Source organism: Pseudorca crassidens, chromosome 13 (genome assembly GCF_039906515.1).
Source record: "Pseudorca crassidens isolate mPseCra1 chromosome 13, mPseCra1.hap1, whole genome shotgun sequence".
Classification (NCBI taxonomy): Eukaryota; Metazoa; Chordata; class Mammalia; order Artiodactyla; family Delphinidae; genus Pseudorca; species Pseudorca crassidens.
In genome coordinates, this window is record NC_090308.1 from 39,857,494 (window position 1) to 40,145,851 (window position 288,358).

Genomic DNA, 288,358 nt, shown 5'->3' on the forward strand with positions numbered 1-288,358 from the left:
TGGGAAATTAGGGCTGGGGGTGAAGAAAGGTCATAGTACCTAGATGTTGGAACCCTGGGTGCTTGTCATTGATTTATATTTTATTTATTATAAAATCACTTGAACTTTCCAGATTTCTTTCTATTGAAGGAATCATAATTTTGCCTCTTCTACTCCAGGGACCTGTGAGTGCTAAGTAGGTAATACACTCTAATGAGCTTTATATTTTGCAAATTTATGAGCATGTCATTTTAATTCATATATCTACTTTGATCCTTCTGTCATTACAAACTCCAAGTGATATCTGTAATAATAGAGGACTGCAGCTACACTCATGTGATATGTTCCATACTGCACTTGCAGTAATAGTTTCATCGAATATCACATGACCTTGACATCATGATCTATCCGTTAGTGGGAAATTGAAATGAATGTTATTTGTTCAGTACAAGTCAGCCTGACTCCTTTACATTTCCATGTGGCCTCAGAATTTGCGAGATATACTTGTTCACTTAGCCATTTTTGTTTTGGATATTTTCTTTTAGGTATCCTTTCTTGGAGAGATTTCTTTATTTGTGATTTTCAAGTGCTATTTGTGAAGTTCTCAATCATAAGTACTAGACAGCATAAGGTAAATAGAAAATGACTAGACGTCTAAAGTTTAAATATAAATAACTATTAATAATTTGGTCTATTGAATAGACAGCCACATCCTCTTGACACATAAATGCTGCCTGTCTGACTGCTCTTCCTGAGGAGTCCAGAAGAAAGAATGAGGAGAGGCAAGAAGAAAGAGAGGCTGCTAGTGTGCCTAAGCTATTTAATTTGTGACTCATAAGAAGGTTCATGTTATATTAGAATGTACTTAATATTTTATAAGTAAATAATAAAATGTTACCATAAATCTTACCACCTACCCAGACCTCCTCTTAAAATATAATCACAACATCCATTTTTCTCCATTCGTAATTTACCTTGTAAGTATTCTAAAAACATTTGGATTTGCGATTCAATTCTTTCTGACTCACAATATAGAATAAAGGCCAGTCAACCTAATCATACACACTAAATTAAACTGTTTTAATTTTGGATTAGTTGGTAAGTCAAGATAGAGACAGTTAATCTGAAGGTGAGGTGCCATTTGAGTAGATCAATCATGAGGCAGAATATAAATTTGAAAATCAAATACTGTGTAAATTTGGCAAGGTACAGATAATAAAAAAGACAAGAAATATTAAAATGAAAAAGTATTTTTTAATCTTCTAATCCAAAAGTTTTGAGAAAATTACTGTGAAAGTGAAAGGTAGCTTTAGGAGAGAAAAGGAAATATTTTATAAATGACAATGTGTTAATCCCAGGACAAATGCTTGAACTTGCTTCATTTGAAAGGTACTCATTACCTATATGTATTGAAAGAGTAAATTTTTTACTATTAGAACTCTCCTCAACACCAATACTGTAGGAAAAAAAAAAACATAAAAAATACGTGAGAGAAAAGAGTTTTTTTTTGAGATAGAAATAGTTCTAGAAGTAGAGGTCAAGAAGCCTGTGAAAGAAAATCATTAGGGACTCTGAATGAGCACCACAAACTTGTTTCAAACACTTTCCTTTTATGTGTATAAAGCTCATCTTCTTAATGTTTATAGTCCATACAAAAAGAAAGTAAATTATCTCCTTTCCTCCAGGAATGTTTAGTAAGCGAGAGTAAAAAACAGAAAATGCTATCTTGAAGTCCATGAACACACGCTTCTAAATATTACACAGCTTGATTGACACTGTAAATGATTTGACCAAATATCCTCAAATTTCCTGTGTATTTCTGCACTTCAGTAATTCTTCTATAATTATGGAAAATTGATATGACTTATACCATAACTTACTGAAGTATGGTTTACCCAAGTAATAAAAATAGCAAAGGAAACATACTACATATATTCATGTTCTATGATGTAGCATGTTTCCTTCACTATTTTTATTAGTTGGATAAACCTTACTTTAATAAGTTCTTATGTTACTGTATCATTTTTTTCAAGGGAAAAGTATTAATCTACCACCACTCTACTTACAGATTAACCATTTCAGTAAGCAAGACATCTCCCGACTGTTTACAAAAAAGGTTCAACAGTCATTGTCATGGAATTCAAAGTCCCACACAGTCTAACCTTAAACTTCTTTCCCAAATGATGTTCCAAACCTACATATTCCATCTATTATCCTTTGTTCCCTTCTTTCCATATACATTTCTATTCATCTAGTACACACTGTAGTTTTCTCACTTTATCTTTCACTGAAATGCACTTATCCCCATAGTCCTCCTATTAAAATCTACTTACCCTTCAAGACCTCACTCAAGTTTAACTGCCATTGTGCTATTGCCTCAGTGCAACCTTTTCTTCCATATTTTTGTCCCATAGCCGTTTGCACTTGTACCAGAGTGCTTTAATGTGCTCTTTCTATGTCGTGGTTACTTATGCTTATGTTTGTTTCCATTAGTAGAATGGGTGCTGTTTGAGGGTGGAGAATGTCATCTATGTGAATCTCTCTCTGGTATTTAGGACAGTACCTTGACTGTAGGAGATAGTCAGTAAATGAATTTATTGTTACATATAATTATTCAGATGTTGAATATTTAGTCTTTAGGAAATCCTTTTTCTTAGTATGACATTCCTGTTTTTGCATCTTTCTCTATTTGGAAACACCTTCGTTTGACGATGTTTTGAAAGAAATGAGAAGAATCCCATTGTTGAGGAAGAGAACATCGAAGACTGCAAATAAGAAAGAGTTTATTTGGGGTCTTAGGAATTGCAATTCAGGAGACAGATTCAGGTAAAACCGAAAGAGTATTTCAGGGGAGAGAAAGAGTCAGGGGCTTACAAAGGCAAAAATCACAAGGCTGCTAAAGTTGTCTGACGAGAATTATGATTGACTCTGAAGCAAGAAAAGAAATATTTGTCTTTAAGGGATAGGTAGTCAAATTATTTGGGGTAAGGGTCCAATAAGTATCTTGAGTTTCTGAAACATTGGGCAGGTAGATGTTCTGGATGCCTGCATTAAGACAACAAGTGGTCAAACGTCAGATTCCATTCAGGCTGAGATGTGCATGGGTCACTTCCTCAACGGCCTCCTGGCTCCATCTTAGAGGGCTCTCTTAGCAATACCAACCTCATTTTGATTTTCCTTTCACACCATGAAAATAATTTTACCTACTCAGATTCATGAATAAAATGTTTAATTAGAGATTAGATTTGACAGGTTATAGAATGAAAAATGCTTTGGATTATCTATAAATTACATACAGTTCTCAGTAATAATTAATTTAGTCTTGCCTAAAGAGAGGTCTTTCCTTTGTTTTCAGTTTCTGGGAGGTAAAGTGTTTTCAACTCCTGGGAAGTATCCCAAGTGTCTTTGTATCCCAAGTGTCTTTGTTATTCCTGTTGCTCATCATGGGACCACACCTAGTAAAGAGATGACTCAGGGTGGGGCCATACACAACCAATATTCGTAGGGGGCTGGCTATTCCAGAAACACCAATCACATGATTAGAGGTTTGGGGATTTGGGCCATGTGAGGTTAGCCTGGGTCTCCTGGAGGAGCTGGAGTGTGGTTCTAGAGATGAGTCCAACCCCATGAATCAGTCAATCAGTATAGGCTCTGGACAACCAAGCACTGACAACCAGAGCTTCTTGAGTTGCTAATATTTCATACATATTATCACGTATCAATGTGAGAGGGTAATGTTTCTTTTTTTTTTTTTTTTTTTGCCGTACGCGGGCCTCTCACTGTTGTGGCCTCTCCCGTTGCGGAGCACAGGCTCCAGACTCGCAGGCTCAGCGGCCATGGCTCACGGGCCCAGCCGCTCCGCGGCATGTGGGATCTTCCCAGACCGGGGCACGAACCCATGTCCCCTGCATCGGCAGGCAGACTCTCAACCACTGCGCCACCAGGGAAGCCCGAGGGTAATGTTTCTCGAGGACGACAGAAGCTTTGTGTTGGAATCCTCCTAGATTTTGGCCTATGCATATCTTCTTTTGCCTGATTCTAATTTATATCTTTTCCCTGCAATAAATGTATTCTATGAGTATAATAGGTTTCACTGAGTTCTGTGAGCCTTTCTAGGGAATTATCAAACCTATGGGTGTTTTGGGGAAACCATCAAACTTGCATTTGATGTCAGAAGTGAGAGTTGTCTTTGGTAGACTCTTTTCTCTAACTTCGTATTGGACCTTCACTCTTTGCAGTTGGAGTCAGAAGTCTTGGTCAGATTTAACAATGGGGAGAACTGTACTCTTCACTCTTAATTTGGCCAAATACAGCTAAGTTCTGTAAGAGCAGAGCGTCTCTGAATTATAAAGATATCTTATAAGATTTTACCTTTTGTTCCCCCTATTCTGCTTGTAACTCAGATTCATTTCTTATGACATTGTTCTATGATTTATCTGTTGATACACATGTCCATCTCACTAAGTTGTGAGTTATTTAAAGCAAAAGATAGTTTCATATTAATTTCCATATTGAATGCCTAACTCAAAGTAGGGTCAATAAATGTTTACTAAAATGAATGAATTATTGAATATCTGGAATGGTACAATTTTTTTTTTTTTTTTTTTTTTTTTTTGCGGTACGCGGGCCTCTCACTGTTGTGGCCTCTCCCGTTGCGGAGCACAGGCGCCGGACGCACAGGCTCAGCGGCCATGTCTTACGGGCCCAACCGCTCCGCGGCATGTGGGATCTTCCCGGACCGGGGCACGAACCCGTGTCCCCTGCATCGGCAGGCGGACTCTCAACCACTGCGCCACCAGGGAAGCCCTGGAATGCTACAATTTTAATGCAACTTACTCAAGATTGCCACAGTTAAGCTCTATCATTAGTGTAGTATGCTGAGATCTTGTGGATTTCACTCCCAAAATGCCCTCTCTTAAATAAATAAAATTATTTTACATAATAATTTTAGAACACTGCTATAGAGCTAAGTATCATCTTTTAATTAAGAGGGCATTGATTTGGGATTCAGGATAATAGGGAACATATTGATCTCTGTTATTTACCTGTGTAGCTCTGAGGAAATCACTTTACCCATTTAAATTCTTGTTTCCTTATCTGTAGAAAGAGAGGAAGGAATTAAGCTTGAGTTTCTTATTGTTATGTAGTTTTTTAAATGTCTGAGAGATATTAATATTCCATTTCATTTCTCTAATTACTAACAGAGTAATTAGAATATATGCATTATTGAATATGCACCTTGAATGTATATATATATATGTATAAAGATTTAATGCATATACAGTTATTCAAAAATTATTTTTTTCTCAGTGTTTAGACACTGCAATGAGGGTAGATAATTGGCAAAATATTTATTAGATATGATCGAGGGTGATTGAACACATCAGTGTTTTCTGATGACCTCTTCAAACCGTGTATGAAATTTGAGGGGCCATTTCCCCATCCAAAAAATATGTGTGACCAAGGCCTTTTTTTAAATATGGTTTAAATTATATTCAGCTGTAGGTAAATAAGTTCCTAGTAATGTAAGCTATTGGATATATTAGAGACCACAGACATACTTTCTATATCCATGGATTATAATGTCTCTTCATTTATTCATTTACTCATTCGTACATTTACTTATTCATTCATTCAACAAAACTATATCAAGCATCCATTGTGCCGCATGTGTTGTGCTAGGTAGTGAGGTTACAGAGATAAGTTAGATGGTCTTTAGCTTCAGGAAGTAACCAAGTTGCAGCTCATTTTGTTGACTTTCATTATGTTTAGATACATAAATGATAGCTTGTACAAATGCAAATAAACCCGCTTTAGAATTTTCAGCCTTTGTGGGCAGTTTTTGGGAGGAAAGACTGAGAGGAAATTTACAGAACAACAAAGCTAAGCTCCCACTGCCAGACCCAGAATTAGATTTTCTTTAAGTTTGCTGAAATCTTTAGTCGTCAGTAAATATTAAATATGTGGACAGTATCTGTAGGAGACCAAGTTAAAACGAAAGTATACTGCTTATATATGTATAATTCATGGGAGTATTTCTCCAAATGACCTTTAGTAAAATCTAATGAATTAAGCTAATTTACTAGCTGACTTCTTAGACCCTGAATGTGTGCTGTAGGACATGTAAGTTCCCACACAAGGGAGCAAATAAAGGCGCCAGACAGAGACTAGCTGTAGATTTGAGGCAATGGAGAAGACTGAGAGGGCATGTGGGAGGGCAACGACATCAAAAAACAGCCACTTCTCTAGTTGCCTAAAGCCTGCCGTTGCAACTGGTATCCATGCATGTAGTTAGGAAAGTGAATGACACATAGCAGAAACACAGTGTTGGATTTTAACAGCATTAGATTTTTTTCACCTTCTCTCTTCGAGATACTTGGAATCCAGTTTCTAAGCCAAATAAAATTGTCTGATATGTTCACCTCCACGTAGATACGTATGACGCATTGTTTGAAACAAACATTATTTGGTCAATAGTGGTGCTCATGTTATGATGGTGCAAAAGTATACTATTTCACAAGTCAAAAGTCTTTGTATGATTAAATATTTTCGATAATTTTATATTTATTATAGCATTCCAAACCAAAACACATATAGTTAAAGAGTTTGAAAAATATTTGTAAGTTATATGAAAAGATTTGGTTAAGTGGTATTTGAATGGCCATGAAGTCAAATATTAGCAAATTATAAAACATACATGAAAAAAATTTTTAAAAGAAGGAATGAAAAGGATAAGGTATAAAGGGTAAACAGATACATTAGACTTTTAAAAAGCTTCATGAAAGTTTTTAAATTGTTATCAAAACTTCCACAACTATGTTAATGAGGATATATTAACAACACTTACTAAGCTATAAATATGTTTTCATAAAAAGGTGACACAAGAAGATAAATCCTCTTTTATCTCATTTAATATGTAGTATGAGAGCATAAACACGATGACTTGCTTTGGATTAGGAAATGCTGAAGGGAGAAAAGTCAGTTTTTTCCTAAAAAGAAAGGATTTTCACTTGTCTCAACAAGAATCAGCCATCTGTAACTGCTTGGGGGTTAAAGATAGGTTTATCCAAAACCAGAAATATTTACTACTTGATGAGAGAGAATAATCATGTTTTGGTTGCTTTTACTGAACCACATATTTATTTACCACACATAAATAGATACAGTATACACGATAATATGCAAGTCATTAGTCCCTTTTTCTTTATAAAACAATAAAAGTTAAAGTTTGTTGTTTTTTAAAACCAGGGATTTTAGTAATTTGACAAAATGGAAAGTATTATGATAATTATTTTCATCATCTAGATTCAAGATACACTTAATGTATTTTATTAATTTTATTTCTTTAGTTGGGCTAATTAAATAAATAAAACACTTTATACAGTCATTGAATTGGATTCTGTTAGGCTATAAAATAAAAACTTGCAAAATATTGAGAAAACTTGACCTCTGAGACATTTTTTGTTGACACATGTCACATGGTAAATTTTATTCTAAAGCCATGTCTTCTGTTTTTGATTTTAATACTGATGGTATTATTATTTGAAATCTAGATTTAGAGAAAACTGGATGGTGGAGATTTTATTACCTGCTATTACTAAGTAATCTAGGACAAGTCATTTAAACTCTTTGAATTTGACTTTCTTCATCTATGAAAATGTCTACCTGACAGGTTTATTATGAGCAACAAAAGAAATAAATAAATGGAAAATAAATATGAAGCTTATAGTTTTAACAAATTATTTATTATTCAAAACAATTTAAAATAAGTTAAATATTTATAGCCCATATGCCTTTAAATGTGATTTGATATGTTTCATCAGTAAAGCCATTTAGATAATATAGAACAATTTAAAATTGATAAATATGCTAATCACATAAAAATAAAAATAAATGCACTTACCACCAAAACTAATATAATTTTAAATGTTTAAGTTTAAATATTTTTCTGTGCTTCCTAGAAGTTAAAAGAATATGGAAATTCTCATCCATTTCTTCATGCAAGAATATGTTCCTTGATCCTTCAAATTTTTACAGAAAATACGGACTTTTTAATTCATCTGACTGCTTCCTATTTGGAGCTTAGCATTAAAAAATATAGCAAAAAGAAACAGACTTACAGATACAGAGAACAAACTAGTGGTTGCCAGAGAGGAAGGAGGTGGGGGTGGGGATGGACAAAATGGTTAAAGGAGATTAAGAGGTACAAACTACCAGTTATATAAGAAGTCACAGGATGTAATGTACAGTGCAAGGAATATAGTCAGTAATGTTATAATAACTTTGGTGCATAATCTATAAAAATTTTGAATCACTATGTTGTACTCCTGAAACTAATATAATATTGTATTACACTGAAACTTCAATTAAAAACAAACTAACAAACAAAAACACCCACTTGAAGAGTTCCTGTAGAAATTAAGCTGATAAGCTCTAAGCAGGCCATGTTCTTATTCTAATTTGATGGAAGAATGTCACATAGATACGTGTTTACTCCCATTAAGCAAACGTTAACTATTTCTTCTGTCAGTCAGGATTTTGACAAGAATTCTCTCTTAGAAAATTCAAGTTTAATTTCTCTGCTGAGCTCCCAGTTCGCTGCATGTCCCCATAATTTACAGTGCTTTTAATGTTGCTTCCTGCCTGCATTTTTACTGAAAATGAAATAAGTAGAAATACAATAAATGTCTAAAAGGATGTGATAAGGAAAAAAGGATAAAATAGTACCATACTATCAGCCAAGGTACAAAGTCTGAGTCAGCAGCATCTTCTAAGTTGAAGTAACTATACGTTGCTCTGAGATTTCCTATGCAATGGAGGGAGAGGCTGTGGTTGAAGTGCCCAGTCAGAGACCACAGGCATTGAGGCTGCCAGCTCTTACCCTTCCACACACAAATAGCCTGAGACTTTCTGATATGTGTTTAATTTCCACAGGGGAGTGGAGTCTAAGCAGCTTAGGCATGTCCCTTTGAGACTTCCTCAGCATCTCCAACAATTCAAAGGCATTTCCAGAAGACTAGTACCTTTTGCACGGAACAGGACACTGCCAAGGGTACAGTGGGAAAAAAAAAAATATATATATATATATAATATATATATATAATTTGTTTCTTTTTTTGGTGGGGAAAATTTTACAGTAGGCTAGGAAAAGTTATTAGAATAAAAAATAGAAAACTATTCATTAATTTGGGGGGAAAAAAGACTATGCGAAATCAGAATGTAGGAAAAGTACAACAGTTGGACAGAGACAAACTGCAGCATCTGCCTGAATCTGCCTGCAGAATGCAGAATATGCTCATCCTTGTACACAGTGAAAGTACAGAGGAGTCTGTGACCACTGCATCAGACTCCTAAATATTTGAATGTTGTACATCAATTCATATAAATGCCCCTGTTCTTGTTCCTACCCAGGAGTCCCAGCCTACTCCCGAGTGATGGTTCTTCTAAACAGGAGCCCAAAGTTGCTCTTTTCTGCCCTGTCTGAATGAATTGGATCTGCTGGGACAGGACAAAGCAAAGCTGGGCTGCGACTCAGATCTCAACCCACCTGAATTTTGGCTGCAAGACAGAGCAGACTTCTCAAGAAGCCAAGGTCAGTGTATTTACCATCCACTCACTTCTCTTTTCTAGCTCAGGATTTCCAGGTTGTCCTCCCCAAACTAGACCATCAAAGGAGAAAACTGGGGGGCCACAATTGTCTGGTTGTTGGCAGAACCAAGTCTGAGACCCATAATTTGATGATTTTGTGGACTAACTTGATATAAATTCTCCAGTTTTCCAGGGCAGAACTTGTTATTTTCTCCCCACACACACTACCCCTGCATTCAGGCGCTCGCCCTTGCAGTGTCTGGCCTGGGGGCTCACTTCAGCTCTAGTAACCCTCTCAATCTATTAGCCAGTTAGTTAACCAAACAAACCAACCCTGGAAAAGCAAACAATACAAAACAAAAATCCATTTATGAGATGAATAAAAATGTCTTTTGGTGTCTCGTCTTTGCCATATGGGGGTATTCTGAAGTGCGAGGCACAGGAGGAGCGCTACTTGTCCAGATCTAAGGTCAGTGCTGTCGCAGCAAAGCATTCATCTTAGTTTTATTTTGCTTTTTTGCCTTGTCTTATAATGCTGATTTATTTCCAAGAAACCTTGTCATGAAAATGAAGAATGTATTTGGTCCCTTGAAAAAAGTTGCTTTATTCAACACATTCACTTATAGGGCAAGCCTGCAGATTCAATACTCTTGCTTTTTGTTATTTGAGGTCAACAAGAAATAACTATAAGAAAGTGGGACTAAGCAATGTCAGACTGTTATTAAATCCCAATTCCATGTTTGAGTTGGAGATCTTAGATAACCAATGGTAATAGAAAGGAAATTATCCTGTCCATTTATAATAGTGAGTATTCTAAGTATAGAATTTTAATATCATTGCTTGTTTTTTCCCTTGTATCTGCCAGTACTGAAGAAAGACTTATAAGGAAGAAAATATTGGTGGAAAACTACCTTGATTTTAGAAATTAGTTACAATTAGAGCTTTTACTATTAATTATTTCTTAACAGAATTTCTTTCTATAAAATTTATAGTGTTTAACAAAAATATAAGAGAAAAAGTAAGTAGAATACCCTTTTTTGAGCTTTGTTCCTAAACTCTATTACTTCATGGTGAACTTTGCTGTATTTTAATCCTCACAATTTCACTTTTTATTTTTTTATTGCGAGAAGAACACTTAACATGAGATCTACCCTCTTAACAAAATTTTAAATGCACAATACACAATTGTTAACTATAGGCACAATGTGGTACAGCAGATATCTAGAATTTCTTCATGTTGCATAACTGAAACTTTATACCTGTTGAACAACAACTCCCCATTTCCTCTTCCCCAGCCCCCTGGAGAAGACCATTCTACTCTCTGTTTCTATGAGTTTAACTGTTTTAGATGCCTCATCTAAGTAGAATCATGATGTATCTGTCCTTCTGTGACTGGCTCATTTCATTTAGCATAATGTCTTCCAGGTTCATCCATGTTGTTGCAAATGGCAGGATCTCCTTCTTTTAAGGCTGAATAATGTTCCATTGTGTATATATACCACTTTTCTTAATCCATTCATCCACTGAAGGACATTTAGCTCATTTCCAGATCGTGGCTATTGTGAATAATGCTGAAATGAATATGGGTGTGCAGATATCTACTTGAGATCTTTATTTTGACTCTTTCGTATATATACACAGAAGTAGGATTTCAGGATGATATGATAGTTCTATTTTTAATTTTTGAGGCCCGTCTATACTGTTTTCTATAGCAGCTTCATCATTTTCTATTTCCACCAACAATGTACAAGGGTTTCCTTTTCTCCACATCTTTGCCAACACTTGCTATGTTTAGTTTTTTGATAAGAGCCATCCTGTCAAGTACGAGGTGATATCTCATTGTGGTTTTTTTTGTTCGTTTGCTTTGGTTTTTTGGTACTTGGGCCTCTCACTGTTGTGGCCTCTTCTGCTGTGGAGCACAGGCTCCAGACGCGCAGGCTTAGCAGCCATAGCTCACGGGCCCAGCCGCTCCGCGGCATGTGGGATCTTCCCGGACCGGGACACGAACCCATGTCCCCTGCATCGGCAGGCGGACTCTCAACCACTGCGCCACCAGGGAAGCCCACTCATTGTGGTTTTGATTTTCATTTCCCTGATGATGAATGATGTTGAGCATCTTTCGTATACCTTTTGGCTATTTGTACGTCTTCTTCGCAGAAATATTTCAAGTCTTCTGCACATTTTTCAGTCAGGGTTTTTTGGAGTTTTTTGCTATTGAGTTTCTGGAGTTCCTTATATGTTTTGCATATGAATCCCTTATTAGATATATGGTCCACAAATATTTTCTCCCATTCTTTTAACTCTGTTGATTATTTCCTTTGCTGTGCAGAAGCTTTTTGGTTTGATGTAGTCCCACCTGTCCATATTTGCTTTTGTTGCCAGTGCTTTTGTTGTCATAGCCAAAACATTGTTGCCAAGATCAATGTCATGAAGTTTTCCTCCCATGTTTTCTTCTATAAGTTTCACAGTTTCAGGTCTTGTGTTTAATCTTTAATCCATTTTGAATTGATTTTTATGTATGGTGTACAATATGGGTTGAATTTCATTCTTTTCATGTGGATGCCCAGTTTTTCCAGCATCTTTTGTTGAAGAGACTGTCCTTTCCTCATTGTGCGTTTTTGGCACCCTTGTGGAAGATCAGTTGATAATGTATTCGTGGGTATACTTCAGGGTTCTCTATTCTGTCCCATTGGTCTACATGTCTATTTTTGTGCAAATACCATACTGTTTTAATTACTGTAGCTTTGTAATATATTTTGAAATCAGGAAGAACAAAGTTGGAGGCTTCATACTTCCTGATTTCAAAATAAGCTTTATAACTTATGTAGGCAAATATACGAACTCTCTGGGATTTCCCAACACTGAAAAGGTCTGCAGAGTTTTGAACTAAATATTGGAGTAAGAATGGAGTAGAATAGCACTTATTTTAAAAGAAGCTATTCTAAGGTCAACCTATTTATTATTTTTTAAATACCAGTTTCTCAAGTTTTCCCAAAGGTGTGATAAAGTAACTGGTGGTCTTTATAAATTTAGTCTTTAAAGTGTATGCTCTTTTCATAGTAAGCTATGTTCATTTTAAGACTGAGGTGTTCCTTTGGGGAGATGCATAAATGAGAAGGCTCTATACCATATATTGGGTTATGTTAATGGTTTATAGCCACATGAATCTTTGAGTTCTGAATTTAGTCATTTGGAAGTAAATGTTCTCTAGAGAGATCATCATCAAGAAGTAACTAAGCAATTGTTAGAACTGAAGGCTGTTTTCTGAATCAGTGAAGCAACTGTCATTATGAGCAATCTAAAAATTGTAGGCTATTTCCTATTTACCTGTTGATGCATTTTAATGAGTGCAATCTGAGAAACAGGAGGTTTTTCAACTTACACACTTACCTGAAATCTTGGCCACAATATGCAACATCAAAATGAATGTAGTTAGTGTTTTAAATAAATTTTTCTACAACTTAAGCCTGTCATTTTATCAGGTTTATATTTGATGTTATATAAGTTGCTCCTATCTTGTCAGAATGAGTCAGTTCATTCTGCCTGCTGCTAATTGTGAGTATTAGAACTTTAGCATTAGGTTTTTTATTTTGTTTTTGTTTTTTTTTAAAGGCACTACTTTATGTCATTGTAAAACTAAGTATACATATAAACTCTAGTAATGGGAATTCATTTCTCTAAATATGTGCTGTATCTAGGAGATCCTTCCATTGGCCCCAAAACATTTACTTGTCTGCATTGATTACCTTTCTTCCTTTATAGATCTACCCTACTACCTTTTACTTTTAAAATTCAGATTATATCCATTTCATTTTTTATAGAGACATAAAAATATCTTTAGTTTTCTGTTACAATTCTTCCTTTTTGTCTTATTTTTCTGGCGATGATGAATTTATTCTTTTAAATGTTTATCTGTAGTTCTTTTACTTTCTTCTGATAAGAAGATACATGTCTTAAAACCCAGTTACAGGAAAAACACAAACTTTCTCCCCTAGTTTAAAATTTAATTGTGAAACAGTTTAATTAAACATATTTTTAAAATTTATTAAGTCATATTGATATAAAGATTCCATTTTAAATGTTACTGACATTGTTTTGTTCTCACCTTTGGCCACATCCTTCTACTAAAATTATTTTATGTGTCTTTCCTTGTTTCTAAGTTTGGTCCAAGCTTTTCACTGAGATCCTCAGATTTCTTCATCAAAACTACATATTAATGCTCTGATTTTTTTTTCATAATTTCTCTGAAAAATTTACACTCATTGTAGGGAATCAAAAGTGACCATTGACCATCATGTCCCTGTGTGGCTCTTTATGTGAGCCACAACGTTGTCTCATGAGGATGCTCTAGGTTCCAAAATAACAAATAAATTTAAAGACACACTAGCCATGGCTAATTCCTTCTTTTACTCTCATCTTTATTCCACCGACATATGGTTCATCTATGCAGAACCATCCATAGATTTTTAGTTTCTACCTACATGTGATGTGTAGAATTTGTCATAGTCATTTTGCCCAACTCTATTTTAATTCCATTTTGTGTTTGTAAACTGATCAGCAATGCATACTTTAGTATTCTCTGTTGTTTTTGATTAAACAGATAAACACATCTAGTGTGACAGAAATTAAATTACAAGAAACTTCAATTTTTTTCTTTTCTGCTTTCATCATAAGAAATGTAGTAGTTCATAAAGTAGAAAAAGAAAGGAAAGTTCAGAGCTTTGGGCTTAATGGAGTGATTGAAATGGAAAGCCATGTAAAACCTCCAAGGATGTGTTCTTCTAAGAAAGGCAGAGAATTGTGGAGACACTTTACATGATGGGATATATAAGTAGGGCCCTGGAGGTCCAGATGTGAAAGACTGCTGGAGTTAAGCACTTAGCTGAAAATTGCTTTCTATCATCTGAGCTAGAAGTAATCAGAAGCCAGCCATGAAGGACTAAAGCAAAATACTTTAGGTATATACTTGGCTTCTGAAAGTTGGAATTTTATTTTTCTTCTTTTAATGCCCAGGCTAACACCTGACCCTCTTCACAATATGCAGAATTAAAGTGTTCCCAAGATAACTTATTTTTTAAAATCAGGAAAACAGAATGTATTAACAATAAAAGCAACTCTCCAGAACTCGTTGGGCTGTTGTAGAATATAGTGTAATGCTGGCAAGTTTTTATTTGAAGAATCATACCCCTAAAAGAGATTTCCAGGAGTATTTGGTCCCAGTCATGTGATAGATAAGAAACATGAGATCTGGGAAAGGGAATTAACATGCCTGATATCAAAGTCTCTTGTCATTAATCCTGTGTCCACTGCCTTTAATCCTATGGCCATAACTAGTCAGATAATGTTATTAGGGGAGAAAAACAAAACCACTAGGTCAGATGCTACCTTACAGGGAACAATAGAAGATACCCTGATAAAGGCCAAGTCTATGGTAGACAAATAGTTTTTTAGTCAATTCCAGTGTCAAATATTTGTCCCTGTTATCATTACGGTTGTGATTTATAGCTTGAAAACAAGTCATTGTACTCTTAAATAACCATGACCAGATAATATCAATTTAAATAGTTTGACCTTCTCTATTATATGTTCTTACTTTCTCCCAAAGCTTTCAATTTTTAAGATCCTGTTTTCCCTTGGAAATATACAATATACAATATAATCTACAATATAATTGGACAGTTGAAATTATCTAATTAATGCTTCATTGTGTATATTAGACTTTCCAAAGACATCTTCACTAAGTTATAGTAATAATGGGTACCATATAGTGGCCATTTAGGGAAAGCACTTTGCTAACATTTTCTAATTTGTTTCAACAATCATATGAGGTAGGCATGATATTTTCCAATTTCCTGATGAGGAGACTGAGGCTTGGAGAGATGATGTAACTTATTCATGGTCAAACAGTATCAGTAGGCCTCTCTAACTTTTGGAAACCCTGTACTCGTTTCTTTTAAGAACTCTCCTCTCCTAATTCATGTGATTTGGATGAAATTGTCATTGAACTGATCCAGGTTTCCCACTGTGGAGCTGTACACATGACCCTACCTGGACCATTGGAGCCTTCTGGGGAGAACTTACATGCATACGTACTAGGAAAGGAAGGTCTCTCCCCTTCTGAAATTGTTAGCACTGAGACGCATGTGATCTCTGGGGTTGCTGGGGTCTGTCTCTCATATGTGTGACTTGAAGAGAGAAATTGCCAACTGAGAAGACAAAGCCAACAACAAGAGAAAAAGAAAATCCTGATAATAGCCTTTTAATCCTTGGTGTAAAGCCGGGATTTCAATCCTGGGACATCAGAGTCATATGAGAATAAAAGCCAAAGTCTTAACAATATCTTATTATATGTCAGCCATAGTATCATTTTATAGTCACATGAGTGTGGCAATGGTTTACTAAACTCAGCTCTTACCCGCCTCACTTACCCTATCATACTGATTCTACTGTGCCTCAAACATACCAGGCCTACTCCTGACACAGGAACTCTGCACTGCTTATTTACTCTGCATGAGACAGTCTTCTGCAGGAAATCTCATGTCTCATTCTCTTACCATCATCATGTTCAGATACCATTTTCTCTGTTGGCTTTCCCCAGCAACCCTCCCTAATTCTCTCTAGCCACTACTGTCATTCTCTCACCCCCTTTCCTGCTTCATTTTTCCTCACAACACTTATCATCATATCTTATCATGCCTTCTGATCCCTTCGTCACCACCATCCAGTGTGATGCAAGCTTTAAGAGGGCAGGGATTTTGTTCTCTGCTAAAGCCCCAGCACCTGGTGAGTGCTGACACATAGTGAGTGCTCAATAATTTGTGGAATGAATAAATGGAAGTCAATAAGTTCTATTTCGGTTGAGAGTAGGGTAGTTTGGTTAAGATTGCTTGAAAAGGGTTCCTGTCATTTTCAGCTTAAAGATTTCTGACTATAAACAGGCATTAATGGTAGATCCAGGATTCAAACAGATGTTTGATTGTAAGATTATATTTTTCTATACCACTGCTAATAATTTTTAAAGATGTATTTTTTAAAATGAACTGAACAAATTGGGGCACTGGGAAGCCTTAAAAAGATAGCTAGAGAGCATTTAAATATAATTACATATTTATTATTGCTGATAACATAACGAGTGCTGTATACCATAGAGATTGCAAATAATCAGGAATGATCTTACTTATTATTGACTAAAACGCTGCTGAAAAAAATGAAATAATTGCTTAAAAATACACTAATCTCTCCCCAAAGCAAGTTCTCCTTGAGAGTTCTAAGCCTATGATAAAAAGATTTACATACAATATTTGTAAGCATGAGAATATTGGTTCAAATAAGAGCAAACTGTGGCTTGTTCCTCTTGAAATTAGAGAAGTTGTGTATTGAGAACAGAAAAGAAAAATATTATGAATGTTAAGTAATAATGTTTTCTTCTTTTTTCCATTGGGGTTTTGAGGAAGAACTGATGAAGGAAGTAAACCTAGGGGATAGAAGTATCTCTAGTGGGGTCTGGAGGAGATATTTGGGAACGAAGAGGGGCTCACAGCAGGCATTCTAGGATGAACTTACTCACCAGCGATCATCTGAAGGCCCCACACTTTGAGTGCTGGCAAGGAAGACTGTCTTGGTCTGCTTGGGCTGCTATAAAATAATAGACTTTTATATCTCAAAAAAATCTGGAGCCTGGAAGTCTAAGATCATGGCTCCAGCATGGTCAGGTGAGGGCTCTCTTTCAGGGTGCAGACTTCTCATTGTATCTTCACATGGTAGAAGGAGAAGGGATCTCTCTGGAACCTCTTTTATAAGGTGCTAACTACATTCGTGAGGGTTCCACCTCCCAAAGGCCCCCCTTACTAAATCCATCCCCTTTGTGGGTTAGTATTTTAATATAGGAATCTTAGGGGGACATAAACATTCAGAGCATAGCAAAGATGGAAATATATTTTGTGAAACCCCGTGATCCTAACATCTAAGCTACTTTGATATCTGAAGATGTGGTAGAACCTGTAATGGAGAGGTTTACCTATAAGAAGGCCCCAGAAAATAGGATAACAGTTAGGCAGGAGTCAATAATTCAAGCAAAAATGAAGTTGATATTAACTTTAGCTTGCTAATTTTCTTTTTAAAATTTTAATGGATATAAAAATATTACAAAAAATGGATATAAAAAATTCACTTCATTTCCCATTCCCATTTGTTCCATAAAGTCTTACATTATTTAAATCTCAGTAGGTTTAAATAAGCAAATCAAGGTGGTTCAAGGGGACAAAGGGAGAGGTATATTATTATAATACTACCTGGTTATGCCTTGGAATCCCACAATCCAAGGGGAGGAATTTTCCCGGGGTCCAGGATGGGATGGTGACAGGATCTGGGAAACAGGAACAATGGGTACTAAAAATGTTTCTACTTATTTTCCATATTTTCTCTCTCAACACACCAGCTTTCTCCTCTGATTTTCATCTTCACAGTACAATATAACTGCCCTCCAGCTCCCCATGCTACATGTTAAATTTCTAGCCACCTGCAAAGAATAACCATCTGTTTTGAATCTTTGTTCCAAGTTTAATGGAATTTATTTAATCACCTGTAGCTGAGAAGGTGGCATTGCAGAGCACATGAGTAGCTGTCAGTAGCCCATCGCTAAGGGCGTAGGAAATTCAGAGCAAAGAAGTCCTGGGTAGACATTATGCCAAAAGGTTTCAGTTCTTCAATAGGACCGCTATTGAAGCCACTTAAATCTTCCTGATTGGTAAGGTCTACTGTAGCAATGTTCCTTCGAGCAGAAGACATTTATTAGTGACATCTATTTCAATTGAAGCAATAGAAATTTTAATTCATAGAGTGAGTTGAGAAAAGAATAATTAAAATTGAAGTTTTAGTTAATTTATCTTGAAACTACAAGATAAAGAAATTTTTAAAAACAATGGCAAAGGTATTAAATATAGATAAGTTACTTTCTCTTGATGTGGTAATATTTTTTATGTGGCATATTAGGCACTCAGTTAAAGTTTGTTAAATTAATAAATTATGAATGTACATGTATTTTAACTTAACAAGTATTTTAAACACTTACTAGTGATATTGGCTATTTATGTGTAGTATATGGAATTGAAAATGAGTATAAGTGCTCAACCCACATTTCAAAATGTGAATTTTGAAAACTATCTCTAGCTACAGTTTACCAGAAGCTAAGGGTCTTTTTAATGTTGCACTAATATACATTACCTATATGTATCATATATCAAGACACAATTCCCTTACTCAAATACTGGTTCTGACCATGCATTACCAGTACAGAGCTTAGTGCTCTGCTCCTCTCTGATTTTGCATAGTTAAAGACCTGTGTGTTTTTTTTAAATTATTTTGTTTTGTGAAGGTAAATCTTAACTTTAGAACTGCTACATAATTAATGAAAATGTGTGTGAGAGGCTTCCTGTTTTCTAAAGAAAAATTATGATTCAATTAAATATTGTATATGCTTCATTAGATATTGAAATGATCTTATTTAAATATTGAACATCTTTTAAAAATATTGAGATGACAATTTTTCCATGTTTAAAAAATGCTCTCTCCATTCTTAAAATTTTAATTTCAATCATCATGCTGTTAGCTCTTCCCTCTTCAGGGACCAGCAGAGTTTATGAACAACTTCTCAGATAAAGCTGTGAATTCATCAGGTCATTGCGTGGAACAGTCCCGCTTTAGTGAGTGTTCATAATTTTCAGTATTTTCTCGCAGAAGAAAATGTTCTGTGAGCAATAGCATGAGTACCCTATTAATTCTATTATTGGCAATGTGCATAAAGAGGGACTCATAAGAGATATGAGTTTATTTGTAAGTCAAATGAATAATTTCATTCTGACCTCAGGGCCATATTGCTTGATAATGCTGATGATGAACAATGTATTCCCAGCCTGAGGGTACTCTGAGATGAGCATGTGATACAAATAAATATTTTTCATTTTTGCATCTCCTTTGCTTAAGCTATTTAGAGGAAGCAATGTTGTTTTAATTTTATTTCTTATTTTTCTAAAAAGACAAAAATGTTACATAAGTTAAATGCTCTCTACTATGTGAGGAACCTTACAAACATCCCTGAGAGATTTCATCTGTTCTGGGTCATAGGTGCATGCCCCCACAGAAAGGAAGGGCCTAGAAGAAGCTCTCAATGTCCCAGATGCCTCTCTGCTTCTTCTGAGCCATTTGATTACTTGTGTCCTTAATATTTAGTAAAGCTTAATGCATAAAATCTCTGATTTGTGTGAGTTCGCACAATACTATTCTATGAGTTTGCTCAATATGTGATATTGCTGTGGTAATAATACATATATATATATGATTTTATTATATGTAATTATAAAAATTTAAAATTTTATGCAGGTAGCATTTAAAATAAGTTGAATTTTGATCTAGAGCTCCAAACTTAAGGTTATTAGTGGAGTTTATTTTACAGTTTATACTACCTTCAATCTGTCTTATCTCTAAAACATTTTGCAGAAATTTCTTGAAATTCCTGTATGTGATAGTTGCCTTCTCTTATTTACTGTTTTGATTCACATTATTTCTACTTTTATAATCTATTGTAATTTTAGTGGGCATTCTTGTGGGTGGGAATCTGCAAAGGGAAGTGTGTCTAGTTAAACATGTAATCTCAGTTCACTATTTTTTTTTTTTTTTTGCGGTACGCGGGCCTCTCACTGTTGTGGCCTCTCCCGTTGCGGAGCACAGGCTCTGGACATGCAGGCTCAGCGGCCATGGCTCACGGGCCCAGCCGCTCTGCGGCTTATGGGATCTTCCCGGACCAGGGCATGAACTTGTGTCCCCTGCATCAGCAGGCGGACTCTCAACCACTGTGCCACCAGGGAAGCCCTCAGTTCACTATTTTGAATTAAATATTTAAATTCCATTTTATTGGCCAGAAAAATAAAGCTCAAAAAAACAGATATAAGTAGTGCAGCCAGGAATCAAACTCCTGTATTGTCTGCTAAATCCATGCTCTTTCCATCATATTACATAATTTATTTCCAGTTTTAAAAAATCTAGGGAATTGATTATTCTTAAAAGAATAATAAAAGTTTGATAAGTTAAAACTCCCTTATGATGTAGTGTTATTATTTTCATCTTATAGGTGAGGAATTATCTATAGAATTTATCTGCACAAGTTCACACAGCTAGTAAAATAACAGAGAAGTGATTAAAATCCAGGAAGTCTGGCTCCAGAATTGATGCTCCTTACTTGTATATTAAATTGACCATTTATTTCAAGATTGAAATAAAGCGACTGACATGTATATGAAATAGTTTTTAAAAACTTGGATTTATTTCCCTTAGTCTTTAGGTATTCTTATATTTATTTGTAAATGGGACGTTCTTGCAGAGTAGAGTGTGAATTGTCAACTGGAGATTATATAGAAACCAAAGTTTGAAAGCATTAATTCCCAAAGTTAGCCATACATCCAAATTCCTCCCTGTGCACCAATCTGCGCATTTGTGTCAGGAGGATGCAACATATTGACAGCATTGTGATGGGCACGGGATGGTGAGATCATCACAATGCAAAGCATACCAGACTGAATGGAGCTCTGAGAGACTATGGCCACTCATGGCACTGCTCCTATGTTGGAGCTGTGGATGATAACAGAGATCATGGGAGATGGTTAGAAATGGCATGGATGTTGGGAATAAAGGATCTATCTGTATCTTTCATCTCTATCTATCTTCTATCTCATCTATATTAGTCCCCTTCTTTCCCAGTTCACTACAGAATTAACAAAAAGGAAACCTGTGTAAAAACGACAAGAAGAGTTTTTGGCATAGCACACCTCACAAAGAGTCTACTCTGGTCTTTTCGGAATTTCCTCCTAACCACCATGTTACTGCTCAAAAACTGGTGAAGGAAAAAAGGGAGAAGGAGAGCCGGTCAGGGAAAGAATTCCTCTTCCAAGTAGCAAAGGTTCAAATATCAGTGTGGTTTTTCAGCACTCTATATGGTGCTTTAATCTGATGCCGATCATAATGTCACTGTGTAATGACACTAGTATTAAATCTACTGAGCTCCCTGATTGAACACTCACCAGCATGTCAATCCTGAAGAAGAGACAGCCTCTGAGAAATAATATCCATAGAAACCATGTATGAGAAAAAAAGTCCTATTTTTGTGCAAGTGAAGAAGAGACACAGCTGGAGAACTTAAGATAAGCTATTTACCTCTGAGTAAATATTTTAAAAGGATCACTGGAAACAGAGAAAGGGAGGATATCAGAGATTAGAATGGTGACTGAAAAACGTGATTTTTTGACTTTGAATTTTCAATAACATAACAACCATTATCTTGGCGTTAGAATATCCGATGTCACAAAGAGCAAGTGAACCACAGTGACATTTAGTTTGTGTTTCAAACTCTGCATTCAAGATTTTGCCATTATAGAACTGTAGGTTTTATGTTTTAAAAATTGATAAATTGAATAATTAGTAAATTACTATACCCCAAAGACATCTTTGACATTTTGTCAGTTACTTTGGGCACTTTTACATGGGAGAAAGCAATTTTATCAGAGAAATATAGCAGAATGCTCAAATTTATTCAGTAGTGTTTGGAGCAATATCTCTCTGGATACTATTCTTAGGCAAGCACCAATTACTCTTGGTCTGTCTTGGATGACCTGAGGGTTTTGCAGTCTCCTCAGGTAGTATGTTCCCAGCTGAATTCCTAGGAGAACAGAATGTAGTTGAGTGTTTTAGAGCTTGTGGCTTGATTGAGGACAGTAACTGGAAAGTTTGCCTCTCTCTTTTCCTCCTTCTTTTCTTCAACTTCCCGTTCCCTTATCTTCTTCCCCTCATAAATCCTTCTATATAAATCTGACCATTTACCTGTTAACAAGTGGCAGAGGATCGTTTTCTCCCACCTCCAGAGTTATTTCCTCTGGGTCTTTTCAAGTGTTGATATAAATGACCTGAATTCAAAGACTTGCACTGTTCGATGCCTTGTAAAACAGATTGTGTCTCCTATCTCTCTCCCCTCACTTCTTAGCATAATGACTTACATGTAGCACAATGACTTACATAATTTTCATGTATATTTTACATTGACTCTAGTAGGATTTTTATGAATCAAATCATTACTTTGTATTTATTTAGTGGTACAACTGTCATTAAGGAAAAACAACCTATGAATTTTGTATAAAACACATAGATGTGCTAAAATTCAGGATTAATTACTTTAAAACAGGAACAGTTTTCTTTTTAATGCAGCTGGAAGGTAGGGAAACCATAGAATAGCATAAGAAGGGAGACGGTAACTCTATTTATTCTTACACTGCGGTTCATTCATCCTAAAATCTGCCGTAGAGTTGGCTCATCATTCTCTAATCATTTCATAGATTTCCTTTGTATTTTTATTTCCTTCACATGAAGTAAGTTATCCCATCTGGTAAACTTCTACTCATCCTCTAAAAACAAGAGCAAACACTATCCAATACTTCCAACCCTGGAAAAATGAGGAGTATCCTTTTCAATTCCCCTGCAGCATTTTCATGCCAATTAAACTCATTGAATAATAACTATTATTATACATGTCATTAACTTATAATTCAGCCTTCCCTGAAGAGTAGTAGATCGCCTATAGATAAAGTAATATATGAATGATAGGAATATGTTATATTATTCACAACGTACAGATTGCCATTGTTTGGTAAATCTCTTATACTTGGAAAAAAATTAAGACATCTTTATTAAAACCTGTGCTTGATCTATATATCCTGATATGTTCTGAATCTAAATATCATAAAAACTAAGAATCCTGGATTTTCTGGAATTTGTCTTTAAAAAGGCTTTAATTGAGATATAATTTACATACTATAAAGTTCACCCATTCAAAATGACAATTCAGTGGTTCCTAGTGGATTCCCAAAGTTGGACAATCTTCACTGCTATGTGATTCCAGAATATTGAATCATCAAAAAAGAAACCCTGTACTCATTAGCAGCTACACTGCATTTCCCTCATTACCCAGAGTCCTCTAGCCATCACTAATTTCTGTCTCTATGGGTTTGCCTGTTCTGTACATTACATATAAATGGAGTCATACCATACATTGCCTTTGTGTCTGGCTTCTTTCACGTAGCTCAATGCTTTCAAGGTTCATTTGTGCTAGAGCTTGTAGCAGTACTTAATTCTTTTTATGACTGAATAATATTCCATTGTATGTATATACCACATTTGGTTTATCCATCAGTTGTTGGAATTTGGGTTGTTTCCATTTATTGGCTATTATGAATAGAACTGCTATAAACATTCATGTGCAGGTTTTAGTGTAGACATATGTTTTTAATTCTCTTGGAGTAGATTCATGGAGTTTCTACCCTTGTAATAGAGAGTGATAACATGATACCTGGTATTTTTTTGTATATGTTTAGGAAAATATGTATTCTTTTTTTTTTTGTGGTACGTGGGCCTCTCACTGCTGTGGCCTCTCCCGTTGTGGAGCACAGGCTCCAGACACGCAGGCTCAGTGGCCATGGCTCACGGGCCCAGCTGCTCCGCGGTATGTGGGATCTTCCCGGACCAGGGCACAAACCCGTGTCCCCCGCATCAGAAGGTGGACTCTCAACCACTGCGCCACCAGGGAAGCCCATAATCTTAATAAAATATAATTATTTGTACTAAAAAGATTCTAAAAACCAGAAGTTGATCTTAATTGAACTACATCAATATGGATATTTGAAAACATAATCAGGTAGAATATCTACATACTAAGCATATCAGTGAAAATATATCTTCTCTACATATATATATTTATATTTATATATACCCCCAAATATCCTGAAGTATATATAAAGGCAAAAAAGAGAAAGTATAACCAATTTTTCAATACGACATGTTTCTATGTTAGAATAAAGTGGTCATATATCCATTCAAACACTAACTGATTTCATATTATATATAAGACATATATAGGTGGAGGTTAATTAAAGAGTAACAAGACATAGTCCTTGATCTCAAGGAGTTTAAAGTCTAAGCAGAGTTAAATTATTAATGCAAGCAGTAGTTGTAGAGTGTGGTTTAGCTATAGAAATTCAGAGGAAGGAGAGAATACTTCAACTTTCAGTGACTGAAGGTAGAGTGAAATCTCAATTGTGTATTCAGTGGAAAGTACCAATTGTAAAGGTAGTTGGGAATGCCGATAGATATGCAGGGTAGAAATTAAACTGGGAGTCACATATAATGGTCATTTTTGCATAAGTAAATGAGTCATAATGGATATTATCTTCAAGAGAACAGAGTAGCAAAGGAGCATAAGACCAAAGATGAAGCTTTTCGGAATACCTACAAAGAGACCATAGAAAGAAAAGGAACAGGAAAGAAAACAGAAGAATTAGTCTAAGGAAGAATAAAACATGGCAAAGGACCATGTTCCAGAAGAGTTGTGACAGAGTTTTGAATTTAAAGGCAAGATAAAGGCAACATAAACCCATACACCCACACACACACGTGTTTTTTGTTTGTTTGTTTTTTTAAATGCGGTGAGCCTCCTCTGAGCCAGCATAGTGCAAGGCATAGGGAAAAAGCACAGGCAGGATAAAATGGTGTTTCCACATTCAAACGGCTGACAGTTTAGTTCGGGAGATCTATAAAACTAATGCCAAGCAATACAAGCTACCATATAATTTAATTACATATAGTTACTACAAGTGCTACGGAAGTATGGAGGAGAAGATTAGTGAAGGTTAGTGTACTCAGGTAACGTCTATTAGTTAAGATTGTTTTCTTCAGTGTCTAGGAGAAAACTGACAAACTGAAGAGCTTAAAGTAATAGAAACATTCATCATAAGGAGAAGTCTGTTTAGACAAGCAAGGGTTTGTTAAACAGCATGGCTTTTTATAAAAATCTTTTAAATTATCAAGTTTCTCTTCTGGTTACAAAATGGCTGGAAAATACATTCATAATGTCCTGTACTATCCTTCCATGAAAAAAGGAAAGACATGAGAGACATATTTCTTGAGTAAAAGACAGAGGAATCTTTCCACAAGATTATCAGAGAAGTTCTTCCACCTCATTGGCCATGCACATGTCATCCTAGGAACAAGGGAGCCTGTGACAGTGAATATCTGGTAAAGAGGATGCCATTCTTGGCTTCCACAAATTATAACCATCCCCTGAGGATGCAGGAGGGCCCTATTTTCCCAGACATTAGGCAAGATCTGCAGGTTTATCTAAACATAAAATGAGGCGTCTATTAGGAAGAAAAGGTGATCTTTGGGAAAGATGTGAATGCTGTTTCTTCATTTTAAAAGTAGACTTTTTTATCATGTCCTATAAAAAAAGTAATTGTATTTTAATAAGAATCTCTTAATAATATTCAATACAAAAGCATCTATAATTTTTATTCAATATTTACAAAACATAATTTATGTTATATGGTAATTATAAACTTTATAAAAGGGAAACTGACCTACTTTAAGGGAAGATGAACATCTGCTTAGAAATAAAAACCCAAAACGTCCAGCAAAATAGAACAATCATTTCAAATTTTATTTTTGTAAATGAAAAAAAGTTGAAAAGTGGATTTTTTTTTTGGAAAAAGACTAAAACTGCCAATGGTACAGTTTTCCCAATAGAAAAAAATTAAGCAGAGACAGGTTGCCAGTCCAAAATGGCATTAATTCAACTGAATAAGAATACTGCACATAATGAAAATCCTCAGTAATTCAAAGTAAAGGAGAATAAAGCTGTTAAATTTCTGGCAATTTTTTAAACTTTTGACTCTTGTGACTTTTATAATAGAAGAGTAAAGCATAATAATTTTGTAGACTTTTTTTTTTTAACTGTTTCCCATTGAGCCATTCTGGTATTTGCTGAAGGACTAGCACTGCATTTATTATTAATTTGTCTCCATGGCTCAAGGGGTAAGCCTGCAGAGCCCGGAACTAAGTCTAGAGAGAGAACAATAAATAATAAATAACAACAATAATAATTGCATTTCTTCAACATCCTCCAGCTGTGGAAGTCAAAGTGGTTCACAAACATTAATTAAGCTTCACAAGATTCCAGCAAGGGAGGCAAGATAATGTTGTCCAGATGGGAAAAATAAAGAACTGAAAAGTTAAGTAACTAGGTGAAGGTCACACATAGGTTAATAACAGATTCGGGAGTATTCCCCATGGTTTCTCACATCCCAAATCCACTTTCCAACTTCCCTAAGTTTTGATTGTATCCCCCCCCTTTTTTTTTTTTTCCAAATATGGAGAGTTACACTTTGAAGGAAAAAAATTCTCTAAACCTATGTGGCTGTTGAAATCACTGAGCTACAAATTTTGGGACCTATTCTCGAAATTGTATTTTGTTTATAATGTGCTGTGTACCTGTTTCCACGGCTACTGAAATGTATAATACCTTTATTCCTTACTCTGTAGGTGGTTAACTCTGAACTTGGAAGGAAACTAACTCTAGGAAAGGATTAATCATGTTTGCTATGTTACTGTTGCCAATAAGTTCAGCAGTTGTAAAGGTGCTGAAACTGACAACTAAGTTAACCTTAAAAAATCCAAGGAGATATTGAATAATCTGAATATTCACTTATCTGCTGACTCTGCCACTGTATCAACCGACAACATAGCTTTTATGCTTTGTACATTTCATATTCAGGCATTAATCTTCTGAATTGGTTGCATGAATCCATTCATTTATTTCAGAATACCACTTATTTGGGGTGGAAGGAGTTCTTTTAATTGTCAGATTTTTTTTTTGTAATTCTTGTATCTTGCATATTGGGATTCATCTTTAAACAAATTAGTATGCTTAAATGTAGTATGCTTAAACAAATTAGTATGCTTAAATGTAAGAAACTATGGCTCAGGAAGTAAGAAATGTGGGTATCTTTCATGACTCAATCTGCCCTTGCTGATACATTCGATGTTAAACAACAACACATTTATAACAAGAAACTCTAAAAACTTCAGATAGTTAATGTCCTTTATGTTTTAGTGTTTTATAGGTAATCTAGCTAGTGAGTTAACTTAGCTAGAACATGATTACTATATGGGCCAATTCTATTATATAACCAAGATCCCCGTAAGCACATCCATTTACGTGAGACATTTATTGCTGAGAGAGGCTAAGTGCATGAGGGGCTTTGATCAGGCATTTCTCACAATTGTGCAAACATAATTTGAGTCAGCCTAGACATCTTCCTATATCTGAAATGTCTCTATATTCTTCAAGGTAGAAAGTCATGATCACAGATAAAGAAAATGTACATTTTTTTAAAGGTTTTTTCCCCCAAGGACAAAGGTTTCGGAATTAAGTGGGGTTTGGAAAAACTGATAATGTTTGTTATTAAGGGCAGAGGTAAGAGTATGCAAAATCAAGGACAGTGAAATGGGTAAGAGAACAGCAGCTAGTTTAAAGAAGCAAAAGTAAAGGAAGTCAGCAAAAAGAAGTTAGTTCAAATCAGCTCCCACAGGCCATTTCTATTGTTTTCATCTCTTTTGCTAATGCTGGAATCTCAAAGTAAATTTCAGAGGAAAAGTACCTTTTGAGATTTAAATCACTTTTTTTCCTTCAAATATATACTAAAGAAAAAAATTAATTTGAATTTAAAAAAGAAAATACATAAGTAAATTATAAATGTCTTTTTTTTTTTTTTTGCTCAAAGATTTTGACTGGGGACAGCATACCTGAAATTATGTGTTGGACTCATTATTGTTAATGGAGGCAAATACATGACAGAATTCTCTAGACACTTTCCCTGATACTAAACAAGGAAACAGAACAATATTCTCATAATGCCTACATTTACACACCCAAATATTCTCACAGTTTTAGCAATTAATGCATATCTAATTAAGAAGACTGAAATATCAAAATAAACACCTGTCAAATGAGATTGTGCAATATTTATAGAAACATTTTGCATTTTCTAAAAGATGTCATAATATTTTCTAAATGGGTTTTAGCACTACTGTGCCTAATATTTCCCAGAAAATAACTATCTAATTTCTGTAGACATCACTGAATGTAAGTTATCAAGGAATTTTCAATTTATGTGGGGGTATTTCCCATGGAGTGACAGCATGTAATGTCAGTGATTTAACTTAGGCTCTAATTTGAAAGTTATTACCATTTTTATTCCAGGGCAAACCCTTGCATACGTGTTTCAACAGTGAAAACCTTTGACTTAGTTAGAATGTATTTGGTCATGCATTGTCACACACGTAACTTAAGCTGGTAAACTAATCAGATGTTGTTGAAATTCAGGAAATTCTGCACAATGAAGTACATTATTCTTAATGTATTTACAACATTTGATGATAGATAATATATAGATAGGCAGATAAATATATATGTATATACCATAAATAACATAAATACAAATTTATATAATAAAGATGTAAATTTTTGAAAAGTGAAAGGGAGATGTAGCCTGAAGAAGTCAGTAGCTCTAAAATTCAGTTTTTAGAATGTATTTCTCTCATTTTAATGTTGAGAAAGGTTAAGTGCAACATTATATTTTATCTAAAATTTTCATGGAACTCATCAAATATCTTTGTACACCTGTTAATTGAACCCATTCAGTGGATTTTACTTTTTTTCCTGTGTTTATGCCTCAAACTCTAAATGTTAGGGCTGTTTTTCTGGCCATCTGAAAGCGAGTCTTCTCCCTTGGTCATAGTGATCTCACATTGATGACCACAGCAGCTCTCCACTGATGTGATCTCCACTTAGCTCTTTTTTCCAGTTCACCATGTCCAGTTAACAGCACAGCAAGCATGAAAATATTCATGCTGGGGTAGTCTCCTTAAAATCCATTCCTTTTTTTTACTATTTAGAATCTGGAATCCAATTGCCTTAAATGTTTTTGCATCATCTTTGACAAAATCACTGACTGCTTTCCTAGGGATATACAAATCAACATGTCATCTTGTTTTTAAATAATAAAAGAATCTATATCCAGGGAAATATTGATTGACTTCTGCAGATAACTTGAGAACAAATTGAATTATCATCAGAATGACAAAAATCTGTTAACATTTAGGTTCTGCTCATTACCTAAGAATGTTTTATCTTAATTCATTGTACAGTTGCCTTTTTGTTGCAGCATATAGAAAAGTTAAAAGAAGACATTTTTATTGTTTGCAATGCCATTTTATTGAGTCATTCAACAAATATGTATTGATTTATCTCTATTTCCACTGAAAAACTCCTTTAGTTCCTGTGTCAGGCATTATTGTGCTTATCTCCAAGCTGATGGATCTCCTTAAGGGAGCCACACTCATTTGCATCTGTGTGTTGACCTCAAAGAGATAGTGGTTGAACCTTGATGAAAGATATGAATCTTCAGATTTAGGAAAACAATTCCTTGCAATAGGATTAAAAATAAATACATTCACTTCTAGTCTAGTCTGTGGTCTTAACAAAAAGTTTACATCTTATAATCAAATATGAAATACAAGTTTCTAACAAATAGACTACAGCTAACCTCAAAATAATAATAATATTAATTATAGGAATATAGTAACAACAGCAATAATAATTGCTAAGAGCAAGTATTTTAGAGTTCGGAAGATACTGGGTTTATATTCCTAAAAGCACTGTGGAAAAATAATTATTGGTCTAAAATTATATATGTCACTAAATTATTATTCAAAAATGAAGATAAAGTTAAGGTATTTAAATAAGTAAAATAGCAGGCAAGTTAATCGCAATCCACTAATGAAGAAATAATATAGAATATACTTTAGAGAAAAGAGAATTTAGGAGGAAAGCTGGGATGTAAAAGGGAATGTTGAGCAAAGAAATTGATAAATATTTCAGTAAATTTAAATAAGAATGTTTTTAATAATACAATCATAATTATGACTACTTTTGGAGATATAAAAGCAAAGTGAAATGAGAATATTGGTAACATAAAAGCTAGAAAGGTGACTGGAATTAAAGCATTCGAAGACTTCTTGCTACTCTAGAGGAGGGTGGATTACTAAGTGCATATAAATTTTTTAGAATGAAGTATGCAAGTTAAAAAAAATGTGACCATAACTGCTAAAAATATTCAGGTAGAATTTTTAACTTCTAAACCAGAAGTAGGCCAAAAAGGAAAGGAAAAAGGTAAAGAAGATGACTTATGAGGGTAAAACACAACATAAGATGGTAGATTATGTAGACAAATTTAACAATTATCATAGCATATCACAGATCATTTACCACTTAAACATCAGATTGAGAGAAAACAATTCACTTGTATGCAATTTATAATAGATATGCCTGAAGCCCAATTAATCCCAAAGGTTGATAAATTATTAGAACAAAATCCTTGCCTCCCTCCACTTCTCTTGACCACACTTCTTAGTGCTTCCTTCCTCCACCCTAAGCTCCAGCCACACAGAACTCCTTTATTTTCCTCAAAGACAACAGACCATACTTTTTTTTAAAATTTTTATTGGAGTAGAGTTGATTTACAATGTTGTGTTAGTTTCAGGTGTACAGCAAAGTTAATCTGTTATACATATATCCACTCTTTCTTTAGATTCTTTTCCCATATAGGCCATTACAGAGTATTAAGTAGAGTTCCCTGTGCTATACAGTAGATTCATATTAGTTATCTATTTGATATATATTAGTGTGTATATGTCAATCCCAATTTCCCAATTTATCCTTACCCCCCTTATCCCCGGTAACCATAAGTTTGTTTTCTACATCCGTGACTCTACTTCTGTTTTGTAAATAAGTTCATTTGTACCATTTTTTTAGGATTCCACATATAAGCGATATCATATATTTGTCTTTCTCTGAGTTACTTCACTCAGTATGACAATCTCTAGGTCCATCAGTGTTGCTGCAAATGGTATGTTTTTGTTCTTTTTATGGCCGAGCAATATTCCATTGTATATATGTACCACATCTTCTTTATCCGTTCCTCTGTTGATTGCCATTTAGGTTGCTTCCATGTCTTGGCTGTTGTAAACAGTGCTGCAATGAACATTGGGGTGCATGTATCTTTTTAAATTATGGTTTTCTTCGGATATATGCTCAGGAGTGGGATTGCTGGGTCATATGGTAGTCTTTTTAAGTTCTTCCATTTGCTTTCCTCTCTGCCTGGAATGTTCTTTCTCCAGAACCTTCTTAACATTGAGTATCAGCTCAAATGTCACTTCCTCAGAGAGACCTTCCCTAATCCATCCTAACTGGAGTGGATTCCCTGGCATGAAGTCTCTTTATTTTCTTTATAGAACTTATTAGAATCTGTAATCTTCTTAAATATTAATGCATTTACTAGTTTATTACTTGTTTTTTCCCCAAGTCATTTCCAGGATGGGACTTTGTCTTGTTCATTGCTGTGCTGAGTACCCAGAACCTGAAAAGCTCCTTTTTAAGGTAATCACTAAATATTAGAATATAATTAATGAATATACTACATTCCATTCCATTAAATAATGACTCCCTCCCTTGAATCTAAGAGAGAAATGCCAAGGGAATCACTCAAAGAGGGCATGCAAGAAGGGGCATTATTACCAGGCAGACATTTGCTTAAATACTGGGATTTTTATCCAAGCTTTATTGAGATATAATTGACATATAACATATATAATTTGAAGGAGTACAATGTAATGATTTGATTCATGTATATATTGCAAAATGATTACCACAATAGTTTTTTTTGTGTGGTGATAACATTTAAGATCAGCTCTCAGCACTGTCAAGTATATAATATAGTATTGTTAATTATAGTCACTGTACTATATATTAGGCCCACAAATTTATTCATCTTATAACGAAGTTTATATACTTTGACCAACATCTCCCCATTTCTCCCACACCTCAGCCTCTGGTAAACACCATTCTACTCTCTATTTCTATGAGTTTGGCTTTTTTAGATTCCACATATAAGTGAGAACATAGAGTATTGGTCTTTTGGTCTGATGACTTATTTCACTTAGCAAAGTGCCCACAGGGTCCTTCCATGTTGTCAAAACGGGCAGGATTTTCTTCCTTTTATGGCTGAATAATCTTCCATTGTTTATATGTGTATAATCTCTTATGAATATAAAAAATTCTGTTCCTCTGCCTTACTCAGTGTCTCCAATTTTTCAGTAGACATGTCTTGGACATAACTATCCCTGTTTTCCCCTCTTTTCATTATCCTCCTCTAGAGAGGAGCATAGTTTGCTTCTGTGGTAAAATCTCATTTCTTATTTTAATCAGTTCAATGATTATGTATAGTTGGCTTAAATGTCCCATTCTTCTCAGGGAAAATAATACTATACCGAAAACTTTCTTTCCTTTTAGAATGTAAGACACACCCAATCTTATTTCCCTGACAATGATTAATAACAACTTTGTAGCATTTCGTTTGAAGCATCCAGCCTGGAGGAAATCATTATGAACTATTTAACTATTCAGTACATAGTTTTCTTTTTCCAGCTTCTGTTCATGAAGTTTCAGTTTCATTTTTTTCCCCCTAAGTCACAGTGTACAACTCCTTTCTGGCTTCTTTATCTGCTTTCGCATTCTTCTCTTAACTACCTTCTGCTTTTACTATTTTTCTCAATTTCTAGCCAATAAAAATCTGTTTTTCTCCATTGTATATTTTTGCCTCCTTTATCAAAAATAAGGAGACCATATGTGTGTGGATTTATCTCTGGGCTTTCTATCCTGTTCCATTGATCTATATTTCTACTTTTGTGCCAGTACCATACTGTCTTGATTTTTGTAGCTTTGTAGTATAGTCTGAAGTCCAGGAGCCTGATTCCTCCAGCTCCATTTTTCTTTCTCAAGATTGCTTTGGCTATTCGGGGTCTTTTGTGTTTCCATACAAATTGTGAAATTTTTTATTCTAGTTCTGTGAAAAATGCCATTGGTAGTTTGACAGAGATTGCATTGAATCAGTAGATTGCTCAGCCTCTTCAATAAGTGGTGCTGGGAAAACTGGACAACTACATGTAAAAGGATGAAATTAGAACACTCCCTAACACCAGACACACAAATAAACTCAAAATGGATTAAAGACCTAAATTTAAGGCCAGAAACTATCAAACTCTTAGAGGAAAACATAGGCAGAACACTCTATGACATAAATCACAGCAAGATCCTTTTTGATCCACTTCCTAGAGAAATGGAAATAAAAACAAAAATAAACAAATGGGACCTGATGAAACTTCAAAGATTTGCACAGCAAAGGAAAACATAAACAAGACGAAAAGACAACTTTCAGAATGGGAGAAAATATTTGCAAATGAAGCAACTGACAATGGATTAACCTCCAAAATTTACAAGCAGCTCATGCAACTCAATATCAAAAAAACAAATAACCCAATCCAGGAATGCACAGAAGACCTAAATAGACATTTCTTCAAAGGAGATATACAGATTGCCAACAAACACATGAAAGAATGCTCAACATCACTAATCACCAGAGAAATGCAAATTAAAACTATAATGAGGTATCACCTCACACTGGTCAGAATGGCCATCATCAAAAAATCTACAAACAATAAATGCTGGAGAGAGTGTGGAGAAAAGGGAACCCTCCTGCACTGTTGGTGGGAATGTAAAGTGATACAGCCACTATAGAGAAAAGTATGGATGTTCCTTAAAAAACTAAAAATAGAACTACCATACGACCCAGCAATCCCACTACTGGGCATATACCCTGAGAAAACCATAATTCAAAAAGAGTCATGTACCACAATGTTCATTGCAGCTCTATTTACAATAGCCAGGACATGGAAGCAACCCAAGTGTCCATCGACAGATGAATGGATAAAGAAGTTGTGGCATATATATACAATGGAATATTACTCAGCCATAAAAAGAAACAACATTGAGTTATTTGTTGTGAGATGGATGGACCTAGAGACTGTCATACAGAGTGAAGTAAGTCAGAAAGAGAAAAACAAATACCGTATGCTAACACATATATATGGAATCTAAAAAAATAAAAAAAACTTTGTTCTGAATCACCTAGGGGCAGGACAGGAATAAAGACGCAGATGTAGAGAGTGTACTTGAGGACACGGGGAGGGGGAAGGGTAAGATGGGATGAAGTGAGAGAGTGGCATGAACTTATATATACTACCAAATGTAAAATAGATAGCTAGTGGGAAGCAGCAGCATAGCACAGGGAGATCAGTTGGTGTTTTGTGACCACCTAGAGGAGTGGGATAGGGAGAGTGAGAGGGAGACGCAAGAGGGAGGAGATATGGGGATATATGTATATGTATAACTGATTCACTTTGTTATAAAGCAGAAACTAACACACCATTGTAAAGCAATTACACTCCAATAAAGATGTTAAAAAAAAAAAGAAAGAAGATACAAGGGTGTGAACACAGCACAGGGGATATAGCCAATATTTTATAATAACTTTAAGTGGAGTATAATCTACTCCACTTAATATTGAATCACTATGTTGTATACCTGAAGATAATATAATATTGTAAATCAACTCTACTTCAATAAAAAAAGAAAGAAAACAAAACAAAACAAAACAAAATCAGCTTGAAGAAGAATACTGTTGCTGAGGAATCAATGAACTAATGTTCTTCTTTAAAAACATTATATTTCAAATTCCAATAAAATCATGTATTTAGAAATACATGTGCCACAATTCTAATTAACGATAGGGCCTCTTAACATTTTGCTGCTTTCAGAGAAACACATTTTCCTCTGCTTCTCATAATGCAGAAGGTGCCTAGTCATTATTTATATTTCTGGAGACAAAAAAGGAACTCAATTGGCTGTGGTTGCCTTCTTTGTTCTGCCTCTAGCTTTTCATCATTTACTTTTCCTCACATTGATCGATAACCCTTGAGAAATAAACAATCAAAAGTGTATCTTCTGCAAATGATTTACTCAGGAAACTTACAGTTTTGATTAAATTGTTTTACATGTAATACTTCATGAAAAAAAACCAGACTATAAGCCATTACTTCACTGATGTATGAATGTGAACAAAAAAAATCTGTTCTTCCTGGTATGTCTTTAGTTTTAATTAACATGCATAAGATAGCTTCTTCCTAGAGACAGGAGAATTTATAATTTATAACAATTGGGAAATTTTCTTTTTTCATAGAGAAAACCAACTAAAAGACCCTGTGTCCAATTGCTATGTGATGGTTTATTTGAGTTAGGAGCAATTCATGACGTTTTAATATATTGTGCTCATGTCTTAAACTCTGATGTCAGAATAAATGCTAATTCAGTAACAGAGGCTGCTGCATCAGGATGCTGATGTCCTTTCACTGATATCTGAACTTTTCCAGACCATGCTTTTGTAAAACCATGTTTAGAGATACTGGGATCACATTATGATAATTATGTCAGCATTGCACTTTTCAATTGAATGTGAAATGTGTGCTTATACTCCCACATAGATATTCTTTACAGCAAAACAATACAGTTTAATGAATTTTAGTCCCAATTCACAGAAACACCAAATTATAATCAACTAAAATAATATAGAAAAATATAGCATTTTGAAAATAGTTTTTAAACAACTGAGGAAAATATTCAGACACAATTACTGAATGAATGCTATGAAAAGAAAGTTGGCATTTATCTCAGTTAGGACACAGATCTTCCAACTATTTTTTAAAAAAATGTCAGTGACTGCCTTCTCTGGATTAGTATCAAACTGTGTATTCAAGCATAATGAGAACACAGTAAAAAGACAAATATTTTCTGAATAAAGTTTGGAAATGAGCAGATGATATAAATAAGACTTAACGAAAGAAAACTTTCCATCAACAATATCACTATCTGAGATTTCTGCTCATTACCTGCTAAATAATATTAAGTTGAATGCCCAATAAGAAAATGAGAAATAATGATCTCATAATGCTTGAATCACATAAACCAAATAGAACTTTGTCTTCTGAGTTACAAGTCTTACTATCTTACTGTCATTGATCATTTCTCACACACCATTATGAGCACTTAGAGTCTGTGCTATTCAGGTGATTTGTTAGGGAGTCCTTCAGTGAGAGAATACTCAAGCTCATAACAAACTGTGCTTTGTACTGTTTTCATACAGATACACAGAAAAGTAAACCATGAAGTGCTATCTGTCTCTCATGATCCTCTTAACTCATCTGTGAATTCATAAGATCCTTTCAAGGGATTCTCCTTTTTATGCTTGCTCTTTAAATGTAAAATGAATATATTATTACTCCCTTTTCTCCTCTTCTATAATAATCTCTCTACCAATTTCACCCACAAAAAAGCCTTCAGTTACTGCCAGTGTATCTATTTTGCTTGAACCCTCTTCTGAGTAATAGACTTCATTTCTGACCACCTCAGCTTTTTCAGCTCTGTGGCCAGTGTGTATCTCAAAATTACGAAGTTAACTTGACCTCACTTTTTTTTTCTTCCCCTACACCACTTAAACCGGTTCCTATTCCTCCCCGTTGTCCTATTTTTAGTGAATGTCACCGACATTCATCCAGTTACTCAATTGTCAACTTGGAAGTTTTTCTGAATCCTTCTTCTCCCTCAGATCCATTTAGTGACAAATTCTGTATCTTTTGTCTCTTAAATATCTCTAAATCATCTCTCCTTTCTCCTATGTTCACCACCATTTTCTTGGTGCAGTTTTTTTTTTTCTGATGCAGTTTTTTATTCTCTATCACCTGCATTACTGCAATTGAAAGGAAACTGAAACTGTGCCAGCTCATTCATTTATATATCAAATATTCATTGAGCACCCATGCTGTTTCAGATTCTGAACAAAGTCTGAGAATGAAATAAGGAAACCAACCCTGTACCTATTGTGAATACTAGAGTTTTCTATGTGAAAACTAACTAGGATTTACTGTCCATGCAATATAAGCCAGGCACATTACCGTTTAGGATCACTACTCATCGCAGTGAGCTTCAAAGATAGGCATGATTATTAATCCCTTTCTAAGGGGAGATTAAGTAATGTTCTCTGTTTCAGAGAAAAAATTCAAAACTTGTCTGTCTCCAATGCTTTTTACTTTTCTACTACACCATTCAATTCCACTACACCATTAAAATTGCAATGCTTTCTTATGCCTTTGTACATTTGAATAAACCATTCAGGCATCCTGGAATACTTTGATCTCATTGGTCACCTGATGAACTATGATTTGCCTCCAAAGCTCAGCCGATGTGTTATGTGCTCCAATTAGCCTTCCATGATTGCACCAGGAAGATGACACACATTCTTCTAAGTGTGCCCTAGCAACTTGAGCTTATACCTAGAAAAAAATATATCACAATGGCTTACAATTATGTTCTTGTTTGTCTCCCTCTCAATACTGTGTACTCTGAGAAGGCAGAGACATTTACTCATTTAACTATCTGCTAGTATGGAATAGATCCAAAATAAGTTATTTCACAGAGTTTGAGCCAAGAAAGCTGTTCTAAATTGTACATGAGCTGCTTTTGGCCACTCCACTGTGTCTTTCTGATCTCATTTCCTACCTTTCTTGCCTCAATTCACTCAATCCAGGCATATCGGCCTTCTTGCTCTTCTCCAAACATGCCAAATTCTCTCCTACCTCATTCATGGCAACTGAACTGGGTTTTCTCACTGCCTAGAATATCCTTTCCCCATTTTGGGGGCATGTTTTCTTTTTTTCAACTGTTTTTAATTGAAATATACTTTATTTACAATGTTTCAGGTATACAGCAAAGTGATTCCGTTCTGCATATACATATATTCATTCTTTTTCAGATTCTTTTCTCATATAAGTTATCACAGAATATTGAGTAGAGTTCCCTGTGCTATACAGTAGGTCCTTGTTGGTTATCTCTCTTATATATAGTAGTGTGTGTATGTTCATCCCAAGCAAAGCAGTGCTTTTTAAATATATGTATATGACCTGGAGCTTTGATAGCCTTTAACTAAAAAATAAAACAAAGCAAACAACAACAACAAAAACCCCACCTTTGTAACTCTAAATGCTATAGCATTTACAATTTGTAATCCCCAACTGATACAGTCATGTACAGCCATTGTACTTTCGTTACATTTTTAGCATGTGTCTTATTTACTTCACTAGATTATAAACCCCAGATAGAGAAAATGTGTGGCTTAAACCTCCTTGACAGATGCCCTAAATGCCAACAAATACAGTGACAGTGTGCCTCACGCACTGCTCCCAGTTGCTTCCTAACTGTACTTCTGGCAAAATGAGTGGGCAGAAGAGTTTATGAAAACAACCTAGGGCTTACAATATGTTTTAGCTCAGGAAAAGTCCATATGTTACTGTTTTTAAAGGAAATATTTATAGCAAAACTATTATCAGTTTAGTTACCATTCTTAACAATTATATATAATTCTCATTTAACCCCATATCCTTCAGTCTTTTCTCAGTTGGTTGTAAACAAATTTTGGTGATCAGCTGTTTGTTTAAAATTATATTTTTAGTTATATAATTATTTAGAGTGGGCATAATTGGGAGTCATTGCATCAGTGTCACAGACGAGGTAGCTTTTTCATTGATCTTTCCGGGAAAGCAAACCCTATTCTGAACGAGCCCCAAACAAACTTCTTGCGGCACAAAATTTCCTCCATTTTGAACAATGTCTCACCTCATCCTAATGCAGTTGTAGACCTCAAATAATTATAAGAAATGATCACCAACACAGTTCTTCACATCTTAGACAATATTCTGCGTTGCTTACTGCAACACAAATTGGTTATTAATAATGATTTTCATAGTGCTCTGCCAACTGGCTTTGTTGGAACGACTAGAAAGTTGAGTTACCACTTGGCAATACCATTTCATTCACCTTCCTATCGTAAGCACTGTGTAGATGAGATCCATTTTTTCAGTTCCAAAATTCTGGGTGAGATAAAGGAAGGCTGATGGAGCTTCCTTGGAATAAAACAAATACAACACATACATCCTCTATAAGGAATACAAAGGATCTAATGGATTGAAAGCAAAGATGAATAGCCCACATCTATCACTCTATTTCAAACGTATCTTACGGTCCAGTGCAGTGCCACGAGGAGAGACTTCAGTTCAGGAGAGAGAAATGGCAGAGAAGGCAGTGAAAGTACTGGCCCTTTGTCCCTGATAACTCCCCGTGGAGTCGAGTGGCACTCATGTGAGGAGACTTTCCCCTGAAACACAGCACCTTCTCTTTGCAGCCAGAGCTGGAGAGCACTGATCATGCTGGGTTGAAAAGCATTCACACTGGCTGCTCTCTTCATTCTCTCTTGAAAGTGCTATTTGCTTTACTCCACAAGGGATGAATTCCATTGACTTGATTTTTAAAGAAAATGTGAATGGCTAAAAATGCGTAAGTACTAAAAAAAGATTGAGTAAAGCTAACTTGTCTTTTCTGATTTCAAAAGATCTTTTTACTTGGCTTAAAAAAATGCCTTGGAAATCTCTTTTGTTTGTCAAGAGTGGATGCAGCTTTTAAATGTTTCAACACAGCTGTTTCCATCTTCTTTGTTTAAAAAAAGAAAAAGAGTCGTGGAGACCTGATGCAACAGAAGCAACACAGGCGGGAGTTATCATCACTCCTTGCCTTCTCCCTGTTGTACATGTACACATGTGTGCGCTGGGAGTGCTGATAGAAACCTGACATAAAGGTCTAAGTTGCACATAACATATGTAGAAAGACTTCTCTAATTTCTTACCACTACTCAGTTCCTGACAACGGATCTGGAAATTTACATTTTATGGAAGCAGTTTTATGGACATTTAGGCAAAAAATCAGGAGATCTGGAAATATGCTCTACATTTTGTAGTCTTGCTGACCATTCTTTGTATGATGTTGGATCATTTTTAGAAGATATTCTGTACCATAATGACTATTTTCTATCCGCAATAAATATCGTATATTAAATATATGGAAAAATAGTATCGCAAAATGAAAACACAATAACAACAAACATTCTATAAACAACAGTGACATGTCAAGAGTGGTGCCATGAGGCTGGTCCACCCCAAGTGTGAGCAGTAAGGGGATGGACTGAATGCAGTGAGCAGTAAGGGGATGGACTGAATGCAGTGAGCAGTAAGGGGATGGACTGAATGCAGAGAATTTTAAAACAATAATAAAACTGACTAAAAGCAGTATTTGAACATTATTAGCATTCATGAACAGTTCGAAGCAATATCATTGATGAAAGTCATGTCTTTCCCGGGTTTTGTGGTTGATAGTGGTCTAAGTTCTAAACAGTTGCCAACACCCAGAACAGCCTGCTCCCATTGCCCAACCCCACTCCTGAGAAAACCCTGCTAAACCACTGAAAAAGGATTAAGTTGTTAAGGTTACTATTACTTTTCAGCTTTCAAACTTGAGTTATCAAGGTCTGTGCTTTTCAAACTTTAATGTGCATATAATTATCTGTTGTTTTAATAGGCAATTTCTGATTTAGTTGGACTGGGTGGGAACAAGATTCTGTATTTCTAACAAGCTTACTGTTGATGTTGCTGCTTCTAGTCCGTGGACTACAGTTTGAGTGGTCAGGGTGTGGAAAACATTCCCTAGGAACATTAGTGGAGCAACCCTTTAAAAAGTTTCAATAAAGCAATGAAAAAAAAAGTACCAATATCCTCACAGTTCCTTACCTTTTTGAATGAAAATGTATGCTATCTTATTACTTGTTCTTTCAAAACCAGCATGCTAATCTAATATTCTGCATTTGATTGCATTGATGCATGAGGTTTTTCTTTTTTTCCAGCTTATATATATATTTATATATATGAGGGAGAGAGACAGAGACAGAGAAACAGCTTTAAGATTTAATATCTTAGCAAATTCCAGGTATACAACACTGTACTGTTAATTATAGTCACCATGTTGTACATTAGATTCCCAGAAGGCATTCTTGTTATTACTGAGGGTGTATACCCTTTGTGTGTTATACGTATTATATACTATACTCTTAAAATAAAGTAAGCTAGAAAAAAGAAAGTGTTATTAAGAAAATCATAAGGAAGAAAAAATACATTTACAGTACTGTACTCTGTTTATCAATACCATAAATTTATGTCATCTCTTTATGAATCATCTGTCAGTACCTATATTGATGTTACCTTATATGACACAAAACACTGTAGATGTTATATATATTACTAACACTAGACATCAAAAATGAAAGATAATGTGAAAAAGAAATTAATATTTATTTACAGATATAACAATTCATGCACTGATAATGAAGAAACAGCAATATAATTGCTTTATGGTATCTTAGTGTAATCAATAGGATTGTTTCATGGTAACCTGTACACTAATGAATGAATCATTATAAAGTTTAATGGGATTCAGTAGTACAGTCATATTCATAATACAGTATTGGAAACATTGTTGTATTTTAAAAAAAAAAATTTAACCTGTGATGATAGGCCGATACAGTTTCTCCAATGATGAGAGAGAAAGAGGAATACTATACAGTCATGTAATTCTTTGAAAGCAAAGCTATAAAACAGTAAGAAAACTAACACATTATTAATTTTATTTTAATGTCACTCATGCCTATGTAAGGATAGGCTGTCCACCTTAATAAATGTCTTGTGCAGAATGTTTTACATGTATATTTTTGTATCTTGAAAAGAAATCCACAAGTAAGTGGACCTGCACAGTTCAAAATTGTGGTGTTCAAAGGTCAACTGTAAATAGTAACATGATCAAATACACATTTGAGCAGGACCACTCTGGCTGCTCTTTAGTATGGATTGTTGAGGAGTAGGGAGGTCCAGGAGGAGGTTATTACAATGCTCCTGACAAAAGAAACCTCTGAAGAAGATTCTGATATTGTTGCTATTCTGAGAATATTTCCTTTTTTACTAATGTTTCCAAAAGCAAAGATATTTGCAAGTTCTACATTTTTTTTTTTTTTTTTGGTCACCCCAAGTAAGAGACGTAATTGAAAGACAAATCTTCACATTTGTGAAGATTTCACCTTCATGTTCTCACCTCTACCAATGAGAAAAGAAAATCAAATTTAGGAATGTTTCTCTAATGAAGGAAACTATATATTGGTGCTATTAAAAGAGTAACATTGTATTAAATATGCAACTTTTATTAATTTTTTTATATGTCTTTATTGGAGTATAATTGCTTTACAATGTTGTGTTAGTTTCTGCTGTATAACAAAGTGAATCATCTATATGTATAGGGATATCCCCATATCCCCTCCGTCTTGAGCCTACCTCCCACCCTCCCTATCCCACCCCTCTAGGTGGTCACAAAGCATCAAGCTGATCTCCCTGTGCTATGCAGCAGCTTCCCACTAGCTCTCTATTTTACATTTGGTAGTGTGTATATGTCAGTGTTACTCTCTCACTTCGTCCCAGCTTCCCCTTCCCCCGCTGGTTCCTCGAGTCTGTTCACTATGCCTGTGTCTTTATTCCTGCCCTGCCACTAGGTTCATCAGTACCATTTGCAACAAGTAACATTTGCAACAAATAATGAATATTTCTATGGGATATTAATTTAAAAAGCATTTTGAGTATTCTTCTGTAGGATTTAAAAAGCTATTTATATAGCAAAAGCCAGGTTTATAATCTCTACCTCTGTTATAGACATGGAAGCCATGTCTGCTCTTTGTACCTTAGTGTGGTCTGCAGCACAGAGGAAAATGACACTTGGGCTATCTATACTTTTGTGCGAAGATGTAGTATTGTCAAAATAAAATAGATGCAAATTTACTTTGGGAAGTTAATAAGCTGAATTTACATGTAGATTATTGATAAAATTAATAATATATATGATTAAATCAATCTAAATTACCATTCATTTTTCCATTTAGTGTATTTTTCAACCATTATTGAGAATCTGCTATATGCTGGCCATTGCACTGGGTATATGGGAATAAAACTAAATCAATAATTTATCCAGAGAACTAGCTGGTAAAGATAGCAAACATATTCATAATACAGCAATTATGGTAGTAGTAATATTAAGCCTGGGGTGCTGACAGATCATGTGGTAGTAATATCTAACCAAAGTACAGCATTAAGGAAGACTCCTCTGACTTGAAAAATATAGGATCTAATCTGAGCAATAAATAAGGATAAGGTATAAGAGAGTGAAAACCAGGGCATTCCAGGTTGAGCAAGCAACATGTATAAGGCATAAAAATATGTGAGGCCATAGTAGCACACTAAAGTATAGGGTGGAGGAGCATTTTGATGAGTATGAAACTGGAGACATAGGCAAAGGTAGATTTAATGGTCTAATGTGTCATCATAAGAGTCTTGGGCTTCCGACTGAAAATAATCAAGAAACATTGGTGATCTGAGTTTGGATTGGGTGGTGTGTGAGAGTACCTGCAGGGATACCGGGAAGCTCTGTAAAAAATTAAAACAAATAATAGCAATAGCTTGAACTGGAGCATCAGTATGAAGATAAAAAGCAATACTGAATTCAAGAGGCAGTAAAATTGACAGGATTTGAGGATTACATGTGGAAAGTAAAGGAGAGGAAACAGAGTATATAGGAATATTTTTGGTTGCAAATAACAGAAAATACAACTAAAAGTTTCAAAAAGAAATAAGAGTTTCTTCTTCTCACATAATACCCCTGGAGGTAAGGATCATAGAAGGTCAACCTTGTCATTAGGGATCCAATTGTCTCTAGCTGTCTGCTTCGTGATCCTTGACATGTTTCCTTTTTGCTCTTGCATGTGGCCTCATGGTCAAGTGCTTACTGTATTCTAGGCCTCAACATCTACCTTCCGGGCAGGATAAAAGGGGTAAAAGGAAAGGTGGCATTTTGGAAATCTTTTTATATCAGATTGGCCAGAACTGTGTCACATGATCAACCAATATTGAAAGGGAGGCTGGGAAATCAAGCATTTTTAAAGCTTGTATAGCTTTTGGAGGAGAGACAGATAAGAGAGAAGAGAACTGGATAGGTGATGGGATTTATCAACCTATGGCATCTGTTCCAGAGACACACAGGAAAGTGATAATCACTAAAATGGAGGCTTCAAACAGGTGAGAAGAGATATGTGAAACACAAGCAGAAAAATTAGTCTTATAATGTGGAACATGTCCTCAATCAATGTAGAAGGTGGTAGATATGTGTGTTGATACAGCCTAAAGCAAAGAAACCTAACAACACATTACAATCTCTAACTACATTGAGTATCTACAACATTTTATTGGATTATTAGTACTATCAATGGCTAGAAAAAGGAATTCATTGCAATTATTACATATCCCTAGTTCCATTCTTGTCTTTAACTCTTTCTTCTATGTGTATAGCAAAAATGTGCTACTCTTAGTATAGTACATTAAGGTAATACAATTTTTCTTCACCTCATTATACATGTATAGATAATTCTAATATATAGCATTTGGTTTACATGAAATCAACTGTATGCAAATTGTTGCATAAAGCACATAAAATGAAGTTAGAGATGTGGGAAAATTTTGCATTATGTAAGGAAAACAGAGTCACAAAAGAATACAAGCTGAATGCAATGTGAATCATTTCCCCTGGTGATGTGTAACATGGTGGCTCTGAGCACAACACACACGAGGCTCCCCAGAGGAAAAAGAGTTTTGTTCTTAATTTCAAGATTTTCTGTGTTTCCTATTGGTTCAGCTCATGTCATTTTGGTATTATTTGTGTCATTCTTTCTTTTACTGCATGATAATTAGAACTAGAAAGAAAAGGTTATAAATCTGTTCAAATACATAAAAGAAGGCACAGTCATGTTAACAATACAATATTTGTGGAGAGCCATGCATTATTCTAAAGATTTAGAGCTCGTGCCAATTGTTGTCATATAAAACTGTAAAGACATTGCTAGTGCTAATGTTTAGGGGAGGTATATTTCTCAAGTTCACATCCCTGAAAATGTCTTTCAGTCACTTTCATATGAAACAAATACTGCTTCCTTTTAGGAAAACGAATTATATTTTGGGTCATAAAAAAACTTTAAAAATTTTAAAAACTCGAAAATGAAAACTACAGTGAATTTTTTAAAATGTATACAAAATCTGACCTTACATAAATAGATATCTTCAAAGAGGAAATAAAAATATACAATTAAGAGCTGAAACCGTAAGGGACAATAATTTGAAAAAAGAAGTATAAGAAAATTAAAGTCGATAGAATCATTATTATTTCATTTTTATTTTATATCATTGTTTTTAATATTCCTGTCTGCCATATACTGTTAGGAGTAAGTAGATATCATCTAACCTATTTGTAAATACTTACATAAATCATAAGCTTTATTTGGTTATAGTTTTGAGGCTAGTATAGGGTTCATGAGCAATCATCATTATCATTTTTCATCATTTATTCATTTAACAATTTTTGGATCTGATTTGGGTTGGGATTCCTGGAAAACACTTTGAGATGGAGATTTTTGTGTGGAAAATTACTGAGGACTCATCTCTGGTACAGTAACTGTTGAGGAATGAAAGCAGTGAAATTGGGTGGAGAAAGAACTTTGACTGGGATGCTCCTGTGAGGAGCTCTGTATTGTGATAGCCTTTCAGCACTGTCCTGCATTGAGGTGAAGTAGTAGGGCCTTATATCCTAACCTCAACTAGTTTTTGGTCTGGGATGCACCAGAGAAGGAAGCATGACCGTGGATAAAGTGGCTCTCTTTGGCTGAAGGTTAGTTTTGGAGAAGAAATCAGCTGTGGTGCTAGCACTCCCAGCAGCTGGGAGATGAGGACTTAGTCTGGGGTTAGGTTCTGGGATCTGGAGGATACACCACAGCATTCAGTGCAAGAATCACTTTTGTGCCAGAAACACTTTTAGGTACTTGGATAGTCAGTGAATAAAACCAACATATATTTCTGCCCTTATGGAGACTGTACTCATACACTTTTCATTAGTATCAATTGCCCTTATTAATGCAATTTGTCTTGGGTGTTATTTTCTTTTTCTTTTGTATATTCACACCACAGCTTGCTTGCTCAATTAATGCTTAGTTATATTTGTAGGGTATAGCTTTTTTGTTTTTCTACTTTTACATTCTGGATTATTTTGTTTGAGGCCAGTTTTCTTGTAAAGTAACATGAGATAAAATTTGATTTCAAAAAGAATATTCCATATAGGGTTACTTCATTTTTTTTTTTTTTTTTGGTTGTGCCTCACAGCTTGGGGGACCTTAATTTTCTGACCAGGGTTTGAACCACGCCCTGGGCAGTAAAAGCGCAGAGTCCTAACCACTGGACTGCCAGGGAATTCCCAAGAGCTACTTCATATTTTAATTTATATTTTTGTGTTATATGAGATCTTATTTATTTAATTTAATTTATTTATTTTTCTTTTTTGGAGTTCTTCCTGGTTTATATAATATTTTATCTGTGTTTATCATCTGTAAGATTTAGGAAATAGAAGTTCTGTTCTTAATGCTATTCGTGACTATCACTGAGTTTATAAAATTCATATTTAAACTTACATTCCTTTCATTATCAAGAAAAATAAAATATACTGTTATTTCAGATACTTCTGTTGCCCTTGTTTTTTCCTCTATCTTTCAATCTTTGATAAATATATGTTGATAAACCTAGATTATTTTTACACATAATTAAGAATAGACATCTGATTTTAAGTAATTTTGCTTGAATTCTATTTTGTAACCATATTTACAATTATTTGAATAGTTTTATATATTTTATACTTTTATGAGTATCTTCTCTGTTCCAGGCATTGTGTCCATACTGGAAAAAACCACTCAACAAAAAAGATGCAATGCTTACTGTCATGGAATTTTCAGTCTAACTGATTTTAGTGCTTACTTCTGTTCTTTTTATATATTTAGTTTTATCTTTCTGAATTTATAATTTCAACTTAACCTTGGAACAGATGAATATCTGTTTTCTTAGGAATTTAAATTTAAAAATTCGTATACTTTTAAGAGTTATCTTATTCTTTTGGATTTGTTTTCTAAAGGAAGATGTTCTATTATATTTGAAATGAGGCTTCAATATTTTGTAAAAAAATCTTGGATCTTCAAGAATAAAGGTATATTTGTAGCCCAAGCTCATCCTTCAATTTGAGGAAGGTTTCTCTAGTTATATATTTAAATTTTATTTTTTTTCTTATTACTCTTGTTTATTTCCTTCACTTTTAGAGATAATCATATCCACTTACTATTTTCATTTTTTGTCATTTTCTTTGACATTTTGGAATAGTTTCTCCCCACATCTCATATTTAATTATATAGAAAGTTAAGCCTGCCTCTCTGCCTCTGGCTATCCAGAATATTGATTTTTATTTTGTTTTTCCATTTTGGGTTTTCTTACTTTTTTTTCTCTTTTTCTTTTTTTTTTTTTTACATTTTTGCATTTCAGCCTATACACTTAATATGACTCCCTAGTCCTGTTTTAGAGAATTTTATCTAAGCTTTTGGTGGACTTAAATAAGTGTGTACTGAAATTTTCATCTGTTCTATGCTGAAAAGTAAATTACATAAATACACTTTCTAATGTAATGTATCAATATATTGTTTTATTTTCTTTATGCTGCACACTTTTTTGGAGGCTTACAATTTTTTTGTTTTTATTTTTGTTTGGTTTATTGGGGGGGGCTAGTTTGTTTAGTTAATTTGAATGGAGAGAGATCTATTAAAATTTTATGGTTTTCAATTTCCAGTGCCTAGCAGTCATTTATATACTATGGTCAGTTATTTTCTGGCTAAACTATAGAGTCGCTAGAGATACAGTTTTATAACTCTCTACGAAGACAAATTAATGCTTTTTCTGTATCTATCCTGGTTTGAACATATTTTCTTAAGCAAGTTGGCATCACAAGATGTAATGCTTGGAGTAGTCATGAATTGAATGGAGGGATGTTTAGGGAGAGGAATGACCAAACAGGGCTCTCATCCTTGCTTACTGAAACAAGAGAATACAGCCATTCCCTTTCTGAGACAGAAAGAAAGGAATGCCTGTTTTCTAGAACTGGATCAAGACACTGGATGAGTTAAAATCAATTCTTTCCTTTTTAAGTATTACTTGCCTTTTTCTGATGCAGGATTTCAAGTGTGTAGTAGATATTCCAAATATGATTCTCATTGCATTGTAATCAACCATGTAATTAATGGAAATTCTACACAGATTTTTGCCATTGGGCCTTTAATTTTTATCTAACAGTTTTTTTTAATGCCTCCACATTTGGCTTTTTATATATCTTCATGAAATTTTCAATGCTCCATTTGGATTCTGTGTGGACAGATCCTCTAATTTTGTTATAAATGTCTGTCTAATGAATGAAATACATTGTTGGCCAAGCAAATTAACTAAATGAAGGAACAGTTCTTATGTTCCCCTTATGTAAACCAAGACATATATTCTAGCCCTCTCTCATAAAATTTTAGAGAGAAAAAAATCCAAGAATGTTATATATTTCTGTTGATATTAATACATAATGTTTTTAGAATTTTTTTCTCTAAAATATTATGGGAGACGGCTAGAATGTGTATCTATTGTTAACACTAAGGGGAGCATGAGAAATTTTCCTTCATTTATTTAACTTGCTTAGCCAACAATATGTTTCTCTCATCGGACAGACATTTGTATCAAAAAAGAACATCTGTTCTAACAGTGGAATTTGGGGGGCAGTCAATGCTTAAGTAATTGTGTTTAATTGATGGCATTTATACTTCATAAATAAATAAATAATAACAATATCACGAAATAAAACACTGAAAACCAAATTATTATGGAAACATTCCAACATGAATTTGCTTATTACTTTGACGTATGAGATTACTTATCATTAATTATATGCTGGAATCATAGAAACATTTGCAAGCAAGATAGTAGATGATAATAAAATCTGACTATAGATTTGTAATTATATTGATGGTTTAGAAGATTTCTTTGTTTAATTTAGAGTATTTGAAAAACAAATGTGGTTGATTACCAATTTTGTATCCAACCCAATCTTGAAGTTCTGTTCCTTTTTCAAAAGAACTTGTATTTTTAAAATCTGCTTCTTATTCTACATTTTCCCTGCAACAACTCTCATTCCGACTCTGATTACCTTATATCCAGACATTTTTCATAATTTCTCAGCCTTCTTCCTGACTCTTGATGACCTCCACTTTATACCCTGCCAACAGATTCACATTTCTGAAAGCATTTTGATAATATCCTATCCTATTCAAAAGGCTACAGTAACTCTCCTTTCTCTTATTGTAAATTTAGTTCTTTGTCCTGATAGCATTTCTTTCTCTCTTTTTTGTTGATCCATCCTGATGGAGTAGTTACTCAATCTCCTCCCAATATAAGTAATCCAGATTTTTCCCAATGTAATTAATGAAATCAGTCCTCTTGTTCTTCCCCTATCCACTTTCTGTCACCCCTAAGTACTTCCTCCACTTTTCCCATTGGATATTAAGCATCACCGTCTGATGTAATTCCTTGCAAAGAATGTCTTCCCATTTTTTTCTCTTTTCAATTTCCCATTTGAGTCAGTTGACATTTCACCTCTTGCATCAAACTTTATTTATTTATATGTGAGCTGTTCCCTGTCTTCAAAAAAATGCTTTATTGCCAGTAGATATACCTTTAGTGTCATTTATCATATACCGATTAATTATATAGCTTTATTTTCTGCTCAAGCAGAGTAAGTTCCTAGCAGACAGGGTCTGTAGAAAATATTGTTTAAACCCTCCAGTGTTGAACAATGGACCTTATATACAGTAGTTCTCTGAATAGATACATACTATATGAAATCATGCATTAATGTGCTTTTCAGTTATATTTCATAAATATATAATTATTAGAAAAAGTAGTAGTTAAAATATTTAAAGAAGAAAAGAGCTTTAATAACACTGCACATTAAAGAATAACATATTCTCGAACAATTTTCCAGCTATTGCTTTTGGATTTGTTAGCATAATGTTAGCTGCTAAAACAGATTCCCAAATTTCAGAGGTCTAACACAATACAGTTTTATTTTTTGTTCACGTTACATTCCAATACAGTGTTGCTCAGAATTGCAATGCAGAAGGGCTTTTATTCATGCAGATTTTTAGTGACCCAGAGTGATAGTGCCATTTTGAACAGTGTTTCTAATGTTTCTTTGGGATTTAACTTGTGGCTAGTGGAAGAGGAAAGATATTGGAAGAACAAAACTTAGAGGAGATTTTCATATATCAAGCCTAGAAGTGATGTGCAGAAATTCTGCTCACATTCCATTGCCCCAGACTCAGTCATATGGTTACACCTAACCGCACTGGGCTCTGGGAAATGTAGTCTCCTTCTGGGGATTCACCTCCAGAAAGAAGTCTGCACCTAAGTAACAGGGAACCTGGATTTTTGACAGATAATTCTTTTTTTCTGCTACAGCATCCGTCTAGAATTTATATTAAAATAATGTATATTTATGGGGACTTCCCTGGTGGTCTGGTTGTTAGGACTCTGTGTTTCCACTTCAGGGGGCCCAGGTTCGATCCCTGGTCAGGGAACTAAGATCCTGCAGGCCACAGGGCACGGCCAAAAAAATGAATAAATAAAAATAAATAAATGTTAAAATAATGTATATTTAAATATCTGGGAATAATTAACTATTCCACTATTAAGAATTTTTTTAAACAATGCCAGAGATGTGACTACATTAACCTTGTATTAAGACAAGGGCATTATTCTGTTCCTATTATTGCAAAAAAAAAAAAAAGAGAGAGAGAGCATTTTTTCAGTAGTTTCTCAAGTTACTACTTTATTATAAACCTTCGAATTATGAGAAATGCTGTAAGATTTTAATATGCCAAGAAGTATGCAATTAAAAGTATCTTTAACCTGTTCCACAAATTTAAAATAGGATGGAACAGTTCTGTGGACTTTGCTAAAATAGATTTATTACCAAGTATATTTGGCCATTAAAGGGTATAAAATGCATAAACCCACACTTGGGTTTAGCCCAGCTCTCTAGGAATCAGACTGAAAGTACTGTAAACAGGCAACTCCTTTCTGTACTCATTGGGTCTCATTCCTTAGCCCCTCAGGAAATTACTTTTTTTAAGCTATACTAAACTTAATAGTACATAGTTTCTTTAGAAAAGGAATTTGAAAGTGCAAATGGAGGTAATAACCGAGACATACTTAATCTGCTTTTATAAAGGTGGTTTGATATACTTGGCAAATGAAGTGAGACAAATTTTACTTTATTAGGCTTTTTGACTAATCAAAGCTCACCAAGCACATAGCCTAATTCAACAATAAAGGAAACCTGCTGTTTAATATGCGACACTGTCATCAACACACAATTAGATGTAAGTGATGAACTATAAAGTCTTGGTTTACACACATGACAATAAACATAAGTGTACCTCACAGGAATCTTTCAAATAACTGAGGTACTCAAATCTTAGGGTGAGTCTTTTTTTGAAAAAGTCTTAATTAAACTGAAGAGGATTAGGTAAGGCAGATTTGACTGGAGTTTGTCTAAAGTTAGAAGAAAAAAGAATTATAGTTAAGATTCCTTGAGATACTGCTATATACAAATTCTTTTTATAAAATTAAATGCTGACCCAGGGCTTCCCTGGTGGCGCAGTGGTTGACAGTCCGCCTGCCGATGCAGGGGACACGGGTTCATGCCCTGGTCCGGGAAGATCCCGCATGCCACAGAGCGGTTGGGCCCGTGAGCCGTGGCCGCTGGGCCTGCGCGTCCGGAGCCTGTGCTCGGCAACGCGAGAGGCCACAACAGTGAGAGGCCTGTGCACCACAAAAAAAAAAAAAAAAAAAAAAAAAAATGTTGACCCATAACATGCTAAAAGTTCTAATAGATTTATTGTTAAGTTAGAAGCTGAATAATGAAAATTTTACTTCTTTTACTTTTCACTTTTACATATAAAAACACAAAAATCTGTTTACATTCACAACACTATAGGGTCAGGTATGTTGTTCAAATCCTGGCTCTACAAATTGCAGGTTTTGTGTTTTTAAGCCACTTACCTAAAGTTTTCTGTGCCTCGGTTTCCTAATCTGGGAAATAAGAATAATATTTGTACTATATCATAAACTTACTATGTGAATGCAATAATTTCAAAAACATAGAATGTTTAGACTTGTTTCATAATACATTCTCTTTTAATGCTAACTGATGTTAGTGCTGCAGGAAATTTTCCATAACGTAGAACACACTTTATTCCAATTTCCTGGACAGGGAACTACCAGCCCTCCTTTTTGGCAGGTTTTATGTCCTCTTTTTTCTTTAATTTACAGGTGCTTACCTCCCAACAGTATGTAAATAATTGGGCACATACTCAATTTTATCACTACTCCCAAGTGCCTTTCCTTGAAATATATAAGCAGAAATAAAAGATTCTAGGCTAAATCTGAAATAGCATTTTAAAAAGGAAGTTAAAAAAATAGTTAATGGAGTAACCTTTTGTCTTGTATACTGATTGAGTACAGAGTCAGGCTTGCTGAGAGAGAAGACTGAAGTAGTTATTCAGGGAGAAGAGACAGGAAGAGCGAGAGAAGACAGTCCCTGAATTTTTAAGAACTTTAATGTCCTGGTTCCTAGTTTATATGTGCAGTTGATTTTCATTTTTTTCCTCATTTTTTCCCATAGAGCATGACTTGAAGAATTGGTTCCTGTAATTTTCAAAATAAGAGCTCTAACTGTGCTATATCATCCAATAAGGGTGGGAAAATGGGTTAAATAAAGGTATAAATGTTCTCTGAGGATTTGATAATCTATTTTATAAATCTCAAAAAAAAGGGGATTAGCCTTGCTGTTTATCCCTAACATAATTGTCCATGGAATTTTATTTTCCCCTTCAACAAACATCTCCAAACAAATAATGGTCCTTGGAATGACCACAGCTAGCATCACTATACAAAGAATATATTTGTGATAGTTCTCTTTGCTATAACTCAGAGAACTAAGTCACGGTACTGGACAGGCCAAATCTTAGAATGTCCGCCATGCCTTCTGGGAAAAACTGACTCTAATCTATCCTCTGATGCCTAGACAATAATGTGTTGTTCCTCAAGACTCTAGCATAAGGGTTTCAAATCATAGATGGACTAGTGATGCACTGTCTGGCCAGCTATCAGAAATAAATGTTTTGAAATGGTATCCACTCTCTGAAATTTGAACTAGAAAGTTACCGACTTAATTGTTGCAGGCTAAGAGGTTCAAAGCTGAGGATGCCTGGGGAAAGAGTTGCAACCCTTGGAGTCATTGCATGTTGATGGATGCAACCACTGGCTTTTCTGCTCAGTCCTTCTCCCCTTTAATTGCCTACCCCTCCTCAGTAGTGAGTTTCTAGCAGCCTTATTTCACTGGGAAGCCCTGCTCTGTGGCCATATTTGCAATTGCATACTTTCTCCCAAGATGGAATTAGAACTAAGAGAAAGGCAAGTCCTTCATAATATTGAACTCTGAACGAGGGCTTAGTAATTCTGGGTGGACATATTTCATCATGCAAACTGGGGAACAGAGAAAACTGGTGTATAGAGAAGGAAAAAGAATAAAGGAAAAAAATGTATTGAGAAGCAGAGATGAATGTTCAAGGCAAAATATTCTGGTTCCCTTCCTGAAAAAGAAGACCCTGCCCTTGGGGTCTTACCTGTGTTTACCTTTATATCCCTCCTCCCCTTAAAATTAAGCTGGCTTTGGTTGGCTCTTTTTATATGCAATCAAGAATCTTAATTTTTTAAAAAATCACAGTTTGTAGGGAAGAGAGAACATAGGTAAGAAAAAACTAGGAGATAAAGAACAGAAAGAAAATTACCAGTATCTAGAAGAGAATGGAGAGTTTGTGCACAGAAGCAGGAATACTATGATAAATCCCATGGAGCCAAGGACAAATATAGAATAACCGGTTCTCAGAGCTGCCTCGTTCCATCTGATCTTCCTGTCACAATTCCAGTCTACAGGTTTTCTTAAAATGCTTGCTACCCTTTTCTTGAGGTAATTTTAGGAGGGAACTGTTTTAACCAATACAAAGTGACTCATTAAAAAGTTACCAACCACAGGGTGTTTAAAGAGGAGGAAAGCTTGCTCAAGAGCGTTCATGCCCTTACATTTGCTTAAATGGATCAATCAAATTTGTTATATAAACCACAACAGCATGCATACCTGATTAGCAATCTCCAAGTAATTGTTATGCTCAGACATTCTCTGGGCAAAGCATGTTACAGAATGTGTAGACGTTCTCATGAAAAGAAACTTTTTCAGATTTAAGATAAAAGAAACATAAAATGTGTTATTTCAAATTTTGTTCACTAGAGATTAATTTTATGTATTTTCTTCCCAGTTTCTGTCTAGTAAATGTGTTAATAATATTGCCAACTTCCTTCTGATGTTAGAAAGAATACAGAATGAAGTTTATCAGAGGAGTCTGAAATCCCTTTCTAAGAGTCTATATTAATAAATAAGTAAACAGTAGGAATTTTGAAATAGGTGTATCTTTTTATCCCAGATAAGTTTAGCATTTTAAAATGTCACCTGAGAAAAGAATAATGTTTCGTGTCTAAAGGCACAGATAATTGCACCCAACTGTGTTAAAACACAGAGCTAATTAATTTTTAATTGTCACAGTATCTGTCTCTCTTCCTCTGTCTATTTTTCCCCCTCCATTATCAGTTTAAAGTTTGCAAGGAGGAAACCACTTATTGGTGGAGCTGCTTGAAGTGACAGGTATCTTGGTTAAGATTTTATACAGAAATTTTAAACTTGTTTTATTGAAGCATAACACACACACATACAATTGTCAATTTTTACAAATTGAGCATACATGTAACCACAACCTAGATCAAAGATAGAACATTACTTCCCAAACCCTCCTACTGTCCCCTTTCAGACACAATAGACTGCACTCCCAAGGGATAAGAACTGTCCTGACTAAACATCATAAGTTAGTTTGGTCCGGTTTTTAGTTACGTAAATGCAACCATACTGCATATACTTCTTGGTGTCTGGGTTCTTTTCCTCAGTATTATGTTTGTTAGAGTCATCCACTTTCCTGTATGTAGTTGTAGCTTGCTTATTCTCATTGCAACTACTCATGATGCAACTGTTGTCCATCATGTGACTATCCCACACTTTATCTATCTACTTATGATGGGCATCTTTTTTACTCAGATTTTAAATCTGTGTGGCTGTGCATGAATTTTCATTATTTTCACATAAGCCAGAATCTCGTGTTTCAGTTCTAGCTAGATCTTTTCGAATTTTCTGAGTAGCTAAACAATTGCACACCACCTTGTAGGACACCAATCATATCTGGTACAGATAGATATATCAATGCACATAGTTCAGGCCCAACTCACCAATCACCTCAATATGGCTGTCTCTTTAAACCATTTCTTTCTTAAAAATTAACAAGTTCTCTCCTGGAATTAGAGGTTTGATCTGAAAATTGTTGGTTTTGCACTTAAAAAATGCTGGTGCACCTTTTTTTTTTTAATTTAGAGATTTGGATTTTCTCATTTATTCATTTATTTATTTGGTTGCGCCGGGTCTTAGTTGCAGCACACGGGCACCTTAGTTGTGGCATGCAAACTCTTAGTTGCAGCATGCATGTGGGATATAGTTCCATCTAGTTCCAGGGATTGAACCTGGGCCCCCTGAATTAGGAGCAAGGAGTCTTACTTAACCACTGAGCCACCAGGGAAGTCTCCTGGGCTTTCTCTTTTAAATAACCGTTCTCGCTTTGTGGGATTAAACATTTGATCCATCTCAAACACAGCAAGTGTACCTCGCTGTGTTTCCTTAGCACCGAAGTCATTTCCTCATCACCTCTAGGCTGCCCTCCTAATCTACTGCTCCCTACTGTCCACTGAGTACTGGACACTCTATAAATTAATTGTTGCCACCCCAGCACTGAAACTTATGAGAAGAAAATCTGGTTAAGGTCTCCTTTCTTTACTACACTATTTATTCAGGCAACTCCACCAACAAATGAAGTTCTTCTATGATAAAAAGTAGGGCAATTTTAGAGAGAACTTACAATGTACAAAGGAAATTTATAATTTGAAGAGGAAAAGTTGGGTACAAAGTAATTAGGAAAGTAGGGTCTAAAATGCTTAAGTTTGAAACCACACTCAACCTTGGGTAAGTAATTTTACCTCTATGTGCCTCAGATTCATTCAGACTGCAATTCCAGTTTACAGAGAAGGCAACTGAAGACTAATCCTACATCTGGAGAGCTTGCTCTCCCCGGTGCCGTTGCTCTTGATGAGATATGTCAGCCCTCAGTTTCCTGTTTTTCTTCTTGTGGACTCCTCCTTTCTTCATCAGTTCTTTTCCTGAGAAATATTTACTCTTTCTAACCCAATGGAAAAACAACACAACTATCAACTAAACACAACCTTGCTCAGAAGGAGGGGCTCGTTTGCTGGATCCATTTGACCTTCCCTGATATTTTTCAATTGTGATTGAAAAATATTTTTCAATTGATTCATTCAATTGTGATTTATTCAGCCTGAAGGAGTTACTTTTAGAAATTACCTGGGGGAGCCAGCGATGAGTAGTAGCAGGGAAGGGAGTATGGCATCCTGATTTCAGTGACTGGCTCTTGGGTCAAGGGCAGCTATGACATCTTGTTTGACTTCATTATTGTTAGTACCATCAGTATGTACTTCAGGCAAATTGATTCTTTAGCTCATTGTTGTTCTGTTAAATTAAGCATGTGCAGATCCCAAACAACTATTACTTTTGGGATACTTGCATTTATAATATAAATCCATTTAGAAAAGGGAATATGTTCTCTTTTAAGAAGGTGATCTACACTTTCCATTGAGCTAAGTAATCTTGATTTATTGGAAAAAAATAGTTTCTGTTTTGCTTAAGGTACAGGTCCCTACCGAAATAATAAAAGCCCCAAATTATGCCTCCTTTTATTTCCCCAGGAAGAGATTTACACTCTTATTTTTAGAGTTCTGCAGTCTTCTTTGTTTACCAATTCTTCTCATTTTATTTTAAACCATATTAATATTATTATTAACATCATATATTTCAAATGTTTATGCCTTAAATATCTATAGAAGTTGGAAGTTATGTATATATTATGTAATTTTTTATCTACTAGTACCATATACAATGTAGGTACCCAATTCCTATTGGCTGATGGACCTTGAAAATGTATATTCAGCTTCCTTTTCTCACCAATTTAGTGAAGCCCTGCATCAAAATACACGAAGTTCTCTTATTTGCATGACTTTTAAAAATTCTAAAGTTTCAATAATTAGGCTACTTTCAAAATTGTTTCCAGAGTGTAGGTTTTGTTTCATCACAGAAAAAATTCAGAGAGGAGACAAAGAGACGAAATAAGCAAAGTGAGGATTTACTGAGAAACAGTACACTCTCAGGAGGGAGAGCAGGCAGGCTCAGTTGAGCAGCTGCCCCATTTCCTTTTGACAGGCTGGTTATATTGGATGTGAAAATAATTGGGCAGAATATTCATTGAGGAGGGAAGAGTTTGGGGGGTAATTTCCTGGGTTTTGTTCAGTTCCACCTTCCCGAGGGGAGGGGGCGTTTTTTGTCCTTATTTGGTCTTGCTAGGATCTGTCATGGTCTCAGTACATGATGTGTACTGCTCTGGCTGCAATGCTAATTCTATTGTAATGAGAGCATAATGAGCAAAAATGTTACATTCAGACACTGGAAGTTTCCACCTTTCTTTGCCTTTAGGACCCTTGTAAGATGTATGGTTTCCTGTCACATGACCCTTGCCTCCCTTCTCTGCTCAAGGCTGGCTAACTGCCTGCTCTAACAAAATGATATAAAATGGTAAATATACAACTTAAATAAATCTTTTTGTTCTAATATTAATCTAACTTGTTGGTTGTTAGATGGAACTGTATATAGGTAAATGATCTCTTTTCATGAACGCCACAGTCTCCTCTCTGGATCTGGAGATAAAAATATTTCCACAGAACATCCTAAACAACTAACACTTCTTTTTTTAAACATCTAATAGGAGCTAGCCATTGTGGTGGTTGCAGAGGTGTAGATAGATTAAACATCTAGCTTCCTGATTTCAACAACATGGGATATAGCTAGGGGACAAATAATCAGTTTAATTAACTAAGTGAATTTGCGTGATGTCAGCCTGGTCAGTAGAACACTTGTATTTGTCAGAAGAGTAGAGATGTCTTAAAATTGTAGGTGGAGCTTTAACTGAGAATTGAGGGAGAACAGAGTGATTTGGCTGGTAAACTGGTGGGAGAGGGTGTTCCAGGCAGAAGAAAGAGAATATAGAAACATGCAGAGACATGAGACAACATGGTGTCCTTAGGAACTACATGAAATTCATTAGCACTAGTTGTTACTATTCAAGATGTGATTCCATCTTGTTATGCAGTTTCTTGGGTTTATAAACTCAGAGAGTAAATTCTTGTGAGAGTGTGAAGCTTCAATTTAGTCTCATTCTTGTTTATACTATTTGCTATAATATTTGGAAAGTACACTATTTGATGTTCTAAGTACATTATTTGCATAATTGTTTAAAAATATTAGAATCTCATTTGGCTAGCCAACTTTACACTTGCTCTTCATCTATTAGAATTGTGGTGGGAAAAGGGATTATTGGTAGTATACAGACATCCTGATATGGGAAAAATAAAACAGTTTGGTTCTAGCACTGAGGGTTAAGGAGTTTGTAAATATAATTGTCAGGGCCCAATTCAATCTGCTGGTGATAACCAAATGACTCTACCCCACAAGGAGCATTCTTCACAGGTTGGCAGTGAGGCCATAATATCATGAATGTGTGGGTACCTAATGCACTTACCCCAGTTATGGTGGGCTATATTTTGTGCAGCAAATTTTATACTAAGCCCCAGCAGATGACTGAACGCTAGTATTGCTGATAGATATATTTGTAGTAAACTGTACTAGTTATTTGCTAACTTCCAAACTATGTCTCGGTCCTTGGATACCTGTGTCTTTTTATGCATCCTTAAAATTTTTTCCTCTATTTGAGGTTGACTATGTGAGTCTTGGTTACTTACAACTCAAAGAATCCAATGCAATAAACACAGTCAACTTTCACTGATAAAGAGTAGATGGCTCTTTCTGAAACTGGGACTTGCCTCAAAGCTGGGAGGCAGAGTAGAGCAAAAACAGCTACTGTACCACACTCATTTGAGAAATAAAACGTCTAAGATTTGATGAAGTTAGGTGAATTATCCCCAAACTTTGGAATATGTAATAGCGAGTGGGGTAAGAGATTAAACCCATATCCTAGGTGTCTCAATCATTATATCATATTGGCTATCATCTTTCAACTTTCTGTTACTGTTATGAATGTTATTGCTACTGTTGTTTGTTGTTGTTATGATTGTTATTATTATTACACTTATGTGTACTTTTTATGCGCCAGGATCAGTGCTTTACTGCTTCATATACTTTATTTCAATTGTTACAACAAAATCTTGAGATAAAATGGTTCTTGGATTTTTAGTGTTTTAAATTCTATACCAGCTGCTTATTGAAATTAAAATATTTACAAATTTAACTTCTTGTTCACAAACAATTCCTTCTCATTCTTTTCCATATTTTTTCCCACTTAATTGTTAAAAGCATGATGTTTTAGAAAAATGTCTCAGGTGTGATAATTTGTTCATGTATGAAATAGAATACTTTGGCAAACATACTTCTACCTCATTAGACATTCCTTCAAGTTACCTTAGGCACCACAAGTACAAAACTCCATCAGTGATATGGCTTTAATATCCCTTTTCCCAAAGGTAATGAAAGTAGTAATCCATCACCTACTCTGATTTGCTGCCCTCAGTAACTTAATTTCCGACTCCAACTTAGAATGGTTTAATTTCTTTCTTCATTGATCCTTTGTTCTTGAAGGGAATGAATTTAACTTCACTGGGAAATAGGTTTTATATATTTCAGTTGTTGTTTAGTAACTATTTACAGTTTTAACCTTTTTTTTCATTCTAAACTCAAAATAAGCTCTTATTCTATCACGTCTTGTGTTGTGTTTTTTATTTCAGATGAAAAAATTTATTTCACAGAGCTCATTATTTTATTTATTTCAATTTTCTTCTTCACTTTCCTAGTTGAGCCAAAATCTGCAGCAAATACACCCAAGCACAATAACACACACGCAGGTTATGCTATAGTTTTGTCCAGCATCTTAACTCTTACTGAAAGAAACCATTTTTCCTTTTAAGTTGAAACATATTTTATTGTTTTCAGTGTGTATGTTCAATTTATCAACACTTGACTTTACTTGTCTTCATGGTTGATCTTTCTAAAGTTATAAGATTTGTTTTGGTTCTAACTAGTTTGCAGTTTTGATTTCTAGATTACTGTATGTCAAATTGAATCATAATGCTGTCAGCTGGTTGGATGGCTTAACTCCATTTTTCTACTTCACTGATTTTTCCTTCATTCTGCCTTAAGTCATCATTCCCTGTAGGGGATTTGACAGACTAATTCTAGAAGTAAGCATTTGCCTAAACCATTACTTCTGTGTCTGTTTCATTATGTGCCTCAAAAAGTTTTAAGTTAATATTTAGATGATTTTTATTATTTTTTCTAATAAATTTAAAATCCTCATCTGATACATTGGTATTAAGGAAAGTGATATGGGGAGTTATTGACAAGAAATTTGTGTACTTTTCTATTAAATTGCCCTTGCTTTTATATAATAAGTACTAAGGGAAACATAATCATGCATTTTTTGTATTCAGTGTATATTTTAAATGGTATTATCCAATGGTATTTACTACTGAATTATGAAGAATATTTTTCCAACAAAGAACAGCAGGTATTGTATTTTCTCTCTCATTAAATCATCATTAAGTTTTGAAACTAGTAAAAAGAAAATTCTAATTTACAAGCTCTTTAGAATAAGTGAGTGTGTGTGTGTGTGTGTGTGTTGAAGCAGGTGTGCAAAACAGCTTTGGTAGCACCACTGTTTCTGTGTTACCTTATTCTGAGCAGGTAAACTACTATACCTTGCTCAGAGGTGATCTGACTTAAAGTGGAGTCATTATTTATAACATGAGGCTTTGAACTTAAGGGAAGTTAGGACTAGCTTCCAACATCTATAAGAAGATATGATTCTGGTCCATCAGCAGACACTGGAAATTCCCATAGAGAGGGCAGATTAGAACTAAATTCTACTTGCTGTAGGCATGGAATCAAGGAAGAAATTCCCAGTTTCTTATGCTTTCCACAGGTCACACAATAAGAATTGGTAGTGGGAAATCCCTAAATTGGGTCGGGCCAGTTCAGCATTGCACGAGGAAAGTAAAATATTACACAGGAAATAGCATTCCTGATACTGATAGCCAAAGGGGGAATAAAAAAAAAGAATATGTGACTGTGTGTACGTGTGTGTGTGTGTTGAATGTAATGAATTATATTCAACCACACTGAAGAAGCTGAAAGGAGGCTAATAATTCTCAGTGCCCTGGCATGTAAAGTACAATCAGATGCTTGGTGTGTTTAGATGCTCAGTCAACTGTATGTTCCTACTCAGAGGAATATAGAGGGTTTTGACTTAGCAGTGGCAACAGAGGTGAGTCCAGCAGTCTAGCAGCCTGTGTCTGGCGGTGAAGGTGCCGGTGGTGGTGGCTTTATAACTACACTGGTCCTGGGCAATGAGCTGATGTATACTAAGACACCCAAGCTCTCTGGACTCCTGGCCATTCTCTTAGCCTTTTGTCGGTGAACTACCAAATGCTTTCCAATAAATCCATTTCCACTTGGATAGCAAGAGTTGGTTTTAGTTGTTTTCCAATCAAACAACTATGACTAGTAATCCCATTACTTTGCTCCCAAGATGTGTAAATAACCTGAATGATCCCCTTCTTCCCTCTCATTGGCTGGCCTGGCAATCTTATTTCTATCCCTGTCTTTCTCCTTTAACTGCCTGTTCGAGATGCTCTAATTACACAGTATATCTGTTTTGTTTTGTTTTATGTTTTGTTTTGTTTAGTTTTTAATTCTCTCTTAGTTGCAGAAACATAATGTTTCAGCCAGGTACACAGATATCCACAATAAAGACCAGATTTCTTAGATTTTATTATGACTAAGAGTAGTTATGTGTCTAAGGTGTGGCCAATAATATATGAGTAGAAGTGATGAGTACATCCCCCTTTCCCACCTGCTGAAATGCATGTACAGTAATGAGTCATCTTGGAAATGTGTGTGAGCTCAACATACTAGGGATAGTGAAGCCATAAATTAAGTGAGCTTGGGCCTTGTTGACTTAGTTCCCATACCTACTCCATTTTTGAAGTGACAGAATAATGTCTTTGAGTTAGAAGGACACATGATAAGTAATACAGAACCTCACCAACATTTGCTTAACCATCATTCACCTCTGGTAAAGACTTTTAACCCTCCTCTACAGGTTAATGCCATCTTCTTGGCATTACAATACACTTTGTCATGTGTTTTTGTTTAGTGCTAACTTTTAGATAATAAGGTTGTAAATGGAAGACGTCTACAATTTGTAAGGTATCAGGCACAAGAGCTTGAGGAGTTATGACAAACATACATATGTGTCTGATATTATTTACTGCCACCAATTCCAATTACATATCTTGACATATCCCACATATTTTTTTAACATCTTTATTGGAGTATAATTGCTTTACAGTGGTGTGTTAGTTTCTGCTTTATAACAAAGTAAATCAGTTATACATGTACATATGTTCCCATATCTCTTCCCTCTTGTGTCTCCACCCTCCCACCCTCCCTATCCCATCCCTCCAGGCGGTCACAAAGCACCGAGCTGATCTCCCTGTGCTATGCGGCTGCTTCCCACTAGCTATCTACCTTACATTTGGTAGTGTATATATGTCCATGCCTCTCTCTCGCTTTGTCACAGCTCACCCTTCCCCCTCCCCATATCCTCAAGTCCATTCTCTAGTAGGTCTGTGTCTTTATTCCTGTCTTACCCCTAGGTTCTTCATGACAATTTTTTCCTTCAAATTCCATATATATGTGTTAGCATACGGTATTTGCCTTTCTCTTTCTGACTTACTTCACTCTGTATGACAGACTCTAGCTCTATCCACCTCATTACAAATAGCTCAATTTCGTTTCTTTTATGGCTGAGTAATATTCCACTGTATATATGTGCCACATCTTCTTTATCCATTCATCTGATGATGGACACTTAGGTTGTTTCCATCTCCAGGCTATTGTAAATAGAGCTGCGATGAACATTTTGGTACATGACTCTTTTTGAATTATGGTTTTCTCAGGGTATATGCCCAGTAGTGGCATTGCTGGGTCATATGGTAGTTCTCTTTGTAGTTTTTGAAGGAACCTCCATACTGTTCTCCACAGGGGCTGTATCAATTTACATTCCCACCAACAGTGCAAGAGGGTTCCCTCTTCTCCACACCTTCTCCAGCATTTATTGTTTCTAGATTTTTTGATGATGGCCATTCTGACTGGTGTGAGATGATATCTCATTGTAGTTTTGATTTGCATTTCTCTAATGATTAATGATGTTGAGCATTCTTTCATGTGTTTGTTGGCAGTCTGTATATCTTCTTTGGAGAAATGTCTATTTAGGTCTTCTGCCCATTTTTGGAGTGGGTTGTTTGTTTTTCTGTTACTGAACTGCATGAGCTGCTTATACATTTTGGAGATTAATCCTTTGTCAGTTGCTTCATTTGCAAATATTTTCTCCCATTCTGAGGGTTGTCTTTTGGTCTTGTTTATGGTTTCCTTTGCTGTGCAAAAGCTTTGAAGTTTCATTAGGTCCCATTCGTTTATTTTTGTTTTTATTTCCATTTCCCTAGGAGGTGGATCAAAAAGGATCTTGCTGTGATTTATGTCGCAGAGTGTTCTACCTATGTTTTCCTCTAAGAGTTTGATATTTTCTGGCCTTAAATTTAGGTCTTTAATCCATTTTGAGCTCATTTCTGTGTATGGTGTGAGGGAGTGATCTAATCTCATACTTTTACATGTACCTGTCCAGTTTTCCCAGCACCACTTATTGAAGAGGCTGTCCTTTCTCCACTGTATATTCCTGCCTCCTTTATCAAAGACAAGGTGACCATATGTGCGTGGGTTTATCTCTGGGCTCTCTGTCCTGTTCCATTGATCTATATTTCTGTTTTTGTTCCAGTACCATACTGTCTTGATTACTGTAGCTTTGTAGTATAGTCTGAAGTCAGGCAGCCTGATTCCTCCAGCTCTGTTTTTCGTTCTCAAGATTGCTTTGGTTATTCGGGGTCTTTTGTGTTTGCATACAAATTGTGAAATTTTTTGTTCTAGTTCTGTGAAAAGTGCCAGTGGTAGTTTGATAGGGATTGCATTGAATCTGTAGATTGCTTTGGGTAGTAGAGTCATTTTCACAGTGTTGATTCTTCCAATCCAAGAACATGGTATATCTCTCCATCTATTTGTATCATCTTTAATTACTTTCATCAGTGTCTTATAATTTTCTGCATACAGGTCTTTTGTCGCCTTAGGTAGGTTTACTCCTAGATATTTTATTCTTTTTGTTGCAGTGGTAAATGGGAGTGTTTTCTTAATTTCACTTTCAGATTTTTCATGATTAGTGTATAGGAATGCCAGAGATTTCTGTGCATTAATTTTGTATCCTGCTACTTTACCAAATTCACTGATTACCTCTAGTAGTTTCCTAGCAGCATTTTTAGGATTCTCTATATATAGTATCATGTCATCTGCAAACAGTGACAGCTTTACGTCTTCTTTTCCGATTTGGATTCCTTTTATTTCCTTTTCTTCTCTGATTGCTGTGGCTAAAACTGGCAAAACTATGTTGAGTAAGAGTGGTGAGAGTGGGCAACCCTGTCTTGTTCCTGATCTTAGTGGAAATGCTTTCAGTATTTCACCATTGAGGACGATGTTGGCTATGGGTTTGTCATATATGTCCTTTATTATGTTGAGGAAAGTTCCCTCTATGCCTACTTTCTGCAAGGCTTTTATCATAAATGGGTGTTGAATTTTGTCAAAAGCTTTCTCTGCATCTATTGAGATGATCGTATGGTTTTTCTCCTTCAATTTGTTAATATGGTGTATCACGTTGATTGATTTGCGTATATTGAAGAATCCTTGCATTCCTGGAATAAACCCCACTTGATCATGATGTATGATCCGTTTAATGTGCTGTTGGATTCTGTTTGCTAGTATTGTGTTGAGGATTTTTGCATCTATGTTCATCAGTGATATTGGCCTATAGTTTTCTTTCTTTGTGACATCCTTGTCTGGTTTTGGTATCAGGGTGACAGTGGTCTCGTAGAATGAGTTTGGGAGTGTTCCTCCGTCTGCTATATTTTGGAAGAGTTTGATAAGGATAGGTGTTAGCTCTTCTCTAAATGTTTGATAGAATTCGCCTGTGAAGCCATCTGGTCCTGGGCTTTTGTTTGTTGGAAGAGTTTTAATCACAGTTTCTATTTCAGTGCTTGTGATTGGTCTGTTCATATTTTCTATTTCTTCTTGATTCAGTCTTGGCAGGTTGTGCATTTCTAAGAATTTGTCCATTTCTTCCAGGTTGTCCATTTTATTGGCATAGAGTTCCTTGTAGTAATCTCTCATGATCTTTTGTATTTCTGCAGTGTCACACAGTTGTTACTTCTCCTTTTTCATTTCTAATTCTATTGATTTGAGTCTTCTCCCTTTTTTTCTTGATGAGTCTGGCTAATGGTTTATCAATTTTGTTTATCTTCTCAAAGAACCAGCTTTTAGTTTTATTGATCTTTGCTATCATTTCCTTCATCTCTTTTTCATTAATACTGATCTGATTTTTATGACTTCTTTCCTTCTACTAACTTTGGGGTTTTTTCGTTCTTCTCTAATTACTTTAGGTGCAAGTTTAGATTGTTTATTCAAGATGTTTCCTGTTTCTTAAGGTAGGATTGTATTGTTATAAACTTCCCTATTAGAACTGCTTTTGCTGCATCCCATAGATTTTGGATTGTCGTGTCTCCATTGTCATTTGTTTCTAGGTATTTTTTGATTTCCTCTTTGATTTCTTCAGTGATCACTTTGTTATTAAGTAGTGTATTGTTTAGCCTCCATGTGTTTCTATTTTTTACAGATCTTTTCTTGTAATTGAGATCTAGTCTCATAGCGTTGTGGTCAGAAAAGATACTTGATATGATTTCAGTTTTCTTAAATTTACCAAGGCTTGATTTGTGACCCAAGATATGATCTTTCCTGGAGAATGTTCCATGAGCACTTGAGATAAATGTGTATTCTGTTGTTTTTGGATGGAATGTCCTATAAATATCAATTAAGTCCATCTTGTTTAATGTATCATTTAAAGCTTGTGTTTCCTTATTTATTTCCATTTTGGATAATCTTTCCATTGGTGAAAGTGGGGTGTTAAAGTCCCCTACTATGAATGTGTTACTGTCGATTTCCCCTTTTATGGCTGTTAGTATTTGCCTTATGTATTGAGGTGCTCCTATGTTGGGTGTATAAATATTTACAATTGTTATATCTTCTTGATGGATCGATCCCCTGATCATTATGTAGTGTCCTTCTTTGTCTCTTCTAATAGTCTTTATTTTAAAGTCTATTTTGTCTGATATGAGAATTGCTACTCCAGCTTTCTTTTGGTTTCCATTTGCATGAAATATCTTTTTCCATCCCCTTACTTTCAGTCTGTATGTGTCTCTAGGTCTGAAGTGGGTCTCTTGTAGACAGCAAATATATGGGTCTTGATTTTGTATCCACTCAGCCAATCTGTGTCTTTTGGTGGGAGCATTTAGTCCATTTACAATTAAGGTAATTATCGATATGTATGTTCCTATTCCCATTTTCTTAATTGTTTTGGGTTCGTTATTGTAGGTCTTTTCCTTCTCTTGTGTTTCTTGCCTAGAGAAGTTCCTTTAGCAGTTGTTGTAAAGCTGGTTTGGTGGTGCTGACCTCTCTCAGCTTTTGCTTGTCTGTAAAGGTTTTAATTTCTCAGTCAAATCTGAATGAGATCCTTGCTGGGTAAAGTAATCTTGGTTGCAGGTTTTTCTCCTTCATCACTTTAAATACGTCCTGCCAGTCCCTTCTGGCTTGCAGAGTTTCTGCTGAAAGATCAGCTGTTAACCTTATGGGGATTCCCTTGTGTGTTACTTGTTGTTTTTCCCTTGCTGCTTTTAATATGCTTTCTTTGTATTTAATTTTTGACAGTTTGATTAATATGTGTCTTGGCGTGTTTCTCCTTGGAGTTATCCTGTATGGGACTCTCTGTGCTTCATGGATTTGATTAACTATTTCCTTTCCCATATTATGGAAGTTTTCAACTATAATCTCTTCAAATATTTTCTCAGTCCCTTTCTTTTTCTCTTCTTCTTCTGGAACCCCTATAATTCAAATGTTAATGAGTTTAATGTTGTCCCAGAGGTCTCTGAGACTGTCCTCAGTTCTTTTCATTCGTTTTTCTTTATTCTGCTCTGCAGTAGTTATTTCCACTGTTTTATCTTCCAGGTCACTTATCCATTCTTCTGCTTCAGTTATTCTGCTATTGATCCCATCTAGAGTATTTTTCATTTCATTTATTGTGTTGTTCATTATTGTTTGTTTCATATTTACTTCTTCTAGGTCCTTGTTAAATGTTTATTGCATTTTGTCTATTCTATTTCCAAGATTTTGGATCATCTTTACTATCATTATTCTAAATTCTTTTTCAGGTAGACTGCCTATTTCCTCTTCATTTGTTAGGTCTGGTGGGTTTTTATCTTGTTCCTTCATCTGTGGTGTGTTTTCTGTCTTCTCATTTTCTTATCTTACTGTGTTTGGGGTCTCCCTTTTGCAGGCTGCAGGTTCATAGTTCCCGTTGTTTTTGGTGTCTGTCCGCAGTGGCTAAGTTTGGTTAAGTGGGTTGTGTAGGCTTCCTGGTGGAGGTGACTAGTGCCTGTGTTCTGGTGGATGAGGCTAGAGCTTGTCTTTCTGGTGGGCAGGTCCACCTCTGGTGGTGTGTTTTGGGGTGTCTGTGGACTTATTATGATTTTAGGCAGCCTCTCTGCTAATGGGTGGGGTTGTGTTCCTGTCTTGCTAGTTGTTTGGCATAGGATATCCAGCACTGTAGCTTGCTGGTCGTTGAGTGAAGCTGGGTGCTGGTGTCGAGATGGAGATCTCTGGGAGATTTTCGCCATTTGATATTATGTGGAGCTGGGAGGTCTCTTGTGGACCAGTGTCTTGAAGTTGGCTCTCCCACCTCAGAGGCACAGCACTGACTCCTGGCTGCAGCACCAAGAGCCTTTCATCCACACGGCTCAGAATAAAAGGGAGAAAAAGTAGAAAGAAAGAATTAGTAGAAGTAGAAAGAAAGAAAGAAAGGAGTGAAGGAGGGAGGGAAGGATGGAAAAAGAAAGAAGATAAAGTAAAATAAAATTAAGATAAAATATAATAAAGTTATTAAAGTAAAAAAAATTATTGAGAAAAAAATTTAAAAAAAAATAACGGACGGATAGAACCCTAGGACCAATGGTGGAAGCAAAGCTATACAGACAAAATCTCACACAGAAGCATACACATACACACTCACAAAAAGAGGAAAAGGGGAAAAAATCATAAATCTTGCTCTCGAAGTCCACCTCCTCAATTTGGTATGATTCCTTGTCTAAAAGGGGGGAAGGAGGGAAAGAAAGAAAGAAAGAAAAAAGATAAAATAAAATAATTAAAATAAAATTATTAAGAAAAAAAATTAAAAAAAAAAAAACCCCGACAGATAGAACCCTAAGACAAATGGTGGAAGCAAAGCTATACAGACAAAATCTCACACAGAAGCATACACATACACACTCAAAAAAAGAGGAAAAGGGGAAAAAATCATAAATCTTCCTCTCAAAGTCCACCTCCTCAATTTGGGATGATTGGTTGTCTATTCATGTATTCCACAGATGCAGGGTACATCAAGTTGATTGTGGAGCTCTAATCCGCTGTTTCTGAGGCTGCTGGGAGAGATTTCCCCTACTCTTCTTTGTTCTCACAGCTCCCAGGGGCTCAGCTTTGGATTTGGCCCCAACTCTGCATGTAGGTCGCCGGAGGGCGTCTGTTCTTCACTCAAGACAGGACAGGGTTAAAGGAGCCGCTGATTCGGGGGCTCTGGCTCACTCAGGCCTAGAGGAGGGAGGGGCACGGAGTGCGGGGCGAGCCGGAGGCGGCAGAGGCCGGCGTGACATTGCACCAGCCTGAGGTGCGCCATGCGTTCTCCCAGGGAAGTTGTCCCTGGATCCCGGGACCCTGGCAGTGGCGGGCTGCATAGTCTCCCCGGAAGGGGGGTGTGGATAGTGACCTGTGCTCGCACACAGGCTTTTTGGTGGCGGCAGCAGCGGACTTCGCGTCTCATGCCCGTCTCTGGAGCCCGCTCTTTTAACCGCGGCTTGCGCCCGTGTCTAGAGCTCCTTTAAGCAGCGCTCTTAATCCCCTTTCCTCGCGCACCAGGAAACAAAGAGGGAAGTCTCTTGCGTCTTCGGCAGGTCCAGATTTCTCCCCGGACTCCCTCTCAGCTAACCGTGGTGCACCAACCCCCTGCAGGCTGTGTTCACGACGCCAACCCCAGTCCTCTCCCTGCGCTCTGACCGAAGCCCGAGCCTCAGCTCCATGCCCCGCCCGCCCCGGCGGGTGAGCAGACAAGCCTCTCAGGCTGGTGAGGCTGGTCGGCACCAATCCTCTGTGTGGGAATCTCTCCTCTTTGCCCTCCGCACCCCTGTTGCTGTGCTGTCCTCCGTGGCTCCGAAGCTTCCCCCCTCCGCCACCCGCAGTCTCCGCCCACGAAGGGGCTTCCTAGTGTGTGGAAACCTTTCCTCCTTCACAGCTCCCTCCCACTGGTGTAGGTCCCATCCATATTCTTTTGTCTCTGTTTATTCTTTTTTCTTTTGCCCTAGCCAGGTACGTGGGGGGTTTCTTGCCTTTTGGGAGGTCTGAGGTCTTCTGCCAGCCTTCAGTAGGTGTTCTGTAGGAGTTGTTCCACGTGTAGATGTATTTCTGGTGTATCTGTGGGGAGGAAGGTGATCTTCGCGTCTTACTCTTCCACCATCTTCCCGGAAGCCCCCATATCCCACATATTTCATTTCATAGGATAACTATGATAAAAGAAATCTAAATTTCTGTGCAAAGAAAACCTATTCGACCTATTGATTTGAATAGGTTCCTTGCTGGCTAAGAATCACTGAGATTGCCTTCTTAGGACCATTGAATAGACCTTTCCCCAGATGACATGTGTGTTATATTGAGCTTTCGGCCAGATTGTTAATTAGAACCAACCCCAGACCGAAGAGATTTTATAACTTAATTATAAGGATCAATCATTGTTATGATAATCTGGTGCTGGTGATTTTTCAATATTATGTACACAATTTAAGTGGTTCTGGTTACACGCATACAGATGGAGGAGATGGCATACACAAATTCTTGTGTTCTACTGAAAAACAAAAGTCACTTTTTAACAAGAGGCAGTCTCATTCAATTTGGGTAAGAAGATTTCCTGAATACTTAAGGATCATTATCTAATGAAAATTTAAAAGTGAAAAGCTCTGACAGTTTAAAAAAATCTAGTTATTTTGGTGACAGTCTCTGAGGAAGTTTGAATGTGGCAGAGAGGTTTAATTTTTTAGGATAATGGTTAGCATGGATAATTCATAATAAGTTTAACAATTCAAGGCTCAAAGCTGTTAAATAATTGCAACTGGATTGCCAATTGGCTTTTCTCAAATCTAAAAGGCACCTTTAATGTACTTAATATTTTGCTGAAACATAATTCAGTCTCAATGACTTTGAAAGGGACATTAATAGTTTTCTGAAAATATAACCTTGAAATTAAATCCATTATATATTTCCAAGATTATGGATGAAACTACTCTGTCAAATAAGTCACTACATTAGCATAATGAGGTATGAGGGGAGATATAAGTGAGAAACAGCAAGTAAAATGTACTTTGTACCACAATTTGCTTACATTTAACGAAAATGACCTTTAAAAGTGGAGCTGAAGGGTCAGGTTTATCATCACTTTTCCAACCTTCAAGTAATATATTTCTATTTAGCAGAACAATTTACTGAAAATTGCTGTATTAGGAATTACGCTTGGTCCAGCTCCCTGCATGCAGTACACAGGGTTTGAGTGGAAGCAACCTCTGAGAACAGCTGTTAGCCAACCATCACTTCCCTGAAGCAAAACATCTGAAGTGTACATGACTATCACTTCCCTTCTAGAAAGCAAGCAAATCAAAAGGCAGACAAATCATTAAAAACTTTTTTCTGGAACATATATATGCCGAAGAAGAAAATAACAAAATGTTAAAATGCTAAAGAAGTAGCATGGTGTATTCACATCTGTCACACTGAGGCTGGGAAATGTCAACTTGCCTGGTCATTCAGTTTTGGATGTGATTTTTACGTGTTTGCCTAAAGAAGAATATGTATGTAAAACCACATGAAAAGATATTGGACTGAAGGTAACAGATTGAAGTTTTCAGGTACATTTCTTCATTTCCTGTATTCAAATAAGAATTTTTTTCCCTAGCTGCCTAGATATCCTTTGACTTGAGAAATTGTCTTCAGCTCAAAGACAGCTGAGGGGAATAATGTACAGCACAGTGTCTGACCCACAGCAGGCATGAGTATTTGTTGAGTGAATATTGAATGTGTGAGTACTGATTAGCTTGAAAAGTAGGCCTTTATGTTTGCATATGGCGTTGGTTAAACAAATGATTGACAGAATCCTCTTGGGCAATGATTTAAAATTCTTTTAAAGATTTCCTCATTCTATAAAAATGATGTTAGTTGTGTCTTTTCCCGTTTGGTAGCTCTGGTGTGCTATGGTTGTCAAAACATCAATTTCTTTGCTGTGTCAGTGACTTTTAAAAGAGGACAAAATTGAAACTGATTCACACACCATAATGGTGTTGATGATAGGGATAAAAGAGAACCAGTGAAGCTGTTCTCCTTGACCTTTACTGGCAGATTTTTCAGTTAAGAGGTAATCACTATGGGAAACAATATTATCTAAGTCCACCAAGAGCTCATATAGTCAGCGGTGGCAGGACCCACATTGTTCATAGATACATTGCAACAATATGGGGTGGGAAGTTCACATTCTAATTTAATTTGTCCTGAAATTCAATATTGGTCTAGAAGAGGTGGATTAAAAGAGCTAAATGCAAACTTGAAAAATACAATACAGACTGGATGAGGATACATGTACCTGAGGATCTAATTGAGTATGTAATTCAAAGGAGTTGTCACTAGATGCCATTCTTTTCACTAGATAGTATACATCTCAGCAGTCTGAATGGCTTCAGGTAAATGAGATGTAATAAAATCAGTGATAATTCCATAAGCTATAAAAATGCAGCTATTTATATACTACAATAAACAATAATGATAAAATGAAATAATACAAAGAGTAAGATTTTAAAATTATATGACACTTAATATGCCTTCTATACTCTAAGTAGTGGCACTTAACTGTGTCATTACACTCCATTGTGGGTTTGATCAAATAATATTATAATAATTAGTTATTGAACTATGTAAATGGTTTTTTTAAAATTAGAGTACTTCTAAAGTGGTCCATATAATAAACCGTACTTGTTCTCATGCACACTTCTATGAACTTTCTTTGACGGAACAGGGAAGACATAGAAAACAAGAGACTGATATAACCTGTAGCCCTTTTTACTTACTTAACACCTTGTAATCTGCTGAATTCATAGGGCTACTTCATTCATGCATGTAAATATTTGGTATGTGTGTTGTAATACAAAAAAAGTTTAAGGACTTCCTGATGCTTTACATTCCCATTGTCTCTAAGCTATTACGTTCAGTCAAGAAGTGGACAGTACCCAGTTCACTTAGGAACTCACTGGCAGGTCAGGTTAAGGTTTATCGGCTTCTTTATCTGTGCTTCATTGTTCCTGAAATCACTCCCACTCTTTTTTCTTTTTTTTTTTTAACATCTTTATTGGAGTAAAAGTGCTTTACAATGGTGTGTTATATCTGCTGTATAACAAACTGAATCAACTATATGTATATATATATATCCCCATATATCTTCCCTCTTGTGTCTCCCTCCCTCCCACCCTCCCTATCCCACCCCTCTAGGTGGTCACAAAGCACCGAGCTGATCTCCCTGTGCTATGTGGCTGCTTTCCACTAGCTATCTATTTTACATTTGGTAGTGTATATATGTCCGTGCCACTCTCTCACTTTGTCACAGCTTACCCTTGCCCCTCCCCATATCCTCAAGTCCATTCTCTAGTAGGTCTGTGTCTTTATTCCCGTCTTACTCCTAGGTTCTTCATGACATTTTTTTTCCCCCGTAGATTCCATATATATGTGTTAGCATACGGTATTTGTTTTTCTGACTTACTTCACTCTGTATGACAGACTCTAGGTCCATCCACCTCACTACAAATAACTCAATTTCGTTTTTTATGGCTGAGTAATATTCCATTGTATATATGTGCCACATCTTCTTTATCCATTCATCTGATGATGGACACTTAGGCTGCTACCATCTCCTGGGTATTGTAAATAGAGCTGCAATGAACATTTTGGTACATGACTCTTTTTGAATTATGGTTTTCTCAGGTTATATGCCCAGTAGTGGGATTGCTGGGTCGTGTGGTAGTTCTATTTGTAGTTAAGGCCAGAAACTATCAAACTCTTAGAGGAAAACATAGGCAGAACACGCTATGACATAAATCACAGCAAGATCCTTTTTGACCCACCTCCTAGAGAAATGGAAACAAAAATAAACAAATGGGACCTAATGAAACTTAAAAGCTTTTGCTCAGCAAAGGAAACCATAAACAAGACCAAAAGACAACCCTCAGAATGGGAGAAAATATTTGCAAATGAAGCAACTGACAAAGGATTAATCTGCAAAATTTACAAGCAGCTCATGCAGTTCAATAACAAAAAAATAAACAACCCAATCCAAAAATGGGCAGAAGACCTAAATAGACATTTCCCCAAAGACGACATACAGATTGCCAACACACACATGAAAGAATGCTCAACATCATTAATCATTAGAGAAATGCAAATCAAAACTACAATGAGATATAATCTCACACTGGTCACAGTGGCCATCATCAAAAAATCTAGAAACAATAAATGCTGGAGAGGGTGTGGAGAAAAGGGAGCCCTCTTGCACTACTGGTGGGAATGTAAACTAATACAGCCACTATGGAGAACAGTATGGACATTACTCCCACTCCTTTTGAATGTTGCTGGCCTCTTTTAGGATGAGCCAGTTGTGAGCTTCAATCCAAATCATTATAGCACTCATTACATTTTAATGACTATTTTGTTACCTACTATTAAACAAAACACAAATGTTATGAATTAACCTGTTGCTTTCTAAAAAATTACTTGCTCCATTTTTGAGTGTTCTAGTGTTTTCAATCAATTTTAAAACCAGCATAACGACTACAGGAGGTAAATGCTATTACACTAGCTTTTGTTTGAAAAATCTGAGACTCATTTATCCAAGTTCACAAACAACTAACAGAGTTGGTATTGACATACATTTCTACATGGATTATGGAGGCCAAGCTCATTTCAATAACCACAGTGTCAGAAATAAATTGTCCTTTGAAATTTTCTCTTTGATTACTTCTTTAAAACTATAAAATCAAAAATATAAATCTTGAGCATTTTCTGTTCATTAAAAGTAAAAATAGGCAGAAAGTTGTGGGGTTATCCATGGTGCCCTTGTGTCCCTTCTTTTCTCACATATCTGTAAGATCTCCTGTGACCTCTTGCTTTACCTGCCAGTCCCAAAATGTGTTATCCATAATGGACGCTCATTTTTTTTTTTTATGTCTAGTAGAAGGTGCCAGCTTTTAAACTGACTACAACTGACAACTATTAACAACCTAAAAGTGTTTATTTTTTCCTTAAAATATATATATTAAACTGAAAATTATTCAGTCTTGTATTATAGAGCAGTTCAAAATGAAAGACTGCTTTGCTAATTTATTTATTTTCACCTGCAATCAATTATTTTACCTACCAATTTAGAGTTATGCTAAGAGAAGAAATAAAGTAGGTTCACACTCTACAAAAGATCTATGAACAGAGCTAAAATTATATATTTTCTAACTCCTTCACAGATATTAAGTTGATCCAGTATTATACCTGCAGAGGTTCTAAGAGGCTATTACTTGCTAGAAATCTAGAAAAAAATTCAAAAAGAGATCAATAGAAACTCTTAAAAGAATGGTATGGTATTTTCTTTTTATTGCACTAAAGATATAGGTTTAGTAAGGGTTTACTTCTTAGTGGCAGAGGAGAGTGAAAAAAGGCAATTTAAAAAGAAATTTTTTGACTTTGCATAATTTGTCAAATTAATTCAATAAATTTTAAATTTTTTTTATATGGATATGTCCAAATATGAATTGTCCCGTTTTACTTTAATGATGGGCAATAAATCTAATCACCTAAATCTCTAAGGTTAAATTCTTCTATTTAAGTTCACTTAGAAGCATTTTTCTTTAGATTTAATTTACAACTTATATTTTATTTTGTTTTTAATTGCAAATTGAAAAAATCAAAACAAATATATTCAGAAAAGAAAAATTATTATGACATCCAGACTAATTGCTTTAAAGTTCTACTTCTGCTTTCAGTCTTGTTCAACTTTAAAATAAAACCAGCACTCACAAAAAAAGTGAAAAGCTCTTGCTTTTTAAATGTAGATCCTCATTAACAAGGAATGAAGGAATTATATGGGGAAACCATCTGATGTTTCCCTTGTCTTTTAAACAGGAATTTTTTAAACAAACACCACATATATTTAAAACTTTAAAAATAACTTGATTTTGAAATTTTTTAATTAAAATTTTATTATGTCATTAAATAAATTATCCCTTTATTTGCTTATAACAGTATTATCAAGAAAATGGAGGAAGAACTAACACAGATGTCTACTACTAGTAGACTGACTACAACATAATGAGCAGCTGTCACCTTTCCATTATGTAACAAAAGGATTGGTTGACTAAAATATAGAATTTCATCTGTGAAAACAAGGAAGCAAAGAAATAGTTGCTTATACAAACCTGTCTTGTAAATATATTTTCATTATATGATCCTTGAAAATTTGTGGTAGAAAATGCATTACACTATGTCACAAAGCCCCATCAAACTATTTCAAATGGTTTGACTAGTGTTAAGGTAGGAGAGAATTATTAGATAAGACTTTGTAAACTGAAAGGTGATATACACATAATAAAAATAGAAGTAATTATTATCAATAGAATATAGCTGAAATATAAAATCTTCCGAAAGAGCATTTTCTTGGTTTTCACTATATTTTCTTAATTTCATTAGAAAATAAATTTTATTTTGTAAAAACTTAAGTCATATTCAATTCTCAGTGTGTTTGGGTGTGTGATAAGATTAAATAAGTGCATTCTATCCTTTCTCTCCCACTGAATGCAATTATGAAACCTGGACAGGATGCATATAGTAGCTATTAGAGAACACTGAAAAGTAAATAGTAGCAGTCATGTTGGGGAAGAGTGGAGTTCAAAGTAACACCAAATTAGCAGCAAGTTCACCGTTTTTTTTTTTTTTTTCCCTTGAGTAGTCTCCAGCCTGAACACACTGCAGTAGGAAACCCCAGATGTGGCAGTCGGGTTCAAAGAGAGTTCTTGGAGAAGCACTCTCATTTTGGTTCAGATGTGGGAAAAGGAGCTCTTAACACTTAAGAAGAGTGAGAAACCCACCTTCCCCTTAATTTATTTTCTCCACTGTCTCATGCTCTAGCCCCCAAGAAATTTGCAGAGCATAGCAGCAGAGTTGGCAGTGGAAAGTCATAGGAGCCAAAACTCTGAGGAAGGGGAACTTTCCTCTTTGATTGGGGTCCGAAAACTGTGAGGACAAACCCATGTGGCTTTTTTTCTCACCCTGTCTTCTGATGGCTTGCTTCAGATGTGGTGCAGCTACAGAATTGTGTGACAGAGCTGGATAAATAAAGGTCTAGCTCTCTCTCTGAAGGAAAGTAAAAGGGATCCCCAGGGAAACAAAACACCAAGGAGAGCATTAAGGGGAAGGAGGCTGGGCGATAAATCCTGTAATGTGGTCTATGAACTCCTGGATGGAACCCCAAGCTGCACATGTATCGATCTGATCCTAATCAGCAAACCTAAGATATAACAATTCTAAATATGAACGTATATGTTTGCTTCTATAAAGCAAAAAACTGCCAGAACTGAGAGAAGAAATCTTCAATTACAGATGGAGAAATCAACACTCCTCTCTCAGTTATGTATAGAACTAGTGGACAAAAAATAAGGTTATAGAAGAAATGAGCAACATCATGAACCACCTGAATTAAGTTGACATTTAAAGAATAATAATACCCAACAACCACAAAATATGCATTCTTTTCAAGTGCATGAGACAGTCAGCAAGATAGACCATACCCAGCATCATGAAAGAAACCATAACAATTTTAAAAGAATAGAAATCAACATGTATGTCTCTGACCGTAATAGCATTAAACTAGAAAACAATAACAGAAAAATAACAAGAAAATAGTCAATAATTTGGAAATTCATCAACACAATTCTAAATACATAACCCCTGGGGTTAAAGAGAAAATCTCAAGCAAAATAAGGAAGTATTTTGATATCAGATTTTTTTTTTTTTAAGAAGGCATTGGGTCTTTTTTTAAAAATTTTATTTAGTTTTGGCTGCGTTGGGTCTTCATTGCTGCCCGTGGGTTTTCTCTAGTTGTGGAGAGTGGGGGCTACTCTTCGTTCTGGTGCGCAGGCTTCTCCTTACAGTGGCTTCTCTTGTTGCAGAGCACGGGCTCTAGGTGCATGGGCTTCAGTAGTTGTGGCACACGGGTGGCTTAGTTGCTCCACGGCATATGGGATATTCCTGGACCAGGGCTTGAACCCATGTCCCCAGAATTGGCAGGCAGATTCTAAACCACTGTGCCACCAGAGAAGCCCGGAAGTATTTTGAATTAAACAAAAATAAAACATAAAAATTCGTGGGATGCAACGAAAGCAATGCATAAAGGGAAATTTATAATAGTAATTGTTTATAGCAGAAGAGAAGATTTCAAATCAATAATCTAAGCTTCTACTTAGAAGATGAAAAAGAACAAAATGAATCCAGATTAGTAGGAGAGGAAATGATGAAGAGATCACTGAAATTGAAAACAGACTTACACTAGTGAAAAAACAATAAACCAAAATCTGCTTCTTTGAAAAGATCAATATAACTGATAAACCTTTAGCAAGATTAACAAAGAAAAAAGAAAAGAGACAAATCACTAATGTCAGCAATGAAAGGGTTGTCACAATAGATTGTGAAGATATTTAAAGGGTAATAAGGGAATGTGTACAACTTTAGGCATATACATTCAGCAACACAGATCAAATGGACCTGTTCTTATCAAGAGAAATTCTATTGCTATTACAGAAATGTAGTTTGTAAAATATTCCTAAAAAGAAATCACCAGCTCAGATGATTTCCCTGGCAAAATCAACTATTTAAGAAGACAGCATTTCTACACAACATCATTATTCATTAGGGGAATGCTAATTAAGACCATGAGATATACTATGTATCTGTTCGTGTAGATAAAGTAAAAAATACTAACCATACGAAATACCAGAGAGGATGCTGAGCAGATCACTTTATTATCCATAACTGAAGAGAATGCAGAATGATACAGCCACAGAAAACAATATGGCAGTTGTTAAACGTACACTTACTGTATGACGCAGCAACATCACTACTATTTAATCTAGAGAAATAAAAACTTATGATCACCAAAAAAAATGTATACAAATGTTTATAGCAGCTGTATCCATAATTACACCAAAGTCAGCAAGTAAAAACAACAAAAACTCAACTATTGATACAGACAACAACTTGAATGAATATAAAGCATGCTGATTGGGAAGAAGTCAGTCTCAAATGTTTACATGATATATGAATATAATTTGATTTGATTTATATGACACTAGTGAATAGATAAAACTATTGTGATGGAGAATCTATCAGTAGGATAAGCGTGTATGTGTGTGTGACCATAAAATTGATAATAAAAACTAGTGTATTAGAGTTATAGAGCCATTTGGTGTCCTGATTTTGGGGTTGTACCAAAAAAGAGTGAATTTTACTGTATGAATACTAAATATATAAAATTAAAAGAAAACCAGTGCCTGCAAGGAACTGCGTACTGGAAACACATTCTTGAAGAGAAAAATTTTAGAGCTACTCTAGATATATCAGGACTTAAGAAACAAAGGAGGTTAATTTTCTGTTGTTTCACATAGGCAGACACATATGAGATCATTGTTGAAATTATTGCAGATAAATCTCAAACTGATATTTGAAGAGTAATACTAATATTTAATCAATCCTAGAAAAAGAGGAATCTATATTGTTGTCTTTCTTAGTCTTTCTTCCTCATATCCTGATGTATAAGCCTGAAGCTGAGTTACAGATGCATTATCAGCAGCTTTCACAATTTGATTCTACCTCTTACTACTACTTACCAAGCCCATGGAGCATATTCGTATGATCTTTTCTCAAAGGGATGCATGAATAAGCATCATTTAAAGAGTTGGTTGGGACATATAAGAATGGCAAAATGTGAGGTTTGTTCCTATGATAGAGTTTATTTTATATTATATTAATTACTCAATTGTATCAATGTGAAGCTTTTCATTTGTCTAAGTCTTGATCCTGATCTTATTTTTAGAACAGGAATTATGTAAACATTTCTGTTCTAACAACACAATTACATGCCCTGTAGACACTAATAAACTTATTGAAAGTAAATAAAGGTAAGATGTCCTTTCTGAAGTATCAGAGGGGAATTCAATGTGTTTCTTATGCTGAGATCAATATAATGTGGGAATTTCCAGCACAGGGATCTGTGCAGTTGTTTCCTGTTTTCATTGCTGTTTAACACTTAAGGATAAAAGATAAATAAAATAACAGTTGAATTGCTCATTTTTATGACCATCATAGTAAGGAATTATGAAGTGCATAAAAGTTCCAGTCTGATTCTTTGATATGAAGCCAACTTGTGTTACTCCAAGATCTCTAAGAAGTAAGAATATATAATTAATGTGCCAGGGGGCTAAAATCAAGATGGCAGTCTCTGTTTATAATTATCAGAGGACATCTTAGTATCAGCAATGTGAAAAGGAAATAAAATAATGTGATTATTAACATAATAATTTCATTTAAATAGCAAGAATAGCTTAAATGTTTAATATCTTTTTCCATAAAACTATTTTTTTTCTTCAACCTATTCTCATCTTGGCAGACCTCTGTTTCCAGACTTCTATTCCAAAAGTGTCAAGGGTTCTGATAAAAAGTATGTGTGTTGAAATACAGGGTTCAGTTTCAAAGAAGACCAAAATATATGGGTACTGGTTTTGCTTCATTTTCCCACAGATAATCTTCTATTCTTTTCTGCCCTCTTTTGAGGTCAGAAATTCTAATTTTTAATGCTATCTTTCACTCTTGCTTCCCATTTGGTGTAGGCAATGGGAGGTACCATTAGGAGATCATAGAGAGAAAGGGAAGAATATTTGGTCCTTACTTCCCCCCCTTTCCCACCTGTTCACAGGCCACGGTTTGGCAGAGGTTGTGTTCTTTACTTGCAGCCAGAGCTCCTATGGCTATAGTTTTTGCCTAGTTCTAGTTATATTATTTTGTGTCCTTATCCGTATAAAGTTACAGATGATCATGGTTTCCCACTCTTCTTTGTCACTGTTCTTCACAGTATCTTATTGATTCTTCTATTCTTAGCCACACCATGGTAAATAGTTCTTTCTTTGTATCCACTTCAATTAACACTTCAAGAGTGCTTTTTTTAATGCCTGAATCTAGACTGGAACAGACTGTCATCTCTACCCTGTTTAATGATTTCTTCTTTCATACTTCAAAACTACATTACTGTAAATGAAATGTATTTTACTTTGAATTATATATATATGTATATAGCACATACCTATACTATTAATATTTGGTGTTTTGAATCTATTTGATGGGTAAATTATTGCAACAAAACTTGAAATGAGGATATTTCTAAGCAGCAGTAAGTGGCTTTATGTGAATTGCCAGCATTTTCTTTTAAACTGTGATAAATCTGACCTTTCCTCAAACTTTTCTCTAATCGATGACATTATGAAGAAAGGCATCTTCAACCTCAAAAGGGCACTGTTTGGTCTGGTCCTCATTCAAAGAATAGAGTCCAGGATGAAAGTAAACCTGGCACTTTTACCTGAGTCAGTTGGGGGGAAGATGTCATTTAACCTATTGGATAATAATGGGAAGAAGTCCCGGAGTCATTTCCTAGAATTAATGAGAAAAAGGCATGCGGGCACAAGAAGTTCCTCTCTATTTTATATTGCTTAATTGGCATACATGTTTATCTGGGGGACTTTAAGAAGAAACTTGGCAATAGATATATGACCACATCAAAAGACTGGAGTCGAGATTGCTTACTCTTTTATGAGCGTTAAAGCTGGCAAAAGTACTAGGTTTATTTTAATGCAATTAGTTGGAGCCCAACAAAGAAAATAAACCTTCCTTTATATCTTTCTAGTTTTGTGTGTTCTCCTGCTAATGAGCCTCAAAGATTACCACTACCCTCAGGGAAATAACAAAAGTGTTTAATTCTGCATGAAGCGCACAATAATATTTTTGAGAGTGTGACCTTAATGTGGTTTTTTCAATGTGTTTTCTTATGTAAGTGGCATCCATTTACTAAGGAAAATATATAACATATCACTGATGCTCAGCTGGTCAGTAAAAATCAGGTGTAAAGTTGCAGAGAAATACATAATATATAATATAAATTTATATTCTTATACATGTACAAATATTCAAGGTGGGTGGTTAAAATTATTCTCTTAGCATAAGTATAATTATTTAATTATAAGCATATTCAGGTATATTCTTAAGAATAAGGCAAGAAGTTAAATAGTTATCAACAAAGTCTCTTTATTGGCCAAAGTTTCTCTGCTATTTATCTTACCAAGCTAATTAAACTCATAAATACGAGACTGGAATAGTAATACTACTGGTTGAGTTCTGTGCTGGTGTGATTAAACGGTTCTTTCAGAGACTAACCTTCACATATTAAGCTGAGGACAGCCTTTCAAAGAAATGATAGCAATAAGGCTTTGAGAGAGAGAGATGACACTAGAATAAAAGTTCAACATGCCCCAGAGGATTCTGCAGTGCATGATGACTGCAGGCCTAAAAGCTAATAAAAGATAAACTTTCTACAAAAGTGCTGTCAAAAAGAAAAAAGGCGACTAGGAAATAGCCCCAAGAATTAAACTTGGGCAAGCTCTTTTTACAGCAATACAGGAAAAAAAGATTAGAATGAAGATACATTCAACTATCATACAATTTTCTGCCTTTTTAAATGTATTTCCTAGAACTGACCTTTATAAAGTTTATTTCTAGTTTCTGGGAAATGTGGAAGAATGAAAGATCACTGATAGAGCTATCTTAATCCTTCAGTCTTTTGTGAAGGAGGGAATAATGAGGAAAGTTTTTCTGTATCATATTTGGAAAACAAGCTTTTATGAAACCATAGAGAACAGTCAGAGGGTTGATTTTTCTCTCTTTCAGTACCTCTGGGACCAGTCAGGCCTGAGACTAGGAAGCAATGGGCTGCTGGCCTGTCTCCTTTATGTACACCTGATAGAAAATCAACTTCTAGCTCGGGGTGCAGGAGACGTGAATGGGCTGGAGAACATCTCTCTGATTGCGAGTCTTGGACATATGAGTTCCACTGGAGAAGGATGTGTACTGTGCTGTTAGAATGGAGGAACAGACAGGACCTCAGGAAAAGTTGTATTTGAGTTAAGTGAGGAAGGCTGGCCTGCCACTCTCAGATTAGTGAGAACGCACATTGAGAAATGGTGGGGAGTCAGGACGGCTTCATGGGTGTGTGTCCTGTGCAGTCACACGAAGTCCCATGCTTAGAGGATCCCATGCTTGGTTTCATGTTCTGCTCTCACTGTCTTGAAATTCTTAAAACTTTTTAAACAAAAGGCTCTGTGTTTTTATTCTATACTTGGCTCTGCAAATTGTGAGGCTGTCCTGTGAGGGAGGGGTTATAAGCTTTTGGTAGTTTATCATATCCTAAGCATCTCTAACAGTTTAAGAGGCCGTTCCTTCCTGCTCTCAGATACAAGCTGCTCTGAACCCCAGAAAATTGGGAGAATGTGGCCCCAAACACCTACTTATGTCTCTTCTTCCATACTTCACTCAAAGCTCCAGCTTCTACTTAGTTCTGCATTGGTCAGGGATACATCAGAAATTATAATCTTTAGGCACTTCCAACTACACTGTAGGACCTATGCCATTTGCCTTTATCACATTGCAGTGGGCAGGTGATGAGAATCTGATAAATTGCAACATCTTCAGTAGAAAGTCATTCCTTTTAAAGCTAAATGAGAGAAGAGGCAGTCAGTAAGAAATTATTGATCCCCATGGGCTGTTCAGTAGTGTAGTAAGTGCTATCTCTCCATGTTTATTCTCCCTTTTACTATGGCCCTTTTCCCATGAAGTTTTTATAGTTCCATAAAGATCCCAATAGGCAATGAGGCCATATAGCACATCGGGTAAGAGGATGAACTCTAAGCTAGATGACTTGAGTACAATTCCTCAAGCCAGCACTTCCTGTGTAACTCTGAGGAAATACTCAGTCTCTATGCCTCAGTTTCTGCAGATATCAAAGATAATGAATGCATTAATAAATTAACTGCATTAAAAAATGGGGTTTTTACCTGCTCTTATTATTCTCCCTATTATGGCAATTCTCCCTGCTCTTATTACTCTACCTAGGAGCTTTGCATGCTCTTGACGCCCAAGAACATGTGAAAATATGCCTACCCATAAAAAAAAATCAACCTCTGACGATGAGAATTAGAATTAGGAAGCATCACAATTCTTAGAAGCTTATTACAATATTAAGGACAACCATATATCTTGAACTTATTAGTAGCTTCAGGCCCAGAAACTGAAGAGTTATAGCTTGACTGTAAAGTTAATTCATAGGCCTCTGTAAGAGAAAAAAAAAAAAGTGTCTCTTTCACCACTGTGTGGCCTATAATTAATTGTAATTACCAGTTTGCATAGGACTGTATTGGTAGGAGGGTCAAAGATTACAAAGAACTTTCCCATTGCTCAGTGGCTACTGGGACACAGCTGCAAGGGAAATAAAACAGTATAATTAAACTTTAGTCTTTTTTGTTCCTTTCTTTAAGCAACATAGTTACAATTTTCATGTCATCAAAGAACTAAAGAAGAAATCTTCATATGCTATAGGGAGCAAGGGTCTTCTGTATGATGAAATCTTATTGATCTTGGATGCTGACTAGTTTCTACCATCGCTTTATCGATTAAAATCTGACCTAAGCTAACAGTTGCTTGATTGGGAGATGTTCTTTAAATACATTCATATTAAAGAGACTACGAAAAAGGTAAAGAAGGAAGGAAAATCTTAATATTTTAGCATATCCTCCCTTTTCTTCACTGTTCATTATGCATATTGCATCTAGCTTACACATTCTTATGATTTACAGAATGAAGGGCAAAGCCCTTATTCAGTTTCTAAGTGTTACTCTGTTATTCAGTTTCTAAGTGTTATTTTAAAATTGCATTCTAAGTGTTATTCAGTGTTATTCAGCTTCTAAGCATTGTCTTATTCTTATTTTTCTTAGCTCCTCTCACATCACGAAAACATTTTTTTCAGAAAATAATGTATTTCCTCACATTCATTGTTAGTTAAAACACCTATAATCAAACAATCAAATTATACAACTCACCAGTGATCTTTTCAGGTATATCTTACCCTCATAATCAAACATGAGATTACAGAAAAAAATCAGTTAATATCTAAACTGTGTTATGTCCTACAGAGTTGGCTAGTTGAGAACAAATATTCTCTGTAATAAATTACAGGTTTTATTGAATGTTCATTTTATAACTCTTTTTTCTGATTTTAACAGTAAAATATATCCATTGTAGTAAATCAGTTCTCTGCCTCAAAAAAAGAAAAGGGTTAGAAAAATCATTTATAATGTGTTTACCCAGAGAAAACCATTTTTATTGTTGAATATATTTATTTACATACACACATATATTGGGAAAGAATTAATAATACTAATTATGATGCATCACATGAAAATGTATAGAAAAGAAATATCTAATATTTGTCTATGAAGCTATGCAAACAAGAAGAGGTTACAGAATTTTTCATTCTTGGAGTAGAACATCATGAATTGTTAACTCAGTCTCAATAGAGCCTCAATAGGTATAAATATCTTCACTTTATACTTCTAGCTGTTACAGGCAGGCTGATCCTCTGAAGAACAAGACAATACTTTGGTGAAATTTAAGTGGCTTTTGTGACATTTTTATCTGCTGTTGTAGCCTATTCTCTTTCTTTTTGATTCAGCCCTAATCGCCATTCCTTAGGAACACATGGGTTTTATCCTTGCTTTCTTAAAGTCCCGATAAGGTCATCTCTGGTTTTCCATCAACTTGCTTTTTTTTTTTAACATCTTTATTGGGGTATAATTGCTTTACAATGGTGTGTTAGTTTCTGCTTTATAACAAAGTGAATCAGTCATACATAAACATATGTTCCCATATGTCTTCCCTCTTGCGTCTCCCTCCCTCCCACCCTCCCTATCCCACCCCTCCAGAATGTCACAAAGCACCGAGCCAATATCCCTGTGCCATGCGGCTGCTTCCCACTAGCTATCTACCTTACTACGTTTGTTAGTGTGTATATGCCCATGACTCTCTCTCGCCCTGTCACAGCTCACCCTTCCCCCTCGTCATAACCTCAAGTCCGTTCTCTAGGTGGTCTGCGTCTTTATTCCTGCCTTACCCCTAGGTTCTTCATGACATTTTTTTTTCTTAAATTCCATATATATGTGTTAGCATACGGTATTTGTCTTTTTCTTTCTGACTTACTTCACTCTGTATGACAGACTCTAGGTCTATCCACCTCATTACAAATAGCTCAATTTCGTTTCTTTTTATGGCTGAGTAATATACTATTGTATATGTGTGCCACATCTTCTTTATCCATTCATCCGATGATGGGCACTTAGGTTGTTTCCATCTCCGGGCTATTGTAAATAGAGCTGCAATGAACATTTTGGTACATGACTCTTTTTGAATTGTGGTTTTCTCAGGGTATATGCCCAGTAGTGGCATTGCTGGGTCATATGGTAGTTCTATTTGTAGTTTTTTAACGAACCTCCATACTGTTCTCCATAGTGGCTGAACCAATTCACATTCCCACCAGCAGTGCAAGAGTGTTCCCTTTTCTCCACATCCTCTCCAGCATTTATTGTTTCTAGATTTTTTGATGATGGCCATTCTGACTGGTGTGAGATGATATCTCATTGTAGTTTTGATTTGCATTTCTCTAATGATTAATGATGTTGAGCATTCTTTCATGTGTTTGTTGGCAATCTGTGTATCTTCTTTGGAGAAATGTCTGTTTAGGTCTTCTGCCCATTTTTGGATTGGGTTGCTTGTTTTTTTGTTATTGAGCTGCATGAGCTGCTTGTAAATTTTGGAGATTAATCCTTTGTCGGTTGCTTCATTTGCAAATATTTTCTCCCATTCTGAGGGTTGTCTTTTGGTCTTGTTTATGGTTTCCTTTGCTGTGCAAAAGCTTTGAAGTTTCATTAGGTCCCATTTGTTTATTTTTGTTTTAATTTCCATTACTCTAGGAGGTGGGTCAGAAAGGATCTTGCTGTGATTTATGTCATAGAGTGTTCTGCCTATGTTTTCCTCTAAGAGTTTGATAGTTTCTGGCCTTACATTTAGGTCTTTAATCCATTTTGAGCTTATTTTTGTGTATGGTGTTAGGGAGTGATCTAATCTCATACTTTTACATGTATCTGTCCAGTTTTCCCAGCACCACTTATTGAAGAGGCTGTCCTTTCTCCACTGTATATTCCTGCCTCCTTTATCAAAGATAAGGTGACCATATGTGCGTGGGTTTATCTCTGGGCTTTCTATCCTGTTCCATTGATCTATCTTTCTGTTTTTGTGCCAGTACCATACCGTCTTGATAACTGTAGCTTTGTAGTATAGTCTGAAGTCAGGGAGCCTGATTCCTCCAGTTCCTTCTTTCGTTCTCAAGATTGCTTTGGCTATTCAGGGTCTTCTGTGTTTCCATACAAATTGCAAAATTTTTTGTTCTAGTTCTGTGAAAAATGCCAGTGCTAGTTTGATAGGGATTGCATTGAATCTGTAGATTGCTTTGGGTTGTAGAGTCATTTTCACAATGTTGATTCTTCCAATCCAAGAACATGGTATATCTCTCCATCTATTTGTATCATCTTTAATTTCTTTCATCAGTGTCTTATAATTTTCTGCATACAGGTCTTTTGTCTCCTTAGGTAGGTTTATTCCTAGATATTTTATTCTTTTTGTTGCAATGGTAAATGGGAGTGTTTTCTTGATTTCACTTTCAGATTTTTCATTATTAGTATATAGGAATGCCAGAGATTTCTGTGCATTAATTTTGTATCCTGCCACTTTACCAAATTCATTGATTAGCTCTAGTAGTTTTCTGGTAGCATCTTTAGGATTCTCTATGTATAGGATCATGTCATCTGCAAACAGTGACAGCTTTACTTCTTCTTTTCTAATTTGGATTCCTTTTATTTCCTTTTCTTCTCTGATTGCTGTGGCTAAAAATTCCAAACTATGTTGAATAAGAGTGGTGAGAGTGGGCAACCTTGTCTTGTTCCTGATCTTAGTGGAAATGCTTTCAGTTTTTCACCATTGAGGATGATGTTGGCTGTGGGTTTGTCATATATGGCTTTTATTATGTTGAGAAAAGTTCCCTCTATGCCTACTTTCTGCAGGGTTTTTATCATAAATGGGTGTTGAATTTTGTCAAAAGCTTTCTCTGCATCTATTGAGATGATCATGTGGTTTTTCTTCTTCAATTTGTTAATATGGTTTATCACATTGATAGATTTGCGTATATTGAAGAATCCTTGCATTCCTGGAATAAACCCCACTTGATCATGGTGTATGATCCTTTTAATGTGCTGTTGGATTCTGTTTGCTAGTATTTTGTTGAGGATTTTTGCATCTGTGTTCATCAGTGATATTGGCCTGTAGTTTTCTTTCTTTGTGACATCCTTGTCTGGTTTTGGTATCAAGGTGATGATGGCCTCGTAGAAGGAGTTTGGGAGTGTTCCTCCCTCTGCTATATTTTGGAAGAGTTTGAGAAGGATAGGTGTTAGCTCTTCTCTAAATGTTTGATAGAATTCGCCTGTGAAGCCATCTGGTCCTGGGCTTTTGTTTGTTGGGAGATTTTTAATCACAGTTTCAATTTCAGTGCTTGTGATTGGTCAGTTCATATTTTCTATTTTTTCCTGATTCAGTCTTGGCAGGTTGTGCATTTCTAAGAATTTGTCCATTTCTTCCAGATTGTCCATTTTATTGGCATAGAGTTGCTTGTAGTAATCTCTCATGATCTCTTTTATTTCTGCAGTGTCATTTGTTACCTCTCCTTTTTCATTTCTAATTCTATTGATTTGAGTCTTCTCCCTTTTTTTCTTGATGAGTCTGGCTAGTGGTTTATCAATTTTGTTTATCTTCTCAAAGAACCAGCTTTTAGTTTTATTGATCTTTGCTATCATTTCCTTCATTTCTTTTTCATTTATTTCTGATCTGATTTTTATGATTTCTTTCCTTCTGCTAGCTTTGGGGTTTTTTTGTTCTTCTTTCTCTAATTGCTTGAGGTGCAAGGTTAGGTTGTTCATTCGAGATGTTTCCTGCTTCTTAGGTGGGCTTGTATTGCTATAAACTTCCCCCTTAGAACTGCTTTTGCTGCATCCCACAGCTTTTGGGTCGTTGTGTCTCCATTGTCATTTGTTTCTAGGTATTTTTTGATTTCCTTTTTGATTTCTTCAGTGATCACTTCATTATTAAGTAGTGTATTGTTTAGCCTCCATGTGTTTGTATTTTTTACAGATCTTTTCCTGTAATTGATATCTAGTCTCATGGCGTTGTGGTCAGAAAAGATACTTGATACAATTTCAATTTTCTTAAATTTACCAAGGCTTGATTTGTGACCTAAGATATGATCTATCCTGGAGAATGTTCCATGAGCACTTGAGAAAAATGTGTATTCTGTTGTTTTTGGATGGAGTGTCCTATAAATATCAATTAAGTCCATCTTGTTTAATGTATCATTTAAAGCTTGTGTTTCCTTATTTATTTTCATTTTGGATGATCTGTCCATGGGTGAAAGTGGGGTGTTTAAGTCCCCTACTATGAATGTGTTACTGTCGATTTTCCCTTTTATGGCTGTTAGTATTTGTTTTATGTATTGAGGTGCTCCTATGTTGGGTGCATAAATATTTACAATTGTTATATCTTCTTGATGGATCGATCCCTTGATCATTATGTAGTGTCCTTCTTTGTCTCTTTTAATAGTCCTTATTTTAAAGTCTATTTTGTCTGATATGAGAATTGCTACTCCAGCTTTCTTTTGGTTTCCATTTGCATGGAATACCTTTTTCCATCCCCTTACTTTCAGTCTGTATGTGTCCCTAGGTCTGAAGTGGGTCTCTTGTAGACAGCATTTATAAAGGTCTTGTTTTTGTATCCATTCAGCTAATCTGTGTCTTTTGGTGGGAGCATTTAGTCCATTTACATTTAAGGTAATTATCGATATGTATGTTCCTATTCCCATTTTCTAAATTGTTTTGGGTTCATTATTATAGGTCTTTTCCTTCTCTTGTGTTTCTTCCCTAGAGAAGATCCTTTAGCATTTGTTGTAAAGCTGGTTTGGTGGTGCTGAACTCTCTCAGCTTTTGCTTGTCTGTAAAGGTTTTAATTTCTCCATCAAATCTGAATGAGATCCTTGCTGGGTAGAGTAGTCTTGGCTGCAGGTTTTTCTCCTTCATCACTTTCAGTATGTTCTGCCACTCCCTTCTGACTTGCAGAGTTTCTGCTGAAAGATCAGCTGTTAACCTTATGGGGATTCCCTTATGTGTTATTTGTTGTTTTTCCCTTGCTGCTTTTAATATGCTTTCTTTGTATTTAATTTTTGACAGTTTGATTAGTATGTGTCTTGGCGTATTTCTCCTTGTATTTATCCTGTATGGGACTCTCTGTGCTTCCTGGACTTGATTAACTATTTCCTTTTGCATATTAGGGAAGTTTTCAACTATAATCTCTTCAAATATTTTCTCAGTCCCTTTCTTTTTCTCTTCTTCTTCTGGAACCCCTATAATTCGAATGTTGGTGCGTTTAATGTTGTCCCAGAGGTCTCTGAGACTGTCCTCAGTTCTTTTCATTCGTTTTTCTTTATTCTGCTCTGCAGTAGTTATTTCCACTATTTTATCTTCCAGGTCACTTATCCGTTCTTCTGCCTCAGTTATTCTGCTATTGATCCCATCTAGAGTACTTTTAATTTCATTTATTGTGTTGTTCATCGTTGCTTGTTTCATCTTTATTTCTTCTAGGTCCTTGTTAACTGTTTCTTGCATTTTGTCTATTCTGTTTCCAAGATTTCGGATCATCCTTACTATCATTATTCTGAATTCTTTTTCAGGTAGACTGGCTATTTCCTCTTGATTTGTTAGGTCTGGTGCATTTTTATCTTGGTCCTTTATCTGCTGTGTGTTTTTCTGTCTTCTCATTTTGCTTATCTTACTGTGTTTGGGGTCTCCTTTTTGCAGACTGCAGGTTCGTAGTTCACGCTGTTTTTGATGTCTGCCTCCAGTGGCTAAGGTTGGTTCAGTGGGTTGTGTAGGCTTCCTGGTGGAGGGGACTAGTGCCTGTGTTGTGGTGGATGAGGCTGGATCTTGTCTCTCTAGTGGGCAGGTTCACTTCTGGTGGTGTGTTTTGGGGTGTCTGTGGCCTTATTATGATTTTAGGCAGCCTCTCTGCTAATGGGTGGGGTTGTGTTCCTGTCTTGCTAGTTGTTTGGCATAGGTTGTCCAGCACTGTAGCTTGCTGGTCGTTGAGTGAAGCTGGGTGCTGGTGTTAAGATGGAGGTCTCTGGGAGATTTTCGCCGTTTGATATTATGTGGAGCTGGGAGGTCTCTTGTGGACCAGTGTCCTGAAGTTGGCTCTCCTACCTCAGAGACCGAGCCCTGACTTCTGGCTGGAGCACCTAGAGCCTTTCACCCACACAGCTCAGAATAAAAGGGAGAAAAAGTAGAGGGAATTAGAAGAAGTATGGGGAAAGAAAGAAGGGAAGGAAGGGAGGAAGGAAGAAAGAAAGAAGCAAAGAAGGCAAGAAGGAAAGAAAGGAGGGCGGGAGGGAGGGAGGATGGAAGGAAGGAGGGAAAGAAGGAAAAAGAGAGAAAGAAAGAAGATAGAGTAAAAATAAAATAAAGTATAATGAAGTTATTGAATTAAAAAATTCTTATTTGGAAAAAAAAAGGACGGATAGAACCTTAGGACAAATGTTGGAAGCAAAGCTATACAGACAAAATCTTACACAGAAGCATACACATACACCCTCACTAAAAGAGGTAAAGAGGGAAAAATCATAAATCTTGCTGTCAAAGACCACCTCCTCAATTTGGGATGATTCGTTGTCTAAAGGAGGGAAGGAAGGAAAAAAAGAAAGAACGAAGGTAAAGTATAATAACGTTATTATAATTAAAATTGATTATTAAGAAAAAAATTGTAAGAAAAAACCATGGACGGATAGAACCCTAGGACAAATGGTGGAAGCAAGACTATACAGACAAGATCTCACACAGAAGCATACACATACACATTCACAAAAAGAGGAAAGGGGAAAAAATCATAGATCTTGCTCCTAAAGTCCACCTCCTTAATTTGGGATGATTGGTTGTCTATTCAGGTATTCCACAGATGCAGGGTATATCAAGTTGATTGTGGAGCTTTAATCCGCTGCTTCTGAGGCTGCTGGGAGAGATTTCCCTTTCTCTTCTTTGTTCTCACAGCTCACAGGGGCTCAGCTTTGGATTTGGCCCCGCCTCTGCGTGTAGGTCGCTAGAGGGCGTCTGTTTTTTGCTCAGACAGGACGGGGTTAAAGGAGCCGCTGATTCGGGGGCTCTGGCGCACTCAGGCCGGGGGGAGGGAGGGGCACGGTGTGCAAGGCGGGCCTGCGGCGCCAAAGTCCGGCGTGACTTTGCACCAGCCTGAGGCCCGCCGTGCGTTCTCCCGGGGAAGTTGTCCCTGGATCCCGGGAACCTGGCAGTGGCGGGCTGCACAGGCTCCGCGGAAGGGGGGTGTGGAGAGTGACCTGTGCTCGCACACAGGCCCCTTGGTGGCGGCAGCAGCAGCCTTAACGTCTCCTGCCCGCCTCTGGGGTCCGCGCTTTTAGCCGCGGCTTGCCCCCGTCTCTGGGGTCCGCGCTTTTAGCCGCGGCTCGCGCCCGTCTCTGGAGTTCCTTTAGGCAGCGTTCTTAAACCCCTCTCCTGGCGCACCAGGAAACAAAGAGGGAAGAAAAAGTCTCCTGCCTCTTCGGCAGATGCAGACTTTTCCCGGGACTCCCTCCCGGCTAGCCGTGGTGCACTAACCCCTTCAGGCTATGTGCAAGCTGCCAACCCCAGTTCTCTCCCTGCGCTCCGTCGGAAACCGAAACCCGAGCCTCAGAGCCTCAACTCGCAGCCCCGCCCGCCCCGGCGGGTAAGCAGACAAGCCTCTCGGGCTGGTGAGTGCCGGTCGGCACCGATCCTCTGTGCGGGAATCTCCCCGCTTTGCCCTCCGCACCCGTTGCTGTGCACTCCTCCGCGGCTTCGAAGCTCCCCCCTCCGCCTCCCGCAGTCTCCGCCCGCGAAGGGGCTTCCTAGTGTGTGGAAACTTTTCCTCCTTCACAGCTCCCTCCCACTGGTGCAGGTGCCGTCCCTATTCTTTTGTCTCTGTTTTTTCTTTTTTTCTTTTGCCCTACCCAGGTACGTGGGGAGTTTCTTGCCTTTTGGGAGGTCTGAGGTCTTCTGCCAGCCTTCAGTAGGTGTTCTGTAGGAGTTGTTCCACGTGTAGCTGTATTTCTGGTGTATCTGTGGGGAGGAAGGTGATCTCCGCGTCTTACTCTTCCGCCATCTTCAAGGTCCCCTATCAACTTGCTTTTTTAATACTGTGCAAATTTTCCTCTACCTTTTCTAAATCAAAATTTATGTGATCATTTTCTCAGTCAGTTATCCATTGGTACATAATCACATTAGCAAATATGCATCTCTTAAGAGAATTAACAAGGTGCTTGGTCAAATGACATGGGGGTTTCAGAAGTGCAATAGGCACAGTCCTCTCTCAATAAGCATAGATAACCACTATAGAAGAAAGATGCGATCAGAATACTAAAGAGGGACAAATACACTTCTGTGAGAGTTCATGCCAGAGGTTAACTTTGGTTTGGTGAATAATGATGGGAGGAAGTTTCCATGAAAGATGTACCATTTCAGTGAGCTGCATTTGGAAGAAGTCAAACAAGGTACTGCATCTCTCTCTGGGCTTCAGATTATTTTTTAAAAAAATAAAGGAGTTAGACTAAGGGAAACTCTACTTTTAATATCTAATAACTCTATCAGTACCAATTAGTGCAAAATATCAAGACATTCTATGGTGACTATAAGGATGAACAAATCAAGTAACAGATCTTCTCAGTCACTTCATTGGCTCTGGGGATTCTAATGCCCATTTGACTCTGTGTGTCACCTTGATAACACTTTCCTCTATGTCTCCACGGGTCCTGAAGCCCTACTCTATGCTTTCTGAATTCACTGTCAGTCATCAATAATCTACCCACTCCCCCATATGTGCCACTGTATCTCTGAAAGTTCCCCTCAGCTTCTTCCAGTTATTCTTCCCTGTGGACACTGCTTTCCCTGGAGCCTTCTCAAAAAGAGGTAGTTTGCTTCTCATACTCTGCATCCTTTGGCCAGGAGGCAGGTGAAGGTTCTTCCTGATTTTCATTGTTGCTCCCTCCCAGTCATTCTTCTCTTTTCCATAAAACTCCCAGCTGCTAATCTCATGTCATCCGACTGTGCTGGCACTACTCTGCCTTGTTGCATTGATCTCCCAAGTCCCTCACTCCTTTGGCTCCTGGTCACTGCCATTCTCTTCATTCATCTTACTATCTTAATTCTTAGTGATTAATACCCATGGGGCAATAGCTCCAGTACTCCAGGCCTGCACTCCCTCAACCTCCTCTCTTCAATGAGCATGTTCTCCACCCTCATGCAACTACTTATTCCATGGTCATCCCTTAAATGTTGTCATTTCCTGTAGTGGCAAACCCTTCATAATTTCAGTTTTCCAGCTTCCAACTCTTCTACCACTTCCAAACTTTATCTCTCATGCTCTCTTATACTCCCATGCCAGCAATCCTTCTTACTAGGCCCTACCTGTCATTGTTCCTATCACTATCTTCATCTCCCTCCTGTCTTTAATTCCTCCTTACTCTGCTATGCCAGCTTAAATTCCATGGTCAATCACTGTAATCACACCCTTCTGTCTTGTTTCCTTGTACTTGCTTGCCAAAACAAAAATGGCATTGAAATAAAACTCTCCTCCTATTCCATACCTAAATTTAGCAGCTCATTTTGGGGGGAAGAATACACAGCCACATTGCCTGATCTCACTCTAAATCTGTGACTATTCATCTCAAGTGGACCTTTAATACGACTTAGCATGAGACTACATTTCCCTGGTTAGCTCATTATACGTCTCCCTTGACTGCATATACCCTACTCACTCTTCAAATGTCAAATTCTTCCCCTGTATATAAATATGGTTGCCCTTAAATCGAGACAATACAGAAGAGAATTTCCTCATGCTGTAGGGACTACCAAAACTACCTCTCTACCTAAATCTTATGTTGTAAACTTTGCTTTCTCTCATTAATATGAATTAAATGAATTAATTTATTAATATGAATTAAATGTTTGTGGTCCTAGCTGTAGCGAAGTACTTCACTTATTTACAAGATCCCATTTCTTCTCTCAAGACATAGCTCCTTTAATTCTACCCTCTCTTTTCCATATCATAAATTTTTACCTCTGATGAATCATCCTTATTTAGTATGCAAATATATTTCTCCCATCTTAAAAACAAACAAACAAAATAACCCCAAATACCTCTCCTCATTCCAAAGCTCCTCATATTTCACTTCTTTCTTTCACAGCAAAACTCCTAAAAAATTTGCCTGGACTTGCCCTCTTTAGATTCAGTCCTCAAATTGTGTTTTCCACCTACTAAAATCAGGACTTAGACTCCACTACTCCATCAAAACTGTTTAATAAGGATACTTATGTCCATGTTGCTAAATCCTGCAGTTGTTAATCATTCCTCATCTTGTTGGTCTTTAAGCGGCTTTTGCCTTAAATCAATGCTTTTTTCTTCTTCATCTACATACTCATTCTCTTGGTGATCTCATCCAGTCTAAGGCTTTAAATATAATTTATGTAGTCACATCTCCCCAATTCACATATCTAGCCTGGATTTCTATGCTGAATTACAGATTAGCATTTTAACTTCTTATTCTACTTTCATCTGAAGGTCTATTAGAAATCTCACATGTAACACATTCAAAACTAACTTTCAGATATCTCCCTTCATGCCGATTCTATTTACTATCTTCTCATGTTAATGGAAATTCTGTCCTTCCCATTGTAAGCCCCAAATTCTTCTCTTTCATGCTTCTCTTTATTCACAAATCATATCTGATATGACTAAAAACTTACTGGTTTTAGATTCAACATCTATGCAGAATCTGATCAGCTTTCAACAACTCTGTCATCCATGTCACTATTCTCTCTCACTTGGATCACTGCAATAGACAAGTTCTCTGACATCTGCCCTTGCTCTTGTAGATCAACGGCCAGGGCAGTGGCCAGAATGACCTTGTTGGAACTTGAAACAGATTACGTCATTCTGTTCAAAACCCTGCAAGGCCTTCTATCTCATTTGAAGTGAAAGCAAATTCTTCACAGTGTCCTCCAAGTTCTACATTACCTGTCCATCATCTCTCTGATCTCATCTCCTAGCAGTCTCCCCTATGCTCATTCCATCTCAAATCATAAACACAGAAGGCTGGTGCTTGCCTCAGAGTCTTTCCAATTTGTACTAATTCCTCCTGGCATGTTCTTCTCCCATGTAAACATATGGCCCACTCTCTCACAATCTCAAATTTTTACTCAAATGCCATTTACTCCAACATGTTTCCCTTATCACTATAATTAAAATTGCAATCTTTCACTTTCTTTTTGCCTTCCTGGAATTATTTTCCCTGATAGTAATTCATATCACTTAACATGCTACAGTAAGTGGAAATTATTTGAAAAATTTTCATATATACAAAAGAAAATGTATACTTTAGAATGTAAATTATCATCTCAGAACTATGTCTGACTTGAATCTAGAACTAATACATATAGAAAGATGGTTGGACATGGAAGGTGGTTGAATATAAACTGGCACAAAGGAGTTAAACTTGGATCAAGGGGAGCTAAAAGGATTTGAATTCATTTAGTAGTCACCGAGGCACAATCATATTCTGGAGGACAGAGATAAAGAAGACCTTCACTAACATGCCACTTTAGGAATGTGAACACTTATCTTCACCAATGTATCAACAGCTACAAAGTGATGTAGTATGTCATCCTTCCAGAAGTGATTTACAGAAAATATTGGAAATGGACTAGTGGTGATATTTGAGCTATTTTTATTAGCTAGTGTGAGAGAGACAGTTTGAGGAAGAGCCTTTTTGACATCCTTCAAGTCATACCCCAGTTGAAGAAAATGACAGAATAATTTAATTCTGATGGTGGCAGAGACAGGGAACAGGGTATTCACTTCAGAGTGTAGAACAGCCCCACAGAATCCATCTACAGTTCATCTTTGCACTTTGTTCCTTACACATGAGTTACTTCACATGTTGGGCTGATCAGGCTCTACTGCTCAGAGCAAGGGAAAGCACATCACAGATTTTGTAAGTATAGTGCCGTGTTTAGTACCACCCATTTTTGATGTGGTTTGTTCTGTAGATGTTAGCAGAACTAGTTTGCATAACTTACCTGTACATTTCTTCATGTTCATACAGAACGGAAACTTGTTCTTTCTTACCAACCTTCCTGTGTTATTCTGACGAATTGCAGCCATGACTTCTGCAAAGGGTAAACATCTCTGAGTAGTTGATATATATATATTCACCTATGTTTCACTAAAGTGAAATTGAGGGAATGGAATAGGTGGTGAGGGGACTGTGTCTCCCACAGTTAGCATCATGCCCTGGGACTTGGACTCCATGTTATTCATATAGCAGGTCTTAACAAAAATCATAATGCAATTAATCATAGAATATTGAAACTGAAGGAATTTTACAGGTCATCTTCTCCAGCATTTCGTTTTGAGTTCCAGAGATGTGGAATGATGTTCAAGGTCAATGATGACCTTTTTGTTTTATTCAGGTTCTTCTTAAACCTGAATAACACAAAAACAATGATTTATTTTCATTTAGACCTCATTTTTTCTGACCCTAACAGATCTGCCCTTGAGATCCATAAAGCTTTTTCTGGAAATATTTGATATAATTTTGTAGTATCAGAATATATAGTGGGTATAAAAAAGGCAGAATATTCATATGTAAGGGACTGGTTTATTGTATTAGTCTGCTATTGGAATAGCAAACCATCCCAAATCTTAGTGGCTTGCCACAGCAACCATTTATTTTTATTATCTGTGCATCGATGGGTCAATTGGGGCAAATCTACTTCAGCTCGGGGCCCAGTTAGGCTTTTTGGGAGATAGATATACTCATCTGTTCCATATATTTCCTCATTCTTTTTAGACCAGAAAGTATGAGGTGAAACCGAGTAGGACCCTATGGGGCCTACCGGGACAAAAAGGCTTTCCATGTCCCCCATTTCTTATTTGTAGGAAAAAGGTTTCAGCCACCTAGACCTTCCCTGAGCTCCAAAGGGCAGATTAGAACAGTTACTAATTAGAGGAGTGAGGGAATGCAGAAACAAAGGAAAGGCTGCCAAGAAACAATAGTGCAGGGATGGGGCAGGGTCCTTGTTCCTCCTCAGGATGTGCATAGCAATCTGATATGCATCTGAGTCTGAGTTCTTCTACAGGAACTAAGGCCCCACCCAGGTGGAGGATTGTAACTTCAGGCTGAGCACAAGCATGTGGACCCCAGACTAGCTGGAACCAGAAGGGTGATGACTGAGATTCCTGGAACACCACCCTGTTACCTTACCACCAGCCAATCAGAGGAAGGTCACACACCCTGCAGACCTCCCCTCAAATTTTGCCTATAAAAACTCTTCCTCCCAAAACATTGGGGAGTTCAGGCTTTTGAGCACAAGCCACTCATTCTCATTCTCCTTGCTTGGTCCTTGCAATAAACCTTTCTCTTCTTCAAATTTCGATGTTTCAGTTTGTTTGGCCTCACTGTGCATCAGGCACATGAATTTGGTTCAGACAACAGAAGTACACAGTCTTCCCGTGGCCATTCTTACTTCATTCCTATTTTTTCTCTTTCCCCTATTATACAAGTTAAGTTAATCTGATAGCTAAAATAAATGGATCTATAATGTAATTTTCGAAAATGCATGCCTATCATGTGGTCTACTGGAGACTAGTGATTGGGTGTAAATTTTTGGAAATCTACAAAAGTTTTCACATCATGTTGAAAGGATAGTTTAATTTTCTACTAAATGTGTCTTTTGTTTAGTATTTAACAAGGAATGGTGCCTATTCTCTAAGCCTCATAGCTTCCAATTTGATTACTTCATTCATCTTTTTTTTTTTCTGAAGAAATTTACCCGTGGCTTTGTCTATCCTCACTCCTCATCTAGTCTTCTCAGAAACCCTTTTACTAAATAGGTTAGTGCATAGAATTAATGAGGCCATAATTGTTTTAAACCTTCACATTGAAGAACAAAAAAATCTATTCCACAGCTGCAGTTTGCATACCAAGACCCAATTTTTTGTGCTAATCACCCACACTTTTGCTTGTAAATCATGAATGGCTTAATTTTAACACAAACTCATCAAAACAATTGCAAAAGCACACATTTCACTGAAAATAGATTAAAACTGTCACCTATAGAACCAGTTGACAGTGTATTTATTATTCCTTTGATCATCCCTTGCAACTTGTAATGGAAATTTACCTCACTCTAAATGAAGGAGTAATTTTCTATATGAACCATGTAGCATAATAAAAAGGGTTTTCTGGCTGATACTGTCAATGTTCTGCGCATATACACTTGAATCCATAGAAAATTTTTTATGCACAATGCAAAATAGAGCTTCTATTTTAAAAGCCAACATCAGTATTTTTTGGTCAGGCTGCTAGAAATCACTTCACCTTTGCCCACAGAGAGCCAGATTTGCCTGGAGATTTACATATTCCTTTTGATTAAAAGGGACAGCTTTTAACCAATACCTAAGGCACATAGGGATATAAATAATCCATACATTTCCCCTCTGAACAGACAATTTGGAGGTGAAATCCTCAGTGTTTCCACAGCTCTTCTCTCAAATTGAGCCAGAGTTAACTTGAGCATGACTTTGTTTGATAATGCAACTTTACTTGCCCCCCTCCCTCCCTGGTCCTACTTCCCTATTTCTCTATGAGAAATACACCCTCAAAATCCATTCTCAGGCATGCTCCGCCATTCTTTCTGTCACATATTAGTCAGGTCCTGTAGCTCTTTCATCGGTAATTCCTTTATTCCTTTATAGCAAGGCTATCTTTCCCAACTGGCCTTGCTGCAGCTTGACCTACTTATTGAGTTTAGTAGCCAGAAGAGGTGGATGTCAGATCTTAAGAAAATTATCAGTTTGCAAGGCATCCACCACAGTTGAATCTTTTGTATGGTCCTCAGACCTACCCTATCCTTGACATCCTATAGCAATTTATTTTAGCAGACCAAGAGGGTTCTGGAGTTCAATGTTCTTTAGGGAATCTTCTCAGATGTCCCTAGCCCAAGTCTCAGAGTCCTACTCTTTCCCTATCATCTGTGACTTTAGCATTGGAGACTTTGCTGAGGCTCCAAATTTGGCCTTTTTTGTAGTTCTGTCACTCTTACCACCCACCAAGCCTTGACATTACTGATCCAGTTATAATAGTTGACTATAATTAGAATGACTCTTCAAGGCTTAGAAAAAGTAATGGTTCATATTAAGCGTGAAACACTGTTAGGTGAGGGAGATTAAGTGGTACAAACTTCAGGTTACAAAATAAATGAGACACAGGTATTAAATGTACAGGGTGGGGAATAGTTAATAATAATTTAATACCTTTGTATGGTGACAGATGGTAACTAGACTTATCATGATCATTTTGTAATGTATAGAAATATCAAATTGCTATGTTATGCACCAGGAATTAATATAGTGTTGTAGGTATATTATATTTCACAAACAAACTCATAGAAAAATAGATCAATTTGTTGTTATCAGAAGGGAGGTGGGGGAGGGGGAATTGGATGAAGGCAGTCAAAAAGTACAAATTTCCAGTTATGATGAATAAGTACTAGGGATTATAATGTACAACATAATTAATATAATTAACACTGCTACATGTTATATATGAAGTTGTTAAGAAAGGAAATCCTAAGAGTTCTCATCACAATGAAAAATATTTTTTCTTTTTTTAAAAATTTTGTATCTATAGGAGATGATGGATATTCACTAAACTTACTGTGGTATCATTTTGTGATGTATGCAAGTCAAATCATCATGCTGTACACCTTAAACTTATACAATGCTGTATGTCAATTATATCTCAGTAAAAGTGGAAGAAAAAATAATAATAATTAAGCAGAGTTGCCAGAAATGCCCTAGCAGAATGTTATGGAAGGGATATAAAGGTAGCCTAAGAGAGGCAGCTATTCTAATGCATCAACTATGAAAAACCCAATAACCGCAACCTCTTCCCCCAGTTGTCTTCTTTCTCTAACAGAGCTCAGAAGACACTACCTTCACTAAGGCTATAAGGATCACTTTGATAGGGGAGGGGAACACTGACATTGTAAAGAAGCTCAGTGTGAGCTATCCTATACACATAGGGGTTAATGATAGAGGTTACATTTATGAAAATGGGCTCTCCAGTGATAACGAGTATAACAAGATTTGAGACTAAGCATTAAACTTTTAGGATAAAAGGGGCTCTGAATGACTGTAATACAAACATAGGACACTAACTTCTAGGAAGTTCCAAGAAACAGAGCCCATACGTTAAGAGAGAATGTGAATGTGGATTAGGAAGGACCCTATAATACAATGTTGAGTGTGTATGGTAGTGATTCCTCCAATCTTTCCCCCAAAGGACTCTATGGCCATTTACTCACACTGCTGTTTTAGATGTAGTGTCTTTACCAGAACATATCAACAGGCCCTCTGGCACTTGGTATGCACATTGATCTACAAATGTATGTTCTCTTTAATACTCATTAGGAAAGAGAATCAGAAGTAGTTAGAATTCATATGGAATGGAGAACTACACATATTTATAGATTTTATTTGGCCTCGTTCTTTTCCAAGTCCCAATTTCCCTCTTTCCTACTGTTTTTTTTCTTGAGAACACTTTCTAATATTTCACTTTAATATGAATATTCATCTCAAAATCTGTTTCTGAGGAACCCAACTTAAGACATGTGCCGCTCCATTTGGGTCATTTTACAAATTGACCTGTATCATTTTTGAAAGAAGTTGGGGCAATGACAAATAAGTGAAAAATGAGAGAGAATAAACATTTCCCTGTACGTCATGGGATATTTCTGCTCACACAAAATGTATTTGTTGTCGTCTTTTTTAATGGAACACTCATGCCTTGGCTCTTCTCCCATATAAAATGTCGCTAAATTCAGTCCCAGGGAACCAAGGAAATATCTCCTAGTATACTGTACCTTAGAATTGAAGGAGGCTTTCTTTTCCTGAATGTATGCAAACAAACAAACAAACAAAAATTTTAATTGTCTGTGAGTTATTTTCAGAAGAACAAAGTTCCCTAATTTAAAAGCAAGGCCACCATTGCTTAATGAGTGAACTGATAGTGCACCCTTGGGCACTGCAGAGACCTTCCAGCTTCAATTGTCAGTGCAGATACTAGCTCTCTGAGGATTGTTCATTCTAAGGTCAAAGACAAAGGCAAAAACACAGAGGGGGGAAATGGCAATGGCACCCCTGTGGACCACAGTCATCATTACTTTATTTGAGTAGGACTTCAACTGTCCATTAGAAGTCAGATGAGTGCTTAGAAACAGCCTGAATGCCTCCAGCAGAATCTTAAGCAATGGTTACTGGCTAAGAGCCCAGGAAGTGTAAATGAGCCCACTTTTCCTTCTTCTTCATCTCCTTCCTTTGCATTCCCTTCATAGATACCCTAATTCCTTTCATCTGCCCTAGCAAAAGAGATTCCAAAGGAAGATAAAGGACTAGGTGAATGGGCTTGCTGAGGAAAGTTGTTAGTTGTCTTATTTAGAGGTCTTTATAAAAAGATAATTATACTGAGCTTTCTATATAAAGATATTTAGTTCTCTTCCTACATCCCTCAAAATACCAATATTCTATATATTATAACTGCTATTTACTGAAATCATTTAGCTGGGTGGCTGGTGAGTATTAAAATAAGGGAGAAGTTTTACTGTTTTCTGGAAGTTCCAGGAACAAAATGGGGTTGCAGTCATTTTTATAAACTAAAGCAAGTTGTGAAGATTGGGCATTATCATACTGTGCCTGAATGTACTCTGGGTGTTTTGTAATGACTTTGCTAGAATCCAAAGAATGTTGTTCAAAGAGGAGGCGTACTTCTTTCTTTCTTTGCCTTTTGCTTTACTAGTTTCTTATGAACCTGCAGATCCGGTGTACTCAGACCTTCATGTTTCTGTTCATAGAATTTGTGGATATAGTTCTACTGAATCAGACCTCAAGCTTGTACGAAAGGGCTCACTCGCTACTTCTGTGACTTGATGGTTTCTTTTTGGTTCAAAAGTAAAATGTTAAGCTTTACCTAGACAGCAATGGCAGTAGTAAATCCACATTAAAGCCATTTCATCCTTTTTCTTATAAAGAATCATTTTTTCACAGAAGAGAAAATCCCAGTGTATTTCCAGCCTTGATGCACAAATGAATTTGGATCATACCTCATATTTACTTGTGTCCAGAAATATGAAATACTGGTAATTGGGCATGCGGTTTTCTTTTGACAGTAGTAATTCTGACTTTCTGGGAACTATTTGTAACTATTTTATTCCACTGTAAAACTTAGAAAGGAGAGGTTTCATGATTTTCTCTATTAGTTTTGAGGATAATGGCCAGCAGAGGAAAAGTAAAAAACAAACAAGAAACCCTTTACTGGTTGCTGATACAACTTCAGCTACTGCCTTTGTCTGACTAAGTGTTCATTGTGTTGGAACACAAGAAAGAAAGCACCTTCTAATATTTAATCAAGATATATTAAAATATTTTGGTTTTGTATCATGAAGTGTTTACATTCATAGTTCAGTTTTTGCTTATGGTAAAGAATAGCCTTTGCATGCATTACCTCATTCTTATAACCTTGTATGGAAAGTAGTTACATCCATATATCAGAAGTGTTTGGGGAAGGCATGCTAATCAGTCATGAAGCACAAACAAGGAAGAAGAAAAGCATGTGACTGGCTCAGCATCCCTCTCCCCAGAGCAATGCCCTGATTCTCTATGGAGTAGAGCATCTGCCTCCAACACCAAATGAGTAAAAATATCCAAGCAAAAACTCATCTTTGTTTTCCTTGCAGATTGCACAATTTATCTCCAATAACATACACATTCATCATCACCAAAGCTCAGTGGAATAATTATGAATATTTACTGAATCGACCATGCAAAGCCATATGCTATGGTAGAAAGAATGTGGAAGAGATACTGAAAACTGGCACAAATAATAAGACTGCAAAATCAGCCACTTACAGTTAAGCAGCATTTGGAAATCATATATGCAATGAGAGTGGCCTACAGCTGTAAATAGAGTCCTGGATTTTCATGTGGCAGAATTAGTTTGATAGAGGATAGGAACTCAAAATTTCTGTTACAAGTCATAGGATTTTTTAAAAAGAAGTTATTATAGGGAAGTGTTTTTTGTTTGGTTTTTTAATTAGGGTATAGTTGCTTTACAATGTTGTGTTAGTTTCTTCTGTACAACGAAGTGAATCAGCTGTATGTATACATACATCCCCTCCCTCTTGGACTTCTCTCCCATCCCCCCAACCCCCATCCCACCCATCTAGGTCACCACAGAGCACCAAGCTGAGCTCCCTGAGCTATACAGCAAGTTCCCACTAGCTATCTGTTTTACACATGGGAAGTGTTAATATAAGCTCTGGAACTTTTTATATTACTCTAACTCCTTTAATCTGTGATGCTGAAGAATTTCTAAAAATCAGGAGTCTGAGGGTACAGTGGAGAAAAGCGAAATGAATCTCAATTGCATTAGTGTTAAGAAGTGCTGTCAAGCCACTGCAGGGTAACATCGTAAAAAAAAATAATAATAATCAATTATATGTGCTTTGAATTTTGCAGTTACAAAACACTTTTCTGCATACATTCTCATTTGATTTTTTCATAGTTGTTGTTAGATGCTATTATACCCTTTTTACACATTATAAAATAGATTCACAATGTTTACATGATTTGTTCAAGGTTACAAATATGTAAGTGGCAAAAATTGGGCCAGACTCGTATCTCTCGACTTTTATGCAGATTTAGCAAATGCACAGTGGATGAAATATAAAAAGAAATGAAGACTGTCAGAATCACAGACCTGTATTCAGTACAAATCAAAACTCTTTGAGGAACCAAGCTAAAAGGAGATTATTGAGGGTGCTACCTAACAAGCTAGAGAGAAAACACAAATTTCCAAGGTATAATGTTGGGATTAGTGGCCCAGAGAATCTGATATAATGGAAGGGAACGTCCAAAGCCTGAAGCAATAAACATTGTTAAGAGGCTCATTTTCCAGGTTAATTCATTTAAAAATTACAGTTCTTAATTGCCATTGATATTTCTTAATTTTAAACAATTCCGAAGGAGACCTTCAAGATGGCGGAGGAGTAAGACGTGGAGATCACCTTCCTCCCCACAAGTACATCAGAAATACATCTACATGTGGAACAACGCCTACAGAACACCTACTGAACGCTGGCAGAGCCTCAGACTTCCCAAAAGGCAAGAAACTCCCCATGTACCTGGGTAGGGCAAAAGAAAAAAGAAAAAACAGAGACAAAAGAATATGGATGGGACCTGTCCCTCTGGGAGGGAGCTGTGGAGGAGGAAAAGTTTCCACACACTAGGAAGCCCCTTCACTGGCAGAGACGGAGGGTGGCGGAGGGGAAGATTTGGAGCCACGGAGGAGAGCGCAGCAATAGGGGTACAGAGGGCAAAGCCCAAAGATTCCTGCACAGAGGATCCGTGCCAACCAGCACTCACCAGCCCAAGAGGCTTGTCTGTTCACCCATGGTGGTGGGGTGGGGGCTGGGAGCTGAGGCTTGGGCATTGGAGGTCAGATCCCAGGGAGAGGACTGGGGTGGGCTGTGTGAACACAGCCTGAAGGGGGCTAGTGCGCCACAGCTACCCGGGAGCGAGTCCGGGAAAAAGTCTGGAACTGCCTAAGAGGCAAGAGACCATTGTTTTGGGGTGCTTGAGCAGAGGGGATTCAGAGTACTGCTTAAATGAGCTCCGGAGATGGGCGCGAGCTGCGGCTATCAGTGTGGACACCAGAGATGGGCATGCAATGCTAGGGCTGCTCTTTCAGCCACCAAGAAGCCTGTGTGAAAGCACAGGTCACTATCCACACCTCCCCTACCAGGAGCCTGTGCAGCCCGCCACTGCCAGGGTCTCATGATCCAGGGACAGTTTCCCCTGGAGAACACATGGCATACCTCAGGCTGTTGCAATGTCATGCTGGCCTCTGCCGCCGCAGGCTCACCCGCATTCCGTAACCCTCCGTCCCCTAGGCCTGAGCGAGCCACAGCCTCCTAATCAGCTGCTACTTTAACCCCGTCCTGTCTGGGTGGGAACAGACGCCCTCAGGCCACCTACACGTAGAGGCGGGGCCAAATCCAAAGCTGAGCCCCTGGGAGCTGTGAGAACAAAGAATAGAAAGGGAAATCTCTCCCAGCAGCCTCAGGAGCAGCGGATTAAAGCTCCACAATCAACTTGATGTACCCTGAATCTGTGGAATACCTGAATAGACAATAAATCATCCCAAAATTGAGGCGGTGGACTTTGGGAGCAACTGTAGACTTGGGGTTTGCTTTCTGCATCTAATTTGTTTCTGGTTTTATGTTTATCTTAGTTTAGAATTTAGAGCTTATTATCACTGGTAGATTTGTTTATTGATTTGATTGCTCTCTTCCTCCTTTTCATTTTTAATATATAGATATATAAATGTCTTTCCTTTTTCTTTTTGTGTGTATGTATATGCTTCTTTGTGTGATTTTGTCTGTATAGCTTTGCTTTTACCATTTGCCCTAGGGTTTTTTCTGGCCATTTTTTTTTTTTTTTTTTTAGTATAGTTTTTAGCACTTTTTATCATTGGTGGATTTGTTTTTTGCTTTGGTTGCTCTCTTCTTTCTCTATTTCATTCTTTATTTTTCTTTTCTTCATTTTTTATTACTTTCTAATTTATCTTTTAATTTTAATAAATTTTATTTTATTTATTTTTTCTTTCTTTTTTTGCTCCATTTTCTTCTGAGCCATGAGGCTGACAGGGTCTTGGTGTTCCAGCTTGGTGTCAGGCCTTTGCCTCTCAGGTGGGAGAGCCAAGTTCAGGACATTGGTACACCAGAGACCTCCCAGCTCCACATAATATCAAATGGTGAAAGCTCTCCCAGATATCTCCATCTCAACGCTAAGACCCAGCTCCACTCAATGACCGCCTAGCTACAGGGCTGGACACCCTATGCCAAACAACTAGCAAGGCAGGAACACAACCCCACCCATTAGCAGAGAGGCTGCCTAAAATCATAAGGTCACAGACACTGCAAAACGCACCACATGACATGGCCCTGCCCACTAGAAAGACAAGACCCAGCCTCATTCACCAGAACACAGGGACTAGTCCCCTTAACCAAGAAGCCTACACAACCCACTGAACCATCCTTAGCCACTGGGGGAAGACACCAAAAACAATGGGAACTACAAACTTGTAGCCTGTGATAAGGAGACACCAAACACAGTAAGTTAAGCAAAATGAGTAGATAGATAGATAGGGAAACACACAGCAGATGAAGGAACAAGGTAAAAACCCACCAGACCAAACAAATGAAGAGGAAATAGGCAGCCTACCTGGAAAAGAATTCAGAGTAATGATTGATAGTAAAGATGATCTGAACTCTTGGAAAAAGAATGGAGAAACAAAAGAAACGTTTAACAAGCACCTAGAAGAACTAAACAGCAAATAAACAATGATGAACAACACAATAAATGAAACTAAAAATTCTGTAGAAGGACTCAGTAGCAGAATAACTGAGGCAGGAAAACAGATAAGTGACCTGGAAGATAAAACAGTGGAAATAACTACTGCAGAGAAGAATAAAGAAAAAAGAATGAAAAGAATTCAGGACAGTCTCAGAGACCTCTGGGACAACATCAAACTCACCAACATTCGAATTACAGGGGTCCCAGAGAAGAAGAGAAAAAGAAAGGGACTGAGAAAATATTTGAAGAGATTATAGTTGAAACTGGGAAAAGAAATTGTCAATCAAGTCCAGGAAGCGCAGAGAGTCCCATACAGGAAAAATCCAAGAAGAAACACACCAAGATACATATTAATCAAACTATCAAAAGTTAAATACAAAGAAAAAATATTAAAAGCAGCAAGGGAAAAACAACAAATAACATACAAGGGAATCCCCATAAGGTTAACAGCTGATCTTTCAGCAGAAACTCTGCAAGCCAGAAAGGAGTGGCAGGACATATTTAAAGTGATGAAAGGGAAAATCCTACAACGAAGATTACTCTACCCAGGAAGGATCTCATTCAGGTTCGATGGAGAAATTAAAACCTTTACAGACAAGCAAAAGCTAAGAGAATTCAGCACCACCAAAGCAGCTTTACAACAAATGCTAAAGGAACTTCTCTAGGCAGGAAACACAAGAGAAGGAAAAGACCTACAATAATAAACCCAAAACAATTAAGAAAAGGGTAACAGGAACCAACATATTGATAATTACCTTAAATGTAAATGGATTAAATGCTCTAACCAAAAGACATAGACTGGCTGAATGGATACAAAAACAAGACCCGTATATCTGCTGTCTAGAAGAGACCCACTTCAGACCTAGGGACACATACAGACTGAAAGTGAGCAGATGGAAAAAGATATTCCATGCAAATGGAAATCAAAAGAAAGCTGGAGTAGCAATTCTCATATCAGACAAAATAGATTTTAAAATAAAGACTACTACAGGAGACAAAGAAGGACTCTACATAATGATCAAGGGATCAAACTTAGAAGAAGATTTCACAATTGTAAATATTTATGCACCCAACATAGGAGAACCTCAATACATAAGGCAAATGCTAACAACCGTAAAATGGGAAATCGACAGTAACACAATCATAGTAGGGGACTTTAACACCCCACTTTCACCAATAGACAGATCATCCAAAATGAAAATAAATAAGGAAACACAAGCTTTAAATGATACATTAAACAAGATAGACTTAATTGATATTTATAGGACCTTCCATCCAAAAACAACAAAATACACTTTCTTCTCAAGAGCTCATGGAACATTCTCCAGGATAATCATACCTTGGGTCACAAAACAAGCCTTGGTAAATTTAAGAAAATTGAAATCACATCAAGTACCTTTTCCGACCACAACGCTCTGAGGCTACATATCAATTACAGGAAAAATTCTGTAAAAAATACAAACACATGGAGGCTAAGCAATACACTACTAAATAACCAAGACATCACTGAAGAAATCAAAGAGGAATTGAAAAAATAGCTAGATACAAATGACAATGAAAACACGATGTCCCAAAACCTATGCGATGCAGCAAAAGTAGTTTTATGAGGGAAGTTTATAGCAATACAATCCTATCTCAAGAATCAAGAAACATCTCAAATAAACCACCTGACCTTACACCTAAAGCAATTAGAGAAAGAAGAACAAAAATGCCCCAAAGTTAGCAGAAGGACAGAAATCATAAAGATCAGAGCAGAAATAAATTTAAAAAATTGAAGGAAACAATAACAAACATCAATAAAAGTAAAAGCTGCTTCTTTGAGAAGATAAACAAAACTGATAAACCATTAGCCAGAGTCATTAAGACAAAAAGGGAGAAGACTCAAATCAATAGAATTAGCAATGAAAAAGGAGAAGTAAAAACTGACACTGGAGAAATACAAAGCATCATGAGAGATTACTACAAGCAACTATATGCCAATAAAATGGACAACCTGGAAGAAATGGACAAATTCTTAGAAAAGCACAACCTTCTAAGACTGGACCAGGAAGAAACAGAAAATATAAACAGACCAATCACAAGGACTGAAATTGAGATTGTGATTAAAAATCTTCCAACAAACAAAAGCCCACTAACAGATGGCTTCACATGCGAATTCTATCAAACATTTAGAGAAGAGCTAACACCTATCCTTCTCAAACTCTTCAAAAATATAGCAGAGGGAGGAACACTCCCAAACTCAGTCTATGAGGTCACCATCACCCTGATACCAAAACCAGACAAAGATGTCACAAAGAAAGAAAATTACAGGCCAATATCACTGATGAATGTAGATGCAAAAATCCTGAACAAAATACTAGCAAACAGAATCCAACAGCACATTAAAAGGATCATACACCATGATCAACTGGGGTTTATCCCAGGAATGCAAGGATTCCTCAATATACACAAATCAATCAATGTGATACACCATATTAAAAATAGATGGACCATGTGATCATCTCAATAGATGCAGAAAAAGCATTCAACAAAATTCCACACTTATTTATGATAAAAATCCTCCAGAGAGTAGGCATAGAGAGAACCTACCTCAACATAATAAAGGCCATATATGACAAACCCACAGCCAACATCATTCTCAATGGTGAAAAACTGAAACCATTTCCTCTAAGATCAGTAACAAGACAAAGTTGTCCACTCTCACCACTCTTACTCAACATAATTTTGGAAGTTTTAGCCACAGCAATCAGAGAATAAAAAGAAATAAAAGGAATCTAAATTGGAAAAGAAGTAAAGTTTTCACTGTTTGCTGATGACATGATACTATACATAGAGAATCCTAAAGACTCTACCAGAAAACTACTAGAGCTAATCAATGACTTTAGTAAAGTAGCAAGATACAAAATTAATGCACAGAAATCTCTCGCATTCCTATACACTAATGATGAAAAATCTGAAAGAAAAATTAAGAAAACACTCCCATGTACCATTGCAACAGAAAAGAATAAAACACCTAGGAATAAAATGAACTAAGGAGACAAAAGACCTGTATGCAGAAAACTGCAAGACACTGATGAAAGAAATTAAAGATGATACAAATAGATGGAGAGCTATACCATGTTCTTGGATTGGAAGACTCAACATTGTGAAAATGACTCTACTACCCAAAGCAATCTAAAGATTCAATGCAATCCCTATCAAACTACCAATGGACTTTTTCACAGAACTCGAGCAAAAATTTTCACAATTTGTATGAAAACGCAGAAGACCCCAAACAGCCAAAGCAATCTTGAGAAATAAAAACAGAGCTGGAGGAATTGGACTCCTGGACTTGAGACTGTACTACAAAACTACATTAATCAAGACAGTATTGTACTGGTACAAAAACAGAAATACAGATCAATGGAACAGGATAGAAAGCCCAGAGATAAACCCACACACATATGGTCACCTTATTTTTTATAAAAGAGGTAAGAATATACAATGGAGAAAAGACAGCCTCTTCAATAAGTGGTGCTGGGAAAACTGGACTGCTACATGTAAAAGAATGAAATTAGAACACTCCCTAACACCATACACAAAAATAAGCTCAAAATGGATTAAGACCTAAATGTAAGGCCAGACACTATAAAGCTCTTAGAGGAAAACATAGGCAGAACACTCTATGACATGAACCACAGCAAGATCCTTTTTGACCCACCTCCTAGAGAAATGGAAATAAAACCAAAAATAAACAAATGGGACCTAAGGAAACTTAAAAGCTTTTGCACAGCAAAGGAAACCATAAAAGAGACGAAAATACAACCCTCAGAATGGGAGAAAATATTTACCAATGAAGCAACTGACAATGGATTAATCTACTAGCAGCTAATGCAGCTCAATATCAAAAAAAAAACCAAACAACCCAATTCAAAAATGAGCAGAAGATCTAAATAGACATTTCTCCAAAGAAGATATACAGATTGCCAACAAACACATGAAAGAATGCTCAACATCACTAATCATTAGAGAAATGCAAATCAAAACTACAGTGAGGTTATCACCTCATACCAGTCAGAATGGCCATCATCAAAAAATCTAGAAACAATAAATGCTGGAGAGGGTGTGGAGAAAAGGGAACCCTCTTGCACTCTTGGTGGGAATGTAAATTGATACAGCCACTATGGAGAACAGTATGGAGGTTCCTCAAAAAACTAAAAATAGAACTACATTTTTTCTTCACCAGCAATCCCACTACTGGGCATGTACCACAATGTTCATTGCAGCTCTATTTACAATAGCCAGGACGTGGAAGCAACCTAAGTGTCCACTGACAGATGAATGGATAAAGAAGATGTGGCACATATATACAACGGAATATTACTCAGTCATAAAAAGAAACAAAATTGAGTTATTTGTAGTGAGGTGGATGGACCTAGAGTCTGTCATACAGAGTGAAGTAAGTCAGAAAGAGGAGAACAAATACCATATGCTAACACATATATATGGAATCTAAAAAAAAAAAAAAGTTTCTGAAGAACTTAGGGGCCGGAGAGGAATAAAGACGCAGATACAGAGAATGGACTTGAGGACACGGGGAGGGGGAAGGGTATGCTCGGACAAAGTGAGAGAGTGGTATGGAATTATATATACTACCAAATGTATAATAGCTAGAGGGAAGCAGCTGCATAATACAGGAGGATCAGCTCGGTGCTTTGTGACCACCCAGAGGGGTGGGATAGGGAGGGTGGGAGGGAGACGCAAGAGGAAAATGATATGGGGATATATGTATACATATAGCTGATTCACTTTGTTATAAAGCAGATAACACACCATTGTAAAGCAATTATACTCCAATAAAGATGTTAAAAAAACAAAAAAATAACATATATCCAAGCAGGAAATGTGCTAGACTTGGGAAATACCCAGCAAGGAGTTGTCTGCAGGCAGGTAGGGCCCTATTCTCCAATCAGGCTAAACAGTGGCTTTCAGCAATCCATTTGCCAATTCTGATTGAGATGAGTCTGCAAGGGGTCAAGACAACTTAAAGCCTAGCTACCATGATTACAAAAAGGCTAAAAGGCAGGGACAAAGTGCAGGAAATTTGTATAGAATAAGAAAACTTGATAGCCAAGGATGGTAAAAGGTAAAATGTGGTTGAGAACGAATTATTAGCTGTCGGGCTTAGATTCTTGGTTTGAATTGGAAACAACTGCAAAGAAGACTGCCCTATACAAATACAAGGCATCAGAGGCACTCCACACAGGCTGTTGTTGTGTTTTGTTCTGTAATTCCAAGTGGAAGCTCTGTTTAAGCATATTTGCTATAGGATAGGATCAGAGTGTTTGAGCTGGGAGGACACGGGAGATCACCTTGGACTCCTCCTGCCCCTCTCACCCCCAACAGGGCCACTCACATTTTACATTCAAAGAGTGATGGGCTTGCCCTCTGGCTGAGTAATTTTGCAGTTGAGATAAAGTATGTCGAAACCTGTAAGCTCAGTTCCTCTAGAGCTAGGCTACTATGGTTATTAAATGATCCAACTATGGAGCCAAAAAGGGCTGCCTGGTAATTCTGACACTGCCACTCATTATCTGTGTGAACTTGAGTAAGTCATTTAGCCTCAGTTACCTCACATGTAAGACGGAATTAATAATATTTGCCTCACAGATAGCTTTGAGTATTAAGTAAAATGTTATTCTAAAATTATTATTGTAAAATGTTTAGGACATTGCTTAGCACATAATATATTATTACTGTTAATCTTCTAACAACATAACAAATGTATGATGACCCAACTCACTGGTTCATCTGGTTTCCCAACACTCAGCCGGGTTCATTTGTCCTTAGTCAACTCCCTTTCTCGTTCCCCACAGAGGCACTTCCAAACCCTCATTATTCATCTTTTGAATCCCCCTATGTTCCTTCCACCTTATTCAAAGTTAAACTGACTTGAGATAAGACTGAATAAAATGATGCAAAATAATAAAACAAAACAAACAAAAAAAGGTCATGAAGAACCTAGGAGTAAGACAGAAATAAAGACACAGACCAACTAGAGAATGGACTTGAGGATATGGGGAGGGAGAAGGGTAAGCTGTGACAATGCGAGAGAGAGGCAAGGACATATATACACTACCAAACCTAAGGTAGATAGCTAGTGGGAAGCAGCCACATAGCACAGGGAGATCAGCTCGGTGCTTTGTGACCGCCTGGAGGGGTGGGATAGGGAGGGTGGGAGGGAGGGAGATGTAAGAGGGAAGAGATGTGGGAACATATGTATATGTATAACTGACTCACTTTGTTATAAAGCAGAAACTAACACACCACTGTAAAGCAATTATACTCCAATAAAGATGTAAAAAAAAACCACCCAAAATTTTAAAAAGTATATACTCACATTTTTAACTTTCTTGATGAACACTAACATGCCTATGTGGCAGGAAAGTAAGGGAAATCCTTAGAGACCAAAAACGGACAAGAAGGTACAAATGCAAAGCACTAAATGAAGTTTGAAGTGCACTGTAGCCTTTTGTCTCTATGATCCTGGGGGCTCAGAGCAGAGGTCTTCAAACCTCAGTGTATGCTTCCAGATTACACTAGGACTTTCTAGGTGATGTGGGCACAGACGGCAGCTTTAAACAAATCATTTTCACATTAACGTCCATCTGTACTTTTTCCTAAAATTCATCTGTCTGAGAATATTTCTGTGGTCAAAGTTTGCAGCAGCGTTGCTATTTCTAGTTTCCACTAGCAATAGCAAGTTTCTAGTTCCCACTCCCCCATCCCCCAAAAACGTTAAAAATCAAAAATTTAACCTAAATTTTATTGAATTACATTGTCTATGTATAAAAAAATCTGAAGTGGTTAAAAAAAAGGAAGATAAAAGAAATAGAAGAAAGAAAAAGAAAATAAAAGATTCAAAAAACAAACATTTTAAAAGAACAATTAAAAATAATCTTCTCTGCATAGTCTCTGTAATCAAAGAACTGCCTCAGCTACTTTTTTCACATGATTTTAAATAGAAGTCATTTTTTGACATATCAAAGTTATATCTTTGATTCCAAAAACAGATATCAGAGATAAGTTAGGTTAAACAATTATTGAAGCTTATACAAGGGTCATTTTCATTAAATTTTGGCAGTAGGTTAGTGGACACTGAAATATACACGTTATTTATACTTGGATGCTTATCCGCTCACTATCACTAGGCAACTAATTATATGCCTAATTATTTGTGCATTTCATGTACTTATTTGTTTTATATTAATCTACTTGGAATATGTTGAGAATTCTACTGTTAATAATGTACTCACCAACAATCATTAATGCCTGTTTTGTAAGCCCCAAATTTATTGGTAGACCATCTACTCGCTCTTCTTTGCTGTTAATTTCCATTGAAGCTTGCTTTATTCTAGCAATACGTGTCATTCATCTATGGGTACATGAATTAATTTTTAAGAGACCTATCCATCTCATTAAGTAATACATTTCCAGTAAAATTTATTTTTCATGTTTTAATCAATTATGTACTATTAATAATTATATAGTAATTTAATACAAAGAAACCTTGTTAACATTTAGAGCTTTATAGGAATTGAAAAATCCACTTCCATTTATAAATATAATTTACTTGAGAAATATGATAGAGCCACAAGAAAAGTTCATGCATAAAATATAGCATAATAGAATAAATTTCTTGTGTAGGAGATGCCATGCAAATATGAGTTGATGAAGGAAGGCACCTGGTTGACTGAAAATAATCCAAGGTACTTCATGCAAGATTGCTTGGTTCATGAGCTAAACTGGATTCTGTCCTTCTTTTCTCAGAAGGAGAGGCTATATTAAAAATGAGCTTCCAATGGGACCAGTGGCTTTTCCACCACTAGAGGGGTCTACAATTTCCCACTGACCTCAAGGCTTCCCGGTGATGAGCACCTGGTATTCCAAATAGTTTCTGTAAAATGCTGTCATTCAAATCCAGACTTGTAGGTGTGCAGGATATTCATGTGACTCTTCACTTATAAGATTGCTCTCACATTTTCCATAGCTTTAAGGAGAAAAATGGAGGAGAACGACCATCCACTGGAGTACAATCCATACTGCATGTCCAGCAGGGCACCCTGCCCTCTCATGGGACAATGGGAGCATAGGGGTTCATGCCTTCTCTTTGGCTGGCTTTAGCCTTGCTGGCTTTCCCCCAATAAAGTCTGTTGCTAACTTACACCATAGCTTGTAGAATCTTTGTACAACATGTGGGGCTACACATGGGACCATGTTAGCATAGAAAACAATGTAGGATTTATGAATGTTGAAATATAACATTACAATATATTTTATGTTGATAATAGTGGGTATTAACTTACTTAGGTTCTATTGAAAACATTTAAAAGAGTGAAGTAGGGCTTCCGCCTGCCGATGCTGGGGACGCGGGTTTGTGCCCCAGTCCGGGAAGATACCACATGCCACAGAGCAGCTGGGCCCGTGAGCCATGGCCGCTGAGCCTGCACGTCCGGAGCCTGTGCTCCGTAACGGGAGAGGCCACAACAGTGAGAGGCCCACATACCGAAAAAGAAAAAAAGAGTGAAGTAACAGTTTTATTCTGAAATTTCAATATTAATACACAAGAGGTTGTGTATTTCAAAACAATTTAAAATTTAGGTTGAAAAATTTTAGACATAATAGATCTACAACTTATCAAAATTCTTTTAGGTGCTATGAAAACAAAAATAACTCCTGATGACCAATAATCCAAATATTTAATTTTAACTGATCATGCAAGGCAGGAGGTATGGATATGAGAAGTTTATAAACAGAAACCTGCAGAAAGACAGAAAAGATTAAGGACCACACCTTCATTGAAAAGATGAATCAGAACAAACATGTGCCAAAAAGAAGACTCTAAGGTAACTTGCCTGACTTAGTTTTAATGGTGTGTGTAAAGAGTGTATCTTCTCTTGAATTTGTAACCACAGGCTACCTCTCATGTAATTTTGGGACTGAAATAATGCTACCAATGAAATCCCCAAATCTCCAAGCTGAGTACATTGCTGAAAGTGGTTCCAGGTTGGCAGTACTCTAGACACCCAGCAGAAGCAAACAGAAATACTCTCTAGAGGAGCATACTTTAAAACCAGTCTCAAAGAATTTTCTCTTATAAATCTCTAAGGAATGTGAGCTTCAATATGAAAAGTGTGAGATTTACATCATTATAATTGGAGTTTCAGAAAGAGATAAGAAGCATAAAAAAGTGGTAATATCCAAAGAGATAACTCTAAGAATGTTCCAGAATTGACAAGAGGCATCTATTGTCAAATTCAGGAAGCCCAAGATGCAAACTTTCAGTTATAAAATAAATGAGTCGCGGGTATGAAATGTACAGTGTAGGGAATATAGTCAATAATAATGTCATATCTTTGTATGGTGACAGATAGTAACTAGACATCATGGTGATCATTTTGTAATGTATAGAAATATCGAATCACTATGTTGTGCCCCATGAACTAACATAGTATTATAGGTCAATTATACTTCAAAAACAAACAAACTCACAGATAAAGAGATCAGAGTTTTGGTTATCAGAGGCATGCATGTTATATATGAATGTTAAAGAGAGTAAATCCTAAGAGTTCTTATCACAAGGAAAAAATATTTTTTCTATTTCTTTTATTTTGTATTGATATGAGGTGAGGGATGCTCACTAAACTTATTTATCATTGTATTAATCACATTATGATGTATGTAAGTGAAATAATTATGCTGTATACCTTAAACTTATACAGTGCTGTATGTCAATTATATCTCAATAAAACTGGAAGACAAAAACACATATCTCAGGAATATACTGTATGGGAAAGTGGGAAAAGAAAGAGATCCTAATAGAAAGCCTTAGATATGAAAAGGAATGGTGAGCAAATAAAATAACAGGGCTGTGACAAATTTAAACACACAATGGTTGAGTAAAACAATGATCATTTCTGATAACATAACAATAACCTAACCTAACCTAACCTAACCTAACAATCTTAGGTTAGATTCTCTCGTAAAAAGACGCTGGACACAATTTGAGTGCAAACTGGGAGGCAATCTCAGGAATCACTGGTAGTTTAACGGGGAACTGAGAAAGGGAAGAATATAAAGCTAATATACAGTTTGAGCAAGTAACTCGTGTGGTAACTGTGGTTCAATCCCTCTGGGGACCTTTGGGAGACTCCACAAAGCATGACTCAAAATCTATGCACCTGAGGTATAATTTAGATGAAGCATTTATCCAGTACTTGAGAGTCACCCTCAACTATTCAGCTGAGTACTGAGGTACATATATATGTGAGGAGAACTCTGAGGCTGGAGAAAGTACTACCTAAAGGTGATCACAAAGTGGTGGAACTAATTCCTTTTACCACCAGCCTGACAGGAAAAATCCGTGATTCACAGGGCATTTAGTAGACTACTAAGAATTGTCTTGACTCAGTACTAGGGAATATACAGTCCTAGACTGAGCACTGCCCTGGTCCCACCCAACAAATCATAAAAGCAAGACCCAGAAGTATCAAGCTTTTTCTAAGAAACTTAACAGCAACTCAAGAACAAATCCCAAGAATATTCACAGGAATACCCCATCAGAAAAGGTCAATTTCACATAGTCTGCCATGAAAACTTAATTATCTATTACTGCCTAAACAGTGTGACAAATTCAGTGGCTAAAAATGGTTTCTGTGCATCAGGAATCTGAGCGTGGATTGGCTAGGGACTCTATTTCAGGATCTTTCATAGGCTAAGAAGTTATCTGCCAGGTTCTGGTTATATTAAGGCTCAACTAAGAAACAACAGATTTCCAACCTCACATAGTTATTGGCATGATTCAATACAGTGCCTTGCAGGCAAATGTTGAACTGGTCGCCTTAGTTCCTCACTGTCTGTTGACCAGACGCTGCCCTCAATTTCTTGTCATATGGGCCTCTACAACATTGCAGTTTGCTTCTTCAAAGCATGCAAGCTAGCAAGGCAATATAGTCGGCTCGCAAGGTGGATGCTGCAACCTCTCATAACTTAAGTGACATTCTATCGCTTTTTCCATATTCTGTTTGTCAGAAGCTAGTCACATGGCCAGCACACACTCAGTGGGAGGGAAATATGAAAGAATGTGAGTTATGGAGGCAGAGATCTTTGGGAGTCATTTTAAGATCTGCCTACCACACAACCTAGACTTACCAAACATATAAAGGAGGAGGGAAGCATGATCAAACAAGAGGAAAGAAATCAGTCCATCAAAACCAACCCAGAACAGATGCAGTAGCAGAGAATGATGTTAAAACAGTTATTATAAAGGTACTACATATGTTCAGACATTTAGGTAGAGTGAAGAAAGATATTTGAAAAGACCAAATCTAAACTTCAAGAGAAGAAAACTGCAAGGTCTAAGATGAAAAATACATTGAGTGTATCAATGACAGACTAGGCAATGCAAAAGAAAAGTTTAGTTACTTTTAAGACATGACAGTAAGCAGTATCCAGAATGAAGCATAGACACAAAAAAATTTGAAAAAAGTGAATAGAGTACCAGTGAGCTGTGAGACAGAAAAAAAATGGATGGAATTTTTTGAAATGTGACAAAAACTCTATATCCACAGATCTGAGAATCTCAGCAAACTTCAACCAAGCAAATGACAAATTGTCAAAAAACAGTAAAGATACTGTATGTACAGACTAACAAAGATAAATATGACAACAGATGTCTTGTCAAAATCAAGAAATGCAAGGAAAAGACAGTAAAGCAGCATCTTTAAATTACTGAGAGATAAAACCTATCAATCTTGAATTTTATAACAGAAATTTTTCATAAATTATGCTGGTATAAATATTTTTACAGATATACAAAATCTGGACTTTCTAATATATATATCTAATAGTAAAATGTATGGCAAAATTGATGGGAGAAGAGAAAGGAAAGTATACTTTTTGAGATTCTCATACTACATATGAAGTGATATATGATCACTTAAAGGTAGACTGTGGTTAAGATCAAGATGTATGGTATAATCCAGATGTTGGCATATCCAGTCCATCACCTGATTTTACAAATAAAGTTTTATCAAATTACAGTTATGCCCATTCTTTACTATCTACGACTTCATTCATGCTATAGCAGCAGAGCTAAGTAGTTACGACAGAGTCTATAGGAGTGGAAAATGAGCATTTATGTACTATTTGGTCCTTTACAGAAAAAGTCTGCAATCACAGATATAAACACCAAATCAACCACTATAATAAAAAAGCCAAAGAGTTAAAACTGATAAATCAACAGAGGAGATAAACGGAATTATTTAAAATGCACTTATTTAAAGTCAGAAAAATATTAAAAAGGAAACAAAGAATAAATTGTGCAAACAGAAAACAAGAACAAGATGAGAGACTTAAATATTAAATCAATAATTCTATTAAATGTAAATGTTGTAGACTCATGATTCCAACCAAGGTGGAGCTCCAGAGATCATGTTTAGTTTCCTGCCTGAAACAAACAAAAAATGATCAAAATTCATGAAACAATGGATTGTTAGACACTGGATATTAAACAAAGGGCAAGAAACAAAGGAGGTGAGCCCTATGATTGCTACAGCTTATTGCTTAGAGAGACTTTCCACGTGCTGGCCCAAGGAAGGAAAACTAAAACAGAGCCTGGCAGATTCCAGAGCTAAGCATCCCAAGAGACCAAAATGAAAAGAGTTAGGCAGAACAAGAGTATTAGCTCCTAGAATTAACTGAGTTTGGTAAGGCTGCAGCATCTAAGATCAATTTACAAAGTCAATCATATTTCTATCTTATACTAATGAACAATCAGAAATTAAATTAAAAAATACTTATAAGAAATTAAATTAAAAATACTCAGAAATTAAATTTAAAAATACTTAAATTAAAATAATACATATTTTCATACATACAAAATATGAAATACATGGGAATAAATTTGACAAAAGATGTGCAAGGCTTGTTTACTGAAAAGTACAGGCATCACAGAGAGAAATTAAATAAGACCTAAATAAAGGGAGAGATGCATGCTCAGAGGTCAAAAACCTCAATATTATTAAGATGTTAATTCTCCAACTATCGACCTATAGATTCAAAGCAATTCTAATCAAAATTACAGAGGACATTTTTGAAAAATAAATTGACAAGCTTCTTTTAAATTTTACTTTGAAACGCAAAAGTCATAGACAACTAACCCAACTTTGAAAAAAACGAAAAATGTTGGAGCACTTAAAAAAAAGCTACCTTAGGAGGCTTCCGGGAAGATGGTGGAAGAGTAAGACGCGGAGATCACCTTCCTCCCCACAGATACACCAGAAATACATCTACACGTGGAACAACTACTACAGAACACCTACTGAACGCTGACAGAAGACCTCAGACCTCCCAAAAGGCAAGAAACCCCCCATGTACCTGGGTAGGGCAAAAAAAAAAAAAGAATAAACAGAGACACAAGGATAGGGACGGGGCCTGCACCAGTGGGAGGGAGCTGTGAAGGACGAAAGGTTTCCACACACTAGGAAGCGCCTTCGCGGGCAGAGACTGCGGGTGGCGGAGGGGGAAGCTTCGGAGCCGCGGAGGAGAGCGCAGCAACAGAGGTGTGGAGGGCAAAGTGGAGAGATTCCCGCACAGAGGATCAGGGCCAACCCGCACTCACCAGCCAGAGAGGCTTGTCTGCTCACCCGCCGGGGTGGGTGGGGCTGGAAGTTGAGTCTCAGGCTTCGGTGGGAGCGCCGGGAGAGGACTGCGGTTGGCAGCGTGAACACAGCCTGCAGGGGGTTAGTGCGCCATGGCTAGCCGGGAGGGAGTCCGGGGAAAAGTCTGGACCTGCCGAAGAGGCAAGAGACTTTTTCTTCCCACTTTCTTTCCTGGTGCGTGAGGAGAGGGGCATGAGATGCTAAAGCTGCTGCTGCCGCCACCAAGAAGCCTGTGTGCGAGCACAGGACACTATCCACACCCCGCTTCTGGGGAGCCTGTGCAACCCGCCACTGCCAGGGTCCCGGGATCCAGGGACAACTCCCCCAGGAGAATGCACGGCGAACCTCAGGCTGGTGCAACGTCACGCCAGCCTCTGCCGCTGCAGGCTTGACCCGCACTCCGTGCCCCTCCCTCGCCCCGGCCTGAGTGAGCCAGAGCCCCTGAATCAGCGTCTCCCTTAACCCCGTCCTGTCTGAGTGAAGAACGGACGACCTCCGGCGACCCACACGCAGAGGCGGGGCCAAATCCAAAGCTGAGCCCTGGGAGCTGTGAGACCAAAGAAGAGAAAGGGAAATCTCTCCCAGCAGCCTCAGAAGCAGTGGATTAAAGCTCCACAATCAGCTTAATGTACCCTGCATCTATGGAATACATGAATAGATAACGAATCATCCCAAATTAAGGAGGTGGACTTTGAGAGCAAAATTTATGATTTTTTCCCCTTTTCCTCTTTTTGTGAGTGTGTATGTGTATGCTTCTGTGTGAGATTTTGTCTGTATAGCTTTGCTTCCACCATTTGTCCTAGGGGTCTATCTGTCCGTTTTTTTTAAATTATTTTTTTCTTGATTATTTTTTATTTTAATAACTTTATTATATTTTATCTTAATTTATTTTATTTTACTTTATCTTCTTTCTTTCTTTTTTTCCTTCCTGCCCTCCTTCCTTCCTCCCTCCGTCCCTCCTCTTTCTTTCTTTCTTTCTCTTTCTTCTTTTTCTCCCTTTTATTCTGAGCCGTGTGGATGAAAGGCTCTTGGTGCTACAGCCAGGAGTCAGTGCTGTGCCTCTGAGGTGGGAGAGCCAACTTCAGGACACTGGTCCACAAGAGACCTCCCAGCTCCACATAATATCAAGCGATGAAAATCTCCCAGAGATCTCCATCTCAACACCAGCACCCAGCTTCACTCAATGATCAGCAAGCTACAGTGCTGGACATCCTATGCCAAACAACTAGCAAGACAGGAACACAACCCCACCCATTAGCAGAGAGACTGCCTAAAATCATAATAAGGCCACAGACACCCCAAAACACACCACCAGAGGTGGACCTGCCCACCAGAAAGACAAGATCCAGCCTCATCCACCACAACACAGGCACTAGTCCCCTCCACCAGGAAGGCTACACAACCCACTTAACCAAACTTAGCCACTGGGGACAGACACCAAAAACAACGGGAACTATGAACCTGCAGCCTGCAGAAAGGAGACCCCAAACACAGTAAGATAAGCAAAATGATAAGACAGAGAAACACACAGAAGATGAAGGAGCAAGATAAAAACCCACCAGACCTAACAAATGAAGAGGAAATAGGCAGTCTACCTGATAAAGAATTCAGAATAATGATAGTAAAGATGATCCAAAATCTTGGAAACAGAATAGAAAAAATGCAACAAACATTTAACAAGGACCTAGAAGAACTAAAGATGAAACAAACAACGATGAACAACACAATAAATGAAATTAAAAATACTCTAGATGGGATCAATAGCAGAATAACTGAGGCAGAAGAACGGATAAGTGACCTGGAAGATAAAATAGTGGAAATAACTACTGCAGAGAAGAATAAAGAAAAAAGAATGAAAAGAACTGAGGACAGTCTGAGAGACCTCTGGGACAACACTAAACGCACCAACATTCGAATTATAGGGGTTCCAGAAGAAGAAGAGAAAAAGAAAGGGACTGAGAAAATATTTGAAGAGATTATAGTTGAAAACTTCCCTAATATGGGAAAGGAAATAGTTAATCAAGTCCATGAAGCACAGAGAGTCCCATACAGGATAAATCCAAGGAGAAATACACCAAGACACATATTAATCAAACTGTCAAAAATTAAATACAACGAAAACATATTAAAAGCAGCAAGGGAAAAACAAGTAACACACAAGGGAATCCCCATAAAGTTAACAGCTGATCTTTCAGCAGAAACTCTGCAAGCCAGAAGGGACTGGCAGGACATATTTAAAGTGATGAAGGAGACAAAACTACAACCAAGCCTACTCTACCCAGCAAGGATCTCATTCAGATTCGATGGAGAAATTAAAACCTTTACAGACAAGCAAAAGCTGAGAGAGGTCAGCACCACCAAACCAACTTTACAACAACTGCTAAAGGAACTTCTCTAGGCAAGAAACACAAGAGAAGGAAAAGACCTACAATAACGAACCCAAAACAATTAAGAAAATGGTAATAGGAACATACATATCGATAATTACCTTAAATGTAAATGGACTAAATGCTCCCAGCAAAAGACATAGATTGGCTGAATGGATACAAAAACAAGACCCATATATTGGCTGTCTACAAGAGACCCACTTCAGACCTAGAGAAACATACAGACTGAAAGTAAGGGGATGGAAAAAGATATTTTAGGCAAATGGAAACCAAAGAAAGCTGGAGTAGCAATTCTCATATCAGACATAACAGACTTTAAAATGAAGACTATTAGAAGACACAAAGAAGGACACTACATAATGTTCAAGGAATCGATCCAACAAGAAGATATAACAATTGTAAATATTTATGCACCCAACATAGGAGCACCTCAATACATAAGGCAAATACTAAAAGCCATAAAAGGGGAAACTGACAGTAACACATTCATAGTAGGGGACTTTAACACCCCACTCTCACCAATGGACAGATCCAAAATGAAAATAAATAAGGAAACACAAGCTTTAAATGATACATTAAACACAATGGACTTAATTGATATTTATAGGATATTCCACCCCAAAACAACAGAATACACATTTTTCTCAAGTGCTCATGGGACATTCTCCAGGATAGATCACATCTTGGGTCACAAATCAAGCCTTGGTAAATTTAAGAAAATTGAAATTGTATCAAGTATCTTTTCCAACCACAACGCTATGAGACTAGATATCAATTACAGGAAATGATCTGTAAAAAATACAAACACATGGAGGCTAAACAATACACTACTTAATAACGAAGTGATCACTGAAGAAATCAAAGAGAAAATCTAAAAATACCTAGAAACAAATGACAATGGAGAAACGACAACCCAAAATCTATGGGATGCGGCAAAAGCAGTTCTAAGAGGGAAGTTTATAGCAATACAATCCTACCTTAAGAAACAGAAAACATCTTGAATAAACAACCTAACCTTGCACCTAAAGCAATTAGAGAAAGAAGAACAAAAAAACCCCAAAGTTAGTAGAAGGAAAGAAGTCATAAAAATCAGATCAGAAATAAATGAAAAAGAGATGAAGGAAATGATAGCAAAGATCAATAAAACTAAAAGCTGGTTCTTTTGAGAAGATAAACAAAATTGATAAACCACTAGCCAGACTCAGCAAGAAAAAAAGGGAGAAGACTCAAATCAATAGAATTAGAAATGAAAAAGGAGAAGTAACAACTGACACTGCAGAAATACAAAAGATCATGAGAGATTACTACAAGCAACTCTATGCCAATAATATGGACAATCTGGAAGAAATGGACAAATTGTTAGAAATGCACAATCTGCCAAGACTGAATCAGGAAGAAATAGAAAATATGAACAGACCAATCACAAGCACTGAAATAGAAACTGTGATTAAAACTCTTCCAACAAACAAAAGCCCAGGACCAGATGGCTTCACAGGCGAATTCTATCAAACATTTAGAGAAGAGCTAACACCTATCCTTCTTAAACTCTTCCAAAATATAGCAGAGGGAGGAACACTGCCAAACTCCTTCTACGAGGCCACCATCACCCTGATACCAAAACCGGACAAAGACGTCACAAAGAAAGAAAACTACAGGCCAATATCACTGATGAACATAGATGCAAAAATCCTCAACAAAATACTAGCAAACAGAATCCAACAGCACATTAAACGGATCATACATCATGATCAAGTGGGGTTTATTCCAGGAATGCAAGGATTCTTCAATATACGCAAATCAATCAACGTGATACACCATATTAACAAATTGAAGGAGAAAAACCATACAATCATCTCAATAGATGCAGAGAAAGCTTTCGACAAAATTCAACACCCATTTATGATAAAAACCCTGCAGAAAGTAGGCATCGAGGGAACTTTCCTCAACATAATAAAGGCCATATATGACAAACCCACAGCCAACATCATCCTCAATGGTGAAAAACTGAAAGCATTTCCACGAAGATCAGGAAAAACGACAAGGTTGCCCACTCTCACCACTCTTATTCAACATAGTTTTGCAAGTTTTAGCCACAGCAATCAGAGAAGAAAAGGAAATAAAAGGAATCCAAATTGGAAAAGAAGTAAATCTGTCACTGTTTGCAGATGACATGATACTATACATAGAGAATCCTAAAGATGCTACCAGAAAACTACTAGAGCTAATCAATGAATTTGGTGAAGAGAAATCTCTCGCACTTCTATACACTAATGATGAAAAATCTGAAAGTGAAATCAAGAAAACACTCCCATTTACCATTGCAACAAAAAGAATAAAATACCTAGGAATAAACCTACCTAAGGAGACAAAAGACCTGTATGCAGAAAATTATAAGACACTGATGAAAGAAATTAAAGATGATACAAATAGATGGAGAGATACAATGTTTCTGGATTGGAAGAATCAACATTGTGAAAATGACTCTACTACCCAAAGCAATCTACAGATTCAATGCAATCCCTATCAAACTACCACTGGCAGTTTTCACAGAACTAGAACAAAAAATTTCACAATTTGTATGGAAACACAAAAGACCCCGAATAGCCAAAGTAATCTTGAGAACGAAAAACGGAGGTGGAGGTATCAGGCTCCCTGACTTCAGACTATACTACAAAGCTACAGTAATCAAGACAGTATGGTACTGGCACAAAAACATAAAGATAGATCAATGGAACAGGATAGAGAGCCCAGAGATAAACCCACGCACATATGGTCACCTTATCTTTGATAAAGGAGGCAGAAATGTACAGTGGAGAAAGGACAGCCTCTTCAATAAGTGGTGCTGGGAAAACTGGACAGGTACATGTAAAAGTATGAGATTAGACCACTCCCTAACACCATACACAAAAATAAGCTCAAAATGGATTAAAGACCTAAATTTAAGGCCAGAAACTATCAAACTCTTATAGGAAAACACAGGCAGAACACTCTATGACATAAATCACAGCAAGATCTTTTTTGACCCACCTCCTAGAGAAATGGAAATAAAAACAAAACAAATGGGACCTAATGATACTTCAAAGCTTTTGCACAGCAAAGGAAACCATAAACAAGACCAAAGACAACCTTCAGAATGGGAGAAAACATTTGCAAATGAAGCAACTGACAAAGTATTAAAATCCAAAATTTATAAGCAGCTCATGCAGCTCAATAACAAAAAAACAAGCAACCCAATCCAAAAATGGGCAGAAGACCTAAATAGACAGTTCTCCAAAGAAGATATACAGACTGCTAACAAACACATGAAAGAATGCTCATCATTAATCATTAGTGAAATGCAAATCAAAACTACAATGAGTATCATTTCACACCAGTCAGAATGGCCATCATCAAAAACTCTAGAAACAATAAATGCTGTAGAGGGTGTGGAGAAAAGGGAACCCTCCTGCACTGTTGGTGGGAATGTAAATTGATACAGCCACTGTAGAGAACAGTATAGAGGTTCCTTGAAAAACTACAAATAGAACTACCATAAGACCCAGCAATCCCACTACTGGGCATACACCCTGAGAAAACCATAATTCAAAAAGAGTCATGTACAAAAATGTTCATCGCAGCTCTATTTACAATAGCCCGGAGATGGAAACAACCTAAGTGTCCATCATCGGATGAATGGATAAAGAAGATGTGGCACACATATACAATGGAATATTACTCAGCCATAAAAAGAAATGACATTGAGCTATTTGTAATGAGGTGGATAGACCTAGAGTCTGTCATACAGAGTGAAGTAAGTCATAAAGAGAAAGACAAATACCATATGCTAACACATATATGGAATTTAAGAAAAAAAATGTCATGAAGAACCTAGGGGTAAGACAGGAATAAAGACACAGACCTACTAGAGAATGGACTTAAGGATATGGGGAGTGGGAAGGGTAAGCTGTGACAGAGCGAGAGAGAGGCATGGACATATATACACTACCAAACATAAGGTAGATAGCTAGTGGGAAGCAGCCGCATAGCACAGGGAGATCAGCTCGGTGCTTTGTGACCGCCTGGAGGGGTGGGGTAGGGAGGGTGGGAGGGAGGGAGATGCAAGAGGGAAGAGATATGGGAACATATGTATATGTATAACTGATTCACTTTGTTATAAAGCAGAAACTAACACACCATTGTAAAGCACATACTTTATACTCCAATAAAGATGTAAAAAATAAATAAATAAAGGCTATTCCCATCCAAAAAAAAAAAAAAAGCTACCTTATCTCAACAGTTATAAAGCTATGGTAATAAAAATTGTGTGGGTCACATATTAAAAGAAACATCAATGGAACAGAATAGAACTATATATAAAAGTCAGCTGATTGAGAAAGATGTGAAATTGATTCAATGGGAAAGATAATCCAATCAAATTATTTTGACCTGTGCAAAACAAAACTTCCATAATTACCTCTTTCACACAAATACAGAAACTGACTCATAATCAATCACAGGACTCTATATAAGATTTTAAAACTACAAAATTTCTAGGAGAGAATACAAGAACAAATCTTAGAAACCTTAGGTTTGGAAAAGATTTCTTAAATATATACCAAAAAGATTGGATTTATAAAAGAAAAATTCAGTAGATTGTTAATCAAAAAAAAATTTTTTTTGCTCTTCAAAAGAGACCACTAAAAAAATAAGAAGACAAGCCACAACCTCAAAGAAAATATTTGCAAAACTCATATATGACATAGGATTTGTATCAAGAATATATGAAGAGGTCTTATAATTGAGTAATTAGAAAATAAACACAATAAAAATAAATAGGCACAGAATTTGAGTAGGTATTTCACCAAGGAAATTATATGGAAGGTGCTATGGACTGAACTGTGTCCCCTACAAAATTCATGTTGAAGCCTTAACTCCCAATGTGGCTCTATTTGGAATAAGGAAATAACTAAGGTTAAATTAGATCATAAAATGGAACCCTGATCTATTAGAATTAGTGTTCTTTTTTTAAGAGGAGAACAGAGAGCTCACTCCCTCTCTCCCTGCTATGTGAGGACACAGCAAAAGGTAATTTTCTGCACCCCAAGAAGAGAGCTCTCACTGGACACCAAATCAGTTGGCACCTTGATCTTGGACTTCCCAATTTCCAGAACTATGAAAAATAAATTCCTGTTGTTTAAGCCACCTGGTCTATGATGTCTTGTTATGACTGCCCAAGCAGACTAAGACAGAGGGAAAATAAGCACAACAAGACATATTTAACATCATTTGTCATTAAGGAAATAAAACTGCAAGAGATATGAGTACACACACCAAAATGGCTCAAATTAAAAACACTGACCTGACCAAGTGTAAAAAATGTTGTGGAGTAACTAGTAACTAGTCTCAAGCCTGCTAGGTTAACTCTTTCCTGCACATAGCCCAAACCAAAGAACTTGAAAAATCAATGACTTAGTGAATTTTACCTATAAGGGCTTGCATGTATTAATGTGTTTCTACTGTAAGTCAATGTTATTACTTCATAAAATTTTGACTTTAAGTATGTTAATTTACTACCTTAATTTATCACACTCAAAATTTTACTCTTTCGACCAACAGAGATAAAAGCAAATTAAAAATGACAGATATTCAAAAGTGCATTTATCTTTTTATGGGAATTTGATATTATTTTTGTATTTATAGTGGAATTTTTAGTATTCATTCTAGAATTTGCAGTTCCCAAACAAACTCAGAAATCTTCAAGGACTTCTGAGTCACACAAAGCTTTTTTTCCTTTTTTTAAAAAAAAAATGTATTTTATTGAAGTATAGTTGATTTACAATGTTGTGTTAATTTCTACTGTACAGCAAAGTGACTCTGGTATGTATGTATGTATGTATGTGTGTGTGTATATATATATATATATATATATATATACACACATTCTTTTTTATATTCTTTTCCATTATGGGTTATCTCAGGATATTGGATATAGTTCCCTGTGCTATACAGTAGGACCTTGTTTATCCATTCTATATATAATATTGCAGTTTGCATCTGCTAATCCCAAACTCCCAGTTCATCCCTCCCCCCCTCACCCTCTGCCTTGGCAACCACGAGTCTGTTCTCTATGTCTGTGTGACTCACACAAATCTTGACAGTACTCAACATCCATAACCTGTCCTTCCCAAAACTTTTCTCTCATTTATCTTATGATACAGAACAAATATTTTTGAATATGAGGCAATTTATATCTACCTATTAGAGTGTACCATATGCTTCTTGAAATATTTCTTTGCATATGATTTTTATTTTTTCCCTAGCAGTTACTAAAATTCCAGAAATTTTAATGTATTTCCCTCCCCAATCTTAAGAATCACCCCAAGTAAGAAATGTTTCCATTTTGTTTCTCCAAAGTATGGGTTCATAGTAAAGCCTTAGGATGCTTAAATGTCTTCACATGTAATCCTGCTCACACTTCCCAATCCAGATGGTCATATCTTCACATTTAATGAGAAAAATGGTGATGTTTAAGTATTGGGTATGTCAGAGAATTACTTTGTGGAGAGAAATACAATTTCTCTTAAAGTGGCAGGTAAAAATAGAAAGCATGGCATTTATCAATCACAATAACAATCACTGAACTTTAGAAAATGAAACAAGGGGACAGACAAAGCTCTTAAAATAAATAAAAATATATAAACTATTTAGAAGTAATTGAACAAACTATGTATGCAGGTGCTTTTGGAATTCAATCAAATACTATTTTTTTTAAACAGTTGTTAAGTATTTGAATAACTAGAATTAGGTGGATGTTGGGGCAACCTCATAGAAGTGTATAATGGTTAAGCATCTTCTTAAGGTAATTTATTTTTTGAGAAAATTTTGCATTGTGGAAGCATAGAAATATTTATAGTCTTTTAAATCAGGGACTGCTCACTTACTGACAGTGAGTCAACTTCAAAGATTTTTTTTCTTTGTCATTAACGACTTTGGGGATGGCTGAAGGCCATTAAAATAGTCACATTTTAAATCCCTGGTAGGCTTTCTAATTACCTCTGCTCTCTCAATTGCTGCGGTTTTAAAACATATTGTATTTCCTTCACTTTTACAGAGCTGTCATAAAACAATGTGTCCATGTCTAAAATGCAGTAATGAAGGGGTAGATCAGTGGCCATAAGCAATTTGGAATTCCACAGTAATTTACAGTCATATAACTGAGCCATTTGAATTGGATCTTTCGAACTAATGCTATAGCTATCTTATTATATGGTTCCAAATAATGTGACAGGCTATCATTTGTCTCAATAAATTGTTGGCAATTATGACTGACAAGCAGATTAGAATAAAGCCAGAAGCAGAAATATCTAATAAACAAGGACTACTACTTATGAATATAATTGTGCAGTTTTCAGTTTCCAGTAACCCAAGGACTAGAATAACAGACCCAGGAGTGTGGTAAGAAGTTCATCATAAAAGCTGTCATTTTGTTATTGCATCTGGAGGTACAACCCAATTTTTTCAATGATAATATCTCTATGCAGTATGAAATGTTGTATAATAAAAATAATAAATCGCACTGTTATCTTTGTATCACTGGGTCACTTAGCAAGAAATAAAACCAGAGAAGCCTAAGTAAAGAGTAGAAACCGTATTGTTCCAAAAGTCAGAATAATTTCCTTCATTCTGTTTAAACTGCTCATATAAAAATAAAGTTGATTTGTATTATGATCATAAACTTCCCTTAAAGAAGAGATTAAAGCTATGCTGAGGCTGCTTGTTTGAGCATATGCAATGCCTTGCTTAATATACAAATATTTCATTTCTTGACTAAATTCACATTTTTTCATCATTACCTGTGATGTTTTCTCCTTCTGAAGATGACTTTGAAAAGGCTAGTAAACTCAAAAATCAATGTAGCACTTTCACTAATAACTCCTCAAAACATGCTTAGAGCTATTAATCATTTACAGAAAAACTTCTGAAGCCTAAGTATCATGTATTCCAAATTTCATAATACATTAAATAATATGAATACATGTCATGTACATATTGTGTGTAGCCTAGAAAAGATTAAAAATTCACTTTCAATGATTATTGGTAATGAAAATGAGCATAATAATAAATGTAATATGTTTGTGGCACTTTTTACAATAGTTCTCAAATAATATGTTGTTTAATATCTACTCTCCCATTAGACTGCAAGTTTTATGAGTGCGTTCGAACTGTGTGCCCTTCTTCACCGCAATACCCTCATTGCATGACACTGTATGACAGTGTCTGTTATCAATGTTCTCAATAATATTTATTGAATTACCTAAGAAATAGTCACTCTTCCATAAGGAAGCCTCATTTATGAGTAAGCTGATCACTCGGTTTCACCTCTTGGTTCTCAGACCATACTCTACACTATTTGTGAACAGAGCATAATATGGTTGTTAACTTACAATGTGCAGAAATTATACAGGGTCAGATAATTGCTGAGAATTCACAAGGTATACTCACATAGGCTTCACTAACGGTAAAAGATGTGCAACAACATAAGAAAGAAAGTGCAGGCAAACACAGAAAAGCTGAAAAACTTCCAGGCATTGTTCCCTGGGTCCTTTGCACAGAATGCACTTCAGTCTTGCGAGTTTGAACTACCTAGATACGTACAAGTGATTTTGTTCTCAGGAAACTCAAGGTGTGAGTTTACCAAGGGGTATTGTACTGCACTGGTCTGTGTAACAAGTTAAATCAGGTGCAAACTACCCTTCAGTAAAATTTTATAAACAATGTAAGTAATCTAGTACAGGATGCCTCAGGGGACTTTCAGATTTTAAACAAATCATTATAAATCACTAACTGCTACATTTCATCCTTATTTTGGCCAACAAATGCCATGGCTCCAGGCATCCTTGGAGATAAGCATAGATCCAACAAGGACTAGCTTCCTTGCACCAGGTGTACACCACATCCTGAAGGATAGCTTCCCATGCTGGCAGTGTCGTCTTCAAGCTGGTACTTCAAAGGCACCTTCAAAAGTCTGTTTCATTACTCAAATAGTCTGGCAGCTCCTGGACTGTGTAGTATTTAATAGGACAATTGGGTCCCATGGTCATAGATGCACACTCTACTTTATTTGCTGTAAAACAAATGTGTGCTCCCTTGGTCCACATGGTTTTATATGGTGCTCCATTTCAGTGAATAAGATACTCTGTAAGTTCTCAAATAGTGTGCCTATTTAACATCCTTTAAATTCTTCTCAGATAAATTTGACTTGAGTTTTTCTTGTTTTCAAAGTCTGTAGTCACATATTTAGATAATTTTTTGCTTTTGTCTTACTGGCCATTAATCTTATACTATATGGATCTTATTCATTTAATGCCAAGAGAAAAACTTTCTCTTATTTATATAATTTCATTACAATGTCCCTTATTGAAAGACATTTTCAAATTCATTCGGAGAGAAAAGTTTCATTTCCAATATATGGCCTACCTTTCTCAACAGAAATCATCTAAATATATTCTTTGATTTCTTAATTACCAGGAAGTAAGATACTGTAAGTTTTTCTTTGACTTGTCTGTGCCAGAACTATCTCTCTAATCTATATCACACATCTTTCCGCCTCACTCCTTTAGCTTTAGCCACAGTGGAAACACCAAGCTATTCCGTGGGCTTTGCACTTGCTCTTGCCTCTAGTTGGAACGTTCTTTCTCACATATTTGCCTAACTTGGTCCCTGATTTCATTCAGGCCTCTGCTGGAAGGCTCCCTCCTTAGAAAGAGACTTCCTGATAATCCTGTCTGAAATATAATATTGCTATCATTCCTCAACCCCTTACTTTGCTACTTTTTAAAATTGACATTGTTTTGGACAGGGTTCCCATGACCAACAATTCATTCAGTAATTTGCTGCAAGGCCTTGCAGGACTGGAAGTAGTCATTCTCAAGGTTATAGTTTATTACATTAAAAGTTTACAGAGCAGGTTCAACAAGGAAAAATGATGAATCAGGTGGTGTCTGGAGGAGATCAGGTGCAGGCTTCTGAAGTTTGCTCCCTTAGGGATCATACAAGATACACTTATTCCTCTAGCAATGAACTGAAACAACACACATGAGACGTTTCTGTCCAGGGATGCCAGCTTGAGCCTCAGAATCCAGGCTTCATATAGAGGGCTGCTCACACAGGCACATAGCACTTGTGCAAGCAGCCAGCCATAATTACTGAAATTCCAGACCCAGGAGGAAAGCAAGAGTCCACCATATATCATATTGCTTCCACAAAAAAAGCTGGTACAGTACGGTTCAGTGCCACAGGCACTGAAAACCACCTTACCAATTGGTAGCACAGGGACTTTTCCAAAGGTTAAGTTCCCAGGGCCAGCCAGGGGTCACCCACACAAGCAAGCTCTCGTGAAGTTAGAAGAGGGGAGCAACATCAGGTCCACTACATTAACTCTTCTCTGGTGAGGAACTTTATCACCACTTGACCTATTATATGTGTATTAGTTTATTAGTTTAAATGTCTACCTCTCCTGCTAGACTCTAAACTCCATGAGGACAGGGACTTTGTCTCTTTTGTTCAACACCATTATCTCTTACGTTTAGGACAGTGAGTGGTATAGAGGAGTCATTTCAAAGTACTTATTAAATGCAAAAAAGGAATGAACACTCATTGACCTCAGCTTGGTAGGATATATAATATGAAAGACGAAAAAGGGATAAAGATATTGCAGAAGAAGGGGATGTTGGGAGTGATGATTTTATACGTATTGGAAAAGAGATGTGAGTACTTGTGCCTCATTTTGCTCCAAAAAAATAAAGTGAAAATTCAATGCCAGGAAGTAACCTAAACAAAGTAGGTAACAATAATGAAATGTTAGGAAATGGGAGGTGATTATTAGAAGAAAAGGGAACAGCTGTTCACCATATTTTCTGAAATGAGAAAATGGGCTTTAATTTCAAGTTAAATTCATATATGACAAAAGAAAAATGGTTAGGGATGTCAGGGAGCTAAAGTACTTACAGTGAGAGGCTTGAAATCTTTATAGAAACCATTACAGAAAGAAAATATCACTTTTTATCCTGGGGTCTTTAGCTCTGATTTTACCACATTATGGAGTAGACTAACTGATGCTTTTCAAGACCTCTTCAGATCAGAGATTACTGAAATATTCCCATTCTGTCTTCCAACAGTGGCTGTATATATGATAAATATTATTCAGGAATGCATAAGGCATAAAGAAGCATAAAATGCATAGTTCCTCATAGTTTGAGATAAAAAGCAATTTTGAAATTTTGCACAGATATTTCTTTGCTTTTTCAAACTCTGATGTTAATTTATGCTTACTGAAACAAAATACGATGTCTTTGCTGAATCTTGAGTTTAAGGATGTGAGGTGTAAATGATGGAAGAAACTAAATGAAGTAAAATAAGGGATAAAGAAAACTGATGTGCATCTCACAAAAAGTCACATAATTAAAAAAATAAAAAATGATAAATTGCAAATATTGGAAGAAAATAACCTTTATAATTATTGTAGTTGAAAAATAGGACACATGCTATTATATGGATAATTTAGATGTGTTCCATAAATATTATTGATATTGCTATCTATATTTTTTTTTGTAAAAGTAATCTCAGTGAATTTTACCAAGAACTGTTTGATATAACCTACACTTAAAGAAGATAACAATAAAAAGCAGTTTTTAAGGCATCTTAAGAATGTCGAGATTTTATCTACCTGTGTGGATTCTTCTAAAAGTTATTAAAAAACAAAAGAAAAACTGTAAACCTTTCACAAAAGTGCACATTAGAGGTGGGTGATAAAAAGCAAAAATCCCTGAGCTGTTTTGAAGACATCCCTCATACCTAAACACAATGAAGCAGAACAAATGAACTTTCAGCCTTTCCTTGGAAAGAATGAATGATCAGCGATAAGCAACATTTCACAGGAAATACCTTAGTAAGAGAACAGAGAATGCAAGTCTCCTATAGCCCTCAAACATTCACTCCTCAACACCTTTCATCCATTATGCCTCCTGTTTCACTCCCTTTAATTGCAAGCACAAGTTAAACTCTTTTCCTTAAAAAATAGTCCAGAGTCTAGGAACACACAAAGAGAATAAATATAGATTCCTCAAATTAACAGAATAAAAACTTCCCTTTATCCTGTCCAAAGTTGAATATTTTATAAAGACAGTGGTAATTAGGATTGGTGGTGTGTACTTTGTGGGTATGGGCTGTCTCTTAAATGTCAATCTGATTGAAAGTGCTGATTTATAAATACATGAAAAGGTATAATGCACATTTTATGCTGTCAAACTAATTAAACCTTGTGGCCACAAGGACTGGTCCTGGTCAGTCTGGGGATAAAACGTGGTCAAGAAAAATAACTTGACTAATTAGAAAAAATCATTACACGTATTTGCATGCTCCTGGAACAAAAGATGCTGTTCTAGGAAAGAAGTTGTATAGAGATGATGTGGAAAACCCACATTCCCTTCATTTTGATCATTAATAAACACTATTGGGCATCTCATGAGAATAAAGATTTGCCTACTGGCCTGATTCTGAGGATAATTAAATTCTGCATACCTAAAATTGCTCTCTGATTCCAGCTTGGAGAAGTCATTTCTTTTCTATTATGTACTGCTGTTCTAGGCTCTGTAACTCTAGTCGTTCAGCTCAGAGATAATTGCCTTTCAGTGGTGGGCAAAGTATTATTATGCTTCATATGCTACATAGTAAAACACTTTTATATGAAAATTTTTATCATTAATATAGATATTTTGTTCTATTTTCTAGAATGATATAGTTGAGAATATGTATTTACTACATCTTGAGGAAACAAAAATCAGCTAAATTTGCAACATGGTAAATATTTTATAACTCTCATATATATTTGATATAACCAAAATAAGTTATGTGAACAACCACATCAAATATAAATCATTTCCCTAAGAATTTAATATATTAATCAATTGCATTACATTTTTTGATAGGAGTGTTTAATATCAGATTCTCATCCTTCAGACATCACTGGTGTAGAATCTAGTTCACAGCAGCATCCTTGTTTTCTTCCTTAATTCAAACCAAGACTGATTTGAAGAGAGAAACCAGTTTTTCCTCCCAACAGCCCTCTTTCTCATTTCTATTTAAAGCAGAAACTATTACTCTCAGCAAAGTTAAAGCAAATGAGTAATGAGAAGAGTCTGGAAAGGCTGTTTCTTTGTGCTTGCAGTTCGTTATTAGCGCCTCGTCTGCCATTCCACCTTGTCTGGCATATGTTGCTATATGCCAGTATCTAGTTATGATGCTCCCCTGCCTGAAGTCTTTGGCATTATTGAGAGTGAAGTGTAAGTCTGAACATTCTAGCATCACGCAGTTAATTGACCAGGTGCATCTCATTAGAATGATTGGCAGATACATGATGGAGCATTGGTGGGAACAGTGGTAACTGAGAAGTCCAGCCACCTAAACAACAGAGCAAGTTCTCCTATCTTCACCACTTTTCTCTTATCATCCAAGAGCTGTGCTGAGCAGACCACTGACATGTCTGCCTCCTGATGGAAGCATATACTGAATATCCGGGTTTAAAATCCAAAAATGGTATAAAGTTTGGTTTATATAATTAAATGGAAGCTTTGTGATTATACTTGCTATTCTCCCCAAGAGTATTACCCCCATGCTACTGAAAGTCTGATAAAGTACCACGGCATGAAATTACACTATGTTCTTAATTCCACAAATGTATGTGTTGCCTAGTTTCAATTCCATTTTGCTTTGAAATTCAGTTTCATCTAAATCATAGGTTAAAGGGGACATTGAAAAGCAGTTTTATTATATTTCTAAGTTTCCAACAAAGTTAATGAAGCTCGATACTTCAGTTTGAAAATGAAGGAAAAAAAGTATGTTATTGTAGTTTCATTTTTAAACTGCTGCATAGAGCCAGGAGAAATTATTATAATATCCACATCCTATACACAAACACATACTAATTTTATGAAATTCCTTCCTTTAAAAAATTTTTAATATACATTTTGTTAGTACCTACCATCTAGGGACAAAGCAGTCTTGAATGCAAAATGCCTTGTAGAATAAGATGCAGGTTCTTAAAAAATTTATTCAGAATAGCAAATAATTTTACTCTGCTACTTTTATTCAAATTTCTAATGAGGTTTCTGGGGATATCTACTTTCTTACATTTATGGTAAAAACATATTTGCACTTAATGTAACCATGATTTTTTAAAAATCAGAAAATTCGGGCTTCCCTGGTGGCGCAGTGGTTGAGAGTCCGCCTGCCGATGCAGGGGACACGGGTTCGTGCCCCGGTCTGGGAAGATCCCACATGCCGCGGAGCGGCTGGGCCCGTGAGCCATGGCCGCTGAGCCTGCGCGTCCCGAGCCTCTGCTCCGCAACGGGAGAGGCCACGACAGTGAGAGGCCCGTGTACCACAAATACAGGGAGAAAAAAAAATCAGAAAATTCATGTACATATTGTTAGTGTTTCACAATATGAATTGGAAATAAGTAAGAGCAGCTTATACTCAAATTTCACCACCTCTTTATGGACAACTTTGAAGACAGTAGGATTCAGAAGGGTATTCATTAAAACTATCCATCACATTCAAAACCCTTGATTTACACAGTGCTAGTTTCCAGAACAAAGAAATCACAAAGGGGATGAACATTTCACATGCTCTATTTATCAGCTGAGTGAGGGCCTTAAATATCATGATTTTGTCAGTAAAACACGAGAAGATGCTCTCCTGAGTTCTGTTCCTGCTCATCTAGATGTCAACAAAATACTAGAATTATCATTATGAGTCTCTGACAACTATTATAAATGAACCAGAATTTGGAATCACAATGGTAAAGTTTTTTCACAGGATCTACTCAAGTTGATGCCCAAATCAACATATATACCTTATTTTATTCTCACTGGTATAAGACAGCAGAATGAGACAGGTATCCAAAAGGTCAACCATATTGTTTCTTGAGTTTTAGAAACTATACTGAGTTTTTGAGTAATTTTGGATGCCCAGTAGGTTTTTAAACTTAGGTGATTTAACCAATAAAACATTGGTGGTCAGGTTTGTTCATGTGAACTTGGACAGATATTATTTTTGCTGAAACATATTACCATTTTATTTCCCTAAAGAAACCTCTAACATAGTCTGAATTACAAATGATATGATGTGATGTTGGTGATCAGCCTCTAAACAATACAGGATGGGAGCAGTGGATGGCATGTAGATGGGACACAGCTAGCCAGAGACAGATATTTTATACTCTTCTGTCCCCTTTCATATGTGTCTGAAATCCTCCTGAATAAACATTTTTTAAAAACAATCTTCTACCTTAGGGGTTGCAAACTGGTGGTCGCATGCTGGCTCTGGTCAGCCAACATTTGACCCACACAGTGCTTGAAAACTGGGAAAACCCACATAATAATCAGAGTTTCCAGATTTTCTTAAAAACTAAGATGTGGCAACGAGACAGTATTCCCTCATAATAAACACTTGAATAGTGCAGATAGCAGCCGCTTCCTGTAAGAAAGAACATGCATTTGCTGTAGCCCTGGAGCTCCCTAAGCCCTGGAGCTCCCTAAGTGTTATGTCTGACTGACATCACTTATGTGCATTGTCTCCCTGGCTCTTGAAACCACTTGAAAGTTTAAGTCAGGGAAAGATTTTTCACTTTCTTGTTGAAAGATGCTGCTACTGAGAACCATTCAGTTTTTTATTATGAAGAATACAGGCTCAATGTTACAATCTTTTAATTTTCAAGGAAATCTAGAAACTCAGGTTATATGATATTTCCCAGTTTACAAATAGTGTCCGGGTCAAATATCAGTCACAAAAGTGACGAGTAAATGAGAATATTTTCCAGTGTTCTTAGAGGCATACCCAAATCAATTTGATTGTCTATGAAAGGGCTAAAAATCAAATGCAATGGAGAATACCAAGAAGTTATTTTAGGTCCTGAAATACAGAAGAGAACAACCTTCCTCCTTACCATCCAAGATTTACATGGTGTGCATAAGAGCTTTTATATCAGTTATTTACTCATTGAGGATTTGTGGTAACTGAAGTGGTTTATTCCTGAGCTTAAATGTTAATCTTGCTATGCTTCAGTCAAAATTTAATCAGCTACTCTGACTGCAGTGACGTAATCACATACATATACACACAACACGCACACACCTTACTGCATATTAAAATATATTTTCCATATCAAGAAACTGTAAATCAAGAATATAAAATTGACAGGAAAAGAAAGAAATATACCAGTGTTGCAGTGAACAGAAGTAAAACAAGAAAAATGAGTTATAGATGTCATTATATATCATTTATGTTTAAAAGAACTTTTTGTAACATGAATATTCAACTACAAAGCCTTGTTATAAATCAGCCATCATCAGTGAGAGATTTATCTTGCTTGCCTGTGTAATATCATAACTCATTGCTTTATGGGAAGAAAACCATAGAGTAAATTGCTGAATTCATTAAAAACTTATATATTACTGTCTAGGAAAAGACCAATTGATTGAAAACTGCTAAACCAGCTAATAGTCAATTCTTTCACATAGAAATATTTTAATGAGGCTTTATTAAAATAGGTATTTCAGATGCAGTTACAAGAGATAAAATTATGCCATGTCAGGTTAACAATCTGTTATAGTTCACAGCATAATTTTTTGGGAGTTCAACATAAATACAGTGTTTTCTAAAATTTGGTGGTGAAGATTTTTATGCCATCCAGGCTGAGGGACTTTTCTCACTGAAGGAGTATGTATAGACAGGGAATTTCAGTACCAACACTGAACCCCATGCTTACGTTTGGATTAGGCCTACTCACTGTGTACTTTAAGTTTTATTCTCTGGCCATTGGGTCCAGGCAAACCCATTAGTATTTTTTTTTTAAGATGTTGGAGGTAGGAGTTTATTTATTAATTAATTTATTTTTGCTGTGTTGGGTCTTCGTTTCTGTGTGAGGGCTTTCTCTAGTTGTGGTAAGCGGGGGCCACTCTTCATCGCGGTGCGTGGGCCTCTATCGCGGCCTCTCTTGTTGCGGAGCACAGGCTCCAGACCGCAGGCTCAGTAGTTGTGGCTCACGGGCCTAGCTGCTCCGCGGCATGTGGGATCCTCCCAGACCAGGGCTCAAACCCGTGTCCCCTGCATTAGCAGGCGGATCCTCAACCACTGCACCACCAGGGAAGCCCCCCAGTAGTATTTTGATTAGAAGGAGAGTGAAAGAGCTACAGGGTAGGTTTCTATGTATCCACTCAAGGAAATGAAAGAAATGCCAACCATGAAAACTTCCCCTCCCAGTTTACATAGTTCAAATGGCATTTATAGGGAGATATGTAACTCTTTTTGAATGTCATGCAGCTCCCTGAACAGACTTTTTAAAAAATAGTCATTCACTTCATACAAGCTAGTCTCTTTTTTAGACTACTAAAGAAAATATTAAAAATTTACTTAGACTGTAGTACAAATAATTGTTTATGTTTAGTTGGAATTAAATCACTAATACATGTGTGCTATGACTACTTTTGCCTCTGCTGAAACCTAGAAATTGGGAAAAGACAACTGAAAAGGTAACTTCCAGGGTTAAATTAATAAAATATGGCTTTGATGTAGCAAAGATTTTAAGCTAAGCCGTCACTTGCTCTTTTCCATAACAAGGTAAGGTTACCTTAGTAGATGTATACAAATCTGTTAGGTACATCTTATAGGAGCAATTGGGAAGCAATTAAACTTTCAGTATGATGTACTAGTTTCAAAGCTGGATTTTTTTCTCCCAGAAGTTCCACTTTCTTTCTTCACCAATGCCAATCCTCACACTTTGAAAATGGTTTTTTAATTATCAGAATCATTAAGAAATGAGCTGCTACTTCAATCTTCTTAACAATGCTTATGAATTTTCTCATAGAGTGTACCTACAAAAGCCAAGGATAGGTATCTGAAATATCTTCAGTGGCTATCAGGATCAGATGTATTCATGGTTTTTAACTTAGCTAGAGACATAGCATGTTTAATTCTCCTGACTTTCTATCCATCCTCAGAAAAGACCAGCAGGCAATTTCAATGAGCTAAAGATAAGGATCATATTACACTGTTTATAGTCCTCATACATTTTCTGTTACTTTGTTTTACAATTTTGCCCCAAATAATGGTTATATAATTTTTTGGCCCCATCTATCATGGAAGATACTGTTTTGAAGGGATTTTGTTTTTCTAAATTCAGGGCTGATAATACTACTGACAGTAACCTCGCTGGGCTGCCCACAAGCACTGAATTGGGAAGACATTAATTCTGCCACTTACATTTAAAATGGACCAGAAAGTTCACTGTGTCACTGAGTGTCCGGAACAGGGTATGTCAGGCTGTGGGCATTTGAGTCACCTCATATTACCTCTGCTTTAAAGTATTCCATCTATTCTTATGATTCATTAATCAGAATATCTTTTGATAACTTTTGATAACAATGTGAATCAGCTATACATATACATATATCCCCATATCCCTTCACTCTTGCATGTCCCTCCCACCCTCCCTATCCCACCCCTCTAGGTGGTCACAAAGCACTGAGCTGATCTCCCTGTGCTATGCGGCTGCTTCCCACTAACTATTTTACATTTGGTAGTGTATAGTTGTCAATGCTACTCTCTCACTTCATCCCAGCTTACCCACCCCCCTCCCCGCATCCTCAAGTACATTCTCTACGTCTGCGTCTTTAATCCTGTTCTGCCCCTAGGTTCTTCAGAACCTTTTTTTTTTTTTTAGATTCCATATATATGTGTTAGCATATGGTATTTGTTTTCTTCTTTCTGACTTACTTCACTCTGTATGACAATCTCTAGGTCCATCCACCTCACTACAAATAACTCAATTTCATTTCTTTTTATGGCTGAGTAATATTCCATTGTATATATGTGCCACTTCTTCTTTATCCATTCATCTGTCGATGGACACTTAGGTTGCCTCCATGTCCTGGCTATTGTAAACAGAGCTGCAGTGAACACTGTGGTACATGACTCTTTTTGAATTATGGTTTTCTCAGGGTATATGCCCAGTAGTGGGATTGCTGGGTGGTATGGTAGTGCTATTTTTAGTTTTTTGAGGAACCTCCATACTGTTCTCCACAGTGGCTGTATCAATTTACATTCCCACAAACAGTGCAAGAGGATTCCCTTTTCTCCACACCCTCTCCAGCATTCACTGTTTGTAGATTTTTTGATGATGGCCATTCTGACTGGTGTGGGGTGATACCACATTGTAGTTTTGATTTCAATTTCTCTAATAATTAGTGATGTTGAGCATCTTTTCATGTGTTGGTTCCCAATATGTATACCTTCTTTGGAGAAATGTCTATTTAGGTCTTCTCTCCATTGTTTGTTTCTTGACTTTGAGCTTCATGAGTTCCCTCTATATTCTGGAGATTAATCCATTGTCAGTTGCTTCATTTGCAAATATTTTCTCCCATTCTGAGGGCTGTCTTTTCGTATTGTTTATGGTTTCCTTCCTTTGCTGTGCAAAAGCTTTTAAGTTTCATTAGGTCCCATTTGTTTATTTTTGTACTTTATTTCCATTTCTCTAGAAGGTGGGTCAAAAAAGATCTTGCTGTGATTTATGTCAGAGGGGGTTATGCCTCTTTTCCTGTAAGAGTTTTATACTGTCTAGCCTTACATTTAGGTCTTTAATCCATTTTGAGTTTATTTTTGTGTATGGTGTTAGGGAGTGCTCTAATTTCATTCTTTTACATGTAGTTGTCCAATTTTCCCAGCCACTTATTGAAGAGACTGTCTTTTCTCCATTGTATATTCTTGCCTCCTTTATCAAAGATAAGGTGACCATATGTGTGTGGGTTTATCTCTGGGCTTTCTATCCTGTTCCATTGATCTATATTCCTATTTTTGTGCCAGTACCATATTGTCTTGATTACTGTAGCTTTGTAGTATGGTCTGAAATCTGGGAGCCTGATTTCTCCAGCTCCGTTTTTCTTTCTCAAGATTGTCTTGGTTATTGGGGGTCGTTTGTGTTTCTGTACAAATTGTGAAATATTTTGTTTTAGTCCTGTGAAAAATGCCATTGGTAGTTTGACAGGGATTGCACTGAATCTGTAGATTGCTTTGGGTAGTATAATCATTTTCACAATGTTGATACTTCCAATCCAAGAACATGGTATATCTCTCCATCTGTTGTATCATCTTTAATTTCTTTCATCAGAGTCTTATAGTTTTCTGCATACAGGTCTTTTGTCTCCCTAGCTAGGTTTATTCCTAGGTATTTTATGCTTTTTGTTACAGTGGTAAATGGGAGTGTTTCCTTAATTTCTCTTTCAGATTTTTCATCATTAGTGTATAGGAATGCAAGAGATTTCTGTGCATTAATTTTGTACCCTGCTACTTTACCAAATTCATTGATTAGCTCTAGTAGTTTTCTGGTAGCATATTTAGGATTCTCCATGTATAGTATCATGTCATCTGCAAAGAGCGACGGCTTTACTTCTTCTTTTCCGATTTGGATTCCTTTTATATCTTTTTCTTCTCTGATTGCTTTGGCTAAAACTTCCAAAAACTATGTTGAATACAAGCGGTGAGAGTGGGCACCTTGTCTTGTTACTGATCTTAGTGGAAATGGTTTCAGTTTTTCACCATTGAGAATGATGTTGGCTGTGGGTTTGTCATATATGGCCTTTATTATGTTGAGGTAGGTTCCCTCTATGCCTATTTTCTGGAGAGTTTTGTTTCATAAATGGGTGTTGAATTATGTCAAAATCTTTTCTGCATATATTGAGATGATCACATGTCCCTCTCCTTCTATTTGTTAATATGGTTTGGGTATAATGAAGAATCCTTGCATTCTTGGGATAAACCCCACTTGATCATGCGGTATGATCCTTTCAATGTGCTGTTGGATTCTGTTTGCTAGTATTTTGTTGAGGATTTTGGCATCTACATTCATCAGTGATATTGGCCTGTAGTTTTCTTTCTTTGTGACATCTTTGTCTGGTTTTGGTATCAGGGTGATGGAGGCCTTGTAGAATGACTTTGTTAGTGTTCCTCCCTCTGCTATATTTTGAAAGACTTTGAGAAGTATAGGTGTTAGCTCTTCTCTATATGTTTGATAGAATTTGCCTGTGAAGCCATCTGGTCCTGGGCTTTTTTCTGTTGGAAGATTTTTAATCAGTTTCAATTTCAGTGCTTGTGATTGGTCTGTTCATATTTTCTATTTCTTCTTGGTTCAGTCTCAGAAGGTTGTGCTTTTCTAAGAATTTGTCCAGTTCATCCAGGTTGTCCATTTTATTGGCATATAGTTGCTTGTAGTAATCTCTCATAACGCTTTGTATTTCTGCAGTGCCTGTTGTTACTTCTCCTTTTTCATTTCTAATTCTATTGAGTCTTCTCCCTTTTTTCCTTGATGAGTCTGGATAATGGTTTATCAATTTTGTTTATCTTCTCAAAGAACCAGCTTTTGTTTTATCAGATCTTTGCTATTGTTTTCTTTGTTTCTATTTCATTTATTTCTGATCTGATCTATATGATTTCTTTCCTTCTGCTAACTTTGTTTTTTTTTGTTGCTGTTGTTCTTCTTTCTCTAATTGCTTTAAGTGTAAGGTTAAGTGGTTTATTTGAGATGTTTCTTGTTTCTTGAGGTAGGATTGTATTACTGTAAACTTCCCTCTTAGAACTGCTTTTGCTGCATCCCATAGGTTTTGGGTCATCTTGTTTTCATGGTCATTTGTTTCTAAGTATTTTTTGATTTTCTCTTTGATTTCTTCAGCGATCTCTTGGTTTTTTAGTAGCATATTGTTTAGCCTCCATGTGTTTGTATTTTTTACAGTTTTTTTTCCTGTAATTGATATCTAGTCTCATAGCATTGTGGTCGAAAAAGGTACTTGATGTGATTTCAATTTTCTTAAATTTACCATAGCTTGATTTGTGACCCAAGATATGATCTATCCTGGAGAATGTTCCATGAGCACTTGAGATAAATGTGTATTCTGTTGTTTTTGTATGGAATGTCCTATAAATATCAAGTCCATCTTGTTTAATGTGTCATTTAAAGCTTCTGTTTCCTTATTTATTTTCATTTTGGATGATCTGTCTGTTGGTGAAAGTGGAGTTTTAACTTCCCCTACTCTGATTGTGTTACTGTCGATTTCCCCTTTATGGCTGTTAGCATTTGCCTTATGTATTGAGGTGCTCCTATGTTGGGTGCATAAATATTTACAATTGTTATATCTTCTTCTTGGATTGATCCCTTGATCATTATGTAGTGTCCTTCTTTGTGTCTTGTAATAGGCTTTATTGTAAAGTCTATTTTGTCTCATATGAGAATTGCTACTCCAGCTTTAGTTTGATTTCCATTTGCATGATATATCTTTTTCCAACCCCTCACTTTCAGTCTGTATGTGTCCCTAGGTCTGAAGTGGGTCTCTTGTAGATAGCAGATATATGTGTCTTGTTTTTGTATCCATTCAGCCAGTCTACGTCTTTTGGTTGGAGCATTTAATCCATTTACATTTCAGGTAATTATCAATATGGTGGTTCCTATTACCATTTTCTTAATTGTTTTGGTTTTGTTATTGTAGGTCTTTTCCTTCTCTTGTGTTTCCTGCCTACAGAAGTTCCTTTAGCATTTGTTGTAAAGCTGGTTTGGTGGTGCTGCATTCTCTTAGCTTTTGCTTCTCTGTAAAGGTTTTAATTTCTCCATCGAATCTGAATGAGAGCCTTGCTGGGTAGAGTAGTCTTGGTTGTATGTTTTTCCCTTTCATCACTTTAAATATGCCCTGCCACTCCCTCCTGGCTTGCAGAATTTCTGCGGAAAGATAAGCTGTTAACCTTATGGGGATTCCCTTGTATGTTATTTGTTGTTTTTCCCTTGCTGTTTTTAATATTTTTTTCTTTGTATTTAAATTTTGATAGTTTGATTAATATGTGTCTTGGCGTGTTTCTCCTTGCATTTATCCTGTATAGGACTCTACACTTCCTGGACTTCATTGACTATTTCCTTTCCCATATTAGAGAAGTTTTCAACTATAATCTCTTCAAGTGTTTTCTCAGTCCCTTTCTTTTTCTCGTCTTCTTCTGAGACCCTTATAATTCAAATGCTGGTGTGTTTAACGTTTTCCAGAGTTCTCTGAGACTGTCCTCAATTCTTTTCATTCTTTTTTCATTATTCTGCTCTGCCATAGGTATTTCCCCTATTTTGTCTTCCAGGTCACTTATCCGTTCTTTGACTCAGTTATTGTGCTATTGATTCTAGAGAATTTAAAATTTCATTTATTGTGTTTTTCAGCATTGTTTGTTTGCTCTTTAGTAGTTTCTGGGTTCTTGTTAAACGTTTCTTGTATTTTCTCCATTCTAGTTCCAAGATTTTGGGTCACCTTTACTATCATTACTCTGAATTCTTTTTCAGGTAGACTGCCTATTTCCTCTTCAGTTGTTGGGTCTGGTGGGTTTTTACCTTGCTCCTTCATCTGCTGTGTATTTCTCTGTCTTCTCATTTTGTTTAACTTACTGTGTTTGGGATCTACTTTTTGCCGCCTGCAGGATTATAGTTCCCATTGTTTTTGGTGTCTGCACCCAGTGGGTGAGCTTGGTTCAGTGGCTTGTGTAGGCTTCCTGGTGGAAGTGACTGGTGCCTGTGTTCTGGTGGGTGGGGCTGGATCTTGTTTTTCTTGTGGGCAGGACCGTGTCCTGTTGTGTTTTGACGTGTCTGTGAATTTAGTATGATTTTAGGCAGCCTCTCTGCTAATGGGTGGGGTTGTGTTCCTGTCTTGCTAGTTGTTTGGCATGGGGCGTCCAGCAGTGGAGCTTGGTAGCTGTTGGGTGGAGCTGGGTCTTAGCGTTGAGATGGAGATCTCTGTGAGAGCTCCCACCAATTGATTTTACGTGGGGCCAGCAGGTCTCTGGTGGATCAATGTCCTGAACTCGGCTCTCCCATATCAGAGGCTCAAGCCTGACACCAGGGCGGAGCACCAAGACCCTGTCAGGTACACAGCTCAGAAGAAAAGGAAGAAAGAAAGAAAGAAAAATAAACTAAAAAAGTATATATATTATTTTGTTAAAAAAATAATAAAAAAAGAAAAGAGCACCCAAACCAATAAGCAAATCCACTAATGATAACAAGGGCTAAAAACTATGCTAAGATCAATATAATAATCAGAAACAAATCAGTCACAGATAGCAAACCCCACATCTACAGTTGTTCCCAAAGTCTACCGCTCAATTTTTGGATGATTCACTGTCTATTCAGGTATTCCACAGATGCAGGGTAGATCAGGTTGATTTTAGGGATTTAATCTGTGGCTCCTAAGGCTGCTGGGAGAAAATTCCCTTTCTCTTCTTTGTTCGCACAGCTCCTGGGGTTCAGCTTTGGATTTTGCCCTGCCTCTGAGTATAGGTCACCCTCAGGCATCAGTTTCTGCCCAGACAGGACAGGGTTAAAGCAGTGGCTAATTAGGGGGCTCTGGCTCACTCCGGCTGGGTGGAGGGAGGGGTATGGAATGTGTGGCAATCCTGCGGTGGCAGAGGCCGGTGTGACATTGCAACAGCATGATGCGTGCCATGTGTTCTCCCAGAGAAATTGTCTCTGGATCACAGGACCCTGGCAGTGGCGGGTTGCACAGGCTCCTGGGTGTGTGTGGATAGTGACCTGTGCTTGCACACAGGATTCTTGGTGGCTGCAGCAGCAATGTTAGTGTTTCATGCCCATCCCTGGGGTCCAACTTGATAGTTGCAGCTCACGCCCATCTCTGGAGCTTGTTTAGGCAGTGTTCTGCCTTTTGTGGGCAGACAGGGAAGGAATCCCCTCTCCTTGTGCACCCTAAAACAATGGTCTCTTGCCTCTTAGGCAAGTCCAGACTTTTCCCCAAACTCCCTCCTGGCTAGCTGTGGTGCATTAGCCCCCTTCAGGCTGTGTTCACACAGCCAACCCTGGTCCTCTCCCTGGAATCTGACCTCCGAAGCCGGAGACTCAGCTCCCAGCCCCCACCCGCCCTGCCGGGTTAGCAGACAAGCCTCTCGGGCTAGTGAGTGCTGGTTGGCACTGATCCTCTGTGCGGGAATCTCTCTGCTTTGCTCTCTGCACCCCTATTGCTATGCTCTCCTTTGTGGCTCTGAAGCTTCCCCCCAACCATCTCTGCCAGTGAAGGCTCTTCCTAGTGTGTGGAAACTTTTCCTCCTTCACAGCTCCCTCCCAGAGGTGCAGGTCCCATCCCTCTTCTTTTGTCTCTCTTTTTTCTTTTTTCATTTGCCCTACTGTGGTATGTGGGGATTTTCTTGCCTTTTGGGAAGTCTGAGGTCTTCTGCCAGTGTTCTGTAGGTGTTCTGTAGGAGTTGTCCCACATGTAGATGTATTTTTGATGTATTTGTGGGGAGGAAGGTGATCTCCACATCTTATTCCTCCACCATCTTGAAGGTCCCCCCCGAATTTGGTGTTTGTGATGTCTATCAAAACATGGATATATAATGGTTGTCCAAGTATTGCCATTTCAGTACTTTACTTTAAAAATATAGTTTTATGTTTTACATCAAGGATATGCTTCTAATAAACTCTCTTTTACTCCCATATACTCTGATTTATTATTTTTTACTTAAAAAAAATTATTTATTTGGTTGCGCCAGGTCTTAGTTGTGGCTCGCCTGCTCCTTAGTTGCAGCACGTGGGCTCCTTAGTTGTAGAATGCAGCCTCCTTCATTGTGGCATGCGAGCTCTTAGTTGTAGCATGCATGCGGGATCTAGTTCCCTGGCCAGGGATCAAACCCATGGTGCGGAGTCTTAACCACTGTGCCACCAGGGAAGTCCCCACTCTGATCTATTCTTGAGATAAATAGAAAGGGCTAGAATTCCAGCTAGTAAAGAATGTCTAGTTATGTGTCAGACATGGTCATCTGCTGTCCTGGGTATCTCACTGCAGACCTTCAGAATCCCTGCCTAGGGGATTAGCTCTTAGAATAAAACACTCACTCACCCCTAAATAAGTGATGGTATAGTGACTTAGAGAGGCTGCTGACAGCAAGAGAGGGGAGGAAAGAAGGGAGAGAATGAAGTCCCCACCAGTGGGTGCTAGACATATTCCTGAGTCTCACATTATATACCATTAGCTAAAACCCTCCCCTTCCATCCTGTAAGACTCATCAAAGCAGTTGGGGATACTATTCTAAAGAATATACAATGATCCTGTTGATGAGCCACATTTTACCTTTTTATTTTCAGAGTGAATTTCAAGGCAGTAATGGCACACAGCTCATTTAACTGTGGAATTCTCTTACTACTGCTTTACTTTCTTTAGCTTGATTAACTTTTACTCTTTGTTATGGTTGGATTGTGTTTGTTGCAAAAAGATATGCTGAAGACCTAACCTCAAGTACTTCAGCATATGATCTAATTGGTAACTAGGGTCTTTACAGAAGTAATCAAGGAAAAATGAGACCATTAAGATGAGCCTAATTCAGTATGGCCAGTGTTTTTATAAAAAGTGGAAATTTGGACCCAGACACTCACAGAGGGAAGCCAGCATGAAGAACCACAGGGAGAAGATGGCCATGTGACTGAAGTGATGCATTCACAGGCCAAGAAATGCCAAGGATTGCCTGCAGACACCAGAAGCCAGAAGAGGCAAGGAAGGATTCTCATGGCCTTGTTGACACCTTGATTTCAGACTTCTAGCCTCCAGACTGTGAACAGTAAGTTCCTGTTATTGTAAGCCATCTGTTATTTTTGGTACTTTGTTACAGCAGCCCTGAGAAACTAATATTTTCCAGTCTTACCCTAAATGCCACATCTTCTGGTAAATATTCCCTGACAACATTCCCCCAAATAATGTCCTCCAGGGCACCAAACTTATATGTGGCATGTAGTAGACAATCAATAAATGTGAATCAAATGAATGAATAAATTGTTTAAAAAATGGATAGCTGTTTAATTCTTAAAGAAGCTGGGAATCCTTGTGGAAAACATTTGTGTGTTAAGGCTTATCCCTACCAATCATTTCCAAGAAGGTAAGGACTGTAGCACTTGAAGTAAAATGTACAGCTCCATTAAATTAAACTATCATTTTAATAGTTACTTCTTATCAGCTATATTTTAATTAAAACTAGAAGTAATTACATTGCTGTCATTGAGTCTGAAGCCTAATTTTAAGAGGAGGAATTTTGATGGGAATTGTTGCAAGTTTCACTCTAAAATATTTCAAAGAAATGAATCACAAAATGTGGCAAAGATGTTGCCTGAAAACCAAAAATGAAGATATTATTCATATTTTATGGTAGCATATCAAGTGGAATTTCTGGAAATTTTACTTGAGTATCAAGTCTTAAAGTTGGTTTTCTAAATCATAATCAAATAGCACTGCAGATCCACCAAGCCTTTCCAGAAAAATTAAGAAATAGTCTCATACTGTGAAACCATACCAGAACTTGGATTTCCTCAAGACTGTTCCAATTTTCCTTATGATGAATTGAGGAACAAAGAGCTTGAGAGATTTACTTAAGGGACAAGTTGATGGGAAACTCAGAGCCAGAGCATGAGCTCTCTGAATCCAAAGCATTCATGTTTTCCATTTCAAGTTATTGCCTCTTCTAAGAGTGCAATGCCCTGTACACATCCTAATAATGTTTAGCCACCTTGTGTCCTAAACCCTCTACTACATGAGGCAAACCAGTTATCCCATTCTAAAGACATTAGGAAACAAATTTATTTTTGAGGGACCAAAAAGCACTCCTTAATTCCTGATGTCTTGACAAAGTCCACTTGTCTCTGCCTCTGGCTGCCACTGTGGCCAAGCTATCATCACTACTCCACTGGATTTTTATACCAAACTTCTACTGACCTGCCTGCTCTCATTGTTGTCCCCAATTACAGCCACCCTCCACCCAAGCCCACTGAGTTTTCACACAGAAGTTGGCGTTCTTTTAAAATCTAAGTTTCATCATGTGAATGTCTTGCTTAAACCTTTAAAATCCTTCCTATTATTTTTGAAATGACGATCAAAATCCTTAACCTGGCTTCCAGACTGAATGATTCCTCACCCCTCCTCATACACACTCTAAACTTACCCTGCACAAATCTCCATTGATCCAGTCACAAGGGTTTCTGGATTTCTCAAAGTGGCAAGCTCTGTCTCACTTCCTCAGAGTGTAGAAGAATTCCCTTCTACCTGAAATGATTTTTGTCACCTAATTTCTTCCTGTGCCTTCTTTACATAATTAGCTTCCATTCATTTTTATATGGTCTTTCCTTAAATGCCATTTTTCCGAAAAGCTTTCCTTGCTCTTTGAAAACGTTGGTTAGGACTCATTTTCTTTCATAGTACTTATCACTCCCAATTATAATTATATTTGTATTGATACGATACTTGGAATCTCTTACTGCCACAAGACGGTCATCTCCCTGAGGGTAAGCACAGGGCTCTTTTGTTCACCAATTAAACCCCCTAACACCTTGCAAGTGCCAGACTCAATAAGTATATAATGAATCAACAAATGAAAGGGAAGACAGCATGAATTAATTGGTGGTTTTCATATCAGCATTCTCAACCATTGTTCCTGAAGGTCACTGCATGAGAATTTCCACATATCTGTGTTGAAATACAGATTCCTAGGCCTGTGGATAGTCTACTGACTCAGACTCTCTAGGCACAGGGCCTTATATCAAAGAAGTGATTCCAGTGTGCTGCTTAGTTTGTGGAATCACTCAGCTAAACAATGTTTCCAACAGTAACCATATGTGAAACTGTGTAAACTCCGAATTCAATCTCTTTACAGAAGAGGGAGTATGTATGTAATTATCCAAGTAACTTGTATAAATATATGAAGAATTACTAGGCTTGGTTTACATGATGTAAAAATGAATAATATAGAACTTATTTGCTTGGAGGAGATCACAAATTATTACATTAGATAGATTTATAGATTACAATAAATTAAAATATATTTTTCAATATGTTGAGATGCAACATTAAGTCCAGATTAGAAAGTATGAAGGAAAAACTATGGGGTGTTAAGACCCCAATTTGAATTGAGTCTTAAGAGATGAGTAGGAATAGAGGAAGGAGATTTCTGGAAGATAAAGTAACTAGAAGTTATGGAATCATGAAAGAGCATGGCTGCTTCAAACACTGAGTCAGAATACATGAGAGGCTAGTGTGTAAAGGGCATTTGTAAGCCAAACCAAAGAACTTAGATGAAAATTTTAATCAATATAGTAATATTTACAAAGACAATGACACTGCCTTTCAGGACTTTGTGATGAACAAACTGATCTCTTAGCTGATTTTACAAGCTTAGGTTTTTTTTCCTGCCAACTATGAGACTAGTTGCCTTTGAATTGAAAAATATTATATTTGCCAACAAGAATATTTTTTATTACTATGTATACTAAAATGAAATCTTCAGTCTTCTAATTCTCTGTATAAAATGTCATGTTGGAATTTAAATTGGTATTTAAAGACATCTTCCATCAACAGATGAATGGATAAAGAAGATGTGGCACATATATACAATGGAATATTACTCAGCCATAAAAAGAAATGAAATTGAGTTATTTGTAGTGAGGTGGATGGATCTAGAGTCTGTCATACAGAGTGAAGTAAGTCATAAAGAGAAAGACAAATACCATATGCTAACACATATATAAGGAATCTAAGGGAAAAAAAGGTCATGAAGAACCTAGGGGCAAGACGGGAATAAAGACACAGACCTACTAGAGAATGGACTAGAGGATATGGGGAGGGGGAAGGGTAAGCTGTGACAAAGTGAGAGAGTGGCATGGACATATACACACTACCAAAGGTAAGGTAGATAGCTATTGGGAAGCAGCCGCATAGCACAGGGAGATCAGCTAGGTGCTTTGTGACCACCTAGAGGGGTGGGATAGGGAGGGTGGGAGGGAGACACAAGAGGGAGGAGATATGGTGATGTATGTATATGTATAGCTGATTCACTTTGTTATAAAGCAGAAACTAACACACCATTATAAAGCAATTATATTCCAATAAAGATGTTAAAAAAAATAAAGACATCTATACATTTACCAGTAATAAATTAACAAGAAGTACCTGATTAAAAAAAAAGACATCTATACAAAAGTATGCCTTGTATTCTTCAAAATTATAATATATTTAATTTTATATGGACTGCTATCTAGCTATAGAAAATGCACATTTTGTATCGTTGATGTGGAAATGTATCACAATTGTTAACTGAAAAAGGTTATGTAAACAACAGAATGGGCATTCTCTAATTCAATAGTTCTCAGCCCTAGCTGTACTTTAAACCACCTAGAAAGCTTTCTAATTGATAGTAGGCACTCAGTATATGCACCTTGTGTTGATTTAGAGTTCCCTTATTAGTTTAAAAGACTAACAATAAATATTAAAATCTGTACTAACTATGATAATCTGCTAACATCAGGGGAGAGAGAAAGACCAGAAAAAAATTATATTAACATTTTTTGAAACTTAAGCTCTAAAAGCACACTCCTTGCATATTCTCAACTGACTAAAAGAAATGCTTTAGTTACCTCCATGATAATGTCTGAATTTCTAGTTGTTCTCTTTTAGGGACAAATATTTGTGATTATTTTAAGGATTGTAAAGAAAATTATTTTATACATCATATTTTGCTCTTGCCAAATTACATTAATTGTTGGACTAATCTCCAACATTTTTCTTTTTCTTTATAGTTTTCTGCACAAATGTCAGCATTTAGTATTACAATGAAAAAGTAAAAAAGAGTATTGTCTGAACGAATTTGTTTCTGTGAGAACCCTGAAATTCAAGCTTGCCACACATTAGTGGCTCTGCCTTGATGTGATGTGTGAGCAAACTACTGTGTGCTGGATTAATATCCATCCCTGAAGAACAGTCTAGAGAAGCTTTCCTACTCAACTGAGCTGCATTCTAAAAATGATTATAATTTATATTTAATCCTTTGAGCTTTATCTCTTTCCAAAATTGCAAGGAGTTTTCCTGTCTCTGACAGTGCTTGGGCATATGAATTAGAGCATTTAAAAAACATAGTTGTGATGAGAAACACATATTTCTTGGTGTAGAAAGAAAGCATGGAATGAATTAGGAAGTTTATTTAAATTCTAAGTGATAAATAATAGCTATATATTTCTATATACTTCAGCTCTTGATTTTCCTCTTCTGTCTAATGGGAATGATAAGTTTTGCCTTAATTCACAGAGTTACAGTAAGAATACAGGGTTCTACACATATACTGCTATATTAAATAATATGGTACCTTCAGTCCGAAGTCACTTGATATCTGCTCATTCAGTAAATATTTTTTGAAGACATACAATGCGGGTATATTTAATGAATAAAATCTTGACTTCAAAGTCAAACCTTGCTACCTCTTCCTACTTATATGACCTTTTGAAATTAATTTTCTCTCTCTGATTCTCAGTTTTCTCATCAGAAAAGTAGAAGGGGAATAACAATATGTGTCTCAGTAAATTATTGGGAGAATGTAATCGGACAACATGCATTAAAGACAGACTCAAATAGGAATTGAGTAATGACAGCATGTTAGGACGTTCAGGACAGAGTTAACACAGCAGGACTGGTCCTTAGAAGGGCTTGTTTGCAGAGCTGGCCCTTGGCTGGCTTCAGGAAGTTTGGCTTTGAAATGTTCTGTAAACTGATCAAGTCTCTGTACTGCTCTGTGTAGACTGTTTGTATAGGCAATGTGATTTATGGTGAACAAATGCTTTCCTTCTGGGAATATCGAATTTTGGTAGCTGTGGCTAGGCAGAGTGCCTATGTGACCAGCCGCTAATAAAACCTTGGACTCTGAGTCTCAAACAGACTTTCCTGTGCGGAAGTTCTGTACATTTCACTGGTGGAGGAAGGTGTGTGTTCTGTCGCCCCTTTGAGGAGCACATAGGAAACCTGTGGTGGGATTCATTCAGTCTCTGCGAGATGTGTCTTTTTCCCCTTGCTAATCCTGTTGTGTATTCGTTCTCTGTAGTATTTCACAGCCATAAGTATAATAGCCTTCGAGTCCCCTGAGTCCGTCTAACAAATCGCCAAATATGTGAGTGGCCTTGGGACTCCCAATCCAAGTAGTAGCAATGATGGAATTTGTTAAAACGACCTCCATTCACAGAAACATGACTAAAGCGTTGTTTGGGGAAAAGAAAGAGGTGGGGTTGCTGAAGCCCTGATGCCTGGATGGCTTTGGAATCACCCATATGTGAAACAGAAGGTGAGCTGTCATCTGTTATGAGAGGTAAAATATACCAACAAAATTGAAAAATGATAAATCTAATCCTAGCTCAATGGATCCCTTGGTTTCTTTTTGCTGTGGTAGCTAAGGTGGCAAAAGATGAAACAAGAAAGAACAGAAAGGGCCTGAAATCCCCAAGATTATACTTTTTAAGGTGGGAAGGAGTAACTTACATTTTCTGAATGGCTACAATGCCTTTACATTTACCAGAATTAAGTTAGTACTAATCTGACCCAGAATTATGATGAATAAATGCATGTTATAATTCCCACAGCAGCCAGGAAGAAAAAAAAAAGAAGAATTAAAATGATGTATTAGACGTCTATTTACTCATATATATATTAAATTATACATACATATATATATATATATCTACCTTGCAGGAGATATCACTGAATATGATTGTTCTTCTAGGGCTTTGAAATTATGAAAATATTAATACAAAACTGAGTTATATGAATATAGACAATTCAAATTAGAATTCAAGTATAATATAAAAGAAATTATTTATTCAACAGTGTCTTCAAAGTTTACATCACATTTAAACAAGATTTAAATTTAATATCTATTTATAACATTCAATATTCTTATGAATTAAGAATATTGAAATTTCTATTTAAAAAATAAAATTGTAATTTTATGACTGGAAGAGACCTTAGCAACAAGTTCTTCATTTATAAATAAGGACTGTCAGAGACTATCAGGACATCCATAATTTGCCAAAAATCAATTTGTCCCATTCCACTGCTTTTTCCAGAAAAATATGTACCTCTTGTTTCACAATAAACAGCTCCCTTAAAAGTGTGTATATCTAATTTATTTTTGAAATATTTTAATAGTTTCATGAAGTTAATACTTCAGTATTAAAATTCTCCTTGCTTTAGGCTTTTTGCCAAATGGTTAATCATGTGCCATTGCAACCAAAAACCATAACAAACAACGTTAACAGCCATTTTGCTGCTCAAACACCTCCCCTACTGAAAATCCGCTTTCAAATAATTTAGAAAATTTTTTATATTGAAAATAATAAAACTTTAATTTACTTGGTTTATAAAGTTCCTATTTTATGAGTTAGAGTGAAATTATCTATATTTAGAACTAAGCAAATGTTAAACACTAGCTGCAATTCGTTAATAACATTAATGTACAATAGAACCCAACAAATTATCTCCAACAACTTACAGCATTTTTTCACCTTTAAGACTTTATTGAGAACATTAATTAAATAAATCGCCCTTTTGCACTATAGCTACATGAGCATTCATGACTTGAAGTTCATGAAGCAGTATAATTTGGGGTGGGTGTGAGAGGAACAGTATGTGTGAAGATGTCCTTGGGCTTGGACTCACAGTGAAACACTTCAGAATGTGACAATTTCCTTCCTTAATAAATCATGCAATTTCCAGTGTCATCCTTCAGGTGGATGACACTGCTCAGTTGGATTATCACTCATGCAGCTTTCTGCCATAAAAAGATTGGTTCCTGAGAGTTGTAAAGTTCAAGAGGCTGAACAAAATAGAAAGGAGGAAAAGAGGAGGAAAAAAAAAGTTTTAGAGTGTTCGTGAAGCCCTCTTCAGGCTGTTGGATGTACTGGGAGTGAGAAGCATACCTTTGTTGTGCGTCAAGGTGAAAGGACTTCCCGGTGATCACTAGAAAATGTGTGCATGGGTAAGCTGGAGTGCCTCTCAGCCACGCTCTGAGTACTAGTTCTTTAGCTTGTCTAGTCTTAATTTTTATTTTTAACTGTAAACAGAGATTGTTCAATTATATTTGTATCAAACAGATTAACTAATAGAAGCCATGTTTGAAATCTTTAGAATCTGGTAACATTTCAAAATACCACATAGATAAAGCCATGCATAGAGAGAAACTTGAAGCTTTTAAATACTTACATTAGAAAATAAATAATCTTAAATCAGTAACCTAAAATTCTCTATTAAACATGAGAATAAAATATAAAAATCACCAAAATCTAGTAGTAGCCAAGTGATAGAGAAAAAAGATAAGGGTAAAATTAAACACTAAGTTTTCCCAAGAGTGCTTTAAAACTTTGTATTCAACTGCATGTGTTTCACTATGCAGTGTGTTACTGTACAATAATGTAAACTTCCTCTGTAAAGAGCACAATAATGTAAACTTCCTCTCCTACATACTGGATAAATGGAAAGGCATTGCTGAGAAATAAACAAGCCACAGCTACACTACTTGAATTTTATGCCCAGGGTCACGACTGGCTCAAAATCCAAAGTTCTTATCCGCCACCAAGAACTTACTCTCTAAATTTAAAGACATTCCTGATTTCATTATTTGAAAGTACACTTGCCACTAGCCCAAGGTTTGATGAATATTATGAGCAACTCAAAGCTCGGCTTAACATTATGTTGATTTTTGCAACTCAGCACTCATTAAATATTGCTTGACTGAAAGAATAAATGGACGAGTATATACATTAATAAATTTAAAGGAAGGATCATTTTTAGGGAGTATGATTTTATTTCCTTCTCATTTATATTCAAATGCTTTTAACAGAAGTTTGAAATTATCTTTCTCTGATTTCATCTCATTAGTTTTGAGTGATCTTAATGCCACTCTAAATACATATACATATACATATATACGTATGTTTCTAATAAGCGTGCCTCATAATTATTTCTCTATACATGCATTTGTACATTTTTGATTGTACTGGATATTCATATGAAAATGAAAAATTCTTTCAAAAACTATCAAATTCAAGCATCTGCTTGGATTGTTCAATATTAAAATTTGGGTCTTAACCCATGGCCTAGAACTCTATTTAGTAGCTTTGACTCAGTCAACTGAAAAAGTTCTTGCTGCTTAGGTCAGCTTCAAATGGCTTCTTAGGTCAGCTTCAAATGCCTGTTTGCTTTGATATTGGTCTCTTAGAGTTGGTACCTTCTAAATATCACAAAATTGGCACGGATAAGGAAAAAATAGCCCAGTCTTTTAAAATATATGTACATGAGATCCATTATGATGCTCATTTGGGAATTTTGTCTGCACTTTAGTTAAATTTAATAGATCTGAGGCTTCCTTATTCCTGGTTCCTAAAATGAATCTCCAAGTCAGATCCACAATCATTAAATGTAATTTAATCAATCTTCAAAAATCATAAAAGCTCTAAAACCAAATTTTAAAAGAATTTGTGGCAAATGTGACCTCAACTGATATATGAGTATTAGTGTGAGGAGTTGAATATTCATATATTAAAACTATGGACCATGTAACAGCTTTTATTTTGCTCACTGATTTGCAAAGAAGGACCCATTTTGATTAATCTGGAAGCCTAACCATAGATTTGGATTTCTGGGATCATTATGATTGACTTTTTAAAAGTCAGATCTGATGTATTTCGATTATATAGACATGGCTTGAAATATATGTATCAAGACAAGCAGATGGTCATAAGAGACCCCAATATATTTACTGGACATTTGTAGTTTTTATTTCTCTAAAGGTCCAAGGGGAGAATCTGCAGCTAAGATCAACTTTCTAGGAGACTGGGTAGTGTGTAAGAGGTGGGAAAGCTCTTTTTGCTTACAGGCTTGTTTCCAGCTTCACCGAAGGTCATTGTATATAAGCTCAAATTCATCTAAGCCCTGACATCTTCATGTATACTTGGCCTTCATACTCAGATACCTTGGTGTCTAAACCTTGCTCTGTTTAAACCATATGTATTAGGTATTTCTAACATATATTGTAAGAAAATAGAATAGGAGGAAGAAAGAGTCCCCCTCACTTAGGGCTCTAAGCTCTAAGCAGCTCCACGTTTGGCAGCATAGAGCTGGCCCAGTTTAATCCTGGAAACTAGGAATGAGAGCAGCTGGATCCTTTCACCTCATCTAGAGTGTTCACAGGAGTCCTGATTGAGCATCACAATGGATCAATTGATCAGATTTTTTTTACTTCCTTGTGCTGTTTTTTTCCTTATCAATACTGTCCTATTTAGAGATTAAGAGGGAAGTGACAGTAAATATTCGTATCAGTGCCAACATGTGCTCATAGCTGGCCTAGGGACCTAGTTACAAAATGAACTACAAGAACTTCTTTTCAGATGACCTAGTCAAAGATACTAAATACCTAGTAACCATGTGCTTCTCTTTCCACTATGTGATTTTTTTCCCAATAAAACCTATATATTTACAGAATATATACTGTGACTTGTTAGACCTGTGTGGGCTTAATTATACCAAACCAAGATATTTAGTCCCTTCAGTATTATTCAGTAAATCATAATTAAGTTAATAAATGTACAATTGATGAACAAATCTACATAATTATGTATGTAAATTTTATTTTAATGAAACTACCATCATATCATCATACCCATATTTTCAAGCAATTGATAACTTTTAAAGAGATCAGGTTTGGAATTAATTCTGCTCATATATACTTAAAAAAAACTTTTTAAAAGAAATGCCTACAGTATTATTTTATGAACTACAGAACTCTAGTACCATTACTTCATAGTTATTCTTACTTTTGTAATGGTATTACCAAGTATAATTATCCATGTTGTGATTCAGTCATTAATTTTGATGAAAAATCAAATTTCCTGCTAGGCGAAGAATTTGTACACACTAAGAATATGTCTAAGAAGATTTTACAGACTTAAGGCATTTTCAAAACTAGATCACTACCGATAATTCCGTAGTAATTTTGTGAATATTCTCCTTATGAACCAACTAAATTCAGTAAGAGACAATTCCTCATTATTGCCAATCAGAGTTTCTGCTGCCACTGCTTTGGGAATTATTGCCATGGAAGACAGAACCAAGAGCCTACCCACCACCGTTGCAACAGAAAGAGGGGTCCTCACTTCTCACTCATTGCAGTCTCCTTCCAGAAACTGTGAGAGCAACATTGCAGCTAGGCCAGGCCTGAACTTACCCATCCTTGTCCTTACTTGCACTTACCTCTGTCAGTCTTAGGTTTTCCAGGCTATTTTTGCTGATATAAGACACAGTCCATGCTTCGTCCCAGTTGAGATTCTTTCCTTCAGATATTCCTGTGAATTTGTAGATACACATAAAGTCAGCGAAAAGAAGACAGTTCATTTAACTATACATCAAGTATACTTGAATCTTAGATCTAATCCAATTAATCCTAAAGCACTCACATACATTGACATGAAATACATAAATCCTATCTACAATGACAATGAGAAGTGATTTTACAGCATTATATTGAGCTCATACGCCAACATTTTAACAGTTTCTATGCCAGTCACTGTTCTAAGTGTTTTACACATATTACCATATTTAACATTTAGAATGACACTTTATGGAGGATACCAACATACCCAGATGAGAAAACTAAAGAACAAAGAATCTAAGTAATTGCTCAACTTATAGCTAATTAAAAGGCAGAGCCAGGATTTAAAATTGAGCATTCCAGGTCTAGAATATGCACTTTTAGCCACTATACTATACTCAATTACAATATATATAAAATGTCGTTGCAACCAAAAACCGTAACAAACAACGTAACAGCCATTTTGCTGCTCAAAAAGTTAATTACAGCTCTATATCTTCCATGAAACATGGTAGGATTGCTTTTTCATTCTCCTTTGTAAGTGTTTGGTATTTCCATGTAGTTCTGGTAAATAAATCTTGTATCTCATTTTCAGGCTTGATATTTATTATTTTTTTTAACATCTTTATTGGAGTATAAGGGCTTTACAATGCTGTGTTAGTTTCTGATTTTAACAAACTGAATCAGCTATACATATATCGCCATATCTCTTCCCTTTTGCGTCTCCCTCCCATCCTCCCTATCCCACGCCTCTAGGTGGTCACAAAGCACTGAGTTGATCTCCCTGTGCTATGTGGCTGCTTCCCACTAGCTATCAGTTTTACATTTGGTAGTGTATATATGTCTGTGCAACTCTCCCACTTCTTCCCAGCTTACCATTCCCCCTCCCTGTGTCCTCAAGTTCATTCTCTACGTCTGCATCTTTATTCCTGCCCTGCCCCTAGGTTCTTCAGAACCCCCTCCTTTTTTTTTAGATTCCATATATATGTGTTAGCATAAGGTATTTCTTTTTCTCTTACTGACTTACTTCACTCTGTAGGACAGATTCTAGTCCATCCACCTGACTAAAAATAACTCAATTTCGTATCTTTTTACGGCTGAGTAATATTCCATTGTATATATGTGCCACATCTTCTTTACCATTCATCTGTCAGTGGACACTTAGGTTGCTTCCATGTCCTGGCTATTGTAAATACTGCTGCAAAAGAGTCATGTATCACAGTGTTCAGGCCTGATATTTAATTGCCTGTGTGAGACCCTTTGACATAGAGAGGGAAACATCCAAGATGGTGGATACTCCATCTGTCTGTATTTTTTTTAGTAATTAATCAGGAACTGTTCCTCTCAATTTGTGAGGAAATATAGTTGAACAAAAATCAAAATTGTATTACTTTAAGGCATACAAATTTAGGGATTGCTTGTTAGAAACAGTAAAATCTAAATACACTTCATGTTTCTGATATGAGTATAACAAAAAATGTAAACAAAACATGCTAAGCAATAAATTTAATAATTCTAAAACTTTCATCAGAATTAAAAGACAAATATTTTCTATCAAATATAATTTTATATTTATTAAATAATTTCATGTCTCTGTACGTTGCTAGTAAATGATTTCTTGCTTCTATTACCATCGTTGAAGTAAAATTTAAAGTGTCTAATGTCAAAAGACTAAGAACATAAAATAGGTAAATGGTTTATTATCAGAAGACTAGCTCACTTAAAGCACAATAAAATTTTTGGACTGTAATGATCTAACTTAATCCATCGACAAGTAGGTATTAGCTTCCTGATGTATGCTCATTACTGCTGATCTAGGAATTAAGACAGATAAAAAAGAAGTTTTCGAAAAGTAGCCAGATATCCATAAGATTTTTCAAATTCTATTTTATAGATAAAGATTGGATATGATGCATCGAAGACTGGAATAACAGTTTCTGGAGCCAAGAAATTTATCACTAATAACTCAAAATGTCATTTTCTTTTGAAATATGTTATCAATTGGTTTTAAGTAATTTTAAAATGCTATATGTGTTTAATTTTAAAATGTTAGTTCTATATAAATTATAGAACAAATAATTTTTCCATAGTTAACTAAAAAAGGTGGATTTTCCCTCTCAAAAGAACTGTAATTAACAAATGTATATATTTTATCATTAGGAATGAATTAGAAATATACCAACTTTCCTTTGGCTACTTAAACACTTATTTCATGGGGAAATATCTATGCAGAGGTTTTAAAAATACTGTTGAAAAAAGATAAATTTCCTCATAACACAGTTTATGTAAAGTTATATATCTCACCTTCTGAAGGTATCTGTCAACTAATGGTTTTTATGGACAGAGATAATTCAAGTCATGTCACTGGTACAATTCTGGACAACATATTCACCCAAATAAAATAAGTTTAGTTTGTCAAGGAAAACAGTTGGGAAATAAACATGATAGCAAGATTTCCAATCTCACAGAAAAAACAATTACTGTGTTTGTTGTACAAATAATACCTCTCCAATTTTCCTACAGCTCTCTTGTCGTTTAGGAGTGAAAGCTTATGTGTTGCTACCAAAGTCATTTCCTTAAATTCTTTTGTAACATTTGCTTTTATAGGAAGTGAAATATATTCTACTTTTTAGTTTTTTAATGGGAACCATATGGTAACAAGAGTAAAGCTGATGAAGCTAGAATTAGTGGAATTAGAGAGGACAGAAGGTAGACCTGAACTAAGTTATAGAAATGTGACTATTGAGTATCTCTTATTAGTGGAAATGTATTTATGTTTAGATAATCATACAATGAAAAAGAAATTATTTATGAACAATTTTTACACTGAAATTTGAGAGAGATGAAATATCTTCCCAAGCCCTCGTTTTTGGAAGGTTTTATTTTTATTCTCTTTGTTATTAGTTAAGTGTAAACATCATTTCCCTTTTTGTCCCTTGTCTTCCTCTGATCTAATTTCTTTTTTGTACAAAGTCACTGTAGGGAAGAAGGGGCAGAAAACTATGTTAAAAGGTAAAATGAGGCACATCAAAATATTCAACAGTTTATTGGAGCTTACATGGATTGGAATCTGGCAGCATGAAACCAAAGGTGAAGGAGTGTTCCACTAAGAGGAGATAGAGGCAAGGTTTTTATAGAGAAGTCAGTGAAGCAAAGCAAATCAATTCTTTGATTAGTTATAGCTTAAGCAGTTGCCTTATGTTGTAAAGCCTAGTTCGTTGTTTATGACTGGTTGTTCTTGAGTTTCACTTTCTTACATTCTAGTGCATGGACTCTGGCTCAAGTTTTGGTTTGCTTATGGGCTACCAAGGCATTAGAGCCCCTTCAGTCTAATGGCCTCCTTATTTAATTATTTTAACAATTCATACTTGAATTGTGAACAGAGCTTGTTTAGGAACAAAAACAGGAGGAAAAAAATAATTTCACTATCCATCCTCTTCCTCAATCTTGAAGAAATATTATTTTGAAAATTGCTGTTTGTACAGTCAGTGTTTTCATCCACTTCACTTGGATTCTCACACAGCTACATTTTTTTAAATGTTGTGGGAGTACTTATAAATCAAATATTAGAAAATAAAATTTACCAATGGAACAACCAAAACATGTTGCTCCCCAACATGTTGTGCTACCCTTTGGCGAGATAAAGGGAAGGACTCACACGTTTCTGCCCTAGAGGAGTTTTGTAATTTTGGAGAGATAAAACACCCAAAAACAATGAATCAGGGACTACAGTGTAGCCAACAGCACAGCCTGTGATCCTAGAAGGCTTATTCTCTTCCACCTTTCTGACACAGTTTCAATCTAATATTCAAACAATATACTATATTGATTAAAAAAATTGGCTTTGGACCACCCAGACCTGCCTGATGGTCCAGTGGTTAAGATTCCGTGCTCCCAGTGCAGGGGGCCGGGTTTGATAGTTGGTCAGGGAACTAGATCCCACATGCATGCCACAAATAAGAATCCACATGCTGCAACTAAAAGATACTGCATGCCCCAACAAAGGTGCTGCACATGGCAACAAGGATCCCACGTGCTGCAACTAGACCCAGCACAGCCAAATAAATCAATATTAAAAAAATAAAAAAGGAACCACTGATAGCACTTCCTGGATATATAAACTTGGATAAATTACTTATAATCCTTAAATTTTAGTTGCCTTATCTGAAAAATGGAGATAATGATAGTACTAACCACACTGGAGTTTTGAAGAATAAAATAGGATAATTACAAAAATTTTTTAGCTCATAGCCTCACACATAGTAAATGTTCAAATAATTATTAATTTGTTGTCATAATTAATAATAGGATGACTCTTTCATTTACTGCCAGAATTAAGTCCATTCTAGATAAGCCTGCACTGTGTGTGAGAGGAAATCAATATATGTATATTGGATCACCAGCAATTGCATAATGATTTAGCTATCTATGCTCAAGTCAACAACAGCTCCTCAAGGCACAATTGTCCATTTTCAGTTTTCTTGTTATCTCCAGAGATACACTTTCACTTAGCTATGGTGGTCAATCCATCAGATATACGGTAACCAGAAAGCCTAGATTTCCTGTTATTTTCATTATTTTTCCTGCTTTCTATAATACGGACTTGTTTTTAATAAGAAATAAGTGAGTTCAAGAGAATTACAGTCATGTTTATTCCTCTTCTGCTATGCATGTTAAATCCTTCGTAATGTTCTACCTGGTATTTCTGTGGGATCTAAACTGTGGGCCAGTTATTTTGTGAAGCAACATTGAGTTGGATGTATATTTGGACAGATTTTTTTTTTTCAGTGAAACAACACATCAGAGATAAAAATGTTAACACGGTAGAAAAAACAGAGATTTTAGTTATTCTGATAATCTGCAAAGTATTTCATCTTCGGATAGTTCTGAAAAAAATGATGTGTGCCTAACACTTAGCTTTTGAGTTATCAGATATAAAGATTTTTAAAGTTGGCGTTACAAATGTGCTCAAGGGCCTTCCCTGTTGGTGCAGTGGATAAGACTCTGCATTCCAAATGCAGGGGGCCCAGGTTCAATCCCTGGTCAGGGAACTAGATCTCACGTGCATGCCACAACTAAGAATTCACATGCCACAACTAAGGAAGCTGCCTGCCACAACTAAGACCAAGTGCAACCAAATAAATAAACATTAAAAAAAAAAAGAAATGTGCTCGCAATGGATATCAATGGGCAAAAATGTAGCTGATTCAAGATTCATGGATTAAATTCAAATATTTACTTATTTGCAAAATAATAGCAGTAGTTTCCTTCAATTCAAAGTACACATGTTTTTCACCTATCCTTCTCAAACTCTTCCAAAGTATAGCAGAGGGAGAAACACTCCCAAACTTATTCTACGAAGCCACCATCATGCTGATACCAAAACAAGACGAAGATGCCACAAGAAAAGAAAACTACAGGCCAATAACACTGATGAACATAGATGCAAAAATCCTCAACAAAATACTAGCAAACAGAATCCAACAGCACATTAAAAGGATCATACACCATGATCAAGTGGGGTTTATCCCAGGAATGCAAGGATTCTTCAATATACGCAAATCAATCAACGTGATACACCATATTAACAAACTGAAGGAGAAAAACCATATGATCATCTCAATAGATGCAGAGAAAGCTTTCAACAAAATTCAATACCCATTTATGATAAAAACCCTCCAGAAAATAGGCATAGAGGGAACTTACCTCAACGTAATAAAGGCCATGTATGACAAACCCACAGCCAACACTGTCCTCAATGGTGAAAAACAGAAATCATTTCCATTAAGATCAGTAACAAGACAAGGTTGCCCACTCTCAACACTATTATTCAACATAGTTTTGGAAGTTTTAGCCAAAGCAATCATAGAAGAAAAAGAAATAAAAGGAATCCAAATCAGAAAAGAAGTAAAGCTGTCACTGTCACTGTTTAGAGATGACATGATACTATACATGGAGAATCCTAGATATGCTACTACAGAAAACTACTAGAGCTGATCAATGAATTTGGTAAAGTAGCAGGATCCAAAATTAATGCACAGAAATCTCTTGCATTCCTACACACTAATGATGAAAAATCTGAAAGAGAAATAAAGGAAACACTCCCATTTACCACTGCAACAAAAAGAATAAAATACCTAGGAATAAACCTACCTAAGGAGACAAAAGACCATTATTCAGAAAACTATAAGACTCTGATGAAAGAAATTAAAGATGATACAACAGATGGAGAGATATACCGTGTTCTTGGATTGGAAGAATCAACATTGTGAAAATGACTATACTACCCAAAGCAATCTACAGATTCAATGCAATCCCTATCAAACTATCACTGGCATTTTTCACAGAACTAGAAGAAAAAATTTCACAATTTGTATGGAAACACAAAAGACCCTGAATAGCCAAAGCAATATTGAGAAAGAAAAACATAGCTGGAGGAATCAGGCTCCCTGACTTCAGACTATACTACAGAAGTTACAGTAATCAAGATAGTATGGTAGTGGCACAAAAACAGAAATAGAGATCAATGGAACAGGATAGAAGGTCCAAAGATAAACCCATGCACATATGGTCACTGTATTTTTGATAAAGAAGGCAAGAATAAACAAGGAAGAAAAGACAGCCTCTTCAATAAGTGGTGCTGGGAAAACTGGACAGCTACACATAAAAGAATGAAATTAGAACATCCCCTAACACCATACACAAAAATAAACTCAAAATGGATTCTTTAATATAAGGCTAGACACTATAAAACTCTTAGAGGAAAACATAGGCAGAACACTCCATGACATAAATCACAGCAAGCTCTTTTTTGACCCACCTCCTAGAGAAATGGAAATAAAAACAGAAATAAACAAATGGGACCTAATGAAACTTCAAAGCTTTTGCACAGCAAAGCAAGGAACAAGACGAAAATACAACCCTCAGAAGGGGAGAAAACATTTGCAAGTGAAGCAACTGATAAAGGATTAATTTCCAAAATATACAAGCAGCTCATGCAGCTCAATGTCAAAAAAACAAACCACCCAGTCCAAAAATGGGCAGAAGACCTAAATAGACATTTCTCCAGAGAAGATATACAGATTGCCAACAAACACATGAAAGAATGCTCAACATCATTAATCATTAGAGAAAGGCAAATCAAAACTACAATGAGGTATCACCTCACACCAGTCAGAATGGCCATCATCAAAAAATCTACAAACAATAAATGCTGGAGAAGATGTGGAGAAAAAGGAACCCTCTTGTAATGTTTGTGGGAATGTAAATTGATACAGCCACTATGGAGAACAGTATGGAGTTTCCTCAAAAAACTAAAAATAGAACTATCGTACCACCCAGGAATCTCACTACTGGGCATATACCCTGAGAAAACCATAATTCTAAAAGAGTCATGTACCACAATGTTCATTGCAGCTCTATTTACAATAGCCAGGACATGGAAGCAACTTAAGTGTCCATCGACAGATGAATGGATAAAGAAGATGTGGCACATATATACAATGGAATATTACTCAGCCATAAAAATAATGAAATTGAGTTATTTGTAGTTAGGTGGATGGACCTAGAGACTGTCATACAGAGTGAAGTAAGTCAGAAAGAGAAAAACAAATACCGTATGCTAACACATATATATGGAATCTAAAAAAGAAAAAAAAAAGGTCCCAAAGAACCTAAGGGAAGGACAGGAATAAAGAGGCAGTCATAGAGAATGGACTTGAGGACACGGGGAGGGCGAAGGGTAAGCTGGGATGAAGTGAAAGAGTGGCATGGACATATATACACTGCCAAATGTAAAACAGATAGCTAGTGGGAAGCAGCCGCATAGCACAGGGAGATCAGCTTGGTGCTTTCTGTCCACCTTGAGAGGCGCGATAGGGAGGGTGGGAGGGAGACGCAAGAGGGAGGAGATATGGGGATATATGTATATGTATGCTTGATTAACTTTGTTATGCAGCAGAAATTAACACACCATTTTAAAGCAATTATACTGCAATAAAGATGTTAAAAAAAAGAATGAATATATTCAAAGGAGAATTTATAAAGTAGCCATTTTACAAAGCAAAGCAATAAATGACAAGTTCCCACAGATGGATGACCTAAAGCAGGCACCTAAGTGGGCAGCGAAACTATTAACTCCCTGCTGTGCGACAAGCAGTCGTTCAAGTGAATTCTTTTTTATCTACTATGAAGAGAGGGAGTTTTCAAGACTGAAGGGATTCTCCCAGGGCAGCAGGTGGTAGAGCAGATTTTGGTCCACCTCCCCACCCTCTTCTTGGGCACAGACAAAGAAAGACATCATTTTCCTATCATAGAGGCAACATGAAAGCAGGAATTTTCTGTATACTGAGAGCTTGGATCATCTTTTATCTATTCCACTCTAAGGCCAGTTCATGATCAAAGAACCATTTCCAACCTCCCTTCTACCCGTCATCTCCAATCAGCAGTGGAAGTAGAGCGACCTGAGTGACTGAATATAGAAGCAGAAAATAGAGCCAGACAAAGATTCTCAGTGGGACAGAAAACCATTTAAGGGGGCTGAGAGTTAATAGGGCAAGAGAAGAGAAAGGAATCTAGAAAAAAAAAAGTTTTGCTTGCTAAGAAGGTATAGCCAAATAGGTTCGAAGGTAGAGAATTAATGTCCTAAGTTTTATGGAGAAAAGGAGCCTGGTGGGGATGTGAGTGTGGGACTGTTTTATGGTGTAAGAAACTGTTCCCACATCTCCAACACTCTGTGGACTTTATGGATAATATTTTCTCATTTGAACCCAACATAAAGGAATTTTTTTCCTTCCCCATTCCAAAAGAAACCCAAAAAACAAAGTACATATGTTTTTTATATATTAACAGATGTTTTTAGATTCACAGAATTGTAGAGCTGGCCTATAAGGAACTTTAACAGCAATCTAATTTAACCCCTTCATTTTGCAATAAAATAGGTAAACTCAAGAGATTTATGAGAGATGCCCAAGGTCACACAACCAGCTTGAGGCAGGGCCTGAACTGTAATCTAGATCACCTGATTTCCAATTCTGTGATACTCAAATGAGAGGACAAAGATGGATGCTCCAAATGTTTCAGAAAGGCCAGTGATTTCAAGACAGTTTTGTAGTTCTCAGTCATCAATCTCACTTACTGCCAAACTTTTCAGGGGAGCTGGTATTATAGACGCAGCATTTATACTCAAAAATGCCAACTGTAACCACAATTGCTTTATGGAAGGAATGGAAACAGAGAGCACTCCTTACATTATGCAGCCATTATCTAAGATTATTCATTATACTTGCAGTGTTACCAGAACATTTCATGGGTTACCAGTAAAGCCTGAGATTTAAGTAATTTAAGTTTTCTGTTAATCATATTATTCATCATCTTTTCCTATTGAAACATTTACCTGAAAGAGTCAAAGCTGTCAATATGCGAGGCAACAGCTAATGAGAACGTGATCACTCAAACAACCAGAAACTATAAGTTTTCTCTGTGTTCACTAGTCGTGAACTGAAAATGGTCCACATTTTATATCCATTATTTTAGAAAGTCAAAATTCAAGTATTTGCTTTTTTTGATGTAAAATATTTATTATTATTCTTTCTGAGGATCTATTTTGGGTTTATATATGGCTTTATAAAGAATACACATTAGAAATTCTCATTTTTAATTAATTTAAGTTGATAGTTAAAATATAAGTTTTCATCAGCCAAGTACAGTGCTTTTCTAATCCTCATCGTGCAACAAAATACTCCATTAATGTAAATACAATTGTCAAAATACCATTAATTTAAAAGCAAGTATTTTTCTGCCCTGTAGTGTTTGTGGAGGAAGAGTCTGATACCTAGAATACTCATCTCTCAAGATTCTTCATATCAGCCAGCCCTTCTGCACTGAATATAGACATAGACACACAGATACATACAGAGGCTTGTTTTTTTCTACAACTGTTAGCCTACTTCATTCAAATTATCTTAAAAAAACTATTCCCTGATATTAAAGCAGGAAAGGGAATAGAAGGAATAAATGAAAACTGATTTATAGTGGAGTGGTCAAACTTCATGTTAAATGGTAAGAGAGAAATGAAAAATGGCCCCAGTTGAGCAGAATGAACAAAACAGAGAGAGGCTGCAGCTCAGAAAGAAATCACAGATTATTTGTATCTCAGAAAAAGCCCACTCAAGATCTCAAAGCATCCCACTAGCACAATTCAGGACAGGTGATCGTCAATCCTCTTCCATGTATCTATTGTTAGGAAACCTTCTTTCTTTCTTTATTATTTTTTTAAACATCTTTATTGGAGTATAATTGCTTTACAATGGTGTGTTAGTTTCTGCTTTATAACAAAGCGAATCAGTTATACATATACATATGTTCCCATATCTCTTCCCTCTTGCGTCTCCCTCCCTTCCACCCTTCCTATCCCAAAATCTTTATTTCTAATGTTTATCAACCTTTATTATAAGGAAATATGTTATTATTAACCTAACTCATGAATTTATGATATTCTCCTTTTTGGGCATTAAATGAAAATCTAATCACATTATTCATGTGGTAACAGATAACTAAAAAATCTTCCTATATTTAACTTGCTTAGAGTAAAGAAAACTTTATTAATCCGTATTTATCTCAAACTGACTAAATACAAACATCTTTGTGGAGGATGCTTTTTAGTTATTATAACTAAGCAAATTTTACTACAGCTCATGAGAGCCAAAGGTGTTTTTACCTGAAAGTATTAAAATGCTAAGCCTTCCAATAAATCAAATATTTAGACAAGAGCCTAGTTTATGGCTGGGAATAATTGTAGACCTTTATCTGGGTTCATTCATTCACTGTTTTATATAAAAAATGTTTACTGAGGGTCTACTGTACACAGAACACTGGAAAAATATAGAGGTTGAAAATATAAATAAGAAATGTTTCTTTGTATAATAAACTAACAAAGTAAGAAAATAATTTAAAAATATACGCAAAGAAGGGGCCAGAGGCGATTACAAAAGGGAAAGTAATCCTCCTTGAGATGACCAATGAATATTTTAAATATAGTGGAAGGTTAGAATTTCAAAAAGTGAAAGTAAAGCTTCCAGTAATATTATGAAAAAAATGCATAAATTTAAACATATAGACAGAAATGATTAAAGTTTATATAGAAAATAACAGAGGACATAGGTTATAAGAAAAAGAAAGTAGTCTGTTTGATTTCTATAAAACAGTAAAGGGTTTTCATTGACTATGATCTGTCTAAATGTGATTTTTTTTGTTCAGTTAGTTCAGTCTTGATGAATTTTTCAATACAAATACTCAGATCTTTCTTCAATTCTTGAAAAATTTCAAGCATTATATCTGAATATTTTCTTTCCTCAGTTTTCTATAATTATTCCTCCTGAAAATCCTCTTGAATAAAATTGAAGCTTCTCAATCTGTTCTTCATCTTTCAACTCTTAATACTTATCATCTCTTTATTTCTCTCTGATATGTTTTGTGGTATGTCTTCATTTCTAAATTCTAGTAATTATTTTCTCTTCATGACTGTCTACTAGTCTATTTATTTCCTACACTGATTTTTTTCAGAATTTATTTTCATTTTCAAGCTTCCAAAGAAAAGATTGTGTGTGCTTTGTCTCTACTCTCTTGACTAGAACTTCTCCTTGACATTTAAAATAAATTGTAACTTTGCTCTAGAGTGCTACTGCTCCTAGTCGGTCATTTCAAAATTTATAAAAGTCATCTGGTTTGTCAAGTCACTATGGATTATTGCCTTGTCTTCTGATTTGTCCCCAAATATCTTCCACAGTAGTCTCCTTCATATATTGATGAGCTATGTTCTTTGTTTTAATTTATGAAAAACAAAGCAACACATAATAAGCTGATTATATTAAGTTATTCAGCATATCCTTATCATGTTGAGGCTCACGTGTTTATTTTTGGTTTCTTAAACATTTTTTTTAAACATTTTCTTAAACATTATGCCCATATGTCTTTATTCAGCTTATACAGAAAATCAAATTGGAAAAGAAAAAAATCCAGACATCTTAACAAAGATCCTTAATTTTCCAAAAATATTTAAAAATTATATAATAGACACTGAACTTACAAGCAGAGTTAAAAGAAAATGACATTCTATAAAACTTGCTTCAGTACAATCATATTCAGTGACTCATACTGTTGTGCCTTCTAACCTCTGCTCTTAAAAACAAGCCCTTAGAAGGTCATTGCAACCTTAAATGATGTTGATTTTCTTCAGATCATGCTGTAACTTGACAGGAGTCATAAAAAGGCCACACTGTAAATGATATATCTTGGTTACTAATGTCCTTTTCTGCTGGCATTCAGACAACTCTTGTCACAGCTCTTAGACCAGATAATGCTTTCTTACCCTTAAAGAATAATCTGAAAACGCTACCCAGATTGTTGTCAAAATCCCAGAAATGTTTTTCTGTAGGTTGGTCATGTCTTGAAAGGAGAAAAAAACTATAGAAAGGCTTCTTTTATGCTCTTTTGGTAATGCAATGTATATATACATACATATAAAAGTTAAGAAATTTTAATCTCATAATATTATATTTTTGGTTGAGGAGTTTTTCTTTGTTTGCTTATTTTTACTTATGTAATTTAAACTAATGTAAGTGTACCAGGAGATGTGGTTCTGGTTATCTTCTTGAAAATTAAGATACAGCTCAAAAAACAGGCAGGGAGGGAGGAAGGTTAAGATTTCTCTCTAATCCATGTAATGCATTTAAAAACACTCACATATATATTTATGTGTTGGGTTGATCATCTGTGCTTATCCTTGGTAACTGAACTAATTATTCATAGATTTTAACATTTATACCTTCAAACTTTAACAAGCAAAATGGTTGGAAAGAACAATAATTAATTTTTAAATAAATGATTATTAAAAATTTCTTATTACAAAAAGTCCTTATCTCCTAAGTTGACAGAACACATCTCTGAGAAATTTTTCATAATATCAAAGGTGAGAGTTTATGTTATTCAACACTGCAAGTTTTTATAATATCTTTAGCCTTAAGAGTAGAAAATCTTTTATGATAGTGATATTCATTTTATATACACAGAACAGAGCTAAGTAGAATTGGTGCTAAATAAATGTTGTTTGATGAATTGAATAAGGGAAATAAGCTTCCCGTTTACTCCATTATTCAAGGAGTAAATTAAAGGTGTTTCACACTAATACGATATTTTTTAAAAAGGCAAAAGAACATGTCTGTATCATTTTAAGAGGGAGTTAAGAAAACAGTAATAAAATTAATTGCCATTGAACAGATACAAGCTGAGCTTTTCAGAAGGAATAATTCATAGAAATCTTACAGACATTTTAAAAGTACATGCTACAGGGGCTTCTCTGGTGGCGCAGTGGTTGCGAGTCTGCCTGCTGAGGCAGGGGACACGGGTTCGTGCCCCAGTCCGGGAGGATCCCACATGCCGCGCAGTGGCTGGGCCCGTGAGCCATGGCCGCTGAGCCTGCGCGTCCGGAGCCTGTGCTCCGCAACGGGAGAGGCCACAACAGTGAGAGGCCCGCGTACCGCAAAAAAAAAAAAAAAAAAAAAAAAAGTACATGCTACAAAACTGCATGTCATAGGATTATAAAAAATTAATATCAACATTTTATAGACAAATGAGTCTATAAGGAACTTTAGATACCTTCTAGCCCTGTTTCAAGCACCTGGAAGATCTATCTTTAATTTGAACTGGCACATAAATTGAACATTGCTGAGAGGTCAAATTACACTTTGGTGAAGACAGAAGGAGTGATGAATAATAATAATGACTGCACTTTACATTTATATAGCAATATATGCCATTTAATCTCCTTTTATATCCATAGCTCTAGAGCAGAATGCAAAGATTTCATAATATCAAAATTATGATCCAGCTTTATCTTCCATACATTTACACCATGCAGCTTACACACTTTCCATACTGAGTATATTTTTTCCTGGAAATGCCAGGAATTCTCAATACTCAGATTAGTGTATGACTCAAAAATCAGATGTACAGTTATAGACAGTACCATCTCTGTAACTAAATATCATTTATTAATATAAGCAGTGATCTTCAGATCGAATAGACACTTTTGTATTGATTTTTATAATGATGGAAAACCAAAGCAAAGGCCATTCAAAATTTCACATCAAATGTATTTCCTAATGTAGCCCAAGAGTATATATGATAATATAAAGATAATATTTTGAGGTCCTTCTCTGAAACTAGAAACATAACAGCAACTATGCTAATGCCTCTTTGCTTCTGCCATTGTCAATATTCAAGCAATGTCTGAATAGTTACTGCTCTGGATGCTGTGGTAAAAATTCCAGGAATAAAAAGGATGGGAGTTGGAAAAAATGACCTTTATACAGTACTCTCCAATGTTAAAAATTGTATGATTCCAGTCATTTTACTTTGCTGATAGGTAGAAAACCACTCCATATTCTTCACCATGGATAACGTTTCATAATCACAAAGCATCTACTATTTTGTTTTCACTAGACTTTTCTGAATATCTAAAGCTCTTGGATACAAGTTTATTACACAAATTCTAAGCCTTCATGAAATTATTTCCTATATTGTTATTACTAATAACTACATTAAATCTTTTAAAATTATATTTTTATAAAATATTTTCTTCATCAATTTCCAGGATATTCGATAATCTGGATCAATGTTGTTTAAGAAAATTTTGGTGAAAACAGAAAGAAGTTCTAAAATAATAAAAGCAACAGGGAGTCTTGGGGTCACAAGTAGGAGGATCTCATGAAAAACACCCAGTCAAGGAAGCCTTTTTGTCTCCACAGGCCAGAGACTCTCCTCCCCTAATAGAAGACACCAAGGTAGGCGGGTGGCACAGACACTAGCACCCTCTTCATTACTCTGCATCTAAGTCTCCATCCCCACTCCTTTCCCCCAGGCAATACCAGCAGAGACCAGTGGGAGCCACAATAGCACTGCATAAATAAACCAGCAGGCCAAAATAATACTTTAAGTGTCTGAAAATTAAATGGTAATTGGAACCACAATCTACAAAAGAAGTCCAGGACCACGTGCTAAATCCAACCAGGGTAACTTCTCGCTAAAATAAAAGAGGTAATGTTGACCCAGAGCCTCCTAACAAAAAAGACGAAATGTTAAGATTAAAAATCACTTATACCGAAGTCGAGACAATCACGACTTTAGTGAGGAAAGACAGTCAACTGACACCAACACCAAGATGAACCAGATGTTGGAATTATCTGCCAAAGATTTTAAAGCAGCTGCCATAAAATGTTTCAACAATAAATTTAAATTTTTTTTAAATAACTGAAAATTTTAAAACATCTTAGCAAAGAAGCAGAAATTATTTTAAAAAGGAACCAAACGAAAATTGTAGAACAGAGAAATATAATAAGTGAAATTTTAAAAACTTGTTGAATGGACTTAGTAGGTGAAGACGACAGGATAGAATCAGTGAACTTGAGAACAGATCCAGTATGGCAGTTTTTTACAAAGTTAAACATACACCTACCAGATGACTAAGCAAGCCCACTCCTTGGTATTTATCCTAAAAACTGGAAGTTTATGTGTGACAGTAAAACAAGTACACAAATGTTCACAGCAGCTTTCTTTGTGATAGAAATAACTAAAATGTCCTTCAACAGGTTAATGGATAAACAGATTATGGCACATCCATACAATGGGATACTATTAGAAGTAAAAAGGGAAACTGTTGATAAAAGCAAATGTCTTGAATGAATTTCAAAGACGTTATGTTGAATGATTACATGTCTCAAGATTACCTACTGTGTGATTCCATTTATTCAACAGTCTTTAAAATACAAAACCATAGTCATGGAAAACAGATCAGTGGTTAATCAGCGGGTATGGGTGGGGGTGATGGGATCACTCAGAAAGGATAGCCTAAGGAGATCTTTGAGTCATGCAGCAGCTTTGCATCTTCATTGTGGTGGTGACTATCCAAATGTATACATGTATTAAAATGCCTACAACTGTGTGACAAGAGAAAAGCATCAATTTTGATGCATGGTAGTTACAAAATATAAAGTATTAATAGAATACATACAAGAATAAAAAACAAAGAAACTATTATCACAAAAGTCAGAATAGTAATTACTTCTGGGAAAGTACGGGAATGAGATCAGTATGGAGCCCAAAGGAGCTCCTGAGATCCTCATAACATTCTGCTTCTTAACCTGGGCATTTGGCATGTTTTAAATTTTTGATTTACAGTCATCCTTTGGTTTCTGCATAAGACTGCTTGCATAAGACTGCTTGCATAAGACTGCATCCTTTGGTTTCTGCATAAGACTGCATAAGACTCCCCCTGCCCCAGATACCAAAATCAGAGGAAGCTCAAGTCCCTGATATAAAATGGCATATGTAGAACAGTCGACCCTCCACAACCATGGGAAAGGAGTGCAGACTGTATGTATATAGCAACAATTTTGGATGATATCTGGAGACAACTAGTAAGATTGAAGATGCATATATCCTATGCCTCAATCATTTCATATATTTTTTAAAATAAATTTTCATGCATTTCTCCAAGGAACTATACATTGAAGCATTTTATGGTAAAGAAAATATGTAAACATGACCTGTCCATAAAGTAGAAAATTGATTAATTAAAGGGTGGTTTATTTATATGATAAAATAGTATATACATACCACTGAAAATAAATAAGCATGTCCTATGTATCAACATGAATATATCTCAAAAACCTAATACAAGCAATTAAAGTAGGTTGTGAGATGATACATACCATCTATTATTATTATTCAAAAATTAACTGAGTATATAAGACATACACAAAAATAATAAATATCAAATACATGATTGTGCTTATCTCTTGGGGAAGAAGAAAAATAAAATGCAGACAGGAATAGAGGAGATTATAACTTCATCTGTAATGTTTTGTTTAAAAGAAGAAAATAACAATCAAATACGGCAACATTTGATAAAGTTAGCTGGCGTGTGTAAAGGTACTGATTATAGTATTATTGTCTATATCTTTGAAAAATTTCATAACTTAATGGCATGTTGATTATATTTCCACGTGCAGAAACTGATTTTTCTTAAGTGTGCACTGCTTCAGTCATTTATGTTACTTTCCTGGCCTCTGTGTGCATTTGGATTTGTAATCTGCATTTGGCTGTGAGGCTAAAACTATCTCTTAGGCCTCTGACAACTGACAACCTTTATAAACACCTGGTGCTTGGACCTTGACCCCTTTTGCTTCTGTTTTTAGCACACTGTGTTTACCACCACCACGGTCACCAACACTGCTACTGTTCTATCACCCCTATGACCTACAGTTCTGGTCATCCATACGCTGGACAGAGCAACTCTTTTCTTTGGGGCTGCTTTACCTGAGATACTGCTTCTCTACTCCTTTTCAAAGTCCCTGAGAAGGAGACTAGGAATGCCATTACTAGAGCAGGTTAAGGAGGTAAATAGTCTCATCTCTTGTTGCTCTAAATGTTTTCCTACAGATTAGAAAGCTCCATCTCTAGGTGGAGGAAGCTGGAGTTGTTTCTCACATTTGTGCAAGTGAGGCTGTTCCTGCTGAACACTGGAAGCCCTACAGGCTCCCCGTCCATCAAACTATTATTTTTCTCCAGCTCTCCCTAGGAAATCTTATCATGATATGCAAAGCTTGATTTTTCTAAAATCATTTCTAAAAAAAAAAAATCAAAGCAAATTTCTTCTCTGTGGAAAGGAGGTTGGATCTTTACCAAACAAACTGCTAGGATTCTGTCGACATACCCACGTCTGTAACATCTCTCTTTTTAACATTTATGCAAAACACAAATATATAAAATCTCTACCACTGAAGGGCTCAAGGTAAAGTAATCAGTTGTTTAAACAAAGTGAATCATACTTCTTGGCTTATGAATCTGAAATGATCAGTTTTTTAAATTACCCTTCACATTATACAAAGTAGGTAGATTTAATGAGTTCATCAATATGACGTTCACTTAAGTTCACGGTTATTAAAACAACTAAGTAATAGGTCCTAAGATTTAGTTATTAGAGTATCAACGTATGTTGGTAAAATGGGAATCTATTTCACTTATGCCAGAAACACTTATGAAAATGTGTTTGAAAGATATTTCAGAGCTTGGATGAAGTTAATTAGCATATAAGAACCACTTAAGGAAATACTTCCTTACAAGAGGCTACTTCTGTATGAGAGCTAGAAGAGATTTATAACATGGAAAGATTGTGCCTGACTTTTACCTCATCAAGTCTAAAAGAAATAGACTTCTCTCTTTTTCCAAAAAGGGAGATGGTTTACCACTTAAAAACACTTTCTTTTTTAAACTCCTTTGATAAAAACTATTTTGTTTCTAAGGTATTTTTAAATAGAGCACGCAAATGCTAGTAGTTTCTCTAGTAAAATATAAACTGTGTACGCTGTAAAATATAAAATTCTGGGGGAAAAGGGGGGTTTGCTTTTTGCTTGTCATGTACTTATGCCTTTATGTGTTCATTATATGGTTCTTCTATGTTGTATAGATGTGTGTGTGTGTGTGTAAAGCCTTTGTGTTATCACATTACTGTTACTGACTGAAGAAATGTGATTTGTGCTAGATGCATAAAGAACCGTTAATAAGACTTAAGGAAAAATTTTTTCTCAATGAGTATGATTAAAAAAAATACTTTACATGTGCCTGGGGGATTTGTGGTATAGAAAGCCTTTTCCACAGGCATTAGCTCAAAGAACATTATTATACTGATGGAACAATGTCTAATAATGCAAACTGATTTGAAGCCAGGGAGACTTGCCTTCCAATCTCTTCCTCTATTATGCTAGTTCTGTGGCCTCAAAGGACTCACAAAACTTCTGTTTGTTTGTTTGTTTTGTTTTTTAATCATTACTTGAGGACAAGGAAACTTGCAAGATGGCTATAATAATTAAGGGCAATGATCCTAAGTTTCTTGTATAGTGGCTAGAGTAGTACCTAGCATATATTAATAATTAATATTTAACAGTGCACTGCTATGTAATTTATAAAACATGTTTACCCTTTTAAAGTGTACAATCAGTGGTTTTGAGTTGTGCATTCAGCACCATAATCTAATTTTAGAATGAGCCGCTAACCATTAGCAGTAACTCTCAATTCCCCCACACTACACTCAAGCCGTAGGTAACCATTAATCTACCATCTATTTATACAGATCTGCCTATTCTGGATGTTTCATATAAATAGAATTATGAAATGATTGGCATAGCATGTTTTTGAGGTTCACCCAAGTTATATACATCAGTACTTTGTTCCATTTTATTAACAACTACGTTTCATTGTATGGATACTCTACATTTTGATTTATCAGTTGAAGGACATTTGAGTTGTTTCTACTTTTTGGTTATTATGAACAATGATGATATGAACATTCATATAGAAACACTTTGTGTTGTGTGTGTACATATCTTTCATTTCTTTGAAGCTCTTTCTTTCTTTAAGAGTGGAGTTGCTGAGTAAAATGACAACTCTATATTAACATTCTGAGGAACTGCCAAATTGTTTTCCAAAGTATCTGCGCCATCATACATTCTGAGTGGCCATGTATGAGAGTTCCAATTTTGACACATCCTTACCAACTCATTATTTTCTACATTTTTTATTATAGTCTTTCTAGTTTTTTTTATTACGGTCATCTGTTTTTTAATTATTATTATAATTATTCTAGTGAGTGTGAAGTAATTTTGAGTTTTATTTCCCTAATTATGGTGAACATCCTTTCACATGCTTATTTACAGTTTGAATTTCTTTTTTGCAGAGTTGCCTATACAAAGTCTTTGACCATGTTTTAATTGGATTATTTGTGTTTCTATTATTGAGTTCTAAGAATTCTTTATGTATGATTGATAAAAGTCCCTTGTCATATACGATTAGAACCCAATGGCCATAGGTCCCAGAATGCACCAAAAAAAGTACATTGACTGAAGTCATCTTTAGGTACACAATTTGAAGTGACAAATACAAAACCCATGCTTGCAACAATTGAAATAAAACTATTTTGTTCAGAGAAGTAAAGGGGGCATGAATACACCAAGACTCACACTGACAAAGCTAAATAAAATAAGAAAACTAACTTAGCAATAGAGAAAAGAACCTCTGAGTTTTGAAAACAGCTAGTTGGGAACATTGCTAGAGCCTCTTCCTCAACATACTCACTTATACTTCCTCAACATACTCACTTACAGGAAATGTGGAGATAATTGGTTCAGGAAAACCAATTCATGCAATGATAAATAAAAATTAATTAGTAGAGCAATTATATAAAGATACTTAGAATTACATAATAAATTTCAGTCATTTTATTTATTGAAATCTTTCACAAGAACACTTTAGTTATGTGATAGGTAATAATTTTGACAAAAGAGTAAGAGCTGAAAATAATGCAACTGACAAAGGGTTAATTTCCAAAATATACAAACAGCTCATATAACGCAATATCAAAAAACAAACAACCCAATCAAGAAATGGGCAGAAGACCTAAATAGAAATTTGTCCAAAGAAGACATACAGATGACCAACAGGCACATGAAAAGATACTCAACATCACTAATTATTAGAGAAGCGCAAATCAAAACCACAATGAGGTATCACCTCACACCAGTCAGGATGGCCATCATCAAAAAGCCTACAAGTAATAAATGCTGGAGAGGGTGTGGAGAAAAGGGAACCCTCCTACACTGTTGGTGGGAATGTAAGTTGGTATAGCTACTATGGAGAACAGTATGGAGGTTCCTTAAAAAACTGAAAATAGAGCTACCATATGATCCAGCAAACCCACTCCTGGAATATACCCAGAAAAGACAAAAACTTTAATTTGAAAAGATAGATGCACCTCAATGTTTACAATAGCCAAGACATGGAAACAACCCAAGTGCCCATGAACAGATGATTGGCTTAAGAAGATGTGGTGTATAGATACAATGGAATATTACTCAGCCATAAAAAGAATGAAATATTGCCATTTGTAGCAACACAAAAGGACCTAGAGAATATCATAGTAAGTGAAGTGAGTCAGACAAAGACAAATATTATATGATATCAATTATATGTAGAATCTAAAAAATAATACAAATGAATTTGTTTACAAAACAGAGGCAGATTGGCAGACATGGAAAACAAACTTATGGTTATCAAAGGGAAAAGGGAGTGAAGGCAGGGATAAATTAGGAATGTGGGATTAACAGATACACACTACTATATATAAAATAGATAAGCAACAAGGATTTACTGTATAGCACAGAGAACTATATTCAATATCTCATAATAACCTATAATGGAAAATAATCTGAAAAAAATATATATATAACTGAGTCACTTTGTTGTATACCTGAAACCAAAAAAAAAAAATATTTGGCAAGAAGAAGAGGAGGAAAAAAAAGAATAATAGCTGAAGCTGAACATGCTCACACCTTATAATGCAGAAATTTTATTTGTAAGAATATACCCAACAGAATATACCCAACAGAATATACCCAACAGAAATGTGAACATACATTTACCAAAATTCATGTGTGTGTGCATATATATGTATATATATACACACACACATATATATACACACATATACACACACGTATACACACACGTATACACACACATATATATCAGAATGTTTATGGCTTCACAATTTTTAATGCCTAAAACTGGAGAAAAACCACATGCCCTTCAACAGTAGAAGAGATAAGTAAATTATGGTATGTATACATATACTATACAGCAATGAGAATGAATAAATTCAGAAAGAGACACTAATATGTATAAACCTGATAAATAGAATGTTGAGTTATATAATCCTGATTTTAAAAATACATAATAAATCATTCCATTTCTTGAATTTCAAAAGCAGGCAAGATTAATCTACATTAATCTTGGGAAGGTGTGACTCAAGGACTGTATATCCATCTCACCTGCCCATGAAATATGAAGGACACGCACAAACTGAACTAGTGGCAGCATTGTTACCACCAGTACTTTTTGAGAAGATTAAAAATGTTGATTGGACTTACTATTATCCTTGTTGCACTATTGAACTGGAAATAAAACAAATCTTATTCATAACTAATAAGATTCACCTAAAAGTGATGCAGAAACGCATGGAAAATTCAGAGAATACATATTTTTATTATCTTCTCAAATGTAAAGATGTCAAAAACTGGAAGGAACTAGAGTAATTGGCTGATTGATTTATTTGTAGTAAAACACTTGAAGCTGCCACTGACATGTTGCTTGGGATGAAGATCCCAAACAGCCAAAACAATCTTGAGAAAAAAGAACACAGCTGGTGATATGCTTCCTGATTTCAAATTATCATACAAAGCTGCAGTAATCAAAAGAGTATGATATTGGCGGAAAAACAGACACAGATTAATGGAACAGAATTGAGAGCCCAGAAATAAACCCACACATATATGGACAATTAATTTACAACAAAGGAGCAAAAAAACATGTAATGGAGGAAGAATAGTCTCTTCAATAAATAGTGTTGAGAAAACTGGGCAGCCACACACAAAAGAATGAAACTAGACCACTATCTTTTCACCATACACAAAAACTTATTAAAAACTTGAACGTAAGACCTGAAACTATAACATTTCTAGAAGAAAACAGAGGCAGTAACTCATTGCTGTCAGTCTTTTAGCGATGTTTTTGTGAATTTGACTCAAAGACAAGGGAAACAAAAGCAAAAATGAAGAAATGGGATTACACCAAACTAAAAAGCTTCTGCATACAGAAGGAAATCATCATCAAGATAGAGATTTTTAAAGATCAACTTGTGTGAAAGAAATGGGGAGGAAGAGTATTGAATAAAAGATCTGAAAATCCTCAGCCTACTTGGTAAAGATACCTGGAGTGGATATCATCCATTAGAGTTGTCTTGTATCAGGATGGTATGGTCTGGACTTTATACCTCACCTTGCTCAGTAACAGGATTCAGGCTGCCTTGGAAAGGTTGACTTCAGGCAGTGCAGTTCTCCACAGCTAAGACAGATGCTGAAGAGCTTCTGACTGCTGACTGCATTTTCTACAAGTGGGCAGCAAGACCCATGTCTGCATATCATGTACCCAAGCCCATATAAATCTGCTCTAGTGAGTCCAACATATCTGGCACAGCAGCTATGATTGGAAGTACCACTTGTTTGAGGGTTCAGTAGTCTAATGACAATTATCCTTCAGGAACTACCTGGTTTTTGCAGGGACCAGAATGGTAAGTGTAACAGAACTATAATGAGAATCACCAATCTGGCATGTTTTATATTTTTAATAATTTCACTAATCTCTGTCATCACAACCCTACCCTCCCTTAAACCCTACCCAGCACACACATGGGATGCAGTGTTATTTGATTTACTAACACTGTGGGGTACTGTGGGATAGTTTCAAAGACCTGCACTCAGCCTTCCGCTGTATGAAAGCTCTTACCTCACAGACCAAGGATTCCATGAGGAGGCTGCATCAAGTGTTAAGCACCTAGATCCAAATTATGAATACAGACCAGGAAAATGATCACCTGGTCGGTCTGCAGACCCAGTAGACCACTGTATGGACAACTTTGGCCAGGATTCCAATCATTACTTGGCCCGATATATGTTCACACTCTAACAGGAGTACCATGGTCTCTAGGTAACAACATCAACTCAGAATTTTTATTCAAAGGTCCTCAAAAGTTCTCGGTGTTCCCCTTTTCTTAGTGTGCTGTAGCCCAAGTAAATGGTCATAGACCTCTTTGGGGGAAGAACTGGGGTAATCATTACCATATATAATCATAGTTTTCCAGACCAGCTCTTCTGTTAAGTAGATTCCAGGTCTAAACTTTAGCCCACATTCAGAAATTGACAAAGGATCCATGAACTTTTTTTTGAGACATTTGCCTTCAGATTCCGTGTTATACATCCTGGATTTATCCTTCTTGTACAAGGCAAGTAACAGTCTGCTTTTGTCTATCCACTTGTCTTTTTCTCATGGGAATACTATGTTCTAGGATCCTTCTGCATAACTCTATACAGTTCAGATCCCCTTGATTGAAACTATGACCTGTCCAGTTATACTAAGTGTCTCTCCTAGCTTCTGGAACTTAGATTCTGCCACTTGTCCTCTACTGTTTTAGTGTCATCATCCTTATGCAATCAATGAACTAAGTTCTGTAACAGTCTCTTCTACCATTACCTAGGACCTGCAGAGGAAAGCCATCACCAATTTTTTAGTGATGCTGGGGCTCTCTCACCATCCATTCCTTATTTGTTTGGTAAATGGTATATACTTTGGGATATACCACAGAACAGAGTCATCTGGAGACTTTCCTGACTTCAAGCTGCTCACTTCTCTGAACCATATAGTCCCTACCTTTATCATTGGCCACAATAATTCTGACTTTTCAACTTCTCTCAACATGGACACTTTTCCTGACTTCTAGGAACCATTCTAGTAGTGAGTTTGCATTAAAACATACTTTTTAAAAATAAATTTATTTTATTTATTTATTTATTTTTGGCTGCTTTGGATCTTTGTTGCGGTGAGCGTGCTTCTCATTGCGGTGGCTTCTCTTGTTGTGGGGCACGGGCTCTAAGCACACAGGCTTCAGTAGTTGTGGCACGCCGGCTCAGTAGTTGTGGTTCAAGGGCTGTAGAGCACAGCCTGAGTAGTTGTGATGCACAGGCTTTGCTGCTCCGCGGCATGTGGGATCTTCCCGGACTAGGGATTGAACTGCTATCCCCTGCATTGCCAGGTGGACTCCTAACCACTGCACCACCAGGGAAGTCCTAAAACATACTCTTGAAATTACATTAACTTCTTTTGTTATATTAGAACACTAAGTTTTCTGATAGTTCTATTTTTCTTCAAACAGAGAGACTAATGACAAGCCTGGTAGATTTAAAGATGTTTCCTCCTTTAGATTTGTCTATTTTCTATGAAAAAAAGAAACCTGTTAGCGTTCTAACTTACCTTAAATTTCACTGACATATCTTTTATATGTCTTTCAGGATTCTCTGTCACTGTTTTCTCAGTACCTGAGAATAATTCCCTGACAATTTCATTTGCTTAATCATAGTTTGAGATTACCTATATTTCTTTTGAATAAAGTTGTTCAAATTGTCCATCCTTTTCTACCATTTATTCTCTCAGATATACAAAAGAGATTATGTATATATGTATATATACTTCTTGAAAAATAAGCAAAAAATAAAAACAAATCTTGAAAGAAATATGATGATTTAAGTTTTCAACAGTCTTCCTTCATGTTTATATTACATTTTGTTTTCCTGATTATTTAAAAGATAATAAATATCTTAATAAGACAAAGAAAAAGTGCTGAATAGTTTCTATTAACTTTTAAAATAGATTAAGAACCACCTCGACAAACTCTAAATATGGACAATTTTAAAAAGCATGGTTAGCCTTTCATTTTCTAAGACTGATATTTTTTCAGAAGATACTCAATAACTATTTGCTGTTATTAGTACTTATTACTTATAGTATGTTGTTCTAATTTGTACTCAATAACTATTGGTTGAAGAGAAGTTACTTGAATTACGTATTTTAAAAATAAACCAAAGGGCTTCCCTGGTGGCGCAGTGGTTGAGAGTCTGCCTGCCGATGCAGGGGACACGGGTTCGTGCCCCAGTCCGGGAAGATCCCACATGCCGCGGAGCGGCTGAGCCTGTGAGCCATGGCTGCTGAGCCTGCGCGTCCGGAGCTTGTGCTCCGCAACGGGAGAGGCCACAACAGTGAGAGGCCCGCTTATCGCAATAAATAAATAGGTAGATAGATAAATAAATAAATAAACAAACAAAGGACTTCCCTGGTGGTCAAGTGGTTAAGACTTAGCCTTCCAATGCAGGGTGTGTGGGTTTGATCCCTTTGGGAGCTAAGATCCCACATGCCTTGCGGCCAAAAAACCAAAACATAAAACAGAAGCAATATAGTAACAAATTCAGTAAAAATTTTAAAAATGGTCCACGTCGAAAAAAATTTTTTAAATAATTTAAAAAAGTAAACCAAACTGTTTTGCTGTTTTTCCTATCCTTTATTTCTCTCATTCTTTACATTTATATTTTTCAGAAGTCTTCTATAATTTACCTACCAGATTTTTAAAATTCTTCATACCCGTTGAAGAAAAAAAATTATGTTTCAAGTCATAAGAAGGCAATTATGTATCAGAGTTTGCTTTTCTCTATTTCTCTATCTCTTTTCTCTATTTCTCATAGTATGCTTTTCTCTATCCTAAGAATACAGTTCAATAGAGTTTGGGAAAATTCTCATTACTCTTCCTCGCAATCATTCTGGTGATTCTTTGTATTTGCTGACTTAATTTTCTCAGTCTTTTCATTGAGTTTATGGTTTTGGCTGCTATGATGAGATGCAAAAGGAACAGGCAAGGACTCAAAAACAGATTTTATAAAGGTTAAAGAAGTCCAGCATTCATTTCAACTTCCAGTAATGCACTGTACTCTATCAGGCATGCCAATTCGGAAATCCTTACCCTAGTGCCAGACAGTTAAAATGAATATGTTATCATGAATATTCATGATTGTATTGAGAATGGAAAACTGTATGATGTTTAACTTTTTCTAGTTGTTTTCCAAAATTTGTACTTGCATGGCCCTCCTTAGCTGTTCTTACTTGAAAGAAAAAATTTAATGGTCCATCATCATTTTTTTAAAGGTTTATACACGGAGTTTAGCAGAATGTAGGTGATTTAATATTTCCACTTACAAAAGATAGTTTCCTCTCATTTTAACCTTTCAGGATGAAGTCAAAACATACCTTTGTACAGACAGACAATAAGCACCTGACAATTTTGTAAGTGAAATGAATTAGCCCACTTTGCTTTATTCTCAGTATTTGCTTTAGGATAGAGCATGTAAGAAAAACTCTTGTGGTAAAGTAAAAATAAATCACTGCTCTTTGAAAGTTTTAAGGAGGTAGAAAAGATTTCATTCTTTTTCCTCCTTACTTTTTTAGGCCAATGGTTGTCAACCATGTAGATTCAAAGTGATATCATTGAATAACAGGAAGGGAAACACGAAAAGGATTTTAATTGCACCATTTACTTGCTTCCACATGACTCATCCCCATTATTTGAAGATAATTGTTTATTTGTTTTCTATGTAGCATAGAATCCATATGCTTCATATGGCAACAAATAAACAAAAAACAATTATGTCTTATGCTACATGGCCTTCTTACTGAATGCCATTTAACTTAAGAACAAATGTTACTTCTCAGTGTATGTGCAGTTAGCTTTCCAAAGGAATGTACAAAAAAGGACAAAATAATCTGTTTATCATATTCTGCTGTTAGACAGATATTCAGTAGTGATTAGGCCAACTTCGATGGGGTATTGCTAAGGCTATTTATGACAGCTTTATATATTCCAAATTTTTGCAATAATGACAGATAGAAAAAAAAATTATCTGGATAGCTTACTGTTTCCTCAATTTGGTTAAAATACACTATCTGTGAGATAAATTATTAGTAGAATGGGCAAAGACAAACTCAAGTATAGACTTATTGACTAATAGTTTTAAAAGTAAATTTTAGATATTCAGAACTATAATAACATAGAGAAAATCATACTAGATTCAGTCAATACATTTAAAATAAAATGAAGTAGCAGTTGATAATATACTCTGCACTGTTATTGGCTGTACAATTTGGAATACCCAAAATGAAAATTAAAAGGGCTTAATTAAATTTGGATATTAATCATGGATTTCTACCTTAAAACTTGTAAAACCTAATCAACAAGTCTCCTATCTTAGAACTATATTTGACTATTAAAATTTAAAATTTTTTGAAAACTGAGTTTCATATAAATATTTAGCACATCATTTCCTTCTAGATATTCCTTAATCCTTTCTTCCCAATTCAATATAAGCTACTCTGCTTAAATTGGTTTAAGTCCACTTCCACAGTCATTAATTAACTAAATATAAAGGCTATAATGTATGAGTCAGAAGCATTTTCATTTCTACTGTCTGTCTAGGAAATAGGTTTTGTATCTATTGTTTTGAGATTGATTGGATGATTAGATGACATTTGGAAGTTAACAAGAAACTATTTCTTAACAGCAACTTCTTTTTGACACTAAGCACCGCAAAATATTACATTAAAACTTGTGAGACTAGCAAAATAAGAAAGGAAATTTATGAGAGCACACTTCTGGTAACACCTAAAACTCTAAATCTGATTTACACAAACACCTTGTTTTTCTATTGGCTGAGCACCAGTACATTTTCAGAAGGGGTCTAACTATAGTTTTCTTCATTGCTATATATGTTTACATAAAATTGGGAGTCAGGTGTCTCTTCCCAATAGTCAGGTACCTAAAGAGGCGATTAACTTCTTATTTTCTTGATTCTCGTTAAACTCAAACATTTCAGTCTCTTTAGCAAGGAGAGCTCCAAACATTATGTGAAGTTTGGAGATTAGAACTGTAGTACATTTTCTTATGTAATGCATCTATTTGGTAAATATTCAATAGCAGAAAATCAGAATTAGGACCTATGTAACAGAAAAATCCTTTTGACATTATTAGGGCATCTCTAGTTACATAGGTTGTATATGGTGTTAATTTTTTTGTTCTGGTTGTGGGCAGCTTCAAAAAATAAAGCAATATTTATCACACAAAGGGAAAAAGGATGAATTTTGTGCTGTTTCTCTATACTGTTTCTTAAATAAGGGCTCCAGCACACTTTGACTCCTCCTAGTTTTTCTTCCTCTATTCTCACTGTTGCCATCCTTTTTATCCACACACTCTATAGGTTTATTTTCCTATTTCTCACCAATGCTTATCATTTCCTTTCCACAAGTATGTCTTTATTCATGTGCTTTCAACTATTTTAGCTTCCCTTGGGGATCCAATGGTTGATTATAACTCCCCAGAAAAAGCTTACACTCATTGTCAATATTAATGAGAATAATATGATTTTGATTCTCTGTTTTGATCACTGATTTTTCTTAAATTCTCATCTACTCACTAGCCCACAGTTGCAAGCCAATGACTCAGTGTGGAAAGAAGAGGTTTTAAGAGTTTTTAAATGAGTAGCTGGACCTTGATTTCTCATCTATTCAGAGATTCTCCTATTGCTTCTCTGATATCTTTGATTGTGGTAGGCAGCTGCATCTCATGAGTATTGAGTTCTCTAGGAGCCCTCAGTCAGCTCTTACCAAGTGGGACTCCATTGCCAAGAGTAATCTTTTTTCCTTCAAAGTTTTGTGGTTGTTCCCAATGTAGAGGTATATGGCTGTTCTGGAGCAGGAGAAGGAAGATGCAGGAGACAGGCTGAAAGATGAGTGTGTGGAGAAGTACAGGGTAGCAATAAATAGCAGAGAATGAAATCACGGGATTTATATTCTCTGACTGGTAACAACAGGCAACAAAGAATGCCAAATAAATGCTAAGTAAATATATTAATTTTTTTCTTAATTTCTTTTTTGTCAACACATTGGTCTTAAAATACAATGGAATTAGACATATCTCTACCACAGATTTATGATTATTTGCTATCTCCTAAATTTATGTCAATAATGTTTATATTGAACACTTTACATATGTATTGAATACGTCCACAGTGCAATTGGGCTGTCCATGGTATGCTTTATGATGCTTCTTTATACATTGCCACTCTCCCTATCCCCAGAACTCAACCCAGCACCAGCAAATGAGTAGATAAAAACATCATGTCTGATAAAAGACTGAATTTGTTTTGATAATTAGTGAAATATAAACACAGCTTGTAATTTTTTCTCTTATTTTGCTTATTTTATATTATGTAGTTTCAACTTAAGTCTATATAATAGCAGATTTTTTAAAACCCTGATATTATGCTCGATACTATTGAAAAATGAGTCTTTGTTTTAACTTTATCTTAAATTAGGCAGTTAGCTTGTTGACCTCAGCCATTTTTGGCACACAATGTGCAAAATAGGTGGCAAAAATTTAATAATTTAGTAACTTTAATCTTGAAGACAAGATGCTAACAATAATAAAATAATACATATAGTTTTTAAAACTATAGCTCCTTAATTGCTGCCAAGTGATTTACTATTGTCTCAAAGGTTAGTGGAGAGCACTCTCCACTTAAGCAACACTTGGCAACAAGAATGCAAGTCGCTTCAGTATATGAGATTCATGCTTATTGATATCTTTGGCATCAAAAGGGATTTTAAAATGTTTTATTGATGCTCAAAAACAGCATGATATGCAAATTAAGTTTTGATCAAATGTTTACTGTAACTGAATATTATATATCAGAGTGTATTGAAAAGTTATTTTAGAATAAATATTATCTTTATTTTAATTTAGAAATAATCTGCAATACATCAAGAAAACATTAATTCAATCAATGTAGTAGGCAAAACAGAAAGAAGAAATAGCTATTAAAGTAATACAGATGTGATTTTAAACTCCTAAATATGTGTTTTAAGCATGTGTACTCCAGTAGAAAAAGAAGTGAAGAATCTTCCTAAGTATTACAATAACTCCTAAAATTTATCTCAACAAAATAAAGCATACAACCCAGTTATCTCCCTATTTAAATTACATACTAAGCTTTCAGTACAAAAGATTGGTATGAAATGAAGCAACCAACTTTCTGATCCAAGGTAAATCATCTACAATCTGGGAAGGAATTTCTTTTATTTCTTCCTTACAAAATCACTATCTTTTGAATTATATTTAAAAATATGATGTATCCTGCAACTAGAGATTATCATACTAAGTGAAGTAAGTCAGAAAGACAAATACCATATGATATCACTTACATGTGGAATCTAAAATATGGTGCAAATAAACCTATCTAAAACAGAAACAGACTCGCAGACATAGAGAACAGACTTGTGGTTGCCAAGGAAGTTAGCAGGGGGTGGGAGGGGTATGGATGGACTGGGGGTTTGGGGTTAGTAGATGAAAACTATTACATAGAGAATGGATAAACAACAAGGTCCTACTGTATTGCACAGGAAACTATATTCAGTATCCTGGAATAACCATAATGGAAAAGAATATAAAAAGAATGTATATATATGTATAATTGTGTCACTTTGCTGTACAGCAGAAATTAACACAAATTGTAAATCAACTATACATCAATAAAAGTTAAAAAATAAAGTTTTATTAGAATACACAAAAAAAATGATGTATCTGTATAAAAAGCCTACATGAAAAACCACATCAGCTACAGTGTTACAGGACTTATTTAAGAACTTTAAAATATAATCGTGTCCTACAAATTTTTAATCTACTAGTATCTTTATAGATTTTTATTCTACCTCCAAGGTAATTTTATAGTTAGTTCTTAACTTTAGAGGCCATCCTAAGTTGAAGTTAGTGCTAACCACATCCATAACCAAATAGAGACGCCCGTGTGTAAAAATCAATGATATAGTTTATGAAGTGTCCAGATGCCTTCCCTAAGAATTCATTTCTCATACAATTTTATTTAAAATTGCATCACAGTGATTTCACCCCAATTTTTTCTCAAATGCTTGGATCATTAAAATGGATTTAGTCCAGTAAAAAAAAGTCCAGCAATTTTTTTTATTCTTATGAATCTTAATTACAGTTGTGTTATTGTTAGTATAAAGAAAAGCAAGCCTAATTTATTATGATGAATAGACTACATATGGGTAATATATTTTGATTCATACAATTAAAGTGCTCTATGTAAATAGTGCAGAGACGTAAAGAAAGTTTTTACAAAGGGACAAATTCAGCCTTTTAAAAGTTAGTGAAGCAGAAAAACTTTAAATTGTTTACAATTTGGGTTTTGGAGCAATTACAGAATGTTCAGTTTGAATAACCAATCATAAGTCACTATACATCTTCACTGAATACAATAGGTGCTGACATTTTTAGATACTGTATTTTAACAATTAGTCATTCAAGTTGGAGAACATTTTTTCAAAACATAAAAATTAAGAAAATTCTATATCTTTCCATTTCTAACTTTTTTTTTTTTTTTTTTTTTTGCGGTACACAGGCCTCTCACTGTTGTGGCCTCTCCCCTTGCGGAGCACAGGCTCTGGACACGCAGGCTCAGCGGCCATGGCTCACGGGCCCAGCCGCTCCACGGCATGTGGGATCTTCCCAGACCGGGACACGAACCCGTGTCCCCTGCATCGGCAGGCGGACTCTCAACCACTGCGCCACCAGGGAAGCCCCATTTCTAACTTATTTTGATGTTGTCTTTTTGTTTAGTTGATTGTGTGATCAGGTCACTCCTTTCATTTTTTACTGTTAAACATGTTTATTTTTTAATTTATTTTATATCTATTCTAATTAGATCATTCTTATTTATGTAAGATTACATAATCTTAAATAAAATTACTCTCAGACATATATATCTGCTATAAATAAATATAATAGTAAGTTTAATGATAATTTTCAGAATATACCATAGTTAAAATGAATAGGTGAGCATAGACTGGGAGAAAATATCTATGAAGTATCTTTCAAATAAAAGACTGAAACGGAGTGGGACCCTATGGTCCTTTCCCTCCCACCATGTCCTCAGCCTGCCTTTTGTCTGTAGAAAAACTTTAGCCAAAGAATAAGTTTAATCAGAGAAGCGAGAAAATGCAGAAACAAAGGAAAAGAGTCAAATGAGACCAAATGATAATAGTTTAGTCATTAAGAAAGTCAAGGACCTTTAGTTCCTATTCAAGGGCTATAGATCATATCCTGAGCCCTATGCTTTGAGTTTTCTTATAGATACTGAGATCCCCACCAGGTGGAAGAAGCTAACTACATGGTGACCAGACTGAAAAGCTTCCACAATTCTGAGAACTGGCCTTAAAGAAATGGGAACAAACCGACCCTGGAACTAAAGACTAACTGTACTTAAAACAGTAAAGATGATGCTGACCAGACCACTGTATGACCAATTTCAAGATGAAAGTCAGAGCTGAAAGTGCTGTTTCTACATGTAGCCCCCTCCCGCCATCTATAAAAGCTCTTGCCCACTGATTTTCAGTGAGAGGAGTCAGCCTTTGGACATGAGTCCACGCTCCCCTCCCCCCCAGGTTGCTGGCCTCTGAAATAAAGCAAATTTTCCTTTCCACCAACTTGCCTCTTTATTGGCTTTAAAGTGTCCAGTAGCCGGACCCCCACTTTCAGTAACAGTATCCCACATACATAAAGAACTCTTACAGCTCAATAAAAGTCAAACAATCCAATTTAAAGCATGAACAGAAGACTGGAAAAACTTATAAAAGTAGATATGCAAGTGGTCAATAAATGCATGAAAAATTGTTCATGGTTTTTAGTCATCAGGGAAATGCAAAGCTGAACTACACACTTACCAATATAACTGATACTGTAAATAAAGTCTGTTAACAGTAAATAGTCACAAGGGTATGGAACCACTGGAAGCAGGTCTACATGTTCATCTAAAGACATGTACATAAATATTCATAAAAGTGTTATTTGTAATTGCCTTGAACTGAAAACAGTTCATATGTACATCAACAGTATATTGGGTGAATAAATTGGAGCATATTCATACAATGGCATTCTATATAGTACAGAGAGTGAATAAGCTATAATTACTAACGATATGGATGACTGTTATAAATGTAATAATGGAGTGAAAACAGTCAGATAAAAAAGAGTGCACACTATACAATTTCATTTATATAGAATTCAAAATCAGGAGAATAAATCTATGGTATAAAAATATCAGAATCCTGGTGACAGTGGAAGGTTAGTGACTAGAAATAATCCAAGAGGGTGAGCAAATATGTAAAAGTTTCTTATGGTGATGGCATGTATCTTTTGATGTCTTTTAAAAAATTATCTGTCAGGAGAACAAAGATGTTTTCTTTTTAGCTGTGCTACATGTTACATTGCAAACCATACAGTATACTTTAGTGAGGAAATAGATGTTGACAATTATGTCTTATGTAGGAGAAAAAGCTTTGTAACAAGAATAAACTGATTCAATGTCTAAAATCTCTAGGATTTTATAGATGTTTAAAAATAATTTTATATAGAAATAGACATTTTGCCGAATGTTGAAAAATTGGTCAACTTTCAAAATTAGTCTTTTTTCTGACAGTGCTATAAAACCCAAATTTTCACAATGACATTTATCATCATGATTTGTAGGAGGGTATAGTTTTCCCTAAACTAAGCTCCACTTATTTCTAAGTCAATATTTATTATAATTATTTTATTTATTTTCCTATTGTGTATAATTAACTTCGCTAGTTGCAATATATACACCATTTCCCATTCATTTTCCTCTCATGATTGAGTGCCATGTTATTTTTGATCAGATTTCTCAAAGATAAGATTGGTAGGACGTCAGAGGAAAAATGCAAACATTTTGATTGCCTTTTTTATCACTCTTGGGATAATTCAGAATTGAGAAAACCATAATTTTGTTTCCAGGAAAATTCAATAGACAGTCCTGAATATCATTTTAACCACTCTTTATGGATTCACTTAGGAAGAATACATATATTTGTTCCCTTTCATCATATTTTTTGTTTATTTCTTTATTGTTGCTCATGATCAAAATGATATTTTTCCACTAAACGTCTTCTATAATGAATTAGATATTGGTCAAAAGAAGAGAGTCATGATGCTGGTAGGCAGAGAGCTCTTTTGAAGACATTATTGTCCTAAAGATGGTAATAGCTATAAAGCTGAATATGGTGGCCTTAGTTTTTACTTCAAGTAGACAGGCACATGAGAGCTTGCTGCTGCACACAGCAAGACCAACACCTGAAATAGACAAATTGGTCTGTTTCCTTTTTGAAAAGGAAAAAAATAACAAAAACATTTAAGTGTACCTTTTTGAATTAATTTAATATGCCTGTTATGTGGAAATACCTCACACTGTTCACATGGACTTTATATGACTGTAAAACTGTCAGAATTTATTTGAAGAAAATGTGTACTAGCAAATAACAGGTTTAGAATAATTACAGCCAAGTGCTAATTATACACAATATTGAAGGTTTTTAAAGTTGCTTTTAAAATCAATACTACAGAAACCCAGCTCTCTATAGTCATAAGTATGTGCTCATAGAGGAGAATAAAATTTGCTCGGTTTTATAGAGGATAAATGTACTACATGAGAAACATCTGAGAAACTATATTCATCCTCCTAACTACAGTTGGCCCTTGAACAACACAGGTTTGAAATGCATGGGTCCACTTATATGTCACTTTTTTCAATAGTAAGTACTACAGTACTACATGATCCTGTTTGGTTGAATCCACAGACGCAAAACTGCAGATCTGGAGGAACCACACATATGGAGGGATGACTATAAATTATACGTGGATTTTTGACTGTGCACAGGGTCAGCTCCCCTAACCCCTGTGTTGTTCAAGGGTCAAATATACTTAATTTTCAGCATTATTCAAAATATACTCCTATCATAATATATATTCTTCAGTTGTTAAAAGTTAGAAGCTTTCCTTGATATCAACTTGAATTATTTGCTAGTAAAAAGGCAGCATATAGTAGTATCTATGTTCTCCCCACAAGAAGTCATTCAAATGTCTAAAGCTAACACAGTGTGTTAGAATAAGGTATTCAAATGGTCTGTTTCCTCTATTAGTTTTCATATATTAATTTGCAAATCACTTATTCCAAGATTTTAGTTACATATATAATAGGTTATTACCATTGATTCTTTTTTCAATTATGAGAGTTTCAAAGGTAGATTCTAGTGCAGATACAGGTATAAACTCTTTCCAAGATATTCAGTGAAATGAATGAAAGAAACCAGAAATAGAGAGATATATAAACTTCATCCATGTTAAAGCTAGCAGATAGATACAGCGTCATTTTACAAACTCTGAGAAGTAACTCCAAGATCTAGGGAAATTAAAAACAAATGGAAAAAAGAAATGGTGAATTGACAATTTCCCTACTCAAAAGAGGTGTGCTGTGATATCAGTTAAGTGCATGCATTTCTAAAGCACCCATTGTCCTCTTGTCACAAGACGTCAAGTTAGAGGACTTCTCAAAACAAAAGGATACGGAAACAGCCCCACATGTACCCCATTCCCAAATTTTGAATCAGCATTAGCATCTAGGATAAAAAAAAATTATGCAATTATATATTTTCTGCCCATGCCTTCTTGTAGAACTGAAGGGTGAAGATGAGGGAAGATGAGAGGAAACTCAAAGAATGAACTATGACCCAGTTTTATAGTTGTAGAGCAACTATCAAACATAAATAGATATGCACAGAAAAATATATTCTGACCCACAAAATAAGAACACCTGATGAAGTACTTCACCCTAATCCAATTACTCAGTTAAATAGTTCACTTAAAACTAGGGAAAAAAACAAACTCAAACGGGGTATGAATTATTGGGACAGAGTAGGACACAGCAAGCAGAAAAATCCAGGGGAAGTGGATTAGAAATAGGAACATAGTACACTGAATGCAGTGGCCTGTACACAGTAATATATCTCCTTCTTCTAGGAAGACTGAATGACAGAAAGGATGACTTAAACCTTTAATACCAGAAAAATAGGATTCATTCTAAAGAATAAGCTAATGGGCAAATGATATCTGGACACATTCTCCCCCATCCAAATGTCACGAAAAATATACAGAAAAAATTAAGCAAACATGGATTATGTAGAAATTAATAGTGAGCAGCCTTTTACACTGTACATCTGAATAAGTACTTCTACATTTCAATTTATTATTTACTCATTTATTTCATTCAGTTATTTTATACAAAGAATTTAGCTTTTTTGGGGATAAGAGAAAGATTCCCTATAGTTGAGTTTCAAGTTGCAGAATGAGTGAGACTTAGTTATACAAGTGGAGGAAGAAAAGGAAATTCCAGATACAAGCAAAACCATAAAGTAGAGAGAGTATGGGAGCCATGAGTAAAAAGAACAGTATAGCTGAAGCTAATTCTGGAAGTCAGCTACAGGTAAGCACAATTAAACAGCAGCTTCAGACTCTTAAAGTATTGACAACATGAATTCTAATTTTCAGTAAATGGTGGGCTAGTTCATACAGAAGCATTTTCCTGTGGGAAAAACAAAACATATTTAATTCAAAATTCTAGATAAAACATGAAAATATGATTTTCAAAAATTAATCAAGGTCTGAAAGTCAAATTAGTAGGACAAAAAAGAGAGAGGGAAAATCCTGAGATGTAAACAAAACACTCAAAGTACGTGCTTCATTAGATTAAATTAAGCTGTGAAATTGAAGTGTGGCTTTGATGGACTTGAAAAGAAGAGAATGGGGCTCAGCATCAAATTTATGTTTATCTACATTGACTCTATCTTCAGAATAGGAATGAATCAAAAGTAAACCACCAGCAGTCCCACCTTCTTCAGGGAACTATAGGAGACTTGCCTTGAGACTAAACAGAATAGTGGGGAATAAATTTTTTAGAAGCCTAAGAGATATAACAATTTTTAAACTTGTGTCCTAAAACATAACCTCCATACATTTAACAAAAAAGTTACAGCCATACAAAAATTAATACGTAAATTAAATCATAGAGTGAGTTTTTATCACACCTCTAGTCATTAATGAAATATTAAAAAGACAAAACAGGAGGGTGGGAGGTAGGGAGATGCAAGAAGGAGGAGATATGGGAACATATGTATATGTATAACTGATTCACTTTGTTATAAAGTAGAAACTAACACACCATTGTAAAGCAATTATACTCCAATAAAGATGTAAAAAAAAAAGAGACAAGACATATTAGCAAAGATTAAAAAAATCTGAAGATTATCTAAATTGACGTATGTCTCTCTCTCTCTCTATATATATATATATATAAAACTCTCTTCCCAAGAATTATGGGCATATTTCTTTTTTCAAACACAAATTGTAAAATAGCTAGCTAGTGGGAAGCAGCCACATCGCACAGGGAGACCAGCTCTGTGCTTTGTGACCACTTAGAGAGGTGGAATAGGGAGCGTGGGAGGGAGAACGCAAGAGGGAGGGGATATGGGGATATATGTATACATATAGTTGATTCATTTTGTTATAAAGCAGAAACTAACACACCACTGTAAAGCAATTATACTCCAATAAAGATGTTAAAAAAAAAACTTATACTATGCTGTCTGGTCATAAGCAAATGCTAACACATTTGAAATGACTAAAGTCATATAGAGCTTGTTCTCTGACCACAATGCAATTAAGCTAGAAGTCAACTGGACAATAAATAGCTAGAACACTTTAAAGGACTTCAGAAAATTGAGGTTGGGGAACATGAGCAAGATGGTGAAATAGGAAGCCCCAGCCCTCCTATATCTCCCACAGACACAATGATTCAACCATACGGAACGAATTCCTTTTGTGAGAAATCCAGAGACCCGTTGGGAGGCACACTGAAGCTGGGAGGAAAATTTGTGGCATACTTTCTCTGTAATTCCTCTCCCAAGCACAGTACCACACAATCACGTATCAGGAGGAAACTCGGAGTGCCCAGATTCTCCCAAGGGAAGGAGAGGACTAGGTAGTACATCCAACATTCTGACTTTTCAAGGGACTGGCTTCTGTCATGCCTGAATCTAAGCACTGTTAGGGAAGAGCCTCTTAGCTGGGAGCTGCTAAGAACAAAGGAGAAAGTTTGGACTTGGACACCCTCATTGGCTGTAGCCTGTCCCTCCAGCTCACAGCAGAAACAGCAGGCAAACGCCCGTCCAACATTTCGGCTCTTCAGGGGACTGCCAAAGGGACAGGATTCGGAACCACCTGTGTTAGCACACTGAGGGGACCCTGGCAGACTTTTGCTGCCTGGGGGCCACTGAGAACAAAGGTGGTGGCTTAGAATAGTATGCAATCACCATCAGAGCTCCTGTGATAAGGTCAGGAAAACTCACAGCCTCTGGCATATCTCTGGGCATGGAAAGAGGACACTGAAACATATATCCAAACATTCAGAATTTTCAGAAGCTGCTCAAGAGACTAGTTTCTGTTTCACCTGTCTCAAAGTGCTGGTGGGAAATGAAGAAATCTAGATGCCTGGGGCCTGCTGATAACCAAAAAATGAGTGGAGTGGTATGCTGCAGCTCCAGAGAACCCACAGTACAGCAGACAGATATGAGAGGCAACAAGAAATGATGTACTCCTGAACAAGAAACCAGAAAATCCTTCTAATTATGAATTTACACAGTCTAGTGAACACATACCCACAGAAAAGTTGTGAGAAGCTGCCAGAAGCTCTAGCAGGGCTGATGGGCAAAGATCTTCCCTTATATGAAGCCAATCCAGAAAAACTGGGAAAAGTGACTGTTTTTTTCAAATACACGAACACCCACAAAAAGTCTCAAGGAAAATGAAGAAACAGGAAAATGTAGCCCAAACAGAGGAACAAAAAAATAATCTCCAAAAATTGACCCTAAAGTTATGGAGGTATGAATTATCTGACAGAGAATTTTTAAAACTGCCATAAGATACTCAACGAAATCAGAAAAATGATGTATGAACAAAATGAGTATTTCAACAAAGAGATAGAGAACATTTTTAAAAAGGACAAAGAGAAATTATGGAGGTTAAGAATACAATAATGGAACTGAAAAATTCACTAGAAGGGTTAAAGAGCAGACAAGATCAAGCAAGAATTGGTAAACGCAAATACAGGTCATTTGAAACTGTCCTTCCTGCTCTCTTCAATGCATCTTTCCTCATTTCTGTGCTTCACCTGATGATTGCTGTAATCTCTCATCTGGGTTCTGGGGCAACCATAAAGGTGTTTTTGTCCATTGAAATGTATTAAATTGATGTTTCTGTTGGGGTGGATGAGAGCTGAAACCTCCTATTTGGCAACTCATTGAAGTCATTCCTTACTATACTTATCTTTGTCTACATAATGAAGATGGCAGATAAAGAATCAATGCACTTGAAGGAAGATCAGTAAAAATTATCCAGTTGTTCCAAAAAAGAGAGAGGAAGTAAAGAGAAATGAACAGAGCCTCAGGGGTTTGTTGGAACAATATCAAGAGGCACAATATTTTTATAATTAGAAAATCAGAAGGAGAAATGGACAGAATATATATTTGATGAAATAATGTCTATAAGCTTCCCACATTTGATGGAAACCTTTAAAAAATTTTATTCCTTATGATTCTATTTAAAATTCTAAAATATGCTAACTAACCAGTAATATAAAAAAGCAGAATCAGGGATGCAGGGATGCACTGCAAAGGGGAATGAAAATTATTTGTGGGGAGTAATAAGATTGTTCTTCATTGTGGTAGTGGTTTCACAGGTACTTCTGTCAAAATTTATTGACATGTATATTTTAAATGTGTATAACCTGTTGTATATAAATTATAGTTCAATAAATTGCTGAAAACAAAAGTGAATAATTATCAAGAGCATGAGTAGTTTAATCCACAATAGAATTAAACATGCAAAGAAAACTATTAAGATTTCCAATTTCACAAATAAAGAATTCAGTTACATAAAATAATCACAATTTTTTTATCTGGCAGAAAGTCAAAATTTTTAAAATAATATTTCGTTATAGAGTCTGATAGGTGGTACAAAAAATTATTATTTACATTTAAAAATTTCACAATACTCTTCTTTACACTTAAGTTAAAAATATATGCAAACAAAACACGGCACGCCTCAGGCTAGTGCAACGTCCCGCTGGCCTCTGCAGCTGCAGGCTCGCCCCACATTCCGAACCCCTCCCTTCCCCCGGCCTGAGTGAGCCAGAGCCCCCGAATCAACTGTTACTTTAACTCTGTCCTGTCTGAGCGAAGAACAGACGCCCTCAGGCGACCTACACGCAGAGGCGGGGCCAAATCCAAAGCTGAACCCCAGGAGCTGTGTGAACAAAGAATAGAAAGGGAAATGTCTCCCACAGCCTCAGGAGCAGTGGATTAAAGCTCCACAATGAACTTGATGTACCCTGCATCTGAGGAATACCTGAATAGACAACGAATCATCCCAAATTGAGGAGGTGGACACTGGGAGCAATGATATATATATATTTTTCCCTTTTTCTCTTTTCGTGAGTGTGTATGTGTATGCTTCTCTGTGTGATTTTGTCTGTATAGCTTTGCTTTCACCATTTGTCCCAAGGTTATGTCTGTCCTTTCTTTTTTTAGTATAGTTTTTACCACTTGTTATCATTGCTGGATTTGTTTTCTGGTTTGGTTGCTCTCTTCTTTCTATTACTGAAAAATATTTTTAATAACTATTTTTTATTTTAATAACTTTATTTTACTTTATCTTGTTCTTTCTTTCTTTCTTTCTTTTTCTCCCTTTTACTCTGAGCCATGTGGATGGCAGGCTCTTGGTGCTACAGCCAGGCATCAGGGCTATGCTTCTGAGGTGGGAGAGCCAAGTTCAGGACACTGGTCCACAAGAGACCTCCCACCTCCATGTAATATCAAGTGGCGAAAATCTCCCAGAGATCTCCATCTCAACGCCAAGACCCAGCTCCACTCAATGACTAGCAAGCTGCAGTGCTGGACACCCTATGCCAAACAACTAGAAAGACAGGAACACAACCCCATCCATTAGCAGAGAGGTTGCCTAAAATCATAAGGCCACAGACACCCCAAAACACACCACCAAACGTGGACCTGCCCACCAGAAAGACAAGATCCAGCCTCATCCACCAGAACACAGGCACTAGTCCCCTCCACCAGGAAGCCTACAAAACCCACTGAACAAACCTTAGCCACTGGGGAGAGACACCAAAAACAACAGGAACTATGAACCTGCAGCCTGCAAAAAGGAGACCCCAAGCAAAGTAAGTTAAGCAAAATGAGAAGGCAGAGAAACTAACAGCAAATGAAGGAGCAAGGCAAAAACCCACCAGACCTAACAAATGAAGAGGAAATAGGCAGTCTACCTGAAAAAGAATTCAGAATAATGATAGTAAAGATGATCCAAAATCTTGGAAGTAGAATGGAGAAAATACAAGGAACGTTTAACAAGGACCTAGAAGAACTAAAGAGCAAACAAACAGTGATGAACAACACAATAAATGAAATTAAAAATTCTCTAGAAGGGATCAATAGCAGATTAACTGAGGCAAGAGAACGGATAAGTGACCTGGGAGATAAAATAATGGAAATAACTACTGCAGAGCAAAATAAAGACAAAAGAATTGAGGACAGTCTCAGAGAACTCTGGGACAACATTAAATGAACCAACATTCAAATTATAGGGGTCCCAGAAAAAGAAGAGAAAAAGAAAGGGACTGAGGAAATATTTGAAGAGATTATACTTGAAAACTTCCCTAATATGGGAAATGAAGTAGTTAATCAAGTCCAGGAAGCACAAAGAATCCCATACATGATAAATCTAAAGAGAAAAATGCCAAGACACATATTAAGCAAACTATCAAAAATTTAATACAAAGAAAAAGTATTAAAAGCATCGGGGAGAAACAACAAATAAAACACAAGGGAATGCCCATAAAGTTAACAGCTGATCTTTCAGCAGAAACTCTGCAAGCCAGAAGGGAGTGGCAGGACGTATTTAAAGTGATGAAGGAGACAAACCTACAACCAAGATTACTCTACCCAGCAAGGATCTCATTCAGATTTGACTGAGAAATTAAAACCTTTACAGACAGGGAAAAGCTAAGAGAATTCAGCACCACCAAAGCAGCTTTACAACAAATGCTAAAGGATCTTCTCTAGGCAGGAAACACAAGAGAAGGAAAAGACCTACAAAAACAAACCCAAAACAATTAAGAAAATGGGAATAGGAACATACATATCGATAACTACCTTAAATGTAAATGGATTAAATGCTCCAACCAAAAGACATAGACTGGCTGAATGGATACAAAAAGAAGACCCATACATATGCTGTCTACAAGAGACCCACTTCAGACCTATGGACACATACAGACTGAAAGTGAGGGGATGGAAAAAGCCATGCAAATGGAAATCAAAAGAAAGCTGGAGTAACAATTCTCATATCAGACAAAATAGACTTTAAAACAAAGACTATTACAAGAGACAAAGAAGGACACTATATAATGATAAAGGGAACAATCCAAGAGGAAGATGTAACAATTGTAAATATTTATGCACCCAACATAGGAGTACCTCAATACACAGGGCAAATGCTAACAGCCATAAAAGGGGAAATTGACAATAACACAATCATGGTAGGGGACTTTAACACCCCACTTTCACCAAGGGACAGATCATCCAAAATGAAAATAAATAAAGAAACACAAGCTTTAAATGATACATTAAACAAGATGGACTTAATTGATATTTATAGAACATTCCATCCAAAAGCAACAGAATACACTTTCTTCTCACGTGCTCATGGAACATTCTCCAGGATAGATCATATCTTGGGTCACAAATCAAGCCTGGGTGAATGTAAGAAAATTGAAATAATATCAAGTATCTTTTTCAACCACAACACTATGAGACTAGATATCAATTACAGGAAAGAAATCTGTGAAAAATGCAAACACATGGAGGATAATGAATGAACTACTTAATAACCAAGAGATCACTGACGAAATCAAAGAGGAAATCTAAAAATACCTAGAAACAAATGACAATGAAATCACGAAGATCCAAAACCTATGGGATGCAGTTCTAAGAGGGAAGTTTGTATCAATACAATCCTACCTTAAGAAACAAGAAGCATCTCAAAAAAACAACCTAGCCTTACACCTAAAGCAATTAGAGAAAGAAGAACAAAAACCCCCAAAGTTAGCAGAAGGAAAGAAATCATAAAGATCAGATCAGAAATAAATGAAAAAGAAATGAAGTATACGATAGCAAAGATCAATAAAACTAAAAGCTGGTTCTTTGAGAAGATAAACAGAATTGATAAACCATTAACCAGACTCATCAAGAAAAAAAGGGAGAAGACTCAAATGAATAGAATTAGAAATGAAAGAGGAGAAGTAACAACAGACACTACAGAAATACAAAGGATCATGAGAGATTACTACAAGCAACTCTGTGCCAATAAAATGGACAACCTGGAAGAAATGGACAAATTCTTAGAAATGCACAACCTGCCGAAAATTAACCAGGAAGAAATAGAACATATGAACGGACCAATCACAAGCACTGAAATTGAAACTGTGATTAAAAATCTTCCAACAAACAAAAGCCCAGGACCAGATGGCTTCACAGGTGAATTCTATCAAACGTTTATAGAAGAGCTAACACCTATCCTTCTCAAACTCTTCCAAAATACAGCAGAGGGAGGAACACTCCCATACTCATTCTACTAGGCCACCATCACCCTGATACCAAAACCAGACAAAGGTGTCACAAAGAAAGAAAACTACAGGCCAATATCAAAATACTAGCAACAGAATCCAACAGCACATTAAAAGGATCACACACCATGATCAACTGGGGTTTAACCCAGGAATGCAAGGATTCTTCAATATATGCAAATCAATGAATGTGATACACCATATTAACAAATTCAAGGAGAAAAACCTTATGATCATCTCAATAGATGCAGAAAAAGCTTTCAACAAAATTCAACACCAATTTATGACAAAAAACCTCCGGAAAGTAGGCTTAGAGGGAACTTCCTCAACATAATGAAGGCCATATATGACAAACCCACAGCCAACATGGTCCTCAATGGTGAAAAACTAAAACCATTTTCCACTAAGATCAGTAACAAGACAAGGTTGCCCACTCTCCACACTATTATTCAACATAGTTTTGGAAGTTTTAGCCACAGCAATCAGAGAAGAAAAAGAAATAAAAGGAATCCAAATCGGAAAAGAAGAAGTAAAACTGTCACTGTTTGCAGATGACATGATACTATACATAGAGAATCCTAAAGATGCTGCCAGAAAACTACTAGAGCTAATCAATGAATTTGGTAAAGTAGCAGGATACAAAATTAATGCTCAGAAATTTCTTGCATTCCTATACACTAATGATGACAAATCTGAAAGTGAAATTAAGGAAACACTCCCATTTACCACTGCAACAAAAAGAATAAAATACCTAGGAATAAACCTACCTAAGGAGACAAAAGACCTGTATGCAGAAAACTGTAAGACACTGATGAAAGAAATTAAAGATGATACAAATAGATGGAGAGATATACCATGTTCTTGGATTGGAAGAATCAACATTGTGAAAATGATTATACTACCCAAAGCAAACTACAGATTCAATGCAATCCCTATCAAACTACCAATGGCATTTTTCACAGAACTAGAACAAAAGATTTCACAACTTGTATGGAAACACAAAAGACCCCGAATAGCCAAAGCAATCTTGAGAAAGAAAAATGGAGCTGGAGGAATCAGGCCCCCTGTCTTCAGACTATACTACAAAGCTACAGTAATCAAGACATTATGGTACTGGCACAAAAACAGAAATATCTATCAGTGGAACAGGATAGAAAGCCCAGATGAAGACCCACGCACATATGGTCACCTTATCTTTGATAAAGGAGGCAAGAATAGACAGTGGAGAAAAGACAGCTACTTCAATAAGTGGTGCTGGGAAAACTGGACAGCTACATGCAGAAGAATGAAATTAGAACACTCCCTAACACCATACACAAAAATAAACTTAAAATTAAAGACCTAAATGTAAGGCCAGACAGTATAAAACTCTTAGAGGAAAACATAGGCAGAACACTCTAGACATAAATCACAGCAAGATCCTTTTTGACCCACCTCCTAGAGAAATGGAAATAAAAACAAAAATAAACAAATGGGTCCTAAAGAAACTTAAAAGCTTTTTGCACAGCAAACGAAACCATAAACAAGACAAAAAGACAGCCCTCAGAATGGGAGAAAATATTTGTAAATGAAGCAACAGACAAGGGATTAATTGCCAAAATTTACAAGTAGTTCATGCAGCTCAATATCAAGAAAACAAACAACTAAATGCAAAAATGGGCAGAAGACCTAAATAGACATTTCTCCAAAGAAGATATATGGAGTGCCAACAAGCACATGAAAGAATGCTCAACAACATTAATCATTAGAGAAATGCAAATGAAAACTACAATGAGATATCCTCTCACACCGGTCAGGATGGCCATCATCAAAAAATCTACAAATAATAAATGCTGGAGAGGGTGTGGAGAAAAGGGAACCCTCTTGCACTGTTGGTGGGAATGTAAATTGATATAGCCACTGTGGAGAACAGTACGAAGGTTCCTTAAGAAACTAAAAATAGAACTACTATACGACCCAGCAATCCCACTGCTGGGCATATACCCTGAGAAAACCATAATTCAAAAAGAGTCATGTACCAAAATGTTCATCGCAGCTCTATTTACAATAGCCAGGACATGGAAGCAACCTAAGTGTCCATCGAAAGATGAATGGATAAAGAAGATGTGGCACATACATACAATGGAATATTACTCAGCCATTAAAAGAAACAAAATTAAGTTATTTGTAGTGAGGTGGATGGACCTAGAGTCTGTCATACAGAGTGAAGTCAGTCAGAAAAAGAAAAAAAAATACCTTATGCTAACACATATATATGGAATCTAACAACAACAAAAAAATGGTCATGAAGAACCTTGAGTCAGGATGGGAATAAAGATGCAGACCTACTGGAGAATGGACTTGAGGATCCAGGGAGGGGGGAGGGTAAGCTGGGACTAAGTGAGACAGTGGCATGGACATATATACACTACCAAATATAAAACAGATAGCTAGTGGGAAGCAGCCACATAGCACAAGGAGATCAGCTCGGTGCTTTGTCACCACCTAGAGTGGTGCGATAGGGAGGGTGGGAGGGAGGGAGACTCAAGAGGGAAGAGATATGGGGACATATGTATATGTATAACTGATTCACTTTGCTATAAAGGAGAAACAAACATACCATTGTGAAGCAATTATACTCCAATAAAATGTTAAAAATATATATGCAAAGATATATATATAAAGTTATACACTGTGTTCTTTGTAACAAGAAGAAAAAAAGAAAGACCTAAACGCACTCAAATAGGACACTGATGAAATACATTTTAGTTTATAAAACATGGAACAGTGAAAGCATGGGTATGACATTTACATTGCTTGTGTTTGGTTTCCCATTGGAAGGTATGTAACATAAGTAAATTATATAAACTTTGTTTCCTCTTCTGTAAAATATGAAGGACATTAGTACCTACTTATAGAATAGCTGCACAAATATTCAGTGTTAAGATTCTATTCTCTTCCTCTTACGCTTTCTTCTTATTATTGTTATCACCGTCATCATCATCATCATTCTTGTTATATGGCACGACTTGACCCTACTGAGTTCAAAATATATTTAGATATGTAAATCATTTGTCAAACAATTATCGTACCATATAAGGAATGTAAAAATAGAGATGTATTCACACATACAGTGACATAAAGAGTTATCTCCAATAGGAATATCAAGTTAAAATATTGAGATAAATAATAAGCAATTTTTGCAAAAGTGTCTGTGTGCATGACACATAATGTATTACATACAGTGCATAATATATAATCTGCACAATTTTACATCATTATTAGGAGAGAAAAAGATTGGATGTGTACAAAACTAGTAGAAATGCCTGCCTTTGAGAACTTAATTCCAGGAAATACTAAAATTTTTCTTGTTCATAATTTCTAATTATATAAATGATGATGTATTAATATCTGTAATAAGAACAATGTTTTAAATATTATATGAATGAGGTCCTGCATAATTGGTTGGAGTTTGGAGGATAAAGAAAACAATTAATGGATAAGAAAGGAGAAAGCATTTTAAAGCAAGTTTAGTACCAAGACAGAGGTTTAATCTGCAGTAATTTGATGTTTCCCTAGTTCAGGTTGCTCTGAATTTGCACATTGCTTAAAACAAATGATTAACATTTGGAATGAAAGGGAGATAATCTAGAAAAATGACAAAATTGGGGCTGAAACCTCAGAAATCAAGCCAAAGTTAAGAAAACGCTATAGCTTCTTTTATTTGTTCCCTTTTTAAGACATGGGCTGCCCCATTCAGACCAGTGCATAAGCAATGATACACATTGATTCAATTTATGCTCTCACAGAAAATTTTCATCACTTTAACAGTGTTTATCTATAGAAATCTCAATTTCACAATTATCAGCTAGCATTTATTGAGCAGTGTTGTCCTGTTATAAGAGGACATTTGTACCGCTTACTGAGTTGTTACCAATTTGAATGCCAGGCATCAAAGACACAATGAGGGAACATAAGACCCAATATCTGCCCTTAAAAAATGATAATCCTATTTAGAGTATTAACATTTGAAAAAATAATTTAGGTAAACAACTTAAGAGTAAAATAGAGACATGTATACACATTACTACTAGAAAACTCTGGGAGCAAACAGACCTATGCCAATAATGGTGGAAGCGAGAGATTTTAAAAATTTATAAAAATATGGCTTTTAAGTTGTCTCTTGAAAATGGTAAGGCCGAACAAGAAATTTCTTTGTGGGAGAAGAAAGCACCTATACAAAATATAGATATAGAAAAGATGATTTTTCAGGACTTGCAAATTATTGATATATGCAAATAATTTTGAAGTTGTATAAGCCAAGATTAACAATAAGTTATTTACTAAGAGATCTTTAGTTATGTATTTGCATCAATAATGGTCCTATAAATAACTTGTTCTAAGTTTCTTTTCCCAGTGTTAATTGGCACCATAACATAATGGAGAATTTTTAAATGGCCATTTGAAGCCTTGCAGATGGAAGAAATTAAACTCAAAATGAGAGCATATTTAGTTTTGTTGTCTGACTTAATCTTGATTTCCAGGTGTCAACACGACTTCAATGACAAATGAAGTGACAAATAAGCTTGATTAATGGACTAATCATTGAACTTGATTTCCTTTTCTGTGACTTCTATTTAATTTCTTTTCTAAATGGTCACAGGTGCATTAAGCCCTCCCCCCATTTATAAAGAGTTGAATATAGAAGAATAGCAAAATTTTCCATTAAAATTCTGATATACATGTGTAGATTTGAGGTCCAGAACATCGTTAAACAACTTTACTGAGACTATCTATCCTGAGGGGATATTTTGCCTGATCAAGAATATTAAGTAAGTTCAGCTATAAATATATCAGTGAAGTAGGATAAAGTTCAATTATTGCTTGAATATATAATTCCTCATCAATAAAGTAACTCATTAGTAAATGACAGCTCTTGTCTGTCTCCTTGATTCCTGACACCCATTCTGACAGCATTCAGAATAACAAATGAACAGATATGTTTTACATAACTATTTCATTAAAATAGGAGGAGGGAGTGATTTAAATAAGACACTTTAAATATGGAAACTGTACTCACAACGATGAGTGAGGAGATTTAAAGGACCCCAGAGGTTATCAAGTCAAATCTCCTTATTGTAAAGATGAGGAAAGTAAAGTTCAAGACTTTAAGGGATTTCAACTAGGTAAATCACACTGGACTTCTGGTCCAGTGCTGCTTCAATTGCATCAATCTGCTTCCATATTAGGTTATAAAATATCTTTCATAATTTAAAATAGCACCAGATAAAAATTCACACTCTAATTCGATATATAATGTAAGCACACAGAAGTATTACAACAGTATTTTTGGAGTCCATGACGTTAAAGTATCTAAAGAACAACCAGTTTTTATCCATCAGTCATCATTGTCTTTGGATGAGATCAAAGGCAGTTCTACTTCATAGTATCTAACAATTCTTAAGTTTACTTTAGCATAAATTATTACATAGCACATCTTGAGTTAGACGGTTACTAGTACGATTTCTATTTTCAGATAAAGGAAGCAAGACACAGAGGTTAAATAACTTGCCCAACATTACATAACTTGGAAATGGTAGAGGCAGGATTAGAACAAAGGTAGTACTCTTAATCATTACATTTTGACAAGTCTCTGAAAAAGCCTTCCTAAGCCTAGCTACATATTGAGGATGGGTGCCTAAGCCAACTTATTTCATCCTTTTCTCTAATATCTCTTGGTTTCAGACTATACTGTAATTATATCAAGTGCTTCCTTTTTGATAAACCTAGGATAGGTATAATTAAAGAGACACATATATGTAGAATCTGGAAAAGTGGTACAGATGAACCTGTTTGCAAGGCAGAAATAGAGACACAGATGTAGAGAACAAACGTATGGACACCAAGTGGGGGAAGGCGGGGGTGGTGGTGGTGGTGGGATGAATTGGGAGATTGGGATTGACATATATACACTAATATGTATAAAATAGATAACTAATAAGAACCGGCTGTATTAAAAAAATAAAAGAAAATTCAAAAATAAATAAATAAAAAATGAACATAATGAATATAAATATGTGAATGAACATAACAGATACTTATATATACATATATAAATATGTATGTGTGTCTCTATATGTGTGTGTATATATGTATATAATATATAGCAAAAAGAAAAATAAAGACCCATGTATATAGCACATATCTTAATAAATAAAAGAAAAAAAAGATCTAAAAATAGAATGAGCAATTAATCAGTATCAACAACGTAAAACCCTAAAACATTTGGCAAAAAATTGTAGGGCAGAAGAATGTTTAAAAGAAAAGGCTATATTCTATAGCTCTCAAAAGAAGACTTGTTAGTCAGTGAAAACAAACTTGCTGTTGATGTGTGATTATTTTGGTAAAGTAGATCCAATAGACCACCAAGATCATCATACATGTGCAAAATAATTGTTTTGCAAAATAAAGATAAATAATCCCAATAACTGAACTTGGAAGAAACAAAATAATTCCCAAAAAAGCCCCTAATTAACATACCTAGAGAAATTCAATTAATGTGACTCATAAAACATAAACAGCATAATATGAATAAGAAACATTCAGAGAGAAAAACATTGAAAATGTTGAAAAAGAGCTAATGTTGGTAATTCCTTTATGTGTAAAATGTGAAAATAAGTGAACAAATAGATAGATAACCTGGAGAAATTTCCCCTAATTTTTGCTTCTTCAAAGTGCTAATGCAGAGAAAAAACTGTAAAAGACTGTTGACTAAAGGAAAAACTCAGACACTAGAACAGTGTTTCTCAAAGTGCGATGTATGGGCTACTTGTACCAGAAACAATGGGGATGTTTAATAAATGGATACGATTTCCCAGACCCAGAAAACACCCATTAAATCAGAATTTCTGTTAGTATAACTAAGACAGATGCATTTTAATAAGGCTCCCTAAGTGATCTTAAGGTTACTACAGTTACTACTATATTAAAGTAATTGAGAAGATTCAAAAAACTTTAAATAACTTTCAGGTATTTTTAACACTTCTTTTTAACCTTTTCTGTTCTGAATTTGAGAAACCTTTCAAAAACAAATATATACCTATCTCGTCACTGTAAAGGAAAGTGTCTATATGATCCCATGTCTCCAAATTACACTTAAACTCTGTGGAATTATCTGTTTTATATGGACTATTTGTTAACCTTCCTACGTCACCAAATTCTAAAATTCAGGAAACTGATTTATTTAATTAGGAGTTAGCTCAGCATATGGCTTATAGCATGCTCATTAAATGTTGTTTGAATTAAGAGTCTAGAGGTTCATCTTCTAACATAGCGTCTACTAGTCACTTGTGGTTATTGAGCACTTGAAATGTGGCTAGTCAGAATTTCTAAGTAAAAAAAGGTAAAACAGGGCTTCCCTGGTGGCGCAGTGATTGAGAGTCTGACTGCCGATGCAGGGGACATGGGTTCGTGCCCTGGTCCGGGAAGATCCCACATGCCACGGAGCAGCTAGGCCCATAAGCCATGGCCACTGAGCCTGCGTGTCCGGAGCCTGTGCTCTGCAATGGGAGAGGCCACAACAGTGAGAGGCCCACATACCACAAAAAAAAAAAAAAAAAAAAAAAAAAGGTAAAATATCTCACTAATATTTTTTAAAATAATTACATATTGAAATGAGTTGTTTAAAGATGGCAAACCAATAAAAACAATAAAAACTATTTTTAGATGCTAATTATTCTAAATATTTTTAATGGATTTTTCCCATTCTTGGTAGACTTTTTAACGTGTATTAGAGCATACCAAAAGTCATAGATTATATGTTTTTGTTTCCTAATCAAAAAAAACATTCTCATTAAGCATTAAATCCCTTGAGTTTTAAGCAGCAGAGTTGCCAAGAAACATGTGAAATGATTAGGGAATGAGGAGCATCTAAAAGTTTACCTTGCATTCACCCTTTCTTGTCTCAAAAGTACAAACAACAAATGGGGAATCTATTAAGATTCTAATTATTTCCTATTTCTAACCAAGAAAACTGGGACAAGACTTTCTGCTTAATAGGTTTTTGTTTGTTAGTTTTTAGAACTAGGTAAAATTAGGAAGTATTGGGCCCACATTATCACATGAAAGCATCAGTATTTTTTAAATTATTTCAGGTAAAAAGAGGAAGAGATGATTTGCTCAGGAAAATAACATACTAGGAAAAATATGTATGATGATGATTTATCACTATACATTTACTTGTACTCTTAATACTAACATAGATATTTTTATTTTTCCAATGAAATATAGTTTCATAAATTTTAGGTGGAAAATACAGAAATACTTTTTCATTATAATGATAAAATATCAAGTAATTACTCTGTTTTTGGTCCCTTTAAGTTTACCATATCCATTTAATTAATTTTACTATAATATAAATGCAATCAGCAAACACTGTGAATACATTTTAAAATCACATATGCATGAACAAACATGATTCCTGTGTGTCCAAGATTCAGATTGGTACTGATAGATTTTCACAATGGCATTAATTGTCATCATATATCAGAATAGAAAACATGGATCTAAAGGCAGTCTTAATCTATTAATATCAGACACCAATACTGAATTTTATTCATGGTCATATCCTTAATGGACAGGAATATATCACCAGGTAACTGAATGAAATTTGCCTTTTCTGTGTAGCCATTGCAACAGTTTTCAATTTATCACTAGAAAATAATTTTATTATACATTCGATCTCTCTCTCTCTCTCTCTCTGTTTGGGTGTTTGTTTATTTTTAATCAGTAAGTATGGTGGACAAATTAAGTTCTTCCTTATCGGTACTCTGCAAGATCTTTCATCACTGCCCTTTTCTGTACTTCCGTATTTTTGGAAGAAAGTCTATTTTAATTAAAAACAAAAGACTTAAGGAAAAACAATTTAAAGTGTCACTGTTATAATTAGAGCAGAACTTAGAGAAAATGTGGTTGAAGAAACAGAGACGATGTATGTGGTCCATATATAACCACAGTATTTTTGGAAACCTTTGTAAAAAATGGAGATATGAATCAAAGTATAATAATGCCACAGTATTTGAAAAGTTGGTTAAAAAATAAATGTGGTTATCACTGAAAATTTCCAAGAGTACAAGTGGGCCTTATTTCTATGAGAAATGTCTTGTGTGATTTGTAATTTTTCTTTCGTTCTGTTTCAATGTTTAAGGGAAAACTCCAAACTCTGTCTTTTTCTAACTGTCTAGATTTCATTTTTTAAGCTAATGCGTAATGTTTGATGTGATTCATTTTACAGTAAATATCAACAATTATATGGAAACACAATGGAAAGTGGATGCCCAATAGTTATTTGACTAAAGAAAAGTTGTTAAAAAGTTGAAGAAATTTAAAGAATACCTTAAGATGCCTTTATTCATATAACAGTCAAAAGAAACCAGTTTTTATTTTAAAGCCAATGTCTAACTTGTGATTATGTTTTCAGTAAAAACAAAAACAAAACTTGATTTTGCTTCTTAATAGGATATAGGAAGTCTCATGACTTTTATTCCCAACCTTAAATACAAAAACAAAGCAGACTATAATGTTATTCCCTCATGAGAGAGCTGAAGACTCTAATAAACCTAAATTCATTAAAGTATAGAGAATGCCAAGAAATTCTTAGGAAAAAGATACCTAAAGCTATATTCATACCTGACAAAGAGGCATGAGGAGGAGGGATTTGCATTAAATATGGGTAAGAAAAAAGTCACATTTTAAATAAACTTTAGCATGCATGTGGGAGCTGGTTTAACACGGAAATTACTAGGAGCTCCTGTTATAGAGAGTTTGTACCCACCATCTGCACTTTCCCAAAGAACATCTCTGAAGAGAATACTGAAAGCCAGGGTCAAAAGGGGTACTGAGAAACTAACCAATGAATCATGTAAGATGGAAACAGGACCAGAGAGTTGAAAAACATTTCTCCCAGGGCCTCCCTGGTGGCGCAGTGGTTGAGAGTCCGCCTGCTGATGCAGGGGACGCGGGTTCGTGCCCCGGTCCAGGAGGATCCCACATGCCGCAGAGCGGCTAGGCCTGTAAGCCGTGGCCACTTAGACTGTGCGTCCAGAGCCTGTGCTCCGTAGTGGGAGAGGCCACAACAGTGAGAGGCCCATGTACCGCAAACAAACAAACAAACAAACAAACATTTCTCCCACAGATTCTTGCACTTTGTTGAGAGCAAGCCAATGGATGTTGGCTTCTGGCCCTTGAAGGCTGGGTGCGCAAGAGGAGATCTGAAAGAAATCACTTTGAAGCTCTCTGAATCTTTGCTAAGTGTGTTGATACAACAGAGATCTTTCAAATGTTGGAGACAGAGAATTAAGGTAGAGAGAGATTCAGTACCAGGATTGAAATTAGAGTCTACAAAAACTCCATTATAACACCAAAAAACTGGCAGCCATGTGGTAAAGCAGAGTAAAATTCCCCATGATTCAGAAAGCTAGGTGCTAGGCTGGAGAGGAGCAAAATATCCTGAATATGTGTTGCTGGTATTCAGATATCAAGCCAAGCTAAACATTTAATACAAATCCCATTTTAAAACATTGAACCAAGTAAGAAACTGGGACTAACTTCAATGCAGCATACATTCTGCTCAATTCAGATTAGTGGGCTTAGAGAAGAAGAGGTATCCCTGTTCTGGGTGTAAATATTGTTTATCTTCACTTGTACTATTTACTAGCATACATTGTCTGGCAGGTGAAGAAGCAGGATAAGGTGACTCATGATTAAGAGAAGAAAAGTTCAATAAAAGCAGACTAAGAGATGGATAAAATGTAGGAGTTACCAAAAACCTTCAAAATAACTATAATAAATATGATAAAAGATTAGTGTAAAGAATGGAAAATGTGCATAAATAATGAGTAATATCAATATAGAGATGAAATTATAAAAATTGAGCCAACTGAAAATGCTAGAAATTTAAAAAATGTGATATCTGAGGTGACAAATTCAACTTATTATCTTAAAAATTGACTGCATAGCCAATAATTATTAACACAAAGATAGATCAACAGAAATTATCATTAAGTTAATCAAAGAGAAAAAATAGTCAAAAATGGAGCAGGGTACCTATGATCCATAGAAAAATGCCAAATAGTCTCTAATACTATCAAGAAAGAGAATGAAAATGGAGAAGACGAAATACTTGAATAGATAATATCTGAGAATTTTACAAATAGACATCAACCCAAAGATATGGAAATATTAATGTGTCCAAGCTAGATTTTAAAAAAAAGAAAAAACAAAAATAGAAATACACTTAAGCACGTCAGAGGTGAATTGCTGAAAATAAAAAATAAACTATTTTAAAAACACATTCCATATAGTGGGTAAAGGAATAAAAAAAAAAACACATTTCATACAGTGGGTAAAGGTTAAGAATGACAGCTGTCTTCTCATCACAGACAATGAAGGCAGAAGATAATGGGACATTATTTTTAAAGTGCTGAAAGAATAAAACTGTCAGCCAAGAATTGCTTTGACAGGAAAAATAACTGTCAAAAATGAAGCACTCCTTAGAGAGAAATTTATAGATTTAAATGCTTCTGTCATACAAAAGTATAAAATCAATCATTTTAGCTTCCACCTTAGAACAGTAGATAACAAGGAGCACGTTAAACCTAGTTAGGTAGAAGAAATGAGTGAATAAGAATAATGGTGGATATCAATGAAATGTACAAGAAATAGAGAAAAACATGGTGATAAGTAGGTTCCTAAAAAGATTAATAAAATTAATTATCTCCTAGCCAAAGTAGTCAAGAATAAAAATAACAGGAAACAGATCGATAGAAATTAGAAAGGAAGGAGAGAAAATTACTACAAATAATACAGACATTAAATAGGTAAGAATATATTATGAAAACTTTTTGGCAATAAACTTTCTGATTTTGATGAAATTTATAAATTTCTGGAGAAACACAACTTATAAAAACTGACACAAAAAAGGAGTAGAAAAATAACCTACTAGGTAATTTAAATATTACTGTTAGAGAATTATTATTTGGAAAAAAAGTTATTACAAAGAAAATTCCAGCCATATGACCTCACTAGTAAATTCAATAAGAGATTCAGGAAATAAATAGAATCATTTTTTTATATAAATTGTTTTATGAGATTCATGGAAACCTGGTACTCAAACTGATACACAAACTATAAACATAGATGGAAAAATACTTCACATAATATTAACAAATTGAGTCATGCAATATGTAAAAAGGATAACATTTTACAACTAATTGAATTAAAAGTCAGTTTAACATTCAAGAATCATTCAATATAATTCAACATGTTAACTGTATAATAAATAAATCATATGACTATCTAAATAGTTGCAGATAAAAAAGATTTGGAAAAACTCCTCATACTCTCAGTAATCTGAATGAAAAAGAAATCCCAACAATCTGATGAAAGGCATCTTGAAAAAAACTACATGTAATATCACACTTAATCATAAAACTTTTGAGTATTTTAAACCTAAGTTTGAAACAAGGCACAGACGTTCTTTTCCCAAATGCCAGCTAATTCACTTGTAATTTATCTGGATTATTTACATTTAGATATTTAATTCCTGGTAACTAAATAGATTCTCTGCTTTATATCTGAGTATGTGTAAGAAGATCAATTTATTCTTCATGTCAAAAGTATACTGAGCTTTATTTTCTTACATGATTTTTTTTCTGGTTAAATGCATAATTTTAACCAAGCCCTAGCAAGCCAATATTTAGAGATCTAGCAGAAAAACAGAATCAGACAATAAAGAATAAAATGTAGAAAGAGAGCCAGTAGGGTGGTTCAGTTTAGACCTTATCAAATAGATTCTGAAAGGTCCATCTAGCAAATCTTGTGTACAATAAAAGAAAGATAGAAATTTAATATCAGTTATTTACATAAGTAGTAAATAACACTACAAGAACTTGCAAGATTTAATATCTATTTGAAACTGGAGAATAATTTCATTCCTAGAAAATGACATCATTATTTTGCATAAAACTGACTTTCAGTTATTAATTTTCAGATTATTTCTTTAACCAGTAAAGTTTTTCTTAATAGAATGTTGTTTTTGACTTTCTTGTGACCCTAGAACTAGAGGTCAGCAAACTTCGCTCATTATAACAGTCATGCATATTCAAAATACTCATGCATATTCAAGTGCCAGAGATCTTTTTGCTTACACTAAAGAATTTCCAAAATGATAAAGATTGATCTTTCTCCTGTCACCTTCTTTGAATGTCACTTGGTTTAGCTTATGTTTACATAAACCCTATCAGTTATATAATAAACTTGCAAAGCATGTTCATCACAGGTCAATTATGACAGGTTTTATGACTAAAAATATACAACTAAAATTTCCTTTTATAATGCCGAGGAATAAGTGTTAGCAGAGAAAAGACATTTGGCGGGCTTTAGTTCTGCATTTTAATTTGTGATTGGTTTAAAAGATACTTTGTTTTATTCTTTCAGAACTATCTGTTATTTTCTGCTATATTTTCAACTTCAGACCGTAGAAGTTAGTTTTGAAGATGGAAATTAATACCCCCTCATCTGTACTTTTCCCTAAAATGTTTGAGTAAAGCTTTCCTCAATGTAAGTATACTTGCCTCCTTTCCTGATACTACATTTATCAGATCTGGTTTTAGGGTATGATATTTGCTGAGAAGATGTTATGGACTGAATTGTGCCCACCCTCCACACAAAATTCACTTGCTGAAATCCTAACCCCCCATGTGACAGTATTTTGAGACAGGGCCTTTAAACAGATAATTACAGTTAACTGAAGTCATAAGGGTGGGGCCTTAATCCAACAGAACTGGTGTCCTTATAGGAAGAGGGAAAGACACTAGCGATCTCACTCTCTCTCTCTCTGATGTGCACACAGAGAAGAAGCCATGTAAAGACACAACATGAAGGTAACTGTCTGCAAGCCAAAAGAGAGGCCTCACCAGAAACAGAATCTACTGACACCTCAATCTGGAACTTCTAGCCTCCAGAACTGTGAAAAAATAAATTTCTGTTGTTTAAGCTACCCAGTCTGTGGTATTTTGTTATGGCAGCCCAGGAAAACTAATACATGAGAACACATTGTGACCAGATGACTGGGATCAAGCATATCCAAGTTTGGGAGAGCAGGTGCTTTGTTTGTTTCAATATTTTTCCATCATATTCTTCCTCATTCTTAAATTCAAACTTTAAAACTATACTGAAAAATATTTAATTTCAGTTTAAATTATAAAAATACACTGAAAAAATGTGATTGATATTTTGTGATTCTTTGTGGTTTTGATGCCAGCCTCTTACATGTTTATTTATTTTTGTCTTATACTTTTTAGACATCTATGTGGTATTTTCATGAATAAATTAGTGATGTTACTTTATATGAACTTTGTGTACTTGGTCAAAACTGTTTTATCCAATCTTCTAATTCACCTTATTTGGTAGATTTGATTCTAAATGATTTTTAGTAACTTCAAATACAATTAGTGTTTTAGGAGAAATATTTGCAGTTGCTGAGAATATGTAAAGCTGTTATTTCTTTGGCTCTGAAAGTAAATCTAAATGAGAATTTGCATATATGTTTGGGCAATAAGAACATGTTAGAAAAATGATAAAATTCATGACTTGGAAATAAGTCAATATTGATAAATTGAGCAACACATAGGAGTTAGAGAAAAGAAAGTAGAAAGTACTTTAGCTAGAGGTCAATGAATCAGGACAGGAGAAAGATAAAGAGTTATTTACCTGATTACAAGAAACTAGCCAGGTAGTGTTGCCACATCAGTCAGGGGCCAGCATTATACTAGTGGAAGTAACGATTTGTTACTTCTTAGCTCCACGGAGTCCAATCCCATCATATGTTGGGGACTCTTCAGGTCTAAACATTCAAATGAGTGATCTTTATTCAGGAATATATCTTTTAAAGATCCAAACATTCATTCATTATTCATTAAATATTCTTTTCATATCTACAATGTTTCAGATACTTTGTTGGATACTGGAGCTGTAAACCTCAAAACATAAATAAGACTCAGTCTTACAGTCAAGTATCTCAGACTAGTGGAAAAGCAGATACTTATAATACTGTATGACAGAAGCAAGCAAAGTAATTATGGGGGCAGAGAGTAACAATTCAGAAAAAAAAGTAAGAGAAGATTCTTGAAGGGAATGGACACTTTAAGTAAGTTTGGAGATAGATAAATTCAGAAGAATGAATTGAAATAGTATTCCATATTGAAGAAACAGATATCCGAAGAACCATAAACATTGCTGTATCATTAGTTACTTATAAAATGAAGGAGAATTAGCTTCATACACAGGGAGGGATCAGATCATGATGGTTGTGTGCCAATATGAGAACAGTCATAAATGACTTTTAGGTCACTGCTATCAAGATTTGTGTTTTGTACAGATCACTGAGACAGCACTCCAGAAGGAAGGACAGATCTATGGGCAAAGTGATGAGTTAGGAAGCTACTGAAGCAATGCAGTTGTAAATTGAGAAAGGCAGACTTTTAGCTGTACATTAGTGAATCAGGCAAAAGGACTGATTGAGAAATATTTAGATGGTCAAATTAACAGGATATTGACACTAACTGGAAGTAGGTTAAAGTGCATAAAGTCAGTGCTAACTCAAGGATATCTGATGCTTGCAACTAAAAGAAAAGCAGTGACTTTCACTAGGATGGAGAATGCACAGAGGAACAGATTCGAATGGTGTGATTTACGATGAATTCAAATTTAGATGTGTAGTCTTCTTTTCTTTCTCTCTTTCTTCCCCCTTCCCTCCCTCCCTCCCTCTTTTCCTCTCTCCCCTTCCTTCCTTCCTTCTCCCTCTCCCTCCTTCCCTTTCTTTCTTCCTTCCTTCTCTCCCTTTCTTTCTTTCTTTCTACCTTTCTTTCTTTCTTTCTTTCCTTCCTTCCTCCCTCCCTCCCTCCCTCCCTTCCTTCCTTCCTTCTTTCACCTTGAGTTACAGAGAAATGAATATATCCAGTTGGCCTCAGATAAGTTATCTGAACTCAACCAAAAAAAAAAAATCTCTTGAGACTCAATAAGAAATAGGGGCAGTGGTGGATTCCACTTTATGGATAGGACATGGTGAGTAGCTGTTGAGAGGCCCATAGTTCTAAACAGAGGAATGCAATAGCAAAAGTCCAGTCTTATGAACATAACCAAGAAATCTATAGAAGAGGGTGACAAAGGTGTGGAGTTACTACACTTTGAGGCCACAGAAATTCCTGGAATTATGTCCATGGATATAGCAGTTCTCAATCTGGTAAACTAAGAGGAAAACAGTGGGAACACAATTATTATTTTAGGCCAATGAAGTTTGATAGAGTGGGAAGTTTATTCTGTATTTATCACTTCTGAAACACTCCCTATCCTTCTTTGCCCTTCTCTGTGCTCTAGGAGGATAATTTATTTTATTGCATTAGTTGGGATTCCTTTCCTCTTGATTTCTAGTTGGGTTCAGATAATGCAAAGTATTGGCAGGAGATTGTGGGTTGGAAGGAAGTTTGGGGGCAATTATATTCTTGGTTCTCTCCCACCAGTCTGTGGCTGAATTAGTGGCATCAATTTTCTACCTGTAGCCATAGCTCCTTTTTGGCCATCCTCTGCCAAATTGAAATTTTCCTCAGGTTCAATTTACCAAAGTTCTTCTCCATTTAGACCTATGAATAATAATTCACATGGCTGCTAGTTACTGGGTTCCTAATCTTCCTTTGTCAGTTCCCTTAATTCTACCCATACTTTTATGTTCTTCTCCATTTAGACCTATGAATAATAATTCACATGGTTGCTAGTTACTGGGTTCCTAATCTTCCTTTGTTAGTTCCCTTAATTCTACCCATACTTTTATACATGACCTCCTTATTAAATTCTCTTTAATTTTCTCTTTGAGAAGCCATCCTTCTGGGACCAGAACTGATACAGTAATTAGTACCATGAGTAGGCCCAGGAAAAGGACCCTCAAAATAGGATTCTGGAATTTGGTATGTCATATATTTAATTAATTTATGGACAGTTTCCTTGCTGGAGAAAAAAATGAAACAGTAATAATCCAAGGCAGTGCTACTATGATCGCTTTAGTTATAAACAATAGCAGCATAGAGTTATAGAGAGATGGAGAGTTGAACATTGGTAGAAAAAGTGGACTTAGCACCAGACATACGGCATCAATGACAATTACAAAGCTTATTGGGCATTCTGAAATCTTCTGCTGCCCTAGAGAGTATATACAGTAAAGTACAAATTTAATGTCCTAAATTCATAAATTCAATAAACCTGATTAAAAAATTAGAAAGATTAGAGAGCCTCCTTGATATTTTTAAAGTAATCCCTTATCTGAAGTATGTAAAGGGCAGACATGGCTGAAGTTAATCCTAGAACATGAATGCGATGTTTGTAGATTAGAAGAACCTAATAAATACACAACTCTACCAGGCATCTTATGTTCAAAACAGGGCAGTGATAGTGAAGCATTGGAACAATTCTCACTAAACGGAACTTTTGAATAGACACACATAAATTTGGTACTGTTGGACTCCCTAATAGATCAGGAAATTTTTTGAAAGTAGACACAACATGTCCCTATTCCCATTCTTACAAGTACTTGAAACGTCTTTTCAGGAACAAAACGTCTTTTTCTTTTTAAATTTTTCAATACAATGCATTTTTGTTGAGAATCTATTATGTACATGGAACTGTACCATAGGTTACAAGAGTACAATTTGATCTGATTCTTTTTTCTAAAATTTTTATTGGGGTATAATTGATTTAAAACGTTGTGTTAGTTTCAGGTGTACAGCAAAGTGAATCTGTTATACAAATACATGTATCCACTCCTTTTTAGATTCTTTTCTCATGTAGGCCATTATGGAGTATTGAGTTGAGTTTTCTGTGTTATACAGTAGATGCTTATTAGTTAGGAACAAAATGTCTTAAGGACTTTACGTGCTTCATTGTCTAACAGAGGATGCTTATTTTCCTTGGAATGGTTCATCACCCCTCTTTGCTGCCGATTCATTTTAGCTCTCCTCAGCTAAATCCCTATATACTCCTGTATAAGAATTTATCTGGGAGCAGGCAGATTATACACCAAGGATTTGCAGGATTTGCCAGTTTCCCTGGCAGGAATCCCAAGAGCATGAAAGCAAATGGAATCTAAGGGTGAAAGACAAAGAAGAACTGAGTATAAGATGATTATTAACATGAGTATATTCCTCCAGGACTCAGAATTTATTATATTGATTAGTTGTGTGGTTATAAAAGTCTACAGGATTCTTCAAAAGATAGATGATGAACAAGTTGAAAACCAACACAACGAAGAGAGGTTCCTCATGAATTTATAATCGCCTTCAGATAAAGCATATGATCATAAAGTTAAATCTCCATGCTACTGTGTATGGAACATGTACACAGTTCATCATTCAAATAAACTCCAGAGGATCATTAAGCTTTCCAAAGTTTATTTTAATATTTTAATATATGTTGACATCAATCAGATATCTAAATTAAATGTTCTGATTGAATTAATATCTTGATGAATTGAAAGGGAAAAAAGTGATGTGCTCTTTAAATATCATGATTCCTTAGGCACAGATGTGTCAAATTTCCTCTTTAATTGTAAATACCACATAATAGATACTTGCCAACTGTGAGGATGACTCCCTTCTAGGCTTGGTGTACTGTTTAATTAATCAAAGAGCTGGAAAACCTAGTATACTTGGAACCTATTACATAGGCGGACAACTATTATTCTGCTGCATCATATCCACTAATTTTAAACAGTTAAAGACAAAACAAAACATTCAAAACATTCCAGTATTATCACAGAGTTTTTGACCTTTGTTTGTAGGATGAATAGTCTATGTAGATATGGACTTCCTACATTTTATGGAGTTCGATACAAATTTTTTGGCTCTAAGGAAAGGAATTTTGAGTCCTTTTATAACCTTTTTTGAAGGGAAATATAATTAGTATTGATGATAGCCAGTAACAACTCCATTTACCTGATTTAAGATGAGTACAAAGTATACATCTTTCTTCATCCATTATTAGCAATATTAATGAGCCCACTGGAAAAATTCTGGACCAAGTTTTCTCAATTGGAGCTTTGCAATCATAACATCTTCAGTTTATGACAATGAGGTGTAATAACTTTCTGGTTAAGGTAAATATGCATTTTGTTGCAACTCCCATGAACAAATTAATTTACATTAAAAGCTTGTTTCCAAATTTCCCCCCATAAGTAACACTGATAATAAATGATTTAATTATACTCCAATAAAAATTTAAAAATACTTATGAAAAATCATATAACAATGATTTGGATTCCTTTAAAAATATTCTGTATAAAATGCAAATTTAAAAAGTCCTGTCGGAATCAAAGCACAAGTTTCATTAATGCAAACAAAAAAACGCCTCTGTTCATTCACATAACTTATTACTCTCTGAACTCTAGAGATTATTATATGCTATAAGATAAATAATAAAGGAAGTTGTTAAAGTTACAAATAGAATTTACATAAGTTGTTATAACTTGAGTAAAACTTATTTATATACGTCAGCAATATTTTGAATTGTAGGACTATTTTTGTTGAATATATTAAATATTTTCTTACTTGATATTTATTACTGTAAATTCCATTCACATTTTTGAATTTCATAAGACTTATTTACATCTCCAGGTTTTTCCTTAATAATAAGTAAGATATAGACTACTTGTGTAACACAGTTTTCCCTTCTGAGCTTTGTAAGCATTATTCCACTTTCAGAAAGCCAATGCTGCCGAGTGAAAGCCATGCCAGGTTGATTTTTTCCTACATCTTTTACTAGTATATTGTAGGATTTCTTCTCTAACCTTGAATTTGAGTATGAGTCTTGGTGTTGATTGTAATTTATCAATTTTCCTTGGGCAAAACGAGCTATTTTTAGTTTTTATGAGTCCTTGAAAAAAATGGGTCTTTCCTTTTTATCTCCAATCCACTCTCTTAAAACACTGTTCTCCACGGCATCATTTCATCTCTTTAGCGATGAAATCATAAATTGAAAAGGAAGTGATGAGGTAGGAGTTTACAACTGAGGACAAACAAGGGGCTTCCAAGATATTGGTAGAATTCTATTTTTTGATGTGAAGTGAGATTGTTATTATTATTATTTAAATACACATCATACATACATTCTCATCTATTGTATGTATTCACAATAAAGAATGCAAATATAAAAAGAGATATGTATGTACTCTTCAGTATGTTTCCTGGAAAAATCTAAACTATTTCTTCCTTCCATATGTAATTGGGAGTTAAAAGAATATAATTTTTAGTATACCAGCTCTGACCTTTGCTGTGTGACTTAGACAAATCACTTTTATCTCCAAGTTTCATGTCCTTTCTATATATAATTAAAAGATTAGAGTATGTGATGTTAAAATCTCTTATAGCCTTTATATCATTGACTTCAGATGTGAGCTGTTGACAGCCAGGGTTTCTGTGTCATAACCAGCATGTAGCATTTCTCACTGACTGCCTCAGTGATGAAGTAGTTTTTATTCTTTAATAAAAATTATAGGAATAGTGGGAATTACAGGCAAAGATTATAAAGCCTCTTGATTTTCTGCAAAAAAATTACTTTAGTGTGAAATATTATTGAATGAAAGAAAGTAAGAAGTACCAAGAAGTAGTCAAAGATATTCTTGGATACAAAAACAATGGCCATGGACAATTAAGTCTGTACAATTGGATTTAGGTAGCATCAATGGATAAATCCTTCATTTTAAAATTATAATTTACTGAAATATATACATAATAGATCTTTCTTAACATGATATATTTCTATTGTTATCATGATGAGTATTTTTGACTCTTTTAGGACTTAAGATTCTTTAGAATTATGTAATTCTAAATTTGATCTCTATATTTCATTTACTCCATTATTTTCTGTTGTTGATGTTACTAACACTGAGAGCTTATTTTATTCCAGGTGATGTATGTATTGGGAATATAAATCTGAATAATTCAAAGGTTTTGGTAATATTCTTTACTTAGGTAAAAACAAAAATTAAAGAGAAATATGAGTAATATTCTGAGAGTGAATGTCTAAAATTGGACTAAACATTTGGGAAGAAGTCTAAATACAGTAAAAATAATATAATTTTGAATGCTATTTTGCACATATACTCCATATACCATGAAATAGGAGATAAATGACCAAATATAACAAAACAATAATAATGACTATAAAATAAAATCTTTAGGAGGGAAATACTGCTATAAGAGAACTTTAAAAGAGAAGTAATAAGCAAAATAATTAACAGAGAAAGTCTATAAAAGGTACAGTAAAAATGTGAAAGAATGACACAAATAATCCACGAAAGAGGAAAAATCGAGATGACTCAATCAGAGAGAAGTTCATTAGGAATAACAGGCATCAGCTGTCCTACATAAATCAGCTGCTGTACCAGAAACATATAACAGGAAAAAATAGAATAGAGAAATCTACCTATATAGATTGATAGGAGAGGGGTCCAACAGCATCCTCGTAAACTTTTGTGATGTGATGTTTTCCAACTATAGTCTGGAAATAGTAGTAAAACACGCTTCAGAGCTATTGGGCTCCTGATTTCAATGAAAATGAGATCCCAGACAGAGGTGAATGAGACTGCTAAACCTTGGGCATAAGTTGGGAATGACTAGCATAATAAGCTATACTGATGTTGGTGTTCAGGTTGCTTTTTTCTTCAGAGATCTGTGAGGAGAGCTAACTCAGAGTCTCAAGGAATTAAACAGATGGGCAGTCTACTAAGGGCTACGTGAATCATGTAAATAGAAGAATTCTGAGTCTGCTAGACATAAGACTGATTTCAATTCTTATAAGAGGCATTCATATTTGTATACCTAGTTCCCAGATGCAGGGCTGTTAACAAATCCAGAGCCTCTTTTTTGCAGACATTATGTCAAGGCAAAAAAGTGAAACATTTTAAAAGGGGCAAAAAGATAAATGGGTATCCTTTCAGTAAAATGCTAGGCACTGTTTACATCCAGACGCACCTTCCAGATTTATCTGATATTGTAGGGATCTGAATCTTTCACTGTTTTTGATTATTTTGTAACTTTGTAGAGAAAAAAGTTACTTGTAGAGGGCTGATGGTGGTGCAAATAAGTCTGTTCAAAATAATTCAAATGTACATTTTCCAGTGAAGGTGCAGTTGACATCCACCCATGAAAGACACCAGCTTTGCATTTAGTTGCAGGTTCATTTCAGCCCTTCTGATTACCTGTACATGTATGTATTCATTGAATTCTCCCTTGAACCAATATTTACATTTTACTGCTTCCCTCTTAAAGGCAAAATTAAAGTCCTTGACACACATTTATACCTGTATGCAAGTTACCTTAAAAAAAATTGTTTCAACAGTTTTAGAGTTTATCCACTGATATCCCCAAAGAGATTCACCTGATAGACAGAGGTAAACCACACTGTCATAAAAGTGTTACTTATGATAGATTAAGCCTCGATATGTGTATATATATCATATATATGGGTCCCAGACAGAATATCAAGCAACAGTAGAACTTCAACTTTTGTAACTGCTTCTTTAGAATTTTTTATTTACTGATTTCACATAGTGTTTCGTTTTGTTTTTGGTTCATGCATGGATCATGACTGATAACTTATTCCCCTTGCTGTCAGTGATGACTGGAATTTTGGTTTTATCGTCTGAGTATCTGATGTGAGATGGATGATACAGATACATTATCTGTTGGGTGAGAGACAGTAAAGAGCTGGTTTGTTAGCCCTTTGTATTTGTTTGTCTATTTGTTTGTTTTAAAATCAAATCGATGAGGAATTTTATGTCTACTGAGAAGGAGAAAGGCTCTTTGAAGTCTGGAAGGAATGCTTCTGTTTGTTTGTACTCTTGACCTGTTGCTGAAATTGTAAAATGAAGTTATAAGCTCTCTATGTATTTATGTATCTATGTGTCTGTAATTCAGAGAGGTCTTGACCACTTGTGTGATGATAAAATACTTTCCCTTCTCCAGAGAGTATTAATAAATTGGATTATAAAGTCCCTTAAATTAAAAGAGATCTATTCTGATTAGTTTAAAAAGTAATTAAGCACTTCCTTAAATAGAATTTTCCTAAAATTTCCAGGAAAGAAGGAAACTAAATCTCTAATACTTTAAATGCTATGGACTAAAAAAAGTACATTCTTTCAGTAAATGCAAACTCTCAAAATATTTTAAATAACTTAAGTTCAAATAATTAAGGTAAATCTTTGGTGAATAAGACTAGTGTGTGTTCAAACACAGATAGTTGGCTAAAAGGCTTATGCTGTAAACAGTTCTCAATTATCCATGTCTCAGTTTTCTCTGTGAAATAGAAATCAGTTAATGTGGGTAAAGGCAGCAGTTAATATGAATAGTTGAGACTATACTAGCATCAATAGTGGCACAACAATAAAACTCTGAAACTGTGTGTGTGTGTGTGTGTGTGTGTGTGTGTCTCTAAGGTCAAAGAGTAGTTTTGTCCTTAAAGCAGCTGATCTCAAATTGTTTGACTCAGGATCACTTTACAGTCTTAAAATCACTGAGGACACAAATTTTCCTTCTTTTTTGTTTTTCAAGGATACAAATTTTCTTCATTATTTTACTATATTAGAGACAAAAACTGAAAATGTTAAAAATATTTAATGATTTATTTTAAAGACTGAATGCTTTTTAAAAATTGCTGCCTTGGGCTTCCCTGGTGGCGCAGTGGTTGAGAGTCCGCCTGCCGATGCAGGAGACACAGGTTCGTGCCCTGGTCCGGGAAGATCCCACATGCTGTGGAGCGGCTGGGCCCGTGAGCCATGGCCGCTAAGCCTGCGCATCTGGAGCCTGTGCTCTGCAGTGGAGAGACCACAGCAGTGAGAGGCTGGCGTACCGCAAAAAAAAAAACAAAAACCATATGATCATCTCAATAGATGCAGAAAAAGCTTTTGACAAAATCCAACACTGATTTATGATAAAAACTCTCCAGCAAGTGGGCATAGAGGGAACCTATCTCAACATAATAAAGGCCATATATGACAAACCCACAGCCAACATCGTTCTCAATGGTGAAAACTGAAACCATTTCCACTAAGATCAGTAACAAGACAAGGTTGCCCACTCTCACCACTATCATTCAACACAGATATGGAAGTCCTACCCATGGCAATCAGAGAAGAAAGAGAAATAAAAAGAATACAAATTGGAAAAGAAGAAGTAAAACTGTCACTGTTTGCAGATGACATGATACTATACATAGAGACCCCTATAGATGCCACCAGAAAACTACTAGAGCTAATCAATGGATTTGGTAAAGTTGCAGAATACAAAATTAATGCACAGAAATCTCTTGCATTCCTATACACTAATGAAAAATCTGAAAGAGAAATTAAGGAAACACTCCCATTTACCTTTGCAACAAAAAGAATAAAATACCTAGGACTATACCTAGCTAAGGAGGTGAAAGACCTGTACTCAGAAAACTATAAGACCAATGAGAGAAATCAAAGATGACACAAACAGATGGAGAGATATACCATGTTCTTGGATTGGAAGAATCAATATTGTGAAAACGACTATACTACCCAAAGCAATCTACAGATTCAATGCAATCCCTATCAAACTACCAATGGCATTTTTTACAGAACTAGAAGAAAAAATCTTAAAATTTGTATGGAGACACAAAAGACCCCAAATAGCCAAAGCAATCTTGAGAAAGAAAAATGGAGCTGGAGGAATCAGGCTCCCTGAATTTAGACTATACTACAAATCTACAGTAATCAAGACAATATGGCACAAATTGTCTATGGTACTGGCACAAAACCAGAAATATAGATCAATGGAACAGGATAGAAAGCCCAGAGATAAACCCACGCACCTATGGTCAACTAATAAATGACAAAGGAGGCAAGGATATACAATGGAGAAAAGACAGCCTCTTCAATAAGTGGTGCTGGGAAAACTGGACAGCTACATGTAAAAGAATGAAATTAGAACACTACCTACCACCATACATAAAAATAAACTCAAAATGGATTAAAGACCTAAATGTAAGACCGGACACTATAAAACTCTTAGAGGAAAACATGGGAAGAACACTCTTTGACATAAACCACAGCAAAATCTTTTTTGACCCACCTCCTAGAGTAATGGAAATTTAAAAAATAAATAGACAAATGAGACCTAATGAAACTTAAAAGCTTTTGCACAGCAAAGAAACTATAAACAAGATGAAAAGACAACCCTCAGAATGGGAGAAAATACTTGCAAACGAATCAACGGACAAAGGATTAATCTCCAAAATATATATACAGCTCATGCAGTTCAATATTCAAAAAACAAACAATCCAATCCAAAAATGGGCAGAAGACCTAAATAGACATTTCTCCAAAGAAGACATACAGATGGCCAAGAGGCACATGAAAAGCTGCTCAACATCACTAATTATTAGAGAAATGCAAATCAAAACTACAATGAGGTATCACCTCACACCAGTTAGAATGGACATCATCAGAAAATCTACAAACAACAAATGCTGGAGAGGGTGCGCTGTTGGTGGGAATGTAAATTGATACAGCCACTATAGAGAACAGTATGGAGGTTCCTTAAAAAAACTAAAAATAGAATTACCATATGACACAGCAATCCCACTACTGGGCATATGCCCAGAGAAAACCATAATTCAAAAAGACACCTGCATCCCAATGTTCATTGCAGCACTATTTACAGTAGCCAGGTCATGGAAGCAACCTAAATGCCCATCGACAGATGAATGGATAAAGAAGATGTGGTGTATATATACAATGGAGTATTACTCAGCCATAAAAAGGAACAAAATTGGGTCATTTGTAGAGACGTGGATGGACCTAGAGACTGTCATACTGAGTGGAGTAAGTCAGAAAGACAAAAACAAATATTGTATATTAACGCATATATGTGGAATCTAGAAAAATGGTACAGATGAACCAGTTTGCAAGGCAGAAATAAAGACACAGATGTAGAGTACAAACGTATGGACAGCAAGGGGGGAAAGTGGAGGTGGGATGAACTGGGAGATTGGGATTGATATATACACTAATATGTATAAAATAGATAACTAATAAGAACCTGTTGTATAAAAAAATAAATTAAATTAAATTTAAAAATACCTGCTGCTAAATAAAACAAAAGCTTTCCTACCTCACAATTATATTCACAGCTATAATTCTGGTTAAATTTACATTTCCATTTTTTTCCCAATAAACACATTGCTTCTATAAATGTGTGAGCGGTCATTATAATTGCTCATCTTTCTAGATGAATTTCAAATTATAGCTGGAGATATAAATGTAAAGAACAGGAAATAGAAATAATTGGAAATTCTGATGTAAGTAAAGAATGAAAATGATATATTATTTCTATATACGTAAATAGTTAATAAAATATGTAAAACATTATTTAATGACTTCATTTATTCATTTTCCCAATAAATTGTTTATCTATTATTCCAATAAATGTAGAGAAAATTATGGTCATGATAAGTAAATGAATAGTATTGATATTCTTCCCTGGGGTTAATAAATACTGCCAGCGGCATTGCTTTCTTAAATGAACAATTTGTAACTATCACAGTGAATGTAAAAATCCAAATTTTAATGTGAGAAGGAAAAAAAAAAACTTCCAGGCCTTCTACTTTGTTCTCTCATAAAACAAAATAAAGAATAAAGTTTCAGAAATTATATTCTGTACTATTTATATATGTGTATACATAAATACTTACTAGGAGTTCCCTGAAGGTCTCTCACACTCAGAAAAAAATAATTCAAAATGGTATATGTATTAACTTGTCAAAAAGTTGATATAATAAAATTCACAAATGTAATAAATATACTGAAATACGTTAACATTTTTAATAACATTTAAAATCTCTGCCTGAAAAAAGTTAAACTGGTTCTAATCCCCAAGAATATACTACATATATGTATGAAAAATATTTCTACTACCTAAGATTGTTAAAGAAAAGCAGCATGCTACCCATAAGATAAATTTAGTTTATAAAAAATTCTAAAATGGTAGGGATTTGAAAAGAAATATTTATTTACTTTAGTATGAATGCAAAACTATATGACAGAATCTACCAGTTCAAGAAGAACCTTTCATTTCATCAGTATTATTTCAGATTGTAATTTTACATTTAACTGGGTAATAATTAACTTCTGTCTCTTCTACTGGATAATAAGCTAGTAAATGAATGGTGAATACGTCCAAGAACTGTTTGTCTTTCCTAAGACTCTATTTTCAAGGCATTGAGTCAGCTGAATGTTTAAATTCTGCCACTGCAATATGAATGCTATTATAAATATATATCAGGACATTTTATCAGTTTTCTCCCCAAACAGCTTATTGCTACTAAGGGTGATTTTTAACTTGATTCGCTCAAATTTGAGGATAATATACTTTTAATTTTAAATGAAAACTGAAGGGAAAATATGATTAATTACATCCAAATTACCTTTAAGTCTTTTTAAGATGAACTTTTCATTTTGGAAGAGGTTAAAAGAAGGGTACACTAGTATTTCAGTTTACTTATAACTTTAGGTTATATGTAATATACATGAAACTAGCTTCAGTGAAGGCAAAACAAGCAGAAAGGAGGAATAGGCTCTCCAGAGGGAAGAGTTACTGATGTGGAGGTGGGGTTGACAGAGAGAAAAGAACAAAGACAAATCTTTCAATTTAATGTCTCATTTAAGCTCTGTAATAAAAATAATTCAGCAAAGACTACATCACGTTGATTGGATTATTACTGAACATATTTTTAATAATGAAAGTGTATTCAACCTTCCAAAGTTACAAAAATTGTTATCAGCCAAAAAGATCTTGGAGGTAACTGAAAAACACATATTATTTTAAGAAGTATTTTTTATGAATATAAATAATTACTTAAAATTTATGTTAAAATTCCCTTTTTGTGGCTTTATTTTTGGCCTGGACCAGTTGGGTTGAATGTTTGATTAACTATGCACATATTTTTTGATCATGTTTTAAAGTGTGATTTCATTCCTTGGTTTTTGATTCTATCTTAGGATCATGTTTAATTAAAACCTGAAGAAAAAAAATACTACATTACATTATTTCTCAACAGTAAATGCATGAAATCAAAGTTATTCACATATAATAATGAAGTCCTACCTGTTCAAGAAGGCTTATTAATTTATATTCCAATCAAATACATTTGAAGTACACAAATTAATTATTTTCTTTGGTTCCATCTCCCTTCACTTATTACCTTCTTATCTCTGACATGGTAGCTTTTCTTTGATCATACCAATTACACCTGAAGCAGCTGGCATGATCATTGGCAGATCACTATAAAGAAGTTAAAGGGCACTTTATAAACAGTGTTCAGCTGGGTTTTTTTGTTGTTGTTATAGGCATTGATGCATTGTGCCATTTTCCTGCCCACTTACCTAAATTCAAATAGCCTGGTATAGCATAAGCTAGGCAAATGCAAATCACCTAGAATATGCAAATTACAAGTTTGTTTAAAAACGTGGGTGTTTAGTTAAGGATGCTAAATCATCTTTCCATCTAAAGCTATTTTGCTTAATTACAAACTTGAAATGAACGTAGAAAACAATCCTACTCCCAAATCACTCAGAACCAACATACACTTCTTTGGCACCCTCTTAATTAGATCTGGCTTCTGAACATTAATTATGAACTCTACAGAGGTAGAAATGAAATGAATGAATTAAGAAAATTTGAAATATATGCATAATGCTGACCATATAATGAGAAAGTTGTTTTTGCAGAAAAGAAATCTCAACTCCTAAGTAACTGTTGCAAGAAAATCATATAAATTTGGTATTATATGATACAAGGACTTAAAGTGAAGACTGAGCTGACAAGATTATATAATTGTATATAGGAAATAACTAGCTTCAAGCTGAATTTATTATAAAAAATCACTCTTAAGCATTATCTAAATGTAATATATTACTAACTCAAGAAAATGCTTTTATTAATTGCTATATATTTAAGTTTATGTACTTTGAGCATACTAATGCATGTTAAGAAAGATAACTAGATAGTATTGACATCATTGTCAAATCTGACCAAGTTTAAAGAGTCTCCATCAAGCATATCAAGTCAATATTTCATTTTATTTGAAGAAATAAAATACATTGTGACATGTTTGCCAACAGGGCCACTACTAGCCTCTATAGTGCTTTTACACAAATTATCAAGACAAGATCCTTCCGCAAAATACTTTACTTCCATATGTCAGAAATTTGTCAGAATATACTACATTATAAAAAGAAGATAGTTTATAGCTATGTTAGAAAGATAGCTATGATAGAAGATAGTTATAGCTAATGTTAGAAAATGTTCACAGTATATATGCAAATTGACTGCCTCTGATGCAGATGATGCATCACAAGGTGACTCAACCACGTTAGAGGTTTTCAGTTTGTTTCCTTGAGAAATATGCTCTAAAACACTCCATTCACGGTGTATGTGTGGGGACTGTCTTCAGATATTAACTACAGGTTGTGGAAATTATAAATAGATTTGCATTGATGGACGAAAATTGACAACACCAAGAGAAATGTCAGTGTGCAATCTAAAGGTAATTTGTAAGAAATGTAAACATCTCCATCATAATAATTTTTTTATGGATATCAGGAAACTTATCTGCCTATCACACTTTAAAATATACTACACCTGCAAAAGAACAAACAAAATAACCAAAAGAATAGACTCTTCAAGTATACAGATTAAAATAATAAATAATCATCAATAATGGCTACAAGGGATTATGCATTATTCATTTTTTGTGCACATATTAATGCAGTCATTCATTTATTCAAAATATTCTCTGAGTATTTTCTATTGCACTACTTACTGTAATACCAGTTGAAGGTATTAACACTGCAAAAGTCTAGTGAGGAGACAGCAAATAAAGAATTCTGATACAATGTGGTAAGTTCTGTAAAGGAAATAAGGCAAGATCGACTTGAATTTGATATTTTCCCCAACTTATTTCCCTGTAGGAATAATATAAGTTTAAATTTTAAATAGCACTGAGAATTTTGGATACATTAACTGATGCTGAATAATAATATGCTATGAGAATTTTCTGAAGTGAAGATTCTTAACTAACACCATATCAAAAATAAAATTACAGATAAAATTGGGATTTATATGTTTAAAAACATGAAATTATGCACATAAGAACAAAATAATTTTTTGTGCACATATTAATACAGTCATTAATACTACTCTCACTGTGAAGTAAATTTCTCAATATATACATAACTAAAAGCAATAGACATGAATAAAAAATTATAAAAGAACTTCCATAAACAGGATTGTGAATTCACCTACAAAAGCAATAGAAAACGTGAAAATATTTCAAAACTTACTGAAGCCAAATAAATGCAATTTAAATTTAGAGGCCATTTTTAACTCAAAAGATACAAAATTTTTCTTTTTCTTTTTAATGGTAATCTTATAAAGGCCTGAGTTTTTCAGAAGTGAGCTCTATTTTATACTAGTGGGGCAATGGTAAATTAGTGCCAAATTCCTAGAAAGAAATTTGGCAAAATTTAACCAAAGGCAAATAGGAATTGGGAGAGGAATGCTTGAGAGAAGAGAGAAACTAATCAGAGACAACTCTTCTCTCATTTGTGCTTTCAGAGTATGTCTAACAGACCCATCATTAGGGCTAACCACTCCAAAGTGGCCCTTTTGATAAACTGTAGCCATTTTAATCTTCTTAAATGAATTTTCATTCATATAAAAGTTTCACTCAAATATCTGGACATGACTTATTAGGCTCCAAAGTATTTAGTCCCACGTAGTCATACATGGGCACATTAGCTTTTACAGCATCATTGTCATGTTTATAACACTTCTTTCTGTTACTTGTACTTAAAAAACCTTATTTGCATACATGGGTATATTGAGATAAATATGCAAATTAAAATGTATTTTAAAAATGAGTCTTCTAAAATCTTTCTTTTTGCATGTTATTTTCCAACTGTCATGGTTTTGATGAATTTCTCAGGGAACATGTAGAATCAAACAAGAGCCAGCTAAACTATTACTGCTTTTATTTATCAAATTAAAAACAGGCCACAAGACTACTAAAAAAAATGCCTAATAATTCATCTTTTTGGAATGTACTTTAAAGAGCAGACCAAATATGCAAGAAGCTACCTGTTTTTTTCTTTTTTCTTTTTTTTTTTCCCTGACAAAATGGCCGCTGTATTTCTGCTAAAGTGACACTGACACAATGCAAAGAGCTTAAGAGCAGGACACTTTAGATGGGAAAGGGGTAGACCGTGCAAAAGGTATACTATAAAAATTCATTTTGGTTACAGTATCCTTTTTTCTTCATGCCTAATACAGTATGTGATAAAAATACATGTGTAAATAGGTACAAATAAATTCTTTCTATAAGTTCTTTCTGGAAGTATGTAAAACAAAAATTTTGTACTAAGATAGCATTTTGTCATAACAATTATGAGATAAACTTTTGTCCAAATGACATATAAAATACATATTTTATATATCACTGCACTTAAAATTGACAATATTTTTTGCTTTGCTGAAATTCTGTAATACGTAATAATTTTTCATTTTAAAAAGTCAAATAATTTTTACACATGGTAGCAAAATAAACATCTTCCTTAACGTTCCCCATATTTATTCTTCCTTTGTTAGGCAAAAATGTTTAACTGTTACTGTTTTAAAATCTTCTGATAGTTTTTACCATATCTATAAATAAATATCTAAATATATACTATTGTTGATTAACTTCAGACATTATATAGCAAGTAAATCTGATTAATAAGTATTAACACATTTAAAGCATTTGTGCTTGTTCTTCTATTTCTACATCTTCCTCCAAATATAGCTCTAGAATGATTTTAATCACTTATTTACATTTATAAATTTAAACAATACTTTAAATTAATACTTTAATACTTTAGGCTCTCTCTATAATTCAATCACTTTTTGGCGTTTTCACTCAATGCTATTTACTCCCTGTGTAATCATGGTCAAATCCTTTGATATCTGTGTGCCTCCAGGTTTCTCATGTAAAGAAACCTGGCTCATGAATTTGAGTTTTTAAATGAATTATTGGATGTGAAGCATTTAGCACAATGTCTTTCTATGGTAAGTGCTCAAAAATTACAATACACTATTTATAATATGAAGATATAACTTCATCTAACCTCTCTTTTTCCTTTCTTCTCCATTCTCTATTAACTATGCTTTACATTGTCAAAGATTGTAACATTCACATTCTGTCTTATAACTATCCTAAGATTATAAGAGATAGTAAGTTTAAACAGATCTATAACTAGTATGGAGAAATAGTAAGTTTAAACAGATCTATAACTAGTATGGAGATGGAACCAGTAATCAAAAGCCTCCCAACAAAGGAAGTCCAGGACCAGATGACTTCACTGGTGAATTCTACAGGACATTTAAAGACAAATTATTGCAATACTTCTCAAACTCTTCCAAAAGATTTGAGTTTGGATCACTTCCAAACTTATGTTATGAAGCCAACATTGCCCTAATACCAAAGCTAGACAAAGATACCATGAAAAAGAAAAACTACAGGCCAATATCCCTGATGAATATAGATGTAAAAATTACCAACAAAATACTAGCAAACTGAATCCAACAATACATTAAAAGGAACATACACCATGGATAAATTTCAAGTATGTATCCTTGGAATTCAAGGGTGGTTCAAAATAGAAAAATCAATTTATGTGATACACCACATTAACATAATGAAAGATAAAAATCACATGATTGTCAATAGATGCGAAAAAAAAGTGTTTGGTAAAATTCCATACTCTTTCATGATAAAAATCTCAACAAACTAGGAATAGAAGGAAAGTACCTCCACACAATAAAGGCCATATATAAAAAGCCCACAGCTAACATTAGACTCACTGGTGATAAAATAAGTTTTAAAAAAAAAATCTAAGATCAGTAACAAGGCAAAGATGCCACTTTTTCCTCTTTAACATAGTACTGGAAAGCTTAGCCTGAGCAATTAGGCAAGAAAAAGAACTAAAAAGCATCCAAATCTAAAAAGAAGTCCCTCTTCCAGATGATATAATCTTATATGTAGAAAACCATAAATACTCTGCAAAAAACTGTTAGAACTAATAAACAAATTCCTCAAAGTTGCAATATACAAAATCAACATACAAAAATCATTTGCATTTCTATACACTACCAATGAACTATGTGAAGAGAAAAACCCCATTTACAATGGCACACAAAAAATATTTAGTATAACTAAAAAAGTGAAAGATTTATGTACTGAAAATTCCAAAAAAATTAATGAAAGAAATTAAAGAAGACACAAATGGGAAGGCATTCTGTGATAATGAATTGGAAGAAATAATATTAAAAGTTCCATGATACCCAGTAATCTACAGATTCAGTGCAATCTCTATCAAATTCCCATTGATAATTCTTACAGAAGTACAAAAAAAAATCTAAAATTCATATGGAACCACGAAAGAACATGAACAGCCAAATCATACTTGAGAGAGAACAAAACTGGAGGCATCACACTTCCTGATTTCAAAATATATTACAAAGTTACAGCAATCAAAACAGGATGGTACTGGCATAAAAACAGACATATAGACAAACAAAACAGAATAGAGAGTACAGAAATAAATCCATGCATATAAGGTCAATTAATCTTCAATGAGAGTGGCAAGAATGCACAGTATGGAAAGGATAAGTCTTTTTCATAAATGGTGTTGGGAAAACTGGATATCCACATGCAAAAGAATGAAATCAGACACTTATACCATACACAACAATCAACTCAGAATGGATTAAACATTAAACATTAAACACTTAAACATTACACCTGAAACTGTAAAACCCCTGGAAGAAAACACAGGGGAAATGCTTTATGACATTAGTCTTGACAATGATTTCACAACTATGATACCAAAAGCAAAGACCACAAAAGCAAAAATAGACACGTGGGACTATATCAAACCAAAAAGCTTCTGAATAGCAAAGGAAATAATCAACAGAATGAAAAGACACTCTACAGAATGGGAGAAAATATTTGCAAACCATATATCTGATAAATGGTTGAGCTCAAAATATATAAGGAACTCCACAACTCAATACCATAAAAACAAATAACCCGATTTAAAAATGGGCAGAGGAACTTAATAGACATTTCTCCAAAGAAGACATACAAATGGCCAACAGGTATATGAAAAACTGCTCAACATCACTAATCATCAGGGAAATACAAATCAAAACCACAATGAAATCACCTCACAGGATGTCAGATGGCTGTTATAAGAAAAAAAAAGACAAAACGTTGGCAAAAATATAGAAAATTGGGACCCTTATACCCTTCCCATTGGTGGGAAGGCAAAATAGTGAAACTATGTAAAACAGTATCAAGTTTCCTTAAACATATAAAAATAGAAATACCATATGATCCAGGATTCTCACTTCTTGGTATAAATCCAAAAGAGTTGAAATCAGGATCTTGAGGATACACTAGCAGGCTCACATTCATTGCAGCATTATTGAAAATAGCCATGAAGTGGAAAAAACCTAAACGTTCATTGAAGGCTGAGTGGATGAAGACAATGTGGTATATACATACAATGGAAAACTATTCAGCCTTAAAAAAAGAAAGGAATTCTCAATATGTGAAAACACGGATGAAACTTGAAGACATAATACTAAGTGGAATAAGCCAGTCACAGAAAGACAAATAGTGCATGACTCCACTTCTAAACGATACTAAAATAGCCAAATTTATAGAAACATAAAGAATGGTGGTTGCCAGGGGGAGGAAAGAGGAGAAAATGGGGAGCTACTGATGAACAGGTTTAAAGCTTCAGTAATACAAGATGAATAAGTTCTATATAACTACTATACAACATTGTGCCTACAATTAATATTCTATCGTACACTTAAGACTCAGTTAAAAGGGTAAATGTCAGATTAAGTTTTTTTTACCACATTAAAACAATAATTTTTTAAAAAGAAATTAGGATTCACTGTAGAACAAAGTCATAATGACCTATTTTTCCAGAAAGATCTGTTTCATTTATTCTTTTAAATGTTTAACCTAAATATTAAACTAGAAATACAAATAGCAAATGCTTCTTAAGGAAAAAACAAACAAAACCTTATAATTCTAAAATTCAGAAAAATTACTCTTGATTGAAGTTCAAATTTACCTTAAGTTTCCTGAGAATCATGACACAAAAGAAAAAAACTGTCAATTATACAGTGAAGCTTATCAGACAGGAAGTAAATCTCAGGCTAAAAAGTAACAAAAATTAAACTTTCCTTGATTTTATAATCTAAAATAAGTCTTAATGTGGATCTTACATAGTAGACTCTAACTTTTATAAAAAATATTCTTAGTACTATATGTATAACAACTATACATATAACAAATATTCTTAGTAATATATGTATAACAAATATATGTATAACATGGTGAAAAAGACCATGTAAAAATATTTTTTAATATTTGTTTATGGTATTTATGTATGTGTTCATTATATATTCTACTCCCTGGATATTTCCAATTCTCATTCTTCTAGACAGAGATGACAGCTGCACTTCTTTGCTCACTGTGGTTGTCCAGCCATATGAATGGCTTAGTTAATGGTTCCTAAGTGTAAGTGCCATGTGTTACTTAATTGCCCATGTGGGCTCTCCACAGCACTCTTTTCCTTCTGTCATGGTACAGTGATGATGTTCATGATAGTAGACATTCCTTAGCCTGTGTACCAGAGTGAGAATAATTCAGAGCGGGGCATCTGAGACTAGAAATGAACATAAGGCATGGACAAGAAATAAAACCTATCTGAAGTCTCTGAGATTAGGGAGTTACTATTCAGCATAACCTTGCTTCACATTGTGAGTTTCAAAACTGAATTCATTCAAAGTCGTTTTATGTTGTACTAAAACCTTTAGACCAAGTTATATTTTGTATGGTATCTTTTAACACAAAGATATTTTTGAGTAGCACAAACGACATAAACATAAAATTTTCTCCAAGCATCACTTCGCCTTTGACAGGAGCTAGATAGAAGACCATTCCAATTTGCTCTCTTACTACTCTTTACTCTCTTACTACTAGAAGTATAGGGTTACTATAAAATAACGGACAATTCAAATGTTCTAAAACCCAGAATGAGTCTGTAGCTGCATTATGAAAATTAAAGTCTAACGAATCTTCTAAAAAAGAATGTACCACTTCTCCTCTTGTACACAGAAATTATTGCAAGAAAAAGTAGAAATGTTCTCAGAAAGTAACTTGGAGTTTCCCCTTCCAAATATGAATTATCAACTGACTGGTATATTAAAATTTGTTCTATAATATTCACTACACAATTTTAAGGAGGAAAATTTAGATCTATAATTTTTAAAGGAAATTTGCTATGAAGTTTTAATTTCAGCATCCTAGTCAGGAACACTGCCTTCACATCTCCCGTCTATGTGCTTTTTCAATTCCTTTTTATATTTCCTTCTCTTCTCATGCTGTCCTCTGGCTTTGCAAAATCCAACTTGCCCTGACATTACAGGTGGGTAACCTTCCCTCAGAAATTCCTTGATACTTAACTCCTTCGCAAATATTTCTTCTTTTCTTTTCCTATAGTATAAGTTGTAGATCAGAACTCTAACACTTGAAAGCTCAAACCCATTGTAAGTATAAATTAATAACTGAAAGACAGTGGACTTTCCATTCATGGTTGTGTGTCTCCTGGAATATAGGAGCAATCCTTAGTAATCCACAGGAACTGCATAGCATAGAAAGTATTTTTGAAATGTGTTTTCAGTACACTTCAAACCATACTACATACATCAAAGTTCTCTCCATCTATTAGTTAGAAATGGACACTACCTTCTAAAAACAATATACAGGAAATTGGCTCGATTTCTTTACCATCAGGGCATTTATTTGTTACATTAATGTATATGATTGTTATTAGAAGTATTAGCAGTATTGTGTTACCTTAATAGAAGGTCAGAATCCCCCCAAACGCTAAGTACTTTGATTTATGAAGTTTACATAAAGAAAAATCTTAAAATTACAAAAGTCACCTTCTCCAAAAATAAAACTCATTAAAACTAACAATAATTTCTAGAAAATCAGTAGACATATAATTAAAATGTGAGTTTAAGCTAAACAAACACATACAGACACATGCACTACATACAGACACAATCTTTTTTTTTTGTGGTACGCGGGCCTCTCACTGTTGTGGCCTCTCCCGTTGCGGAGCACAGGCTCCGGACGCGCAGGCTCAGCGGCCATGGCTCACGGGCCCAGCCGCTCCGCGGCATGTGGGATCTTCCCGGAACGGGGCACGAACCCGCGTCCCCTGCATCGACAGGCGACTCTCAACCACTGCGCCACCAGGGAAGCCCCAGACACAATCTTAAAGACCGACTTTGTCAGGTCTATAGCTGACACAATATGCTCATTAAATTGGGAAAATTAATTAGATCATCCAGTTTGTGATGCTCAGAGTCTAAGCGTCATTATGTAGTAAAAAAAAGTACACATCATATTTGTTTCTGAACCAAAAGTTTTGCTAATACACATGCTGCGCATTTACATTTGTGCTACTCCAACTCCTATATTTGTGCTCAGATTAAAAATAAAAAAGTAAAGGAAATATATAAAGACACAGGAGACAAAAGAATTACAACTAGGAATTATAAGACATGGAATTCAAAAAGAAGAATTATTGATGTTTGAGTAGGTAGGGAATTGAGAGAATGAAGTGTGAAGTTGTAGTAGAGAAATGAGAATCAGAAGTTACTGGAGAAGTGGTAAAGTTGGAATGGGGCAAATTCAGATAGGCGAGAAATAGGAACACTCACTTATGGAAAGAATTTATCCCAGACTAAATTCTGTTATCCTGTTAGCCATTTTATTCCCAAATACTCTTCATAAGCCGATATTATTTTAGCGATTGAAAGGATCTAATAGTCATTAGTTAAAACCTCTAATTCAACCTACTGAATTGCTTTGGGCCACCAAGCTGATTAAAGGTAGAGCCAAAGAGAACCCAAGTATTTTAATACCACTCCAAGCTGATTTTCCTCCTGCATCAAGTAAACATGAACAAAACAAAATAAAAATATGATATAAATGATAGGATTTACTGGTGATCAAACATCTATTCAATGCATTTTTCAATAAGAAACCTATTTCAAATTGTCAACCACTGCTATTCCTAAATTGCACACTACTGTTTTAGCATAAAAACTGTGTACCTAACATACCCAAATTTGAATTAATCAATCAATGCAACTATTCTTTTATAACCCACTCAGCTTTCTAGAAAATTTATTACCACCTTACACATCCTATTGCTGCAGATGTATTTTGAGTTAGCATTTCCAGTCTAATACTATTTTGTTCAATTTTATGAGTGAATTGGGTTTGCTGGAGTACATAGCTAATTAGACTCAATAACCTAATTTTTAGAAATATACAATATTATTTTATATTAAGTATGTGAATTAGTATCAATAATGCATACTTCTACTCTTAAATTAGTAATATCTCTCTTAAATTTTGGTTGAAATGCAGGAACTCCTAATTTGCTCCCTGTTTTTAGACATAAATTATTATACAGATATAAAGGTTTTCAAATAATCAGAGCTAACCCCCTTTAATCACTAATGCTTTTTTATACTTTATGCATTTTAATGGAGTTTTTTTAGAATCCTTTCCGCATGACATTGTCCCCTTAAACAAACAGTAAATCTATCTTACATGGTTCCTGAGGAATCCAGCTCATAATTATTTATATAATAGATCTTTAGTGATGAAAGAATCTAGTCTGGTTTGGCCCCTTCATTTTGTAAAAGAATAAACTGAGGCTCAGTAAGAGAATCATCTTCGCAAGGGACTGGAAAGCATAGGGCTCTAACCCAGGTCTAGGGGCTCCTTCTACCCACCTCATTTGCCAGATTCCTTTCTTCCTTCTACAGTTGAGGTGAATGGAAACTTCTGTCCATCAGTCTACACTATAGTGTTGAATTCTTTAGTACATTTCAGCCTTTATGATTGTATTTTACCTTGGCATCATTTCCTATGTTTGACTGCATTTAAAACACTGTAGCCTAGAAGCCTCCTTTTGATGCTAATAGTAGGTTAGAAATGACAAACTAGGTAAGCAAGCATTTTATAATTGAGTATAAGCTAAGTATAAGAAAATAGGACTTGAATGAGTGGCTAAGAGTATCCTGTACAATAAAATACATGTTTTCCTCTCTGCTTACTTTGGGGAATACATATTAGCAGATTAAGTATATTATGTTTAATTTCTCAATTCTGACATGGTCATTTTAGAGACTTGTGGTGAAGTTTTGTCATGATGTTTTAAGTCAAATGTTAGAATAGATTTTCTGTAATTCCTAATGCCTTTCCTAAATTCAAATTTATTCTGAAAATTATTAGTGGCTGAAAAATATATATATATATACATATAAATTTATTCAAAATGTGTAAGTCTAGAAGTTGTGTTAAAGTAAAAGAAAAAGTAGAGTTTGAATAAACACACACACACACACATACACACGTATAATAATGTTTCTGTGTATATAAAGTCCGAGGGGCAGAGTACACCCACCAAATATCTTAAATTTTAAAGATAATCTTTAAAAGAAAACTGAAACACAAGGCATTCATCTTTATGTTTCTTTCTGTTCTGAGTGGTTCCAGACTGAGTTTTGTTTGTGTTCCAGAATGTTTCCAGACTGGTTGAATTGAGTTGTACAAAAGGCTAGGGGCATATTTCAGCTCACCTGATGTCTATTCTTATGATCTTTATATAATCTACACCATTCAAACCTGTACGATTTCCAAAAGACTTTGGAACTAATTGGCTCCTAAAGGTTCAGGAAAAAAGGAAAATATTTTTACCTCCTGTGCATCACAGAAGGCTCACACTTCTAAGCATCTCTGTTCGTCATGTTTTCCTCCAGGCTTGCTTTCCAGAGGACCCTGAGATGGAGGGACCAGGGAGGTTTCCTTTCCAGAAAGCAAATGTCATTGGGTTGCTTTGTTTCAGGGTTATTTGAAAGCTGAATACCTTCCTGAGGAATTGTTTCTACAGTGATTGCCAATTTTCTGCTTGAAAGGTTTATGATCAAATCATCTCTGGTAGGAGTTTTTAGTTGAGATTCTTTCTACTGCTGCTGTTTGAGGATATTTGCTAGCACATGTTAAAATTTCTTTTTCTACTGTAGTTAACATTTACAATTTTTAGCACTCACTAAAAATGAATTATCCAAAGCATATGGCTTAGAAACTGACAGATTTAATTTCAAGGAGGAATAGATGCATATAAGATTATAAAATTGAAGGTGGGAAGACTGTGGGTAAAACATTAAAAAAATGTAGACAATAATCTTCAAATAAGCTTTAAGATGTAAAGATTTTGCTAAAGAATCAACAATGTTTCCTGGAACTTAACAACACACAAGAAAAGGTCTAATGTAAGTTGATATAGCAACTACAATTAAACACTTCAATAAACAAAGTAACTTAGACAAAAATACCCTTATTTTCTTTCGTTTCTGCTTTTCAAGTATCATCTAAAAGAAAACTAACTTTCTTAAACTATTCTCATTGTCTATAGATCATGGCCTTCAGTATTCTCAGGGAGTAAACTTTAAGTGAAATAACGAGTGACATTCTTCATGAAGACAATGTAATAATAACAATAATTCCTGCGTGGAATTAACAGATCTAATGTGTTGCCCAAGAACACATTGCCCAAGAATAACTCTATAACTCACGTATTGCCCAAGAATAACTCTATAAATTAAAAGTGCTTCATGTACCAGAATTCTGTATAATAAAAAAAGGAACATTTACATCTTTTTCAGAAGCTATAATCACTAATTCTCCCCATTATATCTGATCTTCCAATTGTTCTAGGATTCAGTAAATTAAATATAGAGTAAGTTACATTTTAAAATATCAGAGCCATGTAAAATTTTGGCTCAATATGTTCCCTGTCAGAAATAAATGCTCCTACTTTGACCACCTAAAAGAGAAATATATATGGAGAAGATGTATAAATATATACATGTAAATCCCTTCCAGAGAATTAATTTCAGTCTAATGCACCTAAAATTAAAAATTGCTAAGAATATTAGTGGAATCATTGTTTAAATATTATAATTTATGGATCATTCCCAAAAGTAAGAAACATTAAATAGGTGATGACAATAATGGTAGTGAATTTCACAGTAACTTGAAACATTTTTAAATACCTCTCAATTATTTATACTAAACAAGAAAACATTATGATTTCATGTTTTGTATTTTTTGTGTACTGAGTAGCTTATAATGTTTTGTGTGTGCCCAGGCAATTGTTTTGTTGAGCCCACATAAAAAAGAGAGATGAGAGAAACCTCAAATTTAATGTCATAATTTTAGAAAGCCATGAATTCCCTTTCCTAAATCTAGAATCAACCTCTGACTCTCTCCATTGCATTCCTAACCTTGTATTTCATAAATCTGACCACCACACGGTAATGAAATATTGAGATCTGAGTTTGTTAACTTTTCCATTATAGCCAAAACATCCAGTAGAAACTAAATTAAAGCGTTGTGATAGTCACCTCCTACTTTCCCAAGCCAATTAAATGAACTTCACAAAACACAATTTACTAGGCTACCTATAACTTCTAGGTAGAGTAATGAATATATATGTAGGAGTATAAACATTTTCTGAGAAAATGAGGTCATTTAATGAATGGCCACGGCATACAAAAAAATAGAACACGACTCATCTGGAAAAGTTAAAAACTTTCCTCTACGTTACCTTGTATCCATAGAAAGCACATTTTAGATTTCCTTTTTTTAAATTTTTTATTGTTTGGCCACACCCTGTGGCCTGCGGGATCTCAGTTCCCCCACCAGGGATCGAACCCGCCCTTCCTGCACTGGAAGCCCAGTCTTAACCACTGGACCACCAGGGAAGTTTTGAAAGCATAAAGCAAGCACCCACATGGAAAGAAAATAGTGAATTTTAAACAGTAAGAACCACAGATGTTAGTGTACAATGTGCATACTGAGAAACCAGAATATACCTCCTAAGAAAGAAGTTTTGATGGGACACAGATTCTGGTTTCATTCACTCATTCATTCAAAATCATTAAGGAGTTGTATTCTGTCAAGAATTGGGCTGCACAAATGCTAAATCATTCTTACCTCAAGTAGTTTCAATATAATTGGTATTGGAAAGGGCAGGTAAAAACAAAGACGATACAATATAGTGTAATAATTTCTATGGTAGAACTACAACAGATGATATTGGAACATATAAAGGGTTCCCCAAAGCTGAACCCCAGAGGCAGAACAACCTTAGAGGAAGCTTCTTGGAGGAGGTGATGTTTCAGTTCTGGAGGATAAATAGAAGTCATCCAGGAGCGGAAAGGAAGCACATGTAACCACTGGTGAGGAGACTGGTATAGTGTACATTCTGGGACTGGGAATAGTTCCCATGCCTTGCGCTATAACAAAGAAGAAATTAGTGGTGAGATGGGGTGATGGAGAAACCAGTCACCAATTAGGCAAGAGTCTAAGAACTGAATCTCATTACCTTTTATTACAGATAATGAGAAATAGCTAAAGGATTTTAAACAGGCATGGCATATCATATCTTTTTTTATTTGAAGGGAGTAAGGACTAGAGGTATGGGATTGATTAGGAGATTGTTTTTATAATCTCAGTGAGAATTGAGAATGATAGTCCTTAACATTTTGGAGGAGATAAAAAGAATTGGGCAGATTAAGGAGGTCTAAATGGATTGAATAGGATTTGGTAGCTGATTACATGAGTAAAAAGGAGAACTAAATGATGCTTTCTGATTTTGTGATGTTGAAAGCTGAGTGAAAGGCTGGGACATTCACTGACAAAGGGAACATAGAATTAAAACAGATTTAAAGTAGAGAAGGAGGTTATTAATTGATAAAATGTTTGGTTTTATACCTATTACACTTATGGTATTATACTTTGGATTATCTGGTTGGAGATATCTAGTGGGGAGATGGACATATAGTTTTGGAAAATTAGGTTGAAGATTACTGTCTTGAGATTCATCACCATGTCGAAGGGTATTGAAACTTTCGGATACTTGTGGTGAGACTAAATGAGAAGAGGATTGGAAGTGGAACTCTGTAGAACATGAACATGATCAGCATGTTCAGAGAAAGAGGGGAAGAATATAAAGGATTATTGAAAAATGAGAGACAGAAAATCAAAGTATCATTATGTAAATCAAAGAAATAAAAATTTCAAGGCAGACGCTCTCAACACACTGTCAAACCATTTTAATTAAGGTAAGATAACTTAGAACCTTAAAAATGTCCCTTGGATTTAGAAAAATGACCATGGCAAGAATACTTTTAATGGTATTACGGACTAGGGAAGCACACTGCACAGAGTTACAGAGTAAATGAGAAGTAAACAAACAGAATCGATTCACTGGTTAATTAGTGAATTCCTGCTAGGCATAATGCCCTATACAAGAAGTCTGAGGTAAAATTATGAAGACAATAGGCATGGTTTCTATCCCATACATTTTCCATACACAAGGTAAGCCTCAATTACATGCACTCTGATAAATCCTGTGATTGTAATGAACACTTCCCTCATTTTTAAATGAAAATTATCTCAGATGAGAGAATTTTAGAGATTATACACATATACACACAATATTTAGAATATAAATCCTATAGTTATGTCCTACAGGTAGGGAAGTAAAAACAGCACTAGAAATTAATACCCTGTTAGTGAATACTATAGGACAAGATGAGAAAAGCTCAGAATCTTAATTTGAAGGTGTGTGGCAGAGGCTTGAGAGGTAGAGATTAGGTAGGGAGAAGAAAAATCTTTAATTAGTAATAACTACTAGTATTAAGTGTAAATAGTACCCAAATTAGCTCTTTATTACAAGTGGAATTGTCAACAGGTAAACTCCTTAAGGGTAAGGGCTGTAATTTTAATTTTATATTAGCTATACTTAATCCTATTACTAGCACATAAGACAATTAGAAGCTCAATGCACTCTCTATTCGTGTCATTAATTACAAATGAAGCCAAGCACCAGAACAAAATCCAAATTATTAACCATCTTTTTCAGAAATAACCTGAAGTAAGCAATTATTTATAAATAATATTTTAGTAGTATTAAGATACTTTAAAATACCATCAATGACAATGACAAGTTCAAAAAAGGATCTCAAAATTGAATGTGACTTCAGAGATCATCTAGTCCAGGAAAGCTCAAAACTAATTAATGCCAGCTTGGCTCAAGCTGAGTCAGCCTCTAGGCCTGCTGCTCTTTAGCCTGGAGGAGGAGGCTTGTTTTGATACAATTCAGTTGCATGATGACTAGATAGCTTGGCTCCATTCTCATGGCCTTAGGACCATTCTAGTGAGAGTCAACAAGAATTGAGTGCAAATTCTTCACTACTCTTAGAACACATGAGTCCTACTTAATGAGACTTAAATTTCATCTTCACACAGAATTAAAAAAAAAAACCTAAGAATTTCTGACACCCAATCCAGGGATTTAATGGATAACTATTGAAAAATTACAGAATCTAGTAGGAAAAAATGACTTTCAGAATGAATAGAAATATTATTTCACAGCCTAAGGAAAGACTCCCCTATCCCATTACACTAATATGATAATCTAAAAGAATTCATCCATAAAGGAATGAGTGGTCAACTATGTACAGTGCTTGTATTTAAGTTTCTGGAAACAGAAAGATAAATGAGATATCACAGAGGAAAAAATGCTTCCTTAAAATTATCACAGTTTTCACTAGGAAATCAAGGAATAAAGAGAGGAAAATATAAAGAAGCAAAAAAAAAAAAATTAGAAAGACAATCACATCAACTATCCACTTAAAAAAACATTAAAATTAGAGATCATTGGATATGTCAGTTCTTGGTAAATTAAACTTCTTTAATTTCCATGAATCATGGTAATTTTATAGACAAAAAAATCTGCAAACACAAAATTTGTCAAAGGCTTAGGGTATTTTATTTCTCAGAAGTTTATTTTTTACTTATCAAAATTAGTGTAATGTTGTAGACCGCTACAAAACCAAAAATTTAAAGAAAGAAAGTATATGCTGGAAAAATCCTGATCTTCATAAAATCCTGGCAGAGAGAATATAAAATGACCATGAAAATAGAAGGTTACAAACAAAGAAAATGTCAACATTTTTATTCATATTAAAGAATATCTTCTGATAACCACTGGATTAATCTTCTAATTATAATGCAGTTTTTCCCCTAAGAATCCAATTACAGAAAGTAGTAGAAAAAATTCCATTGATACCAATATTGTGAAGGTTCTGCTAATGGAAAAAATATGTAAACATATGACCAAAGTTTTCTTTAAAATATATCTGTAGCAGAAAACCTGACCCACAGAAAAGTGGGAAAGCAAAAAGGACTGAGACCTTCTCTCTGATCACAGGATGAAAACTTCAATACTATTAACAGGTCCTCAAAATTTGAAACTGGAGAGGATATTTGAAATAATTTATTCCATCTTGCTGGTTAATTGTGTCTCTGATGGAAAGAGAGTTGGCAGGACAACAAATCAACCACTTCCTGCCAATTTATTTCCCAGGGTGTGTACTGTATATGTGTGCATTTGTTTGTACCCATGCACAGACACAAAATGCACACAAAGGGCGGTCCAGGCCAAAGAACTCTTTATTATAAGTGGAGGCTTTGGCTCCACTTTCTTAGCCAATCTCTTATCCTGCATCATTTGTTTTTACACTCAGAACAAATGTGTGGTAGATAATATATCATTTTCATCAAAACTGCTTTTTATTATAACCTAAGATCTCAAGGTAAACAAAGTTACCCTCCAAACTTTACCTTGGACACCTTAAGAACAAACATGGAAAGAAAATTTCAGGGGAATTCCCTGGCAGTCCAGTGGTTAGGACTCTGCGCTTTCACTGCCGAGGGCATGGGTTTAATCCCTGGTGGGGGAACTAAGATCCCACAAGCCACGTGAGAACGCTGAAACACAGCCAGTCTGACACACTCCTTATCTTTTCAAAAGACCTTCTCTTGTATGCTGAGATCATTAGTTCTCAAATTTTAAGATCAGCGGGATCACTTGGAGAGTTGTTTAAACACAGAAAGGTAAGTGCCCCTGCCCTCAAATCTCTGCTCCAATAGGTCTGGGGTGGAACTCAAGAAATTGCATTTCTAAGTTCCCAGGTGGTGCTGATGCTGCTGGACCACACCTTAAAACCACTGCGCTTTGATAAGATGCTCATCATCACTAATCACTAGAGAAATGCAAATCAAAACTACAATAAGGTATCACTTCACACTGGTCAGAATGACCATCATTTAAAAGTCTACAAATAACAAATGTTGGAGAGGGTGTGGAGAAAAGGAAACCCTACTACATTGTTGGTGGGAATGTAAGTTGGTGCAGCCACTATGGGAAACAGTATGGAGGTTCCTCAAAAAACTAAAAATAGAATTACCATATGACCCAGCAATCCCACTCCTGGGCATATACCTGACAAAACTGTAATTCAAAAAGATACATGCACCCCTAGGTTCATAGCAGCACTAATCACAATAGCCCAGACATGGAAACAACTTAAGATCCATCAACAGATGAATGGATAAAGATGTGGTACGTACACACAATGGAATATTAGCCTTAAGAAAAGAACAAATAATACTATTTGCAGCAACATGGATGGAACTAGGGATTATCATACTAAGTGAAGTAAGTCAGAAAAAGACAAATGCTATGGTATCATTTATCTTTGGAGTCTAAACTATGACATAAATGAACCTATCTACGCAACAGAAACAGACTCACAGACATAGAGAATGTACTTGTTGTTGCCAAGGGCAGGGGGTGGGGGATGGACTGGGAGTTTGGGGTTAGTAGATGAAAACAATTACATATTGAAAGAATAAACAAGGTCTTACTTTATAGCACAGGGAATTGTATTCAGTATCCTGAGAAAAACCATAATGGAAAAGAATATAAAAAAGAATGTATATATGTATAACTGAATCGCTTTGCTGTAGAGCAGAAATTAACAGAACATTGTAAATCAACTATACTTCAATTAAAAAAAAATGCTGTTCTATGTCTTCCACTAATGGGGTTGAGGTGGGATAGGGAAAACAGCAGAAAAGACAAGGGCAGTCAAGAAAGAATCAGTCTAAATCTTCTTCCTGAAACAGAAGAATGGAAAGGAAAAGAGAAAAGAGGAGTAAAGTAAAACAATGTAAAAAGCAACCAAACATTCCCTTTCCAACAAACTACACTTTATGAAAATGATATTATTTATCCTTTGTGATTAGCCCAAAGAAGTGAGATGGACTCTCCACTCAAAATTTCATTTGCAAGTTGCATACACACCCAGAGGGTATGAAAAGGTTTGTTACATAACCAGGCTTTCTTGGGAGAGCTCAGCTGACTTCCAAGTTGATCCCAAAATGGCTTGAGAAAAAAAAAAATCAAGGAAGGGCTACTGGCTTGGGGTTTTATAGTGGTGAGGAAGTGGGCTGGGATAAATTCACATGTGCAAACTCATATCGTATAGTTTGAACTTCCCACTGATGCCAAAAGAGAGCACACTGAGGCTTTCTTATCAGCTTGCCCAGATATGGTACAGCAGGGAAGGAGAAGTGACAGGCTTGAAACCTGTCAAGAGTTAAACATCAAAACTGGAGTCAGATTCTTTATTACAATTAACTGCTGAAGATTTACTGATAAATGAAATATGTCATGTTTAATTTAATTAAATTTGAATTTGTTTACAAAAGCATTATGGCACTCTATGACCCCTGTAGCCTGAGGCCAATAAATTATTTTTTTATGAATCTAACATTGTGCATTTTAACAAGTGAAATGAGTGCCTTGGTCACTATCAAGAAAGTTTGGGACTTCCTAAAGGAGATAATATATGAGAAATATAGATAAGTGTTATTTTGCTCATAATTAAACATAATTAAAGAGAAATACATATATACATACATATGAAATATATATGAGTCTGGAATGAAACGTTTAACCCAATGCCACTTTAAAGTGGACTCTCATCTCATATTCTTGTTTCTAAATGTTTGAAAATTTTGTCTTGGGTTGGTTAATCTGTAACAGATGCTCCGTACAACTCAGCAAATGCAGCACAAAGTAGCACAGCAAAAAGCACACGCTTTTCAGCATGCAGCATCTCAAAGTACATGCTGACCAGCAGGCAGCAAAGCCAGATCAACGAGCCAAGGCAAGAGAAGAAAGACCCATGGTGAAGGTTTATCATCACACAGACACTCTGCTCACAATGTCCATTGTTGTGGCCATCCCATGAACATGGGATGGGTCCCTCCATCCAGTTTGGTTTAGAATGTAGGGATTGATAAAGCCACATGCACAACAAGAAGGTATGAAAAGATTTATTACTCATACACTGAGGCTTTCTGGGCAAAGCAGAGTGTGTTCCCAGGCTGGTACAAAAATGGCTTGAGAGAGAAAGAGTAAGGAGGAGCAACTGGCTTAGAGTTTTATGGTGGTTAGGGGTTGGGGCTGGAATAAGGGTTTCCCACAAGTATGGGTTGAGCTTATGTGGTATAAACGTCCTTATGGTGCCAAAGCAGGAAACAGCTAGGCTTTACTTTGTCCAGATCTGGATGGAGGAAGTGGAAGTTGCATCTTGAAAGTTATTAGCAATCAAATATCAAAAGTGGACACCTTATTTCACTCTTTTCTTGTCTCTTCAATTCTCTTACCATGTTTTATATTATTTTGTTGGGTGGAGCAGGATAAAGGAAACTTCAGCCCGCTCAAATTACTGATTGAAAAAGAAAATAGAAGAATTAGAAAGGAATAGGAGAGAGGACTTATATTGATTTTGAGTCTTCTTTTTGGAATTTTTTTTGTGGTAAATATTATTTTGCTCATAATTAAACATAATTAAAGAGAATGAGTAACTGTAAGTGATTTTCCCATTGTCACAGTTGTAAAAGAGTAGAAATGGGTTAGAGACAGGCTTTGTGCCTGTGTCTAACCACAGATCACTTTTTCCCCCATTACTCCATGATATCTTTCAGTTCAGATTTGTTTTTTTTTTGTTTTTCCCAATGTGGTTTCTCAAACATATAAAAAAACAAAAGTTACAAAAATCAAATGAAAAACTGAATACAGTTTGCATGTTAGAGCCAATTTTTGTGTGTAGTCTGTCTAGGTGTCAAAGTATCCATGTACCTAGCTAGCTAGCTATCCTCCATCTGTATTTTCAAAGAATCTTAAAGGTTAGCATTTTTGGATTCAGTTTTCAAAGGTTAATGGTATTTCACTGGTGCCTTAGGAAAGGAGAAACTGGCATTTCATTAAATAAACTTTTATCACTTGAAAATTATTTGCATATATTCTCATTAGATTTTTTTTCTTGGGGACTGAATAACTTACTTCGTTAGACTGTATAGCTCTTTTAATATTATCACACTAAAATGCATTTTCTGTCACAGTGGAGGAGAAAGTTGGAGGTAAATTTTAGTACTAGTTATTCTACTTTTCTAATTTCTTTGGTAAGGACCCTGGATGTTGTGACTTTAAATACATTATAGGGTTTTTGTAATTATTTCTTATATTCTAGGTATTTAAGTTGTCAAACTAAGACAAATTTGCAAAAATTCTATTTGACTTAGCATAACAAGAGTTATCGGTTTATATTTCTTCAACATCACAATTTCTACTCTTTCTCGTATAACTACAGCTTCAAAAACCAACCAATAATGACCAACATGGTCATAATTTACGCCATTTCCAGTCACATTTGAATAAGTTAAGAGGGAAGCAATCTACCTAATAATAAGGCTGCTTTAATTTCTTTATATAATCTTGGTACATCTGTTGTATAAACTTAAGAAAGTCGCTTAATCTTTCTGTTCCTTATTCCCCATAAGTAATGGAAATAATGGTTGCTAATGGTTATAAAGAGGACAAAATGAGTTAGCATAACAAAACACTTGGACCATGTTTCTAGAAGGTATTATCTTTATGATCAGTGTTTGCTAGTTGTTTCTAGCAAAATACCTTTCACATATTAAAAGAATATTTCCAATTACATTTACGGCAACTATTTTTTAAAATCGTATCATTTAACTGCTTACTTCAGTATGCAGTACTAAGCAAAAATGTTTTAGTTACTTTTGTTGACATTAAAGCTCTTAATGTTTCTAAATTAATAGACATTCTTAGAATCACAGATCTCAAGGGTCCATCACAAAGAGCAATTTAATGAAGACAGTGTACTGCAGCAATACCTTAAGTATTTATTAGATAGTGATTCATCTATGTTTTGTGAAGGAGGTCTAATTTACCAAGAAGACATTGACCTTGCAGGAAGGTATAGAATTTGACCAAATCACACTGTTTTGTTTTTGTTTTTTTTTGCGGTACGCGGGCCTCTCACTGCCGCGGCCTCTCCAGTTGCGGAGAACAGGCTCCGGACGCGCAGGCTCAGCGGCCATGGCTCACGGGCCCAGAAGCTCTGCGGCATGTGGGATCTTCCCGGACCGGGGCATGAACCCGTGTCCCCTGCATCGGCAGGTGGACTCTCAACCACTGCGCCACCAGGGAAGCCCAACTCACACAGTTTTTAATTGATTCATCTTTTCCTAAAGTATACACATGGTAAAATAATATTTGATTTATGGTATTATTAACCAGTCAATAAGTAAAAGGATGAAAAATATAGTTAACAAAGAGGAGGAGGAGGAGGAAGTGGGAGTGGATATAAAAGTGGAAGAGGAAGGGGAAAGGTGGAGGAAGGAGAAAAAAGAAGGATGGCTTTCATGATTGACTTACCAGAAGGAAATGTGTTCTAAAGCACAACTGGCCAACCTGACCAGCATTCATAAAACATAATAAAAAAAAATTGTGAAATTTCTTTTGAAAATATTTGTACTTAATTCAAAATTAAGCAGGCACATGATTTTATTACTTATTAATTCTATATAATCATTTCTATATTGATAATTTTAGTAAAAAGGAAAGTCCTTACCCCGTTCACACTTTTTAAATTTCTACACATTACATTTTCAAGTGGACTGGAAGAGTGACCTTTCATCATCTATAATTTTTCTCCCTACTATACTTTTGGTATCTCCTGAAAAAATTTCAGTCATTAATTATGTGTTTAGTTTCCAACAATTCTTTACATCAGTGCCATACTGTCTTGATTATCGTGATAATAACTCTTGAAATCAGGTAATGCTCTTGCCACATTTTCCTTAGTCTTCTCATTGTATTAACTATTATAAATTTGATGCATTTCCATATGAATTTTAAAATCACTTTCACAGTTTCTATATTTAAAAAAGTCTGCTGCAGTTTTATCTGGATTGCATTGAATCTATAGATCAATTTGGAGAAAATTAACATCTTAACTGTATATGTCTTCCAACCCATTTAGGTGTTTTTCTCCATTTATTAAGATCTACTTTAATTTCTATGTAATCCTTCTTAGTTTTTAGTGCACAGGTCTTACATATCTTCTCAGATTTACCCTAATTATTTCATGTTTGATGCTATTGTAAATGATATTTAAATTTTTTTCAATTTACAGCTGTTCGTTTTTCATATAGAAATACAGTCATTAAACCCTGCATCCAGAAGACCTCAGACCTCCCAAAAGGCAAGAAACCCCCCACGTACCTGGGTAGGACAAAAGAAAAAACTAAACAGAGACAAAAGGATAGGGACGGGTCCTGCACCAGCGGGAGAGAGCTGTGAAGGAGGAAAAGTGTCCACACACTAGGAAGCCCCTTCGCGGGTGGAGGCTTCGGGAGGCGGAGTGGGGGAGCTTGGGAGCCGCGGAGGAGAGCACAGCAACAGGGGTGCGGAGGACAAAGCGGACAGATTCCAGCGCAGAGGATCGGGCCGACCGGAACTCGCCAGCCGAGAGGCTTGTCTGCTCACCCGCCGGGGCGGGCGGGACTGGGAGCTGAGGCTCCGGGCTTTTGTCGGAGCGCCGGGAGAGGACTGAGGTTGGCGGCGTGAACACAGCCTGCAGGGCGTTAGTGCACCGCGGCTGGCCGGGAGAGAGTCCGGGGAGAAGTCTGGAACTGCCGAAGAGGCAAGAGACTTTTACGTCCCTCTTTGTTTCCTGGTGCACGAGGAGAGGGGATTAAGAGCGCTGCTTGAGAGAGCTCCAGGGACGGGCGCGAGCCGCGGCTAAAAGTGCGGAGCCCAGAGACAGACATGAGACGCTAGGGCCGCTGCTGCCGCCACCGGGAGGCCTGTGTGCGAACACAGGTCACTAGCCACACGCCCTTCCGGGGAGCCTGTGCAGCCCGCCACTGCCAGGGTCCCGGGATCCAGGGACAACTCCCCCGGGAGAACGCACAGGCGCGCCTCAGGCTGCAACGTCTCGCCGGCCTCTGCCGCCGCAGGCCCGCCCCACACTCCGTGCCCCTCCCTACCCCCGGGCCTGAGTGAGCCAGAGCCTCCGAATCAGTGGCTCCTTTAACCCCGTCCTGTCTGAGCAAAGAACAGACGCCCTCCGGCGACCTACACGCACAGGCGGGGCTAAATCCAAAGCTGAGCCCCTGGGAGCTGTGAGAACAAAGAAGAGAAAGGGAAATCTCTCCCAGCAGCATCAGAAGCAGCGGATTAAAGCTCCACAATCAACTTGATGTACCCTGCATCTGTGGAATACCTGAATAGACAACCAATCATCCCAAATTAAGGAGCCGTGTGGATGAAAGGCTCTTGGTGCTGCAGCCAGGAGTCAGTGCTGTGCCTCTGAGGTGGGAGAGCCAACTTCAGGACACTGGTCCACAAGAGACCTCCCAGCTCCACATAATATCAAACAGCAAAAATTTCCGAGAGATCTCCATCTCAACGCCAGCACCCAGCTTCACTCAACGACCAGCAAGCTACAGTGCTGGACATCCTATGCCAAACAACTAGCAAGACAGGAACACAACCCCACCCCTTAGCAGAGAGGCTGCCCAAAATCATAATAAGTCTACAGACACCCCAAAACACACCACCAGACGTGGACCTGCCCACCAGAAAGACAAGATCTAGCCTCATCCACCAGAACACAGGCACTAGTACCCTCCACCAGGAAGCCTACACAACCCACTGAACCAACCTTAGCCACTGGGGACAGACACAAAAAACAACAGGAACTACGAACCTTCAGCCTGCAAAAAAGGAGACCCCAAACACAGTAAGATAAGCAAAATGAAAAGACAGAAAAACACACCGCAGATGAAGGAGCAAGATAAAAACCCATCAGACCTAACAAATGAAGAGGAAATAGGCAGTCTACCTGAAAAAGAATTCAAAATAATGATAGTAAGGTTGATCCGAAATCTTGGAGATAGAATGGACAATAGAATGGACAAAATGCAAGAATCAGTTAACAAGGACCTAGAAGAACTAAAGATGAAACAAGCAACGATGAACAACACAATAAATGAAATTAAAAGTACTCTAGATGGGATCAATAGCAGAATAACTGAGGCAGAAGAACGGATAAGTGACCTGGAAGATAAAATAGTGGAAATAACTACTGCAGAGCAGAATAAAGAAAAAAGAATGAAAAGAACTGAGGACAGTCTCAGAGACCTCTGGGACAACATTAAATGTACCAACATTCGAATTATAGGGGTTCCAGAAGAAGAAGAGAAAAAGAAAGGGACTGAGAAAATATTTGAAGAGATTATAGTTGAAAACTTCCATAATATGGGAAAGGAAATAGTTAATCAAGTCCAGGAAGCACAGAGAGTCCCATACAGGATAAATCCAAGGAGAAATACGCCAAGACACATATTAATCAAACTGTCAAAAATTAAATACAAAGAAAACATATTAAAAGCAGCAAGGGAAAAACAACAAATAACACACAAGGGAATCCCCATAAGGTTAACAGCTGATCTTTCAGCAGAAACTCTGCAAGCCAGAAGGGAGTGGCAGGACATATTGAAAGTGTTGAAGGAGAAAAACCTGCAACCAAGATTACTCTACCCAGCAAGGATCTCATTCAGATTTGATGGAGAAATTAAAACCTTTAGAGACAAGCAAAAGCTGAGAGAGTTCAGCACCACCAAACCAGCTCTACAACAACTGCTAAAGGAACTTCTCTAGGCAAGAAACACAAAAGAAGGAAAAGACCTACAATAACAAACCCAAAACAATTTAGAAAATGGGAATGGGAACACACATATCGATAATTACCTTAAATGTAAATGGACTAAATGCTCCCACCAAAAGACACAGATTGGCTGAATGGATACAAAAACAAGACCCATATATTTGCTGTCTACAAGAGACCCGTATGCTAACACATATATATGGAATTTAAGAAAAAAAAAATGTCATGAAAAACCTAGGGGTGAAACAGGAATAAAGACACAGACTTACTAGAGAATGGACTTGAGGCTATGGGGAGGGGGAAGGGTAAACGGTGACAAAGCAATAAAGAGGCATGGACATGTATACACTACCAAACGTAAGGTAGATAGCTAGTGGGAAGCAGCCGCATAGCACAGGGAGATCAGCTCGGTGCTTTGTGACCGCCTGGAGGGGTGGGATAGGGAGGGTGGGAGGGAGGGTGACGCAAGCGGGAAGAGATATGGGAACATATGTATATATATAACTGATTCATTTTGTTGTGAAGCTGAAACTAACATACCATTGTAAAGCAATTATGCTCCAATAAAGATGTTTTAAAAAAAAAAAAAAAAAAAAAACCCTGCATCCATTAGCAATTACCCTCACTTCCCCACTAACCTACTACTGTCTTTTCTCTATGTGTTTGCCTTCTTGACATTTCATATGAATAGATTCATAAAACTTGTGACCTTTTGTCTGTGGCTTCTTTCACTTAGCATGATGTCTTTCAAGGTTCACGCAAGTGGTCCTGTATCAACACCTATTCATTTTTATGGCTGAATGATAGTCTATTATTTGGACATATCAAATTTTGTTTATACATTCATCCACTGATGAAGATTTTGATTGTTTTCACTTTGGGCTGCTATGAAAATACTTCTATAAATATTCATTTATGAATTTTCATGTGAACATGTCTTTAATTCTCTTGGATATATAATTAGGAGAGAAATTGCTAAGTCATATAATAACTCTTCATTGAGGAACTGCTGAACTGTTTTCCAAAGTGGCTGCATCATTTTACATTCTGACCAGCAATGTATGAGGGTTTCATTTTATCCACAATCTCACTAACACTTGTCATCATCACTTTTTGATTATAGCCACATTACTGGGTATGAAGTAGTATATCATTGTAGTTTTTATTTACATTTCCCTAATGAATAACACTCTTGAGCATCTTTTCATGAGCTTACTTGCCATTTGCATATTTTCTTTGGAGAAGTATCTATTCAAATCCTTTGCTCATTAATTATATTTCTTTGTCTTTTTAACGTTGAGTTATCACAGTTGTTTATATATTTTGGATACTAAGCCTTTATGAGATATATGATTTGAAAATATTTTCTCCAATTCTCTGGACTTTCTTTTCACTTTCTTGATACTAACCTTTGAGGCACATACATTTTTAATTTTGATGAAGTAGAATTTATCTATTTCTTTTGGATGTGTGTACTTTAGGTGTCATGTCTAAGAAACCACTGCCTAATTCAAGTTCACAAAAATTTACATCTATATTTTCCTTAAAAAGTTTTATAGTTTTAGCTTTTACATCTAGGTCTTTAAGGGCATTTTGAGCTAATTTTTGCATATGGTGTGAGGTAAATTTTCAACTTCATTATTTTGCACATAGATATCTAGTGGTCCCAGCACCATTCCTTGAAAAAAATATTCTTTCCCCATTGAAATGGTCTTGGCACTCTTATCAAAAATCAATTGATGATAAATATAATAACTTATTCCTGGACTTTCCATATGATTCTATTGATCTGTATATCTATCATTGAGTCACTACCACACTGTCTTGACTAGTGCAGCTTTGTAGTAAGTTTTGAAATTGGAAAGTATGAGTCTTACAATTTTGTTCTTTATTTTCAAGATTGTTTTGGCTGTTCTGGGTCCCTTGCATTTCCATATGAATTTTAAAATCAGTTTGTCAGTTTCTACAAAAACAACAACAAAAACTTAGATGGAATTTTGATAGAAATTGGGTGGAATCTATAGAACTTGGGAAATACTGCTGTATCTTAATATTAATTTTTCCCATCTGTGAACACGTGATTTCTTTCTATTTATTTAGGTCTTCTTTAATTACTTTTATTGACATTTTGTAGTTTTTACTGTACAAGTCTTGAATCTTTCTTGCTAAATATATTCCTAAACATTTAATTCCTTTTTGATGCTGTTATAAGTGGAACTGATTTCTTAATTTTACTTTTAGATTATTCATTGCCAGTGTATAGAGATACAGTTGATATTTGTATATTGATTTTGTGTCCTGCAACCTTACTGAATTTGTTTGTAAGCTCTAATGATTTAGATGTGCATGTGTGTGTACACGTTCCTCAGGATTCTATATAGGCAAGTTCATGTCATCTGCAAATAGAGACAGTTTTACTTCTTCCTTTCCTATTTGGATGTCTTTTATTTCTTTTTATAGCCTAGTTGCCTTAGCTAGGACTTCCAGTACAAAGTTGTATAGAAGTGGTTAGAGAAGTTATCTTTGATTTGCTTTTGATCTTAGAAGAAAAGTTTTCATTCTTTTACCATTCAATGTGTTGTCAGTTGTGGGTATTTTGTAGATGTCCTTTTTCAGATCGAGAAGGTGCCTTATCCCTAGCGTGTTATCATGAAAGTGTGTTGGATTTTGCCAAGTGCTGTTTCTGCATCTACTGAGATGATCCACGGGTTGTCCTTTACTCTGTTGATATGCTGTATTAGCAATACATTGATTTTCATGTGATTTTCATTAGTCTTGTATCCTACAACATTGCTAGATACACTTGTTAGTCCTAGTAACTATTTCTTTAGACTTTCTATAAAAAGGTTTAGTCATTTGTGAATAAAGGAAGTTATACTTCATCTCTTCAATCTAGAAGTTTTTTTAAAAAATTCATTTGACTTGCTTTATTGCATGGCTGTCAACACTATTGCATTGTGTTGACAGTGGATATCTTTGCCTTATTCATGCATTAGGAAGAAGCATTCAATCTGTAAGCATTAAGCATGATGTAAGTTATAGGTATAGATGCTCTTTATCAAGTTGAATGAATTACTTCTACTTACAGTTTGCAGAGAGGATTTTTTTAAAATCGGAATGAACGTTGAATTGTGTCAGATAATAGGTTCTATATCCATGAAGATGATCATATGACCTTTATTTTTTAATTTGTTAATATGATGAATTATATTGATTGATCTTCAAATATTTACATTCCTGAGGTAAACCCTACTAAATAATGATGTGTTACCATTTTTATTTTATGTTGGATTTGATTTGTTAAATTTTTGTTGAAAAATTTTACACTTATACACATGATAGATACTCATCTATAGTTTACTTTTCTTGTAATGTCTTTATTTGGTTTTGGTATCAAGATAATGCTGACTCCATAGAATAAGCTGTGAAAAAGTAGTCCTCCCTTTTCAATTTTCTGGGAGAACTTATGTAACACTTTGTATTATTTCTCCCTTAAGATTTGTTTGAATTCACCAATAAAGCCATGTGGTCTGGCGGTTTCATTACAGAAAACTTTTTAACTATAAATTCAGTTTTAAAAAAAAGATCAATATAGAACTATTGAGGTTATCTTGGTTTTTCTTTAGAGAGTTTCAGTTCATCTCTTTCAAGGAATTTGTCCATTTACCCTAAGTTGTTAAATTTATTGGCTAAATTTGCTTTATTCCATTATTATATGTAGAATGTCTATGGATGCCAGACTTCTGATTCCTTATACTGGAAGTTTGTGCCTTCTTTCTTCTTTCCTAATCAGTCTGGCTAGAGATTATTCAATTTTACTAATCTTCTCAAAAAATGAGTTTTTGGTTTCAATGATTTTCTCTATTTTTTCTGTTTTATTGATTTCCACTCTGATATTTATCATTTCTATGCTTTTGCTTATGTTGGATTCAATGAGCTCTCCTTTTCCTAGTTTTTTTGTTTATTTTTTTGTTTGTATTTTGGGTTTTGTTTTTGAAGCTGACATCATTGATTTCAGAACTTTCTTCCTTTGAACAAATGATTTCATTTTCACTCAGTTCAAATTATTTTCTAATTTCCCTTTTTACATCTTACTTGATCTATGGGTTATTTATAAGTGTGGTATTTGGTTTTCATAAATGTGGAGATTTTTCAGATAGTTTTTTGTTATTTTTAATTTAATTTCTTTATTATTAGAGAACATACTTTGTACTACTTAAGTCTTTTTAAAAGACTTGTTTATTATTTAGTGCATTTGTTAAAATCACTGGCTTTGAGCAATTATTTTGTGATTTTCTTTCATGAAGTTTTCTTCATATTTTTTAATGTTGAGCCATTATTTCTTCAAGTAATCTTCCTCCACCTCACCTGAGTCTCTGCAGAATAACCTGTCCCACATTTCACTGATGCTGTGTTCAGTTTGTCTTTTTAGTAGGTGTGCTTCATTTTGAATAGTTTTTACTGTTATGTATTCAAATTCACTAAAATTTTATTTTGCTATATATAATCCTCCTTTAATTCCATCCACAGCATTTTCACCTTAAATACTGAAATTTACATCTGCAGAGGGTTAATTTTAAAAAAATTAATAGGCTTTAATTTAGAGCAGTTTTAGGTTCACAGAAAAATTGAGAGGAAAGTACAGAGTCCTCATATACTTCTCCTCCACACCCAACATTGTCTCCTTCACCATCGAATTCCATATCACTGTGGGACATCTGTTACAACTGATGAACCAACATTGACACACCATTACCTACCAAAGCCCATAGTTTACATTCAAGCTAACACAGTGTTGTCCATTCTGTGGGTTTGGACAAATGTAGAATGACACGTAGCCACCATTGTAGAACTATATAGAATAGTTTCACTGTCCTAAAAATCCTCTGTTCTCTGCCTATTTATCCCTCTCTCCCCCTACACCTCTGACAGTCATTTGAAAGAAAATAAAATTTTCTTTTCTGAAAAATTCTTCAGATTATCATATTCAGCAAGAAAACTCAGATCTTATCAGTTCGCAATAGTAATTCTATATGTGTACTACTACTTTCTGAAAATACAGCTTTGGAGATAGCAACACACCCCTGTAGCTAGCATAATATAAGACATATACTTATTTTCTGCAATAAATATCCCTTTAAAAAACAGAACATTGAAGCTATTCACTATGTGTCAGTTTAAATATGACTGAAAAACTGGAAGTATCATTAGTACAAATGAATATGAAATAAATTGAAAAAATCACAACCATTACAGTTGATTTGTTACAAAGTACTATCAGTGTGACATTAGGGCCTAAGATGAACTAACATAATTGATGACAGTCAGCATTTATACATACTTATGTAATGATGTTTACGTGACTGTTTATGCAGCTCAATAGCATGCTATTAAAAACTTCAGAAGGGGATTTCCCATGGAGTCATATGTAAAATCTACAGCCTCTGGGTGCTAAATTCTTTCTAAAGCATTCCTATATTGACTATATTTCATTTTAAAGTGATTAATTAACTCTAAGATTCTCCTGAATCAGTTAGTCTTTCTCACTTTCTATTTCATATCTTTTCAAATATTGCTAATTCTCACTAAAATTTTCTTACTTCCCCTTTAGTCTAGAGAATTCAGTTATCACTTTTACCAGAGAATCTTGCCTCTTCTGGTCCCAAACCCCACACCAGTTTATCAACGATGCTTCTCCTGTATGTCTCCACAGCCCCTTGGGCATATCCCACTCATAACACTTAATACACTAAATTGTGCTCACTTGTTCATGTATCTGTTTCTCTTACTAGAGCAGGAGCTTTAAGAGATCAAGGACGATTACACCTTTCTAATATATGCCTTCTGGAATATTCCCTTTGATACACACAGCTTCCCTATTTTTAGGTAATTGTTATCAGTCAAAGTGTAGTCGTCAAATACTTTGAATATAATATATACACTAGATGTGACTAAGTATGTGTATGTGTGTATGTGTGTGTGTATACTGAGTGTAGGTGAGACTGTAATAATAAATCTCAAAAATCTCCCCAAAGCTCATGCAACTCAATAACAAGAAAATACATAATAATAAACAAACAAATTGAAAAATGGGCAGAAAACCTAAATAGACATTTCTCCAAAGAAGACATACAGATGGTCAACAGGCACATGAAGAGATGCTCAACATCCCTAATTATCAGAGAAATGCAAATCAAAACTACAATGAGGTATCACCTCACACCAGTCAGAATGGCCATCATCAAAAAAATCTACAAACAGGAAATGCTGGAGAGGGTGTGGAGAAAAGGGAATCCTCCTACACTGTTGGAGGGAACGTAAATTGGTGCAGGCACTGTGAAGAACAGTATGGAGGTTCCTCAAAAAATTAAAAATAGAGTTACCACATGAAACAGCAATCCCAATCCTGGGCATATACCTGGAGAAAACTCTAATTTGAAAAGATACACGTGCCCTGATGTTCGCAGCAGCACTATTACAATACCTAAGACATAGAAGCAACTTAAATATTGATCTACAGATGAACTGATAAAGAAGATGTGTTATTTATATATATATATAATGGAATATTACTCAGCCATAAAAAGAATGAAATAATGCCATTTGCAGCAACACGGATGGACCAATAGATTATCATACTAAGTAAATCAGACACAGAAGGACAAATATAACATGATACAATTTTTATGTGGAATCTAAAAAAAATGATACAAATGAACTTATTTACAAAACAGAAACAGACTCACAGACATAGAAAACAAACTTATGGTAACAAAAGTGAAAGGGAGGGAGGAGGGATAAATTAGGAGTTTGGGATTAGCAGATACAAACTACTATATATAAAACAAACAACAAGGTCCTACTGTATAGCACAGGGAAGTATATTTAATACCTTGTAATTAACCTATAGTGGAAAAGAAAAAAACTCCTCCAAAATATTTAAGGTAAAATGCCAATTTAATTGACCCATGCAAAACCACAAACTGTATAAAAATGCAAATATATAGAAAATCTTACATCAACACAGAACCAAAAGTAAGCATGTAATCATCATCCCATAACTGTTAAGAAAAATTTAACTTGTGTTGCAAAATTTACCACATTAAGAAAGATATCAAAGTCCAGTTCAAAACTTGAGAAATGCATGCCACATAGCTGAGGGAATCTGAGTAGGTACTTAAATTTTGTGCCCATTAAAAGAATATTTATAGCTGCATTATATACAACAGCCTTAAATTAGAACAATCCATATGACAACCAGCAGTATGATGGATAAAAAGTATTTAAATAATGGAATGAATTAAATTATTGCTACACATAATGACATGAGTCATTTCAAAAAATACTGTTGAATAAAAGAAGTCATGAACACAAAAATGTGTAAATAATTTCATTTACATTTGTGAAAGCTGATTTCCTAACTTAGATGGGTTTTCTTTTTTTTTTGGAAATTAGATAAGAAAATTTCTTTGCAAATGTGGTCTCCATTATGTTGCAGAGTTGAAAATTTCTGGTACAGGAGGTAGAAAACAGCCAAAGACAAATGTCACTTACTTGAAAACTTTACTTAGTTGTGCTCAAAGTATTCCCCCAAATGCAGTCAATCTTAAGCAGGACAGCATTCTTATACTATCCTATATCTTATACTGTTTTGACCATTTACTGTTTTGACATTATTTTTATTAAAAAATACTTTTTTGAAGGAAAGTATTTTTTTCCTAAAAGTAATTTCTACTCTATGTATTTCTTAATCTAAATACAAATGTTTGACAATTAATTCAACATATTTTTGATATGTAGACTTCTTTGGATCCATGTTATTCCTATAAATGAAATCATGAACCATTTTATATTACCACATAGCAAGCTTTTGTTTTACTGTTTAACATTTTAGAAATTTGTTTATAACTTCATTTTATGGTTAATTAAGAATATGAGGTGTACATAACATATAAAGATAGGCAATTTATTATTAATACCCTGTCATATTTTACAACTTCCATAACGAGTTATAATAAATAATTGCCTGTTACGTCAGGGATACCAAAAAAAGTTATCAATTTATTTCTCTGAACATACACAATAATATGACACTAAGTGGTCTCATTGGCCTTTGTTTTAGTAATAATGTTTCTGAAACAGTTTTAGAAGAGCTTAAAACTATGCATGTTTTACAATAACAATGCCTTATGAAAAAGTAATTCTTATTAGGTATACTCTTAAAGTTCTTGCTCTGCTTGGTGATTCTGCTATGACTATTCACTTAAGATGTTTCCTGAGCTCTTTATTATGTTTTCTTATGACATAAAAATCAAAATAAAAATACATGTTGCTATAATAGCGTATGGCAAGACATTTTTCCCAGGCAGTTTGAACCATTTCTAAATGCCATTATGTGGTTAAGCAGTGAGGCACAACAAGTTATACTACATTGTGAAGTTCTATAATAGGTGTGGAAATTGCTTCTCAGCATCACACCCAGGCATATCTTTGAGATTTTACATGACAATCTCACAGGGTTATAAAAAAAAATAAATGAAGTCATTAAAAAACATTTTTCTTAGGTAAATTTTAAAGCTTTCAATCACTCCGTGTGCAGTCATTAAAGTCTAATGCCTTTTCCTGGGAAAAATATTTCATATAGATTTTTTAGCTTCCTTTACTGGTAACTCAAAATTTGACTTATTTAAATTTTGTCCCTATCTTGAAAAATAATGGACGCTATTACCTTCAACTCAATTTCCGAAGTGACAGTTTATCAATCACAGTGATAAGTGCTAGGGCTTCTTCATAACTTATTTGACTCCCTGACTTTTCCATCTTTCCTCAACCCTCAGACTGCCTCGAATACTTTGTGGAATCTTCTATCTCAGATGAGAGTGAGAATGCCCTCCCCAGGGAGTGACTGGAGGTTTAGGAAACAGAGGAGTATTCTTGTGGTAAGAGAGGCCAAGGGTATGCAAAATTGAGGACTTTAGTCCCTCTGTTCAGTTATTGTATATAAGAGCACCAGAATCAAATATTTTAATTTACTCTTTGGTTACACAAAGTAACTCATAAGGTTATTGCTTATTTATGAAATGGCAAGAAGCTATGTCCACATTCATAAAGTTTTTCTAAATCAACTAGAAGTTAGAGCAACAAAAGCTCTTGGATTGATTCCAGGAGTCCTCCCAGATACCAAAACCCTCAGATGCTCAAATCCCTTGTCTAAAATGGCATAGTGCAGTGAATAAAGTGGGCTCTCCATATCGCAGATGCCAAACTCGCAGACAGGGAGGGCTAACTGTATTTGTTCCTGGAGAAACGGACCTTGAGGCAAGTGTATTCAAGGGCAGAGAGTTATTTAAAAGGGCAAAGGGCAATGCTAGGAGAGATTTGAAACAGACAAGGAAGTTCAGCCAACAAAGTGTGTGCTATCAAGCCAGTACCACAGTAGTCAAATGGAGCTTAACTCCACGGTGAAACTCTTGGAAACAATCTAAAACACACACGTTAGAATTATCCTGAACCAAAGTAAGGGAGCTAGAGGTTAATATAGCAACTCTAGAGAGCACTGGGTGATGGTACTGGAGTGAGAAAATGGGTATTAATTCCACAGCACTTCCAGACTCCCAAGAGCATGTGAGCTGAGTGACCTTCCATAATTGGAGAAACAAAGCACTAAGGCACAAAGACACAGACAGTAGCAGTTGAAAGTTCAGTGGAGCATAAGGCAAAGTCCAAGGAGTGTGAATGGGCATCTCCTGTATCTATTAAATCCACAAAACATTGCAATATTTCTGCTAACTACATTATATTTCCAGGTTTTCTATTACTTACAATTGGACAATCATGTTCTCTACAGTTTCACTAAGAAACTGAAAATGTTTATCAGTAAAGATTAGAAGACAGAACATAAATCTTCATGTAAAAGGAATAGATATACTTATAACCCTCTTTGTTCACTGTTGGTTATCATCTATGCATTCTCCAGTGCATCCTTTCATGACTTCCTACAAATTATGGGGCCCACTTCCATTTAAATGATGAGGACCCTTAAATTCAACCACATCCTGGATATCTCTCTTGACCTGGAAGCATTTGTCCAACTATTTTTTGTAGGTCTCATTTTAAGTAATAATGTTCTAATAAATTAGCTAGCATTGATCAGGTATGTACTTTGTGCTAAGTATTATATTACGCAATAAGCTTTGCTATGGATTATCTTAATCTTCAAAGCAATGTTAGAAGCAGATACTGTTTCTATTAGAATTTAAAACATGGGGAAATAGGCTTTGAGAGTTTAATTAGCTTTGACATTAGCTAGTGGGTGGTAGATTATGAATTTGAATCAATATTCTGATTCTGAAGCCCCTGTATCAAAGTTTAACTAGGGAAATAGAACCAGTAGGTGATATATAAGAGATTTATTGTTTGTGCAATTATAAGGGCTAGCTGGACAAGTACGAAATTTGTCAGGCAGGCTGTCCAGAAGCAGGCTATAATTCTTGGGCATGAGCTGAAGCTGTTGTCCACAGGTGGAATTTAACTTCAGAAAAACTTCAACTTTTTTCATAAGGCATTGCTCCTGATTATATCAGACCCATACAGATTTTGTTCAATAATCTCCCTTATTTAAAGTCAACTGATTATGGAGCTCCCTCTGGCAAGAGCACCAGAATCACAACTAGCTACTGAACAATCACTGACAGGAAGACACTGGAACACACCAAAAAAATATTCCACATCCAAAGACAAAGCACAAGCTGCAATGAGATTGACTTGAACAGGACTGGGGGAAACAGAGTCTCCACTCTTGCAGGGCACACACAAAGTAGTGTGCACATCAGGACACAGGGGAAGAAGCAGTGATCCCGTAGGAGAATGAACCAGACCTACTTGCTAGCATTGGAGGGTCTCCTTCAGAGGCAGGGGATGGCTGTGACACACCGCCAGGAAAATGACACTGGCAGCAGAAGTTTTGGGACGTTTCCATTGGTGTGAGCCCTCCCACAGTCCACCATCAGCCCCACCAAAGAGCCTGTAGACTCCAGTGCTGGGTTGCCTCAGGCCAATCAATCAACAGGGAGGGAACTCAGTCCCACCCATCACCAGGCATCAGATTAAAGTTTCACTGAGCTCAGTGCAGCAGAGCAACACCCAGCTATACCCACCACCAGTCCCTCCCATCAGGAAGCTTGCACAAGCCTCTCAGATAGGCTCATAAACCAGAGGGCAGACAGCAAAAGCAAGAAGAGCTACAATCCTGCAGCCTGTGGATCGAAAAACACATTCACAGAAAGGTACACAAAATGAAAAGGCAGAGGTCTATGAACCAGATTAAGGAAAAAGATAAAACCCCAGAAAAACAACTAAATGAAGTGGAGATAGGCAACCTTCCAGAAAAAGAATTCAGAATAATGATAGTGAAGATGATCCAGGACTTCGGAAAAAGTATGAAGGCAAAGATCGAGAACATGCAAGAAATGATTAACAAAGACATAGAAGAATTAAAGAAAAAACACCTAGAACAATTAAAGAGCAAACAAACAGAGAGGAACAATACAATAACTAAAATGAAAAATACCCTTGAAGGAATCAATAACAGAATAACTGAGGCAGAAGAACGGATAAGTGACCTGGAAGACAGAATGGTGGAATTCACTGTGGTGGAACAGAATAAAGAAAAAAGAATGAAAATAAATGAAGACAGCCTAAGAGACTTCTGGGACAACCATAAACACACCATCATTCTCATTATAGGGGTCCCAGAGGAGAAGAGAGAGAGAAAGGACCCCAGAAAATATTTGAAGAGATTATAGGTGAAAACTTCCCTAACATGGGAAGGGAAATAGCCACCCAAGTCCAGGAAGTGCAGAGAGTCCCAGTCAGGATAAAACCAAGCAGAAACATGCCAAGACAAATGGTAATCAAATGGACAAAAATTAAAGACAAAGAAAAGTTATTGAAAGCAAGAAGGGAAAAATGACAAATAACATACGAGGGAACTCCCATAAGGTTAAAAGATGATTTCTCAGTACAAAGTCTACAAACCAGAAGGGAGTGGCACAATATATTTAAAGTGATGAAAGGGAAGAAGCTACAGCCAAGATTACTCTACCTGGCAAAGATCACATTCAGATTCGACGGAGAAATCAAGTTTTACAGACAAGCAAAAACTAAGAGAATTCAGCACAAGCAAACCAGCTCTACAACAAATGCTAAAGTAACTTCTCTAAATGAGAAACAAAAGAGAAGAAAAGGATCTACAAAAAACAAACTCAAAACAATTAAGAAAACTGTAATAGGAACATACATATCAATAAATACCTTAAATGTGAATGGATTAAATGCTCCAACCAAAAGACACAGACTTACTGAATAGATACAAAAACAAGACCCATATATATGCTGTCTACAAGAAACACACTTCAGACCTAGGGACACATACAGACTGAAAGTGAGCGGATGGAAAAAGATATTCCATGCAAATGGAAATCAAAAGAAAGCAGGAGTAGCAATATTCATATCAGATAAAATAGACTTTAAAATAAAGCATGTTACAAGAGATAAGGAAGGAAACTACACTAACGATCAAGGGATCAATCCACAAATAAGATATAACAATTATAATTATATATGCACCAAACATAGGAACACCTCAATACATAAGGCAAATGCTAACAGCTATAAAACAAGAAATCAATAGTAACATAATAACAGTGGAGGACTTTAACACATCACTTACACCTATGGACAGATCATCCAGAAAGAAAATTAGTAAGAAAACACAAGCTTTAAATGACACAATACACCAGATAGATTTAACTGATACTTATAGGACATTCCATACAAAAACAGCAGATTACACTTTCTTCTGAAGTGCACACAGCACATTCTCCAGGATAGATCACATCCTAGGTCACAAATCAAACCTCAGTAAATTTAAGAAAACTGAAATCATATCAAGAATCTTTCCCAACCACAACGCTATGAGATTAGAAAACAATTACAGTTAAAAAAACGTAAAAAACACAAACACATGGAGGCTAAACAATATGTTACTAAATAACCAAGAGGTCATTGAAGAAATCAAAGAGGTAATCAAAAAATACCTAGAGACAAATGACAACGAAAACATGGTGATCCAAAACCTATGGGATGCAGCAACAGCAGTTCTAAGAGAGAAGTTTATAGCAATACAATCCTACCTTAAGAAACAAGAAAATTTCAAATAAACAATCTAACCTTACACCTAAAGGAACTAGAGAAAGAAGAATAAACAAAACCCAAAGTTAGTAGAAGGAAAGAGATTATAAAGATCAGAGCAGAAATAAGTGAAATAGCAACAAAGAAAACAAAAGTAAAGTTCAATAAAACTAAAAGCTGGTTCTTTGAGAAGATAAACAGAATTGATAAACCATTAGCCAGACTCATCAAGAAAAAGAGGGAGAGGACTCAAATCAATAAAATTAGAAATGAAAAAAGAGAAGTTACAACGGACACCACAGAAATATAAAGCATCATCAGAGACTACTACAAGCAAGCCTATGCCAATAAGATGGACAACCTGGAAGAAATGGACAAATTTTTAGAAAGGTGTAACCTTCCAACACTGAACCAGGAAGAAATAGAAAATATAAACAGAACAATCACAAGTAATGAAATTGAAACTGTGATTAAAAATCTTCCAACAAACAAAAGTCCAGGACCAGATGACTTCACAGGTGAATTCTATCAATCATTTAGAGAAGAGCTAACATTCATCCTTCTCAAACTCTTCCAAAAAATTGCAGAGGAAGGAACACTCCCTAACTCATTCTATAAGGCCACCATCATCCTGACACCAAAACCAGACAGAGATACTACAAACAGAGAAATTTACAGACCAATATCACTGATGAACATACATGAAAAAAGTCCTCAAACAAATAATAGCAAAAAATCCAACAATACACTAAAAGGAACATAACACCATGATCAAGTGGGATTTATCCCAGGGATGCAAGGATTCTTCAATATATGCAAATCAATCAATGTGATATACCATATCAACAAACTGAAGAATAAAAAGCATATGATCATCTCAATAGATGCAGAAAAAGCTTTTGACAAAATTCAACACCCATTTATGATAAAAAAAAAATCTCCAGAAAGTAGGCATAGAGGGAATTTACCTCAGCATAATAAATCCCATATATGAAATACCCACAGCCAACATTGTTCTCAATGGTGAAAAACTGAAACCATTTCCACTAAGATCAGGAACAAGACAAGGTTGCCCACTCTCACCACTAATATTCTACATAGTTTTGGAAGTCCTAGCCACAGCAATCAGAGAAGAAAAAGAAATAAAAGGAATACAAATTGGAAAAGAATAAGTAAAACTGTCACTGTTTACAGATGACATGATACTATACATAGAGAATCCTAAAGATGCTACCAGAAAACTACTAGAGCTAATCAATGAATTTGGTAAAGTTGCAGAATACAAAATTAATGCACAGAAATCTCTTGCATTCCTGTATACTAACAATGAAAGATCAGAAAGAGAAATTAAGGAAACAATTCCATTCACCACTGCAACAAAAAGAACAAAATATCTAGGAATTAAACCTACCTAAAGAGGTAAAAGACCTGTACTTAGAAAACTATAAGACACCGATGAAAGAAATCAAAGATGACACAAACAGATGGATAGATATACCATGTTCTTGGATTGGAAGAATCAATATTGTGAAGATGACTATACTACCCAAAGCAATCTACAGTTTCAATGCAATCCCTATCAAATTACCAAAGGCTTTTTTTTACAGAAGTAGAAAAAAAATCTTAAAATTTGTATGGAGACACAAAAGATCCCAAATAGCCAAAGCAATCTTGTGGGAAAAAAATGGAGCTGGAGGAATCAGACTCTGTGATTTCAAACTATACTACAAAGCTACAGTAATCAAGACAATATGGTACTGGCACAAAAACAGAAATATAGATCAATGGAACAGGATAGAAAGCCCAGAGATAAACCACCCACATATGGTCACCTTATCTTTGATAAAGGAGTCAAGGATATACAATGGAGAAAAGACAGCTTCTTCAATAAGTGGTGCTGGGAAAACTGGACAGCTACATATAAGAGAACGGAATTAGAGCACTCCCAACCACCATACACAAAAATAAACTCAAAATGGATTAAAGACCTAAATGTAAGACCGGACACTATAAAACTCTTAGAGAAAATCATAGGAAGAACACTCTTTGACATAAACCACCGCAAGATTTTTTTTTGACCCACCTCCTAGAGTAATGGATATAAAAACAAAAATAAACAAATGGGACCTAATGAAACTTGAAAGCTTTTGCACAGCAAAGGAAACTATAAACAAGATGAAAAGACAAGCTTCAGAATGGGAGAAAATATTTGCAAATGAATCAACGGACAAAGGATTAATCTGCAAAATATATAAACAGCTCATGCAGCTCAATATTAAAAAAACAAACCACCCATTCCAAAAATGGGCAGAAGACCTAAATAGACATTTCCCCATAGAAGACATACAGATGGCCAAGAGGCACATGAAAAGCTGCTCAACATCACTAACAGAGAAATGAAAATCAAAACTACAATGAGGTATCACCTCACACCAGTTAGAATGGACATCATCAGAAAATCTACAAATAATAAGAGCTTGAGAGGGTGTGGAGAAAGGGGAACTCTCTTGCACCACTGATGGGAATATAAATTGATACAGCCTCTGTGGAGAACAGTATGGAGGTTCCTTAAAAAACTAAAAATAGAATTACTATATGACACAGCAATCCCACCACTGGGCATATACCCAGGGAAAACCATAATTCAAAAAGACACATGCATCCCAATGTTCATTGCAGCAGTATTTATAATAACCAGGTCATGGAAGCAACCTAAATGCCCATCGACAGACGAATGGATAAAGAAGATGTGGTGCATATATCCAATGGAGTATTACTCAGCCATAAAAAGGAACGAAATTGGGTCATTTGTAGAGACGTGGATGGATCTAGAGACTGTCATACAGAGTGAAGTAAGTCAGAAAGAGAAAAACAAATATAGTATATTAATGCATATATGTGGAATCTAGAAAAATGGTACAGATGAACTGGGTTGCAAGGTAGAAATAGAGACACAGATGTAGAGAAGAAACGTATGGACAGCAACGGGAGAAAGTGGGAGTGGGGTGTGGTGGTGGGATGAATCTGGAGATTGGGATTGATATATATACACTAATATGGATAAAATAGATAACTAATAAGAACCTGCTGTAAAAAAAATAACTAAAAAAATTCCAAAAAAAAACCCACTAAAATTTCAAAAAAAACTAAAGTCAACTGATTATGGACTTTAATCATATCTACAAAATACCTTCACAGCAACACCTATATTAGGTGTTTGATCAAACAACTAGAGCCTAGCCAAACAGACATATAAAACTAATTATCACCGTGCTAACCATTAAACTGTATGACTTCATCTGAATAATCCACAACATCTCAAACTCAGCATGATTGCAATGTTTCCTAAAATAAATGCTCTTTTTCCTATCTAGATTTCCTACCAGCCTTATCTAGATTCTCCTATGTAAAAAGAAACGTCTTTGATTTCATCTACACATCTCTACATGATTTTAAAAATCATTTTTATGTTCAGTACCTAGCTAATGAACACATGTGAAGTACTCAATAAATGCCTGTAGAGTAAATAAATACAACTTTACCCAGCACACATCTGTTTGGTTCAAAAACTATAATATCTTTATAAATATATTTTTGCAATCTACATATTTAAATGATGTATCACTCCTTTCACCCATCCTTACACAGGCTCTATTTAAAAATAAAATAAAATAAAATTAGTTTTCCTTGTTTCTTTTTATGGGTATTTTAAATATTAAAATGTGAAACAAATATTAACATGTATCTACCGTAGTCTGAAATTCTTTTTCCAAATTAGCCACTGAGGTTTGCATTTACTGAGCTTCTATTTAGTATCAAGGACAAGATGATAGATTTAAATGAACATATTTTGATAAAACTGATTCAATATTATAAGGCTTTCATGAAGTCATTTTTATATTTCCTTTTATTCATTAAATGTCCATTGATTGAGCATTTTAAAACAGATTCACAAGGTATAGAAATGATTATGAGATAAATTTTGCCATAAAGAAGTCAAGATTAATTTCAAATCGTCTAAGGAATCTTGTTGCATTTTACATGACAATTTTTAACCTATTATATATAGAGAAAATAATATGACAATTTAGGAAAGAAAAAAATGGATAGCGAGAAATACGTGTTTATATTGTAGTTTACATGGAATGATTCCTTTGGTCAAACTGAACAGACATGGAATAGAAAATTTCATGTTTTGAAAAACAACTGATCAAAAAGTTGAAAGTATGAATGTTATAACATGATACTATTACAATTTCACACACATAGACACACACACACACACACACACAAATAAATCTCAGAATATTTTAAATTACAAAGAAATCTGTCAGTTCATATTTAAAACAAAAATCCTATCAAAGTAATGTGGGAATTGCCAAACTATTTCTTCCTGAATAATGAATGATTTTAAAATTTCAATGAAAAAAATCAAGGCAATTGAATGGTTACTGTCTATAAATTGTGTATTTTCAGCACAATTTATCTTAACTCACTGGGTAGAACCACAGTAATAGTGTGACACAATGAACTGAAGAGCTGATTCTGTGCAGTGGCTTGTTCCGAGTCCAGCAGGTTAAATGAAGAATAACTAATACTCCAGAAGAGATCAGGAATTTAATGGTACCCACCATCACACTTTTTAAACATTCTGCTATTTGGAACTAACAGAAAAGAGAGACAATAGTTGAAATTGTTTTAATAACTCAAAAGAAAATGTGCTCCTCCGATATTTCACTTTCTGAACAGGAACAAAAAACTTAAAATTAGAAATCAAGGAGAAGTTACCAGGGTAAGGATTGCCTATAAATAGGACTTATAAACCAGAACATATTTTTCTCTCAGAAATTTTAGCAGCTTTTAAAAAATAGACATATCTTTGTACTCCTACACCCATTTTATTAATTAGTTTTGTAAAACTGTTTGTAGGGATTCAGAAGATATGCATAGGGGATACTGTCCACTTCTTCAGGTAATTGCTGATGTGGCTCTCTAGTCCCTTAATCTTGGTTAGTGAAGGAGTATCGAGTTCAATTTCCCCACTATGACAAAGTCCTGATACAGTGGCAGTATTGCCTTTGCCCAAAGGATATCGCCAGCTACCATTTTCTTACTATTCACTGCTCATAGCTCTAGAGTTTCAGTTTAAGTCATATTGTGGGGGTAGGGAGTCTCAGAGTAGTCTTTTATTTCCTGAAAGTCTAGGTATAAAAAATGAGTACAGTTGGCCCTCTGAATCTGTGCACTCTGCATCTGTGGATTCAACTAAACTTGGATCAAAAAAAAAAAATTCCAGAATGTTCCAAAAATCAAAACTTGAATTTGCCTCGCACCAGTAACTATTTACTACTATTTACATTGTGTTCACAACTATTTACATAGCATTTACATTGTATTAGGCATTATAAATAACCTAGAGAGGATTTAAAGTATATGGGAGGATTTGTGTGATTATATGAAAATACTACACCATTTTACATGAGGGATTTCAGCTTCCTCGGATTTTGATATCTGTAAGGACCTGGAAGCAATTCCCTGTGGATACCTAGGGATGACTGTAAATACTTTTTCAGGACTTAGTTGTTTTTCAGTGGGAAGACATTTTAGAAAATCTAATCTGCCATACAACTGGGGCAGAACATATTTTTAGGCTTTGAATTCTAAATATTTTATCTATATAAAACTTAAACTAATTAAAAATTATTAGACTAAAACAAAACAAATCTAACATGAATATTCAGCATGACTGATGTGAAAAACTGCGAACTATTTTTGACATCATAAACTAAGTTATTTGGGAGAATGAATGTGTTCATCAGGCACTAGGAAACACAAAAAGGAAACGAATAGGTAAAAGTTAATACTCTCGACAGCATGACCACAGGGAACAGACCTTTTAGTTGACACTAATTTTGTAGCATATAGAACTAAAAGGGGCTTCTATGATTTAAAAAGTTACAGTACGTATTCTTATTTGACCCTTTTCTGAAAGACATCATTATGAAAATTCTGAAAATGACATTAAAATTAGGATTCTAAAAGCATGAAGTCATGTTCTCATTTTATGTATTGCCTTTTCAGTTATTTTGTTATTACTTGTCAAAATATTCTTTATGTAATTGGTTGAATTGCCATGCATTGCCTGAGAGTTTTGAATTTAATTTTAAGACCTGAAGCCCTAAAACTCCTAGAAGAAAACAGGTAATGTCACCGTAACTCACTCAATTGCTTAAACCAGGCATTGTAAACTATGACCCTTTACAAAAAATGTTTGAGGACCTCCGGCTTAAACTAATCTTCAGTTTTCTCTCTCATTCATCTTATATGTTTAGTCAATTGCTAATTTCCATTGAAACTTCCAGTTATATAACATACATCCATCAAATTTGTTTTTCCTCTATCCGCACTCCCACTACTGTTCCATAATTCCTCCTCTTGATTGCTGTAAACTTCCCTAAATGGTTTTTGGCTTCTATCCATTCGCTCCTATTCTTTTTTTTTTTTTTTTGGTTTTTTTTTTGCGGTACGTGGGCCCCTCACTGTTGTGGCCTCTCCCGTTGTGGAGCACAGGCTCCGGACGCGCAAGCTCAGCGGCCATGGCCCACAGGCCTAGCCGCTCCGCGGCATGTGGGATCTTCCCGGACCAGGGCACGAACCCGCGTCCCCTGCATCGGCAGGCGGACTCTCAACCACTGCGCCACCAGGGAAGCCCCATTCTCTCCTATTCTTGACTCCAGCTGCTGCACTGATATTTCCAAATGCAAACAAAATTATGGCTGCTTAGAATCCTTCATTGCCTTTGCATTACTAAATTATTTTATTTTCCATTGTTAAGTTACACGGCTCTTAGTATGATACCTAAGATCCTTCACAAACTGGCCCTCTGACACAATCTCTTTTGCTGCCCACTTCACCTATATCCACTCAACCTCTGCCATTTTTCACCCTTGTAGAACTATTTGGTGGAGCAAATGTTCTGATACATACTTTTCTTGACTTTGCACAGGATGCTTTTTTTTTTTTTGCCTACAACACAGTGAAGACATACAGAAAATGGCTAAGACATAAATCTGAGAGAGAAAGACAAAGCTGAAAATAGAAATAAAGGAAGCCCATATTTATGTAGAAGACTAGACTAGAAAAATTATAGAAAATAAATAAAATATATCAACCCCAAGACAAAGAGAATAGGAGAAAATAATGGCAACAGACGAAAGATGAACACAATAACATAACACGTTGTTACTAGCTTATTTTCAGACTTAATGAAATCCCATCTCAAGAAAAATCCACTTAAAGAGAATTGAGGAGGAAAAAAAAGTAATATTCATCATTTGCATCTGCTTATATCATCTTAACACTCAATGTTTTAATATGTTTCTTTGAATTTAGGCTTTCTCACATACTTGACTAATAAAAAATGGAGAATAGAAGAAAATAATATGCTTTGATTTCTCTTTATTATATCAATTCTACCCTTTTCTCAAGCCTTCTCTAGAGGTCAGCACAGAGTGGATCCTTATTAATTATTCCTGAAATTAACTGCTTTTTGCAGGGATAGCAATGTCTGATTCTGATCTCGCTAGAATTTAGATGCTTCCACAGAACAATCGCTGTATTTATACTGGCTCACATAAAGAGAGTCCTCCCAAAAATATCCACCAAGAGAACCCTTCTAATATTTCTTGACAATTTTCATTGTTCCGTCTCAGCTACATATAAACCCTTATTAAATAATTTCCCCTTTCGGAATAATTCCACATATTGATGGCAATTAGATTAGAAAAACACAAAGGTTTATTACTTTCAATGGACCTTTTATTTATTGTAAAATATAGAAAAGCTGCCTTAGTGTCCTCACTTTGCAGTTTTTCAGGGTAAATGAGTATGGCAGGGACAAAGGCTTTAGATAATATTCCCTCCCATTTTCATCTTTTACAGAATTACATTTAGAGGAATGGCTTTTGGAGTTAATGTATTACTAAGTACTTTTATGATAAATTCTAAATGTGTTTATGCTGATTTGTACTCTAGCTTATAATTGTATTACATAGGCAACACTGCATTTTCTGGAAACTGCCTGTAGCAATGGCAATGGGCTATAAAAACACTAATGGAAAGATCAAGATATTAACTTTGAGGGACATTTGTCACTAATATGCAAAACTGTGTGGTAGAAGAATAAATGTTTTCATTTTATTAATTGTTTGTTACACCCTTTCTTTTTAGTGGTTGCACTCAATTTAAAAAAACAATAGCTTCTATTGTGAATTTATGTGGCAGTTTAGAAACAAAACTCACAATTTCCAAATTTGTAGGTATAGGTGGAATCATAAATGTAGTTAAATAATATGTCAAAGTCTTTGTTTTGAAAGTCTCAAAAGAGAAAAAATAAAATCTTAATATTAATAGTGAGATGTTTTAAAGACTACTAAGATAACTTGAGAGATTAGATTTAGATTTTAATTAGATAACTTATCTCTCTAACTTGAGAGACAGGAGCATTGGAACTCTAGAAGGAGCAGTTATTTCAAGTGTACAAGAAGTCAGGATATAAAATATAAAGTGCAAGATAAAAAATGAGAACAATGAAAATTAGCAAAAATATTAAGAGGAAAAACAGAGTTTTAAGTAATCTTAGCCACATAGAACTTTCAGGTTGTTTATTCTTGAGGAAAAAAAAAAAGACAGGAAAAAAAGACAATTATGTAGTCATGTTCAGTAAGTATTTAGTTTTAATGACATTTATCTTTTTTATTATAAATTTATTTTTATTATCCAAATGTTAAAACAAAGTTTAAACTTTAGTAAAGGGTGAATCTAACTAAATATATATTTAAAATACACTATTTCTTTAACTAAGAAAGATAAGCAAATGTGGTTTTTAAAAGTAATTAGTGGGAGTTCCCTGGTGGTCTAGTGGTCAGGGTTTTGCTCGTTCACTGCTGTAGCCCGGGTTCAATCCCTGGTTGGGGAACTGACATCCTGCAAGCCACAAGGCGTGGCCAAAAAAAAAAATAATAATAGTAAAGGTATATACCCTAATAATTTATTATATTTAATGAGAAGACTATCTGGAGATGCATATGAAAATGATGAGTTGAATATAACATTTTAATGTTTCATATACTAAAGCATTCAGGTTCCTTGGTATATAACACAGTTTAAGAAACTATAGGACCTAAAGTTGTACATTCTGGTGAAATAAAGTTTACTTTTCAATTTTGCCTGATTTTATCATTGAATCACTAAGCTGGAGATTGTAAAGTTCTAAACATTCATTCTCTCCTTCTTCCAAGCCAGTCTTTAGGAGTTAGGTGTAGCCTAACTTTCTTGAGTGTTATTGAAAACAAATGTATGTAAGTGGAGAGATATGCCATATTAATGGTTGGAAGATTCACTATCGTAAATACCTCACCTCAAAGAAAATTTTATGTACGGATTCAATGCAATCTCAATCAAAATCCCAAGAATGTTTTGTGAAAATTTTGTAACAAACTTCATACCAGTGAAATGTTATAAACCATTTCCAGGACCGGGTCTTAAGAATGTGTCCCTCTAAGCCCATGTTCCTCTTTCCACTGCCTGGAATCTGGACACAGTAATTCAGTTTTAATTATGTAGATGGTGACAATACTCTTGTTACATAACTAAATAGAATCAACCTGGGGGACCCTAATTTACCATGGGATACAGAACCATCCAACATATCGGAATTGCTTAACTTGGAACTATTATGTAAGGAAGTTTTCTTTTCTTTATTTTTGTTTTAGATTACTTTGTTACATTAGTTTGGATTGTAATTCCATGGTCCATTGAAGTCAATGAGGCTTGCTCTGGCCAAAGAAAAGTGAGCGGAGATAAAATACTTTCAGGAAGAATGCTTTAAGACTCAGCTTATTGTCTATTATGTCACTTTTTCTGTGTCACAACAACGTCAATGATTCAAATAGAGGTTTCTCTGTCAAATTAGTTTCTGGACCAAAGACAACATGGAGTGACGCCTAAGCCAATCTATTCTGGATAATGTGTAAGCAAGAAATAAACCTTTGTTATTACAAGCCACTGAGGTTTAGAGGTTGTTTGTTCCTGTAGCATATTGTATCCTATTTTGGCTAATTTAAGAAGTTTAGCCTGAATCTTGATACAATCTCACTCAGTCATTTCATGGTTTAATCAGGCTATAATAAGGGAGTACTGTGGTAAAATAAGAAGTGGAAAATATAGCTACAGCTCATATATGATGTATAAAAGAAGATACAATACAAAATACAAATTCTTTTTCTTTTCTCTTTTTTTTTTTTTGCAGGTACAGAAGAATACATTTTCTACAGATTTAATGGAGAAAAGGAAATAAGTAGTACAAATCATTCTTATTGATAAAATCCAAAGGTACATTAACTAAAGGAGTAGGTGTAGTGAAGAGAGCTGAGATTTTAAGATAGAAGACTGGTGAGCTTCTCATTTTAATTTAAAAGTACAGAGGAAGAATTATTAAAAAGTACAGAGGAACAGTTATATTTAAATCCAAAATTATGTCAGAAAGAACACTGAGTAAATACTGAACCTAGGGAGAAAGGTTAAAAGTTGGGAAGAATGACTCACCATGCTGTTTACAGCATGAATATTAAGCCAGTTTAGAAGAGGGTTTGGAGATGGTTTTGAAGAGGTCACTGAACGTGTAACATGTATGGCCTCAGACAAAACCAATTTAGAGTGGGCCCAGGGAAATACTAAGGGAATAGCAGGAAAAGCCTACACACTCTAAGTATTTAGTATTGAAAAGAAAACCAAATGAGAACAACAAGTGAGAAGGAAAAATAAATCAAACAGAAGAATTTCAAGGATCACTGGAAATGCTTGAGAGCAGATAGGTAATGACAGAAGTTGATTAAATAAAGGAAAGTGAAAAAGTTTGAAATAGCCATGCCACAGGTGAAAAAAGATGGAAAACCAAAAGATGAGTGAAGCAGGGAAAACTAGAATTTCTGCATAAAAAGTGTCAACAGACAAAAGAGAGCATGAGATTATACAGAATCAGGGAGCAGCCACCAATTTAGAAAACAGTGGAAATGAAACTGATTTCATAAGAAAGACCTCTTGTTATCCTTTAAATCACTTGAGTTGACTACTAATACCTACACATCCAGTTTTCTCTTCATGAAATAATATTATAAACACTTTCATATCATTATAGTTTGATTGCAAGTCAACTAGTTTTACAAACTTGTTTTTCTGCTTCATTTTTAACAACTTTATTGTGAAATTGCAACATACACAGAAAAAACACATCTGCTTAAAATATTTATGTACAGATTAACAAATAGTTTTAAATTGATCTTCCAGGTAACCACCAGAATGGTTAAAAATAGAACACTAGAAGCTACCCTGAAACCTCTTTGTGTCCCTTCCTGCTCATAACCTCCTCCAACTCCTCCATACATGGAGGCTAAACAATGTGTCACTAAAGAACCAGTGGATCACTGACGAAATCAAAGAGGAAATCAAAAATACCTAGAGACAAATGAAAATGAAATGTGACAGTCCAAAACCTATGGTGCGGAGCAAAAGGAATTCTAAGAGGGGGCTTTATAGCGATACGATCTTACCTCAGGAAACAAGAAAAATCTCATATATGAAAGGCAGATCTGGGAATAAGATATTCATGAGGGACTTTGAAAAACTGTGACATATCATTTAAATGCAGATCACTACATATATATGCAGGGCTCAGCATATATATGCAGGGCTCAGCATATACCTAGGAAAAATCTGTAAAGGCCCTAATCTCTCATCTTTGGCTGATTCTGAATCCCTTTATAAGCAGGAAATAAAGAATAAGGAAGAGTTTTAAGCCACTGGAGGAGAGAAGGTGTGCTAAAATCACACACAGTCCATCTGTTCAAAGGCGGAAGCCTTATTTGTTCAAGGCATTTAAAGAAATATCTGTTCAGATGACTGCGAGACTTCAGTGTCTGCACATGCAGGGAATACAAACATTTAATAATTAGCCCAAGACAGTCACTAAACAGACAAGAAAACAACAATGCAACAACAACAATCCCTGGGGAAACGGGAATTTTATTTCCACATTTTTTCCAATATATCATTTTCAATGTCCACTTTTCAATGAAAAAATTAAGACAATATAAGTAAACAAGAAAGTGTGATCCATATACAGGAGACAAAGCAGTCATTAAAAACTGTTTTCAAGGACCACTGGATGTACTACACAAATACATTAATTGTATTTATCTATATTGTATTGTCTACTCAAAAAATGCACAACATAAAAGTTGAGAATTATGTTTTATTAGGTAGCCTTACTGAGGACGATAGCCCAGGAAGACAGCCTCTCAAATAGCTCTGAGGGATTGTTCCAAAGAGGTAAGGGAGGAGCCACGATATAAAGGAGTTTTTGCAAAAAGCAAACAAACAAACCAAAAAGATAGTCGAACATCAAAAGATTACTGCTAATCACAAAAAAATTCAGACAACTCAAGTTAAGATTTTAGCGCTTTTCTAGGAAGGTACAAGAGTCTGAGCTTATTGAAATTATTCCTCAGATATACACCTTAATTATGTAGGCCCAGTATCCTGTTTTTCTCTATCTTAATCCCCTCTGGGCACACTGCAGGGGGTGGATGCAGTGGCTGATAGCTTAATGGCTGCAACATTCTATGTTTACTGAAATAACAAGCAACATCTTTTGTCACAGTATATTATAAATATATTTAAAGAACCAAAAGAAACATGTCTAAAAAGTAAAAGAATGTATGATATTCTATGAAATTAAGAGGTACAAGCTTCCAGTTAGAAAATGAATGAGTCATGGAGATGAAGGGTACAGCATAGGGAGTATAGCCAATAAAAATGTAGTATCTTTATACAGTGACAGATGGTAACTAGACTTATTGTGGTGATCATTTTGCAATGTACAGAAATAATGAGTCTATATGCTGTCTACCAGGAACTAACTTAGTGTTATACATAGGTCAATTATACTTCAACAATTGAACAAGCAAACAAACTCACAGAAAAACAGATCAGATTTGTGGTTACCAAAGGTGGGAGGTGGGAGGAGGCGGAACTGGATGAAAGTCAAAAAGTACAAACTTCCAGTTATGATAAATAAGTACTAAGGATGTAAGGTACAACATGATTAATATAAATAACACTGTTGTATGTTATGTATAAAAGTTGTTAAGAGAGTAAATCCTACAAGTTCTCATCACAAGGAAAAAAATTTTTTTCTTTTTCTTTTATTTTCTATCTGTATGAGATGGTGGATGTTCACTAAACTTACTGTGGTAATCATTTCATGATGTTTGAATGTCGAATCATTATGCTGTACACTGTAAACATATATAGTGCTGTATCTCAATTATATCTCAATAAAACTAGGAGAAAAAAAAGAATGTATGATAACAATGTCTCACCAAATAGAGAATATCAATTAAAAGATAGATATTTAAAAATAGAACCTAATAGAAATTCCGGTTAAAAAGTACAATAACTAAATAAAAAAATTCACTAGAGGGGCTCAATAGCAGATCTGAGCAGGCAGGAGAAAGAATCATTAACTTGAAAGTTAACTTGAACAGTTAGTTCAATTGATATTCCATCTGAGAAATGGGAAATAAGGCAATAAAAATAATCCATTATTTTCCAAAAATTGTCAATAAAATTAATAGTTTGTGTTTCATCAGAAACCATGGAGGCCAGAAAGCAGTACATATGACATATTCAAAGAGCTGTAAGAAAAAGACTGCTGCCCATGTGCTCCATATTCAACAAAACTATCCTTTAAAAAGTTAAGGAGAAATTAAGGTAATCTAGGACAAAAACAGAGAGTTCATTTTTAGCAGATTTGCCTTACAAGAGATACTAAAGTACTAGACAGTAACTGAAATCCACATGAAGAAATAAAGAGCTCTGGTAAATGGAACTACATAAGCAAATACAGGAGACAGTATAACTATTTTTTTGGCAACTCTTTTCTTCTGTTATCTAATTTAAGACAACTGCAAAAAGCAATTATTATAAAATTGTGATGATGGGCTTATTGTCATTTGTGATACGATTGACAATAATAGCACAAAGAAGTGGGGAGAGAACAAAGCTATATTAGTATAAAGTTTCTGAACACTACTGAAATTGAGTTGGTATTATTCCAAACAAGATTATTTTAAGATGTTAATTATAATCCAAGTCACTAAGAAAAAACTACAAAATACAGTAAAAGGAAAAATAATAGAATTAAAATAGTACACTAGAAGGGGTCTATTTAACACAAAACAAGAAGGAGGAATAGAGAAGCAAAAAGACATGGCATATAGAAAACAGAGAGCATGAAATCAAACTTAAATTCTACCTTATCAGTAACTACATTTAATGTAAAAAGATTAGGCACTATAATCAAAAAGCATAAATTGGAAGACTGAATTAAAAAGAAAAATGATCCAGCTACATCTACAAGACAGTTTAGATTCAAAGACACAAATTGAAAGTAAAAAAGTAAAAGAATGAAAAAAATGTATCATGTCAATAGTAACCAAAAGATAACTTTAGTAGCCATATCAAAAAAAAAAAATTAAAGAAAGTGTTATTAGAGGTTAAGAAGGACATTTTGTATGGACAAAATTATCTTGTCTTCAGTCTTACAACAAAATGGCCATATAAACTGCTAGTTCATGAATTTTCTTGAATCTATCAGAGAGCTAAGGTCACAGGGCAACCAACTAAACTATAATCTACAGAGAGGCAGATACCTGCAGATCGGAGAACCGCACATTTGCTCAACTTGAGCAGACACAGATAGACATTTGTTAGAACTCAGCTAGAGTTGTGAAATAATTCAGTCTAAGCATGCACTAGCAAGAGCTGTGGAGGCCTTGAGAGCCACGGATATAGAGAGAGTTTGCAGCCACTTGATGTTTCTTCTCTGTAGACCCCGTTGTGCTGTAGAACACTCACACAAAAGATTAGTAAGAGCAGAAAAAGCATTCCTTGTGGTGCAGACTTAAGAGGACACAGCAGCTTCTAAAAGAGGGACAAATATCAACTAAACCATGGTAATTCCATATCCTTTTTCTTGGAGCGCATTTTTGAGGCTTCCTTATAATCACTAACAGCCATAAAATAAGTTATGGTCAATGAAATGGAAGAGAAAAGCATCCTGGAAGTTTTCTAGAAAAATTTTCTTCTCCAATAAAAGGAGTCAGACACTGGAAGAAATATTTACTCCCTTGCTCTCAGACTTCTTAAAATGTGAGATCATCTACTATCTTTGTTATATAGGCTATTGTAATTATATGAATTTGGAAGTATTTATAAATGATACAATGATCTCCACTTTCCTAAGTTTACTGAGACTTTGCAATGGTAAAAGTCCATGAATAACAACAATTCATCTAATCATTGGAAGATACTAACTGAACAACTACTTTGTGTGAGGAATCCTACATTTGTGAAGCCTAAGTAAAAA